The sequence below is a fragment of the Canis lupus genome, chromosome 21, assembly GCF_048164855.1.
Source record: "Canis lupus baileyi chromosome 21, mCanLup2.hap1, whole genome shotgun sequence".
Taxonomy (NCBI): domain Eukaryota; kingdom Metazoa; phylum Chordata; class Mammalia; order Carnivora; family Canidae; genus Canis; species Canis lupus.
Window position 1 is genome coordinate 18,556,460 of NC_132858.1, and position 288,358 is coordinate 18,844,817.

The following is a 288,358-nucleotide window of genomic DNA, read 5'->3' on the forward strand; positions in this document are numbered from 1 at the left end:
CCAGGGCACAGACTTTGATTCAGAGCAGTGGTTCTTAAAAGCTGATCCTCCAAACAGCATCATCAGCATTACTTGGAAATTCTTGACTCTACTCAAGAATGCTCTAAGAAATAAAACCTATTAGGGCACGGCGGGGGGGTGGGGGGGGTGGGGGGGGAGGGCTCAGTCAGTTAAGCATCTGACTGTTTTGGCTCAGGTCATGATCTCAGGGTCATGGGATCGAGCTCCACAGTCTCCCTTTGCCCCTCTTTCCCCACACTCTCTCCTTCTCTAAATAAATAAAATCTAAAACAAAACAAAACAAAACAAAACAAAAAAAGCCTATCAATCTAAAAAAAAAGAATCACTGTTTTGTAGCTGTTAATGCACTCAGGTGAATGTCATCAATAGCTCCTAAAACTAAAACGTAAATAGCTGATGGGCAACTTTATAATGGTTGGAAAAGTCTAATGAAAAGTTACGACCCACCATACTGACCATCATAAAAAGAGACGTGGTCATACTCTATGTACCTCTTAATGTGATGCGGTAGGAAGGTCACAACCACAATTATGTGGTGCTCTTGCTATAGAATCAAACCTGGCCCTGACAAGATTCTCAATCTAATTTTGCGGAGAGTGCAGATTGTAGAAAAACAGGTTAAACAACATAGAGCCTTTAGAAGAACAGATTAAACAAATCCAGAATGTGGAAACGTCTACTGGACAGTTTTTTTTCAACAAATAGTTTGAAAGGAGATTTAAAAAGGAGTGAGATATCTTATTTGAATTTTGATTCAAACCAACCAACCGGAAAGAGATGCTTATAGGAAATTGAGCAATTACAGGGTGTTCTCTAACAGCAAGAGATTATTAACTGTTTATCCATGTTAATGGCATTGGGTATATTTTCAAATATCATCTTTTTACAGATACATAGTGAAGTATTTGCAGGTACAGTGGTATGATATCTGGAATTTGTTTCAAAATAATTCATTATTTTATTTAATCATTTTTTAAATATATTTTTTCGTTGAAGTTCGATTTGCCAACATATAGTATAACACCCAGTGCTAATCCCATCAGGTGTCCCCCTCAGTGCCTGTCACCCAGTCACCCCATCCCCTTGATAGTGTGTGTTGAGGGAGGGCTTACTACCTCTTACCTTTGTCATTCTATCTTAGATACTCCAATGTAAAAGCCTTTTTTTTTTTTTTTAATATTTGGAGCATGTTCCCACCCTCTAAGGCAAAGCCAGTCTTCCAATATTGAAGGAGTTGAAAGTGCTGAAAACAGGGTCTCCTAGCCTCATTTACAACCAGGACACAGGCACAAGACAGAGACTCCACCAGCCATACGCACTGCCCTTGACATTGGGTAAGCAGCCTGGTGCCAGAGGGCTTGGGAATATTGGCAGTGATTCTAGTGGCAACATTTAATACTTTTTCCCACACATCTAGTTTTATCATAACAGAGCAATTTGTACACTTTTAACATTTAAAGCTGAGCATCATCTTTCCAGTGAAACAAAAAGAGAATTTAAAAATAAACAGGAACAAAATTGCACTAGAGAATGTCAATTCCAAATAAGATCCCACAGGTTCTACTGATTCTCCTATCGAGTCGCAGGACTCAAGTCATCATTAGGAGAGAATTTTATTTTAGGGGCACCCGGGTGGCTCAGTTGGTTAACTGTCCAACTCTTGGTTTAAGCTCAGGTCATGATCTCTCTCCTTCTCCCTCTACTCTCTCTCTCTCTTTCTCTCTCTCTCAAAAAAAAAATAAATAAAAGGAGGGAATTTTATTTTAATTTTTAAAGGGTCATCTTTAACTGCAAGGATGTCCATTAAACATCACATTTATACATGCCCAAAGATAAGCCATGTTGTCGAAATGCCAACCTAACCTACCCAAACATCTAAACCCACCCTTTGCTGACTTCTATAACCCCATTTTTTTTATTTATGATAGTCACAGAGAGAGAGAGAGAGGCAGAGACATAGGCAGAGGGAGAAGCAGGCTCCATGCACCGGGAGCCCGACGTGGGATTCGATCCCGGGTCTCCAGGATCGCGCCCTGGGCCAAAGGCAGGCGCCAAACCGCTGCACCACCCAGGGATCCCTATAACTCCATTTTTAAAAGCTTAAAAAAATGTTATATGAGAGAAAGTAGACAGATACATGTTGATAAATGCTAACTGTCCATATTCACATAGAGACACAGTGTAATCACCAAGCCCAACATATAGAGAAAGGAGGAAAAAAACTAGAATTCTATGCACTACTACACAGGGGCCTAGCACCCTCCGGCTTCCAGCAGAGCTAAGGGAGCAGAAAGTTTTTCTTTTTTTCCCACAGAGCACAGGGGTGTTGATTCCATAAAGTTTCTGTTGTGACAGGAAAGGGTAAAGATAAAAAAGGGGGAAAAATGTACCCCCTGGAACAGAAAGGGATAAAAACATTTTTTTCCCAATGTATTCTGTTCAAAGCATTGAACAGAAATAAATTGAGAATGATAGTGTAAAAGGAGAGAAAAGAGACTTCAAAAAACAGGGTAAATGAGCAGAAGAGGAGGGGGGGAAAAAAGGCTGCAACTTGCTCCCAGGGACTGGAGAAAATTTAAAAAGGAAGATTCAAATCCACCGGTGTTCCACTAGTCATTTTCTTCTTCATCCTCCTCTTCCCCCACCCCATTGTCTTCTTTCTTCTTCTTCTTCTTCTTCATCTTTATCTCATTCATCAACATCTTCCAATCCTTCATTATCATCATCATCCTCTCCTTCTCTTTCTCCTTCTTCATCATCCATATCAGCAACCAAGTAGCACTGTAATGGGTTTAGCCAACTATCATCTTTGATGACCTCTCCTAGTTCATCTGCACCTGCATCAGAATGGTCAGGAAACCAGGAGAAAAAGGTGTCTGGTGCTCATGCTGTCTCTTCCTGTGGGCTTTGTTCTGCGTTTGCCTTGAATGTTTCATCAGATCTTTTCCACTTGACTTTTAGTGGATTTTGAAGGTGGGTCACCACTCTCATTCCGATGAAGTTCTTTGGTAAGAACTTTATTTCCAAAGTAAGAGTTTTCATCAAAATAAACATCTATTCCATAAACTGCCTTAAAAGGTTCAAATTCTATCGCTTCAGCTCTTGGCAAATAATGCAGCACCTCTTCATCCTCCTTCCCAAGCAGTATAGACAGTTGTTGTGGTTTGACAAAATCCCCCAAATATTTGGGGGTTTTGGCGATTGATTCGGACCTCCTCTGAAAACATGGTTGGTGGAGTCTGTTTTATTTCTGCTCTACTTTCAAAATCTCCTCACTGGCTTATTCATGAAGTCTAATTCATTCTGTACTTCATCAGTGTGTTCAGTTGCTTCTTGCAGTTCTTTTTCTCCCTTGAGCAGATGCCAAGAGGTTGACGTCTCCTCTGGCTTGGGGACAGGAGGCAGTCTCGGTTGCTTCATTTGAGGTGGGAGCAAAGACTGACGTCTGGGGACCCTGCTGTGAGGAAAGTCCACGAAACCAGGGCAAATGCACATCTGGAAGAAGCTCTGGTTACTCAATGCTTAATATTCTTTTTTTTTAAGGTTTTATTTATTTATTCATGAGAGACACACAGAGAGGCAGAGACATAGGCTGAGGGAAAAGCAGGCTCCCTTCAAGGAGCCCAATGCTGGACTCGATCCCAGGACCCCGGGATCACTCCCTGAGCTAAAGGCAGATGCTCAACCACTGAGCCACCCAGGCGCCCCTATGCTTCATATTCTTAATCAGAGGTGTTGGCAATGCAAGCTCTGGTGTCTGGGCACAGTAGTAACAGGGCTTCCGCTGAATTCTTACATCATGATTAAGTGGATGATTCCAGGCCAGGTAACATTTAGGCTATATCCTAAGAGACATTCCAGTCCCTCAGGAAGGAGAGTCTGGTGGTTCACACATTTTCTGCTTAAAGAGAACGTCTGTGGATTACCGCCAGATGGGTATCTCTCATCCCGCCATCTATGCCACATCCCCTTCCACCCTACCAATTAATACAAGTGAACCTTACTTACTTTCACCTAAAGCCATCCCCACTCACCTTCTTAAGAATCCCACTTCAGCCATTTCCTGCTTTTCCCACAGTCATTGATTTGTCATGCTCTTATTGGGTCATTCCCTCTAGCATACAAGATTTATCCCTTCCTAAGAGAAATAACTTCTCTTGATTCCATTTCCTTTGTCAGTTATCACTTCATTTCTTTGCTCCTGTTTGTATGTGGTGTCTCCATTTCCTCTTAGAACCCTCCAGTCTGGCTTTGGGGGTCCTCACTTTTTCAGGGGGCATCATCAGAGTTTACCAGTAACTTCCACTTGCATGCATCCAAAGGCCAATGGTCAGTTCTCATTTTATTGAACCCATCTGCAGGATTTCTGTACTTCTCTTTCCTTGATAGACACACTTGTCTTCAAGGGTTCCCTGAATGCTTTTATTCTAGTGAAAGAAGAAGTAGGAGGAGGAGCAGAAAGAAGGGGAAGCAGATGTTGCATATTTACAAAAAATCAGACACTGCTCGGTACTTTATATAAATTACCTCATTTAGTATTTATAGCAATTCAGTGAGATATGTGCTGTTTCTTCAGATTCTGCAGATGACAATCTGTGGATTCATAGAGATTCTGGTCTCTAAAACCATTTTTACACCGAAAGACTTGGAAAAATGACCGATTTCACGTCTGGGGAAGGCAGATTTTTGATAAGATTTTTTATTTTTATTATAGAAAGTTTTTCATGCTACAAAGCAAGAAAATATTTAAAAAGTAATGAGATCATATCAAGTAAACACAGAAGCTAACCTAAAAGTGAAACCAATGGCCCAAGCTGCCACAATTTGAGCTCAAAAAGGAGAGTAATGACTGTAGACTACGGAAATGCATTTGATCTGAGCCCAGAATGATACACAGAAAGTTCCGGAAAGAAAATTAACATGAAGGGGTCTAAAAAGAAGTTGATGAATATTGTTGGTTCATTTATTTCATTATTAAAAATCAGAAAATTTCTAATGCTAAGTAGCTCTTTTTAAAAAGATTATATGTTTGGAGAATTTCAGATGTAATAAAGGTCAAGTTGTAAATTGAACCCCCAGGTGCTCTTCATCTAGAGCCACCAGGTGCTCTTCATCTAGAGCCACAATTGTTAACATTTGGCCCATTTTCTTTTCTTGACCCTTTAGCCCCTAACTAGTGTCTGCATCTTATAAATACAGTGATAGTTTCCTATATAACCACAGACAATGATTAAGCTCAGAAAACTTGGCATTAACTCAATATAATTAACAATATACTTATAAGATACAATCCGTATTTAAGTCTTTCTTATTATCCCAATAATGTCCTTCATGGCAGGTTTTCTTTAAGCTTTTAGTCTGTTGTCACACTTTATACTTAATTGTGATCTCTTGAGTCTTCTTTAATCTGAGGCAGTTTTTCAGATTTTTGTTTTCATTTATGATATTGATGTTTTTGAAAAGTACAGGCCAATGTTTTTTCAGAATATCCCCAATTTGGGTTTGAATATTTACTCAAAAATTGATTATGGTTATACAGGATGTACTACAGAAGCAAGATTGTGTTTGTCTCCGTGTGTTGCATCAAGACATGTGGCATTGGAAATTTTGATTCATTGGCTGAAAGGTGTCCACCTAGCTACAAGGTGTTTTCTGACTTAAGGGGGGGGGGGGTGGCAGTAGCATGACACTAACAAAGCTATGTGAAATATACAAAATTCCATTCATTTTAAATATCCTTAGTAGTTGTATGGTCTTAAGACTATAAAAGAATGGAACATTTCATTAACTACAGATGTGTTTTATATTTGCATCTCTCTCTCTTTTTTAAAAAGATTTTATTTATTTATTCATGAGACACAGAGAGCAGAGACACCCGATGGGGGATTCGATCCCAGGACCCCGGGATCACGACCTGAGCCAAAGGCAGATGCTCAACCGCTGAGCCACCCAGGTGCCCCTCAAGGGGCTCTACATTTAAATTGAGAAATATTTTTATACATCCACATGATTTAAAGCTCAATCAGTCATTCAGCCTGGATGTAGCTGAAGAAATATATGAATAGACAAAAGAATTAGATAGATAATGTTTGTAACTCCAGTCCTGGGATGTGGCTTTAGTGAGCTTTCCCCTCTTGAAGTTATGATGTAGTCTCCATACGTCAGATGAATGGATCCCAGATGGGTCCCATCATGTTGACAAGCAAAAACCTTTTCTCTTTCCTATCTATCTGGTTAGTCAGAAGCTCTAATAACACAAGATGGTGAGACCTTCCCCAATGAGACTTTTCCATCCTTGTTAGAATTAGAAATATACAAATGTGTAGGAATATCAGATGCATGGTACTAATATTTTTAGTTAAGGAAACTCTGCATATTTAATATTTTATGTATTTGTTACGGTGAGATAATGTGACCTGTTAAAGTGAGGATTTTTATTTTATTTTTTGAAAGCGAGGATTTTTATTTTATTTATTTTTTAAAAGATTTTATTTATTTTATTCATGATAGACAGAGAGAGAGAGAGAGAGAGAGAGAGAAGCAGAGACAGAAGCAGGCTCCACGCCGGGAGCCCGAAGTGGGACTCGATCCTGGGACTCCAGGATCGCACCCTGGGTGCTAAACTGCTGAGCCACACAGGGATCCCAGAAAGTGAGGATTTTAAAAAAATATTTTATTTATTTGACAGGGAGAGAGAGAGAGTGAGCACAAGCAGGGAGAAGCTGCAATCAGAGGGAGAGTCAGAGGGAGAGGGAGAAGCAGACTGTCTGCTGAGCAGGGAGCCCAATGTGGGGCTCTATCCCAGGACCCTGGGATCATGACCTGAGCCAAAGGCAAATGCTTAACTGACTGAGCCATCCAGGCACCCCAAAAGTGAGGGTTTTAAAGTTTAATTAGGAATGTGTAATTAGGTAACTGCTTTAGAGTAATGATTTTAAGTTAGCCCACTACTAAATTCATGGCTAAGTTTTGGAAGATCTAAGATAACCTCAGATTAACTGAATTTATCACATTCATAAGTTTGAATATTAAATTTCTGAGAAGTGTGTGTAATTTAGGATGGTTCTATTTGTTGCCAGAGAATTAAAGTGTTTAAAAATGGGATATAATTTATAAACACATTTTGGAATGTTTTCATGTATTTAGTAAACTAATTTTAGAAATGGATCTGCATATAATTTATAGGATCCTAAAAAAGAACTATTAAAAATTGCAGACCTATTACTTACTTGTAAATGGAAAAATAAAAATAAAATTCATAAAAAGAGTGGAAGGGAAGTCCTAAGTTTTCATCGCTCCATGGCAGCTTTAGCCTAGCAGGGAAAGTAAACATTCTCTGGTGTTCGCAGCAGACTGAGTGAAGATTCGATGGACCCCTCCCATGAATCACTGCCTAGAAACCTTAGAACAAATAGCCTCAGGATTTGAGGTTTGAAGGAAGAACTAACAGCCTGATCTCTACCACAGGAGACTTTTCCCTTGTACCCTATAAATTCTTTTCAAATGCTTATTTTTTTAGCACTCTTTTCAGAGAACTTTATCTGAAGTCGGCTAACTAATAAATGCAGGGTCAACCTTCCTTTCCCCAGATGCAGGTTAAGAGATAGTCGCTCTAAAACCTGAGGATCATGGTGGTGAGTGTGTCTGTCTGTCTATCTCTCTAACTAACTTTCTCTTCCTGGTATCATGCAGTCTTTTTTCTCTGAGCAACTTGGTGTCTTCTCTCCCTACTTCAGTGTCACAGAGCCCCCTCTTCTCTTACTGACTTCAGGGCAGTTCTGGAGGAAGTGTTGGTTTTAGCTGGTTCCCGAGTATAAAAAACAAAACTGTCACTTTGATGGGTTAAGGAATTGGACTGTGGTGGCCCCAAGCCTCAAACTAGTGACATCCTCTTTTTTTTTTTTTCTCCTTCATGTGGATGCTATTCCTTCAGCACCTCGGGGGTCGTCCTCCTGGGGAGACTCAGATGACTTCTCTGGTGGCTCCTCAGGACTCTCATTGGCACTGCTGAGGGTTCACGTATCTCAAGGCAGTGTGCTACTGCCCAGTGAGACCCTCCACAGCCCTGTCCCTGATCATAGACACCTCCCACTTTTTCTCCTACACTCATTGACCTTCATGGACCATGCTGAGTCTTTAGCTATTAAGAAATTATATTGCTCATGATTTCCTGTGAAAATCCCAACATTGCAGTCTTCAGGAAAAGACTGTGTAGGAAAAAAAATGCACAGGGGTGAAGGGTTTCAGAAGAGGGATATTGGAAAAATTCAAGAGCAAATAGACACCCACCAGAGGAATGAACAGGAGATGACCTGGTGGAGATGAATGCTTCTGAACAGTGCCAGACAATGAGGAAGAAGACGTAGAAGCGGCAATGCCAGTAGACAAATTGACACTGGCCAACCTGGCAGAAGGGTTCTGATTATTAAAGACTATTTCTAACTTCTTTTATGACACAGACCCTTCTTTGACAGGGGTATTAAAGCAAACAGTGGAAGAAGGGTTGGTACCATATAAAGACATTTTTAGAGAAATGAAAAAATCAGAGAGAAATTACAGTGTATTTCTTTAAAGGTACACTGAGTGTGCCTGCCTGTCTTGCCTCCCCTCTTGTCCTCTCCTTTCACTTCTTCCTCTGCCACCCCGAGATCGCAATACTTACCCCTGCTTTTTCTCCTCTGCCTCAGCCTATTGGACATGAAGATGATGAAGATGAAGGCCTTTATGATGATCCTCTTCCACTTGATGAATAGTAAATAATCATCATGCCATAGTTAATAAACTTAACTTGTTGTATATGTATGTCTTCATGTGAAAATCTAGTAACTGTATGGCAAGAACTGTGTGAAACTTTTTTTAAAGATTTTTTTCTTTTTTTTCTATTTTTTTTTTTTAGAGAGGGGAGGGCAGAAGGAGAAGGAGAGAGAGAATCTTAAGCAGACTCTCACACTGAGCACAGAGTCTGACTTAGGGCTCAATGTCATGATCCTGAGATCAAGACCCAAGACGAAAGCAAGAGTCGGATACTTAATCAACTGTGCCACCCAGGTGCCCTCTGTGTGAGATATTTTTACATCCTCATCATCGTCTAAGTGTTGTGTAGAGCATCATGTGCAAGACTTGTATTGCAGTAGGTAGCTTATCCTCACATAGGCATGAGGTGAGTGAGATCTAATATGAAATTAATAATGTATTAGTCATCCTTACAGCTTTGCTTTCAAAGAATTACATTAATGTTAGTATAACTCTGTCTCTGGTAATTGGAAAAACTATGAATCAGCCTATCATCACCGAGAAATGTTTTTTAAATATGTAACAGTGTTTCCAGTACTGCATTATGAATATGACTGTAATGCTGTACACTATTAAAATTATATAACAATTTATTCATTGGTGTATAGGCTGGGCTACCATGAGGCGATAATATTGCTGCTCCTTTGTTATCAATGCATGAACTGTTACATATGCAAATGAATTTCTTTTTCACACTATCTTTTCATTTTCTTTTTTTTTAATAAAATAATTTTTATTGATGTTCAATTTACCAACATACAGAATAACACCCAGTGCTCATCCCGTCAAGTGTCCCCCTCAGTGCCCGTCACCCACTCACCCCCACCCCCCGCCCTCCTCCCCTCGCACCACCCCTAGTTCGTTTCCCAGAGTTAGGAGTCTTTATGTTCTGTCTCCCTTTCTGATATTTCCCACACATTTCTTCTCCCTTTCCTTATATTCCCTTTCACTATTATTTATATTCCCCAAATGAATGAGAACATACACTGTTTGTCCTTCTCCGATTGACTTACTTCACTCAGCATAATACCCTCCAGTTCCATCCACGTTGAAGCAAATGGTGGGTATTTGTCGTTTCTAATGGCTGAGTAATATTCCATTGTATACATAAACCACATCTTCTTTATCCATTCATCTTTCGATGGACACCGAGGCTTCTTCCACAGTTTGGCTATTGTGGACATTGCTGCTAGAAACATTGGGGTGCAGGTGTCCCAGCGTTTCATTGCATCTGAATCATTGGGGTAAATCCCCAACAGTGCAATTGCTGGGTCTATGGCAGGTCTATTTTTAACTGTTTGAGGAACCTCCACACAGTTTTCCAGAGTGGCTGCACCAGTTCACATTCCCACCAACAGTGCAGGAGGGTTCCCCTTTCTCCGCATCCTCTCCAACATTTGTTGTTTCCTGCCTTGTTAATTTTCCCCATTCTCACTGGTGTGAGGTGGTATCTCATCGTGGTTTTGATTTGTATTTCCTTGATGGCAAGTGATGCAGAGCATTTTCCATGTGCGTGTTGGCCATGTCTATGTCTTCCTCTGTGAGATTTCTGTTCATGTCTTTTGCCCATTTCATGATTGGATTGTTGGTTTCTTTGGTATTGAGTTTAAGAAGTTCTTTTTGATCTTGGAAACTAGTCCTTTATCTGATACGTCATTTGCAAATATCTTCTCCCATTCTGTAGGTTGTCTTTTAGTTTTGTTGACTGTATCCTTTGCTGTGCAAAAGCTTCTTATCTTGATGAAGTCCCAATAGTTCATTTTTGCTTTTGTTTCTTTTGCCTTTGTGGATGTATCTTGCAAGAAGTTACTGTGGCCGAGTTCAAAAAGGGTGTTGCCTGTGTTCTCCTTATCTTTTCATTTTCAATGTCTAGTGATAGTAATACACAGAACATCTACTGTGCATTGTATCGTATAAGACAGTATTGATGTAGGTACTGACAGCCGATTCATCTTATAAACAGATGATGTGAACTTCACAATATCAATAAATACAGTCCAGTACTGTAAATGTATTTTCTCTTCCTCACGATTTTCTTAATAACATTTTCTTTTTCTCTAGCTTACTTTATTCTAAGAATACAGCACATTATATATGTGTAACATATAAATTATAGGTTAACTGTTTATGTTATCACTAAGGCTTCCAGCCAACAGTAGGCTATTAGAAGTTAAGTTTTGTGGGTCAGAAGTTATATGTGGATTCTTGACTATGCAGGGTGAGGGGAAGGCAGGGTCAGTGCCCATAACCGGGGTGTTGTTAAAGAATCAACTGTACTTCTCTCTCTTGGTTGACGTTTATCGAAGGGACAAGCTGCCCCCTTTAGAATGTTTCCTAAAGAAGTAAATAGAATAATGCCTGTGTAGTATCTTTATACAACAGGTGTGAGATAAATGTTACTTGGATCAGCATCCTTCCTTGCAGATGTTATTACCTCTCTATTCACTCACACTACCTTCTGAAATCTTTGCATAGTGTTTATTTTTTTCAGACAGGAAACTAACTTTGTCTATCCAAGAATATTTTCCACACCATACCTGCTAAGTACACTGTAGGTGCAGGTCCATTATTTTTCAAGTTGAATAAACTGCCTCTCCTGTTGCATGTCAATAAAGAAACTCAGCACTTCCTATCCAAAATGAAGAAGAGCATTTGCTTTTTTCCACTTTGTTGTGGGACAGTAGGGAGGAAACGTCACAAAGCAGTGGTTCTCTTCAGTGAGATGAACACTCACCTAAAAATTGTCTTCACATAGAGAGGTTCCCAGAAACAAACAAACAGCAGGCTTTCCCAGAATATGAAATTCTCTGTATGCTGGCATGTACAGCCAGGACCTGCAAACTGTGTCTTCATAAATTTTCTACAAAATCACTAAGCTGAAGATCTTAATGTAGACCTTGCCCTTTTAAAAGCTGGAGGTGGGGGGGCACCTGGGTAGCTCAGTTGGTTAAATATCTACCTTCAGCTCAGTTCATGATCCCAGCGTCCTGGAATTGAGAATCCTGTGATCCAGCCCTGTGTTGGGCTCCCTGCTCAGCAGGGAGTCTGCTTCTCCCTCTGCCCCTCGTCCTGCTCATGCTCTCTCTCAAATAAATAAAAATAAAATCTTTAAAAGCTGGAAGTGGGGAATTAGTTTCTATTAACTGATATGGGAATCAGAGATATTCAGTTTCCCCCCACCCTGGTCAATGGTTCAGCGAGCTGGTTCTGCAAGTTTGGAAGTCTGGTTGAGTCTCAAGGTCTGGATTCTGAGGCTACCATTTACCAGTTGTGTGTCTTTGGCCAATTTTCCAATCTCTCTGTGCTTTAGTTTCCTTGTCTATAGGTGGGATTAATAATACTACCCACCATTACTGTGTGTGTTTTTTTCTAATAGGCTAATATTTATGAAATGCTTAGGCATGTGCCCGACAAATATAAAATGCATATTAGTGTTTCTTAAGTAAAACAAAATGAAACAAAATGCCTAATATAGGGTAGTTACATATGTAAGTATGTCTCTCAAAATATTGCCTGAAATATTTTTCCTTGTGGTTGTAGATCAAGCCCCTTCTGATACGATCATGCTAATAAAGAGAAAAATGATGCAATGAAGGGAAGAATGTCACAAAGAGATATATTGTCCCACTGCACAGTCTTGCACCAACCGGATAACTGTGTGTGCTTTTTCTGCTAAGCATTCCCATCAAATTCCTCATCTGTGTTGACTCAAGGCGACCATTCCTAACCAGCTCATTATATGTAAGTGGAAAGGCTCAAGTCACAAAGTTAGAGATTCCTTCACTTGTGATTCCTGGTATTCAGGAAAAGAAAAATCATGTTAAAACATCAAAATGTAACCAGATATCTTGGCAGACATAAAGTATCCTGAAACCAGAGATAAAAGTATTAGAAACACTGGGTATTATACGCAACTGATGAATTATTGAAAACTACATCTGAAACTAATGATGTCCTATATGTTGGCTAATTGAATTTGAATTAAGAAAAATAAAAACAAAACAAAAGCATTAGAAGTTGTCTCCATCTCATAGAGGAACTAACTTAGGAGAGGAAGAAACTGTTTGAAGTCAGGTGGAATTTTGTTTATCTTAGACTAGATTGTTCCAATTCACCTTTTGTTAATCTAGTGCATTTGTAGTGACACAGATTGCTACCATTTGGCAAAGAAAATTCAAGGCTATTCTATTATCCCTAACTCTGTGTGCAAAAGTATATACATTAGCCTGGTATTGCTATACAGCTTGACATATGTTATTATGATAGGTAATAGGAAGGACAATAACAGATGATCACCTTGAGCTTTCTAGTTCCAGTTCTCAAGAGGTGTCTCATCAGTTAGCAGGTATAATTCTAGGTGTATTTGACACTTTCAGACTCTTTGAAAGGATGCATAGTCCACTAAGGGAGTAGGGGAGAGAGACACTGGAATGGCCTAAGATTCCCACAGTCCTGGTTTGGGATAAAAGAAAGGACTCCCTCGGAGGATGAGAAGACAGGAGACTCTCACGAGATATGGTTAAAGTTGCTAATGCTGTGGGGTTTGCATATCTTGGTTTTACTATGAACAGTTTCTGATTCTCAGAAATATTTATATGTCCATCTTTACAGCACAAGGACACTTCCTTCTTCTATGTGTTGTACAAAAAGAATACTGTTATTGGTAAGATTAATGTAACACAGTTCAGTACCATCTTTACTTCTTTCTATGTCTAAGGATTTTGAAACTTTTATCACTTTGTTAAGATAACCCAGAGTTTCAAATATTTGAGCCTTTTGGGGGCACCTGGGCGGTGCAATCTGTTAAGCGTTGGACTCTCTCAGTTTATAAGTCATGTTGTGATCTCATGGGTCATGGAACCGAGTCCTGTCTCAGGCTTCTCGCTGAGTGGGGAGCCTGCTTCTCCCTCTGCTCCTCCCCCTACTCGCTCTCTCTCTCTTAAATAAATAAATCTTTAACAACAACAACAACAACAAATATTTGAGCCTTTGGGATTTGATTTGCAGTATTGCTACAAAGGAAATAACTCTCAAAGCTCAAAAAAGCTAGTATGGCTGAGAGTTGGAGTGATTTGTGCAGTTAGGTTGAGTGATAATATGTGATAAGTTTTATCAAATTTGGTCAATTCTTATCCACAAAACTACAAAACTTTACAAAAGAATTATTATTCCAGCAAACATTCCATTAATGTTTATCAAAATATCTTTTTTAAAAAAAAGATTTTATTTTTTTGAGAGAGAGAGAGAGAGAGAGAGAGAGCACGAGCTGGGGGGAGGGCAGAGGGAGAAGAAGATGCCCCACTGAGCAGGGAGCCTGACATGGGGCTTGATCCCTATGACCTGAGCTGAAGGCAGAAGCTTAATAGACTGAGCCACCCAGGTGCCCCTTAATAATATCTTTCTAATCTTCCTAAAGGCTGTTGACCAGAATATCATTGTTCAAAATTAAATTCAATAGCATCAGTTGAGTAGATGTCTGTTATTTGTGGTTTTTTTCCCCAGAAGAAATTCTTGAAGTTGCCTGTATTAGCAATAGCTTGAAAGAAATCAATTACGGAGTTAAAGTGGAATTGCCCTTAGAACCTAAAGAAGGCACCTGGGTGGCTCAGTTGGTTAAGCAGCCAACTCTTGAGCTCACCTCAGGTCATGATCTCAAGATCGTGAGATCCCGCCCTGTGTTGGGCTCCACACTGGGCTGGAGCCTGCTTGCGATTCTCTTTCTCCCTCTCCCCCTGCTCTCTTTCTCAATCTCTCTCAAACAGGTAAATAAAAAGATCCTAATCCTAAAGAAGTTAATTGGCAGTTCAGGGGAATATTGTATGGAAAATCAGAATTGTATAACCTTAAACTTGAAAAAAAAAAGGGTAATACAATAAAAAACTGAAACAAGAAAGAACACAAACATGTAAAGGAAAATGGGACTATTATTAGAATTGTGTTTCCGTGGTCTTTAGTGGAAGCTGAGAAATTTATATGGTTTTCTGGTTTTGTTCTTATTTTGCTTGTTTTCAGGCATTCACCTTCTGTGGACTTTCGGCTTTCAGAGGTTCCCTGGAAAAACTGCATTTTATAACTTTAGTAGGTATAATCTTCCAATTCTTATCATCTGGGGATATATCTTTGTAAGCTTAACAGCTCTATTGGCCACCAGAAGAAAACAATAGAGTCCCTTCCAGTGAGGGCCCAGGGTGATCTTTTTTAGATTTCTTTTCCAGAATTTCCTACTTTAATTTTTTCACTTTTTTTGTACTTGAGTATTGTTGACACACCATGTTACGTTAGCTTTAGGTATACAATATAGGGATTCGGCATATCTATACCTTATGCTATACTCACCACAAGCTACCATCTGTCACCAGACGAAGCTATTACAATATCATTGACAATATTCCCTATGCTGTGCCTTCTATTCCTGTGATGTATTCACTCCATACTGGAAGCCTGACCACAAAAGATCCTTCAGGTCAGATTTCCAACAGCCCAGGTGAAATGGTCATGCTGGGCAGCTCTTAGCACCCAAAGGTCTGTGGTTTTCCATGACACAGCGTTCAATAGCTGAAGATATTCTTTTCCTTTATTAAAAAATCACTCTCTAGCAAGTAAGTTTCAGGAGGAAATAGTGAAAGTGTAGTTTGGTATCTGCCTATTGCGCTTCTTAATGACAACATTTTTACAAGCTTAGGGATTTGTAATGAAATAATATTATCAATCAGAACATAAATTTACATCATACCTACAGAAGCAAAATAATATGCCTAAGCAGTGTGCAATATGACGTTTCATCTGGGACTTGGGACATAATATGTTCTATTATTTCTCTAAACCAATGGTTCTCAAAGCCTGGTTCATGGACCAGCAGTGTCAGGATTACCAGGAAACTTGTTAGAAATTTAAATTCTGGGACTCTATCCAAAATCTACTGAGTCAGAAATCTAGGAGTTAGGCTCCACAGTCTGTGTTTTAACTGGCCTGATGGTTAAATCACAGTCTGTGATCTGATGGAGGCTCAAGTTTGGGAACCCTTCCTCTGTAGACCAGTGGCTCTCAATCACAGGGGACTTTGCCTGTAGAGCACACTTATCAACATCTGGAGACATTCTTAGTTGTCTTAACTGGGATTGAGGGTGCTACTGGCATCAGTGAGTAGAGGCCGGGGGTCCTGCAAAGCATTCTACAAATGCACAGGGAAGTCCCCACCCCACAACAGAGGATTGTCCAGCCTAAAATGTCCATCATGCCAAGGTAGAGAAACACTGATTGGCCAATAAATTAAACCTGGTTCTCTTGAAGTGCTGGGGCAAAGGAACCCTCCCTATTCAAATGTCCCCACCAGGAAGAATGTCCCACCACACTCCCCTCTGGAATCTCCCATGAACTTCACAGGATTCAGGCAATCTGAAATAATGTGCTGAGGGCAAGTGGGGCAAGATATATCCATGCCCTCCCATCACCTTCTGTCTCTTCTCAATAAATATCTACTCCCTGGGTCTGTCCTACTGCCCTCTTTCCATAAACTCACCCATACTCTCCCCATCATGAAGCACTTCATTTCAATGTATGCAGTGAAACACAAAATCTCTTTATTGGTTGGGTTTCAGGTGGGTTTAGGGAGATATGGGAGTGAGGAGAGGACAGGCTAAATGCCTTTTTCTTATTAACTCTACCTGCTGTATCATGTGTACTTTTCTTAACCTTACATCATATATATATATATATATATATATATATATATATATATATATATATGTTTAATGTACCTCTAAGGCAGCTAACAGAGAAAAAGATAATCTTTATAAGCCTAATGAGCAGAATACATTTGTGGAACACTAAGGAAATGGCCACATAAAGGAAGAGGAATAAATCATAATGCCCAGAAAATATTACCCTCCCTGTAAAATTTATTAAGGCTCTACTACTCCATGTACTAGGAATTCCAGGAGAAACCATCTGGGGCAACATGGAGCTGTTGAATCAGTGTCACAAAGATCCCAGAAGTGTGGGGGGCTAAATTATGTGGGGCCACCAAGAGGCTGCTTAATACTGATAAATCTAAAGAAGCCCATCTGTGATTTGTGTGCAGGGACCAGAGTGGTCTGACTGACCAATCATGCTGCTTCCCCAAGGCCCAGATAGTGCCATTCCTTTACAGATGGTTACAATCACAGTTTATTCTTTCTCTCTTGTCCTTCCAGGCCCAGGCCCATCTAACACTGTCTTGTGTTCAGGGCTGCTTCACAGAGGCGTGCAGTGCCACTGGTTCCAGTCGCAGGGCATGCGGAGGAAATGCAGACGGTAGGACATCTTCTGCATAATTTTGTGACTCTTGTCTGTGTGAGAATACAGGGGGAAGCTGAGTTTCTCCAGAGCCTGGACCTGGGAATAGATGACGTGAGAGACAAGGCCTTGGCCCTGGTATTCAGGCAGGGTACCAGCCATCCGAAGCTCGCCCGTCTGGTCCATCAGGCTCCAGGACACAGGGGTCCCCTCGGGCCCCAGCAGGCAGAAGGTGGGGAAGGTTTGGATGCAGCGTTCGATGAATCTCTGGCTCCTCTCATTGCCACCGAAATGCCAGAATTTATTTACGAAGGTAGCGTGGGTAACATCCAGGGAGGAGAGTTTAAACATCTCTTGGTTGCTATGGGGGGTCCAGGAGAAAAGCAACATCGTGAGTATGGTGGTTTGTATTTGTTCTTACCTTTCTTGTCCTGAGAGATAAAAGTAGGCAAGGGAAATAGCAGATGCAAAGTCCCTGAATATAGGTGAGCTTGCCATGATAGAGGGACAGAAAAAGGCCACTGTTGTAGTGAGTGAACAGGAAGGACAGGATAGGTCAAAGAAGCTGGCAGAGGCTTGACATATTCCAGATGAGAAGGGAAATGGTGAAGTATTTTAAGCAGAGTAGGAACTTGGTCTGAATTACATTAAAAAAAAAAAAAAAAGAATACTCTGGCTGTTTTGAAGAATACTGATTGTAGGTGGGCCAGAGTGGAAGCAGGGAGAGAAAACAGGAGGCTACGACAGCAGTGGGAGTTGTAAGTAGTGCACAGTGACTCGTATCAAACTCACATGGGCTTGGGTTTGCCACCACCGGGTGCTAACTTCTTTACATCCAGCAGGGAAGGAACCAGTTTCTTTATTGTATTAGCCAAGAAAAAGAGAAAGCACTGTGTTTGCTTGACTTGGAAGGATTTAGTCGCTGCAAGATTTTGCATCACTTCATTCAGGCTGGGCTGTGAACCTAGGTGGGATTGTAAAGAGAGACAGTGTTGTTGTTTTTTTTTAATTTAAATTCCATTTGACAACATATAGTATAACACCCACTGCTCATCCCATCAAGTGCCCTCCTTAGTGCCCGTCACCCAGTTACCCCAACCCCCTGCTCACCTTCCCTTCTGCAACTCCCTGCCCACCTCTCCTTCTGCAACCTCCTACCCCAAACCCCTGCCCTTCTCCCCTTTGTGTGTTTCCCAGAGTTAGGAGTCACTCTGGTTCGTCTTCCTCTCGAATTTTTTCCCCACTCAGCTTCCCTCCTTTCCTTTATAATCCCTTTCCTATTCCTTATATCATACATATGAGTGAGACCATAGGATGATTGTCCTTCTCTGATTGACTTATTTCACTCAGCATAATACCCTGCAGTTCCATCTACGTAGAAGCAAATGGTGGGTATTCATCCTTCCTGATGGCTGAGTAATATTCCATTGTATACATATGGATCACATCTTCTTTATCCATTCATCTGTCGAAGGACATCATGGGTCCTTCCACAGTTTGGTTATTTTGGACATTGGTGCTATGAACATTGGGGTATAGGTGTCCTAGCATTTCACAACATCAGTATCTTTGGGGTAAATCCCCAGTAGTGCAATTGCTGGGTCGTAGGATAGATCTATTTTTAATTTCTTGAGGAACCTCCACACTGTTTTCCAGAGTGGCTGCACCAGTTCACATTCCCACTGGCAGTGCAAGAGGGTTCCCCTTTCTCCACATCTTTTCCAACATTTGTTGTTTCCTGTCTTGTTCATTTTTCCCATTCTCACTGGTGTGAGGTAGTATCTCATTGTGGTTTTGATCTGTATTTCCCTGATGGCAAGTGATGTAGACCATTTTTCATGTGCTTGTTGGTCACATGTATGTCTTCTTTGGAAAAAAGTCTGTGCATGTCTTCTGTCCATTTCATGACTGGATTGTTTGTTTCTTGGGTGTTGAGTTTGATAAACGCGAGACAGTGATTTAAATACATTCTATAGAGAAGCTCTACGGTGGAGTAAGAAGTTTCTGGAATTTAGAGAGAACCTATGTTCTGGGCTCAGTGCTGCTGTGTAATCAGAGTCATGTAGTCAGGATTTGTGCAATTTTCCATGTTTTACATGAGCAAAAATGAGCCCAGAAATTCATGAAGCCATTAGTGGCAAAACAAGACTGGAACCAAGTTTTCTGGGCTTCATAATAATGTAGTTTTGATAATGAAAGGAGAGGAGTTTTTTTTTTAAAGTAGTAGGTCCCCCCAAAAATAGTAGCCAATATCCATTGTGTGCTTAGCATGTCCTCAGTGTAGTAGATTGTTGCAGTGATGACCTACATTCATTCGCATCTCCTTGTACCCATTTCCTGGAGTAGTCCTCTCCTGCACTGCATCTAACCTTGACCATATGATTTGCTTTTACCAGTGGGAAAGAATAAATTTGATTCATGGAAAAATTTAAAAGTGCTTGAACACTGGGGCTTCCCCTCTCCTTATGATCTCAATGAACTTGAAACCAATACATATGAATAGGCCTAGGCTAGCCTGCTGAGGTCATGTGCTCCTGACGTGCCATCAACATAGCAGCCAACACTGACACCTAGAACTATCATTCAGACATGTGACTGAGGCCATGCTGCAGCAGTTGGCCCATAGTCCACCCACCAACTGCCTGCAATTGCATGAGTAAACCCAAGTGAGACCAGCAGAACTGCTCTGCAGAGCCCAGCCCAAACTGTTGATCCACAGAATTATGAAGTTTGCTATGTAGCAAAAGTTAACTGACCCATCCAGGTATTGTAGTAAGAAATTCCTATTCAAGGCTTCATTTAATCTTTTCGATGCCCCTGTGTTTGAGGACCTATTACTATCTTCATTTTTGTGTATGAAAGTCATGGTCTCAGAGAGCATAAGTTATGTGGCTAGAATCACATACCAAGTAACAGGAAGATGCCATCCTAGGGAGTATGACTCTAGGTGACATGTTCATGACCATGACAATTGTCCTTCCTGATCTGGGATGTGCTTTATGGCACAAGTTGTCATTCTTACTCCAGGAATGGAAGGCCCTAGGGGAACTCTGCTTTGGTACCCAGTCACTTGAAGGGATCCTGGATGTGTCTGCAAAATATGCCATGCATCCTTGGCTATCAAGAAATTATATTATAGTTCCCATTCTTTGCAAGCTTTAAGGGTATTTTTTTTCTTCTTTTATGGGTGAGTTAAAAATTTGGCAGCAGGCTGAGGCTCTGAGCTAACGGGGTAAGAGATATAGGGAAAATTGTTCAGGACGGAGAAGTGAGTCTAGACACATCCCATTTCTCTTACTTTGGATCTGCAAATGCTGTTTCCAGTTGATGACTTCTGGTGAGCCAAGGAATTCCTGACAGTTCTTGAGGTCTTTGGAGTAGATTTGGTAGGTATTGGTGTAGTGATCAAAATCATCTATCATCTCCTATTGTCATTGGGAAAAGGGGAAAAACAAATTCTTTATATTTCATGATTGCAATACTTTTTTCTAAATTCCACTGTACTCTGAGTTTTTTTAAAATTGAAGTAAAGCTGACATACAATGCTACATTAGTTTCAAGTGCACAACATAATGATTCAACAAGCCTATGCTTTATGCTATGCTCACAAGTATAGCTACTGTCTCTCACCATACAATGCTTTTACGCCACCACTGACTATTCCCTACCCTATACTTTTTATCCCCATGACTTATTCATGCCCTAACAGGAAGCTTGTAGCTCCCACTCCCCTTTACTCATTTTACCCATCCCTCTACCCTCTTCCCCTTTGGCAACCATCAGTTTGTTCTCTGTCTTTATGGATCTGTTTCTGATTTTTTTGTTTATCGTTTGTTTTTTAGATTCCAGATATGAGGCAAATCATATGGTATTTGTCTTTCTCTGTCTGACTTAATTTCACTGAGTATTATACCCTCTAGGTCCATCCATGTTATCACAAATGGCAAGATCTCATTTTTTCTGGCTAATACTCCACACTTAGTAAATCTTTTTAAAATTTATTCTTCTCTTGATGGATACTTGGGTTGTTTCCACATCTTGGCTATTATAAATGTGGCTACTATAAACATAGGGGTTCATACATCTTTTCAAATTTATGTTTTCATTTTCTTAGGGTAAATATCTAGTAGTGCAATTATTGGATCATATGGTATTTCTATTTTTAGTTTTTTGAGGAATGTCCTTGCTGTTTTCCACAGTGGCTGCACAAATGTACATTCCCACCAACAGTGCATGAAGGTCCTTTTTCTCTACATCCTCACCAACACTTGTTATTTCTTGTCTTTTTCATGTAGCCGTTCCTACAGCTATAAGGTGATATCTCATTGTGGTTTTGATTTGTGTTTGCCTGAAAATGAGTGATACTGAGTATTTTTCATGTGTCTGTAGGTCATGCATATGTCTTCTTTGGGTAAATATCTATTCAGGTCCTCTGCCAATTTTTAAATTGGGTTGTTTTTTGGTGTTGAGTCATGTAAGTTCTTTATGTATTTTGGATATTAAGCCTTTATGGTGAAAAACTGAGAACCTTTCCTCTAAGGTCAGGAAGAAGACAAGGATGTCCACTCTTGCCAATTTCTTTTCTAAAGATTTACTTATTTATTTCAGAGAGAGAGAGAAAGAGCAAGAGGGGCAGAGGGAGAGGGAGGGAGAATCTCAAGCAGACTCTGCACGGAGGGCTGAGCCAGACACAGGGCTGGATCCTATGACAATGGAATCACAACCTGAGCTGAAACCAAAAATTAGACACTTAATGGACTGTGCCACCACAACTCAGGAACCCCCATTCTTGCCACTTTTATGCAACATAGTACTAGAAGTCTTAAACACAGCAATCCAACAAGAAAAGGAAATAAATTGTATCCAAATTCATAAAGAAGTTAAATTGCCACTGTTTGCAGATGACATGATACTATAGAAAACCCTAATACTTCACTCAAAAACTTTTATTTTTTTTAATTTATTTTTTATTGGTGTTCAATTTACTAACATACAGAATAACCCCCAGTGCCCGTCACCCATTCACTCCCACCCCCCGCCCTCCTCCCCTTCTACCACCCCTAGTTCGTTTCCCAGAGTTAGCAGTCTTTACGTTCTGTCTCCCTTTCTGATCTTTCCCACACATTTCTTCCCCCTTCCCTTATATTCCTTTTCACTATTATTTATATTCCCCAAATGAATGAGAACATATAATGTTTGTCCTTCTCTGACTGGCTTACTTCACTCAGCATAATACCCTCCAGTTCCATCCACGTTGAAGCAAATGGTGGGTATTTGTCATTTCTAATAGCTGAGTAATATTCCATTGTATACATAAACCACATCTTCTTCATCCATTCATCTTTCGTTGGACACCGAGGCTCCTTCCACAGTTTGGCTATCGTGGCCATTGCTGCTATAAACATCGGGGTGCAGGTGTCCCGGCGTTTCATTGCATTTGTATCTTTGGGGTAAATCCCCAACAGTGCAATTGCTGGGTCGTAGGGCAGGTCTATTTTTAACTGTTTGAGGAACCTCCACACAGTTTTCCAGAGTGGCTGCACCAGTTCACATTCCCACCAACAGTGTATGAGGGTTCCCTTTGCTCCGCATCCTCTCCAACATTTGTTGTTTCCTGCCTTGTTAATTTTCCCCATTCTCACTGGTGTTTGACAAAATACAGCATCCATTCCTGATCAAAACTCTTCAGAGTGTAGGGATAGAGGGAACATTCCTCGACATCTTAAAAGCCATCTATGAAAAGCCCACAGCAAATATCATTCTCAATGGGGAAGCACTGGGAGCCTTTCCCCTAAGATCAGGAACAAGACAGGGATGTCCACTCTCACCACTGCTGTTCAACATAGTACTAGAAGTCCTAGCCTCAGCAATCAGGCAACAAAAAGACATTAAAGGCATTCAAATTGGCAAAGAAGAAGTCAAACTCTCCCTCTTCGCCGATGACATGATACTCTACATAGAAAACCCAAAAGTCTCCACCCCAAGATTGCTAGAACTCATACAGCAATTCGGTAGTGTGGCAGGATACAAAATCAATGACCAGAAATCAGTGGCATTTCTATACACTAACAATGAGAATGAAGAAAGAGAAATTAAGGAGTCAATCCCATTTACAATTGCACCCAAAAGCATAAGATACCTAGGAATAAACCTCACCAAAGATGTAAAGGATCTATACCCTCAAAACTATAGAACACTTCTGAAAGAAATTGAGGAAGACACAGAGATGGAAAAATATTCCATGCTCACGGATTGGCAGAATTAATATTGTGAAAATGTCAATGTTACCCAGGGCAATATACACGTTTAATGCAATCCCTATCAAAATACCATGGACTTTCTTCAGAGAGTTAGAACAAATTATTTTAAGATTTGTGTGGAATCAGAAAAGACCCCGAATAGCCAGGGGAATTTTAAAAAAGAAAACCATATCTGGGGGCATCACAATGCCAGATTTCAGGTTGTACTACAAAGCTGTGGTCATCAAGACAGTGTGGTACTGGCACAAAAACAGACACATAGATCAGTGGAACAGAATAGAGAATCCAGAAGTGGACCCTGAACTTTATGGGCAACTAATATTCGATAAAGGAGGAAAGACTATCCATTGGAAGAAAGACAGTCTCTTCAATAAATGGTGCTGGGAAAATTGGACATCCACATGCAGAAGAATGAAACTAGACCACTCTCTTTCACCATACACAAAGATAAACTCAAAATGGATGAAAGACCTAAATGTGAGACAAGATTCCATCAAAATCCTAGAGAAGAACACAGGCAACACCCTTTTTGAACTCGGCCACAGTAACTTCTTGCAAGATACATCCACGAAGGCAAAAGAAACAAAAGCAAAAATGAACTATTGGGACTTCATCAAGATAAGAAGCTTTTGCACAGCAAAGGATACAGTCAACAAAACTCAAAGACAACCTACAGAATGGGAGAAGATATTTGCAAATGACATATCAGATAAAGGGCTAGTTTCCAAGATCTATAAAGAACTTATCAAACTCAACACCAAAGAAACAAACAATCCAATCATGAAATGGGCAAAAGACATGAACAGAAATCTCACAGAGGAAGACATAGACATGGCCAACGTGCACATGAGAAAATGCTCTGCATCACTTGCCATCAGGGAAACACTCAAAAACTTTTAAAAGTAAAAATGAATTATAGTTGCAGAATACAAAATTAATACACAGAAATTGGTTGTGTTTCTATACACTTATAATGAAGTAATAGAAAAATTAAGAAAATTCCATTTACAATTGCATCTGCAAGAATATGATACCTAGGAATAAACTTAACCTAGGAAACTGTGGAAGACCTGTACTCTGAAAACTACAAAACACTGATAAAAGAAATTGAAGATGACACAAGCAAAGGATAGGAGACTCCATGCTCATGCAATGGAAGAATTAATACTGTCAATGTCCATTCTACCCAAAGCACAGATTTCCATACTACAGATCCCAAAGTACAGATTCAGTGCAACCTCAATCAAAATATCAACAGAATTTTTCACAGAACTAGAACAAATAACACTAAAATTTGTATGGACCCACAAGACACCCCAGATAACAAAAGCAATCTTGAGAAAGAAAAATAAGGATGGAGATATCACAATTCCAGATTTCAGAATATATTACAAAGCTTTCATAATCAAACAATATGGTATTGGCACAAAAATAAATACACAGATCAATGAAACAGGGTAGAGAACCAGAAATAAATTCCTGCTTATACTACCTATTATTCTATGACATAAAGAGCAGGAAAGAATATCCAGTGGAAAAAAGACAGTCTCGTCAATAAATGATGTCGGGAAAACTGGAGAGCTACATGGAAAAGAATGAAACTAGACCACTTTCTTACACTACATACAAAATACACTCAAAGGGCAGCCCGGGTGGCTCAGCGATTTAGTGCCGCCTTCCGTCCAGGGCATGATCCTGGAGACCTGGGATCAAGTTCCATGTTGGGCTTCCTGCATGGAGCCTGCTTCTCCCTCTGCCTGTGTCTCTGCCTCTCTCTCTCTCTCTCTCTCTCTCTCTGTGTGTCTCTCATGAATAAATAAATAAAATCTTTAATAAAAAAAACCAAAAAACCCCCCAAAATACACTCAAAATGTACTAAGGACCAAAATGTGAGATATATTGTGATATTTTTAAGTAATAAACTGTTGGTATTTTTTATTGGTGCATTCCAGTTATTCCTAAATCATTTAAATAATGAGATCAAGAGAAGAGAGTCAAGTATTCAATTATGATGGAAATTGCATAACGGTACTATTATCTACCCACGTACTGCATTAACATTTCAAATCAAAAAGGAATTATTGGAAAGCATTCTTCTATACTTCTGTTATTCTCAATAGGAAGAAGAGAAAAACAAATAATAAGGAAAAGCATCTATTGCAAGAATGAATTTTACTGCAGTTCAAATACTTGGAGAACACACATCTATGAATGTCCCAGCATTAAATCTGGTTATAACTAATTCTGGATTAAAATCTCCATCTATACTTAATGAAACCAAAGAAGATGAAAAATTAGAAATCCTTTCTAAAACATTATATGGTCTCATTCATTTGGGGAATATAAAAATTAGTGAAAGGGAATAAAGGGAAAGGAGAGAAAATGAGTGAAAATATCAGTGAGGGTGACAAAACACGAGAGACACCTAACTCTGGGAAACGAACAAGGGGTGGTGGAAAGGGAGGTGGGCGGGGGGTGGGGGTGACTGGGTGACGGGCACTGAGGGGGGCACTTGGCAGGATGAGCACTGAGTGTTATGCTATATGTTGGCAAATTGAACTCCAATAAAAAAAAAATTTAAAAAACAAAACAATGCTAGAATTCAACAAAATGTAGTTCCAAAAAGAAAGAAACCACTTATTTAGGAAGGTCCTCTCAAATGATTAAATAACAGATGAGAATATTATTGTTTTAAATTTGCTTTCTATTTTTTATTTTTTAATTATTATTAAATTTTTTTAACTTAAATTCAATTTGGTTAACATGTAGTGTATTATTAGTTTCAGAGGTAGAATTTATTGATTCATCAGTTGCATATAACACCCAGTGCTCATTACATCAAGTGCCCTCCTTAATGCCCATCACCCAGTTACCTGTCCCCCCACTCATTTCCCCTCCAGCAACCCTCAGTTTGTTTCCTAGAGTTAAGAGTCTCTTATGATTTGCCCGCTCTTTGTTTATTAAGATTTATTTATTTATTCATGAGAGACACAGGCAGAAGGAGAAGCAGGCTCCCCGCAGGGAGCCTGATAAAGGACTCCATCCGGATCCCAGGATCATGCCCTGAGCTGAAGGCAGGTGTTCAACCACTGAGCCACCTAGACATTCCCCACCCCCACCCCCGTTCTTTGTTTTTATCTTATTTTTTTCTTTCCATTCTCCTATGCTCATCTTTTTCATTTCTTAAATTACACATATGAGTGAAGTCATATGGTATTTGTCTTTCTCTGACTGAAATATTTCTTTGACTTTCTCTTACTCACTTAATATAGGACCCTCTAGCTCTATCTACATCATTGCAAATGGCAAGATTTCATTTTTTGATGGCTGAGTAATATTCATATATATATACATATACCACATCTTCTTTATCCATTCATGTCAATGGACATTTGGGCTCCTCCCACAGTTTGGCTATTGTGGACATTGCTGCTAGAAACATTGGGGTGCAGGTGCCCCATCAAATCACTATGTTTGTATCCTTTGGATAAATACCTAGTAGTGCAATTGCTGAGTAATAAGGTAGCTCTATTTTTAACTTTTTGAGGATCCTCCATACTGTTTTCCAGAGTGGCTGCACCAGCTTGCATTCCCAACAGTCTGTGAGGGTTCCCCTTTCTCTGCATTCTCACCAACATCTGTCATTGCCTGAGTTGTTCATTTTAGCCATTCTGACCAATGTGAGGTGATATCTTATTGTGGTTTTGATTTGTATTTCCCTGATGCTGAGTGATATTGAGAATTTTTTCATGTGTCTATTGGCCATTTGTATGTCTTCTTTGGAGAAATGTCTGTTCATGTCTTCTGCCCATTTCTTAACTGGATTCTTTGGGTTTGGGTGTTGAGTTTAATAAATTCTTTATAGATTTTGGATACTACCCCGTTATCTGATGTGTCATTTGCAAATATCTCCTCCCATTCTGTAGGTTGCCTTTTAGTTTTGTTGATTGTTTCCTTTGCTGTGCAGAAGATTTTTATCCTGATGAAGTCCTGATAGTTCATTTTTGCTTTTGTTACCTGGGCCTTTGGAGTTGTGTCTAGAAAGAACTTCCTGCAGCTTAGGTCAAAGAGGTTGCTGCCTATGTTCTCCTCTAGAATTTTGATGTATTCCTGTCTCACAATTAGGTCTTTCATCCATTTTGAATTTATTTTTGTGTATGGTATAAGAAAGTGGTCCAGTTTCATTCTTCTGCATGTGGCTACCAAATTGTCCCAACACCATTTTTTAAAGAGACCATCTTTCTTCCATCAGATATTCTTTCCTGCTTTGCTGAAGATGAGTTGACCACTGAGTTCTATCCATTTCTGGGTTCCTCTGTTGCATTGAAATATGTCTCTGTTTTTGTGCCAGCATCAAACTGTCTTGATGATTACAGCTATGTAATAGAGCCTGAAGTCCAGAATTGTGATGCCACCAGTTTTCGTTTTCTTTTTCAACATTCCTTTGGCTATTGGAGGTCTTTTCTGGTTCCACACAAATTTTGATTATTTATTCCAGGAGTCTTGTTTTTTGTTGGTGTTTTTTTTTAATCCATTATGATACCCTATGTCTTTTAATTGGAGCATTTAGTTCACTCATATTAAGAATAATTATTCAAAGATATGAATTTTGTGACCTTGTATTACCTATAAAGTCTCTGTTCCTTTCTAGTCTTTGTTACTTTTGGTCTCTCTGTGCTCAAAGGGTTCCCTGAAATATTCCTTGTGGGGTGGGTTAGTGTTTACAAATTCCCTTAGTTTTTGTTTGTCTTGGAAACTCTTTCTCTCTCCTTCTATTCTGAATGGCAGCCTTGCTGGTTGAAATTTTCTTGGCTGCATATTTTTCCTATTTACATGTTGACTACATCATGCCAGTCTGCTCTGGCCAGCCAAGTCTCTGTGGACAGGTCTGCTGCCAGCTTTATGTGCTTACGCTTGTAGCTTAAGGGCCTTTTGTCCTGATCGGCTTTCAGGATTTTCTCTTTATTTTTGTAATTTGCAAGTTTCACTATAATATGTCAAGATGTTGACCTATGTTTGTTGATTTTTGAGAGGAGTTCTCTGTGCCTCTTAGACTTGAATGCCTGTTTCCTTTCCCAGATTAGGAAAATTCTCAACTCTAATTTGTTCAAATAAAACTTCTGACCCTTTTCCCCACTCTTCTTCTTCTGAGATTCTTATATTATGGATTTTTATTTTACTGTATGGAATTGCTGAGTTCCCTAAGTCTACCTTCATGATCTTATAGTTTTCTTTCCCTACTTCCCCCTCTTTTCAGCTTTATTTTCCATCATTTCATCTTCTTTATCACTGATTCTTTCTTCTGCTTCATTCATAATCATTTTTGTGGCCATCCACTTGGGACTGTAATAGCAGTTTTAATTTTGGCCCGACTAGATTTTAGTTCTTTTATCTCTATAGTAAGGGATTCCCTAGTGTCTTCTATGATTTTTTCAAGTCCAGCTAGTGTCTTTATAATTGTACTTTTAAATTCTAGTTAATGGGTGCCTGGATGGCTCAGGAGTTGAGCATTTGCCTTTGGCTTAGGGTGTGATCCCAGATTCCTGGGATCGAGTCCTGCATCAAGCTCCTTGCACGGAGCCTGCTTCTCCTCCCTCTGCCTGTGTCTCTGCCTCTTTTTCTGCATCTCTCATGAATAAATAAAAAAATCTTTTAAAAAATTCTAGTTCAGATATCTTACTTATATTTGAATTGATTAAATTGCTGGCCGTATTAATTACCTCCTGTTCTTTCTTTTGAGTTGGATTTTTCTGTCTTATCATTTTGTCCAGAAAAAAAAAGAAAGAAAACAACAACAACAAAACCCCCTAGATCTTGTGTGTGTTTTGGTCCTCTTGTTCAAAGAAACTAGATACCAAAAGAAAGAAGAAAGAAAGAAAGAAAGAAAGAAAGAAAGAAAGAAAGAAAGAAAGAAAGAAAGAATCTGCATGTATATATATATGTATATATATATATAATACAATTCAATGAAAGAAAAAAATGAAAAAATACATATAATGTATATATAAAAATTTAAAAAGAATTGAGAAATAAGAAAATAACTGGAAAAATAATGCTAAAAGACTAAAGACTAAAAATACAAAGAATGCTATATACTGCTGAAGCTTTGCAGCCCTCTATCAGTGAACTGATCAGTGAACATGGTGCAAATGAGTTGTATGTGCTGGTCCCCTGGGGGAGGCACCTGTTGTGCTGATTCTGAGGTGGACTTGTCCCAGTAGAAATGTACCTCCAGTGTGCAGAGGCATGGCTCGATGTAGGCAGCTCCAGACTCCACTAACTGGCACTGTTTTGCTCCCTGAAGGCTTTCAGCACGGGCAGGGTTGGGATGAAAATGGTGGCAACCTCCTCTCTAGCCCTGCAGCTGAAAATTCTCACCCCCCACTCTTCAATGAGCCCTTAGAGAAATGCGATCAATCACTCTTGTCTCCCTGGTTTCTGTCAGAACTCTGTGTTCACCCTATATATGTCCAAGCATTTTTATGTTAGGTTTCTGTCAGAACTCTGTGTTCACCCTGTATATGTCCAAGCATTTTTATCTTAGGCAACAGAACTGAGATAAAATTTTGGAGTTTCGAAACTCCAAAATTGTAAGGACTCCCATGGTAGGGACCCATGCTGTCCTCCCAGGGAGGGTCTCAACCCACTCTGCCTTTTGCTGGACCCCTTCCCAAGAAGGGGAAGGGACCATGCAGTGGTTCACCATTTATAGCAACACAGAGCAGAAAGCCAGCATCTAGATTCTCTGTTCTCAGCTGCCTTTCCTGTCCCTACACCTGTGAACTATGCCACACTTAGGCACCATCCTTTCTTTTTTGACCCAGGAGACTAAAAGTTCCAGTTCTGTACTCCATGGCTTATACTACTTTGTGGTAGTCTCCTTAAGCAGGATCCCTCCCTGACTCCGTATCCTCACCTATATCACCCCAGGTTTAAGTGTCTGTACCTCTTATCTTCCAAACAGCAATTGCTTTTCTACTTGTGGACTTGCAGCATTTGTTTTTTCAGATCTCTGACTGGTTTCTTAGGTGTTCAGAATGATTTGATCACTATCTAGTTGTATTCGAGGGACAAGACAAACTTAGGGTCCCCTTATTCCTCCGTCTTCTTAACTCCTTACAATAGATAAGATTATGAGGAGGAAGGAGGGATGGGAAAATATTACCACAATTCAGTGCAGAATTAGAAAGCTTCTTTAAAAAATAATTGGACATTCATTTGGGGAATATAAATAATAGTGAAAGGGAATAGAAGGGAAGGGAGAAGAAATGTGTGGGAAATATCAGAAAGGGAGACACAACATAAAGACTCCTAACTCTGGGAAACGAACTAGGGGTGGTGGAAGGGGAGGAGGGCGGGGGGTGGGAGTGAATGGGTGATGGGCACTGAGGGGGGCACTTGACGGGATGAGCACTGGGTGTTATTCTGTATGTTGGCAAATTGAGCACCAATAAAAAATAAATTTATTATTAAAAAAATTAAATAAAAAATAAAAATAATTGGAAAATGTTGCCCCAAAATACACTGACTGTTCAGCAAGGATACCCACTAACACACTGTTGCTTATGATCACATATAACATAAAAGATCAAATAATTTCATTTCAGTTCAGTTTTTATTACTAATACAAATTTCTTTACATATTGTTTAATTTCGTGGTCTCAAATAACTTTATTTCTATGAAAGATATAATATTTATATTTTTATAAATTTATAATTTTACTGAGTGTTTAAAAGTAAGCTTAGGAATTTTTGTCTGAAATGTATTAACTGTTTAGTTTCACTAGTTTTTACATGTTTTCCCAAAATGTGGGCACTTGAGTGGCACAGTTGGTTATGTGTCCAACTCTTGGTTTTAACTCAGGTCATGATCTCAGGGTTGTGAGATGCAGCCCCACATCAGGCTCCATGCTCAGTGTGGAGTCTGCTTGGGATTCTCTCCATCTCGCTCTGCTCCTCCTCCCACTTAAGCTTTCTCTCTCTTTCTCTCTCTAAAATAAAAATAAATAAATCTTTAAATGTTTCCCCCAAATGCATATGGAGATTATAATTTTATAAATTTACTTTTTATAATTGTCCTAGCTCATCGTGCTGTCTCACACCTTCCTATCTTTGCCCTTGGTGTTTTCTCTGATGGAATGGCCTCTTTTTTGTCAGCTTAATAATATTTACAAAACTTGTACAAAATCCAGCACAGATGAGATCTCTCATCAGGAAGTGTCTCTGACCTTATCCGGTAACCTCCATCTCTAACCTCCATAGTTTAATCGACTTTCACCTGGGCTATTTCTGTATTGTACATCTGTTTCTGCACACTTCACACTGTGTTGTTTTATTTGCTAATTTTTTCTTCCAGCTCCTTGAGGAGAGGACTTGCTCACTATCACACAATTCATTTCTATATCCCCTGGGGCTGCCACACTGCTAGGCACATGGCAGGCGCACAGTAAATATGAGCATAGAAACATACTCATTCCACATTTGACACCTTACCTCCTCCTGAGGGCGGATAACCACTGTTGTAAAATCAGGCCACTTGTCCACTAGAGCCTTTAGTTTGAATGGGTTTCCTTGGTTCATGTGGAAGACAGTCCCATAAACCTGCAGCATCCCAGTAAGGGAGAGAGGGTCAGCTTGTTAGGAAGTATAGTTAAGTGCCTTGTTTGATCAGGACAAGGACTATTTCTATGAAATTATGGAATTTGGTGTTGGAATAGGGTCAAATAGGGCATCTAGGTAAAACAATATCCATGTACTACCTTTTTTTTTAACCTCAAATGAGAAGATCTCTTTCTCCCCATCCAATATGAATCACACATGCGTAGAGTGAAATGTTTGGACAGATAGCATTTGATGATTTTAAGAATACCACTTTTCATTTTAGGATTTAAAATGATCTCTTCCAAGACTTTCTTCTATTCATACACACAGAGATACACAATTTTACAAAAATAAAATGATCTGATACATGGTGTTTTTTCCCACTGAATATATTGTGGGCATAATTCTATGTTCATAAACAGGAAAATTTTCAATTATTTTATAATGGGTGCATAGGATTCCATTGTATGGATATATCAGTTTGATTTATTTGCCAATGGTCACTTTAGCCATTTCCAACTTTTCATTTTGACAAATAATTCTTCATGGAACATGCCTGCACAGAAACCTTTGCATGGGAACCTGATATTTTCTTAGGATATCCAGAAGAGTAGTTGCTGGTTCAAGGGTTATGCAACATGTTTAAAACTCCTTAACATAAGTGACCACATTATTCTCTGGAAAGATTAAATTAACTTCCACCAACAAGCAGAGACTACAACATAGTGCTCAAGAGAATGGGCTGGGAGATTCTGAGACTTGGAGTCCCTGGTGGATTCTCACCCTCATTGTTGTTGAGAGAGAGAGGAGGGGGAGCGAATGAATGAGACCTAGCCTGGGCATTGCATTTTTATGGCATGGGGATGGGGGAGTGCAGCAGTGGATACCAGCATGGGCTTTGTGGCACATGTAAACATGAAGCCTCTGCAGATAACAGCATGGAAACATGCCAATGACCCAAGGTCAAAAAGATGGTTAGAGAGGACATGATGGTTAATCTCTTACCTGGCAAGTGTTCCTTTTGAGAGAACAATTTAAACATTAATATGCAGTCTCAGCCAACTTTAGAAGAAACATGCCAATGACCCAAGGTCAAAAGGATGATATATACTTGAATAATTTCCACCATGGATAGATGATGGGCAAAGACTATACCAGGATCTTTCTCCCTGCTCTCCATCCCACATAAATAATTGTTAGATCAGGGAGAAAGAGAAGGGGGAAAAACCTCAGTTGAGAGTGCCTATGTGGCTAAGTCAGTTAAGTGTCCAACTCTTGGTTTCAGCTCAGGTCATAGGATCAATCTCTGCATTGGGCTCTGCACTCAGCGGGGTGTCTGTTTCTTTCCATCACCCTCTCCCCTCTGGTCCTGCCCCTGCTTTGCACATGTATGTGCTTTCTCTCTAAAATAAACAAATAAATCTTTTAAAAAAATTCTCAGTTGACTGAGTTTATCTAAATTTATTTTGTTTTCAACCATGAGGGAAGTCTTGATATAGAAGTTCAGTATAGTTTGGCAAAATACATTTGCATTTGGGGCCTGTAAAATTGATTTACACTACAATATTATCCATTATGAGATCTGAAAACATGTAGAACTGTTATTCTTTGTTATTTCCATGGCCTAATTAATTAAAAATTTTTTTTTCTTTTTTCTTGTTGAACTCAGAACATTACCAGGCAACTACTGTAAGTTGACTCAACTGGAGTTGACACAAGCACTAAAATGTATTTAATATCTAACACTTAGAGAAATGGCTAGACTTTTTCTCAACATTTAATATCTAACACTTAGAGAAATGGCTAGACTTTTTCTCAACAGAGACTCAAGTAAGTTTTGAATTTTAGGCTATACATCCATTAAAAGTACCCAGCATACAAATATTCTAGATTTCAATTAGGGGAAAATGTATATCTTTAATATGCAACCAAAGAAGGAGAATGCTAATTGTTCATGAAAATTGAGGCACTTATCCTACCACAGAAATATTCCAAGAAAGGACACTTGGGGATATGTTAATAATTTTCTCAAAATATTTGGGGTCCAATTAACATAAGGGGTAAAGGGAAATTTAAATGACAAAATTCTACACAAAAGCACGAAGAAAAACTTGTGCCCTGAAGAACTTACGAAATAGCTACTTACCATAAAAATATCTTAGTTAACTGTTCACAGAGCATCTAACTGATGTTACCTCCTTCCCCAGAATTTATTGTCTTCCTGCAAGGTTGCCTGGATCTCAAGGATTACCAAATGAAAGGAGTTAAATATTAGGTTAATAGAGGCTAATGTTAGTGAGAATCTACCAAAGTGCGTGACTTTGGTTTTGGATCACAGTTGACCCTTGAACAACATGGAGATTAGGAGCACTGATTCCTTGCACAGAGGAAAATCTGTATGTTACTTTTGATTCCCCCCAAACTTAACCATGAATAGCCTACAATGACCAGAAGAAGGCCTTACTGCTGATATAAACAGTTGATTAAGATGTACTTTGTGTATTATATACTGTGTTGTTATTAGAGAGAATAAAATCTTATTAATAAAATTACAAGGAAGAGAAAATACATTTACAGTAGTGTACTATAATTACTGAAAAAAATCCATGTATGAGTGAAACTACAGGGGATCCCTGGGTGGCTCAGCGGTTTAGCCCCTGTCTTCCACTCAGGGTATGATCCTGGAGTCCCGGGATCAAGTCCCGCATCAGGCTCCCTGCATGGAGCCTGCTTCTCCCTCTGCCTGTGTCTCTGCCTCTCTCTCTCTCTCTCTCTGTCTCTCATGAATAAATATATAAAAATCTAAAAAACAAAAAGTGAACCTACATTGTTCAAGGGTCAGTTGTGGCTCAAAGTCATTTTTTTAGTAGTAATTAAAGAATAGGGCAGTTGTTTCCTTAATCTCTTTCTAATAATCGAAAATTAAGCCATGTGATCACCAAATAAAATAATGCTAATATTTTTCTCCTTTATAGTCAAAGAAGGGAGTAACAGACCTGTGAGGGAGTGCAGGAGGCAAATGCATTTATCTTATCTAAAATGTATGCATGTGGTGTACCTGGGTGGCTCAGTTGGTTAAGTGTCTGCTTCCAGCTCAGGTCATGATCTTGCGGTCCTGGGACTGAGCCCAATGCTGGGCTCCCTGCTCAGTGGGGAGACTGTTTCTCCCTCTCTCTCTCTGCCCTCCTCACCCCATCCTGCTCATGTGCTTGCTCTCTCCCTCTCTTTCAAATGAATCAATAAATAAATCTTTTAAAAATTAAAATAGAATGTATAAATCTTACACGAGTGCCCTATAAAACAGTAAAAATCTAACTTCTATGTCTGCAGAAATGTTTTTTTTTTTTTTTCAGGGAAAAACATCTGTCTTCTAAACACACATACACACACACAAAGACACATGATTGTGTTTTGGTTCCACTGGAGGGGAACATAGCTCTTTGGTTGCTAAAGAAAAACACAGGCAAGTACCCAAACCTGTCATTAGAGTTGCTCTTGCACAGTTCTGGATGCAGGTATTTATGTGTACATCTTATTTAATCCTGAGATTTCTGACCAATTGTACTAAGTTAAGGGAGATACTGGGAGTCAGCCACAAAATAGCCTGATACACAGCAAGCTCAGAGACACTGGGAAGTTTAAGTCAAAATAGGAATTGACATCTTATGAATTTTAGAGAGGACATGATGGTTAATCTCTTACCTGGCAAGTATTCTTTTCGAGAGAAAAATTTAAACAGTAATATGCAGTCTCAGCCAACTTTGGAAGAAAATTCTGGATAAAAATCCAATGTTATCACAGAATATTTTTTTGGAAAGGACCAAGGGCACACTTTTTGAATCACAGAGCACAGAGCAAAAGGCACTTAGGTCCCACACATACCCATGTTCATAACATAGCACCGAAGTTATTATTTATGTGATATCAGGTAAATTACCTAATTCAACTCTTTTCATTAGTGACACAAGCATAGTAGCAAATATCTTGTAGAGAGGTCATGCAAACTCAGTGAGAGAAAACACCACTAGCACCTGCTACAGACCAAGTGCTAATAAGTGTTAGTCTCTTTCCTTGTTTTATAGGAAGTTTCTATCCCTCACTCCTCCCAGAATTTTCCACTGTCACCTTTAAAGATTCAGGAAGGCTCTTCCTCAGGGATTTCTCCAGGGTCTGCAGCATCTGGGCACCTTGCAGTAGCATATTGTGGAAGATACTTTAGCCTAGAGGGAGAACCAAGAAACAGGGGGGAATGAGAGGCTGAAGGAGAGTCTGAACAGGAGTAGCAAGTTCTCTTCAGAGATGTGACCTTCGCTAACTCCAAGGAAGGACGCGACTGGTACAAAGTGGGGGCTGGGGTGGGGGAGGCACTTTCTACATCTTTTCATTCATTTTCTTTCTTTTTTTAAACGATTTTTAAATTTTATTTACTCATGAGAGATACAGAGCGAGAGAGAGAGGCAGAGACACAGGCAGAGGGAGAAGCAGGCTCCATGCAGGGAGCCCGATGCGGGACTCGATCCCGGATCTCCAGGATCACGCCGTGGGCTGCAGGCGGCGCTAAACCGCTGCGCCACCGGGGCTGCCCTTTTCATTCATTTTCTTACAACATAAGGTAGTATATATTCCAGATACCAGTTTCAATTTAGATTAACAAGCGCATTTTTAAGTATTTATAACATTTCTACTGAATTCAATTTCTACTGAAATGCATTTGCCATTAGTGATTCCGCCGACTCTTACCAGTAAAAATGCTATGTAACATTGGGTCAGTGACTTACTTTTTCTGTGCCTTGGTTTCCTCTGTTAACTTCAAAAGTAAAACTGCCAGTTATTTTACCATCGACAATAGCTTATTTGAGAATATCAGGGAATTATAATCTGGGATAAGGAAGCTATGAAAGAATGTAAGCAAGTTTGGAGAATAAAGGAGAGGAGGACTCAGAAGGAAGACAGGAGATGGGAAGTCTGTTCTAAATAAAAAACCCATTGGAGGAAAGGAGGCATTACCTAAGTTTAGGGGATTCTCATTGGCTGAGCGTGACCCTTTCTCATTGGCTGGGCTGTTGCCAAGGGGAGGAGGAAACCTTTCCTTCTGCTTCCTGGTAAGGTAGAGCATAGAGAGCGCTCAGGTTCTGTTGGGTCAGGTGAGTGCAACAAAGAGTGGTATGGCCAGAGGCCCCTCTGCTGGCTTCCTGACTCCATTCTGAAGGATTCCTTTTACTGATTTTTCAGGACCTCAAAGGTAGATGGGATAATAGCACTATTTATAGAATTTTTGTGGAGATTAGATGAGTTAATACATTAAATGACTCAATAAGTGCTTAGGAGAGTACCTGTCATAGAATAAAGCACTGAAAACGATATTTTATTACTGCTAGCCCTCCTCCTCTTTCTTTTCTTCCTTCCCATCCTTTTCTTGTCCCATCCTTTTCTTCCTCCTCCTCCTTCTCCCCACCTGAGTTAAAGTGCTGTGTATTGTGTGCTATTTTGCTGCAGTCTTTTTAATGTGGGCATTTGGATGTGGACTAAAATATAAATGATAAACCTTTTTTGAAAAATTTCCAGGCTATATTCCAAACTGGTATTTTCACCCTGTTTTTAAGCCTTACTCCATCTTGAAGCCTCACACTTGCACCCGTGGTGGATATTGTACAGATTACTAGTTAGAGTAAATTATATATATATTTGATTCACTGCATGAAATTGTGATGACCAGAACATTCTGTGAAATCCCAACCACTCAGAAAAGGAGAAAAGAGGTGGTGTTACAGTGTTCTATTTTGGAACTATGATCTTTGGAGGAGTACAAAGTCACTTCTAAGAGAAGGCACTGAAGAAGTGTTCTGAGATGTTGTGATTAAATTGGCTGCATGTGAGATGCCATGTTCCAGGTCAGAACTGGGTAATTTTGTGACTTTAGAATAGCAGGGAGGAGGACTTTGCTCCTGGACAAGCTAGGGTAACAGGACCTGGACTTATCCCTCTCACCCCAAAAAAGACAAACTAAACAGCAAATGAAACATCATCTGAAACATCATCGTGACAGCAAATGAAACATCTGACATTGCCAGATCTATGGTCAAAGTGTTTTTGCGGTTGCAATAGTGCCTCTCCTCTGTTGCAATAGTATCTCCCACCTCTTTACAACACTTGTAAATAAGGCTTCTCCTTGCCTAAAGAAAAAAAATGGGTAGATGCAGAGATGTTGGAATCAGCAGGCAAGGACATTAAATAGCTATAATAATATTGTTCCTCGTGTTTAAGAAGATAGAGGAGCACATGATCATGATGAGAAGAAAAAGGGGAGACATAAAATAGATGCATGGAACTTATAGAAATGAAAACATACAGCATTTAAAATGAAAAATACATGAGATGTAATTAGCAGTAGATTAGACATTGCAAAAGAAAAGATCAGTGAACTCAAAGATGGAGCAATTGAAACTATTCATAATAGAATCAGACTTCCTATTGCTAATATCACCATTTCTCCCCTAAATTGATCTATAGTTTCAAATTAGCCATAAAACATCCCACGTTTTATTTGTAGAAAGTCACAGATTCTAAAATTTACGTGACTTCAAGGTTTACTAGAAAGTGACTATAATCATTACAATGGGGTCTTGGCATAAAGATAGACAAATAACCCAATGGAATAGAATAGAGAGCCTAGAAATAGGCATTTGTGGTCAATTAATTGATTTGCAACCAGGATGTCCATACAAATGGAGACAAGATAGTCTTTTCGACAAATGGTGCTGATTTTTTTTTTAAACAATCAAGGTGACTTCTTGATAGATTTAGTAGTTGTAAATTTCAAAATGTAGATGTTAGAAGGAAGTCGTTGTCTGTACTTAATTTTCCCTCTGCCACTTCCTGCTCCCCGATCATTTATTTTAAAAAGTTCCACATTCCACTTTGGGTGTTTTAGGAATTTAAGAAAAAAAAAAAAAAAGGCAGCCCTTAAAATATAACATTTTCACAGAACAACAGCACCAGGCAAGGTCATTCTGTGGCCATGATGGAAGAAAATAAAAAAGAGACCATTTCACAATCACGTTTGAGCATGGACAAAACAAGAAGGCAGCATTATCTGCAAACATGGCCAAATACTCCTCTCCCCAGGTAACAAGGGGCTGCTACTTCTCTACCCCTGTTCTTTCTTCCTGCTTTAAGTACAAAAGTCTTCCATAGAAGTCTTTCTGACAGTGTCCAAGCAGAGCAAACCCATGCTTTCTTGAACCCTTCCCCAAAACTCCTGTCAGGTCCCTCCTGACTTGTTACTAAGATGCACCACATTTCCTTAGGTGTGCTCTCTCTCTCGTTGCAACAGACAATAAATCTGACTTTGCTGGCTTACAGGTGTTCCACATAGTCCTTGACTAGAAGTTATTGACACTTAACTACTTAGCTCTGAGGTGTTTTTCCTACTGGATTGCTCTCTGTTCTCTTTGACTTCCCAGAACTCAGGTACTTCTTTTCAGCTTAGGTCCTCAGGACTACTGATGCTTCAGGGCGGTCATGAAAGATTTGGATTTGTAGAAATGGAACCAATATGAATTTGTTTCTATGGAAAAAACTTACCTAGGTTACAAAGATTCCACTGCACTTTTGGCTCCTGCTGCTCTAACCAGTTGGGCGATATGCAGACTGGTGAATGTTCCTGGTTTTTCTAGGTGCGTGTCCTGTCTCCTTCCCAAGTCATCATCAATCATTTGAAGAAAACAAAAGGATGAAATAGCATCATGTCAAAAAAACCATGTACATACCTTAATTTAAAAAATATTTTAAAATGCTAACCATCATCTGAGCTTTCAGTGAGTCATAATCTTTTTTGCCGGTGGGGGGTCTTGCCTCAATGCTGATGGCTGCTGACTGACCAGGCTGGTAGCTACTGAAGGTTGGAGTAGCAATTTCTTAAAATAAGACAACAGTGAAGTTTGTCACAGCGATTGACCACTTTCACAAACAATGTCTCTGTAGCATGTGATGCTGTTTGATAGCATTTTACCCACAGTGGAACTTCTTTCAAAATTGGAGTCAGTCTTTCAAACCCCGCCTCTGTTCCAGCAATGAAGATATTTAGAATATTCTAAATTCTTTGTTGTCATCTCAACAATCTTCACAGTATATTCACCAGGAGTAAATTTTACCTGAAGAAATCACTTTCTTTGCTCATTCATAAGCAACTCCTCATCCATTGAAGTCTTATCATGAGATTGCAGTAATTCAGCCACAACCTCAGGCTCCACTTTAAAATCTGGTTCTCTTGCTATTTCCACCACATCTGCAATTACTTCCTCTACTGAAGTCTAGAACCCCTCAAAGTCCTCCATGAGGGTTGGAAACAACTTCTTCCAAACCCCTGTCAATGTTGATATTAGATCTCTTCACATGAACCACAAATGTTCTTAGTGGCCGGAATGGTGAGTCCTTCTCAGAAGTTTTTCAATTTACTCAGATCCATCAGAGCAATTTCTTTCTGTGGGAGCTATTGCCTTATGAATTTTATTTCTTAAATAATAATGAGACTTAAAAGTCAGAATTAGTTCCTGGCCCGTGGGCTGCAGGATGGATGTTGTGCTAGCAGGAATGAAAACAACATTAATCGTGTCCATCTCCATCGGAGCTCTTGGGGAAGTAGGTGTACTGTCAACGAGCAGTAATATTTTGAAAGGAATCTTCTTTTCTGGTCTCAACAGTGGCATAAAATATTCAGTAAACCATGTTGTGAACAGATGTGCTGTCATCTGGGCTGTGTTGTTCCATTTATAGAGCACAGGCAGATTTACCATAATTCTTTTTTTTTAATCTTTTTTTAAATTTTTATTTATGATAGGCACACAGTGAGAGAGAGAGAGAGGCAGAGACATAGGCAGAGGGAGAAGCAGGCTCCATGCACCGGGAGCCCGACGTGGGATTTGATCCCAGGTCTCCAGGATCGCGCCCTGGGCCAAAAGCAGGCGCTAAACCACTGCGCCACCCAGGGATCCCAAATTTACCATAATTCTTAATGGCCCTAGGATTTTCAGAATGTAAATGAACATTGACTTTAACTCAAAGTCACCTGCTACATTAACTCCTATCCTAACAGGAGATTCAGACTGTCCTTTGAGGCTTTGAAGCCAGGAATTGACTTCTCTCTAGCTATGAAAGCCAAGATGGCATCTTCTTTCAATAGAAAGCTATTTCATTAGTGAAAGGGAATAAAGGGGAAAGGAGAAAAAATAAGTGGGAAATATCAGAAAGGGAGACAGAACATGAAAGACTCCTAACTCTGGGAAACAAACTAGGGGTGGTGGAAGGGGAGGTGGGCGGGGGGTGGGGGTGACTGGGTGACAGGCACTGAGGTGGGCACTTGACGGGATGAGCACTGGGTGTTATTCTATATGTTGGCAAATTGAACACCAATAAAAAATAAATTTATAAAAATAAAAAAAATTAAAAAATCCAGGATAAAAAAATAAAAAGAAGGCTATTTCATCTATATTGAAAATCTGTGAGGCCACCTTCATTAATATCTCAGCTAGATCTTGTGTATAACTTGCGGCAGCTTCTCTATCAGCACTTGCTGCTTCACTTTGCACTTTGATGTTATGAAGACAGCTTCTTCCCTCAAACCTCATTAACCAACCTTTCCTAGCTTCAGACTTTTTATTCTGCAGCTTCTTCACCTCTCTGAACCTTCATAAAATTGAAGAGAAGCCTTGCTCTGGGTGTGGCTTTGGCTTAAGGGAATGCGGTAGCTGTTTATTCTTCTCTCCAGACAACTAACATTTTATGTATCAGCAGCGAGGCTGTTTTGTTTTCTCATTACTCATGTGTTCCCTGAGTAGCACTTTAATTTCCTTCAAGAGCTTTTCCTTTGCATTCACAGCTTGGCTCTTTGCTGTAAGAGGCCTAGCTTTCAGCCTGTCTTGGCTTTTGGCCTGCCTTCCTCACTAAATCATTTCTAGCTTTTGATTCACCGTGAGAGATGTATTACTTCCTTCCACTTGAACACTTAGAGGTCGTTGTATGGTTATGAACTGTCCTAATTTCAATATTGTTGTGTCTCAGGGAATAGGAGGGCCCAAGGAGAAGGAGAGAGGCAGTGGAAGGGCTGTCAGAACACACCCAACATTTAGTGATGAAGTTCATAATCTTATACGGGCACAGTTCATGGCATCCCAATTACAAATGATCACTGATCACAGAGCACCCTAACAAATATAATAACAATGAAGAAGTTTTAAATGCTGCAAGAATTAGCAAAATGTGACACAGAAACACAAAGGGAGCAAATGCTGTTGGAAAAAGCTGCCCATAGACTTGTTTGATATGGGGTCACCCCAAATCTTCAATTTGAAAAAGCACCATATTTGCAAAGCACAACAAAGCGAAGTTCATTCAAGCAAGGTATGCTTATTCATCTACTTATTTCTTTTCTGACTTTAAATACATGAACCTTCTTATGAGTCACATGCAGGGAAAAAACTGCCTCCCTTGTAATATAACCAGAAGGGTTAAATATGATAATATGTGCAGTCTCCACATATTAAGGGCTCCATTCACTCCCTACTTCCATAAAAGTGTCCAAATCCCTCCTAGTTCATTTATTAGTTCAGATCAGAGACCTGCAAGAATTTTTCATATTACCTAACAAGTTACCATTCACAGAATAAGTGCCAGATATATGTTTCTTAAGTTATTCTTTTTCCTTAGGTATCTTTGCCATCATATCCTGATCATAACCCAGTATGGCCATTTAAATTTGTCCCGTTTAAGTGGAGATGATGTTACAAAGCAATGATTTGTGTGTGTGTGTGTGTGTGTGTGTGTGTGTGTGTATGAGTTCCCCCACCTGGAAAGCACTCACCACACCAATCCTTGCAGGTGTCCCCAGGAACAAATGAAGAGGAGCAGACTTTTGGAGATGAAATTTCCCTCTGATGCTGTCAGTTCGGTAGGGTCTTGCAGACTGTGGTTAGGTTTGTCTCCTGCACTGAGGTTCATATTGTGGACCTTGCATATAAGCAAAAAAATCTGGGTGTCAGCTCTTTTGAAATCCAACCCTTCTTCTCTGGTACTCACATTAAGGAAGCTAGCTCTGCAAGGTTGAGAGCCGGGCAGTGTGCCACCTAAGCTACTTTTTCTAAAACACCAGTTTACTCTTTGCCCTCAGCAGCCTTCCCATGATTCTGCAATCTAAAGCTGTGTGATACCAGAAGACCAGGTCTCAGAAGAAGGGGCATGTTGTATAAGCCACACTTTTTACCTCTTTTTCCCATTCTCAAGTGCCTGCAATAAAAGCGAGGTGATAGGGAAGATAGGGATGAGGTCTGATTTGCAGAATCTGGTCTCTTTTCTTTTTTTCTTTTATTTATGATAGTCACAGAGAGAGAGAGAGGCAGACACAGGCAGAGGGACAGGCAGAGGGAGAAGCAGGCTCCATGCACCGGGAGCCCGATGTGGGACTCGATTCCGGGTCTCCGGGATCGCGCCCTGGGCCAAAGGCAGGCGCCAAACCGCTGCGCCACCCAGGGATCCCTCTGGTCTCTTTTCTTACACATACACAGAACAGAAAATATTTGCGTGGAGTGACTAAAGCCATTAGGATCCTTCTTTTTTTATATATATAAGGGTGTGCTTATGCAATCTTCTTTATTACCCATTTCTTTTTATATATATATATAAATTTATTTTTTATTGGTGTTCAATTTGCCAACATATAGAATAACACCCAATGCTTATCGCATCAAGTGCCCGTCACCCAGTCACCCCCACCCCCCGCCCACCTCCCCTTCCACCACCCCTAGTTCGTTTCCCAGAGTTAGGGATCCTTCTTTTTAAGGATAAGCTGTGCCCTCTCCCCTGCCTATTTTGAGACTACAGTTAACACCCCAATGATTCAATGTGGGCACTTCTTAGTCTCACTATTACAGAGGAGGACACTGAGGCTCAGTGTGGCTGAATGAGATAGAGTTTAAATCAGAGCCTTTTCACTCTGAAGTGCCCACCACCCCAACGTTAGCACTGGCTCTGCCATTCTCAGGAAAGAAAGGGCAGTTCATAGAAAAGATATTTTGAGTCTCAGCAACTCTGAGTGAAACAACTAAGGAGGGAAGTTTGATACTTTCTGGTCCTTGTCCTCATCACCTTTATTGTTGTTCATTGGGTTAGTGGTTGGTTTCATTATGAAGGGATGAAGAGTCCTTCCCATCAGAGAAGCAGAAACAGAAGTGGTTAGTGTCTAGTGAGAAAGTTGAAAAAGCCTGTGTGCTTCTTCAGTCCATGGACCAGCAGAGCACAGGTCTGCACATATTGCTCTCTATGCTTTCTAGGAGTGTTGATTCCTGGAATACTAATTCTCTATTTTATCTGCTAAGGTTGAAGCCATTGTAATAATTCCTTACTCTTTATCCAAGGCCAAAGGCCACTGAAACTGCTCTGTCCCTGTCAGCAGAGTGGACCCCTTGGTTCTTGTAGAGTCCACACCTCACAACGGCTGATTATAACAAAAGAGCAGTGTCCCCTGTGCCCCAGCCCCAGACACCAGAGCCCCAGGCCTCTGTCTCCTTCAACCTTAACACTCAGTCAGTCAAAATTTGGGTCTCCACCCCCCTTGTATCTTTTTTTTTAATAATAAATTTATTTTTTATTGGTGTTCCATTTGCCAACATACAGAATAACACCCAGTGCTCATCCTGTCAAGTGCCCCCCTCAGTGCCTGCCAACCAGTCACCCCCACTCCCTGCCCACCTCCCCTTCCACCACCCCTTGTTCGTTTCCCAAAGTTAGGAGTCTTCCATGTTATGTCTCCCTTTCTGATATTTCCTACCCAGTTCTTCCCCCTTCCCCTCTATTCCCTTTCACTATTATTTATATTCCCCAAATGAATGAGACCATATAATGTTTGTTCTTCTCCGATTGACTTACTTCACTCAGCATAATACCCTCCAGTTCCATCCACATTGAAGCAAATGGTGGGTATTTGTCATTTCTAATGGCTGAGCAATATTCCATTGTCTACATAGACCACATCTTCTTCATCCATTCATCTTTCGATGGACACCGAGGCTTCTTCCACAGTTTGGCTATTATGGACTTTGCTGCTAGAAACATCGGGGTGCAGGTGTCCCAGTGTTTCACTGCATCTGTATCTTTGGGGTAAATCCTCAGCAGTGCAATTGCTGGGTCGTAGGGCAGATCTATTTTTAACTCTTTGAGGAACTTCCACACAGTTTTCCAGAGTGGCTGCACCAGTTCACATTCCCACCAACAGTGCAGGAGGGTTACCCTTTCTCCACATCCTCTCCAACATTTGTGGTTTCCTGCCTTGTTAATTTTCCCCATTCTCACTGGTGTGAGGTGGGATTTCATTGTGGTTTTGATTTGTATTTCCCTGATGGCCAGTGATGCGGAGCATTTTCTTATATGCTTGTTGGCCATGTCTATGTCTTCCTCTGTGAGATTTCTGTTCATGTCTTTTGCCCATTTCATGATTGGATTGTTTGTTTCTTTGCTGTTGAGTTTAATAAGTTCTTTATAGATCTTGGAAACTAGCCCTTTATCTGATACGTCATTTGCAAATATCTTCTCCCCCCATTCTGTAGTTTCTGTTAGTTTTGTTGACTGTATCCTTTGCTGTGCAAAAGCTTCTTATCTTGATGAAGTCCCAATAGTTCATTTTTGCTTTTGTTTCTTTTGCCTTCGTGGATGTATCTTGCAAGAAGTTACTGTGGCCGAGTTCAAAAAGGGTGTTGCCTGTGTTCTTCTCTAGGATTTTGATGGAATCTTGTCTCACATTTAGATCTTTCATCCCAAGACACAAAAGTCCAGGGCCAGATGGCTTCCCTGGGGAATTCTATCAAACGTTTAAAGAAGAAACCATACCTATTCTACTTGACTCTGTGGTTATAATCCTTGCTCTGTTATATGAAATAACAAGGATAAATCTCACACACTTTGGGATCAAATACAAGAAGAAAGCCTAAGGAGCAGTGGCATTAGTCCAATTTATGTGTTTTCCTCTGGGTGCTGGGTGCAGATCCAGGCAGTGATGTTAGAAGCAGCGTTGCATAATGGCTCAGAGGAAGACAATGAGGCCAAACTAACAGGGTTGAGATCCTGACTGCACCAATTGGGACAAATTATTTCCCCTTTCTATGCATCTGTTCTTGTATCTAGAAAGAGGAGTAAATCATGGCACTTAACTCTATAGAGTTTTGAGGAAATATTAAGTTCTTCCCCTGCTCTGCCCTAAGTGATACAGTCTGTGTGTCCTTTCTCACCAAAGAGGTGCCTCTCCTTAATTGGAATTCAGGCTAGTGAGTTGCCCTATACCTCCAAATCCCTTTTTAAAAAATATTTTATTTATTTATTCATGAGAGACACACAGAGAAGCAGAGACACAGGCAGAGGGAGAAGCAGGCTCCCTGCGGGGAGCCCAATGCAGGACTCAATCCCAGGACCCCAGGATCACTTCAGCACTGAGCTGAAGGCAGATGCTCAACCACTGAGCCACCCAGGTGCCCCTTGCCTCCAGATCTTTATGAATTCCAGGAAATGTATGATTTGTAGTTTATCCAGCCTTTTCTTATCATTAGTGTGGGAAAAATGCTTTTTCCAGCTTTCTAAATCCTACAGAGAAGCAGAAATGAGATTATATTTTTTCTTCATTTAGATATACGTAACTATAATGCCTTAGACAATAATCATTTAGAAAAGTTCCTGGTACATGGTAGGCATATATAAATGTTTTATTAAATAAAGAAAGAATAACTGAATACAGTGCATTGTGGATGTACAGATATTTAGTGGAAATAATTCTTTTCCTGGTGTTCTAGTTTCCATAAGGCTCATATTCATGAGATGACAGAAAAATTTCTTTAAAAGTTTCCATGTTTTTTACTGAAGAAATGTGTGTACCTTTCCACAAAAAAACAAACAAAAAAACAAAAAACAAAAAACAAAAAAACAAAAAAAACCCTCTTATTTAAATCACTTAATTCATTAAATCCCCAAAACTCATTTTGGACTTTTCTCATGAGTTATCCTATACACCTATGTATGTATACTCACATCACCGTGTTGGATGGAGCTTGCCTCAATCTGGAACTCCTGCTCCCCCCAAAACATGATAAAATGTTATCAAAATACGGTCAGGTAGCCAAATGCCAGCCTTGATAACAGATAAAAGGGATTGGAGCAAATCGCTTCCATCTTCACAAGAGCTGATTTTAGAGTGGAAAACAGATGTTTCTGTTAAACAGGCCAGAGACCTTGGAAGATAGATGAGATAAGATCAAACTGACTTCTTCAAAATGTTGCAAGCTGTTTTCCTTCCTATAGTGGAAATAATGCACTCTAAGCCCTGAGAGTAAGAAGAATGATTTTCCAAAGCCCTTATTTCTTGAACATTTGTTGAAGGAAGTGGCCATACTTAGTATCTGAAAGGAAAAGCTTTTTACTCGGTATTTTTCAGGCTGATGGTGCAGGAGCAGGGCAAATGCTCTCATCTTGCTTTGTCCTCCAGTCTTAATTGACTGAGCCACCTCTATGCCTACATGCCTGAGAGGGGGAGCTTCCTCAGCATGCCTGTCCCTCCTCCTCATGGCAGCCAATCTCAGCCTTGTCTCTATGTCAGGAATTGCATGGAAGAGTATTTCCTACCACTCCCTCCGTGGTGGCATACATTTACTAATGTTGAAATAAAATCCTGGGCTCAGGACAATTTCCTGCCCCTATCCAGGAGTAGTGGGCTTTTACTTATTTTACTCTTCTCCAGCAACAGTGGGTCTTTATTTATGTCTGGAGAATGGCAGGAGTTGTTACTCTTCTCCCAGCAGTTTAAGACTTTTGCTACATAGGAGAAGAGAGCCCAGTTGGGGTTGCATTGTATGCCTTTCCCAAGGTGACATTCCCTGCAAAACCAAGGGAGGCACCTTCTGGTCTTCAGCCTGTCCCCAGTCTTTAATGTTAACACCTGGGGAAGGCCCATAGAGAAGAACCCGTGAGTACATAGCACTCTTGTGTCTGGGGCTCTAGGGGCTTCCTACTGTCAAACTAGCTCACATTCAATCCTTAGCAATTTAATAAAATTCTAATTTCTTCTTACCTGTTGGTATGGAAGTCACCTTGTTCTTCTTGTGCTCTGCCACAGGTAAGACAGTCTTTGTGTCATTTCTTGTCTCAGAAGGGCCTGTCCTTTCTTGGTATTTAGCCTACTCAGTTGTCCTGTGCCCTCAGCTCTCTAGCAAGTCCCCGAAAATGATGAGTTTGTGGTTTTTATCCAGCTTTTTCTCATCATTAGAGAAAAATCCCAGGCAAAAGCAGAATTAAGGTTATCTTTCCTTAATTTAAATATGCATTGCTCTACCTTACTTTTGGTATCATTCTAGAAACTACAGGACTGATTGGCAATGGCAAAAAGTAAAAAATCCAAAATTATTCAATTACTCGTAACTAGTTGGACTATAAAATTGTAATGGATTATTTTGGTGAGGGGTGTGTGTTATGGTCTGAGTTATTTATTTTGCCAGCTAAATTGAAGGATAAATGTCATATAACCATCCAACATGTCCATATCCTATGGGTAAGGTCATCCATTATCAAGAATCCATTCCACCAGTTATAATGTGTACCCTCAGGAAGGATTTTTTTTTTGTAATGTAACTTTTTTTTATAAATTTATTTTTTATTGGTGTTCAATTTGCCAACATATAGAATAACACCCAGTGCTCATCCCCCCTCAGTGCCCATCACCCAGTCACCCCCCTCCCCCGCCCACCTCCCCTTCCATCACCCTTAGTTCGTTTCCCAGAGTTAGGAGTCTCTCATGTTCTGTCTCCCTTTCTGATATTTCCCACTCATTTTTCTCCTTTCCCCTTTATTCCCTTTCACTATTTTTTATATTCCCCAAATAAATGAGACCATATAAAGTTTATCCTTCTCCGACTGACTTATTTCACTCAGCATAATACCCACCAGTTCCATCCACGTCGAAGCAAATGGTGGGTATTTGTCGTTTCTAATGGCTGAGGAATATTCCATTGTATACATAAACCACATCTTCTTTATCCATTCATCTTTCAATGGACACGGAGGCTCCTTCCACAGTTTGGCTATTGTGGACATTGCTGCTAGAAACATCGGGGTGCAGGTGTCCCGGCGTTTCACTGCATCTGTATCTTTGGGGTGAATCCCCAGCAGTGCAATTGCTGGTTCTAGGGAAGATCTATTTTTAACTCTTTGAGGAACCTCTACACAGTTTTGCAGAGTGGCTGCCCCAGTTCACATTCCCACCAACAGTGCAGGAGGGTTCCCCTTTCTCCACATCCTCTCCAACATTTGTGGTTTCTTGTCTTGTTAATTTTCTCCATTCTCACTGGTGTGAGGTAGTATCTCATTGTGGTTTTGATTTGTATTTCCCTGATGGCAAGTGATGTGGAGCATTTTCTCATGTGCTTGTTGGCCATGTCTATGTCTTCAGGAAGGATTTTTTAATCCAAATTCTTGGTAAGGAGGGGGCCCTGGGTGGCTCAGTGGTTGGACTATGCCTTTGGCTCAGGTCATGATCCCAGGGTCCCGAGATTGAGTCCCACATCGAGCTCCCCACAGGGAGCCTGCTTCTCCCTCTGTGTCTCTGCCTCTCTCTCTGTGTCTCTCATGAATAAATAAATAAAATCTTTAGAAAAGAAATTCTTTGTAAGGAGAAATCGTCCACTAAGAATATTGGACAAATACTTAGAATGGCCTAAGATCCCCAGATGACTAGGAGTTTTTATCCTTGATTGGCACAAGAAAGCCAGTCCCACAAATGCAAAGAAGCCAGACATTCCTCAAGAGAGTAATCAACTTTAGTGGAGCTGCAAGTTTATTTTCTTTGGGTTTTTAGTTTGTGACAACCTGAAAAGCCCTATGAAATATCCAAAATTCAATTACTTATTATTTTAAATATACTCAGGAGTTGTACAGTCCCAAGAATATGAATCAGTGCAAGATATAATCGATTACAAAAGTCCTTTAAATTGAGTGTTTAGGACCCATAAAATTTAAGATCTACATAGTTAAGGAGATAAAGATACTTATAGAGCCAAAGAGTCTAAAACCCAAATAGATGTATAAATAATTTTTAAATGAAATAATAAAATTCACAAGGAGACTAAGTAAAGAATGCCAATAAATGCCAGAAGAACTGCATTAAGGTGAAGACAGAAAACCCTGGGGTTCGTGGTTTAGATTGGAAAACCCACCAAACTGTTTGTTATATATAGTAAGAAAACCTTCTCTTTCCTCTCCGGACCATGTCCACCTCCCTTAAATGTTTCCCCAGTGATGATGGGCAAGACCATCTCCACAAAGACATAGTATAGCCTAATGAATAATATAGAAGAATAAATGTGTAGATTAGATATCTACAGAGGGAATATTATAAGGAAACCAACCTCTATAATAAAACAGTACCGAATGTCATGGTTAAAGAAAAAAGATTCAGTAAAATTGAGGAACATCACTTTTAAATAGCCTTTGTAAAGTTACGTATAGCATTCATATTCTCTGTCCTGCAGCACATCAGAAAGCAGTGTCTCAATTTCATGCATGACATGTGATCCTGTCTTTCCAACTGGTATGATGAAGAGTCTTTTCCTCTGAGTGTCATGAGGTCTCCTATAACAACTTCAGTGACACAGTACCCCTCCTTCCTTGCTGACCATGGGGATGTCTTGGAGAGGGGCCCTAGCTTGTGTGCCTGTAGATGACCTGTTACCTTAATGTGTTAAGGAAATATACTGTAATGGTCTACAACCTTGGTAATGGAGAGCTCTTCTCCTCTTCCTCTAGCAATTCAATTTAAGACTAAGAAGTCTTAAATTCTGAGTCTGTTTTTTCTCACACCTTCCCACAACAGTATCTTTGGGTATCTGGATTCAGCTAGATAGTAGATCCAGAAAAAGGATACAAAACACAATCTCTTCTATTATTGTTGCATGTATCATAAATGAAAGAAAGAAGGAACAAAGAAAACTTGAGCCCCCAGCCTGGTTCTCAGAAGTTTTTAATATTTAAGGATGGGTTAGGACACATATCCTCTTACTGTGGACCATCTAGCCAGCCCTAACATTTGATAATAGGACCAAGATTGCAGGATTGGTGAATGTCAATGTTAATTTCAGGGGCCTTGGGATGCCTTGAAAATGGCTCAAGAGAAAAGCAGCAACTATGTTATTGCTGAGTAGGGGAGATGGAGGATGTGCTTCTGAATATGGGGAAACAGAGGACAGAAAGGTAGGTGGCACTTTGGAGAAAATGATACTTCAAGTAGAATTTCAAATAATCTGGTGAATGTCCTTGCCGGGCATTTCTTAGATTTTAAAAGTTTATGTCTTTCTGTGTTATTATATACACTAGCTGAAAATAGTCTTTCCTTTGCTATAAATCACTTCTGCTTTCAATAGTCAGACTATTTAACAGGGATTCTGGAAAGGAGTAATTTGTGTCTGCCTATTAGGTAGTTCAACTGGTGTCCATATTGGAACTCTAGCCAATAAAAATGTATATTTCCTTTTCCTGCCACTGATATTTCTGACACAAGAACTACTCAACATATATACATGGTAGATGTTAGATAGATATCCAATTATTTTTAATCCAATTGGTAAATTATACTCTGGACATCTTATAGCTTGGTCCTACCCAATTTACTAACCATTCCCTGCCCACCCCTCCTTCTACCTTGTAATAATAATCTTCAGTCCATATTGCACCTATCCTGGTGCTTAATACCAGAAGTAACAATTTATGTTTTTGGAGTGCTTAATATGTGCCAGACATTTCCCCAAGTTGTTCGTTTACATTTTCTTGTTCATTTGATTTGTGCAATAAACCTGTAATTTGGGAACTGTCCTTTTCCTTCATCTTAGAGATGAGAATTCTGTGACACAGAGTTGTTAAGTAATTTCCCCCCCCTTTACAGAGATGACTAAAGGTAGTTCTGGGATTTTCACTCAGAGAGTCCAGTTCCACAGTATGTACTTCTAATCACTCAACTACATTGCCCTACCCTCAGTGTTTATATAATCTTATTGATGTGTTTTGTTTTATATTAATAGGTGATCACTAGAATGTAAGCTCCTCAAAGGGCCTATGTTTCATTCAGCATGTGCCAGATTCCTAGAATAGTCCCTGGCTTATAGTAGATGATCAGTTAATATCTATTACTGTTATTGAAATGAGAAAATTGTGGAGAATTTGACACATATATTTTGTGCTACCAGCATGTAGAAAGGCATGAGAAATTCATATGAAAAGGCAGGAGAATCTTTGCTTATTCTCACATATCTACTTCCAATCCATGGAATTTTCCTCAAGAAAATATTTGTTTAAAAAGAAGAAAGGAATAAAGGGAAGAAAGAAGGAAAGAAAGAAAGAAAAGAAAGAAAGAAAGAAAGAAAGAAAGAAAGAAAGAAAGAAAGAAAGAAAGAAAAAGAAAGAAAGAAAGAAAAAGGGATTATAGGGGAAAGGAGAGAAAATGAGTGGGAAATATCAGTGAGGGTGACAGAGCATGAGAGACACCTAACTCTGGGAAATGAACAGGCGGTAGTGGAAGGGGAGGTGGGTGGGGGTCGCAGTGACTGGATGACGGGCACTAATAGGGGGACTTGATGGGATGAGCACTTGGTGTTATGCTATATGTTGGCAAATTGAACTCCAATCAAAAAATATATACAAAAAGAGAAAACCCTAAAGATTCCACCATAATATAAACCTACTAAAACTAATAAACAGTTGCATACAAAATACTAAAAATACAAAAATGAATTGCATTTCTATACTCTAACAATTAATTATCAGAAAAAGAAATTTAAAAAGTCCCTTTTATAATAGCAACAAAAAGAATAAAATGCTTCGGAATAGTTTTAAACAAGGAGGTCAAAGATCTGTACCTTTATTATAAAATAATAAAGTATAAAATATTAATGTATATTAATGTAAGAAATTTAAGTGGATGCACAAAAATTAAATATTAATGTAAGAAATTTAAGTGAATGCACAAAAATTTATCCATGGACTGGAAAAATTAACATTGTGCAGATGCCCATTCTACCAAAAGCAATCCCTATTAAGGCAATCCTTATTGAAATTCCAATAGAAATAGAAAAAACAATCCTAAAATTTGTATGGAACCACAGAAGAACCCCAATAGCCAAAAGGATGGTGAGAAAGAAAAACAAAGCAGGAGGTATTGTCCCTCCTGACTTCTAATTATGTTAGAAAACTATAATAATCAAGACAGTATAATATTGGCATAAAATCAGACATGTAGATTACTGGAACAGAGTAGAGAACCCGGAAATAAACCCATGTATATATGGTCACGTAATTTCCAACAAAAGTGACACGAATATATAATAGTGAAAAGACAGTTTTTTCAATTTCAATACGGTGTTGAGAAAACTGTCTATCCACATGCAAAAGAACGAAATTGGACTACTATCTTATACTATACACAAAAATCAACTCAAAATAAATTAAAGACAAGCACATAAGACCTGAAGCCATAAAACCCCTAGAAGACTTAGGAGAAACATTCCTTGACATTGATGTTCGTAACTTTTTTTTTTTGGATTTGACACCAAAAGCGAACACAATAAAAACAAAAACGAACAAGTGGGACTATATCAAACCAAAAAGTTTCTGCACAGCAAAGGAAGTAAACCATCAATAAAATAAAAAATGCATGACATGAAATGTGAGAAAATATTTGCAAATAATATATCTAATAAGAGATTAATATCCAAAATATATAGGGAACTCATGGCTCAAGAGCAAAACAAAATAAAATCCCATGTAATCCAACCAAAACATGAGCAGAGGACCTGAAAAGACATTTTTCTGAAGAAAACACACAAATGGCCAACAGGCATGTGAAAAGATGATCATCACTAATCATCAGGATAGGCACATCAAAACCCCAGTGAGTATTTCCTTACATCTGTCAGCATCTGTGTTACCAAAACGACAAGAGCTAACCAGGTTAGCAAAGATGTGGAGAAAAGGGAACCCCTGTGCACTGTTGGTGGGAATGTAAATCATTACAGCCACTATGGAAAACAGTGTGAAGTTCTTCGAGAAATTAAAATGGACTTCTGTATTATTAAGGAGTCCGACTTCTGGGTATGTATATTCAAAGGAAATGAAATCACTATCTAGGAGAGATTTCTGCATTCCTATGTTCACTGAATTTTTCACAATAGCCAAGTCATGGAAACAAGGTAAGTGTCTATTGACAGATGAATGGATCAAGATGATGTGATACACACACACACACACACACACACACACACACACAGACACACACAATGGAATATTATTCAACCACAAAATAATAAGGAAATCTTGTCATTTGTGATAGTGTAGATGAATCTGGAGGGTGTTATGCTAGTGAAATGAGCCAGGCAAAGTCACATACTACATGGTATCACCTATATGTGGAATCATATAAAAAAAAAAAAAGGCTAACTCATAGAAACAGTCAAATGGTGGTTGCCAGGGGCTGGGACGTAGAGGGCATAGGGTAAGGCTGGTAAAAGGGTTCAAACTTTCAGTCTTTTTTTAAAAAAACTCTTATTTTATTTAAAGATCTTATTTATTCATGAGAGACACAGAGAGAGGGAGAGAGAGAGAGGCAGAGACACAGGCAGAGGGAGAAGCAGGCTCCATGCCGGGAGCCTGACATGGGACTCGATCCTGGGACTCCAGGATCACGCCCTGGGCTGAAGGCAGGCGCTAAACTGCTCAGCTACCCAGGGATCCCCAAACTTTCAGTCTTAAGATGAGTTAAGTCCTAAGGACCTGAGGTATAGCATGGTGATTGTCACTGGTAATTCTGTAAATTCTGTAATGCGTCACTGATATTTGCTGAGAGATTAGATCTTAAGTGTTCTCATTCTCCCCCACACACACATACACACAAAAGTAAGTATATGAAATAATTAATGAAAGTATTAATCACCTTGGTTGTGGGAGGCCCTCACAGTACATATGTGTGTGTGTGTGTATGTGTGTGTATATATATATATATATATCACTACGTTCTATACTTTAGATATATTACAATCTTATTTGTCAATTATACCTCAGTGAAGCTGGTTGGGGGTGGGGGCAGGGAAGAGGGAAGGTAAAGGAAAGAGAGAGGAAAATTATACTACCCTGAAGATAATGCCATGTCTTGGCAAAGTGGCCAAGTATGCTCATTAGCAATACTCCACTTGCAGGATGGGAGTCCAGGAGAAGCACTGGGGCAGCATGCAGCTGAATAAAGCATGTCACTGAGATCCAGCAGTGTAGGAAACTGAACAAGACCAGGGTCCATTGCAGGAAGGCCTGGCCATGCCAGGTCTGCTGGACCTGAAGGGGAGTCCCTGAGTGGTTTGAGAGCTGGGACTGTGGTGGTTCTGTGGACCATTCTCACTTCCTCCCGGAGCCCAGACAGCACACACGGCTTGACTGCTGATTACAATTTATTCTTCCTCTCTGCCCACCCGTCCAGTCTTCCACATCAGGCCACCCAACACTGTCTTGTGTTCAGGGCTGCCTCACAGAGGCACGCAGTGCCACTGGTTCCAGTCACAGGGCATGCAGATATGACCCAGGCTGTGACTCATTTTCTGTACGGGTTTGTTGCTTGTAAACGTATGGTAATAGGTAGGATAGTCAAGTTTGTCCAGAGCACGGATGTGAATATCCATGAGATAGGAGACGAGACCCCTGGCCCGGTGCTCAGGCACAGTACCCCCCATCCGTATCTCGCCTGTCTGGTCCATCAGGCTCCAGGACACAAGGGTCCCCTCGGGCCCCAGCAGGCAGAAGGTGGGGAAGGTTTGGATGCAGCGTTCGATGAATCTCTGGCTCCTCTCGTTGCCCCCGAAATACCAGAATTTATTCACCAAGGCAGCGTGGGTAACATCCAGGGAGGAGAGTTTAAACATCTCTTGGTTGCTGTGGAGAACAAGGGAAAAGAACACCCCATTATATCATCCTTACTGTGGAGTATTATATTTGTTTTTCCCCAAATTGTCTTCAGACAATGCAAATTGGAACACATGTAAAGGCATAGATTCTGTAGCCAGACTGCCTGAATTCATAATCTTTTTATAAAATGGAGACAGACATTACCACAGTGGTGATATTAGTAGCACCTCTATTAAATAATATGAGCTATCACATGATAAATATCTACGATTTGTGCCACACAAAAAAATAAGAATTACAGAGGCACCTGAGTAGCTCAATGGTTAAGCATCTGCCTTTGGCTCAGGTCGTGATCCTGGGGGCCTGGGATCCAGTCCCACATCTGGCTCTCCGAAGGGAGCCTGCTTCTCCCTCTGCCTATGTCTCTGCTGTTCTCTCTGTGTCTCTCATGAATAAAGAAATAAAATATTTTAAAAAAAAGAACTACACAAAATTAAGCATTATTCTTCTCAACATTGCTGCGACTCTCTACTTTAGATGGGAGAATCGATAACATCCGTGTTTTACACATAAGAATAGGAAAGCAGAAAATAAACAAGTGCCTAAAGGCATATGCTAGCAAGGTGTCACGCCAGAGCTTGGAATCCTGGAATCTTTGTATATTGGTGTCAGAGGGTCCTTGACCATTGTGGGAAAGCCAAAATCCAGGGAGAGGTAGTGATGTGGAGTGTCGGCAGGCCCCGGGTTACAGAACGCTGAAGTCTGAAGGCCACTGAGGTGGTGTACAAGGAGGTATCCTGGAAAGAGCCCACAATGTGGAAGCAGGAGGTGGAGCAGTGAGCCCCGGTGACACCCTTAGCCATCCATGTGACCCGAACAAGCTGTTTCATCCACTGAACCTATTTTCTGTCAGGAAAGTGAGAGTCCCTTGTCTATCTCATGGGATGAACAAGAGAATCAAATGAGATCATAGATTTGGAGGGTCCATCAGGCACAAGGTGCAATACAGTGTGAATAAAGCCTGTCCAGGCATATTAACACAGAGAGAGCCATAGGATCAGACATCTCCAGATCAAATCCCCGGATCAGTTTTAATTCTATTCAGGCATTGGTGGAGGGACATATATAACATGTTGAAGTTCTCTTTATTGGAGAACTTTTGCTCTGAGACGTAAACTCGTCGCGTATTTTTGAAGCATCTACTTTGTGTTCTGTTCTGGCTACTGAAGACTTATTGATGAACCACATAGTGTCCCCTGCTCTTGTGGAATTTTAAATGTTGCAGGGGAGGATCCAACAACAAACGGGCCTATAAATACACAGATAATTTTAGATAGTGGTAAGTTCATTGAGGAAAATAAAAATTTGGTTTTGCGATGAAGAATTATGGGAAGGGATGTTTTAGGCTCTCTGAGGAGAACTCTCTAAGGAAATGACATTTGAGAGAATGAATGGCAAAAAAAAAAAAAAAAGAAGCAGATATGTAAAGATCAGGGGAAAGGACATTTTAGGGGAAAAAAAAAACCCAAAAACAGGGATCCCTGGGTGGCGCAGCGGTTTGGCGCCTGCCTTTGGCCAGGGGCGCGATCCTGGAGATCCGGGATCGAGTCCCACGTCGGGCTCCGGTGCATGGAGCCTGCTTCTCCCTCTGCCTGTGTCTCTGCCTCTCTCTCTCTCTCTGTGACTATCATAAATAAATAAAAATTAAAAAAAAAAACCCAAAACAAATGCAGTGGTCCAAAGGCATGTGTTGAGTGAGTGTATGAGAGAAAGGCACAGAAAAAAGGACAGAGTGGGTGGTGGGAATAAGCAAGAGGGACAAGATGGAGTCCAAGACATGGTGGATTGTGGATCCTAGGGGGCCCTGAATGTCTGTAATGGTCATGTGAGCTGAGAAACACTGATGGCTTTTAGGTGGATGAATTGACATAATCCATGTGACAGACCAAAAGGATCACCCTGGAATTGGATTGTTGGGGGGCATAAGTGAACACAGGGAGAGAAGTTGGGAGGCCACTTCCATACAGAAAGGTGAGAGTAATGCAGAGCATCTTTTTTCAAACTCACATGGTCTTGGCTCTGCCAGATTCAAGAGGTAAGTTCTTTGCCTCCAGCAAAGAAGGGAGCAGTTTACGTGCTCTCTCGGGCATTGTATACACAATGCCTTGTTGTTGGTTGACCTTGACCAGGTTAGCAGCTGCAAGGTTCTGTATCACTTCGTTCAGGCTGGACTGGGTACCTAGAGCAGAGTAGGGTAAGGTGAGAAGCAATTGCCCATGCAGATGCTACAGAAGCTTCTTGGTCAAAGTATGCAGAATTTAAAGTCAGGCAGTGTTGCTTCTGGTGTTGCCATTAACCATGTGACCATGCCCAAGTCACTCCCTTATGCAAACAGATAATACTAAAAATCCTGACTATATCACTATGAGATCAATGGAGACATGTTATTTTCAAAATAGAAGTTAACCTTGAGTGTGCACATACTTCATGCCCAGGTATTGGTCTAATACCACATTTAATTCTTCCACTGACTCTATGTTCTAGGTACTTTTACTACCCTCATTTTTTACATACGAAGAAACTAAATAATAAGTTACATCACTTGCTCAAATCACAAAGCAAGTAACAGGCAGAGCAAGGATGACACCCTAGAGAATCTGACTGTGGAGGGCATGCTCTCAACCACTGTAGTAGTTCTTGTGACCTGGAGGTGCTCTCTGGCACAGGGAACTGTCATTCTTATTCCAGAAATTCAAGGCCAGCGGGGGAGCTCTGCTCTCACACCTGATCACCCTCAGGGACCCTGTATATGTCTGTAGAGTCTATCATGAATCCTCAGCTAACAAGAAATTCCATTACTCACAGTTCCTTGTATCAAGCCCATAGTTTGGAATGTTTGAATTCTAGTCCACTGAAGAGGTGGCAGCAGCTGGTGTAAAGAATGAACACCTAGCTAAGTGGGGTTTGGTAGAGGAAGGAAAGTCTGTGGGGGAATGTTCTCAGGATGAAAAGTGACCCTGCAGGGTAGCTGTGAACAGTCACAGAAGCTAGCACACATCCCACATCCCTTACTTACTTTGGATCTGCAAATGTTGTTTCCAGTTGATGACACTTGATGCACCAAGGAATTCTTGACAGTTTTGGGGATTCTTAGAATAGATTTGGTAGGTATTGGTATAGTGATCAAAATCATCTGCCATTTCCTATTTGGTTAGGTAATGTGGAGTAAATAAAATTGATTATACCCAGTGATTAGAATACTTGGCTTTAGTATTTCATTATACTGTGCTATCTTATAAACTTGTAAATACTGCTATTTTTCTTGATGTACTATCATTATTCCTGAATCGTTACATCATGAGAGCAAGTCAGGGATTTAGTTGATTACTCAATTTATGGTTAAGGAAAATTTGCTGAACTAACTATGTTGTGTTACAATTTCAAATCAACCAAATATGCACTGGTTTAGAAAGCATCCTTCTGTAATTTTATAATTCTCAGGAGAAAGAAAGTATTACTATCAAAGGCAAGCTTCCACTGAAAGGGTAAATCTTACTCTATTTAAAAGAGTCTCAAAAAAAGAGTCTCAGGACAAATGGATTATAAACATCACAATGTTGAAATTCACACAGGTAACCTTGTGTCAATTTTTACTTATGTGTGATATAGCTACACAAAACAAAGACACACAATGTCTTTATTTTTCTTTTTTTTAATTTTAAAATTTTAAATTTAAGTATAATTAATATACAGTGTTATATTAGTTTCAGGTGTACAATATAATGATTCAACAATTGTATACATTAATCAGTGCTCATCGCATTAAATGCACTCTTAATCCTCTTCACCTATTGCACCCATCTACCCATCCCCTTCCCCTCTGGCAACCATCAGGATTTTATTTTTCCTGTATTTAAGAATCTGGTTTTTTTTGTCTCTTTTTTCTTTGTTTATTTTGTTTCTTAAATCCCACATGAATGAAATTGTATGGTATTTGTCTTTCTCTGACTGATTTATTTCATTTAACATTATACCCTCTAAATCCATCCATGTTGTTGCAGATAACAAGATTTCATTCTTTTTATGACTAATATTTATTATATGTATAATACATTTTTTCTATATAAAGCTATATTTATAGATATATAAAACATGTTCTTTATCCATTCATGTATCGATGGATACGTGGATTGCTTCCATATCTTGGTCATTGTAATAATCCCGCAATAAACACAGGGGGGCACATATCTTTTCAAATTAGTATTTTCACTCTCTTTGGGTAAATACCCAATCGTGGAGTTATTGGATCATATGGTAATTTAATTTTTAATTTTTTGAGGAACCTGATATCTCATTGGGGTATAAATTTGCGTTGAGTGATGAGTAGTGATATTGAGTATCTTTTCATCTGTCTGTTGCCCATCTTGATGTCTTCTTTGGATAAATGTCTATTCAGTCCTCTGCCTATTTTTTGTTTGGGTTATTTGGTTTTTTGGTGTTGAGCTGTATAAGTTATTTATATATTTTGGATATTAACCCCTTATTGGACATGTGATGTCTTTAAAATCCCCTAGGTCTACCACATTTCCAGGTTCTTATAACAAATAAGAACACAGAAGCATACTCACTCCACATCTGGCACCTTACCTCTTCCTGAGGGCGGGTAACCACTGTTGTAAAATCAGGCCACTTGTCTACCAGGGCCTTTAGCTTGAATGGGTTTCCCTGGTTCATGTGGAAGATGGTCCCATAAACCTGTAACATCCAGAGAAAGACAGAGGGTCAGCTTATTAAGAAAGGATGGTAAAGTGCCTTGTTTGATCAGGACAAGGATTATCTCTATGAAATCAAGGTGATAACTGATAGGGCATTTAGTTCAAATCACCTTCAGATTAATTTTATCACTCCAAATAGAAATAGGTTTGGGGGTCAAACCACAAGAACATTATATGGGGATCCCTGGGTGGCGCAGCGGTTTGGCGCCTGCCTTTGGCCCAGGGCACGATCCTGGAGACCTGGGATCGAATCCCACATGGGGCTCCTGGTGCATGGAGCATACTTCTCCCTCTGCCTATGTCTCTGTCTCTCTCTCTCCCTCTCTGTGACTATCATAAATAAATAAAAATTTAAAAAAATTAAAAAAAGAACATTATATGAATACAGTTAAATATCTAGGTAAATAAATTAATTAAAAATCATCCACTATCACATTGTAGAACCTAGTGTTATATATTTCCATTTTACTTATTGACAAATACACATACAATTTTAAGCAATGAAATTATCTAACATATATTAGTTTAACACGCCCCCCCATACACATACACACTATGTTCTGGGCATATTTCCATGTCAATAAACACAAATCTATTTAAACATTTTTAATAACTACATAATATCCATCATATGAAAGAACTCCAGTTCAAATTTTTCTGCATCTTTTAAGAGAAAATCATCTGACTTTTTTCTTTAATCTATTTTTTAAAGATTTATTTATACATTGAGAGAGAGAGAGAGAGAAAGAGAGAGGGAGAAGCAGGCTCCATGCAGAGAGCCTGACGTGGGACTCGATTCCAGGTCTCCAGGATCACTCCCCGGGCTGCAGGCGGCGCTAAACCGCTGCGCCACCGGGCTGCCCATTCTTTAATCTATTGATACAATGGAATACACTGATTGATCTTTGAATGTTGAGCCTGCCTTGCATTCTCAAGATAAATTCCCCTTGTTTATAATGTATTTTTCTTTTGATATATTAATGGATTTGACTTGATAGTATTTTGTTGAGGATTTTTGCATCTATATTCATGAGGGATATTCTCTAGTTCTCTTTTTTAAATAAAATCCCCTCTGGTTTTGATATCAGGGTAATTCTGGACTCATAAAATGAGTTGGGAAGTGTTTCCTCCTCTGATCTATTCTGCAAAGGTTTACATAGAATTGATACTATTTCTTCCTTACATGTGTGGTAGAAATTCCCATGATAAGTGGAAAATATATAGCATTAAATACTATTCCAAAAATAATAATAATAATAATGGTCTCAAATCCATGATTCAAGTTTCCACCTGAATGCTTTGGCTGCATCCCAACACTTTTGATATCTTGCGCTTTCATTTTTATTCGACTCAAATGCTTTCTAATTCTCCTTGTGACTTTGAAGTATGGTTTATTTGGAAATGTGTTGTATAATTTCTAAAATTTGCATGGTTTTTCTAGATACTTTTCAGGGTTTCTTAAAGCTTAATATAGTACATTTGAGTATTTGTCGTTTCTAATGGCTGAGTAATATTCCATTGTATACATAAACCACATCTTCTTTATCCATTCATCTTTCAATGGACACCAAGGCTCCTTCCACAGTTTGGCTATTGTGGACATTGCTGCTATAAACATCAGGGTGCAGGTGTCCTGGCATCAATCAGAGAAGGACAAACATTATATGGTCTCATTCATTTAGGGAATATAAAAAATAGTGAAAGGGAATAAAGGGGAAAGGAGAAAAAATAAGTGGGAAATATCAGAAAGGGAGATAGAACATGAAAGACTCCTAACTCTGGGAAGCGAACTAGGGGTGGTGGAAGGGGAGGTGGGCGGGGGATGAGGGTGACTGGGTGGTGGGCACTGAGGTGGGCACTTGACGGGATGAGCACTGGGTGTTATTCTGTATGTTGACAAATTGAACACCAATAAAAAATAAATTTATTTAAAAAAAAGCAAAAAAAAGATTTTCAAAAAAAATATTATACATATGAAAGACATGTCTGTTATGATTTCAATGATTTAAAAAGTCTTTAAAACGTGGTCTACTTTTGAACACATTCCATGTGTACTTGGAAAGAATGTGCATTCTGCTATTGTTGAAGGACATACTCTATAAATGTCAATGAATGAAGTTGGTTCATAGTATTTTTCAGGTCTTCTGTATAGATTATATGTTTTCTTCCTATTCTATTAATTACTCAGAGAGAAGTGTTAAAATCTTTAATTACATGTGTGGGTTTATCTATTTATTCTTTCAGTTCTATCAGTTTTTGGTCCATGTCCTCTGAACCTTTTTTGTGAGGTAGAGATTTCGGCACTTTTAATGTCTTCTTGGTGAATTGATACCTTTACTATAATGCAATGGGACTCTTTATCCCTGGTAATATTCTAGTCCCTTTGCAACATATATTATTACCCCCCTAAAAAAAAGCCCCACCTCTTTATATACAAGATAGTTGGTCTATTTCTAAAACCAAATTTCTATCTCTTCCTATATTAAACATAATCTTTTGGGGTTTGACAAAATAGAAATTGCATATTGTTAATTTTATTTTATTTTATTTTATTTGAAATACAGAATTTTATTTAGAAACTGTTTAAAGTAGAAAAAAACCCTGTCAAGAAAGACCAGGTGGAAAATGGGTTCCCAATAAAATGGTATTTTAGGGCAACAAAAGTCTAAAAGGCCACAAAAGAGAAATAGCACCACTGTTATTTGAACAATGGCTAGTTACTTGCATTTTTTGGCATTGTTAATCACTGAATCTGGGTTTTCCTCTGAATTCCACACAGAGCATGCACTATACAACAATTTTATCATAAAATATCTGCTTTCTACACACATTTTAGGACAAGCTACCACCAGGAACAAATCAATACAAATACATCAGGGGCTGAACAATCTCAGTAGTGGGTGACACACATTTTGCAGAATTCTGCCAAACAAAGGAACTGAATAGGCTAGGAGCAAAGCAATGAGGAAGAGTTAAGGAATGAAATATTTTAAATATTAATAATTAATTCAGATACGGTACTGTATCTTCTGCAAAAGAAAATTAACATTTAGTAACACGCTAACGAATTTTATCTCCAAAGAGATTAGTGCACTGGCAAAGTATTCCGATAACAGTGGAGGGTGGTGGACATCAGGTACCGAGAACACCCAGCCTTGCAGATCCTAAGGTAGCGATGGCCTTCACTGGTCACTCCCTTTGCCAGAGGTCCAGAAAGACTTGCAGCGTGACCACCTGCCTGCTGAACTTACACTCTAAGCAGCAAACTTTAAGGAGCCAAAGAGGAGTCCCCAGTGGGCACAGGGAGCAGAGAAGAGAAACATGTTCAATGTAAACTTAAAAGACAGTAAAATGGGACATGACCCCCATTCAAATCCCAGAGATGTGGGCAAGTCCCCAAAAGTAGTTGTTAGATTTAGAAACTTGACACACCTCATTTCCCAAAAACACAATACATAGAAATTTCAGGGATAACTGGAAAAATCGTCAGAGAAATGTTCAATGAAATTCAAGCTCTTCAACATCTCAGGGCTATTCATCCAGGCAACAATGCCTCTTGCTTCTTAGAGGAGGGATACGATTGATCAAGGACACCAAATGGCTTTACAGAGCAACTTTTTAAACTTCCCTTTTGAGCCAAGGTCTAGGTCTTTGAGGATTCAAGCAGCCCTGCAAGGCCTGTGAACAGCAGATTCCAAAGGTCCAGAGGTCTGGCCCTTCCTTCCCAGATACCATGTCAAACATGTAAAATCTCCTGTCATGGTACATTTTATATTTTGAAATATGGAAGCGTATTTTAAGTACTCTTAAGGCATTTATTTATTAAAACGTTCTCTGCCAAGATTTCACATTAGCTTAAAATTCAAATCAGTCTTTACATTTCTCTACTGAGGACTCCACTTCAGTGTATGACATAAAAGCACCTTCTCCAGCAGTGAGTGTTACCAGCATCCACACAGTGAGCCCCATGGTCAGCCTCTCTGTTCCCCAGGTGACCCAACTAGATGTTAATACTGCTCTGCTACAGGGTAAAAGCTCCTAACTCAAACTCATTGGAAAAGGGGTGAAACTTCTGCAAAGTGCACTTTAAGAAGAAGTACTGTTTGCTCATGAAAAGAAACCAGTGAGTCCTCTAAGAATAATAAAAGGGGATATTTTACAGTTAAGCACATGATTTGGAGTGAAGAATTCGGACGTTGCTTTGCTGGTCCAGGCTGTTAATACTCTTCTTGTTCCTCCTGTGGGCCTCCTTCATCTGTGGCATAGAGAATGTCCACGATCCTCTGCAATACAAGGTTGTTTTCCCTTTCGTTCTCCTGGCAAATCAATTCAATGTTTCTTAGCTTTCCAAAGTAGAAATCTCTCTCTTTCTCCAAGTCTTTGACGGTAAGTTTCAATACATTGACCTGCTGCATCAATTCAGCTGCTTCATCATCCCCGTTGCCCACATCAGGATTCTTTCGCACCTCACCTGGGCCAGCCTTAGGGGTTGCAGTAGTTCTGTGTGTTGCAATGGGCCTCTGTGGAGCTGCACTGCTAGAGCTGAGAGGTTTCTTTGGTTTGTTCAGAGCTGGAGCAACAAGGGAGGGAGCCACTGCAGTTTCTTGACCTTGTCTGGCAGCTACAGGGTCATAGTCTTTTCCATCATAGTTTGCATCAAAAAACTTCTTGAACCACTGAAAAAATTCAAAATGGTCCTGAAACTTTCCTTTTACTAATTTGTCCACAGGAATTATTTTGTCAACACTCATTCTCTTAAAACCTGCTTGTAGTATTTTGAAGTTCTGGATGTATTCATGCTCTAGTTTAGCCTGGAATTTCACTTTCTTCAAGGCAATGGAGCCAGGGAATAGCATGTCCATAAACTGACAATAGGCAGCCCCTGAGCACAACTGTTCAATCTTTGTCAGATTCAGCTGCAGAGACTCATTGATCCAGGCCAGCATATCATGTCGACTTAGGTTATCACTGGTGACGGACGTTGAGTACACGTTCACTGCCATCTCGGCTCTCGGCGGGACCGCGTCCACTGCCTGTGCCGGGCTTCGATTCCATCTTCGTCTTGTTCAAACCGCCCGACCGCATATTGTTAATTTTAAAGAAGAATCATAATGGTTAACTTTTGTCAGGCACTTGATTGTTTAGAAAGAATAAGCTAAACATTAGTGTGTTCATTCAGTCACCTGTGCAATTCTGGGAAATCTTCCAGTGTCAGATAATATAACACTTAGAATGGCACAAAGAAATATTTTTTGGTCATCACACAGCAAAGATCATAGTGGATTTAAATTATATGATTCCTACTCAATAGTGGTATGGTCTTGGTCAAGTTCTAAAACTGAGCTTGCATTTCCTCTTTGGTTACATGGATATAGCAGACTTGCCTTGCAGTGAGGTGATGTAAGCTAAATGAAATGCAAGAGGAGTGAGTGCCTGGCAGAGTAGGTGCCTGGAGAATGTTTATTCTCATTCTTACTTCTTTCATAAGCAATTGCTATTCCTCCCAACCCCCCTGCCCTCCGCCCAAGAATGTCACCTTTAAGGACTCTGGCAGGCTCTTCCTTAAGGATTTCTCTAGCATCTGCAGCACTTGTGAGCCTTGTAAGTGGAACATCTTGGCCTCAACCTAAAGACAGGATCAAGAAATATCAAGGAATGAGAAGCAATGGAAAACACACAAAGACACAAAACAGACACAACAGGCAGTTTAGTTCAGGTCTTCATTCCTGTGATTTTATTGTTGCCCCATTCACTGAACTCCTTACTAACTCCTAAGAAGAATAAGACTGGCAGAAAGCACAGGTGCCTGTTTCCAAAATTATTTTTTAAATATTTTCTAGACTTTAAACAATCTTTATGAAATTTTAATTTTGCTTTCACCCAGCATACCAGTAATTAAGGATGCACTAAAATTACCACATATATTATCTAAACTGCATGAACATCTTTGAGGTTAAGTTCTATCCACAACAAGCCTGAGGCTGCCACCTTAGAAACTACATGATGTTGGGCAAGTTACTTCACTCCTCTGTGCCTTGCTTTCCTCACATATAAAATTGCCATAGTTTCCTCATATATAGTACCTGTCCCCTAGAGTGGTTGTGACAGCTGAATAAATCAATACATGTGAGGTGCTTTGACGATTGCCTTTGAGCAAACACTTTTATGCTTCTTGACTAAACATGTAGAAGTGCATTTGCATGGTCATGTAGTAAGCATATGTCTAACTTTATTAAAAAAAACCTGCCAAAGTGGCTGAACTGTTTTACATTCCCTTAGCAGTGTTTGGAGTTTCATTTGTTTGTCGTTCTCTCAAGCACTTCTCCAGATGATTTTCTTATGCAGCCATATTCGGGAACCATAGATACAACAGGTAACAGATAAGTCCTCGACAACATCCTTCAGGGATCAGAGGGAGGAAAATAGCTAGGCTCATCTCATCCCACAAACACAACCAGGTAACTGTCAAATCATCCTAAATAGCCCAGAAATTGACCTGAAAACTGGCAGAACAAACTCCACAACTAAAGAAAGAGAAGAGGCCATGCCAAGGAAGATAGAAGGGTGGAGATGTGGTTTGTGGGAGAAATGGATCAAAGATGCTGTGGGAGGGAGGGAGCCATGGTCACAGAGAAAGGTGAGAAAGAGAAGAACACATGGAAACATGGGAATGTTACAAGGAGAATGTTTTTCCAAAGCCATTGGCTTGGAAAATGAGAGGGGCTGATTTTTATGAGCTCTTTCAACCAGCAGGACTTAAAGCCTGGAGTTTTAAAGATTATAGGCTTATCTGGCACTTTCTTCTCCCACGCCTCAGCCTAAACACAGAGCCACCTGCAGGAAGCCACTCAGCACAGACACTGGTTGACTAATCTGCCTACACCAAGGCCCACCACCTTGCACTCCAGCAGGACTGTCCTGAGTCAAGCTTGCCTTGGTCCCAGAGTGACAGTCCCTTCCTCTAGAAGACCAGCAAGAATCCCTGCCCATACCACATATCCTGACCAGAGAATTCTGCAGGGCCTCAGTTCTGCTAGAGTTGGTATCAGGTCTCATTTCACAAGCAGACCAGAGCACGCCTAGTTAAAACTCACCACATTCAGGCTGGGGACCAAACACTGCCCACTGAAGGCAAGGAGCCCCTGTAAATGACTGACCTGAAGGATAAAGCAGCCACCACCACAACAACAGAACACATGCAGCACAACAGAGACACCCTCTGAAGTGCTAGGGCCTGGGCACTACATGACCTCTTCTTTATAACACCATTACTTTCAGGAACAGGAGACATAACTGTCTTTTCTAAAACAGAGAGAAAGGCAAAGACTTAGGCAAAATGCTGAGATGGAGGAATGTATCCCAAGTGAAAAGGCAAGATAAGGCCACAGCCAGAGATCTAAGCAAAGCAGATATAAGTAACATGCCTGATGGAGAATTTATGGCAATAATCATAAGGATACTCACTGGGCTTGAGAAAAGACTAAAGGACATCCTGATGGGAGACCCTTACCACAGAGATAAAAGAGTTAAAAAAAAATACTCAATCAGAGATGAAGAATACACTAAACAAGATTGGAAACAGACTTGATACAGTGACCAGCAGGCTGGAAAAAGTAGAGGAATGACTTAGTGACCTAGAAGACAAAATAATGGAAAATAACGAAGCTGGACAACAGAGAGAAAGAAGAATTATGGAACATAACAGTAGACTTAGGGAAATCAATGACTCCATCAAATATAATAACATTTGTATTATAGGAGTCCCAGAAGAAGAAGAGAGAGAAAAAAGGGGGCAGAAAATTTATTTCAAGAAGTAATAGCAGCAAACTTCCTAATAAGGGGAAGGAAACAGGTATCCAGGTCCAGGAGGCACTGAGTACTCCCATCAAAATCAACAAAAGTAGGCCAGCACCAAGACATTGTAATTACAGTTGCCAAATATAGTGATAAAGAAAAAAAATCTTAAAAGCAGCAAGACAAAAAGTGCTTAACTTACAAGATAAAACTCATAAGACTAGTTGGAGATTTCTCAACAGAAACTTAGCAAGCCAGAAAATAGTGGCTGATAAATTCAATGTGCTGAATGGGGAAGATCTGCAGCCAGGAATATTCCAATAAGGCCCATCTTTCAGAATGGAAAGATAGATAAAAATTACCCCAGACAAACGAAAAATGAGTTTGTGTCCAGTAAACCAGGCCTGCAAGAAATATTAAAAGGGACTCTTTAAGTGCAAAAGAGAGACCAAAAGTAACAAAGACAAGAAAGGATCAGAGAAAATCTCCAGAAACAACCACAAAAGAAGTATTAAAGGGGAAATAAATATCTATCTATCAATAATTACTTTGAATATAAATGGATTAAATGCTCTAATATAAAGACATAGAGTGTCAGAATGGATAAAAAAACCAAGACCCATCTATATGCTGTCTACAAGAGACTCATTTTAGACGTAAAGTCACCAGCAGATTGAAAGTGAGAGGATGGAGAAACATCTTTCATGCAAATGGATGTCAAAGGAAAGCTAGAGTAGCAATACTTATATCAGACAAACTAGACTTTATTTTTTTTTCAAACTAGACTTTAAGACAAACATTGTTAAAAGAGACGAAGGAGGGCATTATATAATCATAAAGAGGACAGTCCAACAAGAATATACAACAATTATAAATATTTATGCACTCAATATGTAATCACCCAAATACATAAAACAATCAATAACAGACAAAAAAGAACAATTGATAATAGCACAATAAAGGTAGGGGACCTTAACACCCCATTTACATCAATGGACAGATAATCTAAAGAGAAAATAAACAAGGAAACAATGGCTTTGAATGGACATGGCTTAGAAGAAAAATATTGTTAAAATGTTTATGACACCCAAAGCAATCTATACATTTAATGCAATCACTATAAAAATACCAACATTTTTCACAGAGCTAGAATAAACAATTCTAAAATTTGTATGGAACCACAAAAGACCATGACTAGCCAAAGAAACCTTGAAAAAGAAAAAGCAAAACTGGATATATCACAATTACCAACTTCAAGTTATATTACAAAGCTGTAGTAATTAAGACAGTGTGGTACTGGCAAAAAATAGGTACATAGATCAATAGAAGAGAATAGAAAACCCAGAAATGAACCCATAATGATATGGTCAATTAATCTTTATCAAAGCAGGAAAGAATATTCAGTGGGAAAAAGAGTCTCTTCAACTAATGGTGTTGGGAAACCTGGATAGCAACATGCAAAAGAATGAGACTGAGCCACTTTCTTACAACACATACAAAAATAAATTCAAAATGGATTAAAGACCTAAATGTGAGACTTCAAACCAGAAAAATCCAAGAGACAATAGCTTGACATCAGCCATACCAACTTCTTTCTAGATACATCTCTGGAGGCAGGGGGAAACAAAAGCAAAAATGAACTATTGGGACTTCATCAAGATAAAAATCTTCTGCACTGCAAAGGAAACAGTCAACAAAACTAAGAAACAACCTATGGAATGGGAAAAGATATTTGCAAATGTCATGCCTGATAAAGGGTTAGTATTCAAAATATATAAAGAATTTATAAAACTCAACATCCAAAAAAATGAATGATTCTATTAAAAATGGCAAAAGACTTGAATAGACATTTTTCTATAGAAGACAAATTGATGGCCAATAGATATGGAAAGATGCTCAACATTATTGATTATCAGGGAAATGCAAATCAAAATTACTATGAGATATCACCTCACACCTGTCAGAATGGCTAAACTCAACAATACAAGAAACAACTGGTGCTGGTGACGTTGTGAAGAAATGGAACTTTTGCACTGATGGGAATGCAAACTGGTGCAGCCACTCTGGAAAACATTATAGAGGTTCCTCAAAAAGTTAAAAATAGAACTATCCTATGATTCAGCAATTGCACCACTAGGTATTTACCCAAAGAATACCAAAATACTAATTCAAAGGAATACATGTAGCCTGATGTTTATAGCAGCATTATCTACAAAAGCCAAATTTTGGAAAGAGCCCAAATGTCCACCAATTGATGAATGGATAAGGAAGATATAGTATATATATACAATAGAATATTACTAAGCCATCAAAAAGAATGAATTATTGACATTTGCAATGACATGGATGAAGCTAGAGCGTATTATACTAAGAGAAATAAGCCAATCAGAGAAAGGCAAATACCATATGATTTCATTCGCATATGGAATTTAAGAAACAAAACAAATGAGCCGAGAGAGAGAGAGAGAGACAGAGTAACCAAGAAACAGACTCTTAACTATAGATAATACACTGATGGTTACCAGAGTGGAGGTGGGGGGGTGGGTGAAATAGGTGATAGGGATTAAGGGGTGCACTTATTGCAATGAACACTGGGTGTTGTATGGAAGTGTTAATCACTACATTGTACACCTGAAACTAATATTACACTGTATCTTAACTAACTGGAATTTAAACAAAAACATTTTTAAAAAACACAATACTTTAAAATCAGTGAAGCAAGATTTGTAGAGCTAATTCCCAAGGCAGGCCAAAAGACTGAGGTCAAAATGTATTTCAATAAATACAATTCTCTGAGGGACTCACAATGTGGAGTTTTACCCAAGCTCCTGTTATCCTGGAAAACAATGGTTAAAGAAATCCCTCCATCTTTGTGTTCCTATAAGGGCTTACTGCAAGGAATCTTCCTCCCTCTGTGTTAGTAAGACTCACCGATGCTCCACTTGTTTACCTATGAGAAGGCAGGACACCGACCCTCCAAATTCTCAGTCTCTGCCTTATAATTAGTTAGCTGAACTGTGAATCATCCACTGATACAGCAAAACAAACTACTTGTTAACCAAATGTTGGTTAAATTTCCCTTCTTCACCTAGACTGAATCAACATATAACTCCTTCTTAACAGCCCCTACCAAGAGTAGGTTCACTCTTCATAAATGGTTAGCTTGACCGTTTACCCTCAGTGATCCATTAGATCAGTTGTCTAAACTTTTTTTTAAGATTTTATTTATTTTTTCATGAGATACAGATTGAGAGAGAGAGAGAGAGTAAGTGAGTGAGAGAGAGAGAGAGGCAGTGACACTGGTAGAGGGAAGCAGGCTCCATGCAGGGAGCCCGACATGGGACTTGATCCCTGGTCTCCAGGATCACGCCCTGGGCTGAAGGCGGCGCTAAACCGCTGAGCCACCAGGGCTGCCCTTGTCTAAACTTTAAAAGTTTTTCCCTTCTACACAGGATTCTGGACTTTGACCCACTCTCAGCCAGAGCCATCATTGGCATGCAGAAAAACACTCCATGAACTTGTTTACTCCTCTCGAGAGTTACTGAGCTATAACTGAAACTAACATTGTGTAAGTTTAAAGTGTACAATGGGATTATTCGATACACAGATATGTTATGAAATGTTTACCACAATAATGTTAGCTAATGCCTCCAACACATCACATACCACCTCTTTTTTTGTTGTGAGAACATTTAAGATCTACTCTCTTATCAACTTGCAACTATATAATACAATATTATTAATTATTATCACTATGCTGTACATTAGATCTCCAGGATTTATTTACCTTATAACTGGAAGTTTTGTACCATTTGACCAACATTTCCCCATTACCTCCAATTCCCAGTGCCTAGCAACCACCATTCTGTTTACTCTGTCAATTTCAGTTTGGCTTTTTTAGATCTGCACATAAATGAGATCATAGAGTATTTGTGTTTTCTTGTCTGACCTATTTCACTGTCTGGCCCTCAAGATCCACCCATGTTGTCACAAATGGTGAGATTTCTTTCTTATTATTGGATAATATTCCATTGTGTATTTACACCACAACTTCTGTATCCATTCAGCCATTTGTGGACACTTCAGCTGTCTCCATGTCTTAGTTATTGTCTATACTGCTGCAGTAAATATGTAGGTACAGATATCTCTTAGAAATTGCAATTTCATCATATATATATATATATATCCAGAAGTAAGTTTTCTGGGTCATATGGTAATTCTATTTTTATTTTTTTTGAGGAACCCGCATCCTGTTTTCCATAGTGTTTTTATACTGTCTGACGCACAGTAAGGACTCAATAAATGTCTGTGAATAAATGAATGTATGAAGTATTTATATTAACATAACCATCTATTTAGTCACTCCACTTACCGAGAGCAAAGACTCATTCGTTCATTCAACAGGTATCTCTAGAAGGCCTACTATGTTCTGGGCATGGGAACTTGAGAAAAGCCTCAAAGCAGAATAGATGCAGCCATGCCACATCTTGGATAGTATCAAGAGAGTAAAATCATAACATTTCTGAAGATTAATCTGACATTAGCTAGGAGCATCTCACATAAAGGCCGCATGACAGTAAGAAGCCAGGTTGAATTTGATGCCAGATTACTGGGTATGTAATATTAATGTACTTCCCAGTACATTTGGAACAACCTTCAGCACATGCATACACACATACACATATACTAAAAACACAAATATGATGTTCAATAAATGCATTTGACTGAAATAGAAGATTCAAGGGAGCTGACACCTTTTGGTGGTTGCCTGCACTGATAATGGATGAAGGCCTACAAAGGACATTTTGAAACCTTTGATGAAACCAATCCACTATTTGGAATTTACCCAAAGAAAAAATTCAAATGAAAAATGCTCTATGAAAAATTTTAAAAGCAATACTAACTTATGGAGAAATACTAGACACAATCTCAGACAATTTATATAAATAATTATCTATTATTTTATGACTCTAAGGCCCATTAACATGAAAGCTATGGTGTACATGCTGCCATATAGAGAGTCTTAGGATGAACACAAAAAGGGGGAGAAAAATGACAATACATAAATTCTAATCAGATATGTAAAGTCTTTTTGTGTGCATATTTATATTTATATAAATTATATATGTGTGTACATATATAATTATGATAGCAGCAATGTCCACAAAGCCAAACTATGGAAACTATGTTCCAAACTATGGAAAGAGACAGATGTTCATCAACAGATTAATGGATAAAGAAGATATGTATATATATATATATATATATATATATATATATATATTACTCAGCCAGCAAAAAATGAAATCTTACCATTTCCAATAACATGAACGGAACTAGATGGTATTATGTTAAGTGAACTAAGTCAACGAGAGAAAGAAAACTATATGATTTCACCCATATGTACAATTTAAGAAACAAAACAGAGGATCAGAGGGGAAGGGAGGGAAAAATAAAATAAGAAAATCAGAGAGGGAGACAAACCATGAGAGACTCTTAACTATGGGAAACAGACTGAGGGTTGCCGGAGGAGAGATGGTTGGGGGGATGGGTAACTGGGTGATGGGCATGAAGGAGGGCATGTGATGTAATGAATACTGAGTGCTATATACAACTGATGAATCACTAAACTCTACCTCTGACACTAATAATACACTATATGTTAATTAATTGAATTTAAATAAATTTTTAAAAATATGAAAATATAGAAGGAGACACCAAATAATATCATAGGAGTGTTAAAACTAAGACATTTTAAAGTTCATTTTTATGGTTTTAAATTTATAATTAATCTCGTCTGTATTATAGTCCTCTTACTAGATCTGCCTCGTCCCTTTGCAACTTTAAGCAGGGCACTTAATTCCCCTGATCATCATTTATTCAAGGGAAAAAATCTGACTATCTTAGAATGTTACTACAGGATGAAATAAGATAGTTTCTACATAGTATGTCTGTAAGTTATGTTTTATGTCACCCAAACCAGCATATTTCTTCGAGACGGTGTTAGACTGTCATCCCTCCACCAACAGCTAGCTCCCAAATCTCCTCACATTTCTTTATCAATTCAGAACAAGAGCCTGACTTTATCCTCTCAAGAATTTCTTGCAGAACTAGGGTATTGCCCTATACACAGTAGTGCAATGATACCTCTGAAATGGAAGAGCTTCCTTTTTGCCAGGCCTAATTCTCAACCCAAATGAGTTCAGAAATTCATATCCACATCCAACGGTAACATTTTGATTCATTCTGCTTCAGTGGGGGAAGCAAAAGGAGATGGGGGGGGGGGTCCCATAACAATGATTCTCCTTTGTTCTCACCTGCAAAGCTGTCAGTCTTAGTCTCTGCAGAGATTCCCCAAGTTAAGACAGGAGGCTGCAAGCTGTTCTAGAAGATGAAATGCACCATTTGCACAACCTTCTGGCAGCAGAGTATGAAATTCAGTCCCTCCCCCAAGATCCCATGTTCAGAGAGGCGGTTTCAAAATGTTGATAGGTTGGCAGCACGCCCTCTGAGGCTCTTTTCCCAGAAATTTCAACTGTGTTCTCGTCTTAAAGGTCCTGTGATTATTCAACACCTCTGTCTGAGCTGTGAAACCAGCTAGCTAAGCACATGGAGGTAGGTAGACCGCTGTAAAAAATCCCTCTTTTTCTTCCTTCCTCTGTCACAGCACCAACAAGAAGAGACAGCTATTGTTCAGATTTGACTTGGAGAATCAGGGTTCTTAACTGTAAGTAAAGAAAATTGCTTATTTGGGGGTGCCTGGGTGGCGCAGTATATTAAGCATCCAAATCTTGGCTTTAGCTGAGGTCATGATCTCAGGGTCCTGAGATTAATCCTCCCATTGGGCTCCATGCTCAGTGCAGAGTCACTTGGGTTTCTCTCTCCCTCTCTGTCTCCCTCTACTCTTGCCCCTCCCCTCCAGCACACTCTCTCTAATAAATAAATAAATCTTTTTTAAAAAGTTAATCAGAAAATCAAACATTCACTAATGGCCAGGTACTTTTTTTTTTTTCAATATCTCAAATCTCTTGAGAGTCAACGTCTCAAAACTGTTGGGGGCTTTTGAAAGGTCCTTTGGAAAATTTTGTCAGAGTAAGAGGAAGTTACCAGAGGAGACACTTTTCAAATCAGTCTTTGTATTTTCAAGCATAGAAGCATGAAAAAGCAGGATTCTTTCATGAAAGAAGACTTCAAAGAGGAAAATGTTACTTTGAAAGAGTTATCCCAGCATGAATGATTGACATTGGATGATTTTAATTCTGAGAGGTCTGTCACCATAAAAGGAAAACATAATACCAAAAGTTCAAGCTTCCATTTTTCTGTAATATGAAGGAGGACAGAAATATTTTACAAGGGTGGGTTAAGTATTACATGGACCCCGAATAATTGGATGTTTCTGTGCTAATATAAATAATCACATTTGTGTTTGAACTGGTATTTTTTTCACTAATAAGAAAGACTTGAGGTGTCACTAATTAACAATATTTCCTAGGAGTGCATTTCTACTGATGCCAGCCACAAGAAGCAGCCTTAAACCCCATACTTCTCAGTGCCTGAAGGCTTTCTTCTTTATCTTTTGACACATGCAAATAAAATGGCATTTTTTTCTAAATAAAATACTTTATCAAATGAAAACCAATTTTCTTCATGCAGCCTTGGTCTTAGTATTTGGAGACAGTGTAACCCATTCTCAGCTCACAGGACTGTTCCATCACAGTAAAGAGATAGGGTGCCCCTCTAGACCCACCACACCAAATACTGGAAAATTCTGGAGGCAACACATCTGGTGAAATGGATCTTCCCATGCCCATTTGATTCACGTCAGGCCAAGACACTGAGAAACAAATGTCTTCAGTTATCCAGATGCAAATGAAGAACAATGAGTCTTTTCAGAGAAACTGTCCCACAGGAGACTGAGGCATTGAAACACTTGCTCTAATCTTGCCAAAGATTAGTATTTTCAGGCATTGTGAAAGAAACCAATCTTTTGGAAAAGATTCTAAAGACCATGTTATATGTAGTTGCTTTTTCCTAAGGAACAAAATCATAGGAAAGAGAAAATGTTGATCAAGGATGAAATTATCCAAGCAAACTGGAATTATATCCTAGCAGCCTTAAAAATAGAGCAAATCCTTTCATTCAATAATTCCACTTTTAGAAACTCACCCCAAAGACGCAATAATAGATATCTAGAGAGATGTAAATACAAGGAAATTCATTATAGTATTATGATAGCATAAATTTAGAAATGATCCAAAACTGCAACACCTAGCTGGCTCAGTCAGAAAAGCGCATGACCCTTGATCTCAAGGTCCAGGGTTCGAGCTCCACACCAAGTGTAGAGATCACTTAAATAATAAAACTTAAAAAAATAGAAATGATCTAAAACCTATTATAGAGGAATGCTTAAGGTAATGGTGGCATATTCAAATTATGGATTCCTGGGCATGAAAATGATGTCTTCAAAGTGTATTTAATGACAGAGGAAAATGTCTGTGTTATATACTCAGGAAAATATCTAACATAATCCCAAATGAATAATATAAAAACAGACAAGTAAGGAGTTATCCATGTATATGTATGTGTGTGTATATCCATCTAATAGTCTCTCTGAAACAAAGTAGTACATAAAAAAGACACACATATGAATTTTGCCCAGTCTTACACACAAGAATATCTGAATATATATATAAAATATATATTTATATTTCATATACCTGATCAAGGTATATATATGTTAGTTAAAGACATTGATAAGACTAGTCATATTTTCTAAAAACCAACAAATACAAGAAATTCAAAACAATTTTGAAGGCTTAGAATGGAGCCATCAATTTATTTATTTATTTTTAGGATTTAATTTATTTATTTGAAAGAGAGAGAGCGCTTGCAGACAGGGTAGAAAGAGGAGCAAGCCGACTCAGTGCTGAGCACAAAGAACGTGTGGGGCTGGATCTCACAGCCCTAAGATCATGACCTGAACTAAAATCAAGATTCAGACACTTCACTGACTGAGACACCCAGATGCCCCACCATCAATTTATTTTTAATCATAGCAATCCTGGAAAATCTAGCATCTATTGTTTGTGTGTGGTATATGTAGCCAGAATCAAGCCAAAAGGAGGTACAATGATTAAGAACATGGTCTCTGGAGTAAAACAAATCAGGAATCAAACCTTGGCTCCTCTACTTGCTAGCTGGGTCACTTTAAGTACATTGCTTTATTTGAACGCTCTCAGATTTATTTTCTTCATCCATAAAATGGGTATAATAATACTTTCTTCGCTGTCCTCAGGGTGACATCATGAACTATATATGTATACGTAGTATTTATGTTCTGTTAGATGCTGTACACATGTGATTCCGAGGGAAATTGTGAAGACCTGGAAGTCCAATCAAGAGGACCTTACTAGAGGACAGGAACATAACCAAAGAAAACTATGGCTTCAAACATGGCAGTATATATAACTTGCCCAATAAATCTGTTAACATAATATAGTCATCTTGAGGCAAACCACAGCTGTAGAACAAGCCAGTATGTTTCTGGCACTGTCTAGAAAGATGGATATACTAACCAAATGGCAGATTGTTCCGTTCATTCTTCAGGCCTTTTGCAGCATATTTCCCCAAAAGAGTGTAATCTCCTTAGAAAGTAGGACCACTTCTTATTCTTCCTTAAGTTCAAGCATCAACCACAGCACTTAGCAGAGTGTAGCCAACAATGAACTTTTTGTTCAAGGAATGAATGGAATCAGTGAGGCCTAGAGATGGGGCCCTTGGGATACTTTCAAGACTAAGCAACAATTTTATTCACTCTGATTCTAAGTTTAGTAAATACTCTAAGAAAATCTGGCTGCTAATGAAAGCTTTCAAATAAAGAAGATGTTTAATGATGACTTACTCTTAGCACCCCACGTCAGATATATAAGATATAGGGGGATGCATTAAAAGAGAGGAAGAAAGGTCGTGCATAACTTTTGTTCCCTGCTACCACCTGCCATCATCCACAGCACATGCTCTCCCATTTCTGTGCCATGTTACAGCTCACTGCCCTCTGGAGCAGAACCCTTGCTCACCTCCCACCAGTTAGATACATCTACCTCCAATGCACTCTGAGGCCTCCATGTGATAGATCCTTCTGACTTAAACTAATCCAATAGACACTCTGTTATGATCATCCATAAAAATATGTAACCTTTAACAAGTTTAGAGAAGAAGACAGGCCAACAGAGGAGACTAGGGAGTAGCTGCCCAAGAACAGTGTGAAAAATAAGAAGAGATGTGTCTCTGAAGTCAAAGGAGAAATTTATTTAAAGGAAAGAGTGATGACCAAAGAATCAAATGATGCTGAGATGCTAAGGGAGAGGAGTTCTAAAAATGCCAGTACAATTTGGGGTGGGGATTAGATTACTGATATGGTGAGACATGCCAGGGATTGATGGAGAAGAAACTAGGTAAAGGGAATTAGAGACTAAATGGATGGTGAGGAAATGAAGTCTGTATACACCTTGGCCAGGAAAGAAAGGAGAAAAATTCAAGAGTAGGGAGGGAGGAAGGAAGAGTGTAGGAGCTCAAACAAAGGCATTTCTTATCAGATGAGAGAAGTAGGATATTGATGCTAACTACAGAAACCCAGCTAGGATGGAGAGTAATCAACAAGTCCACGGATATAACAGGAAGTGGAAAGGGGAAAGATAAATTGCTAATACACTATTCCAAATCCTTTATGTTTATTAATTCATCTAATCTTTAACCTCATCTCTAATTTAGGTGTTGGGATAGTTTTGGATGGGAAGAAGACCTCTTCTACTAAGGTGCGAGAGGATTTTAGTTCAGGTGTATGCATGTGGCTATATGTGTGAGTACCTGTGGTTAGACAAAAGAACAGAAAGTTAACAAGTTATCTTTGAATGTCTATTTTCTGGAAGAAATAGAAGGACAAGTCTTCCTTTGGAAATAAGTAAGGTGAGAGAGTAAGCCAGGAGGGTGTAGAGAAAAAAGAATACATTCTCATGGGAAATGGTAAGGTTTTGAATGGCATCTCATGTTAGTGGGAGAAAGCACAGACCAGGTATACATATAGGGATCTCCAGGCATTTCTTAGGACCAGGTGCAACATTTAGGAGTGATATTCACCCGCATATATGAACTCAGCACCCAGAGATTGGAAGCAGAGAAAACAAATTGAAATGAACTAGGCTAATCCAGCAAAAAAACATAAGGGCCAAGCTAATTGAGAACAAGAAAGTGAGAGACTTTAAACTGAATTAAACTTGTGGAATCTAGAAGAGAGAAGGAAGGAGATAAAAGAGGCTAAAGACCAGAGACCAGTCAAGTGGCACAAGATGGAGAGAGCAAGGGATGAAAGCACTTGATAAGATCAAAGAATAGCAATGATGATAGGGAAAATGCATTCAAACCATAGGAAAATGAGGTCACTAATTGGGCTATTAGGGATTAGGATTTCAGAGGTAGGTCAGTTCTGGACATAGGGCTGTTGGCTTCAACTTCAAATCAATAGAGTAGAAGCCAGTAAAAGACTGGGAGTTTTGGGTGTGATAAACACCACAGTTTGGCAGAGGTTTGACAGAAAGAGAAGCCTGTGAGTCAGGTGCCCATGCATCTGTGAACGCAGAGAAATTTAGCAACAAGATTTCATCTTAGCCATCAAGCACAGCACTCAAAGGAAGGTTTTCTGTGCAAATGGACAAGTAACACTTTAGAAGATGTGTGAGAGGCCAAGAGAATGCTGATTCTTATCTTTGTCAGAGTGTTTCCAGGGGTGTCCAGAGGGTGCAGGGACAGACAGCTGCATGTGTATCTGTTATTTACAGTTCAAGTAAAGGATTTGGACTTCTTCCCAGTTCAAAATGACACACACTCGCATGGTAGATTCTTACGGTTATTTTCTGGCTCTTTTCAGGATTTGGTTCTCAAGATTGGAATTTGTGAGTGCTTCTCCCAAGGATTGCAGGGGTGGGAAAGTGGATTAACAAATACAAATTATTTAGAACCAGGATTCAGATTCACTGAGAAGCTGAGAAAACAGACTTTGGCTGTCCAAAACAATTCTGCTTACCTGAAATTCCTTTGCAGACCTGGATAAACACTACCTTCTGTCATTGCTCAGTGTGGCAGTGGAGAGGCTTCTGGAGCTGGCACCTACAGTCCCATCCACACCAAACTTGAACTGACTCAGGTCGTCACTGTTTAGTATAAAGCTCCAAGAAGTTGTGGTTTCCTATAGAACAAACTGGAAGTTCAGTCCTTTGACATGGAGTCAGAGGTGCTGTGGACCAGAGGAAGACCAGGAATGGGTTCTGTAGGGGGAACTTCTGTGATTCTGAGTTTCCCACTGAAGTTTTTGGTTTATATGCAGTCACTTATAGCTGATTGGCTATTTCAAAGCTATAATAATAGGACAACTATAGAGTTAGCAAAAATGGCTCAGCAGCATTATTTAAATGGTATCATTAGGGCAAACAAAATATTTAGAAAATGTGGCTTCACTGCAGAATGCCTGATTTAATGCCTTCCACCATTTATGAAAAGCTGTAATATCCCTGGGTGGTTGCTGTTAGTATAAGAACTGAGTTCATATACTTTTTCCTTTGTATTGTTTACAGAGAAGAGGACAAATGAGGGAGGGAACATAGTAAACACAAGAAGAGTAAACACCTATTGGACAAAAGCATGAGAGGAGCTGAATTCATTTTGGAGAGGAAGGGAGGTAAAATGTCTCTCCAAGTCTTCTCACACGTCCACATCAAGATCATCTGGGTTTGCCTGTTCAAATCACAGGAACTTCTCCAAGTTAATGGAATCAAGGATACCAGAATGCTTGAGCATCTGTATTTCATGCAAAGCTACCTAAAAGAGTGTGATTTACACTAACATTTGGAGACATCAAAAGAAAGGAGAGGGTAAATAAGATTTCAACATTTTTCCATTTTCTGAAATGATGTGGAACAAGTTCAAAAATTTAATCATTCATGAAGTGAGAAAGCCAAGAGTTATTTTCACACAAATCAGGAAGATGATGTTGAGGGCTTGAATGTCTTCTTCCACAAAGTCACACAACTAGCCCACAGCAATACCTCAACTGAAGCCAAAGATCAGGTTCTTTTAATGACACCATGATTCTTCAGGGAGTCATTCCCTACCCCTGGCCAGTTTATATCTTCTTACAAACCTACTTCTATCATTTAGATACCATTGTAAACACCATAGATGAGGATTTAGCACTATGTATGTGCTTGTTATGTAAGGCCTTACAGTTTCATTAACTCCTTTGTGAACCAAAGATGGTTCACACAACCTATTAAAGAATTTTGACACACTTGTAGTTTTCTATGATTAATATTTTTTACAAATTTACATTAGTTACAATATGTTAATTCATCCTTCTTTTTACATATGTTGGTCTATTTTCTGCCAGTGACAGCATATTTTATTTCAGAGTTGAAATCATACTGTGGATAGTTAAGATCACACAATTTTGTGTCCTACAATGAGTATCACATAAGTAATTTCTCAAACCACTGAAATTTTTTCTAAAGATAGTCAATAATGGTTGCACAACTGAATTGCCCACTTAAGAGAGATTTTTATTTCATGATATTTGGACTCTCCTAGAAAGTTCTCTATATAGGAGATATACTTACTAGCATAAAGTTCCTGGATGCCTTCTCCTTACATTGACAGATATGTATGGACATTCACTCTTTATTTCCAATGACTTATTCTACCAAATATCCCTACCCCAAATAGAATCACTCATTACTCACACCTTTATGCAACTTGGACACTTTGGGATCTTTTACATGCAAATTGTCAGTCATTTGTAAATGCGTAGAAAAGAGAAAAGAGGGAAAACCAGATGGTAGAGTAATATACGGAGAGATCTTCTCTTGGAGACATCGCAAAGACAAGTGTATTAGTCAGGGCAGGCCACATGAAAATCTTAGTGACTCTACATACAAGTAAAGTAAAACTTATACTTCTTGCTCACATCACATTGCCATGTAAGGTAGCAGAGAAACTCTGTTCCACACAGCCTTAGCAGGATGCAGGCTGTTTCCTTCAGGTTTTTGTTTATTAAATTCCAGTTAGTTAACATACAGTGTAATATTAGTTTTAGGTGTGCAACGTAGTGCTTCAACACTTCCATATATCACATTTGCTCATCCCATTGAGTGCACTCCTTCATCTCCCTCACCTATGTAACCCATCCCCCCTTCCACCTCCCCTCTGATAACCATCACTTTGTTCTCTATAGTGAAGAGTCTATCTCTTGGTTTGCCTCTCTCTCCTTGGGATGCAGGCTTTTTCCATATTGTTATTCTCTCTTCCTGTAAGACATCAGAGTTTTCTCCAATCAGCTCATAAATATTGGAGGAAGGGCCAGCTCTGGAAATGGTGCCATAAGTTCAATAAAATTCCACTATCCATAATTCAATCCCAGAGGTATATTTAACTGTAACTAAGACTGGGTAATAGTATCTAGCTGTGGATTCAAAGGAAAAGAAAAAGAGAGAGAGAGAATACGATATTGATGAGCACATGCAGAACTTGCCACAATGAGGGAAAATAACCTATTGTCAAAAGAGAGGAAGCCAGAAAATGAATAAAGAAGCCCAATGGAGGAGGCAATCAAAAACTTCCAAATCCTAAAATCAGAAAGGTGTTGGTACATGGATAGAGAACCAAACACAAAGAAATTGGAATTCCCTGCAACAGACTTCAATTAACTTATCTTAGGGAAATTTAAAGGAGAGAAGTACTGATTTTGTTCAGAAAAAGGCAAATAGAAATAACTGATGCAATCCTTTATTGATCATGGATAGTTACAACAGCACATTCACTCGCCATTCCTTTATTTATATCAAATACTAGTTGACTACCTACTCTGTTGGGCACTGTGCTAGACTGTGAGGTTCAAGAGAACCAGCCAAGCAAAGGAGAACAGAGATGTTGGAGTTGGTGAGAACCATGCTCCAGGCAGAGAGACAACTTCTGTGACTTCTCAGAGCAAGAGATAGTAGAATACTTTTGGAAGACCTACCTGAGCAACTCAGGTATGACTAGAGCATTGATGGGAGGGTGAAAGAGGGCTCCAGGTGGGAAGGCACTTATCAGCCATGTTAAGAACAGTCCCAAGATGATGCATGGCTATTGGAAAGTCAAGACTGGAGAAGCATAGAGGGGAGGTGAGTGTCTATTGGAGGGACATGGACAGAGGTAATGGCCACCTAAGCTGGTACCATAGTTGTGATGGAAAGATGTGGGTTGATTTGAGATAGTTCAACTGTAGGTTTGACAGAATTTGGTGATTGATTGAGAAGGAGAGGAAAATAAAGGATGACATCTAGGTCTACGAACTGATTTAATCGGAACATCAATAACCTTAATTATTTTAAAGAAAAAATATGAGTAGGTAACAGTGTTACCTCATCTGAGGTCTCTATTGTGGTTTTAGAGCAACTGTAAAACCAAATCTCTATATATTTACAAATTTCTTTTCTTTTGATAAGGCTTTCATGGTCTCAAACCTTCTGAAGTCAGTTCCCTCAATCCAATTCTTTCCACGAGACCATATGTTTCTCCATAACAAATTCTGCTGTAGGAGTTCCTCATGCTGCATGAGGAAAGATGTGCTAATTACCAGGGAAGCCTTTTAAATCTGCTTATGAACATTCAATAGGAAACAGTGAGAATGTAGACAACACAAATTCAAAGGTGGTCTGGAGCTGCTAGGACTGTAAGTCTTGAATAATAATGGCTAACATTAAAAAAAATAATGACTAACATTGATTAATTAACAATATACTAAGCACGTTATTTTTTTGTTTAAAGATTTTATTTATTTATTTATTATTTATTTATTTATTTATTATTTATTTAGTGTGCAAGGGTAGGGAGGGGCTGAGAGAGAATCTCAAGTACACTCCATGCTCAGTGTGGAGCCCACCTCGGGGCTTGATCCCACAACCCTGAGATATGACCTGAACCAAAATCAAGAGTCAGACACTTAACTGAGCCACCCAGGTGCCCCTACTAAGCACATTCTAACTAATGAACATACTGTTTTATTGATCCTCTTTTATGAAGTAAAGCATTACTATTCTCTATATTTTACAGAGGAGTACATGAAGATATAGAGATATTAAGAAGCTTACTCAAGATTACACATGATGGAAATAGCTGAGCCAGAACTCAGATCTAGATAGTCTGGCTCCAGACGAAGGCCCCAAAATCTGCCAAAAGCCTCCAATAAAATGGAGGTAAACATTATTTTTGTGCTCCTGATTGCCACCAGCTATTTGAGACCACATTGTCCACCAGTTTCCTCATTGATGTGGAAGCTGGAATTCCCAGAAAGATCACAAAAGGTAAAAATAGGTAAATAACTATTCGTATATATTGTTTATTCAACTATTGAAAGCGAATTGCCAAAAGTGAACGACAGCACATGTGATTCAAGAATATTTTCAGGGGCGCCTGGATGACTCAATCGATTAATTGTTCAACTCATGATTTCAGCTCAGGTCACAATCCCAGAGTTGGCTGCGAGTTTGAGTCCAGGTTTGCGCTCTGAGCTCAGTCCACTTGAGATTCTGCTTAAGATTCCTCTGCCCCTCCCATGGCTTGTGGGTGCTCTGTCTCTGATCTCTCTCTCTCTCTGTTTCTCTCTCTCAAATAAATAAATAAAATCTTTTTTTAAAAAAAATATTTTCAGATCAAACTAGTTTAGAATAAATGCATTGAGGTCCCCAATGTTCAGGGTTCAGTATTTCTGGGAGAATAACAAGTAAGCCAAAAGGAACTTGGGCCAGAACCTGCTTCATTCACCTTTTCCGGTGTGTCTCCCTGACCCAGCATTTGTAGAGTCTCAATAAAAAATAAACCAAATGAATTTTTTGGTAATTGTGCCTGGGTTCTAGACCAGATCTTGCAACTTAGTATCTATGAGACATTGAGCAAGCTATTTACACATCCACAGGCTCAATTTACAGAGCTGTGACATAGAAACAGTAATACTGTCTGCCTCACAGAGCTGTTGAGGATGATAAAATAATGCATGGGGTGCACAAACCACATTTTCTGGAACCCAAAGCATTGTTATCTCCTCCCCCTTTTCCTAATCATGTCAGATTCTTTTTTTTTAAGATTTATTTATTTATGATAGACAGAGAGAGAGAGAGAGGCAGAGACACAGGCAGAGGGAGAAGCAGGCTCCATGCTGGGAGCCTGATGCGGGACTCAATCCTGGGACCCCAGGATCTCGCCCTGGGCCAAAGGCAGGCACCAAACCACTGAGCCACCCAGGGATCCCCTCATGTCACATTCTTATTCAAGAAAACAGATTGTTTCTCTGAGCCCTAGGATGGATGCAAGAGCAACCAACCAGGTACTTTCACTGGACATGTTGAATCCTGAGTGGTTTGATGCAAGGCAGAAGCATGCTAACCAAAGGGTTGCTTGTGAGAGAATGCTGCTGCACTTCTTACTTCCTGGATCTCCAGAACCTTCCTGAGATACTGTCCGTCCCCAAGACTGGTTCTAAGGTCTCTTCCACCACATTGAACTTGTTACTTAAAACACCCAGAGAGTTGCTAACAACCAATAAGCTTCACTGATGAAGTCCCTTTACATGAAAGCAGTACATTTGATATTCATCCATATGACATTTACTTGATTTGTGCACATGTTCAAGAATTCCACTCATGTAGTCATTTATTCGAACCTTGTTTTAGCTCTGCCATTTACTGAGCTATGCCATTTGCCTGACTCAGGCATAGGAACCTAAATCTCAGCCTCTTTCTCTGTAAAAAGTTGTTTGTAGGATTTCTGGCTATATGAATATATTTAATTTTTAACTACCATGGCAAATAATATTAACTTGAGCTTCCATATTTGGGAGAGATATGGCTTTTGTTTGAAAAATAATGCAAAGGAGAATAATTAATGTTTAGTTTTGGTTTCTCAAAAATAGAACTATGAAACAAAGTTTTTTTTCTTTTCCCTTCTTTATCTCATTAGAAACCAAACCTGGGGTGCAGGTGTTCTGGCTTTCCACTGCATATGTATTTTTGGGGTAAATACCCAGTAGTGCAATTGCTGAGTCATAGGGTAGCTCTATTTTTACCTGCACCCCAATGGTTATAGCAGCAATGTCCACAATAGCCAAACTGTGGAAGGAGCCTTGATGTCCATCGACAGATGCATGGATAAAGAAGATATGGCCTATATACACAATGGAATGGAATGGAATGAAATGTGATTCAGCCATTAGAAACAATGAATACCCACCATTTGCTTCAACATGGATGGAACTGGAGGGTGTTATGCTGAGTGAAGTAAGTCAATTAGAGAAGGACAATCATATGGTTTCACTCATACGGGGAATATAAGAAATAGTGAAGGGATTAAAGGGGAAGGGAGGGAAAATGAGTGGGAAAAATTAGAGAGGGTGACAAAAAATGAGAGACTCCTAACTCTGGGAAATGAACAAGGGGTAGTAGAAGAGGAGGCAGGCGGGAGGATGGGGTAACTAAGTGATGGGCACTGAGCAGGCCACTTGACGGAATAAACCCTGGGTGTTATATGTTGGCAAATCAAACTTCAATAAATAAATAAATAAATAAATAAATAAACAAATAAATAAATATGGGGAAAAAAAGAAACCAAACCAAGCCTCTTCTCATAGATATCTTCCCCTTCCGTTTATGGCATCAAGGCCTGATTTGCTGCTCTGGAGAAGAAAAAAGGATATGACAATGAAGATACCTTTGGGTGCTATAGGCGTGAGAGAGAAAAAGAATGAGGTGGTAGGGGAGACTAGCTATCAGACCTGTGATTTTTCACTTCAGGGGTTTTGCTTTGAAGAAGGCATAGGGGATGAGGAATTCTTGACTCAACTTCCCCACTTGATACTTGGGAAGGGTCATGTTATGGGATTCCCTGTACAACCCTGTGAGCAGAGGATCCCTGGTGACTCAGCAGTTTAGTGCCTGCCTTCAGCCCAGGGCATGATCCTAGAGTCCTGGGATCGAGTCCCACATCAGGCTCCCTGCATGGAGCCTGCTTCTCCTTCAGCCTGTGTCTCTTCCTCTCTCTCTCTCTCTCATGAATAAATAAATAAAATCTCAAAAACAACAACAACAACAACAACAACCCTGTGAGCAGACCAGGAGAGGGCAATTGATGATGCATCATAATCCCAAGGAGTCCTTGAAGCTAATTGTGTCTGGGCAAAAGTGGCCCCTGCCCTAAGCACTATACTTTAGAGGGATCAGCATATCACAGCCATTCACAAACATTAATTTACTCAAGACTACATGGGCTCCTTTACCATTTGGGCTCCCTCTCAGTGCTGACATAGTACAACCTATAAACTTAACATTTGTTCTATTGACTATCACTATTCAGGCCCCAGGAAAATGCTTTCACATTTTCACATTTTTAGAACAAAAGTCTACAAATCCAATGCCATGAAGGTTAGTAGGTTATGCCATTACCAAAACATTGTAAGAAAAAAAAACTTAACTCGGATTGCTTATTATTGAACTTGCCCAATCCTCTTCTCAGACAGCCCAAATATACATAATGACAAAAGGTCCCATAAAGTCCCCTGCTGCCCATTTTCTCACAACCCTGAGATCATGATCTGAGCCAAAACCGAAAGTCAGATGCTTAACCGACTACAGGTGCTTCATGGTCAAATGATTTTCAACAACAGTGCCAAGACCACTCATACAAAAAATTTAACTAAAAAAAAAAAAAAAAAAAGGATCAAAGATTTAAATGTAAGACCTAAAATGAAAAAAAAAAAATGAAAAAAAAAAGACCTAAAATGATAAAACTCTTAGAAGAAAACATAGGAGGAAATCTGTGTGACATTGTTTGGTGATGCTTTTTTTAGATATGACAGCAAAAGTATGGAAAACAAAAGAAAAACCAGAAAAACTGGACTTCATCACAATTTTTTTTGACTTCATCACAATTTAAAGCATTTGTGCATTAAAGGGCACTATTAAGAGAATGAAAAAGACAACCCCAAAATGGGATTGTATATCATATATCAGCTGAAGGATTAGTATCCAGAATATATAAAGAATTTTTCCTATTTCAACAACAGCAGCAACAATTTAAAAATGGGGAAAAGATTGGAATAGACATTTCTCAAAAAGATATACAAAAGGCCACTAAGCACATGAGAAGCTGCTCAACATCATTTTTGTTACGGAACTACAAATCAAAACCACAATGAGATCCCACTTCCCACCCATTGGGATGACTGAAGTCAAAATATGGAAATACATATTGGTAAGAATGGGCAAGTCTGGTAGGTCAAGAATGGCCATTGCTGGTAGGAATCTTCAAATGGCATACGCACTGTGCAAAACAGTATGGTGGCTCCTGAAAAACTTTAACAGAATGACCATATAATCCAGCACTTCTACTCCTAGGTGTATACCCAAAAGAATGGAAAGCAGAGGCTCAAATACATACTTGTACACTAACATTCCTAGAAGCACTAATTATGATAGCCAAAAGGTGAAAGTAACTCAATGTCCATCAAGAGATGAATAGTGATAAAGGGGGCAAGATAGCTGAAGAGCAGGGTCTCCAAATCACCTGTCTCCACCAAATTACTAGAAAACCTTCAAATTATCCTGAAAATCTATGAATTCAGCCTGAGAATTAAAGAGAGACCAGCAGGATTGCTACAGTGAGAAGAGTTCGAGCTTCTATCAAGGTAGGAAGACGGGGAAAAAAGAAATAAAGAAACAAAGGCCTCCAAGGGGGAGGGACCCCGCGAGGAGCCGGGCTGAGGCCCGGGCGAGTGTCCCCAGGACAGGAGAGCCCCGTCCCGGAGACGCAGGAGCTGCACCGACCTTCCCGGGCGGAAAGGGGCTCGCAGGGAGGTGGAGCAGGACCCCAGGATGGCGGGGATGCCCTCAGGCTCCCTGGGACACTAACAGACACCTGCGCCCCGGGAGAGTGCGCCGAGCTCCCTAAGGGCTGCAGCGCGCACGGCGGGACCCGGAGCAGCTCGGAGGGGCTCGGGCGGTGGCTCCGCGGAGGGGGGGTGGGGCGGGAGCAGCTCGGGGGGGGGGGGGGGGGCTCGGGGGCGGCTCCGCGGAGGGGGCTGCGGGGCGGGAGCGCGAATCCAACAGCGCAGGCCCCGGAGCACAGGGCGCCGGGACACAGCCCAGGATCCGGCCTCCCCCAGGACAGGCTGAGGCCGGGAGGGCCCAGGACAGCAAGGACGCTCCTGCCCCAGCTGAGCAGATCAGCGGCCCCGCCCCAGAGCCTCCAGGCCCTGCACACGGAGAGCTCCGGAGTTACTGCGGGAGCTGAATCCAGGGCTCCAGAGCTGCCCCGCCACTGGGGCTGTTCCTCCTGCGGCCTCACGGGGTAAACAACCCCCACTGAGCCCTGCACCAGACAGGGGCACAGCAGCTCCCCCAAGTGCTAACACCTGAAAATCAGCACAACAGGCCGCTCCCCCAGAAGACCAGCTAGACGGACAATTTCCAGGGGAAGCCAAGGGACTTAAAGTACACAGAATCAGAAGATACTCCCCCGTGGTTCTTTTTTTCTTTCTTTTTTTTATGTTGTTGTTTTGTTTTGTTTTGTTTTGCTTTTTGATTTGTTTCCTTCCCCCACCCCTTATTTTTCCATTCTTTCTTTTTCTTTCTCTTTTTCTTCTTTCTTTTCTTCCTTTTTTTTTTCTCTTTCTCTTTTCTTTCCTTCTTTCTCTCCTCTCTTTTTCTCCTTTTCCCAATACAACTTGCTTTTGGCCATTCTGCACTGAGCAAAATGACTAGAAGGAAAACCTCACCTCAAAAGAAAGAATCAGAAACAGTCCTCTCTCCCACAGAGTTACAAAATCTGGATTACAATTCAATGTCAGAAAGCCAATTCAGAAGCACTATTATACAGCTACTGGTGGCTCTAGAAAAAAGCATAAAGGACTCAAGAGACTTCATGACTGCAGAATTTAGAGCTAATCAGGCAGAAATTAAAAATCAATTGAATGAGATGCAATCCAAACTAGAAGTCCTAACGACGAGGGTTAACGAGGTGGAAGAACGAGTGAGTGACATAGAAGACAAGTTGATAGCAAAGAGGGAAACTGAGGAAAAAAGAGACAATTAAAAGACCATGAAGATAGATTAAGGGAAATAAACGACAGCCTGAGGAAGAAAAACCTACGTTTAATTGGGGTTCCCGGGGGTGCCAAAAGGGACAGAGGGCCAGAATATGTATTTGAACAAATTCTAGCTGAAAACTTTCCTAATCTGGGAAGGGAAACAGGCATTCAGATCCAGGAAATAGAGAGATTCCCCCTAAAATCAATAAAAACCGTTCAACACCTCGACATTTAATAGTGAAGCTTGCAAATTCCAAAGATAAAGAGAAGATCCTTAAAGCAGCAAGAGACAAGAAATCCCTGAATTTTATGGGGAGGAGTATTAGGGTAACAGCAGACCTCTCCACAGAGACCTGGCAGGCCAGAAAGGGCTGGCAGGATATATTCAGGGTCCTAAATGAGAAGAACATGCAACTAAGAATACTTTATCCAGCAAGGCTCTCATTCAAAATGGAAGGAGAGATAAAGAGCTTCCAAGACAGGCAGCAACTGAAAGAATATGTGACCTCCAAACCAGCTCTGCAAGAAATTTTAAGGGGGACTCTTAAAATTCCCCTTTAAGAAGATGTTCAGTGGAACAATCCACAAAAACAAGGACTGAATAGATATCATGATGACACTAAACTCATATCTCTCAATAGTAACTCTGAACGTGAACGGGCTTAATGACCCCATCAAAAGGTGCAGGGTTTCAGACTGGATAAAAAAGCAGGACCCATCTATTTGCTATCTACAAGAGACTCATTTTAGACAGAAGGACACCTACAGCCTGAAAATGAAAGGTTGGAGAACCATTTACCATTCGAATGGTCCTCAAAAGAAAGCAGGGGTAGCCATCCTTATATCAGATAAACTAAAATTTACCCCGAAGACTGTAGTGAGAGATGAAGAGGGACACTATATCATACTTAAAGGATCTATCCAACAAGAGGACTTAACAATCCTCAATATATATGCCCCGAATGTGGGAGCTGCCAAATATATAAATCAATTATTAACCAAAGTGAAGAAATACTTAGATAATAATACACTTGGGATCCCTGGGTGGCGCAGCGGTTTGGCGCCTGCCTTTGGCCCAGGGCGCGATCCGGGAGACCCTGGATCGAATCCCACGTCGGGCTCCCGGTGCATGGAGCCTGCTTCTCCCTCTGCCTGTGTCTCTGCCTCTCTCTCTCTCCCTCTCTGTGTGACTATCATAAATAAATAAATAAAAAATTTTTAAAAAAAATAAAATAAAAATAAAAAGGAGAGAGAAGACTCAAATTAATAAAATCATGAATGAGAAAGGAGAGATCACTACCAACACCAAGGAAATACAAACGATTTTAAAAACATATTATGAACAGCTATACGCCAATAAATTAAGCAATCTAGAAGAAATGGATGCATTCCTGGAAAGCCACAAACTACCAAAACTGGAACAGGAAGAAATAGAAAACCTTAACAGGCCAATAACCAGGGAGGAAATTGAAGCAGTCATCAAAAACCTCCCAAGACACAAGAGTCCAGGGCCAGATGGCTTCCCAGGGGAATTCTATCAAACGTTTAAAGAAGAAACCATACCTATTCTCCTAAAGCTGTTTGGAAAGATAGAAAGAGATGGAGTACTTCCAAATTCGTTCTATGAGGCCAGCATCACCTTAATTCCAAAACGAGACAAAGACCCCACCAAAAAGGAGAATTACAGACCAATATCCCTGATGAACATGGATGCAAAAATTCTCAACAAGATACTGGCCAATAGGATCCAACAATACATTAAGAAAATTATTCACCATGACCAAGTAAGATTTATCCCCGGGACACAAGGCTGGTTCAACACCCGTAAAACAATCAATGTGATTCATCATATCAGCAAGAGAAAAACCAAGAACCATATGATCCTCTCATTGGATGCAGAGAAAGCATTTGACAAAATACAGCATCGATTTCTGATCAAACGCTTCAGAGTGTAGGGATAGAGGGAACATTCCTCAACATCTTAAAAGCCATCTACGAAAAGCCCACAGCAAATATCATTCTCAATGGGGAAGCACTGGGATCCTTTCCCCTAAGATCAGGAACACGACAGGGATGTCCACTCTCACCACTGCTATTCAACATAGTACTGAAAGTCCTAGCCTCAGCAATCAGACAACAAAAAGACATTAAAGGTATTCAAATTGGCAAAGAAGAAGTCAAACTCTCTCTCTTCGCCCATGACATGATACTCTACATAGAAAACCCAAAAGTCTCCACCCCAAGATTGCTAGAACTCATACAGCAATTCGGTAGTGTGGCAGGATACAAAACCAATGCCCAGAAATCAGTGGCATTTCTCTACACTAACAATGAGACTGAAGAAAGAGAAATTAAGGAGTCAATCCCATTTACAATTGCACCCAAAAGCATAAGATACCTAGGAATAAACCTAACCAAAGATGTAAAGGATCTATACCCTAAAAACTATAGAACACTTCTGAAGGAAATTGAGGAAGACACAAAGAGATGGAAAAATATTCCATGCTCACGGATTGGCAGAATTAAATTGTGAAAATGTCAATGTTACCCAGGGCAATATACACGTTTAATGCAATCCCTATCAAAATACCATGGACTTTCTTCAGAGAGGTAGAACAAATTATTTTAAGATTTGTGTGGAATCAGAAAAGACCCCGAATAGCCATGGGAATTTTAAAAAAGAAAACCATATCTGGGGGCATCACTATGCCAGATTTCAGGTTGTACTACAAAGCTGTGGTCATCAAGACAGTGTGGTACTAAAAAAAAAAAAAAAAAAAAAAAAAAAAAAGACAGTGTGGTACTGGCACAAAAACAGACACATAGATCAATGGAATAGAATAGAGAACCCAGAAGTAGACCCTGAACTTTATGGTCAACTAATATTCGATAAAGGAGGAAAGACTATCCATTGGAAGAAAGACAGTCTCTTCAATAAATGGTGCTGGGAAAATTGGACATCCACATGCAGAAGAATGAAACTAAACCACTCTCTTTCACCATACACAAAGATAAACTCAAAATGGATGAAAGATCTAAATGTGAGACAAGATCCCATCAAAATCCTAGAGGAGAACACAGGCAACACCCTTTTTGAACTCGGCCACAGTAACTTCTTGCAAGATACATCCATGAAGGCAAAAGAAACAAAAGCAAAAATGAACTATTGGGACTTCATCAGGATAAGAAGCTTTTGCACAGCAAAGGATACAGTCAACAAAACTCAAAGACAACCTACAGAATGGGAGAAGATATTTGCAAATGACATATCAGATAAAGGGCTAGTTTCCAAGATCTATAAAGAACTTATTAAACTCAACACCAAAGAAACAAACAATCCAATCATGAAATGGGCAAAAGACATGAACAGAAATCTCACAGAGGAAGACATAGACATGGCCAACATGCACATGAGAAAATGCTCTGCATCACTTGCCATCAGGGAAATACAAATCAAAACCACAATGAGATACCACCTCACACCAGTGAGAAGGGGGAAAATTAACAAGGCAGGAAACAACAAATGTTGGAGAGGATGCGGAAAAAAGGGAATCCTCTTACACTGTTGGTGGGAATGTGAACTGGTGCAGCCACTCTGGAAAACTGTGTGGAGGTTCCTCAAAGAGTTAAAAATAGACCTGCCCTACTACCCAACAATTGCACTGTTGGGGATTTACCCCAAAGATGCAGATGCAATGAAACGCCGGGACACCTGCACCCCGATGTTTCTAGCAGCAATGGCCACAATAGCCAAACTGTGGAAGGAGCCTCGGTGTCCATCGAAAGATGAATGGATAAAGAAGATGTGGTTTATGTATACAATGGAATATTACTCAGCTATTAGAAATGACAAATACCCACCATTTGCTTCAACGTGGATGGAACTGGAGGGTATTATGCTGAGTGAAGTAAGTCAGTCGGAGAAGGACAAACATTATATGTTCTCATTCATGTGGGGAATATAAATAATAGTGAAAGGGAATATAAGGGAAGGGAGAAGAAATGTGTGGGAAATATCAGAAAGGGAGACAGAACGTAAAGACTGCTAACTCTGGGAAACGAACTAGGGGTGGTAGAAGGGGAGGAGGGCGGGGGGTGGGAGTGAATGGGTGTCGGGCACTGGGGGTTATTCTGTATGTTGGTAAATTGAACACCAATAAAAAATAAATTAAAAAAAGAGATGAATAGTAAAAACAAAACAACAACAACAAATATATATATATATATCCCATTATATGTATATATATGTAACAGGACCCTTTTGTACCTTAAAAAGAAATGAAATTTCTATATGTGCTACACCATGGGTGAATTTTGAGGGAATTAGGCTAAGTAAGGTAAGCCAGACACAGAAGGACAAATATGGCATTCTTCTAGTTATATGAGGTATCTAGAGTAGCAAGTTCATAGGGACAGAAGATAGACTAGAGATATCAGAGGCTGAGTAATGGGCGAATGGTAATTACTGCTTAAGGGGCATAAACTTTCTGTTTAGGATGATGAACAAGTTCTGGAAGTGGATAGTCATGGTAGTTACACAGCACTGTAAAAGTACTTATGTGACTGAATTATACCCCTAAAATTGTGAAAAATGTTAATTTTATTTTGGGTATATTTTACCACAATAAGAGAGTTTAAAGAAGGGTCAACTCGGGTTTTTTAGCAGCTTTCTTATTTAGAAAGAAAAACTTTTTTTTTTTTAGAAAGAAAAACTTTTTTATTTCATTTCGATGTTTTATTTAAATTCTAGTTAGTTAACATTTATGCTAAAATCAGTTTCAGATGTGGAGTTTAGTGATTCATCACTTACATATAATACCCAGTGCTCATAACAAGTACCCTCCTTGATGGCCAGCATTCATTTAGCCCATTCCGCCACCACACTCCATCAGTTTTTTTCATCAGTCTTTTAGGAGGCTTTTATGGTCTGTTTCCCTCTCTTTTTTATTCCCCTCCCCCTATGTTCATCTGTTGTTTTTTTTTTCTTAAATTCCACAGATGAATGACATCACATGGTATTTGTCTTTCTGTGACTTATTTCACATAATACACTCTAGCTCCATCTGTGTCATTGCAAATGGCAAGATTTCATTCCTTTGGATGACACATGAAAAGATGCTCAACATCACTCATCATCAGCCATATATACACATCTTTATCCATTCACCAGTCTATGGACATTTGGGCTCTTCACATAGTTTGGCTATTGTTGATAATGCTGCTATAAACATGGGGTTGCATGTGCCCCTTCAAATCAGTATTTTTGTGTTCTTTGGGTAAATACCTAATAGTGAAATTGCTGGGTCATAGGACGGTTCTATTTTTAACTTTTTTGAGGAACCTCCATACTGTTTTCCAGAGTGGCTGGACCAGCTTGCATTCGCATCAACGGTGTAAGAGGGTTTCTCTTTCTCTGCATCCTCTCCAAAATCTGTTGTTTTCTGTGTCGTTAATCTTAGCCATTCTGACAAGTGTGAGGTGGTATCTCATCATGGTTTTGATGTGTATTTCCCTGAGGATGAATGATGATAAGTATCTTTTCATGTGTCTGTTAGCATTTGGATATCTTCTTTGAAAGAATGTCTATTCATGTCTTCTGACCATTTCTTAACTGAGTTATATATTTTTGGGATGTTGAATTTGATAAATTCTTTATAGATTTTGGACACTAACCCTTTATCAGATATGTCATTTGTAAATATCTTCTCCTATTCTGTAGGATTTTTTTTAGTTGTGGTGATTGCTTCCTTCACTCTACAGAAGCTTTTTATCTTGAGGAAGTCCCAATAGTTCATTTTTACTTTTGTTTTCCCTGCCTCTGGAGACATGTTCAGAAAGAAAAAATTGATGGTGAAGCTCGAGACAACTTGCATTTGGGTAAATGTTGGAGGCAGAGCCAGTGTGAAGAAATAGTGAGGGCATTTGATGTGAAGAGGAGGCCTTAAACTCGGGCTGGGGCAGAGGATGGCAGAAAGAAAGAAAGGGGATGTGAGGCATTCTGGAGGAGGATGTGGCTGCTGACAGATTGATGTAGGGAAGAAAGCTCTGTGTCCTCCAGTGTCAGCACAGGCCACTGTGTTCTTGGGCAAAGAGAACTGCAAGTCCTTTTTGCAGGCTGATAAAGCACCATGGATCCAGAATAATAATCTAATCCAAGTCAAGCTTATATTGCAAGCCAGGTTGGGTCTGGAATGCAGAAGTTAATGAAGTGACTTCAATTTGAGGAAACCAGGGAGGCAGGCTGGAACCCAGCACTTCCCACATCTTCCTTCTTGGCTCTTTCCCTAGGGATGTACCTTTGGTTCCTGGCTTCTTGACAGTCTGGCTCTGAGGACTAACACTAAGTTTAGTAAATTCCGTGGCCCAATTTCTTCAGAGTGTGATGTGCTAAATAAATAAACATAGGTCGCCCATGGTTACATATTTGTTTTCATTTCAATAATTTTAAATTTATCAACAGCAAAGAAACAATCCAATCATGAAATGGGCAAAAGACATGAACAGAAATTTCACAGAGGAAGACATAGACATGGCCAACACGCACATGAGAAAATGCTCCACATCACTGGCCATCAGGGAAATACAAATCAAAACCACAATGAGATACCACCTCACACCAGTGAGAATGGGGAAAATTAACAAGACAAGAAACCACAAATGTTGGAGAGGATGTGGAGAAAGGGGAACTCCGTTGCACTGTTGGTGGGAATGTGAACTGGTGCAGCCACTCTGGAAAACTGTGTGGAGGTTCCTCAAAGAGATAAAACTAGATCTGCCCTACGACCCAGCAATTGCACTGCTGGGGGTTTACCCCAAAGATACAGATGCAATGAAATGCCGGGACACCTGCACCCCGATGTTTCTAGCAGCAATGGCCACAATAGCCAAACTGTGGAAGGAGCCTCGGTGCCCATCGAAAGATGAATGGATAAAGAAGATGTGGTTTATGTATACAATGGAATATTCCTCAGCCATTAGAAACGACAAATACCCACCATTTGCTTCAACGTGGATGGAACTGGAGGGTATTATGTTGAGTGAAGTAAGTCAATCAGAGAAGGACAAACATTATATGGTCTCATTCATTTGGGGAATATAAAAATTAGTGAAAGGGAATAAAGGGAAAGGAGAGAAAATGAGTGAAAATATCAGTGAGGGTGACAAAATATGAGAGATACCTAACTCTCGGAAATGAACAAGGGGTAGTGGAAAGGGAGGTGGGCAGGGGGTTGGGGTGACTGGGTGATGGGCACTGAAGGGGGGCACTTTCGGTGGGATGAGCATTGGGTGTTATGCTAAATGTTGGCAAATTGGGGCAGCCCCGGTGGCACAGAGGTTTAGTGCTGCCTGCAGCCCAGGGCGTGATCCTGGAGACTCTGGATCAAGTCCCACGTCAGGCTCTCTGTATGATGCCTGCTTCTCCCTCCTCCCTTCTGCCTGTCTCTGCCTCTATCTCTCTCTCTATGAATAAATAAATAAAATCTTTAAAAAATTTTTTAAAAAAATAAATGTTGGCAAATTGAACTCCAATAAAAATTTTTTAAATTAATTTATATTTATGATGTGTATTGGAGCAATGGATCTATGGCATGAAACCCATGATTTCACATCTCCATTACTTTCAACAAGATCAGTTTTCAACAAGTCAGTCAATAAATAAAAGTACTTAATACATAACAGTGCCATGGCACAGTGACAGAAATTGGTAAAGTTGTGAGATAATACAATTTATTTTGAAATACATTCACCTAGCTGAATCCCATGACATACCATGTTCTTTTCAGTATTAAAAAATCATCCATAAAAGACTCTCAAGCAGGGGCGCCTGCATGGCTCAGTCAGTTGAGCATCTGTCCAGGTCATGGTCCTGGGGTCCTGGGATTGAGCCCTACATCAGGGTCTCTGCTCAATAGGGAGCCCACTTCTCCCTCTCCCCCGCCTACTCTCTCTCTCTCTCTCTCTACTCATGCTCTCTCGCTATCTCTCTCTCACATACAAATAAAATCTTTGGGGAAAAAAAGAAACTCTTAATCATAGGAAACAAATTGAGGGTTGCTGGAGGGGAGAGGTTTGGGGGGATGGAGTAACCAAGAGATGGACATTAAGGAGGGCACTGACATAATGAGCACTGGGTATTATATAAGACTGATGAGTCACTGACCTCTACCTCTGAAACCAAGAGTGCATTATATGTTAATTGAATTTAAATAAAAACTTAAGGGCAGCCTGGGTGGCTCAGCGGTTTAGCGCCGCCTTCAGCCCAGGGCGTGATCTTGGAGACCTGGGATCGAGTCCCATGTCAGGCTCCGTGCATGGAGCCTGCTTCTCCCTCTGCCTCTCTCTCTCTCTTTGTCTCTCTACTGTCTGTCTCTCATGAATAAATAAGTAAAACCTTTTATAAATAAATAAATAAAAACTTTGAAAGTCAATCCAATATTATAACTGATTTTTTAAATTTTTAAAAATTTTTGTTAGATTTTATTACTTTATTTTTTTTAATATTTTATTTATTTATTCATGATAGTCACAGAGAGAGAGAGGCAGAGACACAGGCAGAGGGAGAAGCAGGCTCCATGCACCGGGAGCCCGACGTGGGATTCAATCCCGGGTCTCCAGGATCGCGCCCTGGGCCAAAGGCAGGCGCCAAACCGCTGCGCCACCCAGGGATCCCGGATTTTATTACTTTAGAAAGAGAAAGCACAGGGGGAAGGGCAGAAGGAGAGGGAAAGAGAATCTCAAGCAGACTCTGCACTAAGTCCATGAAGCTACAACCCAGCGACTGTGACCTGAGCCAAAACTAACAGTTGGACACGAGCTAGGCCACCTAGGTTCCCCAACTCCAAGGTTTGCTCCCAAATTGTGTTTTGAGGTTGGGCCATGTTTCTTTATTCACCTGACTAACTTATTGAAGTTGCGTCATGGGTCCATGACCCAAAAAGGGTTTATTACACTTTTCTACTTTTGTGTTACTTTTACATTTTCTATTACAAAATGTTTAAAAACACTTTTTTTAAAAAAAAAATAAAAGAACAAAAAAAAAATCTATTAACTTCGTCACAACTCTGGAGCAGTTGCTGGAAGAGCAGAACTACCCCTGGGCCGGTCCTTCCTCTCACTTTGTCGCTCACTTACTAGTTGACCTTGGGAATCTTTCTACTACACAATCTCCTACTGACCTTCTTTCAGTTCTCTCATTTGAGAAACAGGGGGTTCACTCTGCATCTGAATCCTCTGAGATGCTCATTTAAACTACAGGTTTTAAAGTCTTCTCTAAACTAAGAACCTTTAGAAATGTGAGATGTGGGAGAATTTATGTAGGCAAGGTTCCGATTTTTCCTTTGTTGATCTTTAATCACAAAGGTAACATATGCTGACTATACAAGTGGAACAATTCCATGTTGCTTTATGAAATTATTCCCTGACATGTTCCCTTTGCCTTCTTTCCCACCCCTTGAGGTAATCAGTACCCTAGCTCATTGCAAAACATTGGAGGGGTATTGTTATCTCTTCTGCTATCACGTTCTGATTTGCTTTAGCCCAGCATGGGCAGCCCTCCAGGTCCGTCAGTGCAGCATTAACTCATTTCTTTCAACAACAGTGTAAGAGTCCATACATTGAATGCACTGACGTTTAGTCGGCCACCCTATTGGTTCAAATGGCTCATGATTCTTTGCCATTACAAACAGTGCTTCAACAAACATCCTTATACATGTATCTTTACATCCTGAACCATTTCCTCAGTAGAACTGATTTCTGTAAGTGGTATTACCAAGTCAAAGAGCATGTGTATTTCAAAATCTAATAGATACTGCTTGATTACTTTCCCAAAAGTTTGCTGCTATTTTATTTCTGTTAACAGTGACTAGAAGAACTGTTTCCCTGGCACTGGATGTTATCCTCTTTTTTTAAATATATACCCAATTCATGAATGAAATAGAGCATTTTATTATAGATTGAATTTGCATTTCCCTGACTAGTGAGATTGGACATATTCTCATGTCAGTCGTTCTGAGTTGTCTATTCATATCCTTTGACCGTGTTTACACTGTGTTTTCATGTCTTTCTTAAAATTCTGTAAGGATTTAAAAAGTTAGGGATAATAACTCTTCAGGTATATGCTACAAATTCATTTCCCAAAGTATAATTATGTTTATTTTATCAATGGAGGTTTTGCATTCAGAAATTTTTAATTCTAATGTCATCAAATATAGTTTTCATTATGAGTTATGAGGGTTTTTAAAATTTTTTTTATTGGAGTTCAATTTGCCAACATATAGCATAACACCCATTGCTCATCCCATCAAGTGCAAAAAAGCTTTTTCCTACTCCAAAGTTATATAAATATTTAAACATTTTTATTTTTTACATTTCAACATAGGCTTATTTTTACTTTTTTTTTTAATATTTTATTTATTATTTATTTATTTAAGTCACAGACAGAGAGAGAGAGAGGCAGAGACACAGGCAGAGAGAGAAGCAGGCTCCATGCACCAGGAGCCCGATGTGGGATTCGATCCCGGGTCTCCAGGATCGCGCCCTGGGCCAAAGGCAGGCGCCAAACCGCTGCGCCACCCAGGGATCCCTTATTTTTACTTTTTACATTTCAATCTTCATTTCATCTGGAATATATTTTTGAATAGTATTAATTTTCTTCTATATCTTTCTTCCATATGGCTAGCCAATGATGCCAGTACTATTTATTAAATAGGTCATCCCACTGAAACTTAAATATATCATTGTCATATAATACATTTGTGTATTTTGTTTCTATTCCTGTATTGGATTCTAGTCATAATGCTGTTTTGGTGGCTTTATGGTATGTTTTAATATCTAATAAAGGAAAACTCTCTTCCTATTCTTTTCCTTAATTTTCTTTTTCTTTCTTATGGATTTATATTCTGTGCACTTAAACTGACTTTTCCAGTTCCCCAGCAAATATCCCAGTTACCTACTGCGATTGTGATCTGACCTGCATTCACTTGTTAAAGTAATTTTGGGAGAGTGACATTTACATGGTACTAAATCTTTTCATGTAGAAACACGATATATATCCCAATTTTCTCAGTTTCTATTTTATTACTATTTGGTAAAATTTTACTGTTTTCCAAGGGTAAGCCAAATGAAATAAAAGTCATTTAATTTATTCTTGGGTATTTTATGCTTGTCAAAACATTAAGTGGAATTAGTTTTCCTTTTCCATTTCTGAGTATTACTACTTTGCTATTGTTTTCATTTCTGTTCTTGATTTGTAAACATACCATACAAGATTCTTTAAGGTCCTGTTTATGTGGGTTTTTTTTTTTCTCAGAGTCTCTTCAATTTTGCCAACACCTAATACTGTAATATGCACATACAGATCATTTGCTTCTTCTTTTCCCATACAGTATTGGTTTTCTAGTTTCTTATATTATTGCATATGCAGAACCTAGGAAGATAATACCAACTAAGAACACCAATATCTCCATCCTTGTCTCATCCTTGACTTTAATGAGATGGCTTTAACAATTCACATTTGGAATTATATTTGATCTGTCTTTACATGTTTAGAATATTTTCCTACTATTCCTATTTTCTTACAATTTATATTTGGAATGGTGACTGAAATTTTACAGGTTTCTTTTGTATGCTTTTCTTTTCTTTTTGGCAGTTGATACACTTGCATAGTTTTTCATACTTTAACAGACAATATTGAAAGATCTGAGTCTAAGCCATTCTTGCCTCTCTAAAATAAACTCTATTTGTTCACATCTACCATTCATTTGATATACTACTGGATATTTTATTCAGAATGCTTGCATCTGTATTCATAAGTAAAAACATTCAATAAATATATTTTATTCCTCTTTTGACCAGATTTCCAGCTGTTTACGTGGCTTAATACTGAGCACTGCAGGAAGGCCAGAACTTCTTCCTCACAACTGTTTCCTTTCCTTTTTGTCTGCCCTGTCTGAGGTTTATGTTCCTATTTACTTACTGTGTGGTTAGAATTCTTCCTCCAGTATTTTCTACAGATCAGTATGTTAGTGATATGATTTCCGAAGACTCACAAGGCCACAGATATCTTTCTCTGATCCTCAGGGGACTGCCACCCTGTGACCCCTGGCTGACAACATTCTATTTCTTCTGTCTTACACATGATGAATCCAAGGCCCAAAGAAAGAATATCATGGAGCTAGCAAGAAGTGGATAGTTAGCAGTGAGGGCTTTCAGGCTGTGTTTAACGATCAAAAGCAAAAGATAGAAGAGGGCTGAGTCCCATGTCGTGTTTATCAGATGATAAAGGACTGGACAGAGCTGGTGGAGCTTATCCGTCTTCCTGGGGAGTGCTGCGGTGGTTTTGGTGCAGAATCCAGGCCCAGTGACAGTGGGGGGAGCTGATGTCACAGAGGAACTGGTGTGTATCTGCAATCGACTTTGGGGCTAGTTAGGCTAGTTAGGCTACTTCTTCCTGGGTGTGTGCCTCATGCTCACTGATTATGAGTCATATAATCACCTCTACACCCTGTGTAGGTTTCTCAGAAGGTACTCCTTAATTTATGCCCAAACTGGTAAACTTGTGAGATTCGCTTATCATTAGTTTGGAGCACCGTTTGTGTAAGAAGTCAATCCAAGTTCAACTCTCAGCTGCCCTTGGCTCCTGTACAGGAAGTGAGTCAGTTAATGTGAGGACAGGCTGTGCAACCATCCTGTTCAACCTTTCTTCAGGGGCAAATACAGGCACGGAGATTAGATCTCCTGGTTCCTAGCCCAGAACACCTGATACAACCCCACAAGTACCTTAAGAGAGAAGATGCCAAGAGAGACAAGCAGAATCTTTCTCTGAACTAGAACTGAGATCCTTGAGGGTTGTGTGTATGGGACATTTACCTTCCCCTCCTGTGGGGTATAGGCTGAAAAGTGGGAGAGAAGAGGAAGAGACTGCAGCTAACTGAACCAAAGGAAAGGGTTTGGTGCCCCTGGCCCTTGGGATTTGCAAGAATGAAGGGGGGCGGGGGGAGTCACAAACAAGCAGTCATCAATCTTCCCTGTTCTCCCACCTGAGCCGGGGACATTCCACCTCCATCTCCCACCCTTTGGCTCTGTTGCTTTCCTCCTGTAGTCACCAGTGCTGGGACTCCCCCTTGCTCTTCTAGAAGCTAGATACTGATGCAAGGAGACAAAACTAAGCCACTGGAAAATGATCATATTAATTATAGAGTGAAATATAGAATATGAACAACAAAGCAGGATAAGGGGACAGAGGACAACAGAGCAGGGGAGGAGCATATTCTACAAGAAGTGGTCAAGGAAGAGCACCCTGAAAACCTAGTGTTGTTCTGAAGAAGGAAGGGAGTCAGGCACAGATCAGGGTGGAAGTTTCCAGACTGAGGAAGCACTGCAGGAAGTGCCCAAGATGGGCCACCGGGGCGAGTGAAGAAAGGATCTGAAACTTCATTTATATTTTTATCTAAACATGAAAAGTTATTCGTGCCTAAAATTTAATATATTAAGTATTTAAATATATAACGTAAATAAATATATATGGGGTGACTGTTCAACCTGCTATTAGTTATACCAATAGGAAATTAAAAGTTTGAAGATTACCACAGCCCAAGGCAATAATCTCTTGAAAGACCAGGGTAGATTTTCTCCATCATATTATCTGGAACAAAACAGGTATCAATATGCTGTGCCTATCTTTTTTAAAAATCTCCTTTGTCCATTTCTTTATCCTCTACTTCACAGCAGATTCCTTGTTTTCTGTATTTTCTTTTTTTTAAAAGATTTTTTTAAATTTTTGTATTTATTTATTATAGTCACAGAGAGAGAGAGAGAGAGAGAGAGAGAGAGAGGCAGAGACACAGGCAGAGGGAGAAGCAGGCTCCATGCACCAGGGAGCCCGACGTGGGATTCGATCCCGGGTCTCCAGGATCGCACCCTGGGCCAAAGGCAGGCGCCAAACCGCTGTGCCACCCAGGGATCCCTGTTTTCTGTATTTTCAATGACAACTAGACCCATGCCTCATAGATGAGTCCTTAATAAAGGAAGAGATGAACAGAAAAAAGGATGAATCAGTGTGGCTAGGTGATTCACCAGACTCCAAGCACTGATGCCACAAAGGCAGCCTTGGCACAATAAAGGCCCTTGGCTTTGGCATCTGACAGGAGTGAAATCATTCAAAGGACCACCCTCAAGCGCTTGACTAACTCTATTTCTTCATCTGTGAAATAGGAAATGAAGATAAATGGATAAGGAAGATGTGGTCTATATATACAATGGAAAAGTACTCAGCCATTAGAAATGACTAATACCCACCATTTGCTTCAACGTGGATGGAACTGGAGGGTGTTCTGCTGAGTGAAATAAGTCAATCGGAAAAGGACAAACATTACATGATTTCACTCATACGGGAAATATAAAAAATAGTGAAAGGGATCATAGGGGAAAGGAGAGAAAATGAGTGGGAAAAATCAGAGAGGGTGACAGAATATGAGAGGCACCTAATTCTGGAAAACGAACAAGAGGTAGTGGAAGGGGAGGTGGGCAGGAGGATGGGGTTACTGGGTGACGGGCACTGAGGGGGATACTTTTTTTGTATATATTTTTTTATTGGAGTTCAATATGCCAACATATAGCATAACACCCAGTGCTCATCCGGCCAAGTGCCCCTATTTATAGTAATGAATTAAGTAGAGAAATAATCCTCCAGACAATCTCAAAGCACCGTGCCTGATGCTTAGTGGACACCTTCCACTCTGTTCTTCTGATCACTACCATCACCACCACTACCACCACCCCCGCCCTCACATCTCCCCACGGTCAGGCACCCAGACCTGGGTACTTACCTGCTAAAGCAATGATAGGTATAACGCCGGCTTTGACCCCTGGAAGCCTTAAACAAAACTTCCAAGGAGATTTTGGATCCAGAGTGATGGACAGACCAGGATCCAGAGTCACGGACCCAGAGACAGGGGAAGTGGGCCTTAGTTAACTGACAGCAAAGCAAGTTGGAAAAAGAGGGATGTGCCAGGCTGAGCTAGAGCCACCACGGACCCTAGTGCTTTCTGGTAGTATATGCCATGGCATAGGACTCTCCCACCTTTCCACTCCATGCCACAAATGCAGCCCCCCAAAAGGTTGGGAAGATATTGGGAGACAGAGAATAAAAGCTGGCGAACCAACACCAACGCTGCATTTAACCTAAAATGAAAGTCAACCCTTAACCATGCCCGCCCCCCTCCCCTTTCCATCAGGCTCGTCCTCTGTCGCCCTCGGCAGACCAGGCTCGGAATTCCGCCCACAGCGGAGAGACTACCCACGGAGAATCCATCCACTGGTACCGGGAACTGGGCTGTTCACCTGCAGGGTCCTTGCAAGGGGACTTCCTGTGCTGACCCCATCCCCAGGAGCTGCCTCTATGAGAGCCTGTGGCCACACAGGGAGGGTCACACGGGGACAAGTGGGGACTATGGGAAGCTGTACTGGAAGGGATCAGGGGCTGGAAAGTGCTGGTTTGGGTTCAGGTCTCCAGGTTGGTGCAAAGGAAACCGAGAAGCAATGGAAGGGGGCTAAAGTCACCAGGCCAGCCAGCTGGGATCCTAATCCTGAATTGCAAATGGCTGTTTGTCTTTTTTCTTTTAAGATTTTATTGATTTATTCATGAGAGACTTAGACAGAGGCAGAGACTTGCAGAACAAGCAGGCTCCATGCAGGGACCTTGACGTTGGACTGGATCCTGGAGATCCAGGATCCTGTCCTGGGCTGAAAGCAGTGCTAAACCGCTGAGCCACCAGGGCTGTCTTTGGGCCAATTGTTGTGTCTCCCTATGGCCACACTTTTTTCTTTCTTTCTTTCTTTCTTTCTTTCTTTCTTTCTTTCTTTCTTTCTTTCTTTCTTTCTTTCTTTTTTTTTTAAGATTTTATTTATTTACTCCTGAGATACAGAGAGAGAGAGAGAGAGAGAGAGAGAGAGATGTAGGCAGAGGGACAGGCAGTCTCCCTGGCGGGAGCCCAGTGCACGACTCTATCCAGGGATTCCTGGATCTGCCCTGAGCCAGAGGCAGCCACTCAATCTCTGAGCCACCAGGTGTCCCCCACACTTTCCTTTAAATGGGGATAATGGTAGCTGCCTCCTGTGGTTGTTAGAGGATAAAACTAGTTAGTATTTGCAACTACATAGAGCACATTTTGGTCAGTGAAACTAATACTGGCTTTTTTTTTTGTATATTTTTTTATTAGAGTTCGATTTGCCAACATATAGTATAATGCCCAGTGCTCATCCCGTCAAGTGCCCCCCACAGTGCCCATCGCCCAGTCACCCTATCCCCCTCCCACCTCTCCTTCCACTACCCCTTGTTGGTTTCCCAGAGTTAGGAGTCTGTCATGTTTTGTCACCCTTTCTGATTTTTCCCACTCATTTTCTCTCCTTTCCCTTATATTCCCTTTTACTATTTTTTATATTCCCCGTATGAGTGAAACCATATAACGATTGTCCTTCTTTGATTGACTCACTTCACTCAGCATAACACCCTCCAGTTCCGTCCATGTTGGAGTAAATAGTAGGTATTCATCATTTCTAATGGCTGAGTAATATTCCATTGTATACATAGACCACATCTTCTTTATCCATTCATCTTTTGATGGACACCGAGGCTCCTTCCACAGTTTGGCTATAATGGACATTGCTGCTATAAACATTGGGGTACAGGTGTCTCAGTTTTTCACTGCATCTGTATCTTTGGGGTAAATCCCCAGTAGTGCAATTGCTGGGTCCTAGGGTAGCTCTATTTTTAACTCCTTGAGGAAACTCCACACAGTTTTCCAGAGTGGCTGTACCAGTTCACATTCCCACCAACAGTGCAAGAGGGTTCCCTTTTCTCCACATCCTCTCCAACACTTGTTGTTTTCTGTCTTGTTAATTTTCACCATTCTCACTGGTGTGAGGTGGTATCTCATTGTGGTTTTTTTTTTTTTCATTGTGGTTTTGATCTGTATTTCCCTGATGGCAAGTGATGCATTGGCCATGTGTATATATGTCTTCTTTGGTGAAATATTTTTGGTGAATTTTTTATCTATATCCTAAAAACTACAGAACACTTCTGAAAGAAATTGAAGAAGACACAAAGAGATGGAAAAATATTCCATGCTCATGGATTGGAAGAATTTATATTGTGAAAATGCCAATGCTACCCAGGGCAATTTACACGTTCAATGCAATCACTATCAAAATACTATGCACTTTCTTCAGAGAGTTGGAACAAATAATCTTAAGATTTGTGCTCTTCAGAGACTTGGAACGAATAATCTTAAGATTTGTGCGGAATCAGAAAAGGCCTCGAATAGCCAGGGAAATATTGAAAAAGAAAACCAGAGCTGGGGGCATCACAATGCCAGATTTCAGGTTGTACTACAAAGCTGTGGTCATCAAGACAGTGTGATAGTGGCACAAAAACAGACACATAGATCAATGGAACAGAATAGAGACTCCAGAAATGGGCTCTCAACTCTATGTTCAACTAATATTCGATAAAGCAGGAAAGACTATCCACTGGAAAAAGGACAATCTCTTCAATAAATGGTGCTGGGAAAATTGGACATCCACATGCAGAAAAATGAAACTAGACCAATGTCTTACACCAGACACAAAGTTGAACTCAAAATGGACGAAAGATCTAAATGTGAGACAAAATCCGTCAAAATCCTAGAGGAGAACACAGGCAACACCCTTTTTGAACTTGGCCACAGCAACTTTTTGCAGGATACATCTATGAAGGCAAGGGAAACAAAAGCAGAAATGAACGATTGGGACTTCATCAAGATAAGAAGCTTTTGCACAGCAAAAGAAACAGTCAACAAAATTAAAAGACAACCTACAGAATGGGAGAAGATATTTGCAAATGACATATCAGATAAAGGACTAGTATCCAAGATCTATAGAGAACTTATTAAACTCAACCGCAAAGAAACAAACAACCTGATCACGAAATGGGCAAAAGACATGAACAGAAATAACACTGGCTTTAAAGCCGGCCACCAGCAGCACTGGCTGGGGAAGGTAAGCTCCCAGGCACACTCCAGCCTGATGGAGTCGCGCTCCCTGCAGATGCAGCTCAGAAATGTGTTGGACAAGCTGAACTGGGGATTCTTTGATGCATGGTAAACCTTGCGAAGCACTGGTCTGAGCTTCCGCGGTTTGCAAAAGCTGCTCAAGTGACACGTTAGGACAGGAACGGAAGGGGAATCACAGAGGGGCAGACAGCTCTAAGTGACAGATAGGGAGCCTAGAGCCCCAGACGCCGAAGCTTATGAGACTTTGAGATTCATCTCGAGGACACCGCTGCCCCTACTCGCCCCATGGGTGTAGGCAAATCATCCTGATTCCTAATCTGTGAAATGGGGGCAAAAATCAATCCTAACTCTAGGAGCGGCCTCGAAGAACAAAGGAGACCCAAATAAGGCAACTACCAAACAGCCCCCCCCCCCCCCCCGCCGGGCCTGGGGATGAGCTAGAGAGACCGAGCAGCCCCGGGTCCCTGAGGCCGCCGGGCGACCTCCCTCCAAGAGGTCGTCGCTGACAGGAGGCTGCTCAGAACCCCGAGTCCCAGGGCAGGGATTGAGGGAGAACTCAGCCCTCCGGGGTTCAGATGGGGCCTGAGGGTGTGCATCAGCCTCTCCGCGAGGCCGGTTCCTCTGCTGGGGGCGCCGAGCCCCCTAGAAGTCCTAACACTGGAAGGTTCTGCGGGAACCAGCCGCAGGTGGCCGGGGCGCCCCTAGGTCCGGGGGTCCCGGCGCCCACCTGCCAGGCCGCCCTCACTCCCGCCCGACCGCGGAGCTGCAGGGGCGCGGGGGCAGGAGGGCTGAGGCTGCGCCGTCGGTTCCGGGGCGGGACGCGGACCCGGGGGTGCAGGAGGCGGGGTGCGGGCGGGACGGAGCAGCATCCGAGGCCTGGCAAGCGGCTTCCATTTCCGGGAACCCCCGGGGCGCGGGGGCGGGGGGGAGCGCCGGCCCGGGGAAGGGTCCACCCCTCGTTGCCCGGAGGCCGCCAGTGGCACCCGAAGTGATTGCGCTCCTGGCCAATGAGGGCAGACCCCGCCCCCTCGCTGCCCGGGGCCGGCGGGAACTTGGGCCCTACGGTTCCACTTTCTCCGGAGCAGGGGCGGGCAGAGAGCCCGCGGACCCGCGCCTTCGCAGCCCTTCCGAGTCCCTGGCAGCGGTCACCGGCACCGAGGGGGCACCTCCGCATCTGTGAGTGGTGCTCGGGTCCTCGCCGGACCTGCAGCTCTCGGGGGTGCCTGTTGACAGCACTAGGCAGGAGGACCTGGGTCCTGAGCCAGGAGGTTCTGGGAGGAGGGGATGCCCAGCCTCCCGAGGTGGGAACCCCCTCACCCGCCCCGCAGCCTCCAAGATCGAGAGGTTTCCTCCTAGAAAGAGATCAGCGAGGAAGCTGTTTCAGGTCCCCTGTGTGTGTGGGGGGGGGGGGGGGCATCGGGAGAACACGGGCGGGGGGGGGATGGGGCGCCTTCGAGCGGGCGAGTGGGCGGGGAAATTTCATGCCTACAGCCCTGAGTCTCTGAATCATGATCTTTCAGGGTGGGATCCCGTATCTTCCTTTTTAACAAGCGCAGAGGGGTAATTCTCAGGAACAGTGAAAGTTTGATCCACACCAAACTCCTTCATTTACAAATGAGGAACCTCAGATCCCCAGCAGGGCTGTCAGGAAACGGTTGACATTTGGGGGCGGTTCTCTCCTGGCCTTAGGGACTTTCTTCCATTGCTGCTCTGCTCCCTTGCCTTTAGAATATCTGAGAGGAACCCTCTTCATGCAGCTGGACTTCTCTGTGTGTTGGGGGGGGGGGGGGGGGGAGACAGGTCCATTCCCTTCTGTGCCCTGTGACCGCTGCCCCCTCCCTCTCTGTCTTCAGCTCAGGGACTCCAGCTGGCTCAGCTTTCCTGCCCTCTTGCAGCCTGGCCTGGCTGGGCCCCTCAAGCAGTCACCTGCAGTATTCACAGGGGCTGTCTTATTTGTCATTGTCCTTAATTGCATGATGGCCAGTTCTTGCAAATCATCCTTACATGTATTTTGTCCATTTTGTCTTGTTTCATTTTCAGTGTGGAGGGTAAATCTGGTCCCTGTTACATTTGGCTAGAGATTCAAGAGGATAACTGTTTTAATGTCCTTTCCTACTAGTTCGGTCACATGTGTCCCTTCTGGATCTGTTTCTGTTCCTCGGTTTCTTTCTTCGTTACGGGTCCTGTTCTCCTCTGTTTTTCATGCCTGGTAATGTTGTCTTGGACATCAGGCTTTGTGAATTCCACATTTTGGGGTGCCAGAAATGTTTATACTCTCATCGGTATTCTGAAGCTTTGCTCCAGTGCTCAGTTACATTTCTTGGAAGCAGTTTCATCCTTGCAAGTGTTGTCATTAAACGTCCTCAGGTGGGAGCTCAGCAGCCTTCAGTCTAGGGCTACTTTTGTCCCACTATGGAGATGGGACCTTGCTGAATACTCCCCTGCTACCTCATGGTTGATGAAGTTTTCTAGTTTGGCTTTTGGGAGTAGAAACTGTTCTCAGGCCTGTATGACCCTCAGAATTGTCCCACTTTTTCCTTTAGGTGGTTCTACCCCTGGCTTCCAGTAGCTTCCTCACATGCATGGACTGATCTATATTGGGCTGAAATTTCAAGAGCTTCCCACTGCAGATCTCTGATTCTGTGTGTAGCTGTAGCTCTCTCCTCTACAATAGTCTCCCCACAAACTCTGGCTACTTAGGCTTCCTATGGCCCTGAGCTTATCTTCTCAACTCGAGGAAACTTCCAGGCTCTGCTGCCTCCCTTCCCTAAGATTTAGTCTGTAAACACTCCTCAGGAAGAAAGCTAGAGGTTCAGAAGTATTACTTCATTTGAGTTCTCTCTCTTGGGGAGGGTGGTGGGAGATCACTGTTCTGCACTGCCTAAGGCCCAATGTTTCAAAGTTGTTTCAAAGATCCATCTTCCGTTTGTTTCAGCCATTGCAAGAGTGAGAGTAAATCCAATCCTTGCCTCTCTAAATTGGCCAGTCGTGGAAGTGAGTCATAGTTTCTTAGAAGTCATCATGAATTCCCAGAAACCTGAAGACAACAAGGCATTCACTACTGCAGAATATGGCCAGAGTACCAGCCCTGAAGATCCAGAGGTAGGTCTACATTTTAACAACTCATTGTTAGAACAGCATACTCTAACCATGACACAGGATCGTGGAAAGAGATAAACTCGTATTGAATGGCACTTATAGAACCTTCCTCTGTGTTGTAGAAAATACGTTTGGGGAGATCACATCTAGAAGTGCTTGTGCAAAACCAAATGACAGTGTACAGATCAGCAGTGCAAAGTGGGCCTTGTTAGACAACACTGTGGCTAACGAATATTGTAGGTACTCGATATATAGGACAGACAGGCAAAAATAATACAGTTACTGCTTACCAAGAAATTAGTGTGTACCTGAAATTATTCTTGCAACTTCCTGTGGATTAGCTCCTCTGACATTTAATAAAACAATAGATATTGTTGTCATCCCTATTTTAAAAATGAAGAAACTGAAACCCACCTTTCTTAAAGTTGCAAAAAATTATGAACTTCAGTTGAGGATTTGAATCCAGGCAGTTGGACTTCAGAGTTGGTTTTTGCCAATACAAAATATGCAAAGTGATACTACCAAATCAGGATACAAACAAGTGTTTTGGAGTACAGCCAGAAGAATGCTTCATTTACACTCAAGAAATTAAGGCAGTATCATCTGACAAAGATCTTACAGGATGAATAGAATTGCACCAGGGAAATGTATCCAGTATGAAGGAATAGTGTGAGTCAAGTCATACACACATAAAATATATGTGGGAGCAGTATAGCCAGGCTTGATGGTGTGTAAGAATTTAAGAACATGGTAGGCTAATAAAGCTGGAAAGATAGTTTGGGAGAAGATTACAGTAGGCTTTATTTCAATGAGAGCTCCTATCAGGAAAACATCATCCAATGGTGAAATAATGAATTGGATTCCTTGAATTAAAATTAAATAAAATATAAAATTAATTTCTTCTAATCACTAGCCACATTTCAAGTGTTTCCTAGCCTTGTGTGGGTAATGGCCACCATAGTGGACAAACAGGTAGAGAACATTTCCATCATTGCAGAGAGCTCCATTGGACAATGCTGCTCTAGACTCAGGACCTCTCTGGCCTTGCTACTCCAAGTGTGGTCCACACACACCAGCGGCATTAGTCTTGCCTGAGGGCTTGTGAGCTCTCTCTGTGATCTGCATTCTAACAAGACCCCAACCCCAGATGATTCATAGGCACATTAAAGCTAGAGAAACACTGATCTGAAGTACTCTTCTCCTTGGACATTTTATATGGTGAATATTTCTTTAGCTTATATAATAGTGATTCCAAATTGGAAATTTTTAACCCTTGAGAAATAAAATGGATTCATGGTTCACATGTCAGAAACATGCAGAGCTCAGCTGAGCTTTAATGCAGCAGCAGGCAGTTGTTTCAAGGATTTGTTTGTTTCCCTTCTCTATACTCTGCCTCTCATGTTGTCCTGACTGGCCTTCTGCATAGTGACAACAGAAGTTCAGTAATATCAGAGTGCATGCCTGCATCTGCTGCCATTCCCATGGAGTCCATCCTGGTCCCCTGAGAAAACTTCCTTTGGCATGTCACTTTCCCAAGCTAAGTAGTTCCACTATTCCTGCACAAAACCATGTGACTGAGAGGAAGCAAGGCCTGTTCCTGAATGGGCATGAATTCATTTTTGTACATGCTGTTTTGGAAGACAGCTGCACTATTCTTTATATCCTTGAACTCCTTGCTTAAAAACTTGGGTTTTATGCTGTATGAGAAGAAGTGTGTATAGGTTTTAGCCTTGTGGTTTTTTTTTAAAAAGATTTTATTTATTTATTCATGAGAGACAGAGAGGAAGGCAGAGACATAGGCAGAGAGAGAAGCAGGCTCCCTGCGGGGAGTCCAACATGGGACTTGACCCAGGATCCCTGGATCACTCCCTGAGCCGAAAGCAGATGCTCAACCACTGAGCCACCCAGGCGTTCCTAGCCTTGTGTTTTTAAGGATGAGATTTAATTTAAACATTAAGCTAAGTTATTCATCTTAAAATGCATAGGGCTACACTGTTCACTATGGTAGCCACCAGCTACATGTGGCTATTTCAATTTCAGTTCAACTTAAATAAAGTTAAATAATGAAAGGGTGAATAATTCAGACCCTCACTCACAGTAAGGGCACATCTTCATCAGTTACCTATGAGTAAATATAAGAAACGATTTGTAAATCCTTCTGGATAAAAATTACAAACTTTTATTGTAAGACAATGAAAGGAGACCTATATTAATGTCGACCTGTAAGATATTCACAAATAGGAAAGCTCAGCATTCTTCAGATGTCAGTCCTTCTTAAATTTATGTACTGGTTTAATACAATCTCAGAAGTATGGTATTTTTTGTGGCACTTAACAAGAACACTGAAAGTTAATGGAAGAACAAAGGACCAACAGCCAAGACATTTATGAGGATAGAGAGTAAAGTGAGGAATTTTTCCTATCAGATATGAATGCTTATTAGAGGGGTATAGTAATTAAGACAGTATTTCACCAGGTAGAGAAAACTGTACCACTGGAAGAGAGCAGAGAGACAAACCATAAAATATATGAAAATATCTTTGTATTGGTTTGTCAGGGCTGCTGTAACAAAATACCACAAATTGGGTGGCTTTAACATCATACATGTACTGTCTCATGGTTTTTGAGTTTCAGAGCCCAAGGTCAAGGTGTCAGTAGGGTCTGTGAAGGCTGTGAGGGAAGGATCAGAGACCTCTCTCCTTGGCTTTGGGGTGGCCATCTTTCTCATTTGTCTCTTCATATGGTCTTCCCTGAATGTATGTCTGTGTCTCTCTCCCAGGTTCCCCTCTTTATAAGGACCTGAGTCATATTGGATTAGAGTCCCCCCCACTCAGTATGACTTCATCTGAACTAATTAGAGCTACAACAAACGTCTTTCCAAAAAAGTCACATTCTGAGGTGCTGGGGGTTAGGTCTTCCACATATAACTTTGGGATGGGGGGTGTACAGTTCAACCTGTACTCTCATATGGCAAAACTGGCGATTAAGGTCAGTGGAGAAAGGATGAACAATTCGGTATTAGTGTTGGAATAACTATTTATCTCTGTAGGAAAACTTTTTTAAAAACTGAAGCCTCCCTCAGGCTATATACAAAAATAATTTCAGATTAAATTTTAAATTAAAATTTCAGAATTGAATGGGAGAAGCAAGCCTTTACAATTTTTAGGAAAAGAAATAGATTAATTGGGGCACCTGTGTAGTTCAGCTGGTTAAGGACCTGCCTTTAGCTCGGGTCATGATCATGGCCTCAGATGGAGACCTGTGTCAGGCTCCCTGCTCAGTGGGGAGCCTGCTTCTCCCTCTCCCCTGCCACTGCTCTCCTAATATCTCTCTCTCTCTCTCTCTCTCTCTCTCAAGTAAATAAATAAATAAAATCTTTAAAAAAGAAGAAGAAGAAATAGATTAATTCTACCAAGGTAACCTTATGACATAGAATAGAATGATGAATAAATGCGACAATATAAAACTAAGGATTTCCAATCTTGAATGACACCTAATAAGAATGAAAAAGCAAGCCAGATACTCAGAGAGTATATTTAACACATAATGATAAATAACTTGCATCTAGAATATAAAAGGAGCTTCAATAATGAAAAGGAAAATAGTCCTATAGAAAAATGGGCAAGAGACATGAACAGACAGAAGCATGAAACTCCCATTAGTAATTAAACTAATTTAAAAAGATGCCATTCCATACCCACAAGATTGGCAAACGTAGACAGCTGGGCAATATTAACTTTTGATGAGGATGTAGATGTAATGAGAACTTTATTGCCCACTGGTGGACGTGCAAGGTGGTACAACCATTCTGTAAATAATATGGTAATTTTAATAAAGTCAAGTATTCAGAGATCCTGAAAGTGAGCAGTCCCATTCCTACCCCTGAGAGAGACACTCTTGCACAAGTGCAGCGGGAAACATATTCAAGGATATTCACAGCAGGAAGGTACCATGTTTTTAATAGGAAGAAACCAGGAAACAAATATGCATCAACATTTAATGGCTTCAGTGGATTCTCTCTAACTGTAGACGTGAATGTAGGACTCCATCAGTTAGAATCAATCTCAGAAAAGTAGTGAAACAAATCACAAAACAGACTTAATAGGATGCCTTTCCATAAAATCAAAACAAACCACAACCATACAGTGCAGTACTTATATTTCAACAACATATGTGTACGTCCTTAAAGAAATGTAAAGCAAGAATTAGTTTAAAACAAATTCAGGATGAGTGTTTTCCTATCAGAAAGAGAGAGATATATATAAGATAAAAGAAGAGTCACTTATAAATTGTAATATGCTGTTTCTTATCAAGGAGGTTGATATAGAGATGTTTATTAGGAGATGTCATACGCTGCTTTTGCATGAATCATACATTTCAAGTATATATTTTTTTAAATGGCATGTAAGAGGTAAAATAAAGGAAGAAGCTAAGGGTGGTTCGCAGAGTGCTAGCCTGGAAGTTCGGGTGGGTGGTGACACCATTAACCCAGCTCAAGACTCAAGAAACCCAGGAATAAGGGAAAGATTGAGAGTAAGTTTTACTACAACATTTTGGAAAGTGTTCAGGGTGAAATGTCCCTGATGTATCCAGGAGTAGATGCTGATGATCCAACACAGTATTAATATCTGGAACTCAAATGAGAGGACATTGCTGCAGATACAAATTTTGACAAGAAGTAGTAGCTTAAAATGTGAAGGAAAAGGAAAACATCATGAGAGGAGGAAACTCACTGTGCCTAAAACCAAAGCTCATTCAATTTCACTGGCCTCCTAAGCAAACCAAGCCCCTCTGTCCCTCCTGAGTTTACTCTCTCCAGCTTTATTCCTCTGTTCATATAGAGTAGGTCTGAGGCTTGAGAATCCACAAAAATACCCATCTAAATTCTACTAAGTGCTATGGTGTCATGTAATTCACTTATGTCCTTGGTTTCAATTCCTGTTCCCATCAGATTATCATTTTTCCCAGACTGTTGACAATTGGTTGTATGTGTATATGTTTTTGAAAAGGTCTATTTATTTGTATATGACCATGTATATGTACTTGTATATCTATCTCAAACCAGCATTTATCAATCATTTTAGTGTATCGTGTATTTCCTTAGTACTATTGAAACGTGTACAGATTAGAAACTAAACAGATCATTAGGGGGAATTTTTGAAAGGTGAGTTTCAAATGTCTGAGAAGTACATTAAATAAGTCCAGCCTTACTAGTAAGTAATGCAGATTTTAAAAACAGTCAAATGAGGGGCACCTGGGTGGCGCAGTGGTTAAGCATTTGCCCTGAGCCATGATCCAGGGGTCCTGGGATAGAGTCCCTCATTGGGCTCCCCACAGGGAGCCTGCTTCTCCCTTGCCTATGTCTCTGCCTCTCTCTGTCTGTCTCTCATGGATAAATAAGTAAAATCTTTAAAAAAAAAAAAAGAGCCAAATTAAATGGCATTTACTTATCAATTGGAACACACTTGAAATAACAGTCCTAAAATCCTTTGGAGGAGTCAACCATAAGTTTGGCCTCTTTGGGAAGCAAGGGGAGAAGGAGAAGGATGAATCAGTGTAATTTTTCTGAAAAGCAGTTTGGCAGCATAGATGTTGTGAAGTATATTATAACCTTAGTCTCAGAATTTCTACAGCTCAAAATCTCCCTTAGGGAAATGTTCAGATGTTCAGACAGAATGTTTTGTGTATGGAAATGTTTGTCATATTGAGAGTAGTTAAAAACTGGAAACAATCTAAATATCCATCAGCAGGGGGATCCCTGGGTGGCGCAGCGGTTTAGCACCTGCCTTTGGCCCAGGGCGCGATCCTGGAGACCCGGGATTGAATCCCACATCGGGCGCCCAGTGCATGGAGCCTGCTTATCCCTCTGCCTGTGTCTCTGCCTCTCTCTCTGTGTGTGTGTGACTATCATAAATAAATTTTAAAAAAATTTTAAAAAATAATAAATAAATATCCATCAACAGAAGAATGAATTAGAAATTATTGTACAGTGAAATACGCTGTGGCCCCTCAAACGGTGTTTTCAGACGTTGTTTGATGGCATGTAATGTCATTAAATATGCATGTTTCATGACATGTCAGTCGATGGCAGATTGCTTAATGAAGAGTAAATTCTTGCAGCTTAGCACAATTTAAGGAACGTAAGATTTGTATCTGCATGAAAATTATAGACTCAAATAAAACAACATGCAGAATGGTTATCTCTGGTGATGGAATAATGATTGGTATTTTTTCTCCATTATTCATTATCTGTGATATTATCTAATTCTTCTACATGGTATCTATTAGTTCTATAATGAGAGAAACATGAAACATTATTAGTAAAGGTGATTCTTACTAAGTTCATAATCTTTCCTTTTTCAAGGATACTGTCATGGAGCAGACACGTCCTGGCACACCTGCTGCTCATTCTCTATCTGACATTAAAGACTGGAGCAAGACCATTAAGCTTAAAAGTGAAGTCAAGCGTGAAGCATCTATGGAAATTCAGAAGCCAGACGTGGGGACCAGTAAAAAATGTTCTTTTACTTTTACCTTGAATGAAAATGTCAGGAAGTCAGACCGTAGTGTGTTTACAGCACATGGTAAACACACTGAGAGTATCTACTCTGCCCTGAAAGCTAATGACAATTTCAAAGAAAGGATGCAGAATCATCTCAATAAAAACATCCTTGTTTATGAAGAAAAGACAATAGATGGATATGTAAATTTAGGAATGCCTCTCAAGTGCCTACCTAGAGATTCCCATTTTAAAATAACGTTTGGTCAAAGAAAGTGTAACCAGGAAGATGACCAGATGTTCCGCCAATGTGAAAATCCAAACGTGGAATGCATTCTTTTTCATGTGGTTGCTGTTGGAAAGAGTATAAAAAAGATTCTGAAGATCAAGGAACTGCATGAAAGAGGAAGTACAGTTTGTGTCTATGCTTTAAAGGGTGAGACTATCAAAGAAGCTCTAAGCAAGGATGGCCGATTTCGGTCTGACCTCGATGAATTTGAATGGAAAGTAATGGAAGATCATCAGAAAATTCATGGGAAACAGTCCCTGGTGGATGAAGTATCTGGAAAAACCTTAGAGATGGACATTTTTAAGAAACGAAATGTCAGGGCAGGTGCCCATAAAAAAATTAAACAGGAGAGTGAAAGTGCCACTGATGAGATCAGTCCCTTTGAACAGCTACAGTCTGAGATCATAGAACACAAACCAGAGACAGATGGGGAAACCGAAGATGTAGAATCCAAGAAAGAAGAAACTGTCTCACTTCAGAGTCTGGGGCATGATATTGAACGTAAAAAACGACGCACAATTTTCAGAATTAGGGATTATTACACTAATAGTGTGAAGAGAAAATACGGGAGGAGCAGCTCAAGACATAGGCAAAGGCCCCATGTGGGTATGCAGCATGTTATTAATCAAACTATCCAGAGGACGGCAACTAACGTCTGGCTAAAGAATTGCCAAGTGTTGAGCAAAGTTATAATGGATCAGTATCCAAATTTTAATGAAGAGGCACGTTGGATGAGAAACTATTTTCGGGATGAGCAGAAGAAAGCCAAAGTGCCAGCATCTCAACAATTCAACATATATAAAAAGTACTTTGCAAAAGTGACTGAAAATTCTACTTCAGTTGCAACCTGCGAAGACCTTATTCATCTTAGTAAGTCAGTTGGGTTCATGATGTGGTATAATAACAGAAACATGGGGAATGCTACTTGCTTTGTCTTCAATCATGGTTATATTTTCACCTGTCGACATGTAATCAATAAAATAGTGGGAGAAGGCACAGATCTAAATTTGTGGCCAGAGATAATAAGCCAATGTGCAAAGGTAACTTTCAGTCATAAAAGGTTCCTCCCTGATAATCAAGATTGGTATGCCCTTGATCCATGGTTTGGAGTGTCTGATGGAAATCTAGATTATGCCATTTTAAAGCTAAGCCAACATCAAAATGGATTTCCTCCAGGCCTGTTTAGACAAATTTCCTCTCAACAGTCCAGTGATTTGATTTATATAATTGGTCACCCAGAAGGCCAGGTCAAGAAAATAGATGGTTGTGCTGTGATTCCAATAAATCAGCGGATGGAGAGATATGCAGAACAACTCCAAGATGAGATGGTAGGATCCAATGCTGCTACTTACAATGCTTTCCCCATGTTTACCCAGAGAAGTTTCCTACCAGAAGTTTGGAGCAATGACACACTTAGTTATGATACCTGTTTTTCTAGTGGATCCTCTGGCTCCCCAGTATTTAGTGCATCAGGCCAATTGGTTGCTATGCATACCATTGGGCATTTTTACAAACGTGGAGAGAATGTCCATGCCATTATTGAATTTGGCTATTTGATGAATTCAATTCTTTGTGATATTAAACAGAAAAGCGAGAGCTTCTATCAATTCTTAATGGAAGATAAAACTGAGAACTGCACCAAAGACTATACCATACAAGAGTTGTCACTTCAAGAATATCAGATTGAACCCATGGAACACTAGAGAAAAGATTTTTTGTTCCAGAAAATATGCCAATAATTTAGAGTATTTGGGGCTGTTTCCTTAAAGTAGAGTGAATATTCCTCTTTAATTAGAAATCTTTAGAGAATCACTTGGGTGTGCAAAACATATATAAGAGTTCAAGTAGATTCTCATATATTTTCCTATTGTTTTTTTTTTAATTGAAACAATCTCAAGCCTCAACTTAAACTATTTAGCTCTGTTATATACATACACAGTATTTGGTATTTGCCATTCTAATGCTTCAGATGATATATCCACACCATCTTCCTAAATAGTGAAGTGCCCTATGTTCCCTGAATTAAAAAATAATGGCAACATACACCTTTAGAGTGAAGTAAATAATTCTTTGATAATCTTAATTTTTTCCCTTTTGTGCCACCTGTAAATCAGCCTCTATTGCAAATGACACATGAAAATCTCAGATTTTCTGTTCTTTCCTCTAGTTTTGTCATTCTCTGGAATGTAGAAGTGTGATTTGCTCAGTCTTCATTCCTGACCTCTCATATTCAGAGTCTATACCACTAAAAACTAAGCATATCAGCCATCAAGCTATATTACAAAGCTGTTATCATGAAGACATCATGATGTACTGGTACAAAACAGACACATAGATCAATGGGACAGAAGAGAGAACCCAGAGATTGACCTATAACTATAAGGTCAACTAATTTTTGACAAAATAGGAAAGAATATCCAATTGAAAGAAGGCAGTCTCTTCAACATATGGTGTTGGGAAACCTGAACGATGAGATGCAAAAGAATGAACTGTACCACTTTCTTACACCATACACAAAAATAAATCCAAAATTGATGGAAGACCTAAATGTGAGACAGGAAACCATAAATATCCTAGGGGAGAACACAGGCAGCAACCTCTTTGACCTTGGCCATAGTAACTTCTTATTAGATGTGTCACCAGAGGCAAGAGAAACAAAAGCAAAAATGAAATATTGGAACCTCATCAAGATAAAAAAAACTTCTGCACAGTAAAGGAAACAATCAACAAGACTAAAAGGCAGCCTATGGGATGAGAAAAGATATTTGCCAATGACATATCAGAAGAAGGGTTAGTATCCAAAATCAACAAAGTACTTATCAAACTCAACACCCAAAAAACAAATAATCAAATTAAGAAATTATCAGAAGACATGAATAGACATTTTTCCAGAGAAGACATCCCAAATAACCAATAGATACATGGAAAGATGCTCAACATCACTCATCATCAGGGAAATCGAAATCAAAACTGCAATAAGATACCACCTTACACCTGTCAGAATGGCTAAAATTAACAACAGAAGAAACAACAAACAACAGAGAGGATGCAGAGAAAGGGGAACCCTCTTACACTGTTGATGAGAATGAAAACTAATGTAGCCACTCTGGGTAACAGTGTGAAGGTTCCTCAACAAGTTAAAAACAGAAGCATTCTGGGCAGCCTGGGTGGTTCGGAGGTTTAGCGCCGCCTTCAGCCCATTGCATGTTCCTGGAGACCCGGGATCGAGTCCCACATCGGGCTCCCTGCATGGAGCCTGCTTCTCCCTCTGCCTGTGTCTCCGCCTCTCTCTCTCTCTCTCTCTCTCTCTCATGAATAAATAAAATCTTAAAAAGAAAACAGAAGTATTCTATGATCCAGCAATTGCACTACTAGATAGTTACCTAAAGGATACAAAAATACAGATTCAAAGTGTCACATATACCTCAATGTTTATAGAAGCATTGTCAACAGTAGCCAAACTATGGAAAGAGCCTAAATGTTCATCAACTGATGAATGGATAAAGATGTGGTACATATACATATATATACACATACATATACATATATATATATATATATTATTCAGCCATCAAAAGGAATGAAATATTGCCATTTGCAGCAACATGGATGGAGCTAGAGGGTATTATACTAAGCGAAATAGATCAGTCAGAGAAAGATACCATATGCTTTCAGTCATGTGGAATTTAAGAAACAAAGCAGATGGACATTTGGGAAGGTGGGGGGGGGGAAGAAGAGAAAGGGAAACAAACCAGAAGAGACTCTTTAGGATAGAGAATAAACTGAGGGTTGGTGGAGGGACGTGGGTGGAGCATGGACTAAATGGGTGATGAGTATGGAGGAGAGCACTTGTCTTGTTGAGCACTGAGTGTTGTAGGTAAGTGATGAGTCACTAAACTTCACTCCTGAAAACAATATTATACTATATGTTAACTAGAGTTTAAATAAAAATTTGAAGAAGGTAAAGAAATTTCTAATTTGCACCTAAGATTGTAAATCAGATTCCTCGAAATAGAGGCACTTGCCTCTTATTAGAAGACAGAACTAAGATGGAGATGATCTGTTTTCTCCATCTTTTAGCAAACAATGTTAAAGAAAAATGAATGTCTAGAGATAATAGTGTTCACCATGGTAAATGTCTATCCTTAGCTTCATGTGTATCTAGGAGTGATTGCAAGCACTAGCAGCAGCCAAACTCTGTATCTCAGTGTCTGTTCATTCACTTTAATAGTGTGGCGAGGCATTGTAACAGCTTCCCCATCCAGCTTCCTGATTCCTGGTTTGCAGCTGAAAGGGTATGTTCTTGAACGCCATTCCAGTGTTGGCCCCTTGAATCCCTCCCACTGCTTTTTTGTCATTCTAAAGATGTTCTAGGGATGCCTGGGTGGCTCATTTTTGGGCTAAGCATCAAACTTGGTTTCAGTTTGGGTCATGATCTCATGGGTCATGGGATTCAGACCTGCATCCGGCTCTGCACTCAGCATGGAGTCAGCTTGAAAAATTCTCTCCTTCTGTCCTTTCCCACCTCACAAATAAATAAATCTTAAAAAAAAAATGTTCTAGCAGTTAATCCCTTCAGTTGAATCTCCCTCACCTGCATAGATCTTTGATACAGTCTCCTTACCAACTAGCCATTGATTGGACTGTCCAGATATGTGATAGTCTCTGAGTCGTACAAAAGCCATAAATTTCACTCAAAGAAATTCTCAGTTCAGAAACTCTAGATCTGTATGTCTATTAGAAAGTAGCTTAAAGAGGGCAGCCCCGGTGGCCCAGGGGTTTAGCGTCGCCTTCAGCCTGAGGTGTGATCCTGGAGACCTGGGGTCGAGTCCCATGTTGGGCTCCCTGTGTGGAGCCTGCTTCTCCCTCTGCCTGTGTCTCTGCCTCTCTCTTTCTCTGTGTTTGTCATGAATAAATAAATAAAATCTTTTTTTTTTTTTTTTTTAAAGAAAGAAAGTAGCTTAAAGATATAGCTCTCTGTGGTTGTGGGAGTTCCAGGGTGTCATGGTATTAGGTTTCTCAGTCCGGTCCAAGATGGCTACTACACCTCCAGCCAACACACCTCCAGCCAAACCATAGTCAGGAGTAAAAGGAATATGTGCAAAAGCGGAGTATACCTCTTCCTCTTAAGAGCACCATATAGAAACTGCATATATCACAGCTGCTGGTACTCATTGTCTACCACTTGGTTACGTAGCTCACTTAACTGAAAATTGGGCTATGAAATGTAGTGTTTATTCTGGATGACCAGATGCCCAGCCTAAATTCTATTACTTTGGAATAAAGGGAAAATAGATTTTGGATGAACTAGTCGTATCAATCCCAGTCTCACTAGCCTCCCTGGTGTCTCTACACATGCTTCTTTCCACATATGAAGCATACTTATCCACTCTTGAAGACAGTCCAGAATTCTAGGTGATGTGCATGTATTTCCATCACAACTGGAGCTCCTCATGGCCCCGAGATGAATCTGCCGTTCCCTTTCACCATACTCACACACCCGATTGACTATAGTGGAGTATGGCCAACCACTTAAATCCAACCACTTTAAGTAAAATTTCTAGTCAGCAAAAAGAATGGAAAATACAACTGTCACTTTCCAATAGCAGTGATCAAAATCTGTTGTGCAGGAACTGTCAGGATGGCCAGCCCCAGCAAGGAGCACATTTTTACATTAGCTCACTGCAGCTGTCGGTCACTGCTCCATGGCAGTTGGAATTGCCTTGACCTTTGTCCTTCAAAATCTCAGATTTTGTCCTTCAGGGTATTTTTTCCTGTCTGTTGTTTTCTGTGGCCATTTCTTTCTCTTTTTTACAGTCTAGCTGTAGGAATTTAGGATTTATGTATAGTAAAAAGGATTTATCCTTTTTAGTATACAGTATGCTGGGTAACCACTGCCACCCTCAAAAAGTTAAGCAGCATTTTTAAAATAAACTATACAGGGCAGTCAACATGCTTACAAAAATGTAATGATAATTTCAGTCAGAGTATAGCTTTCCCTAACTTCTAGGAGCAATCTAAAGCATCTTTCACAGTGAGGTGATAAATTTGCCTTTAATTTTCATTTATTTTACTTCTGGAACAATCAGATCAGATCCAACAGTCTATACATTGTATTTGGTTGTAGGAGTCTCTTCAATCCCTTTTAATGTGTAAATCGCCCCTTTATCTTTTTCCTGACATGTATTTATTGAATAAAGTGGATCACATTTGTCCTGTAGTTAGAATGTTCTATATTCCGAACTTTGCAATTACATCTTTGTGGTGTCATTTAATTTGGAGTTGGAGTTGGTGTATTTCCTGTAAACTGGTGGTTAGATCTAGAGGCTTGATTCTATTCAGTTTGTACTTTTTCCCAAGAATACTTCCTAGGTGGTATCAAGGGATGTCTGGCCTTCTGGTTGTATTGGAATAGCTGTGGGCCAATAGCTAGCTGATCCTCATTTTGATTAGCATCATGAAATTTAGGACAAATCCTCTGTTTTCCTAAAACTGAGTGTTGAATCAGAAACTCTGGAGAGTTCACCTCTTCAAAGAACTAAGCAAAATCATTTTCCAACCTCTTTTATTAACCTTTAAAATCCACTCCCACAAAATTCCCTGGCTTTTGATGGCAAGGTTTAGCAACTTCTGAAAATTCTCTTTGCAAAAAACTTCTTTCCTACACATTCTGTAAGTTGCCCTTAGATCATAATGAGCTTAAATCTGGTGTGAAGGTTAATGCTATGTATCAACTTGACTCAGCCACAGGGTGACCAGATACTGGGTTAAACATTATTCTAGGTGTTTCTGTGAAGATGTTTTGGATGAAATGAACATTTAAGTTGATAGACTGAATAAAGCAGTTTGCTCTCCTTACTGACTCCCTAATGAGTCCGTTGAAAGCCGGAATAGAACAGATTTACTTGGGAGACCCCAAGGAACAGAGTATGCTTCCCGTATGACAGTCTTTGAACTGGGACATTGACTTTTTCCTACCTTTGTACTTGAACTGAAACATTGGCTCTTTTTGGGTCTTAAGCCTTTCTGGCTCTCAGACCTTCAGACTCAAACTAGAACTTCATCACCAGCTCTTCTGGGGCTCCAGTTTGCCGACTCACCCTGTAGATCTTGGAATTTTTCAGCACTCATAATCACATGAATTAATTACTTATAATAAGTTAAATTATTATACATATCTATATATGTTTTTATATATAATATATCTATATATAAATTATATATATAGATATATATATATAGCCCCCTCACCCCCTGAACCTTCCTCCTCCCTCTATCTCTGCTGGTTCTGGCTTTCCCAAACCACTTTTTCTTCTGATTCCTCTTGGGTTGACGTAGACCAAGTTCACCCCAGGCACCCCAGTTTGGGGGGGGGCTGTATTTTTTTAACGACACCCCAGTTCCCACCTATTCCTCCCTTTTCCCATGCTGCCAACTTCTAACCGCAATAGTAACTCTGTGCTTGTCTGTTTAGTTCTGTGTATAAATGGAATGCTGTGGAGATGACCCTTCCTTGCACCGCCTGGTTCCCCTCCCCTTTTCCCCTGGTCTTGGCACTCTTGGAAACAGGACCAGTAAGGGACCTTCAATTAAAAAGAAACAACAACACACACAACAATAAAAAGGCTCATTAATGGGAAAAAATACATTAAAGATACTTTGCATATCTATTTTAAGGAGACTCCAACCCCTGCTTTTGAACGTTCTGCCCCTGAACAATTCAAGGAGTACAGACACGGGGACCATGCACGAGGTCCTTGCATCTAAAAACCACTTCACATCAAACACACAGAAAGAGAACACCCCAAATCCCCAGGAAACCAGAATGTGTTCTCAGACGCACCCCATCTACTCCAAACAAAACTTCAAAGTGATAGGAGAAACATTACATTAAATAGAGTGTAGAAATAAGATTTCTGGAAGTAAAAAATAGCCACCATGGAATCTCTGTGGCAAAGTATTGCAGTTTTCGTGCTTTGACAAACGTTACTTGTAGAAGCTTTCTAATTAACAGTACTTCTGTAAAGTTCTTCTCCTCACTACTAATTGTAACCTACTTTCATTGCATATCTTTTGGTAAGAACCATTTCCCTAGGCACCCACCATAGCTACCTCTAAAAAACTCATGTTTCTCATGACCTTTTAAAGAAGGCAGTTCGCACACTCCCAGATTAATCTTTGGCATTTTGATGTTTTTGAAAGGGAAACACTGATCTTCCAAACACTTTGCTTATACTTCATTGTGCAGCCAGCAGTGAGCAGCACGGCTGTGTGGTGCTCAGGGCCATTCCCACAGAATGGGAATATGTGTGTGTGTGTGTGTGTATATATATATATATATATATTCTATTATATACATATATGTATATACATATGTATATATACATATACATATATACTATATATATATATATATATTCTGTTTCTCTGAAAAAGCATAACACATATGGTAGTAGGATCTCTACAGTGAGGCATGGAGCATGAGGGTAATGTCATCTTTCTCCTACCAGAAGACAAAAGAGAAGCAGCAAAGAGAACATGTCATTCAAGTTTAGGGGCTGATATTTTCCATGTCTTAGAAGCTTCCCCAATATCATAACTCCAATTTTAAGAAACTTACCCTTTGTAAATAAATGTCTTAAATTTCACAGACAAGACAGGGAAATTTGTAAATGCAATTGCCATTGGAGTTTAGTAACATAAAAAAATCAATCTCAGGGCAGCCCGGGTGGCTCAGTGGTTTAGCGCTGCCTTCAGCCCAGGGCGTGATCCTGGAGACCTGGGATCGAGTCCCACATCGGGCTCCCTGCATGGAGCCTGCTTCTCCCTCTGCCTGTGTCTCTGCCTCTCTCTCTCTCTCTCTCTCTCTCTCTCTCTGTGGGTCTCTCACAAATGAATAAATAAATAATCCTCTAAAAAATCAATCTCAGAGTTCTGGTAATGATGAGATAGGTATTTTAGACCAACTCTCCCACTGTACACACACACACAAGGTCACACTGAACAACCAGAAAATCTAGGCTTAAAATAGGAAATACCTGTGTGAAGGCATCAAAGCTCTACCAAAGCAGCTAGAAAGTACAGGGCCAGTATTCCAGTGAGGAGGGAAGCCCAAAGGGGTCAGCTCTATAGTTAGCACTGATTACACCTGAGAGACACCTACAAATTGTGGAGAGGCTGAGTAGTTGACCAGACATTTGAAGAGAATCATGAAGCTGAGGAGGCACAAGAGTTAGAGCTTAAGGCCTATCAAGTTATAGAGATTGTGGTAAACACAGGATCTTGAATGCAAATGAAGTATTGCACCCATAAATGAGAATGTCCCAGACATATCTCAGCCTTCACAGGGACACAAGTCAGTTTGAAATCACCTCATTCCAAATTAGGTTAAGGTGACTGGGCATTACTAATGATAGCAGCCTAGCCACCTCCCAGAATGAATTGTAAAGTCTCTGTGAAGGAAGATTCTATCATCCCAAGTCTCATACTTTTTCTACAAGACAAAGTCGGCTACATAAAAATGAAATCTTAGACTTTTAAAAAGAAAGGAAGCGGGGGCGGGGGGGACGCCTGGGTGCCTCAGTGGTTGAGCGTCTACCTTTGGCTCAGGGTGTGATCCCACGGTCCTGGAATCGAGTTCTGCACCGGTGGGCACCGGCGGGCTCCCCGCATGGATCCTGCTTCGCCCTCTGCCTACATCTCTGCCTCTCTGTCTCTGAAAAAAAATAAATAAAATCTTAAGAAAAAAAAGAAGAAGGGAAGGGACTTGTGTTGGTGAAGTAGATTAAGAAAGATGGCTGAGATGTAGATTTGATGAAAAGAATGTGACCATATTCTTCTATCCAATAGGAACATGAGAAATGTGTCCTGTATTATGATTATTTAATGTTATGCTAATTGAAGGGCCCAACATGCTTCTTTGGGAGACAGGCCTTCTTTCTTAATTACTATCTGAATAATGGGGAGTTAAGATCTACTCTCAGCATTTGACGCATCCTTTCTCTGCTGGACCACCACAGGGACTGACATTCCCTGTTTAGTGTTTACCGAAATTGAAAGAAGGAATCATGCAACGCGAAATTATACCAGGTGTAACTGTAACCAAAAGGATACCTTTAGACGTGCTCACAAAGCTGTCGGCGGTCCGGCCACGTCCTGGGAGCCCAGTACTCCTCCTGCTACACTACACTCCCTGCAAGGCCCAGGCGACCAATGCTAAACGGAAGAGGCGGCCAGGCAGCGCCAGCAGGTCAAGCCAACCTCAGTTCTGGCACCTTCAGGCCCGCAGCTGGATCCAGGAGGAGCACGAGGGACAGAGAAGAGAAGAGAGCGAGAGCACGAGCTGGTCCAGCCCCGCAGCTTCTCTGCCCTCCCAACACGTCTCCGGCTGGTCCAGTGTTCTCCCGCCCCCGGGAGCTGAGGGTTGGACAAAGCGCCTCCCTATTGTGCTGCTATTGGGCAGGAAGGATGTCAATCTTTGCCCTGGCTCCGCCCCTTTGCCTTTCCCGCAGGCTCGTCCTCTGGCGCCACCTGCAGGAGGCTGGGGCGGGGTAAGAAACGCCCCTGCTGGGCCGGGTTTTTAGGGACGTGGCTCCGCGGCGGGGACCCTCCCGGGAAGGGGTCTCACAGCCCCGAGCCCCGAGTCCTGAAGCCCCGCGGGCGCCGCGAGAGGGTCCCGGAGGGACAGGTGGGGGCGGCGGGACGAGGGGAGCGCAGGGCGGGGAAGTGCTCAGTTGGGGCGGGGTCACAGAAACCCTTGCGGCGGAGGAAAGGAAGCAAATCCTAGAGCCTGAAGCCGCGGGGCCAGCAGCTTTCTCCTCTACAAAATGGGGAGGCGATGGGGGGAGGGGAGGGAATAAAAATTGCGCCCATTTCGCAGAGGTGTGGTGGTGATTTAAAATATGTGACGTGCGTAGGACACCGCCAGGCGGAGCGTGCGGTGTTTTGTTAATTGACTTTAGGGTCACCTAAGCCCGAGTCTCTCGCGCGGACGCAGTTCACCGAGCCGCACCCCGGATCTGTTTGAACCACAGCATGTGGATCGGCTTCAAGAATCTGCGTTTTTAAAAGAGTGTCCTATAAATAAATATTTCTTACAGACACTAAAGTTGAGGAATCACCCATCTGGGCCAACCTCTTTGATTTGCAGATGAGGTAACTGAGCGGTGCCCAAAGGCTCTCTGCAGAGTCCTAACCGGCTGTAAGGCTCTAAGACCAAAAATCCGACGGTTCATCCCTCTTTCCCTTCGACTGGTTACGTGGTCCCCAGCAAATCGACCGGTTTCCTCATCTGTGAAATGGGGACAAAGTCACACCCAGTGCCGTCGGGGTGAAGGTGAGGATTAAATAAAACCTAGGTGGGGGATCCCTGGGTGGCTCGGCGGTTTGGCACCTGCCTTTGGCCCAGGGCGCGATCCTGGAGTCCCGGGATCGAATCCCACGTCGGGCTCCCGGCATGGAGCCTGCTTCTCCCTCTGCCTGTGTCTCTGTCTCTCTCTATCATAAATAAATAGATAGATATCTAGATATCTAGATAGATAGATAGATAGATAGATAGATAAACTAAATAAACTAAACAAAACCTAGGTGTGTCAAGCACAACCCCAAGGGGTAACAAGTGATGAATGAACGTGAGATTCCCACGCTACCCCCACCAATGATGCGAAGGACGGTCCCTGCCAGAAAGCCCGTAAGGAGAACAGCGCGCTGTGGAAGGAAGTGGGAGGCCCAGGAGGGGGTCCCCGGGATGGTGGTTAGGGAACGTCCATCCGTGGGGCTCAGTGCCGCCCAGCAGGTCCAGAGCTGCCGGGACCCCGGGAAGGACCCGCCGCGGGATTCCGCTCTGTAGTTGGAAGGACAGACGCCGCTCCAGCGCGCACCCCCTGCGCGTCCCCAAGGCCCAGGCGCTCTGGCCTCTGCGCGGGGACCGCTCTTCCTGGAGAGAGGAGGAGGCCGCCGGAGGAGCCCCGCAGGCAGGCGGCCTCCTCCTCCTCCTCCTGGCAGTTTCTGCAATCAGGGTGCTGCAGGCATGGCCTCTGCGCGGGGACCGCTCTTCCTGGAGAGAGGAGGAGGCCGCCGGAGGAGCCCCGCAGGCAGGCGGCCTCCTCCTCCTCCTCCTGGCAGTTTCTGCAATCAGGGTGCTGCAGGCATGGCCTCTGCGCGGGGACCGCTCTTCCTGGAGAGAGGAGGAGGCCGCCGGAGGAGCCCCGCAGGCAGGCGGCCTCCTCCTCCTCCTCCTGGCAGTTTCTGCAATCAGGGTGCTGCAGGCGTTGATTAAGCAGGGGGCGTTACCGGATCTGGAGTCTTATGATCTGACTCAGAACTTAGGAATCCTGATCGCTCAGCACTTTTTTTTTTTTAAAGATTTTATTTATTAATTCATGAGAGACACAGAGAGGGAGGCAGAGACACAGGCGGAAGGAGAAGCAGGCTCTCCACGGGGAGCTGGGGATCACGCCCTGAGCCCAAGGCAGCCTCAACCACTGAGCCACCGGGCGTGTCCCCCCCCCCCCCCCCCCCCGCCCCAGCACTTTTGACATCAAGGTGAAATGAGCACCACCTCGTCCTGCTGGTGGAAGAGTAATTTAGCGCAGGCTTTCTATATAGTAATCTGACAATATTCCCCCAAACTTAGAAATCATGTGCAACTTTTGACCCAGTGCACAGCCTCATAGACAGGTAGATATGCATCAGAGTAACACGATAGTAAAAAGAAAGAAGAAAGAAAGAAGGAAGGAAGGAAGGAAGGAAGGAAGGAAGGAAGGAAGGAAGGAAGGAAGGAAGGAAGGAAGGAAAGAGAGAGAAGAAAGAAAGAAAGAAAGAAAGAGAGAGAGAGAAAGAAAGAAAGAAAGAAAGAAGAAAGAAAGAAAGAAAGAAAGAAAGAAAGAAAGAAAGAAAGAAAGAAAGAAAGAAAGAAAGAAAGAAAGAAAGAGGAAAAAGAGAAAAGAGTAGCAATGACAGCAACTCTCATTTATGGAGTATGTGTGCCTGGTGTATTTGGACACTCATTCCATGCACTGAAGCGTCCCCACATTATAAGGTAGTACTAGCAGGAGGGTGTTCTTTACATCACAATGGCAGAAGCCAAAGAAAGGCAATCAGAAAGAACCAGTGGCACCCAAGGCCAAGCTCAGTAAGTTTTGGTTCTGCCGTACATTCCCCTGTCTAAAACAAATCAGATGGCTAAGCCTGACATTAATAAGGTGGGAGGAACTGCAAAGTCACAGGGCAAAATGTGTGTCTACACAGGGAAGATCTGAGAACAATTTCTCACACTCATCAGCTGGTTCTTTCGGTTCTCCAGACTTTTCCAGGTTGGAGAAACAGAATTAGAGTTCCCCTAATTCCCCGGAAAATCAAAATAAATGTTTTCTGAGGCAAAATTAGTAAAGCTTTATGAAACTCTAAACAGTAAACATGTATAATATGTCCTGCGAAAGTGCTGTGCTTAGAATTAGGTTGTATTAAACTGGTCTGGGGCCATGAATGTGAGCAACATATCCATTCAACTCTGTATGCTTAATTTCCAGTACAATATCTGCAAGCAGGAATCAACATGTGTTTTAAATGAATGAGACCATGTTAGAAATTCTGTTATGTGTGTGCATTTTCTTCCTTCCCTATTTGAGGGAAGGACTCTTCTCAACATTTTACCCTTTAGAGGATCCAGCACTGGCTCTTGTAAATTGTAATCACACATTTATGTGTTGAAGAAAGGATTGCATAAGTGAAAAAAAAAAAAAAAAGTATGTGGGAAAGGGTGAACCGTTGTGCATTTTGCTGTTAAGTATTTTTTTTTTTTTTTATGATAGGCACACAGTGAGAGAGAGAGCACGAGGCAGAGACACAGGCAGAGGGAGAAGCAGGCTCCATGCACCAGGAGCCCAGCGTGGGATTCGATCCCGGGTCTCCAGGATCGTGCCCTGGGCCAAAGGCAGACGCCAAACCCCTGGCCCACCCAGGGATCCCGCTGTTAAGTATTAAAGGCAACCATAGAGCCTCAATAGAAAGAGTGTAGCCATAGTTTCAGATGGGAGTTCAAATCCTCCCAAGAATGTTTCTGGGCAAATATTTGCTAAATCTTTGATTTGTGAATTGAGGAAGATGACCACACCTTCCCCACAGGGTTATTGAGAGTATTCCGTGAAACAGGGAGTCCCCCAGCAGATCTTATTTGCCCATACACCCTCTTGACTCCTACCCACAGATATAAGTAGACCATCAGTGAAAGCAAACAGCCTGGCTGGCCTTTGCCAAGGAATCCCACACCTCTCTCTTCATCTATAAATTTCTATAAAAGTAATTACAATAAAATTTTATGCATCACCACTAATTTATTCTTAACTTGCTCCCATATCTTAGTTTATGAAACAGGTATTTATTTACAGTGATTTCAATAATTAAGAATGAGTTAGGGCAACCAAAAAAAAAAATTTGTATTAAGTATGATGAACCTGGAATTTTTGTTGACTTTTTGGTTTTTGTGTGTTTTTTACAGAGCAGTCATGGTTTTTAAAATAAATTCTAGGAATGCCTGGGTGGCTCAGTGGTTGAAAATCTGCCTTGGATCAGGTCATGATCCGCAGGTCCTGGGACCAGTCTCCAGTCCTGCACTGGGCTCCCTGCAGAGAGCCTGCTTCTCCCTTATCCTTTGTCTCTGCCTCTCTCTTTGTGTCTCTCATGAATGAATAAATAAAATCTTTTTTTAAATAAAAAATAATAAAATAATAAAATAAATTCTGAAGTAAAAATGGAAAACAAACCTCTTCATTGTATAGTATAATATTTCCCTACAAGAAGGCCTTGCAAAAAAATTAATAGCAAAAACTGTGGGGACCCCTGGGGGGCTCAGTCCATTAAGCATCTGACTCTTGGTTTCTACTCAGGTCATTCTCTCAGGGTCCTGAAGTTGAGCCCCTCATCTGGCTGAGTGCTAAGCATGAAACCTGCGTAAGATCCTTTCTCCCTCTCCCTCTACCCCTCCTCTGAAAGATCTCATGGTTTCTCTCTAAAACAAACAAAACCAAAAGATCCCTGCAGATGAGATTATACTTTTACATGTTTTATGTAATGTCTTATAAGCACATTATCTAATTAAAATTTTCTAGCAAGGATTTCACATTCAAGAGTCACAGTAAACATTCTCCAAACAGACCAGTTACCACAGCATAATTATATCTATGCATATTATTGTTGATATTTGTTTCCCACAAGAAAATTAATCACACAATATATGAATTATATATAATTGAAATGAATCTATATATGATTTATTAAAATTATTGTTTATAGACCACAGTGTCATATAAACCTATGAAAAGCCATGCTAAAAAAAAAGAAAAGCCATAATAGTTATTCTTATATATATTTTATATATATTTTTATATATATTTTTCCAAAAAGTCAGAGAGTAGCGTAAGCTTTAAACATAATAACAGGGCAGATTTTTATAGCAGAGTAACAAATATAGGAATTATTTATAAAAATGATACTGTGTTAAGTGCATATTCTCTTCACTGTTTAACAACATAAAAGCAAGAGGCAAGAAATAAAATGGTATATATATGTATGGAAGAAAACTCATACTGTTACCTAATCTAGTAATGAAAAAATAATCTGTTTGGTTAAGCATTTACAAGGAATGCATCTACATTTTTAGGAGTTTCCTGGTAATTATAAGAACTCTGGTCTTTAGTGGACAAAAGAAAAAAAAGAGGAAGACTTCATATATAAATTTAAAGGTCAAATAGCTTTTAAAAACTTTTTTGATTTCTAATCTTGACAATGTGAATTTTATTTGATTTAGCTCTCACTAGTTCTATAAGGTAAATTACAACTTCATTTTGTCTGAAATTTGGAGAAAAAAACAATAACAAAAGATGTAGGGATTATGAAGGTTAAAATGTGACAGTAATCTTTCATCCAAAAAAGTATTTTCCTACTACCTTCAAGCAAAATCTATTTTATTGTACATATACTCAAGGTTTAGGAAATATTTGTTATTTTATGCTCTTTCCCCAAGAAGCCAATTTACCAAGCCAGAAATGTTTTTTAAAATAAGGATTATTGGGTAGCCCCAGTGGCTTAGCGGTTTAGCGCCGCCTGCAGCCTGGGGTGTGATCCTGGAGACCTGGGATCGAGTCCCGTGTTGGGCTCCGTGCATGGAGCCTGCTTCTCCCTCTGCCTGTGTCTCTGCCTCTCTGTCTCATTCTCTGTGTCTCTAATAAATAAATAAGATCTTTTAAAAAATTTAAAAAAATAAAATAAAATAAGGATTATTAAAAGTATACAAAATTATGGAAAGATTTGAGAAAAAAAGTGTTATAGTGCTACATTGTAGGTATAGTTGCACAGATGTCCCATAGATAAGAACATATTGTATTTTAACTTTTCACTATCTTCTGGTACACCAATATTTCATAGAAAGAAAATGTTGGGGACCCCTGGGTGGCTCAGAGGTTTAACATCTGCCTTCCACCCAGTGCGTGATCCTGGAGTCCCAGGATTGAGTTCTGCATCAGGCTCCCTGCATGGAGCCTGCTTCTCCTTCTGCCTGTGTCTCTGCCTCTCTCTCTCTCTCTCTCTCTCTCTGTGTGTGTCTCTCATGAATAAATAAATAAAATCTTTAAAAAATGTTAAATTCTTAACATCCATGTTTGATAAGTGTTGTTAAGCCTATTGTCTACTAAGCTACTATTTTGTTTATACATTGAAATGTACAAAAGCTCCTCACCCCACCCTCCAAAAAAAAAAAAAAAGGAAAAAAGGAAGGAGGAAAAGACGGGAAGGAAAGAGAAAGACACGGAAAATGCTCCATATCTGCATAAATACATTCTCTGGACTAGACACTTAGATTTATTCTGTCATTATAGGTCTTACTCCACAATTTCTTTTTTTTTTCAAAAATCTTTTTTAGATTTTTAAATTTATTTATTCATGAGAGACAGAGAGAGAGGCAGAGACACAGGAGGAGGGAGAAGCAGGCTCCATGCAGGGAGCCCGACGTGGGACTGGATCCCTAGTCTCCAGCATCAGCCTGGGCTGAAGGCAGCGCTAAACCGCTGAGCCACCCAGGCTGCCCCTTACTCCACATTTTCTGCACAGGCAGTGGGCTTCAACAAAACCAAGAAAAGACAACTTCACTCCTCTTCATAGTTGCGATTGCTTCTTAATTTCCAGACAATATCTCAGAAGTCTATCAAATGCTGACAAGTCTGCTGGAATAATGCGCCAGGAGGTTGCTGGTCAATGCTGGGAGGTCACCAGGATAGCTCTCCAAAACCAGATAGCTCAGACTGTTAGGCATTTTCAACCTTAGTATTTTTACCAACCCTTGCTTGTCACTCTCAGGAGCATAGAAACTTCTAATGACTCAGAGAACCACAGTGAGTGATGAAATTTTCATACAATTTGGGTTTTCTGTTTTTTGCCTTTTTAAAGTTTATTCTCTCCAAACCCCAGAGAACCCACAGAAGAGAAAGCAGGAGTTGTAGCTACTTTGGTGTGTATTGTGTGCACATTATGCCCAGTTCCCCCAAATTATCACATGTATTATAGTTACTAACACACTTTGGAACCCTATCACTCTACACACATTAGATAATATTCCTCTGTCAATTGCGGCAAATTTGTCACGGTTGTAACCGTGGCTCCTTTTCCAGTGCAGTATCGAATACGTGCACATCTGCCCTTGACGCAGATCCTTAACCAGCAGGTGGTCTGCAAGCCCCATCCTACTGGAGTTGTCAGCTCTGAGATTCATCTTCCTGGGGTCCGTAGGGTTTTCTTCATCAGGATCGTGAACGTCTGCCTCTATGGATAGACGGTTGGAGGATAGATTCTTGACTAGGGCGTTCACTCCGCTCCCATTCTCGGCTTCTTCCTGATTGTTATAGTCGTAGGACCCGCCCCAGCTGCTGGGAACGCCAGAGTCGCCCAAGTCCCCTTCTCCGCACCCGCCCGCGGCGTTTCCCGAGCGACGGAGCCGGTGACACGCTGCAGACGCCCAGCTGGAGCCTCCGCCTCCTCCTTACACACGCCCTCCAGGCGGGGACCCAGGGCATCCGGGAGGCGCGTCTTCGCCCACTTACTTCCACCCCGGGTTCCTGCGCAAGGACGGGGGCGGCCTCCTTGGCTCCGGTCCGAGGCCCGCCTCCCGCTCCGCCCGCCGCTGGCTCGGCCTCGCGGATTCAGGCAGTGATGGCCGCGAGCGGCCTGGTGAGTCCGGGCCTGCTCCCGGTCGCCGCGACTCCGAACCACTAGGCAGGGAGCGAGCGCGGGCTCCCGCGGCCCGATCGCGGCCGGGGATCGTGCACACCCCGCGCGCCAAGGTCCACATTCGCCCTTTCCCGCGCTCCGCTCGGCGGGAGCGCGGCCAATCGGCTTCCGCAGTAGCAGAGCAGCCGACCAATGAGAGCAAAGCGACTCGGGATCTCCACGCCCATTGGCCAGAGGCACTGACACTTGCGCGGAAGGCGGAATTCCTGTGGCGGCAAAGGCCTTCCCCCCACCCTCACCCCAACGCAAAGTCGCGAGTCCTGCGAGTCCTGCCGGGTTTGGGACGAGCTCTTCTTCGGTGAGTTATCCCTTTGGATCTGCAGCTGATTTAGAGTTTAGAGAAAATTCATTGTCAGGGACACGATGCCGAAAAAACTCAGGCTGGGATGGGGGTGGGGGGCAGGGAAAATAAAAAAAACATACTGCTGTTTCCTTAAAGGATGGAGGTCTGGCCCTGGCAACTTAGAATAAGATTAAAAAAAAAAAAAAAAAGAACAGAATAAGATGATGCAATGTGCATTTCTTTTGCAGTGCCCAAGGGGAGAGCGGATTCTAATTTTTAAAACTGATGTGCTTTATAAGACCCAATGTTAATTAACTTCGTGAAAATGTTTCGTAAGAACATTCCCCTGTGTCTGAATGCTGTGTGTGACAAATCATGTCAAGTGTGTTTTCAGGAGTGAGCCTCTTTCCAGGATAAAATACTCAATATTCTAAGAGACAAATGAAAAAATGATGATTATGTTCTCAAGCATGTTCATCATTAAGAGCGCCGAAGCCATCTACATTCACATAGATTGCTAACTACATTAATAGGACTTATCATACTGTTTTCATCCACATAAATTCACTATCCCAGCAAACTTTGCCCAGGGACATGAAAATTGCAAATATCTTTATTGCTTATTCCAATAACTTCCTCAAAGACGCAAACGCTCTTCCATTGAAAACATCAGAGCACAGCTTACATCCCAAACCTTCTTGAAAAATCCTTGTCTGTCGTCCACCAATCCTAAACTGTTACCCAGTGTTTACCCTATCCTAAACATTAAAGACCCCACATTAAAGACCTGCCTTAAACCAGAATTCAGAATCTCAATAAATAGCCCAACCTTGCTCTCCCCTTTTGAGACACTACCAAAATTCTGCTCCCCTAGAACCTCAAGAAGCAGTAAGCTTAGCTTTGTCTTATCAACAGATGGTTCTTTTTTTTTAAAATGTTATTTATTTATTTATTCAGGACACACACACACACACAGAGGCAGAGACATAGGCTGAGGGAGAAGCAGGCTCCCCGGGGAGACCCTGCTGAGGGACTCTATGCTGGGACCCCAGGATCAGGCCCTGAGCTGAAGGCAGACGCTCAACCACTGAGCCACCCAGGTGCCCCTCAACAGATGGTTCTGTTGGGATTTCTGGGAGCCAGCATTTGACATCCTTGGAGGCCCCAGCAACATCCTTGGAGGCCCAGCAACTGGCTCCAGTAGTCAGTTTCTGCTGCCACAACTCCAAATCAGCGTTCCTCTGAGTCCCTTGAACTTTCTCTCCGTGCTCACTGAACTCAAAGGTGGGAAAAGTGAATCTGGCATGAAGTTCAGCTCCAGCGTTTTCTGTTGTTGAGTTTCCCCGAGTGCTGAGTTTATTTTGTCCTTGGGAGTAAAGATACCGTTTAAGGCATCCTTCTGATTACCTGACCAAAACTTGAAAAGATCTAATCTTGATAAATCCCGCCTCGTTAGCAATGGAACAGTTGGTCTCTCCCCTTGTCAGCTGTGGCTGTACTTGGTAGGAGAAAAGATCACCGGGAGGCAGGCGTCTGCCTCTCAGAGGGCTGGGGGGGGGGGGGGGCGGGGACACAGAGTCTTGGGGGAGGACCGAGGCCCCCCAGGCCTGCTCCGCGGGCGCCCAAAAAGCAGGGGCGGGGCTGCTGGAAGCCGCAAGGGTTGTGAAAGTGGAAGCGGCCCGACGGCCGGCGCGGAGACCTTCCCGAACCTCAGCGGGGCCTCCCGTCCGGACCAGCCTCCCGGGAGAGCGCGGCGGCCTCGGCGACTTCCCAAAGGCGCGGACCCGCGCTGGGCGCTGGATTCAAGTCCCGGGTGCTGGGCTGCGGAGGTGCTGCGGGCCCTGGAGCAGCGGGTGAGCGCGGGGCCTGCGGGGCTGGGCGGGGGCGCGTGGGGCCCTTGCAGGAGGCCTGGGGTCAGCCGGGGATCTGGCTCTGTCCCTCCCACGTGCTCCCCAGTGGAGGGAGAGAAGAGGGAGAAGGGGGAGAGGAAGGGACAAAAGGGGAAGGAGGAGAGAGAAAGGGAGGGTGGGGAGATGGGGGGAGGGGAAGAGAGGGAGAGCCAGAGGAGGAGAGAGAAGGGGAGGGTGAGGTGGGGAGAGCAGAGAGGATGAGGAAGGGTGGAGAGAGAGGTGAGTGTGGGAGGAATTCTATGGAGAGCCCCAGGTAGGCAGGAAATGGATGGAGGACAGTTATGTCCTTACCTCCTCACTGAAGATGGGGGGGGGGGGCGAGGGGGGGGGCAAGTGGTTTAGCTGAACCTTCTCCAACCCTAAGAGGAGGCTGGAACCAGATGGCTAGCTGAGGACACTTCATATCTGCCTTAACGTGACTCACACTGGATACTAGAAATGATGTTGCGTGTGTGTGTGTGTGTGTGTGTGTGTGTGTGTAATGGTGGGATGTTTTCTTAATCTCTTGCCCCTTGCCACTGTGAATGCTCAAGTTTATCCCAGTCTAGTGCAAGATCTACATTTCTTTCCATCCCCTTCGTTTCCCTTTTCTGACCCTGAGTCACTTGGGTCCTCTCTCAAAGTCCCTAAGATTGGGTCGTCATCCAGGGACACACTGAAACCCCAGAATCTCTTAGTTGTTGGGCAGTTCTTGCCCTCAAGGATCTTACAACACAGCCCAATGATATGTATCGACTTTTGCTTCCCTAGTCCTCCACTGTTTGAAAAGTATCCCTGTGGTAAGTATATTGATATTGATACTAGTAATAGTAATATTTACTGGTATGTGAATCAACCTGTTATGTGCCAAGCAGTGTTCTAAAGGCTTTTCTTTTTTTTTTCATTTCATTTTTTTAATAATAAATTTATTTTTCATTGGTGTTCAATTTGCCAACATAGAGAATAACACCCAGTGCTCATCCCGTCAAGTGCCCCCCTCTGTGCCCGTCACCCATTCACTCCCACCCCCCGCCCTCCTCCCCTTCCACCACCCCTTGTTCATTTCCCAGAGTTAGGAGTCTTTATGTTCTGTCTCCCTTTCTGATATTTCCTACCCATTTCTTCTCCCTTCCCTTCTGTTCCCTTTCACTATTATTTATATTCCCCAAATGAATGAGACCATATAATGTTTGTCCTTCTCCGATTGACTTATTTCACTCAGTTCCATCCACGTTGAAGCAAATGGTGGGTATTTGTCGTTTCTAATGGCTGAGGAATATTCCATTGTGTACATAGACCACATCTTCTTTATCCATTCATCTTTCGATGGACACCGAGGCTCCTTCCACAGTTTGGCTATTGTGGCCATTGCTGCTAGAAACATCACGGTGCAGGTGTCCTGGCATTTCATTGCATCTGTATCTTTGGGGTAAATCCCCAGCAGTGCAATTGCTGGGTCTTAGGGCAGATCTATTTTTAACTCTTTGAGGAGCCTCCACACAGTTTTCCAGAGTGGCTGCACCATTTCACATTCCCACCAACAGTGTAAGAGGTTTCCCTTTTCTCCGCATCCTCTCCAACATTTGTGGTTTCCTGCCTTGTTAATTTTCCCCATTCTCACTGGTGTGAGGTGGTATCTCATTGTGGTTTGATTTGTATTTCCCTGATGGCAAGTGATGCAGAGCATTTTCTCATTTTCTCTAAAGGCTTTTCATGCATTGTATTTTTTAATCTTCACAACAAGGATGGCAGGTTCCATCTCCTCCCATCTTAGAGGTGTGGACAATGAGATAGACAGCAGCCAATTAACATGCCCAAGTTCAAGCAACTCGTCAATGGTTTGAACCCAAGTGGTCTTATAAAAACTCATGGAGGCGGCACCTTCAGATTCTTTACCTCATTTTACAAACAGGAGAGTTAGGCTTAAAGGCCCTAGATTTTCCTGGGTAGCTTATTACCAGTAAAGAATGAAGCCACAGGGGCACCTGGGTGGCTCAGTGGTTGAAAATCTGCCCTTGGCTCTGGTCGTGGTCCTGGGATCAAGTCCTGCGTGAGGCTCCCCTCAGGGAGCCTGCTTCTCCCTCTGCCTATATCTCTGCCTCTCTCCCTGTGTCTCTCATGAATAATTAAGTAAAGCTTTAAAAATAATGAAGCCACATTTCCTGCTCCACAATGAAATGGTTAGGAGAATAGTCAAGTGTTTAGAGAACTTGTACTGGCAAGAAACAGATGGGCCAGAGCGCAAGTTAAACAGCAACACAAAGCAGCAGCCCAGGAGGTGAACATTCTGCAGGCAGCTCTGTTCTCTTCAATGAATCAGGGCTTTTTCTAGAATAAAAGAAAGTTAAGAGACATAATAATTAAAGACAACTTGTGCACCTCAATTGGATCTTCGTCTGAATACATTAGTATTGTGATTACACAAGAGAAAGTTCTTAATGTGTAAAGCTGGAAAGAGATAATTAGGGATAAAATGTCATGATGCCTATAAGTGTAATATAATCTAGGAAAATCAAGAGATGGTGCAAATTTATCAGAAAATGAATAATCATCAATTCTATGTGATAGGCATATGGAGATTTATTATACTATTCTCTTTTTTAAAATTTTGTTCCTATTTGAAAATGTTCATAATCAAAAGTGTACTCTGGAGCTTTGTGATCTTGAGTAAATAGTTTAATCTCTCTGGATGCTCAAGTTTTTAATTAGTAAAATAGGCATATTATGAGTTCCACACAGAGTTGGAGGAATTCAATGACATAATTTATATAAAAATGCACTTAGGATAATGCACATGTAAATCATGTGCATACTCCATTTGTTCATGGGATCTTTACAAATGTGTCTTTATTGAGAGTTCGCCACATGCCAGGCGTTGTGGTACATGTTGGGATACTGAAAATAGAAACCTGCTGTCCTCTGGCTTTTGTTCTACTTATGATGAATGAAGATTTTGCTGTTTTACTTTACATAGTTCATTCTTTTCCAAGGAGACATCAGAGGAAAGGCAAAAGAAAAATGCCTCTTTAAACAACAACAACAACAAAAACCAAGCAGCAACTAAACTTCCTGACTATCTTCCCAGGCACACCCTCCTTCCAAGATTATTTTGTCTTTATGGTTCTTTCCCCATCCCTTCCCTTGTAACCTTACCATCCCTGTGGTGTCACCACCTGAAATGAGGGCCAGATTTTAACATCTAGTGTAAGTAGAACACACTTGAATTCTCAAACTACAAACCCACCTGTGGGACATTTGTACCTGCCTTTTTTTCTTTTTTTGAAGATTTTTATTTATTTATTTATGAGAGACACAGAGAGAGAGAGAGAGAGAGGCAGACACAGGCAGAGGAAAAAGCAGGCTCCCTGTGGGAGCCCAGTGTGGGACTCAATTCCAGGACCCTGGGATCACGGGATCACAACCTGAGCCAAAGGCAGACATTCAACCACTGAGCCCCCAGGTGTCTCTATACCTGCATTTGAATTCCATCTCTGCCACGTGGCTCTGGCCTTGAGGGTCACCTGCCTTCTCTGAGTTAGTATTTTCTTCACCTGCAAAAAGCAAATATATCAGCTTTGCATGGTATCTGGGAGAATCGGCATCTGGAAATGATTTCTGTAAAGTATTTTGTATAGTACCTGACACACAGTGTTCTAGGAAAGGGAGCTTTTATCGTCAAGGTGATTGTTGTTGTTGGATGAACTGCCTACTTGCCGCATTAACATCTCTGAAGAGACACTGGAGCCGAAGGGGATGGGTGGGATGTGGGGTCCCTGTCAATGTTAGCCTCTGTACAATTAACATAGCTATGAAAATACTACTCTAACCTGAACCTTTCTGAAATTAGTGTTTCAGCTGAACTGTCTACTCATCTTCAAGTCATCATGAGCCCTAAGAAGCGCAGATCACAGAGGATCACATTTGATGAGAAGAGTAATATGAAGATAGAGCACTATTTTCCTCAGGTATGTTTGTAAATACTGTTGACGGAATGTACAGATATGACACATAGCTTTCCTTGACACTGGGTGTCCTAGTGCTTCCTGCTGAGAAACTACTTCCTTGTAGATTGAGGATATTACGTTAAAATCTTTCTCATCTGCTTTATTCTTTTAGTTTTAATACAAATCTTGGCCGTATCAAAACAGCCTTCAGGTAGAAATGGATCATAACACTTCTTGAACAACAACAACCAAAATTTACTATAATTATTACAGTCAACTACAGAATGAAAAAATTCATACTATTTCATAGCATGAAAATATATACTGCTCCAAATATGGATAATCTATTTGATCACAATAGTAACCTACATTTCTATTGTGCTTTCTAGTTTCTGAAACACATTTTAAAATAATAATCTTGGGCAGCCCAGGGGACTCAGCAGTTTAGCGCCACCTTCAGCCCAGGATGTGATCCTGAGATCTGGGATGGAGTCCCACATCAGGCTCCCTGCATGAAGCCTGCTTCTCCCTCTACCTGTGTCTCTGCCTCTCTCTCTCTCTCCCTGTGTCTCTCATGAATAAATAAATAAAATCTTTAAAAAATAAAATAATAATCTTTACCATAAACTTGGTAGGCAAGGAGGGAGGGTTTTATTTTCCTCAATTCATTTATGAGGAGAGAGAAATGACTTCTTGCTGGAGACGGAAGTGATGGGAAGCCTTGCACTTATATTTACTGACATTAAGTCAGGGCTCTTTGTAATAATGGGCCTCTGTTATCATAGCAAACCGTCATAGTCTTTCCTGAATCTGAAATGCTCGTTGGATTTATCAAGAAGAAGTGTGAGGGGATCCCTGGGTGGCGCAGCGGTTTGGCGCCTGCCTTTGGCCCAGGGCGCGATCCTGGAGACCCGGGATCGAATCCCACGTCAGGCTCCCGGTGCATGGAGCCTGCTTCTCCCTCTGCCTGTGTCTCTGCCTCTCTCTCTCTCTCTCTGTGTGTGACTATCATAAATAAATAAAAATTAAAAAAAAAAAGAAGTGTGAGAATTTTGAGAATTTGAAGATGCACCATAAAAGCTTTCATTTGATTTCTTTCATCTGGTTGTAACTCGGATATCCAGGTATCTAGGAAAGCCAAAACAAGCCTTGTTATACTTTTCTTTGTCCTACATCGTAACAAGCCAGATAATAAACTTGTACTAACCAATTCCCTTTTTGAAAATGTATCTGCCCAAGAATCTTTTGGATAGTTGGAAATCTATTACAGTGTTCCAACAGGACCTGTGACAGAGATGTTTTTGACAACATTGGGCTGAAGAGATGATCTTTGAGAGTTTGTTATGTTATGCCCAAAGTAAACTTATATTATCTTCGGTTCCTTTTTTTTTTATCCAGAATGTTAGTACCATCATAAAGAAGGAAAATAAAAATTAATCTGTTAATGTACTGGTCATCGTGCTAGGTATTGTCACACATGACATTACACCCAATCTTTGCAACAATCCTGCCTTATTTCCCTTACCAGCAAGTGACATTGCCACCATATGAACTCATATCTGTTGACACCTGTGCCATGATGACCATGACTTGGGGAAGATGCTTCACTTAGGTGTAGAAATCAAATGCTCTTATTTGGGGGGGGGGGTGATTTCTGCTATTTGATGAATCCTCCTTGTGTAAGGTTGTATTCATAATTTTAAAACATTTCACATTTATTTTTAGGTCAATAAAAACCAAGAGAATAATTCCAATACTCCTCAAATGAAGATGGGCTCTAAAAGAGATCCAAAAGATATAACTAACACCCAGGCTCAAGGACTCAAAGACCAGACTGTGCCCCCAAATAAGACAATTTACATCACCTTGAATGTAAGCCACAGGAAACACGTGCTCACGCATACTGGAGGGGATAGCTTATATGGAGCACTCAACACCCTAGAGGCTGTCAAAAAGGAGATAAAAACTCAGCAAGGCAAAGAAATGCTAGTGCTTGGCACGGAAGGTATTGAAGGATACATAAATCTTGGAATGCCCCTCAGTTGCTTTCCTGAAAGTTGTCGTGTGCTAATCACATTTGCCCAGAGTAAAAGTAGGCAGAGAGAAGGGAGTCTGGTATCTGGCCGGCATGGCAAGGTATCCTCTGATTGTGTCAAATTTTATATTCACGCGATTGGGAAGAGCAAGAAGAGGATCATTAAGCGCGGGAAACTTCACAAAAAAGGGTGCAAACTCTGCGTCTACGCTTTCAAAGGAGAAACCATCAAGGACGCCGTGTGCAAGGATGGCAGGTTTCTCTCCTTTCTGGAGAAAGAAGACTGGAAACTCATCAAGAACCTGGACTCCATTCTAGAAAGCACACAGACCGTTGACAACCTAGAGGGCGAGCTCTTTGAGGTGGAAGTTGAGAAAAGAACAGGCTCCGAAGCAGGAGCTGCTCAGAATTTGGAGTCCGAGGAAAGAAACATTTGCATGGTGAGAGAAGAAATTGTGGCTCAATACCCCAGTCTGAAGAAAGAAAGTGAAAAAGTCAGAGAAAACTTCAAGAAAGAGTTGGAACATAAAAAGAGCAAAGGGTCCTTATTTAAACTGCATAAGGTAGAGTTTGGGAAACTGACAAAAAACTCTACCCCGGTTAAAATGCACAAGATTCTTTCCCATCTGAGTGATTCCGTGGGTTACCTGACATGGAACAACAATGGAAATAGGGGTTCTGCTACCTGCTTTGTTTTTACTAAGTTGTTCATTTTAACTTGTCGGCACGTGATAAATGACATCGTGGGTGAAGGAATTGACCCCAGTAGGTGGGCAGACATAATTAGTCAGTGCGTAAAGGTGACATTTAGTTATGAAGAGCCCCCCGAGAAAGAAGAGAACTGCTTCTTCATTGAGCCCTTGTTTGAGGTTTCTGATGCAACTCTTGATTATGCCGTTCTGAAACTGAAGGCAAATGAACAACAAGTGCCTTTGGGACTCTATCATAGGGTTGCACTTGCACCGCTTAGTGGCCTGATATATATCATCGGCCATCCGTATGGAGAGGCAAAGTCTAGTGACGCTTGCACTGTGATCCCTCTGGATCAGCGAGTAGGAAAATTTCAGGACCATCTTCAGGCTGGAGAGGGAGAAGGCCACGATTATGGTATGCAATATATCCATATGTACACCCAAAGAAGCTTCCAGGACATAGCTCACAATCCGGATGTGATTACCTATGACACCTCTTTTTACTTTGGGGCTTCTGGCTCCCCGGTGTTCGATGCAAAAGGTTCACTGGTGGCCATGCACACCGCTGGCTTTGCTTCTAATTGCCAGACTGGGTTATCTCACATTGTTGAGTTTGGCTGTACTATGGTCTCCATCCTTCGTGATATGAAGCAAAACCACAGACAGTGGTTTATAGAAGAATGTATAAGTCAGGAAGATGTGGAAATGATGAGTGTTGAGGATTGAGGATAGTGAGAATTCAGTGTGTTTACACACTTGAAGGGGATTACCCACAGCATTGTTATTCCATAGGCAGTGGGGATCATTTCTTAAATTGTAAAATGGTTAATTTCATTTAAAAAATTACTGTTGTGGAGCACTTACTATGCACCATTGCTCAAAATACATGAAAACTAAAATCCTAACAAGTGGACTGTTACCCCTATTTTAAAGTTGAGTAATGGGAAGAGCGATGGGATTATGACACTAGCACTAGTGTCACCGTTGTGTGTGGGTTTTTCCCCCCTATCTTCTGTGTCTTCCTCTAAGTTCAGTTGCTTGAAGGCAAGATGTAACATTTGTTCATCTCATGATCCCCAGTGGTTGGAAGGTGGAAAGTAAGTGCTTAGGAAACATGTGGGAGGGATCCCTGGGTGGCGCAGTGGTTTGGCGCCTGCCTTTGGCCCAGGGCGCGATCCTGGAGACCCAGGATCGAATCCCACGTCGGGCTCCCGGTGCATGGAGCCTGCTTCTCCCTCTGCCTGTGTCTCTGCCTCTCTCCTCTCTCTTGGTGACTATCATAAAAAAAAAAAAAAAAATTAGGAAACGTGTGGGTCCATCAGTAGCACCACTCAGGGCTGCTGTTAGTCTTAACTGAGGAACTAAATGCTTGGTTAGAAATAATCTTACAGGGAGGGATGCCTGGGTGGCTCAGCAGTTGAGCATCTGGCCTTTGGCCCAGGGCGTGATCCCAGGATCAAGTTCCTGCAAGGAGGGAGCCTGCTTCTCCCTCTGCTTGTGTCTTTGCCTCTCTATGTGTGTCTCTCATGAATAAATAGATAAAATTTTTTAAAAATAAATAATCTTATGCAAAATCTTTAGCATTTCCAAAATCCTCATATTACTAAAACTCAGGACATATGTGTTCTACAATTCAGAGGGTAACATTGCTCTTCCTGTATTTATAGGCTATTAGGGCAAAGAGAATATCTTAAAGATCATAGGATTATGATCTTATGTCCTTGTTTTTTACCTTTTTTGTCCTAGGATTGCATGCAGCACAGCACATTACATTTACTTGTTATGCCTCCTGAGGCTCCTCTTGCCTGTTGAAGTTTCTCAGACTTTGACTAGATGACTTTGACAGTTAGGAAGAGACTTGGTCAGGTCCTTCTGTAGGAATTTGTCTGATAACTAGACTGGGGTTGTGGGGTTTGGAGAGTAAAGCCAGGGGGGCAAAGTGCCTTCTCACCATATCATTTCAACGGCACATATTATCCACATGATTCATGACTTGGTGTTGGCTTTGAAATGCTGGCCAAAGTGGTGTTGATCTCTGCAGTAAAGTTGCTCTTTCTCCATCCTTTCTATTATGTACTCATTGGAAGGAAGTTTTATGCACAACCCACACCTAAGGAGTGGGGAGTTGTGTTCCCCTTCCTTATGTCGGAAACTCCTGTGGTATCTACACATTCTATATGGAGTCCTTCTGCATGGGAGATTTGCCTCTTCTCACCCACTTATTTGTACCATATGAACTCATAGATCTACCTGAGTTGTAATCCAATACTACCTTATTGTGTTGGCCAAATTGTTCCAGCTTTGGTCATTGGGAGCCCTTGGGTGGGTTCTTGTGCCCCCTTTGACATATTTTATTGGAGTATTGTTTGTCTCCTAGTTTTTTTAGCACTTTTAAGTTGCAGTCCTATAAGATGCTCCAGGCTCCTCCTATATATTTCCCACCCCAACCATTTCTCCAAGGAACCCTGGTTGCTTTTAATGGAGAACAGTGTTAGAAACCAAGATCTGGAGGCACCTGGGTGTCTCATTCGGTTGGGCGTCTGTCTGCCTTCAGCTCAAGTCATGATCCCAGGGTCCCAGTACTGAGCACCTCCTCAGGCTCCTTCCTCGGGGAGGAGTCTGCTTCTGCCTCTCCCTCTGCTCTTCTCCCCACTTGTGCTCTCTCTTGTGCTCTCTCTCTCTCAAATAAATAAAATCTTAAAAAAAAAAAAGAAACCAAGTCTGGGCACTAGGTATGCTTGTTGCATTTGGGTGTTATTTCTTTTATGCTCACTCAGCAGACAGAGAAAAGAAATATGTGTGTGTGTGTGTGTGTGTGTATTAACTCATGTACAGTCATCCTCCCCAGTACAGTCTTGGCTTTGCTTTCTGGGGCTTCAGTTACCTGTCTGTGGTCAAATGCAGTCCGGAAGCAGATGATCTTCCTTCTGACTTATTGCCAGAAGGTCAATGGCAGCCTAACATTGGGTCACAGTGCCTATGTCATCCGCCTCACTTCATCCTATCAGGGAGGCATGTTACCATCTCACATCATCATAATAAGAAGAAGACTATATGGTACAGTAAGGTATTTTGAGGGGGGGGGGCATTTACATAATTTTTATTCCAGTACATTGTTATAGTTGTTCTTATTGTTAATCTCTCACTGTGCCTCATTTACAAATTAAACTTTATCACAAGTATGTGCATATAGGAAAAACAGAGCATATATAGGGTTTGGTACCATCTATAGTTTCAGGCATCCCCTAGCGGTCTTGAAACAGATAAAGGGGAGGACTACAGATATATCTAGATAGATACCTATATAGATATATATGTCTACAAACATTCCTGTATGTAACTATCTATATGATAATAAATTGAACATTCTTACTGATGTCTCCCACTCCAGTCCAGTACCACATGGATCATTTTTTGCCTCCGCCGTTGACCTTATCCGTGAACTCCTAGGCCAACAGTGAGAAACGTGGCTCCTACCATCTCCCATCCACTTAATTGCTTAATTCAGTATTCATACAAAGTGGCATCAGAGTTGTTCACCTGCATTGGGGTGGGAAATAACGTTATCAACTACAATACAATGTATGGGTGTCGTCTCTCTTGCCTTTAGTCTTGCAGACTCTCTCCCAGAGTCACTGGGGTCAGCACCTATCCTTCCTCACCATCATGTGAGGAGTTTTGTACATTTACAATGCAGTAGGGTTCTCTTGTCATAGTCTGTCCTCTTTCCTTTCACTTCTCAAACCTAAGTGATATTTAAAATTTGCATACATTGGGGCACCTAGGTGGCTCAGTTGGCTAAGTGACTGACTCTTGATTTTGGCTCAGGTCATAGTGTCGGGGGTCCTGGGATCGAGCCCTGCTTCGGCCTCCACACTCAGTGCAGAGTCAGCTTGAGGATCCTCTCCTTCTTCCTCTGCCCCTCCCCCTGCTCACAATTTCTCTCTAAAAGTAAATAAATGAGTACTTCTTTTTAAATTTGCATGTATCAAGGTTCTCTGCCCATGCTGGGAGTTCAGCAGGCATTAACAAGTGCATGTCATGTCTCCACCATTACAATATTGTATAGAATTGTTTCTCCAGCCTCAGAGTCCCCTGGGTTTCATCTGCTTATCCCTCCCTCCCCGCCCTGAGTCCCTGGGGACCACGGATCCTTTTACTATCTTTATAGTTTTGCCTTTTCCCAGAATGTCAATGAAGCGGAATCATATGGAGCCTTTTCAGTTTGACTTCTTTCACTTAGCAATATTTAACTAAGGTTGCTCTGCTTCTTTTGATGGCTTGAGAGCTCACATTTTTTTTTTGCCACTGAGTAACATTCTGCTGTATGGACACACTGCAGTTTGTGCATTCATTCACCTTTTGGAAGATATCTTACTTGCTTCATTCAGTGTTAAGTGATTGTGAATAAAGCTGCTATAAGCATCTGCATACAAATCTTTGTGTGAACCTAGTTCTTGACTCAATTGGGTAAATACCTCACAGTATGATTACTAGACTGTATGGTGAGATTGTTTTTAACTCTGTAAGAATCTGCCAAACTGTCTTCCAGAGTGGCCATGTCATTGTGCCTGCCCAGCAGCAGTGAATGAGGGTTCTTGTCTCTTCACATCCTCACTAGTGTTTTGTGTTGTCAGTTTTTTGGATTGTAGGCCTACTAATAGTGTTGGAACGCCTCGTATTCTTTAGGGGATTAATGGGATTTATTCATGAAATTCGAGCTGCCTTGGATATATCAGATATCAGTCTGGATTCTGTCAGAAGAATAAAGCTACTGAATTATCTTTATAGTACTTGTGGTCTTGGAACTTCTGAAATTAAGAGAGGAGACTAGAAACACAGGGAAATATTAGGCAGAACTCCCTTATAGGAGGAAATAGATTGATATTTGGGTAACATAACAGAAAAAGTTAAAGATTGTAGTGGCTTGAACTGGTTTCCCAAAAAGGTATGTCCAAATGGTAACCACCAGTACCTGTGAACATGGATGTGACTGTTTTGGAAATAGAATCTGCAAGATGTAGTTAAGTTGAAGATCTCTAGGTGAGACCATCCTGGGTTTAGGGTGGTCCCTAAATCCAAAGACTGAGTCCATACCTTTCCTTACCAGGGAAAGGAGAGAGAGGTTTAACACATAGTAGAAAGAAGGCCTTGGGGGTGGGGGAGAAGAAGAAGAAGAGGAAGATGTGCAGATCTGAAAAGCCCCGAGGTCTGTCCAGTCCCGTGATTCCACTAAACCTCGGGACTCTGTCCAGGGTGCTCACTGCAACTACCTTTGGGACAGCTAAAACACAAAAAGTCACATGGCCAACCACAAACTACCACCAACTACTCAAAACCAAAATAAAAGCATGTTGTGACCTCTCTCTCCGTCCTCACCCCTGAGTCCTCTCTACCAAAACCTCAGCTGCTGAGAACCACTAGAAAGATAATTAGAGATGAAGTTGAGATCACCCTGTCCCCCGGAGGGACCAAAGGCCATATACACTTATGTGAATACAAGAGGGAGGACTCAGACTTACGGCCCTGCTGAAGTCAGGCACCCAAATCACCAAACTACCTTGTCCCAGAAGAGGAAAAAGGTTCTGGGCCCAGGAGCATGGGAAGGTTCCAAGGACTGAGGGGTGGAGCTGAGGCATCTTGTGTAAGGGCAGGAGAGGGTCCCTGGGCCCTGATGCTTCCCAGACACTGAGAGATATACCTGACAACTCTGGGGCTTAGGTGCTGACCCTGGAGTGAGAGGACGAAGGAGGGAACAGTGACAACTCTGTGTTCTCTCCTCCTCTGCCCTCCCTTCCCACTCTCTGTAACCTTACCCCACCACCCTAAATCTCTTGGGCTCCTGGATGGAGCCCTTGATTTGCATTGCCCTTGAATGGGAAGAAAGGCAGTTTAATTAAAGTAATGAGGGTTAGGCAAGATTGAGGTTAGGGGCGGGCACCTGGGTGGCTCAGGTGTTCAGCATCTGCTTTTGGCTCAGGGCGTGATCCCGGAGCCCTGGGATCCAGTCCTACATGGGGCTCCCCACAGGAAGCCTGCTTCTCCCTCTGCCTCTCTCTGTGTGTTTCTCGTGAATAAATAAATCTTAAAAAAAAAAAAAAAAAAGATTGAGGTTGGGGAGGAAAACTGAAGTAATCCTGTGGATGGCCGCTTTGGATGGATTCAAGGTATTGGTGTTGGGGAGTTGATGGGATGTATCCCTGCTCTTCCCATCTCCTGAGTGCCACAGAGGATTCTCGTGTGAACTGCTTCACGTGGGACATGTAGCTTGTCTCCAAACCATTTCCCTGCCCCCTCTGACGATTCCAGCAAAAACAATATAGAATTTCCAAAGAGTAAAGGAAAATCCCAGTTTTGGTTAAAGACAGAAAGGCAGCTGCAGCGCCCAGAGGGGCCATTTCCTGGTACAACGTCGCCGCCTGCCGGATGCAGCCACTAACGCAGCCCTTCCAAGCAAAAGCCAAGGTTGACCTGTTGCTAAGCCTGGCTGGGCTGGAGCTGACCTCAGGCCTCAGGAAGTCCCTTCCACCTGGTGTCTCCCTTGTAGGGCAGTTCGACTGGGACTCATTTACTAACAGAGGGAGGATCCAAAGGCCTTGGAAGTCAAATACAAATGGTTTGTATGTTCAGGCGCTCAGAGGGGCGGCCTGGCTTAGGCATCAGTTTTGCATTTTACATGAAAAAGTGGTGATTGCTTTATCCCCTACATCAACATCTGGATTTTGTTGTTTCCCTCCAGGGAGAGGGGTTCCCTTTTTTTTGATAGAGTGCAATCAAATCATCTTAAGTCAGTCAGGGACAAAACTCACTTGAGATTGAGCCACAGGAGGCTCTGTCTACCTCTGGTCTGCTCCGCTTTCAGAATTTAGTCCCAACTGAAAGCTAGGGATGTTGACTGGTGCCATGTCCCCTTTCAAATCCTGAGGTCCAGTTTTTATCTCCTCAGCGCTGTAAGTCTTCAGAGAACTCTGCTCCCACTTTTCATTGATTTAAGTGAGGGAGCACAAATATAATTTAGTACATCATTAAGGATCTAAAGAATATAGGAAAAATGGTCTCTGTCATATATGCATTTAATTTATCAGTTGACCCCTGCAGAAAGCTAGTAAGCCCGAAGAACAGCTGTTGACTTCCGCAAAGTCAAACCAAGTGGTAGACCCAACTGCAGCCTGTGTGCCACTTCCGATATCACAGTGAGATATCTCTGCTAGAGCAAATTAGCACTGCCCCGGGTACATGGTATGTGGGCAATGACTGGATTGATGTGTCCTTTGCTGCCACTGTGACAGCAAAGGGGATCATATCTGATCATGATCAGAAAAGGGGATCATAAGCAGTTCAACTCACATGGAATAGATGATAGTATATATATGTATTTTTAGTTTTGCCCAAGAATGTATTAACACTCTCTTCTTTTGATAAAATACAGATAGAAAAAGTCTGGTCTATTTGTACTTCCTACAGACCATCATGTTAATCCACGCTGTCAGTGGTATGCTAATCAGGCCAGGTGAGCAAGAAGTAACCATGACATTAGAAGTCATGGTAGACACACATTTCACATGGTAGGTCAACTCAATGAAGAGTCAGCAGCCCACTAAACCAGGACATCCGATCCAAAGCAAGAGAAAAATTATTGAATCTTCTGTGCCTCACTCTGAAGAAGGAGGTGTGCTGTCTCTTTAGTTTCTGGGTCTACTATTTTAGCCCACTTACAGGGCAACAGAATAGGCTGCTGGCTTTAAATGAAGCTAAGATTAGGAAAAAGGTCTACAGACTCTGGCTATGGTAAAACAAAAACAAACAAAGGCAGTGCTGTTACAAGGCACAAGTTCGGGAGGTTCCAAAGACCTCTTGGTTCAGTAATTTTATAAAAGATCCATAGAAGTCAGAAAACTGCTATGTTCATGGTTATGGTTTATTACAGTGAAAATATACAGATTGATAATCAGCAGAGGAGTGAGACTTATATAAGACATGCAAGGCTCAACCTTAAGAATTAATTGATATAATTTATTGATGTAATAGCACCAGTATGGCAAAAAAGAAAAAAAATTATATTATCATATCAATAGATGCCTAAAAAGCATTTGACAAATTCCAATGCCCATTTGTGAAAACTCTCAGCAAACTAGGAATAGTGGGAACTTCCTCAGGTTGATAAAGAACATCTACAAAAGCCTACAGCTAATGTGTTTCATGGTGAGAAATTTGATGCTTTCCTGCTAAGATCAGAAACAACGAAAGATGTCTGCTTTCACCTCTTCAGTATCATACCGGAAGTCTTACCTAATGCAATTTGACAAGAAAAAGATGTAAAAGTGATACTAATTGGAAAGAAAGAAATAAAATTATCTTTATTCACAGATGACCTGATTGCACTATGTATGAAATCCCAAAGAATCAATGACAACAAAGCCTCCTGGAGCTAATAAGCAATGATAAGAAGGTTCCAGGACACACAGTTACCATACGGAAGTCAGAGACTGTCTTACACATCAGCAATGAACAATTGAAATCAGAAATTTAAAACATAATACAGTTTACTAATAAACTAGAGAATTCTACCAAATTTTTAAAAGAAGAAATAACACCAATATCGTACAATCTTTTCTGGAAAGTAGAAGAGGATAGAATGCTTCATTTTATGAAGCTGCTATTTTCCTGATACCAAAACCATACAAAGATAGTTTACAAAGAATGGGAGAGAAAGAGCGAGAACCACAAACCAACTATCTTTCACAATTTTATACACCAAAAACCTCAAAATATTAACAGAATCCAGCAATCTACTAAAACCATTTGTCACCCACGACTAAGTAGAGTTTATTTCAAGGGTATAAATTTGAAAACCAAAAAAAAAAAAAAAATTGAAAACCAATCAATGCAATCTACCATATTAACAATCTAAGGAAGAAAAATCACATGATCGTTATCAATTGATGCAGAAAAAAGATTTGATAAAAATCAATAAATATTCATGACAAAAATCTCTCAGAAAAATAGGAATAGAAGAGAACATCTTCAACTTGATAAGGAACATTTGAAATAAACAAGTACTGGGGTGCCTCGGTGGCTCAGTTGGTTAAGCATTGGACTCTTGATTTTGGTGTAGTTTGTGATCTTATGGTCGTGAGATCAAGCCTGGTGTTAGGCTCCACACTGGATGTGGAGTCTGCTTAAGATTCTTTCTCTCCCTCTGCCCCTCCTCCCTCCCTCCCCCTTTCTCTCTCTTTTAAGATTTTATTTATTTATTCTTGAGAGACACTGAGAGAAAGCAGAGACATAGGCAGAGGGAGAAGCAGGTTCCCTGCCGGGAGCCTGATGCAGGACTCCATCCAGGGACCCCAGGATCATGACCTAAGCCAAAGGCAGATGCTCAGCCACTGAGCCACCCAAGTGCCCCTCCCTCCTCCCTCTCCTTAAAAAAAAAAAATAAATAAATAAATAAAAAGGAAGGAAACAACTACAGGTGATACCATTTTTGACAGTGAAACACTAAATGTTACCTCTCTACGATCAGGATCAAGGCACAAGAATGCCCATTCCCACCACTATATTCAACATAGCCCTGGAAATTCTAAGAATTATAATATGGTCAGAAAGGGAAACAAAAAACATAAAGATCAGGTAGGAGGAAATAAAATAGTCCCATTTTCAGACAATGTGGAAAACTCCAAGGAATCAGCAAAAGAATTCCTAGACTTACACTTGGACTCATGTAAGGTCACAAGATACCAGGTAAGCATACAAAAATCCATTGCGTTTCTTCATAGCAACAAACATGAGGTCAATAAAATGACAAATACAACGCCACTTACATGTACTTCCCCCAAAACCAAAATACTTTGGCATAAGTTTAACAAAACACAGATGCTGAAAGCTACAAAACACTAATAAAACAAATCAAAGACCTAACTGGAGAAGCATATTGCATCCCCAGATTTGAAGACTCAGCAATAGCAATAGCTGTATGTCAGTTCTCCCCCGACTGACATACAGCTTTGGGACAATTCCTTAAGGAATCCCAGCATGTATTTTTTTGCACATTCAGACAAGATTATCCCAATATTTATATGGGAATCAAAAGAACTGGAATAGCTACAACAATTTTGAAAGAGAAGAATGAAGTGGGAGGAACCAGTCTACTCAACTGATAACAAGACATCATACAGTTTATTCACCAACACTATGTGGCACTGATGAAAACTCAGATCTGTGGAACAGAACAGAGAAACAAGAAACAGAGCCACATACATATGCCCAACTGGTTTTTGACAAAGATGTAAAAGCAATTCAAAGAAGGGAAGGGGGATCCCTGGGTGGTGCAGCGGTTTGGCGCCTGCCTTTGGCCCAGGGCGCGATCCTGGAGACCCGGGATCGAATCCCACATCGGGCTCCTGGTGCATGGAGCCTGCTTCTCCCTCTGCCTGTGTCTCTGCCTCTCTCTCTCTCTCTCTCTGTGACTATCATAAGTAAATAAAAAAAAAAAAAAAAAAAAAAAAAACAAAGAAGGGAAGGTAGCCTTTTCACCAAATGGTGCTGAAACAATCGAACATCCATAGGCAAAAAATAAATAAAAGGAAGAAAGTAAGGGAGGAAGGAAGGGAGGAGAGGAAAAAAAAAAAGAAGAAATTCTACCTAAATCTCATTCTCATACAAAAATTAACTAAAAATGGATCATAGATTTTATTTTTTAAGAGATTTTATTTATTTATGAGACACACACAGAGAGGCAGAGATGTAGGCAGATGGAGAAGCAGGCTCCCTGTGGGGAGCCCGATGCAGGACTTGATCCCGGGACCCCAGGATCACACTCTGAGCTGAAGGCAGACGCTCAACCACTGAGCCACACAGGCGTCCCTGGATAATAGATTTTAAACATAAATTGTAAAACTATAAAAACCTCCAGGAGAAAATATTCAAATAGTAGGGCTAGTCAAAGAATTCCTAGAATTGATATGGAAAAGGGAAACCACAGAAGGAAAGTTCGATAAGTTGGACTTCATCAAAATTAAAAAGGTTTGCTTTGTGAAAGACCTCACAAAAAGGATGAAAACACAAGCTATAGATTGATGGAAATATTTACAAACCACATATCCACCAGCGGGTTATTAGGGTTATTAGCTAGATGTATAAAGAACTCTCAAACTTTGACAGTAAAAAAGAGAAAAAGAAAAAGAAGAGAAAATTAATGTAAAAGATATGAGCAACTGTGTCCTTAAAAAGGATACATAGATGCCAAAAAAACTAAACAAATGACCTTGTAATTGTACTCCTGAGCATTTATTGCAAAGAAATGGAAACTTTATGTTCTTGCAAACATTGGTATGTGAATGTTCATAGAAGTTTATTCATAATAGCCCAAACTAGAAATAATTCCATGTCCTGCAGTGGGTGAACAATATGGCACATTGGTACTATGGGACGCTATTTAGCAATAAAAAGGAACAAACTCAGGATACTCAGCGGCTGAATGTCTGCCTTCTGCTCAGGGTGTGATCCCAGTCCAGGGATCGAGTCCCACATCGGGCTCCGGGCGAGGATCCTGCTTCTCCCTCTTCCTATGTCTCTGCCTCTCTCTGTGTGTCTCTCATGAATAAATAAATAAAATAAAATCTTAAAAAAAAAAGAAACATACTCTTTATATACACAACAATCTGGATGGATCTTTAGAGAATTATGCTGAGTAGGAAAAACTAGTCCCAAGAGGTCATGTAGTCTATGGTTCCATTTACATAACATTTCTGAAATGACAAAATTATAGATACAGGAATATATTAGGGATTGCCAGGGGTGAAGGACAGCATGGCAGGGGAGGATTGCTTGTAGCTACAAAGGGCCACATAGGGAATCTTTGTGGTAGTAGAAGTGTGTATTGTATACACTTGGTTACAAAGTATGTATTTTGTATACCTTGTATAATATATGGTACAGTGAAAATTGTATCAATAAAGGGACAGGATTCTGAGTGTTCTGTATCTTGACTGTGTCAATATCAGTAGGATACGTTATAACACTTTTTTAAAAAAAGATTTTATTATTTTTGAGTGATCTCTATATCCAATGTGGGCCTGGAATTTAAAACCACAAGATAAGGGACCCTTGGTTGGCTCAGTGGTTGAGCATCTGCCTTTGGCTCAGGGCGTGATCCCAGGGTTCCAGGGATCAAGTCCCCCATCGGGCTCCCCACAGGGAGCCTGCTTCTCCCTCTGCCTATGTCTCTGTCTCACTCTGTGTGTCTCTCATGAATAAATAAGTGAAATCCTTAAAAAAACAAACAAAAAACCCAAGATCAAGTCAAACCTATCTACTGAGACAGCCAGGCCCCCAGGTATGATACTTTTCTAAATATAGTTTTATAAGATGTTACCGTTGGGTAACATGGGGGGGGGGAAGTACATGTGAACTCTGAATTCATAAAAATAAAAAAACTTGGGACGCCTGGGTGGCTCAGCGGTTCAGCGGTTTAGCACCTGCCTTTGGCTCAGGGCATGACCCCGGGGTCCCCGGATCGAGTCTCACATCAGGCTCCCTGCATGGAGCCTGCTTCTCCCTCTGCCTGTGTCTCTGCCTCATTCTCTGTCTCTCTCATGAATAAATAAAATCTTTTAAAAAATAAAATTAAAATTAAAAACTTAATTTATAGAGAAGGCAATGCAGCTTCTGTCTGGCTCTTTGTGTTGGGTCATACTCATTTGGAACTCAACCTCTGCGCTACGAAGAAGCCAATCCGCAACGTAGGCCATCTGTAGGTGGTTGGGCACCTGAATTCCCGGATGACAGCCAGCATCAAGCACTAGAAGTGAATGAGCAAGCCTGCCCATGATCCCAGCCCCCCGCCACCCCTCCGTGTGGGGCAGAGCAAATACTTGCTGCTGTTTTCAGCCACTAATTTTAGGGTGTTTGATACAGAGCAATGGGTAACTGGAAAAAAGAATGGCTTTTGCCTATGAACATTCCACAGGAAGGAGAATGCTTTCTTCATTGAAACTTAGTGTTAAGTGATGACAACACTTTTTGAACTATTATCAGATTATACCTTTGAACAATTTAGATTGGCTTCATTCCAATCAGTATCAGTTAGTGAGGTTTTTTTTTTTTTAAGATTTTTATTTGTTTATGAGAGACACAGAAAGAGAATCAGAGACACAGGCAGAGGGAGAAGCAGGTTCCACGTAGGGAGCCCAATGCGGGACTCAATCTCAGGACCCCAAGATCATGACCTGAGCCAAATGCAGATGCTCAACCACTGAGCCACCCAGGTGCCCCCAGTTAGTGAGGTTTTATTATAGTTGCTGTATTTCAAATTACAGATTGGGCACCTCACTTGGTTTAAAGATGAGTACACCACTTGGAACAGGAGGCAACTAGGGAGACATAGTTTGGATACTAAAGTAAAATGTCTGAGGTTTTCAGGGGTTTATGGTACAGATTAGTTGAAATTAGATTGTCTTGGGAGATCTGAGAAATGTAAACAAATACATTACTATCATTGTTGATACAATTATAAATTATGATGGCCAGATGGGTTGTTATAAATTACAAATTATCCTAGCTTATTTTTTTATTGGAGTTCAATTTGCCAACATATAGCATAACACCCAGTGCTCATCCCATCAAGTGCCCCCTTCAGTGCCCACCACCCAGCCACCCTGCCCACTTCTCCTTCCACCACCCCGCCGTTCGTTTCCCAGAGTTAGGAGTCTTTATCTTCTGTCTCCCTCTCTGATATTTCCCACTCATTTTTTCTCCTTTCCCTTTTATTCCCTTTCACTATTTTTTATATTCCCCAAATGAATGAGACCATATAATGTTTGTCCTTCTCCGGTTGACTTATTTCACTCAGCATAATACCCTCCAGGTCCATCCATGTTGAAGCAAATGGTGGGTATTTGTCATTTCTAATGGCTGAGCAATATTCCATTGTATACATAAACCACATCTTCTTTATCCATTCATCTTTCGATGGACCCCGAGGCTTCTTCCACAGTTTGGCTATTGTGGACATTGCTGCTAGAAACATCGGGGTGCAGGTGTCCCGACGTTTCATTGCATCTGTATCTTTGGGATAAATCCCCAGCAGTGCAATTGCTGGGTCTAGGGCAGATCTATTTTTAACTCTTTGAGGAACCTCCACACAGTTTTCCAGAGTGGCTGTCCCTGTTCACATTCCCACCAACAGAGCAAGAGGGTTCCCCTTTCTCCACATCCTCTCCACATCTTGTTAATTTTCCCCATTCTCACTGGTGTGAGGTGATATCTCATTGTGGATTTGATTTGTATTTCCCTGATGGCAAGTGATGCGGAGCATTTTCTCATGTGCTTGTTGGCCATGTCTATGTCTTCCTTTGTGAAATTTCTTTCTTTTTTTAAATTTATTTATTTATGATAGTCACACACACAGAGAGAGAGAGAGAGAGAGAGAGAGGCGCAGAGACATAGGCAGAGGGAGAAGCAGGCTCCATGCACCAGGAGCCCGATATGGGATTCGATCCTGGGTCTCCAGGATCGCGCCCTGGGCCAAAGGCAGGCGCTAAACCACTGCGCCACCCAGGGATCCCCCTTTGTGAAATTTCTGTTCATGTCTTTTGCCCATTTCATGATTGGATTGTTTGTTTCTTTACTGTTGAGTTTAATAAGTTCTTTATAGATCTTGGCATCCTAGCTTATGAAAAAAACACACATCTTACAACGGTAACTGATGACTAATGCCAAGTCATCTATATATTCACCTCCTTTTACAAATGAATCGGGTTATATACAAACCCTCTCTTGTGTCATCTGGCATTTTTGTTCTGTTGTAACACACTGCCATCTTTAACGTGGCAGAGACAAGAACACCAGGCACAGGATCAAGCTGGACATAGGTAAGAGCCAGTTTCTTTCTACTTCCTATCCACCTTTCAAACAACCATTCATCTTTCGAGTGGCCAGCCTAACATTTGTTCATAGCCCTCTGATCCGGTTTAGGTGTTTTCCACTTGAGAATTTCTGGTGGAGCCGGTCAGGTGCTGTTTTCCCCCAACTACTTCCAGCATCCCCTTAAATCATTACTGACAGTTCTGGATCTATACTGACGCAGGCCACAAGAAAAGTTTCCAGTCTTCATACTCTTGGTCATGTGACTGGAAAGAAAAATAGCTCAATAAAGCTTTAGATTACCCTTTCTTTTACTTTTGTTCTTCCAGAACACCCTATTCTCATGTTCCCCCTTCTGTTCTTCACACGGAAACTTTTACATGGCCACATATTTTGTTTCTAACTGCACTACCTTCTTATCATAGAACATGTATGATGGAGTAGGCATTTTTTGGAGGAGAGTCAGACTAGTTTTGAATGCCAGTTTCCCCTCTGGCTGGCTAAATATGTCTAAAGCAAACTGCTTAAATTCCTTGAGCCTCGTTGTTTGTAAAATAAGAATAATACTGGCTTTTAGTAGGATAAATTAAGATCTCCTTTACTTTTTCTTCTTCTGTCCTTCAAACTCTGAAATTTGATGTTTTGATGAAGATGTTGATTGGGTCCGATGGAGGGGCTGGCCTTAGGGAGAGACTAACTGGAATCTCTAGAAGTCACACCACAAGTCAGATCTAGTGCAAGTGCCCTTGCCCAACATGGTGCCACTTTGGGGTGAGGGCACCACTAGGAACAACACTGGGAGGCAGCCTCCACTCTAGTGCTTTTAGGAGGCTGGAAGAGGGGCCTATCTGATATTTTTCCTTTTCTTTGTATTGAGAACCCCTGGGGGAGGAGGTGAGGGCAGAGGGATGAAGATGATACGGGTAATACGATCCTAGAAGAAAGGAGGGCTGTGAGAAAGCAAATCTTCTGCACCAAAAAAGTCGATATTATGAAAGAAGACAATTATTTCAAAGAGATTCATGGTGCCAGCCCCTAACACATACAGTGCTTTTATGTTTCCACACCCTACCCTGGCTCTTCTTCATCATCTGAATTCGATGTTGGTTGCGACCTCAGCACAACGAAGTCCGTGTTCTCTGGCAAAATTCACACGGAATCTTGCCCTTCTAGAGCATTTTCCATACTAACTAGTGACGGTGCAAACAACCAAGCCTCGCTGGGGTCCCCTGACTTCGTTCCTAGAAACCCTGCAGGATAAATCGATTCGGCTGGACCACGGTGGCTTTTTTTTTTTTTTAATAGTAAATTTATTTTTTATTGGTGTTCAATTTGCCAACATACAGAATAACACCCAGGGCTCATCCAATCAAATGCCCCCCAGTGCCCATCACCCAGTCACCCCCACCCCCCACCCACCTCCCTTTCTACCACCCCTTGTTAGTTTCCCAGAGTTAGGAGTCTTCATGTTCTGTCTCCCTTTCTGATATTTCCCACTCATTTTCTCTCCTTTCCCCTTTATTCCCTTTCACTATTTCTTATATTCCCCAAATGAATGAGACCATATAATGTTTGTCCTTCTCCGATTGACTTATTTCACTCAGCGTAATACCCTCCAGGTCCATCCACGTGGAGAAGCAGAGAGAACCCCCTCGCCCTCCGCAGGGACACGAAGCCGCGGGCACCGAGTCGCTGCGAGCCGGGCCGTAGTGCGTGCCGCGGCCGGCAGGGGGCGCCGGAGCGGCGGGGCCGCGGGCCGGCAGGGGGCGTGGCTCCGCATCCTTGACGGACAGCTGGGGACGCGGGGCCGATGAGGTCATGGGGGCCCGAGCGCGGGGGGCGAGCGGCTGCGGGGGTGCAAGTGCGGGTGCGTGCGCGAGCCGGTGTGGTCACGCCGAATCCCAGAAAGAAAGAAAGAAAGAAAGAAAGAGGCTTCCGTCTCTGGGAGGGAGGCTGCGGCCCCGGGGCGCGTCCTGCGCGCTCGCCCTCGGGGCCCGGGCCCGGGGGGAAGCCCCGCAGGCGCTCGGCCGGCTCGGGAGGGGCGCCGCCCTCCGGTGGCCACGGAGCAGGCCGCAGGGAGGGGGAGCTCTCGGCGAGGCGGCGGCGGGGAGGGGAGGGGCGCGGGCAGCGAGCCCGGCGTGCCTCTCGCAGCGAGCGCGAGCGCGCGCCCCCCGCCCCGGGCGTCTGCGGAGTCCGGGGCGCAACTGGTGCTCGGGGCTCGCCGCCCGCCCGCCCGGCCCGCCGCGGCTCTGCGAGGCGGGGGCCCGCGTGCATTTGCATGAAGCCGCCCGACCCCGCGGAGCAGCGGCAGCGGCGGCGGCGGCGGCGGCGGCGCGCGGTCGGGGCCGGGCGGCCCGGGTGTCGGCGCCCCGGTGGATGCGCGGCCCGGGGGCGGCCCATGGGCCGGAGCTGAGGCTGCCCGGGGCGGCGGGGCGCGGGGCGGGGGGCGCGGCCGAGGCCCGCGGGCGGCGGCGCGGGAGGAAGCGGAGGAGGACCGGCGCGCGGGGCCCCGGGGGCGGGCAGCGCGCCCCCGCCGCCCCCGCCCCCGCCGCCGCCGCCGCCGCCGCCGCCGCAGCCGCCCCGGGCTCGCCATGCTCCTGGCCTCGGCCGTGGTGGTCTGGGAATGGCTGAACGAGCACGGCCGCTGGCGCCCCTACAGCCCGGCCGTGAGCCACCACATCGAGGCGGTGGTGCGCGCCGGGCCCCGCGCCGGGGGCAGCGTGGTGCTGGGCCAGGTGGACAGCCGGCTCGCGCCCTACATCATCGACCTGCAGTCCATGAACCAGTTCCGCCAGGACACGGGTGAGCCGGCGCCCCCCCCACCCCCCCCGGCCCTGGACCTCGCGCCCGAGCCCACCGGGACGCACCCGCCCGCAGCTCGGGGCTCCGTGCCGCCGGGAGGTGGTGGTGGAAGGGGGCGCTTTGCTCCCTGGTCCTCTGGATTAAGATCCCCGCGCTCCTCGGCCAGTAAATGTCGGTGCAAGGGGCACGGGCGTTCTGGTGGTGCAAATCGAGCTTCCAGCGGAGAAGCCCCCCCTCCGCGCCCGCCTTTAAGCGCTCGGTGGCCCCAAGTACTCCCGCGTGGAAATAGATCCGAGGGCCGGCGCAGCCCCCCGCTCCGGCCGCGGGGAGAGCCGTCCTGCTGCCCTCCTCACGCCTCGGCTGACCCCGCTTTGCCTCGCACCCCCCTCCCCCCGGCACACACCTTACGGCCTCCAACCCCTTCTGCGTGGGATGCCTTCCCACGGCGGGGTCCTGGGGTGGGAACCCGAGGAGGGCAGCAGGGGTTCCCTGAAGGTGTGCGCTGTGCTCTGGTCTGGGAACGGCAGGCACCCGGGAAGGTGCCTGCAGCTGGGGGATCCCGGGGCACGAAAGGCCCTGGGTGCTGCTGTGGCATTGGGGCCGCCGCCTGTGCCCTCCAAGTGCTGAAGCAACAGGCCAGAGCAGATGGAGGGGGAGGCGGAGGGCCGGCTCGGAATGCCTGGCAGGGCAGCCGCTCCCTTTGTCTGGGGAGGAGGGGGAGGAGGTGGATTCCTAAGGAGAAAGGGTCCCCAAGCTTCCTCCTGAAACCATCCCCTAGCAGGGACACTCTGGTCTCCCAGAGCACAAGCCCTTGTCTTCTCATGAGAATCAAGTTGCCACCGGGGGGCCACCACGATCCCACTTCCCTGCTGACCAGCCTTTCCAGGTCAGAGCAAGGCAGAAAGCCTGCATGGAGAAGGTCAGGATGGTGGGTCACCCGCAGGGCAGTTGGACTTGTCTTGGCTCAGCTCAGGGTGTCCAGGCTTAATTAAGGACCTGGGATGGGCCTGCCTCTCCAGTAGTCTCTTCACTGCGGGTTGGGGGCGGGGAGGTTACTTCTGGAATCTGGGTGGGCTTTCCCAAGAGTGTGGCCCAAGAGCCTGGAGGAGCAGGTGTGGTGGGGTGAGGCTAGAGAGGATGACCCGGGGAGTCCCAGAGGATCAGTGAACAGCTGCTTGAACAGGGCATCCCGGCCTCCTTGGAAAGCCCCCACATCCTGTGTGCTAATTAGGATTGTCATGGGAAAAGGGTGTCTCTCCACTCTCTTGTCCCCATCTTTAGGCATAACTCCCAGCAGCCTCTTTGCCAGGGACTTTGCAGCTCCTGGCCAACTGAGTAAAGCTTTCTGGGGGAAAGGATTCCAGAAGTGTTAGCATCTGGAGGGGCTTAAACCCTGGTGAGAAAGGGAGGGAGGTGGAGCTGAGAGAGACTGGGCAGAGGAGGGAATGAGGAGGAATGTGGGGAGATTGAGAAAGAGGATTAAGTGTGGCCACGGAGGAGGGAGAGAATGTAATTGGGCAATTGGGGTAAAGGTTGTGGAGGTGAAAAGGGGGAGGCGGCAGCTTGGGGGAGGAGGAGGGTGGCTGCTGAGCCCTTGGAGGTGGGACCAGGGAGACACCTGACGGGACATTCCAACCCTGCTCAGAACAGACAGGCGGATTTTAGCTTTTCCGTTTCAGACTAAATCTCTGCAGCATGAAGAGAAACACCCTGGTGACACAAATGTCCCAGCCCCTGTTCGACATTTGGGGAGGGGGTGAAGTTTAATCAGTGTTTAGGGGTATCTAAGACGGGAATGAAGGGCATCCTCTCGACAGATGTGAAGTGACAGAGAAAATGGGGTTGAGGGACAGAAGCTATGGTCCCCAGGTCTGACCACCCTTCCCAGAGGCCAGGCTGGCCAGGGCCTGATGGCTTCTCAGATTTTAGACCAGAGCCAGGGAGCTTGCTAGACCCTGCCTCATTTTACAGAGGGCCTCAGGGTCTGTCGTGCATTCCTTTCCGTCTTAGAGGCCACGACTCCGACAGCTTAGGTTTCGTGCACTCATGCTAGTGGTCAGTGGGTGAGCGGGTGCTGCGTGCCTTTCTCCCAGTGCCAGGCCCTGCGCTGGGTGCCGAAGGCACTGGGCTGCATTCCCAGGAATGCCGGGCTGTCAAGGAGCTTGTCAAAGCAGAATAGAATCTCTGGGTTTCTGGCTCGGAGCCCCCTCCTCTCCCTTCTCTGCCAGCAGACACACAGTTCCTCTCAATATAGCTCATTGATGAGACCACGACAGGGTAGGAACTTTATACTGCCGGCGCCCAGGCAACCTCGGCCAAGCCCTGGCAATGTTTAATTAAATTACCCGCCATCCCCAAGCCGCAGTTTGAAGCTGGGAACCAGAAACATCCCCATAAACAAAGGAGAGCTGGAAGTCCCCTGCCTAGAGGCGAGTCCTCTCTTTTTTTGTTGCCTCCTCTGTGTGGGGACATTTCCTGACACGGGCGCTTTGTCTCTCCAGAAGTTGCCTGCCCTGCTGGGAGTGAGGCCTCAGACTCTGGGCTCCCCGGGGCTCCAGTCTCGCCCACCCTGTCTCCAGGGAGATGGCTGGGAGGGTACAGATACCCTCTGCCGCCTTTGTTTGCCCTGGGCCCTTCCTCCCCACGAGGCCTCTGGGTTTGAGGTTATTTGCACTCTATGCTGGTCTCCGCCAGTGTTTTGGGAATCTGGAAGGAGGGAGGAGACAGGGCACTCGAGGGGATGGTCTTGGCTGCTTCCAGAGTCTTGTTTGGGTCCATCTACGGGTCATTTGCCTTGACTGGGCTCACCTTTTCTGTCGTACGGCAGTGATTGGAGGGTTGTCCTTCAGCATCCCTGTCTCTTGTATCTTCCAGCACATCTGATCACCAGCACCTCCAGGCTCCAGCAGCAGGACATGGGGAGGGAGCCCCAGGCTGGGAGTGGGAAGACATGACCCAGGCTCTCACCCCACACTCACTGGCTTCCTGGGTGACCTTGAGCAAATCCCTTAGCTGCTCAGGCCTCATTTTTCTCTGGAGGATGAAGAGCAGCCTTAAGATTGCTCTGGCTCCTATCCTGTCATCATGCAGATGGGCAGGTGGATGGGTTTGGCCCCTGTGAGGGCAAGGATACTGCTTAGCAGTGGCGGTGGTGCAACACACAGGGACTCTGTGTGATACGATACTCTCTGCCCTGTGTGAGCACAGGAGTGGAGCATGCAAGTGTCACGAGGACCACATGGTCGATACAGTGTGGGGGACACTCCAAGACCATTGCACACATTGTCTTGCTCAATCCTCGATCTTAAGAAGAACCTACTGTCCCCATTTTATAGGAAGGGAAACAACTTGGAAGAGGTGAATTGCTCAGAGTTTTACAGCTAGTCGATGGCAGAGCTGAGATGCCAAATCAAGTGTCCCATGCTCGGCTCTGTCATTGGTGAACACTCCTGGAGCACCCACTTCATGCAGGCGCTGTTCCAGGCATGTGGAATATCCCAATAAGGAAAGATCCAGGGCTTTGCCCTCGTAAGACATTCCAGTGGGGCCGAGGGGGGCTTTGGAGAGGCCTGGAGTGGGACACAGCGATGCACAGATGTAGGTAAAGTGCCCTCGAGACTGGGTCGTGCGTGGAAGGTGTTTCTTTTGTATTTCCCAGGAGCCAAAACATCTCAGGTGCTTTGGAGTACAGGTGTAAGAGTTGCCAGGAAAAACTGATTTTCTTTCTCTTTCTCCCTGCTTAGTATATGAACAGTCTTCATTCCTATCCCATTAGAGGCCTTTTCTTTGGGTCACTGCACCCAAAGGACTAAATGGATTCCTCGGATCATCTAGTTCATGGTCCTGATTATAGAGGCCAGACTAGCTGGCACATTCCAGCTACAGTGGTCTCTGAAAACAATCAGAGAAGTGAAATCCCACAACGAAATTCTTTTCATCCCACAAGTTTGATTCTAAAGTCGGCCTTCCATCTCTCTTGGCCTGCTGGGGCTGAACCGAACTCAGCAACTTTCCCTCCAAAAACCAACTCTTCTTCATGACACCCCTCTACCTGCAAACAGTGCCAACTTTTTACCACCTGCCCTCAGGCAAGAACTTAGGATTCTTTGACTCTGTGGTTCAGAGGCTTGTTGGGGTGCCCAGTGCATAGACCATGTGACCCAGCTGTTGAAATTAGTGTGTGTGGTGAAAATCCACGGGGGGGTGTTCACAGGCAGATTCCCAGGCCCAGGCCCCAGAGATGCTGATGACTCCTCATAGTGGCCAGGGAGTGCTCTAGAAGGTGGTGCTAACCTGTACCCCCGGAGATCCGGAAGCAGATGATCCTGGAACCTCCCTTGGAAAGCATTCAGCCACTCAAGGTCAAGTCCTATCCACTTCTTCTCGGTGGGGTCCCTCCAGTCTGTCACCTCCCTCTCATTTTCAATGCCAACACCCTCATTATTTCTCACCTGGAACTAATTAACCGAGCAGCTCTGGTCACGTCACTTCTGTGTGTCACAGACTTCACTGGCTCCTCATTGCCTACAAATAAAACGCATCACAACCTGGCATTCCAGACTGTCTATGCCTTGGCTCTAGCATGACTTTCCAGGTTTATCTTCCTCTCTGCCTTCTATTTTCCCCTACTCCTGACAAACAGATGTCCCTTTTATCCTCATACATTCCCTTAGAATTCTCTTAGAATTCTCTGACACCCCCTCCTCTAGCTATTCACAGAGCCCCTTCTCCTGAAATGCCCTTTTCGCCTCTTGAAATTCTCCTTCTTATTCAAGCCTTACGGTACTTGTCATCCATTTCTTGAAATGTTCTCCCAACCATCATTACATCATTTAGTCAATATTTTTTTTAAAGATTTATGTATTTATTCATGAGAGACAGAGAGAAAGAGAGGCAGAGAAGCAGGCTTCTCACAGGGAGCCCGATGTGGGACTTGATCCCAGATCCCGGGATCAGGCCCTGAGCCGAAGGCAGATGATTAACCGCTGAGCCACGCAGGCATCCCAGTCAATCAGTATTTATGGAGCTCCTAGGACATGTCAGGCATGGGGGCACAAGCATGAGCAAACCCCTGGATGCCTCCTCTCATGGGACCGGGAGTCCAGTGAAGAGAGACAGACGTTCCCCAAATTGAATCACACCAATAAGCGTGTAACTGCACATCAAGATAAATGCCATTAAAAAAAAAAAAAGTAGGAGTGGGAATCTGATCTGGTCAGGGCAGACGGGAGATGTTTCCTTGAGGAAATGAGCTGAATGAACCCTGAAGGATGAGCAGCAGTGAGGATGCCAGAGTGGGGGAGGGCCCAGCATTGTGACAAGGCCCAGAGAGGAGAAGCATGTCAGAGAGCTGAGACTCGAAGAAGCCAGAGTGGCACAAATGCAGGTAGAACGTATTGGGGTGTGAGATGGATGCAGAGATTGGGGGCTGGGACGGGGGTCAGGTCCTGACCCAAGGGGAAGGTCAAGGAAAAAGTTTAAGCATGGAGGGGACATGGGCGGATTTTCTCGGCCCACTTGCGTTTTGTTGGCACCCTTCTTCTGGCATATTCTTCATAAATAGTCATTTGCACACTTGTCTAGTTTTCGACTGGAAGCTCTTTGAGTAGTGCCTGAATTCCTCATAGCAGCCAGTGGGGACTCAGCGATATGGGATAAGTGATTAAATGCCGAAGTAGCCAGAAGTCTTCAATCAATCACAGCAGGTTCATGGAGTTCTGGTTACTGCCCTGCCCCGCGCTCGGCGCCAGAGCACAGAGCTGGATGGTGGTGTCTCCACCTCCACTCCAGGTGTCTCGGGTACACAGCAGGCAGGCAGACGTGCACACCTGCTGAGGGAGGGCTTGGATTGGGAGAACACATCAGGAAACGGGTCACAGGATCCGAATGAGGACGGTTTCAATAGATACAAATAGCAAAGGAGGGCATTTCAGGGGGCGAGAGCTGGCGAGTAGTAGGTGAGGGACGCAGGAGGATAGAAGAGCATTTGTCTGTTCACCCTAGAGGAGAAGACCGGCTTGGGGGAGCTAAACCTGGAAGGGTGTGGAACAGCCTCAGCTAGCTTCCCAAAGTTCTGGGGCAGCTCTCCAGCATCTCTGGGATCGATAGCACTGTTGTCAAGGATGCCTCTTAAGCACATTTGTGAGCATTGGACAAGTGCATTGCCCCTGCTTCCCTGGAGAGAATAGAGAATAGGGTCCTTTAAGCTCTCTCAAGTCAATCCCCTCGTTTCTAAAAGGTGTATCCCAGGGTTGCCATGAAGATCATATGGGCTGAGCTAGGCACCTCCTAAATGATAAAGATAGTAGAAGGAGTTATATATAATCTCTCTCTCTTTCACGCACACACACACCCCACACATCCTCTGAACTAAACTTTTCCTCTGACTTCTCCATCCTGCTTAGACATATAATAGAAAATAAATGACAGTGATGATCAACCAACTTTTATTGAGCTCTTGTCCCGTGGCAGGTGTTATTTTCATGCTTTATAATCCTTCCTTCCTTTAATCCTCAAATCTACCCTTTGAAGTAGCGACTGGGGAGGACCCAAGCAGAGGAGGAAACTGAGGCTTAATCACACAGCTGGAAGGGACAGAGCGTCCGCTGTTGGCCCTGAAGCCTGTGCTCTTTGTTTCCCCCAGCTACTTAGGAAGGAAATGGAGGCAAACCAGGAACTAGAGCCCACCCCCCCTTCTTCCTCCTCTCTTCCTCCCATCTCCCCCCCACACTCTGGTCCCCCACCAGAGCTCCTGGTGCTGAATAGGGGATTGTTTTGCTTCTCCCTCCTGCCTCTGAATGTTGATGTTTTGGGTCATTAAGGGGCTCAGAGTTGGGTGGGGGGCGGGTGATGACCCTGGCAAAGGCCTGAATAGCCATTGTTCCTTTTCTTCCCCCCTTGAATGGAATTCTGTCCTGGGTCTTGGTGTCTCCCTCTGGGTTGGAGGAGGGGGTGGGTCAGAGGCCTGCAAAGGGGAGCCTTTTCCCACCACTTTGATGGATAGGGCTTAAGCTGACAGATGCGAGATTCGAACACCCTTGGAGCCCTCTCAGGCCCCCTCACCCTGCCCTGACCCAGGCATCTTCAGCCTTGATGTTGATAGCCATGAAATGAGCCCTGATTGGGCGTGAGTCTGAATGCGAGTTTGGGGTTGGGGGGCGGGGGGGGGAGTGCTGGGGGATGAGAAAGAGGCAACAGTTATAGGCTTTCCTTTCCCTCCAGACCTGCAAATTCTTTCCCCTATGCTGCTTCCCCCCTGCACTAACCCTGGCCCCTTCCCTGTGCTCCCCCCTCCCCCAGGGAGACAATCGCATCTTTAGGAGGGTTTGAGCTTTTTGAAAGAAAATTGTTAGAGAAATAGAAGATCATTATGATCATTATCATTGTTTTGATACCAGATTTCATGCTCGAAAGCTAAGAGTTCTCTCACCCTGATTTTCTATTTTTGTTTTTACTGCACCCTTAAAAGGACAGAGGGTGAGCTCTAGCTCCACCAAGGCTGGGGTGCCTTCCTGGAGGCCGTGTCTTCTTCCTCTTCCCTCTAGGCTTTGTGTTCTTTTCCTTCATATCCCTCCAGGCAGGGCCACTTAGGGGAGAAGTGATATGATATTTATGAGCACCTACTAGGTGTCAAGAGCCTTAAGGGCCTTATGCAAATTATGGGGTTACGAGAGATCCAGAACCTGGCACATACAAATACGTATTTGTTGCATAAGTAAGTGGGTCTCAATTAATTTCCACAAACATTCTACAAAGGACTCACTATATGTCAGGGAAGGAAAGGAAGTTGGGGAGTTTTATATAAACTCAGGAGTGACTGATTGGGCTGCAGCCAAGGTCTCCCGACTGCAGGTGGACAGGTGCTCTTTCTGGTCCATGGCACTGCCCCACAGCCTTCACTGCTCCCAGCGAGTGCATGCTCCCCAAGGCGGGAAGGGGCCCCATTTGGGGTGCGTACCTCAGTAGGCAGCAGCAGGCCACCCCGCAGTGGGACTGGCTCCAGTTTGCCAATGAACCAACACAGTCCAGGTTCGTTCCTTGCTGACCCTGACCCTGTCCTCTGTCCCACTCCGCAGGGACCCTCCGCCCAGTTCGCCGCAACTACTACGACCCGTCCTCGGCCCCCGGGAAGGGTGTGGTGTGGGAGTGGGAGAATGACAACGGTTCCTGGACGCCCTACGACATGGAGGTGGGCATCACCATCCAGCACGCCTATGAGAAGCAGCACCCCTGGATCGACCTCACTCCCATCGGCTTCAGCTACGTCATCGACTTCAGCACCATGGGCCAGATCAACCGGCAGACCCAGCGCCAGCGCCGCGTGCGCCGGCGCCTGGACCTCGTCTACCCCATGGTCACCGGCACCCTGGCCAAGGCCCAGTCCTGGCCCGCCAGCCCCGCGTCGGCCCCCGCGCCCGCCGCCCCGGCCTGCTCCTGCCCGCAGTGCGTCCTGGTGATGAGCGTCAAGGCGGCCGTGGCCCACGGGAGCACCGCACCGCTGCAGCCCCCCGCGGCCCGCAAGAACCTGCCCCCCGCGCCGGGCCCTGGGGCCAAGTCTCCAGATGGCCTGGGCACCATCCGGGCCCCGGTGAGGACCGTCCCGTCGCAGGCGATCCGGCGACAGGCCTCCAGCACACCGGCAGGGGGGACCGTGGGCTCTCCTGCCAGTCCCCCTGGAGCCAACGGCAAGACCGGAAGGGTGGCCCTGGCGACTTTAAATCGGACCAACCTGCAGCGACTGGCCATTGCCCAGTCCCGGGTGCTGATCGCCTCCGGGTAGGTACTTCTCTGGGTGCCTCTGAACGTTTACTCACCCGTACCGATCTGGGTCGGAGATGAAAGAGGGGCTGCCAAGATTTAGGCTGCTTGTCCCTCTGGCTGCAGGTGGAAGGCAGCATGGTGTGGTGGGTAAGGGTGGACCTGGCCTCTGGGGTCCATCATATCTGGCTTCTTTTTTTTTTTTTTTAAGATTTTATTTATTTATTCATGAGAGACACAGAGGGAGGAGCAGGCTCTCTGCAGGGAGCCAGATGTGGGACTCGATCCCAGGACCCCGGAATCATGACCTGAGCTGAAGGCAGAAGCTCAACCACCGAGCCACCCAGGTGCCCCCATCATATCTGGCTTCTAATTGAGACTTTGCCATAGCTATGTGATTCGAGGCAGATCCCTAACATCCCAGAGTCCTGACTTCCTTCCCTGTAAATGCCGGTAATGATACCTGTGTGAGGCTACCTGTCAGGGTTCAAGGTTATGCACCCCAGGCCATAACAGACAATATTAACCAGAATCCAGTTTGGGGGCTTTGTCACCTCGTTTAATCTTTACAGCAACTCTTTGAAGTAGACATTTTGGTCCCATTTTACCCTGGAAGACACCAAGAGGTTCTTTTGCTCAAAGACATAGGGCAATCATTGGCTGAGACCAAGATTGAAACTTTAGGAAGTCCGACGGCAGAGTCAGACACATGTCTAACTGTCCTGCTGCTTCTCTGTGAAGCACATACCACAGTGCTTAGCATACAGTAGGTGCCAAATGAGGTTAGCCCCTTTCCTCTGGTCTCTCTGAAACTGGAGGGGGTAACTCCAGACTGGGAATAATAGAGCATATTTTGCAAGTACTTAGCTATGTGTGCCAGGTGCTTTGTGTGCCTTGTCTCGGTACTTCCTGTGACAGCCTGGTGGTGTTGTAGGTTCTGTGGTTACGGCTTTTTATGATCTTCTTGGTCTTCCTAATCTTCCATTGGGAGAGACCCAAGTCCATGTGGTACCCACAGCCTTTGCCTGCAAGCTCCTGATTTCCTGTGAGATTGGCCTCTCACACTAGCCCACTCTTCCCTTTCCCTGGAGAGGCCTGGCCCTGCCTGTGACCCCTGAGCCCCAGACAGTCAGGGTAGTCTGCAGTGAGGTTGGACTCCTGAATGTGACATTCAGGCTGCCCAGAGGAGGCTGTCAGTACATAGAGGTTCAGTGCCAGGAAGAAAGAGGCCGGGGGTGTACCGCAGAAGGGGAGGCCCAGCCTTCACTCCAGCCTCTGCCACTAACCGAAGTCACAGAGTCTCTGCAAGGTCCAGCTTCATCGTGCATGAATTGGGGATCCTCAGGCTTGCCTGGCCTGCCCCATGGAGTCCTTGTGGAGTCCTCCACTAAGGAGGTTCATCCCTTGAGAACTTACCAGCCACACTTGCCAGTGTTCTCTTATTCCCTGCCCCTCAGAGTTGACTTTCCAAGAAGGGCCACATGGCTCTCCTGTGTCATAGAGTGGGGGCTGGAGCCCAGGGTTTAGTCCCCTAGTCTTCTGCCCTTGGGGCTAAAGCTCAGCTCCTCATTGTGTGCGAGGGCGGTTTATAAATGGCCAAGTGCAGGTCAAGTGCATGGGATTTTCCTATGACTACTTCTGAGCTTTGCAGAATGTTTGGGAGAGGGGAAGGGCACCTGAGTTGCACCACTGCTCACTCCGTTTCCAAGGTCACCCGGTAGCATCCTGGGGCCCCTGCCAGAGTTCCAGGGTAAATATTTGTGTGGCAGAGGGAGGTTCACCTAGTGGACAAGAAACACAGCCTCCAGAGCCTGACTGCCCAGGCTGGAAATCAAGTTTCTTGGTGCGTAACTTGGGGGCAGATTTTGCATCTTCGGCATTCAGGTTGCTCGTCTGTGAAATGGGAGGGTGATAGTACCTTCCTTTTTTTTTTTTTTTTTTTTTTAAGATTTTATTTATTTATTCATGAGAGACACAGAGAGAGAGAGAGAGGCAGAGACACAGGCAGAGGGAGAAGCAGGCTCCTTGCAGGGAGCCCGATGTGGGACTCGATCCTGGGACTTCAGGATCATGCCCTGGGCTGAAGGCAGGCGCTAAACCGCTGAGCCACCCAGGGATCCCCAATAGTACCTTCCTAATCAGGGTTGTCAGGAGGATTCAGTGAGATCCTCAGAGTATAGCCTTAGCCCAGGGCATGGCACATAGGAGGAGTCCAGTCAGCATTAGCTGTCATTCACATGTCATCTGTTGGAGGTCCTTGTTGAATTGAAGTCAAAGCTGAGCAGAGTCTAACGCCCCTGCCTCATTTCTGGCACCCTTGGCAAAGGCCGAGTGACCCCCATGCCCAAACTGAGGGAAGGGACCCCCAGATCACTTTAAATCTCACCAAGGGGGCCGGCAGCCTCTTTATGTCTGCTTTCTTCCCCCGCCTGCCTGTGGGACCCGAGCAAGAGAATGGGGCGGAGGTCCGGGCATGGCCATTTCAAAAGGACTATAGAAACAAGCTTTATTTCTGCAGTTTTCCTGAAAGGGGAGGCCCCGCCCTACCCCTCTATCTTCCAGCCCTTTCCTTTTTCTACCTCTTACCAGCACCCTCTCCCCCACCACCATCTTCTCCTCCAGTCTTTCTTGGCCATTTAATTAGCGTGCTCACTGCCTTTGTCTGGCGCTGCCATCGACCTTCTGTCGTGGAATGGCCCCGTCCCCTCCTCTGCCTGTCCGTGAGCTCTTCAAGCAACTTTCCCACGGAAAAAAGGAAGACCAGGGAGGGCGGGAGAGGTGGGCTGAAGAGCAGGGTTTGTGGGGGAACAAAAGACCCTGTGAATTATTCAGAGACACAAGCAGGGGGTTTCTAAAGAGAATAGAGGGGGGCTGTGTGGTGGGGGGCAGGAGTCGCCCCTCTGGCCCTCGCCTCCAGAATCGAGCTTTCTCGATCTCCGGCGCGACTTCGGTTGCTGGAGAGACAAGACCATTGTCCGGCCTGAGGATTCCTGCCTCGGCTCACGGACTCGCAAAAAGACACCACTTCTCACCATGGTATCTGCGGAGCTTTTCTCCTGCCGACGGCCCCCGTCTTCTCCTTTTGCCAGCTCCTCTCTTTTCTTAGTTTTGTGTTTGAGGCACAGAAATGGAAGCAGAAATGGAAACTGAGAACAGCCCGGCAGAATGGGGGAGGGTGTCTTCCCCTGGTTAGGCCAAGACGGCTTTGGCTGAGCCGAGTCGTGAGATGCATACCAGTCACTGGGGTGCTGGTTTCTGGAAGGAGGCCTCAGGCACGCACAGCTGGGACTGCAGCTGTGTGCGACCGGTGCGGACTCCTGGGCCACCTGCATGGTTCCCATTAGAACCCGTCACCTTGGGGGAGGGCGGATCGGGTGTTGCAACCAACAATCCTAAGTACTGCCCCACCACCCAGCTTTACACTTCACCCTCCATGTCTTCAAGAGTCTGAGAAAAGGCTTTATCAAGCCCAACTTCCTCTTACAGTTGGGAAACAAAAATGTAAACAACCACCCCATTTACATAGGGCTTGCCTGTTTACTGAGTATTTGACCCAGATCCTAACTCCTCACAGGGACCCAAGGGCAGAGATGTAGGGTGCCCTGTTACGGATGTGGTAACTCAGGATGTGGTCATTGAAGTTCACGGAGGCAGTGTGACTCCCCCAAAGGCACAGAATCCAGTGCCAGGCTGGACTTGGAAGGCAGGTGTCCTGACCCCGGAGGGCCCCTGCCCCCGTACCCTTCTGTGTCCCATAAGCAAACGTCCCCCTCCTCCTCAAGTTCCCTGCCACCTCCAGACCATACTGGACACGTGGTCCATTTCCTGGAAAGGCGGGGACCCTGCCCCCCTCCCGGTATTCACCGAAGTCTGGGGTCCTCATGTGGACCCCACCCAGCCCCCTCCCCCAGTTCTTGGGCTGTGCTCTGGGGATGGGACTCTTTCCTGGTTCACCAGATTGGGTGTGGAAACCTGCCAGTCCAGTTTGTGGGAACAAAGGTGCCTTTTGTCCCCCAGATCACAGCTACTTATCAGCTGGAGAGGGGCCCTTGGAGCTGGCTGGGGGAAGGCAGATGCGTGGCTGGGCTGCGAGCGCTGCCCCCTGGTGGGGGGCCCGGAAATAGGCACAGGCCCAGGACCCTTCCCTCCCAGGCTCCAGACCAGCCGGGGTGGGAGACCCAGGGCTTAGGCGGCCGCCTTGCTCTTAGGCATTGCTTAGGCTGCCTTGCTCCTGGCATCTGTAACTCCGGACCCTCACAGGCTCACAGATAAGGAGACTGAGGCCCAGAAAAAGTTGAGGGAGGTTGTGAGGAGTAACTGGCAGGGCTGGGTCTCGACCCTGGTTTTCCTGACTCCTGGCCCCATGAGTCCAGAAGCAAGGCTGGACCTCTTTTCTTGGCCAACTTTCTTTTGTGTTGACTTTGGCTTTTCCTTGACCCCCATCTGAGTTGGATTTATCCTGGGGAGGAAAGTAGCCTGTGGGGGCTACTCCCACATCTGTTCTTCCACATGCTTCCTATCCTCCCAGTACATGTCCTCGTCCCGGGAAGGGACACAGGCCCTGGGAAGACTAAGCGTAGCCAGGGAAGCCCCCACCCCCGCGGGCTTGTTGGGGGACAGACAGGCCCTCCTGCAGCCTTGAGGCCCCTTCTGACTCCTGTTTCTTAGTCGTGGGTTTATCCCATCTGCTTTCTGAGCTCTCACCTTCTCTGTCCACAGTGGGGGTGATAGAAGATCCGCGCAGACCCAAGAGCGCAGCTTGCCAGTGGCTGCAACGGTGGGATCTGGAACCAGATTTCCTGGGTTTGAATCCTTAGCTGCGTGGCCTCCCTCAAGTTTGCCCAACCTCTCTGTGCCTCCACCTCCTTGCCTGTTAAAATGTTGTTAATAGTGATAGCACGTCCTGCGTGGGTTGTTGGAAGTCTCAGATGGACTTACACGTCCGGAGCGGTTACACCTGGGCCCGGTACCAGGTGGGCTCTGTGCGTCTTCGCCATGACCTCATGTGGAGGAAGGCCCCGGGCTGCCCTGTTCACTGCTGCGTCCCAGGCTCTGGCGGGACACCGCACACAAAGTAGGGCTCAGTATGAACGGGCAAATCAAATAATGCACAATGTAAAGGAACAACCGAATGTGCCCTGCCCCCTCCTGTCTCCCCAGCACCACCCTGCCCCCACGGCAGACCTGCTGGCTTCTCAGGCTCTCGGGCTCCTGGAGCCACCTGTGACCCCGTCCGTGTGTCTCCAGACCCACTTTTCCTTCCAAGCCCAGCCATGGAAGCCTGGGTGGCAGGGGCGATGGCACAAGACTCAGCCCCACGTGTCCCTTGTTTTTCTCTTCGGCATCGTGGGAGGCCTCGCCTTTCCCAAGCAGCTGTGCAGACTCCTCTCCAGCCTGGCTCGGGTTTCTGGGGAGAAGGACCGAAAGAGGAGGAGGCTTTGCCTGATATTTAGATTTCTCCGGGAAAAGGAGGGGTGACAGCTGTTGGAGCAATGGTTTCCCAATGTTGGGCTGGGACTGGCTGGATCTGCATCCTCTCCACGAAAGCATGGGAAAATGCAAGTTCTTGTGCCCCACCGGTGGGAATTCTGATTCAGGGTGCTTGTCTTTTTAAAAGCTTCTCAGGGGACTCTTCTGTACGCCCAAGTTTAAACTTGCTTCTTCATTTATCATCCGGTGAGCTAATACTCACTGAATGCCTGCTAGTGTCAGGCTCTGAATGAAATAAAGATATTTGCCCTTAGAGAGCTTTGATTCTGGAAGGGGAGATAATAAAGAAACAACTTATTACTTTTTTTTAAAATCGTAAAGTTCCATGAAAAAACAATAGAGTGAGGTAAGAAGAATTGAGGTGGGATGGGAGGGATGAGTTGTATAAAATCAGATGGTCTTAGGAACCTCATGAAAAGTTAAGCCACAACTGAAGGACCTGGAGGAGGAGGCTAAGCAGATGCCTGCTGGTAGAGCATTTCAGGTAGAAGGAGCAGCATATGCAAAGGCTCTGAGGAGGGAGTGTGGCTGGCATTTGGGAAGAACAGCTGGAGCAGAGTAAAATGGTATGTGACATGTGGAGAGAAAAGGGAGGTGAAGGCTTGAGCATATGGGCAGGCCATGCAGGGCTGTGTAGGCCTCGCTGAGACCTTGAGTGAACTGAGGAGCCATCCTGAGTTTGAGGTTTTGAGTGGAGGGGTGACCTGGTCTTAGATTTTAAAGGTAATGCTTCTGGCACCCTGGGTGGCTCAGTCAGATGAACATCTGACTCTTGATTTTGGCTCAGGTCATGATCTCAGGGTTATGGGATTAAGCCTCGGTTTGGGCTCCCCAACTCAGTGAAGAGTCTGCTTGAGATTCTCTCTCTCCCTTTTCTTGCCCCTGACCCCTGCTCTCTCTCTAAAATAAATAAATGAAATCTTGGGACATCTGCGTGGCTCAGTGGTTGAGCGTCTGCCTTGGGCTCAAGTCATGATTCAAGTCCCCCATCGGGCTCCCCACAGGGAGCCTGCTTCTCCCTCTGCCTGTGTCTCTGCCTCTTTGTGTCGCTCATGAATAAATAAGTAAAATATTAAAAAAAAATAAATAGAGGTAACCCTTTTGATTGCGGTGCTAAGAACTGACCCTGCCTTTAGTAGGGGTAAGTAGTTTCTGTATGAAAGGGGAACCCCTCCGCAGGTGAATTTTTTTGAGGTTCCAACACTGATCCATTTGTTCCCACTTGTCAAAACCATAACGTATGTGCTCTTGCCTTCCGCAGGGTCCCCACCGTGCCAGTGAAGAACCTCAATGGGTCCAGCCCTGTTAATCCTGCCTTGGCAGGTAAGAGAAACCCTGGGCTGCCCTGGCTCAGGGCAGAGAAATGGAAGCAGTAAAGTAGGTAGTGAGCATTTATAAAAGAGAAAGAATGAAAGTACATGAGGACTTTAGGAGTGGGGTTGGAAGTGCAGGAAGAAGGTGGGGAGGACTGATAGCTAAGAGCAGAGCATGCTGTTGAAGTGTGTGAATGCATCTATTTCTGGGCAAAGCTGCAGGTCAGTGGAAAGTAAGTGAGTTACGGGAGCTCTGCTGGGAAGCGGGAGGGTATGTTGTGGGATGCTGGGAGCTAACTCTGCAGTCCTTCCTCATGCCCTGCCCTTCCAGGAATCACTGGGATTCTCATGAGTGCAGCGGGCCTGCCCGTGTGTCTTACCAGGCCCCCGAAGCTGGTCCTCCACCCGCCCCCTGTCAGCAAGAGTGAAATCAAATCCATCCCAGGGGTTTCCAATACGAGCCGCAAAACTACCAAGAAACAAGCCAAGAAAGGTATGGGCCTCCCTATCTTAAGGGGTACGGGTGTCAAAGGGCCTGGCCTTGGCTCTGCTGCCATCACTGAAGGGCATACCCATGGCTTCACCCTCTGTGCCTTCATTTCTGCATCTACTAAGTGGGGCCCAACTACCTGTTCTGATAATTGTACCCAAGTGGATCGATGGTGTCTGAATCCGATGGAGACAGTTTAGGAAGTATAAAAACGTAGTACAGAAATAGAGGAACACAAACCCATGAGATGTGATGCAAATAAAATATGATACAGAGGAGGAAGATGACTACAGCATTAGAGCCAAAGCAGACTGGATTCAAATCCCATCTTTGGGGCACCTGGGTGGCTCAGTGGATGAGCATCTGCCTTTGGCTCAGGTCGTGATCCCGGGATCCTGGGATCAAGTCCCACAACAGGCTTCCCGCAGGGAGCCTGCTTCTCCTTCTGCCAATGTCTCTGCCTCTCTCTGTGTGTCTTTTGTGAATAAGTAAATAAAATCTTTAAAAAGAAAATAAAAATCCCGACTTTGCTGCTGGCAAGTCACATGACCACAGAGAGCCTGTTTTCATGGCTTTCTGAGGGGGTAAAAAGCTCACGACCAGTACTGGGCAGGTGTACATCCTGCTGGAATGCATCCACAGCCATTAGGGGGATAACGTCATCCTGTGTCCCTCTAGACCCCTAGACACTGGTCACATGAACCTTCCTCCAGGGCTCCTTCCCAGCCAGTGCACACCACCACTGTCAGTCCCTGTGTCTACACTGCACCGAAGGACCCCACCTCAGCTCTGTGGCTGGTCCTTCCAGCTGAGGATGTGGGTTGTTAAATGTTTTGCCAGTCACCCCAAACCCCACCTTGCAAACTTGTTTTGAAGTGTCAGTGGGGTCGCAGGCATATTGTAACTTGGCCCAGGGCCTAGCAAGGAATAGGCTCTCAGTTAATAGAAGCTTAATTCGGGGATCCCTGGGTGGCTCAGCGGTTTAGCGCCTGCTTTTGGCCCAGGGTGCGATCCTGGAGACCCGAGATCGAGTCCCACGTTGGGTTCCCGGCATGGAGCCTGCTTCTCCCTCTGCCTGTGTCTCTGCCTCTCTCTCTCTCTCTGTGTCTATCATAAATAAATAAATCTTTAAAAAAAATAGAAGCTTAATTCTTAGAAGCAGGACAGTAGGAAGGAAGGGCCTGCGTCCCGGCTTTTGGCTTCCTCAAACCCTGGCCCCGCTTTCCCACTCCATCGAAAGTTATCTGCTTAAATGAACTCGAAGGCCTTGTTCATCATCTGATGGGAAATGACAGCATTTCACACTTTCCCGCTCTTCCCGTGATTATTAATAGCACACGTTGGGCCCTTACTTGGAGAAGCGCTAAAGGACTGTGCGTCCGTTAGCTCATTGACTTGTCTGAGCAGCCCTCTGAGCAGCTGCTAGGGCTCTTCCCTATTTTATAAGTGAAAAACAGATGCTCAGAGCCGCTGAGAGAGGTGCCCAGGGAGGCGCTGACCCTTTTCAAGGCTGTGTCATCCTGCCTCCAGCCTTCAGACTGGCTGCCTCCCCCGGGCCAGGCCCCAGAGAAACTCCAGCATCGCTGCAGCCTGATGGATGCTTCCCCGCTGCCGGGCTGTCTGCTGGCTGAGGCAGCCTCATCCCCGGCCAGGGAACACCATCCTGAACGTGTGGGCCTCACTTCCCAGTTTCCCGTGAAGATAATATCGCTCAGGCACCACAGTATCGATCGAGACGGTACTTAGCACTTTGCAAAGGGAAGTGATAATAAGCCTACCTCATGGGTTTTTTTTTTTTTTTAAACATGTAACAGTTTACATGGTGCCTTTAGCTGTCACCCCAGCACCTCGTTTGAGCATGCCCAGGCTCTGATTCTGTGGAAGAGAAACTCACTCAGCCTATCTCACTCGGAAAGTGGGTTTGTTGAAAATAGGCCCCCAGGGGATGTCGGCCCAGACACCTCCCACCTCCCCGGACACCTCTCTGTCTCTCTCCCTCTCTCTCTCTCCATCTGCTGAGTCCCTTTTGGATTCTTAAATCCGATTGCAGAATGGATTCCTCTTCTTTCCTGCTTGGAGCCTGGGTGATAACTCTCCTGTCTGGCATGCCCGGCTTGACAGGGCTGTTTGATCCCTCATCTCTGTCTGGGTGGCCCACCAACCATCCTGTCCCCCCCACAGGTAAAACCCCAGAAGAAGTGCTGAAGAAGTATCTGCAGAAAGTCCGGCACCCACCAGATGAGGTGAGTCACAGGGGAAGCGGCGGGCGGGGGGGGGGGGGTTTCACCCACAGGCATTTCCTCTGATGGGCTTTTCCGGAGGATGCAGCGGGAGCAGCTGTGTGTGTCCTGACTGGTACAGAGCCGGTCAGAGCCGACCCAGGGCCCTGGTCCGAGGTTTGGTGGTCTGGAGCTGCAGACACCCCTTGGCACCAGCCCTCACCCTCAAGCCACTGTTCAGGAAAGAGCTGATTGATTCTCAACTACCTTACCGTCAACAGTCTGAATTTCAGAAGAAAGTATGATAAGCTATGGGAACTGACTTTTTAAATGGGATCAGTGTAGAACAGTGGTTCTCAGCCAGAGGGGATTTTTGCATGTCTGGATGGGAGAGGGAATGCTCACAAGCACTGGCCCACCTGGGCCCAGGAAAGCCCCTTCAGCGAAGAATTCTCCAACCCCAAATGCCAGCAATGCCAAGGTTGAAAAATCCCCTTGTAGACTTACTTAAATAGCAGAAATAGCAGCCCCTCTGGTACACTTGAGATAAAATTCCTTTGCAAACGTTCAGCTTAAAGGGTCTGTCAGCCAGAGTCCGTTTCCTACACAAGTCACTGGAGAACACAAAGGATCATGCATCATCATAGCCCTAGAGGACACTACAGCTTTGTTGGTGAGCCCCACATAGCACGCATCAGCCCCAGCAATTATTTTCACAATTGTTCTGTTGTGTAAAGTGAGATGAAGCTATATTTAGATTCCCAAAGGCAGGTATATATATATATATATATATCTCCATCCCTCGGTTTGTGGGCTTTCTAGAAGAGTAGCAGTGACCGCGCACCTGACCTCCGATCATATAGGAATCACCATGAAGATGCTCTGGCCTCCCAGGCTGGGTTGAGAGCTGACGGCCTCTCTGCTCTGTCCTCTCCCACCCCCAGGACTGCACCATCTGTATGGAGCGTCTCACGGCCCCCTCGGGTTACAAGGGCCTGCAGCCAACGGTCAAGCCTGACCTGGTGGGAAAGCTGTCCAGATGCGGCCACATCTACCACATATACTGCCTGGTTGCCATGTACAACAACGGCAACAAGGTTAGTGCCAGCCTGTGGGGCTGCTGCCACCGCCCATGCAGGGCCCTGCAGGAGGAAGAGTGTAAAGACCCTCTTGGGGTTAAGCCCAGGTGATTTGGGGAGCCTTAGAGGCTCCCCAGGGTAGGTGGACTGATTATTTTTTTTAAAAGATTTTATTTATTTATTCACGAGGGACACAGAAAGAGAGGCAGAGACATGGGCAAAGGGAGAAGCAGGCTCCCTGCAGGGAGCCCGATGCGGGACTCGATCCTGGTATTCTGGGATCATGCCCTGAGTCAAAGGCAGATGCTCAACCACTGAGCCACCCAGGTGCCCCAGGACTGATGATCTTGACTGTTCTCAGCAAGATCAGGCCTCCACAAAATTATAATGTTGGCCAAACCAGTGTTAGCCAACTGCCCCCAATCTCTACACTGGGTGTGATGGTCTGAGAGGTGTAGCCTTCCAGTCTCCAAAGGGTCTGGAATGGGTCTTTGGGTCCATGCCTGGGTCCATGACATGGGTCCACGGTGGCATTCATTACTACCTGTGTAGGTAGATTTCCCAAATCAGCCTTCCTTATCCAGGGCTAGTGATTTTTAGTTATAATTCATTTTCTTTGAACAATTTCAAAACGCCCTTACCTGCCCCTTCAGAGGCATTAGAGACTGTTGCCAAAATACCCCTGGTAGCCCTTTCGAAGCCCACTGTTGGAGGAGAGAAGGCTGTTTGTGATGCTCGTCTTATCCATTACTGATGGTGGATTGGTATTCCTCCATTGGGCTGGTTCCGAGGAACCTGGGGAGCCTCCTTAGATGATAACTGTCTCCTGACACTGTCCAAGCTTTCACTAAAAAGCCACTTTTCTCCTGTTCTTTGCTGTGCCTGGAATAACCATCATTCACCTATCTCCATGAATTCAAATCCTGCTTGCTTCTCCAGACCCACCTTGGATTGCATCAGAGTCTGAGATTTCCCTGCTGTCCCCAGCTTCTTACTGATCCCTGCTGCCATAAAAGTCTGGCTTTCGAAGGCTGCTCCGTACTTCTGCTGTAGGAAAAAGTAGAGGCAGGAGAGGCAGCAGACCCAAGCTTGAACCCTGGCTTGGTCATGGAATGACCTTGGGCAAGGTTTTCAATCTGTCTGAGATTTCATTTTCCATCTGGAAATGGAAATAAAACAATACCTACTTTACAGGGTATGATCACCATTATTATTCAAATTACTATCTCCTTGATATTAGAGCTGTAATTTTTCCCCCTTCATCTTTATATTGCCCTGTGATTTCAGTTCCCATAGCGCTGACCTTGGGATCTTTCTCTGACTTAGAGAGTTCATGCTTAGTTGTTGACGGATGCTGTCTGTCTGCATCTGGTGCTCACTTTCCCAACCCTAGGTTAAAAGGTTTCACTGGGGCTTTGCATTTTAAGAGGTTATTTTGGACTGAGAGGGGTTTTGAGGCCATTCATTCCCTTTTTGATGACTGTTTTCGGGAATAATCTAGCACCTCTTTGCATTTATTTCCATGGGGCTTCAGAGATATTTCTCAAGATGCTATCCTTTATTCTTTTTACACCAATACTTTGAAGCATGCATTTTAAATTTTCTTTGCACAGAGTGGGGAACAAAAGTGCCCAGAGAGAAATGAAGTGATTCACACGCAAGGTCATGAAACAAGTTAAAGCTAGAGCAGTGAGCAGGACCCTAGTTCTTGACTCCAGCCTTGGGTTCCCGTTCATTGACCACATGAAGTTACCGTCTCTATTGCCCTGGATACAAGTTAGTCTTTTAAATTCATAGAGACTCGTTGACAAGTCCTTAGACAGCTTCGCAGAGGATGTCTGTCCTCCTGAGATGGGGCAGATGTCCTGGAGAGCTCCTGTCCGGGCTGTGCGACAGAGGTGTCTGCACACGTTACTCCCCACCCACGCCTTCCTTCTCACCCACTGTCTTCTGGAAAGCCTGGGAACAAGGTCTCCTCCCACCCAGTCAGGCTGCGACTCACTGGGCCCCCACTGTGAAGCTACCGCCTCTTATGTCTCTCTCCCCCACCCCCAACACAGCCACCTTGGTGCAGTGCGGAGCTGCGGGGTTTATACGTACTGGGCCCCTCGCCTAAACGAGTGGCCAGTCCATTAACTGTGCTGTGCCTCGGTTCTCCTTACCATAGAAGGGAATCGTTTTTAAGGCTAATAATAAGGCTGGGGCACCTGGGTGGCTCAGCGGTTGAGTGTCTGCCTTGGGCTCAGGTCATGACCCCGAGGTCCTGGGATCGAGTCCCGCATTGGGCTCCCTGCAAGGGAAACTGTTTCTCGCTCTGCTTATGTCTCTGCCTCTCTCTGTGTGTCTCTTATGAATAAATAAATAAAATCTTTGACAAATAATAATAATAAGGCTAATGTTCCATTTTAGCCATTATCAGGTAAGACCTAAATAAACAAGATGTAAACGCTGCTGTAAGGTTTATTAAGATGCTATAACGAGCGCTCACTCCCTCCTTCACTGTGTGTGCAGAACTTATCCTCCCTCCTTGGAAGCCAATTCACAGCTCTTCTTTAGGGATCATTTTCTTAAAAGTCAGCTTCATCTACTCCAACACATGCCACCTACTTTCTCTTTTCTGAGCAGTGGTTTCCAAACCTGTATGGACACTAGACTTACCACAGAAATTTTTTTTTTTTTTTTTTTTTTTTAGAAATTGTTAAAGTACAAATGACGTTTAGATAAATCATGTAGCGCTTGACACTTTCTGTGGGTTATGTAATTTAATCCTTCCAATAACCCAGTAAGATAGATACTATTATTTTTCTTGTTATGTCAAAAAAAAAGGACAAAAAAGGACCCAGAGAGGTTAATTTGCCCAAGGTCACACAGCAAGTGCATGGCAGTGCAGAGAATCAAATCCAGGCAGTTGGACTTCAGAGTTCTTACTCTTAACCACTTTGTTCTGTAGCCACTCCCCCCAGCTTCCCCTCCACAACCCAAAGCAGTGGCCTGGGGTGGGGTCCAGGTGTCTTTATTTCAAGCTCCTCAGGGGTTGTGATGCTTGGCATTTCGACAGGGGCTTCTCCCTAGTGCTTTGTTGTCCATCTCACTCATTGATACTCAGCAGTTAAATAATGATTTAACCTGCCCGAATGAGCTGGTCTCCCTTTCCAGGGTGGGATCTGTCTAACACATCCCCCAGCGTGGAGCTGAGTTGTGGAATTTACTTATTTGGGTGTGTTTTATTCCTCTGGTCCCTTTACCTGTGTTTCCTTCCAGCGTTGGGTGGGGAGGTACTTTCCAAAACTGTTTCTCAACCTGGCTGTTCCTGCCTTGTCCCGTCAGGATGGGAGTCTGCAGTGTCCCACGTGTAAGACCATTTATGGAGTGAAGACAGGCACCCAGCCCCCGGGAAAGATGGAGTACCACCTCATCCCTCACTCCCTGCCTGGCCACCCTGACTGCAAAACCATCCGGATCATCTACAGCATCCCTCCCGGCATTCAGGTGAGCTCACTCTCAGCCACTGGCTACTTTGTTTTGTTTTGTTTTTATAGTTTAAATGTTTGCAGGTGATATGTGTGTCTTAATCCGTTTGGGCTGCTGTAACCAAATACCACAGACTGGGTGGCTTTGAAACAACAGAAATTTATTTCTCACTGTTCTGCTGGCTGAGGAGTCTAAGGTCCGGGTGGTGGCAGATTCACTGGTAAGGGTCTGCTTCCCGGTTCATAAATGTCTTTTGGCTGTGTCCTCATGGCAGAAAGGGTGAGGGAGCTCTCAGGGGGTCTCTTTCATGCGGGCACTAACCCCATTCGTGAGGGCTCACCTTGTCACCCACCCAAGGCCTCACCTCCAAATACCATTACCTCGGAGGTTAGATTTCAACCCATTCGTTTCAGAGGGACACAGACTTTCAGTTTCTAGCATTCCATCCCTTCCTGTCCTTCTTGCGTGTAAGATACATTCTATTCTGATAGTGCCCAAAGTCTCACCTCATTCCAGCATTACTAACTCTATAAAGCCTAAATCCAAGGTCTCGCCTACGTACCATGTACATCAGAGGTGAGCGAAACCCCAAGCACAAGTAGCTCCTTTCCAGGTGGGAAACCAATGAAATTGCACAAGTTGTGTGGTGGAGCCCTCAGGAATGGGATTGGTGCCCTTGTCCCAGAGCACCCCCACCTCCCAGGGCCCCCCCCTCTGCTCCCTGCATTGAGGCCACAGGAAAAGACAGCTGTCTGTGAACCAGGAAGTGGGTGCCCACTGGACACCGGCTCCGCTGACACCGTGGATGGCCCAGCCTCTGGAACTTGTGAGAAACACATTTCTGTTGTTTGAGCCACCCCGTCTGTGGTATTTGGTTACAGCAACCTGAAAGGGCTAAGAGAATTTTGTGCTATGAAAAGTTTCCTTTCTCGCATCTACACGGCCTCACCTCCTGTGCCCAGCCTCTGCCATTGTTCTCACTGTCATATGTGTCCCCCAGGATTGTCTTTGCCTGTGCAGCGAAGATCGTTTCCGCCCCTTTGTGCACAAAGGATGACATGTTAGACATACCGTTCTGCATCCTGCATTTTTCAATTAACAATATAGTTCGTAGATCTTCCCATGTCTGTGTATCTTCCTCATTCTTGCTCAGCTCTGGGTGATAACCCGTCGTATAAATGTACCGTGATTTATATTCTGCAGTCTCCATTTGATGGGCATATACATGGATTGTTTCCAATCCTTTGCCACAACAAATAATGCTGTAATGAATACACTTGAATGCATGTGAGTACATCTGTAGAATAATTTTCCAGAAGTAGAATTTCTTTGTCAAGTCATATTTGCATTTTACAATTTGATAAATGTTCCTTGGCTTTGATTTTTGGAGGCATTTCTCTCCTCTTTTGATTCTTTGAAAGACAGTCCTAGGGAACCAATGGAGCAACATTCCTACCAGTAAATACAAATGTGCACACATTGCAGCTTTTCCTAAATGATCTAGGGTACTTACTGGCTTCATTTATTTGGCAAATATTTATTAGTTCACCCTTCCTTCCTCCCTCCTCCTTGCCTTCTTCCATTTTGTCTTTTATTCTTTTTTTAAAAAGATTTATTTATTTGGGAGAGAGAGAGACTGAGAGTAGGGACGGGGGAAAGGGGGGCCCTGGGCCCTTACCTACCACTAAGTAGGTAGCCCCCCATGCAGGGCCTGATCCCAGGACCCCTAGATCATGACCTGAGCTGAAGTCAGATGCTTAACTGACTGAGCCACCCAGGCACACCTTATACACTGGAAGATGGATTATGGGCCGGGCATTTTCTAGGTGCTGGAGAAACAATGATGCTCCCCTGAAGTCCCTATTGTAGTGGGATAAGGAAGCCAATACATAATGCACAACCAAGGTACTTCCACCTAGTGGTAAGTCATGTGGAAGAAAGAAAACAAGAGGGTGTGAGAATCTGTAAAAGAGTTCAATAAAAAACATGGTTCTTCCTGGACGGTCTTACCAGCCAGTCAGGGAAAATAAATACACATCAATTAAACTATAGAGCAAGGTGTGGTGTGCACCACTGATAAATATGGTGGGAGGCCACACAAGGTCTCCAAAGGGTGATAGACCTGGGTTCTGACTGCTGGCTGACTCTTTATTGGCTGGGACTTTGGACAACCACTTGACCTGGCTGAGCTCAGTTTCTTTATCGGTACAGCTGGGGGCCTCCTGTGCAGGAGTTTTGTAAGGATCAGAGACCACATTTGTATGTGGAGACTGGTACTGGGCAACGTGCTCAGGTGCTCAGTAGCTGGTCACTGGTAGTCCTTGAGTTTGCTACCTGTCAGGATAAGGAAGAGGGCTTATGTCTGTCTGTCTGTCTGTCTGTCTGGGAGGATTGGAGGAGCCTTTCTGGTACAGGGCACATGGTAGGAGAGCCTGGAGAGCCGTGAAGAAATGGAGGAGAGCATTTTTAGTGGGAGGTCACAGTGGAACTATAGCAGAGAGGAAGTGGGGGTGTTGGAGGCCCATGAGGAAGGGTTTAATTTGGGGTTTGCAACTTGCAAAAGTGGAGGATGGGAGGAAAGAGGGCACATGAAGGTTATAGAAGACTTGACAGTGAAGGAGGACTGTGGCCAGGCCCTGAAAGGACGCCAACCCTCAGAGGGCTGTAACTTTGTCAGGCTGTGGGGAGTTCTGGGAAGCTGCTGGGCATGACTAGCATCATGGAAAGGTGTGGTTGGGAATGTGCTTCAGGAAGGTCAGCCCGGGAGAAGAACGAGGGGTGACCTGATAGGCCAGTTAGGAGACCACTCCGGTCATGGGGCCTGAACACGGGAGGCGCTGGTGACAAGGGAGAGCGGAGATCTGGTTGGATGTGGGGGCCTCTGAGACTCCTGGGATGATTGGAGGCAGCCAGTTGGGATGGTAGGAACACGACTGACCATAAGGGAGTTGGGAGAAAGCCAGTGGCCAAGGAGGCAAGTACAACAGACTGAAGTCCAAGAGGATGGGGCTTGGGGAGAGGCAGCTATTTGGCAGGAGGCTCTTTGCCTCCGGGATTGAGGAAGGACCGGGGTACTGGGGGTAGAGGTGCCCATTGCACCTCCAGTTTGAAAACCCAAGCTGTGTCAAGGGAAATGCAGCTCTGTGGGTCAGTACAGCCACTCTGTGCACTCGGCCCCGATGGTCGGCAGGTGGATACCCAGTGCCACGTCCCTCCCTGTCCTCAGAGAGCCTAGGGACCGCAGGAGCTCAGGCTTCCCCGACAGGTGGAGAACTTGAAGCTCCGCCTTCACTTCTGAGAGTGGTTCCCTGGGGGAGAAACTGCGATCAGGGAGTTTGTGATTTTATCATTATTATATTGGTTTCGCCTAGAAGGGGTTTTCCAAAGGGTTCCACAGACCCATCCCTGATCAGAGATGCTCAGAAATCACAAATATTTGGGTGGGGACGGGGAGGGGTTGGGGGGATGGAAGTGCCGTGGTACTGGGAGAAAGTCCCTCCCTTTTCCCCGAGTTTCTTAGGGGGCCTGTGGACCCTTTCTGGACCCTGATCAGGATGCCTGGCTCCCGGCCGAGTTCTGCTTCAGTTTCTTTCCCACCCAAGCAGCCTGGGACTGCTTGCCTGCTTGGGGGATTGCTGCACAGTCACGCTCAGTGCAGCATTATTCGCATTATTCACAAGAGCCGAGGCACATCCAGTGCAGCGTTATTCCCAAGAGCCGAGGCTGGGAGGAAATCTAAATGTCCATTAGTGGATGGACAGACAGATAAAGGTGATTGCAGGGCTCCTGGCTCAGAAGCACTTTTGTTATTCTGAGTAGTTCAGAGGTAAGCAGTTCACCATGTGCCCCAGGAAATCTAGGCTTAAGTTTCGGCCAAGCCTTTGGAGAAGCCCTGGAACTGCTGTCGCTGTCGTTGTAAAACAAAAGAGCCAGCATAGCTGACGGGTGATGATGTGCTCATACTGTGCACCGGGGCCAAGCACACTTAACATTCATACCCTCCCTGTTTAAGGCATGGGGACCCACGCCCCAGGAGAGGGCTCCAGCCAACACGTCTGGGAGGGGGCAGCTCGGAATCCAAGCCCAGGGCATGCACTCCACAGCGCATACGTGAAACCGCCACTCCCACAGTTTTGGGATCTGTTCTGTGTCTAGACACTGTGACCATTATTATTGTCATCATTATTTGAGTTGCTCATGGTCTGCACCCCTTTGTTAAAAATATATTTAAAAATGCCCCTCGCTGTCTGTCTTTTTGCTTTCAGGGGCCAGAGCACCCGAATCCTGGGAAGAGTTTCAGCGCCCGTGGCTTCCCACGACACTGTTACCTCCCGGACAGCGAGAAAGGAAGAAAAGTAAGAGCCGGAATCTGGGTGGGGTGGGGGAGGATTTACAGCTCTGACAGGGCCCCAAGTTTTGCTTCCTGCCGTGCTGGGTCTTTTTTTATTCTAGATGCACATGGTAACAGGATTGTATTTGAGTAACCCTAGGTTAGGGGGGCTATGATTAGAATTCTTTTCTCTTGTAGGGTGATGGGGGCAGGGTGTTTTCCTCACCTGGATATTACTGGCAATAATTCATCTATTTTAGGATCCCTTCTATTGGGCTTTGCTGCTTAGCAGCTGGTCCTGGGACCAGCACCAGTAGCAACACCTAGAAGCTTGGTAGAAATGCAGACCCTTAGAACCTACTTCATTTTAACAAGATCCTGGTGATCTGACAGCAGGTTAAAGCTTCAGAGGCATGGCTCTAGGGCAGGGATCTTAATTTGCGGGAGAGTAATTTTTTAGTGTATTTTTGTATTCTATAACTGTCCCAAAAGGCAGAGGGAAAACTCACTGGCTTTCTGGATTCCCAGTGATTCATGGTCACATTTCAGTAGTTCTGTAAATTGTAAAATTAGAATAAAGTTTTTATGTTCATTTTTCTGTGGCTAAGGGCAGAAAATCATTGGATTTTCAAAAACCTTCCCTAATCTCAGAAAGGATAAGAACTACTAGTCTAGGGGGGTGTTGGGTCCCTTCTCGTGGGGTGCTAGGGGCAATGCTGGGTAAGAGGTGGATTTTAGCTAGCTTTCTCCAGGTCATGCTGTATAACAAACAGCCTCAGTCTCCGAGGCTGATTTCAACAAATGTTTATATCTCGTGAGCTGCTATGAGTCTGCTCACTCTGCTCCATGTGACTCCATGTCCTGGAATCCAGGCTGAAGGAGCAGCCCTTCTGTGATCTATGCCTTTCCCATGGAACAGGGCTGCAAACCAAGAGAGAATCCAAGTGGAATGGTGCAATGCTAATAGAGTTGCCGTTGAAAACTTGATGCTCCTACTCACATTTCACAGAGCCCAGCAAGTCATGGGCATCACGCAAGGAATGAGGGCGTGAACTGCCTACAAGGGGCCCCTTGGGTCACATGGCAAAGGGTATGGAAATGTTCTCTTACAGAGGAGGAAGCAGATAATTTGGAACAATGAGAAAATCACCCACATCAAAGATGGGTCCAGTGCAGGGTCCTTAGATTAGGAGTCAGAATTAGTCGTCCTACCTCCTTGCTCTCAGTAGCCACACTTCTGTACCTGAGCCCCAGATTGACAGTCCCGACTGCTGGCTAAACATGTCCACTGTGAAGGCCGACTGCTAAAACTTGAATCCTGGGGCATCTGGGTGGCTCAGTGGTTGAGCGTCTGCCTTTGGTACAGGTCGTGATCCTGGGGTCCTGGGATTGAGCCCCACATTAGACTCCCTGCAGGGAGCCTGCTTCTCCCTCTGCCTGTGTCTCTGCCTCTCTCTCTCTCTCTGTGTCTCTCATGAGTAAATAAAGAAAATCTTTTAAAAATACATTAATTAATTAATTAATCAAACAAACTTGAATCTTCTTGCCAAGAGCTGTTCCTCTTCCAGGCCTCCTTCCTCGTATTAATGACATACCCAGGATCCCTGGGACCCAGACTGGACACATTAGTGGACTCTTGCTCTGAGCTACCACCCTACTCGGGGCAGTTTCCCTGTGAACTGCCTGCTAAACCACTTGACTCCTTTTCTAATCCTGCTGCCACTAACCTAGTAAATACTTTCATCTTTCACCTGCCACCAGATTAAGTATCCTTTTTTTAAAGTAAGCTCCATGCCCAGCATGGGGCCCATTGCAGGGCTAGAACTCAGGACCTTGAGATCAAGACCTGAGCTGAGATCAAGAGTCAGATGCTGAACAGGCTGAGTCACCCAGGTGCTGCTCCCGCCCCTCACCCCCCTCCAAGTTAGGTATCCTAAAGCGCGGTTTCTAGCATCAAGCTTTTTTGTTGAAAAGAAATAAAGTAGAAAAAAAACCAAAAAATTGTTCTGATATCTTTCCCTTCCTTCTTTACAGAGTACAATCTTCTCAGCTTGGCATACAGAACCTGCTACAGTGTGGGTCTAAGCCTTCCCTTGCACTAATTCCTCACCTTTATCTTTCATTTGTCTGCTGTTCCGGGGCCCTCACCTTGGGCTCTTGCACAGCAAGGTAATAAGAGCCTGGGTTTTGGAGCCAAACTGGCCTTGGTTCGAGTCCTAGTTTTGCAATTTATCAGATGCAGAGACTGGCATAAAGATTAACATTCTGAAGTCTTGGTTTCCAGATCCATGAAACAGTGGTGATAGCTTCTAGCTGTATGGACAGGATGTTATAAAAATTAAATGAAAGATGCATTTGTAAAATGACCAACATGGTGACAGATGTTGTTGTAATTATACATGCTTTGGCTCATATTTATTTACTGCGTCTTCGTGATAGACAGTTGACCCTTAAACAACTCAGGCGTTAGAGATGCTGACCTCCATCCTCCTGAGGTTGATATCTACGTGTAACTTTTTTAAAAAAGATCTATTTACTTATTTGAGAGAGAGAGAGAAGGAGGGAGTGGGGGTAGGGGCAGAGGGAAAGAATCTTCAAGCAGACTCCCCTCTGAGCGCAGAGCCCTACCCAAGGCTCCATCTCAGGACCCTGAGACCATTATCTGAGCTGAAATCAAGTCCAACACTTAACCACTAAAGGCCTACTGTTGACTAGACACCTTGTCAATAACATAGGTAGTCAATTAACATATCTTTTGTATGTTATGTATGTGATATACTGTATTCTTACCATAAAGTAAGCTAGACAAAAGAAAATGTTATTAAGAAATTGTAAGTATTGTAAAAGTTTTTATAGTACTGTAAAAAAAAAAAAAAAAAAGACTGCATATAAGTGGACCTGCACAGTTCAATCCCATGTTGCTCAGACGTCAACCGTATTCACACCTTCCTCTCCCTCTGACACTCAATTCAGAAGCATCTCTCTCCATGAAATCTATATGGATCCGCATCTAAGAGTCAACAGAGTAGTCATTCAGACCATGGACGGGAAAGTCAGGCAGGTCCAAAGTCAAGGCCTCCCTCTGCACTTACTGGCTGTATGACCAGGGCAGGTCTTATCCTATTGAGCGTCATCTGCAGAAGGAGGGTTCATGCGAATACCTATTGTATCTGATTGTTGGAACTACTAAATGACCCAGTGCTTGTAAACGAACACTCAGGGGAAGGTTGATCATCTTTCTAACCTATGCTGTTGTTATTGCTGTGACTGTTATAATTCCCCACCTCCAACCACGCTGATGGTAGTTCTTTTGTTTTTTAAAGATTTATTAATATTTGTGTTTTTTTAGAGAGAGACAGAGGGAGAGAACAAGGAGAGGGAGAGAAGCAGACTCCCTGCTGAGCATGAAGCCTGTCTCAGGGCTCAATCCCATGACCCAAGCCAAAATCAAGAGTCAGATGTTCAACCGGCTGAGTCACCCAGGTGTCCCATGGTAGTTCTTTTTTTGAATCCAGGGCATTTTCATCGGGTGCTTTCTTCATGCTGGTTAGGGTGTGAGGCAGTTGTCTTACTCAACAATGTTTTTTTGTTTTGTTTTGTTTTGTTTTTTTTTTAACAAATTTAGGTGAATTAGAACATTCTGCAAGCCCTAACACCTCTCTGAGCCTCACCTATGAAACACAGATGATAATAGCCCCTGCCACATCTGCCTCAAAGTGTGGTTATAGGGGCTAGGTGAGCAAATAAATATGAAATAGCCTGGTCGAGGTCACAGCATTTCAGCCCCATCTCTGGGGAACTATGGCACGTCTTTAGCTGTGTGTGCACTACTACCACATTGTGGTAGGGGAGGTCACAACTTTAGAAGCTCTCGGATCATACGTGCCTTGAATTCCTAGGTTCTGTCTTGTACCCTTGATGTTGGTAGCTAACATTGGTTGAGTAGCGTGTGCCAGCCAGGACTGTGAAAGCACTGGTAACGTTTAGCAGGTCATAGCATTGCCATTTTGTAAGTAAGGAAATCAAGGCTCAGAAAGATGACATAATTTGTCCAAATTCACCCAGTTTGTTGGCGACAGAGCCCAGACTTAACTTGTGGCTCCCTGACTCCACACCTAAACTCTCTCTTCACTGTGCCACTTGGGGCATCGTGATGCAAGAAGAGGTGTACCCTCGGCAAGACTCTACCACCCAAGGCATCATCTTTTACTAACACTAAATGTCTACCTTTGGTCTCCTGCCTTGACTCACTTAGGTGCTGAAGCTGCTGCTTGTGGCCTGGGATCGCCGCCTCATCTTTGCCATCGGTACCTCCAGCACCACAGGCGAGTCAGATACGGTCATCTGGAATGAGGTCCACCACAAGACGGAGTTCGGCTCTAATCTCACAGGTCATGGCTACCCAGATGCCAATTATCTGGATAACGTGCTGGCTGAACTGGCTGCCCAGGGCATTTCTGAGGACAGCACTGCCCAGGAGAAGGACTGAGCTGGGCGGGGGTGGGGTGGGGTGGTCTTTGGACCAGGGAGGGCTGTGGGGACCACAGGGCAGGAAGCGGGGGAGTCAAGATGGAGGTTGGTGCCATGCCCTCCCAACTCCCTCATCTCCCCTTCTGTCCTGTCCCCATCCCCCATCCCTCTCGGCCACGGGTGGGGAGCGAGATTGAGTAAGGTGACGTCATTCATAAACCTCATCCACCACAAAGGGGACATGGGATGAGGGCCATCCTCGGTCTATTCCCATGGAGTTTTCGGTGCTGGGTAGGCAAGAACCCCCCCACTCCCCTAAATAGGGGGCATGGTCAGCACACTTAGGGTATGGACAGTGTGTGAGCACTCCATACCCTGGCCTTGTGAAGCCTGGGGTTCAGTACCTCAGCTGGCTTCTTGCTGCTTCCACTCTGCTTCAAGAGCGGAGTTTCTGCTTTTCTCTCCTCCTCTGGAGGCGAGGAGCTCTCACTGTGCAAGATTGGGGGGCAAAGGGGTGAACCGCTAATCTGCTGTGACATCAGAAATCGATGCCTCGGTGTACAGCGAGGAAGCACTTCTCGCCAAGAGGGTCAGGGAGGCAAAGGCTTCTGGGAGCACATTCAGCTCCCATAATAGTCCTTGGCTTCCCTGGGCCCTCCCTCCTCAAATTTTTGACCTGTCCAAAGAGGCATCCGGTTCTCTTGTGCGGATGGATGGACTCTGGGATTCCTCTCAGGGGTGGCATCCCATGATGTTTCCAGCCCCTCTCTGATCAGACCAGAGTCTGCATCCCACTTTGCATCTGAACTGTCCTCAGGGAGAGGAGCCCATAGCCTTCTTCCCAACTCATCCCAGACCAGCTCAAAGATTCCATGAGTTTCATCCAGTCACTGTGAGTAGAGTCCACGCTGGGCTCTGTGCCATCTGTGTCTGTGCAGATATATGTGTGTGTGCGTGTGCACCACTGGGCCAGGCTGGTGGACGGTCCCATCCTGTTCTCCCATTCTGTTTTGCAACTGTCAAACTCCAGTTCTGATAGGGATCAAACAACCAGGCTGTGGTTCCTTGACTCTTCTCACCCTTTGCCAACCTGTCCCATAGTAAACGTGGACCTGGATGGTAGTGATCACGCATCTTGCCAGTTGCCCCAGGGAACTGTGCTTGGGGAGATGTGTAAGATGAGGGCTGGACTGACCCCTTTTTATATCTCTTTGGAAATTGGATCTAACCATTCTATCCAGTCTTGTTTCTATGAGGGCTCTGATTTGTCTCCATGCACGTTTGCTAATCAGAGCCCAGAGGTGGTGCTGGGCCCCTCATCTACTACAGATTGGCCTAGAGCGTGGAGGGAGGCTTTTTAGCTCATTCCTAACAGGATTGGGACCACATCATGGTCCAGTCCACCCTGCATTTGGGTTGTGTCCCAAGACTCTGTCTGTCCCCTCCCCAGCATTCCTCTTGCTTTTTGCTCCCCTTAAGGAATGAATTGGAGGTCAGGGAGGAGAGAAGGGGGAATCGAGAAGGGAAACCCAACTCCCCCTTTGAAAGTGGGTTCTTTGAACTATGTGTTTGGGGGAAGTTCCTCTGGATACTAATTTGAATTTATATACCTCATGTTTTGGGGGTTTGACGTATATATATTCCATATATATTTCATAATATTCAGAAGGTTTTCGATGCTAGAAAAATTGAAACAAAAGAACCTTCAGAAATGGTACTTAAGTTAGAACCTGAAGCCAGGCTTTCCTGCAGACTGGCTCCGTAGCCGCTTGCTGTTCATCCGCAGCCATTTTGATGTTGGTGTGGCCGGTGGGTTCACCTGAGTGTCTCTCAGTTCCTTGGGATGTGCTGGTGCTGAGCCTTTCCTCATCCTCCCCATTTGCTGTCTGGATGCTACCGGCTCCAGCAGAGGGAGCCCTGGTAGGAGGATCTGTTCCTGACACCTTAGTTCCAGTTTCTCCCATCAGCCGGCCGCCATCTTATCGCACCAGCGGACCAGAACATTGGGCCTGAGTTCACCGCACCACAGGGCACAGTTTCCTGCCACAGTCAGGAGGAAACACCTGAACTCAGTGGAAGGGACGTCACCGTGGTGTTTCATATCACACCCGTGCCCTTGGCCAGGCTACCGTGTACCAGACATCGCTGAAGGGCCTCCTCGTAGACCATCTCCGCCTCCAGCGGGAGGCCTGGGCCAAGCATCTGCTGAGCTTCTCACCCACAGGGATGAGGAAACAGACTGAGGGTCGGTGGGTAGAAACCCACAGCTGTGGAGCGGGTGGGGAGAGAAAGAAAACACGCTGTGACACCTGGCAGTGGGCAGCGGGGAGAGGCTGGCTTCCCCACAGGAGGCAGAAGAAGGGATGCAGGGGGAAGGGGACAGCAGGTGAAGAAGGGAGAGGACTCAGAGGGGGCCAGGCGGGCAGCGTGCCGGGGGCAGTTCCACGTTGAGAGTAAGTCTTCATACCTCCAAGCCTTCCCTCCTGGGATGCTGACTGTGTTTGTGCCCCAGTTCCCTTCCTCCCACCCCCGAGGATGCTCCGAAAGGGCGACCACATCCTCATGCTGCCCTTCTTGTGGGGCTTTCCGGGCAGAAGGGATCTTGAATCTCCTTCCTAACACTGTGCCTGGCAAAGAGGGGGGCGTCCCTTTGCCCCTTCTCCCTGCCAGCCTGGAAAGGCACAGTGTCGGGCTCAGCGAGAGCCCTGCCGGCAGAGGTCCTGAGCACCCACCACCCCCGACATAGGATGTTTTCCCACCACTGTTCTCGCTGTGTCCCCTGGCCTGCGCGGGGAATCCCATGCCTTGCCTTTCATGCACCAGCAGCCTAGTTTCTCCCTCTTGAGTCTCCAGGGATGACAGATGGGATTGAGGACAAACTGTCAGATGCCCGTCCCTTTGAGGTTAATTGTGTATATGTGGTTGTGCGTGCCTTTGTGTTTCATACCCGCTCCCCGGCCCTTTTTTGTAAAACTTGGATTTCTCTGTGGTTTTATACTTGGTCGAAAGTACTCGTCCTGGTATTGCACGATTGTGTGCATGAGAGGGTAGGGGGCAGTCCCCGTGTAGCACAGGAGAGGGCCCTGTGCCCTTTTCTTGTCTGTGCTCACTGGCATTTGAGTGGGGGATTCCTGGGAGAGGGAAGGTGAATGTCCTGATGTAAATCATTGTGACCCGTGTTTTGAAATCCTTGGTGTTGCTCTGTGAGAGGACATCGCCACCTGGTGCTCACGAGGTGTGTGTGCAGAACAATAAATGGCAAGTGAACAACCACAAATTGCTGTTAACCTTCTGCTTTTTTGCAAATCAGGGTACCTGAATATGAGGCCTGCGGGCCACCTCCCCAAGTCTGTGAGCAACCACAAACCCTGAATGGGGGTGGGGGAGTCCCTTTTCTCTTACTTTCCCCCACATCTGTCGCACCCACACATTTCACCAAGGGATCTGGCTTGACTTCTTGTTCCTCTGAAGAAATAGACCACACGGCAGGGGAAAATGTAAGTGAATCTATGCGGGAAAGAGCGCCTTAAAAAATACGAACATTTGCTTCTTATGGTTCCCTCCACGTGACTACAGTTTGCAGGCTGTTGCTCAAACACATGTTTAGCATTAATCCTCCTGCTGCTAACACAAACATGAAACGCAAATGCAAATGCAAAGTTGCCCGTCACCCAAATGTGTCTCTGTTTCTGAGCGTCTAGGGAGTGCGGTTTTTGCACAAGCTGGGGTTTGGACTTTCCACAGAGCCCAGCTTGAGCTCCTGGGTCAGGACTACAGAGCCTGTGAACTCCTTGCTCTGGGTTCTGACTTTGCAAAATGACTCGATGACCGTAAACTGCAAACCGTCCCACCCCACCCCGAGTTCTCGTTTCCTGTGGATGAACGGTCGGTACAGCATGTTCCTTAAGTACACATTTTAATGCACATTTAGACATAATTTTATTAGAAAGCTAAGCTCGTGAAGAAGTTTTATTTCAAAGGGCAGTTAGTGCATTGAAAGTCTGAGAGCCTTTAGCTGTACTTTGTCTCTCTAACTCAGTAATCCTCAAGGAATTCATGGGGAATTTGCAGAAAAGTGATGAGCTCAGCTGAAAGTTACCCACAAAACACCCAGAGGTTTTAGAGAATATTTTAATGCTTTAAGTGGCAGGCTCCAGAGAAGAGGCTGCAGAAATCAGTGTCGGTGGCCAAGCAGCCGGGAGAGCCGTGCTCTGCTTCTGTGAGTCCCTTCTCTTCTCTCTCACAGCAGGAAATGAAGGAGTAGTAGCCTCCTTCCCATCTTCCCACAGGCTGCGATGCTGCAAGCGCCTCAGGAGGACTTATGTCAGCCTAAACTCATGATTGCGAATGTCAGTGAGGTGAGGACAGATTATCCTTCATAAGAATTAACTCATGGCATCTAATTTGGTGAAAAGCTATAGAACTATTAAAAAGGTCACAGAGAAGGGATGCCTGGCTGGCTTTGTCAGTAGAGCATGTGACACTTGACCTCGGGATTATGAGTTCCAGCCCCACTTTGCAGGGTGGGTGGGGGGGGCGGTAGTTAATTAAAAAAAAATTTTTTTTTTAATTCTGAGTAGGGGAGTATTAATAGACTCACCCTAATCATTATAATTCAGTGAGATTGGTATTAAAATTGGGCAAGCCTCCCCTACCACTCCCCGCTACAAAAAGAGAAAAATAAATAAATAAAATTGGGCAAAGCCCTAAATGCTGGGTAACAGTCATATATCCCGCTTGATCCCTGAGGGAAGTCAGCCTGGAACTGAAATAAATGTGTCACAAATGGTGTTGGATGCCTTTTTTGTTTCATGCATTTGATCACGTCAGGCCCTTTTCTGCTGGGCAAGAAAAAAAAAAGGGCACATAATTGGTAGTTTCTACTCTGTTTTGGTTTTAGGGAGGAAATAATATATAGGGTGTGGGCTTACTTTGACTTCTTGCATTTTCCCTTGTCTCCCACCCCCAGAAAAATGCAGACTTCTTGTTGGAATGTGATGTGTATGGGGGGGGGTATGGTTTGGAGGAAGGTGGGGGTACATCTGCACACATGTGTTTGGGGTGTGTGCCTGTGTATGTTCGGGGGTGTATTTGGGGGAATGTGTGTTGGTGTGTTTGGGGGTGCACACGTGTATGATCGGGGGTGTGTACCCGTGAGGCAAGGGTGGGAAGAGGAAAGGTCACTCACGGACAAAGGAGGGGTGGTTAAGGGGAAGAAGTCTACCTGCGGCTCCACAAACCAGGTAGGTGGTAAAGGGGAAGAATGGCAGTTTCCCCTGAGCACCGGGATCTTGTCCGGTTTTCACCCTCTCTTCCCTCACACCTCGTCTCCGTCCCTTCTCCCTTGACCTCCTAATAGAAGATTGTAAGTTAAAATATTTTTTTGAGGACTTTATGACACTAGTCTGAAGTCTAAGAGTCTGGACTGTGGCTGGGAAGCTGGAAAACGTGGACTTAGTAGGGACAGCATCTTTCCGCTCAGAGATGAGGTTGAGAGGACCCAATTTGTCAGTACAGAGCCCTCAATGCTGAAAACCAGGGGGCGTGGGACTCCCTGTGTCTTCTAGAGGAGCTTTCAGCCTCCAGAAGCATGAAATCCAGAGAGACTTTTAAAAAACAAAACAGTGAGAGGATAACACTCACAGGCAGAAATTCTTCTAGCTCGAGAATTGGAAACAGTGGCCGGTCTCAGATTAAATAAATGCATGGTCTCCAAAGCCAAAGGCCAACATGCTCCTTCCTCTCTGTTTTCACGTATGTATTCAGGTGAAGACAATCAATGACGCACACAGAGAAAAGACACCCCCTTGGTGTTCTGGCCACCAGGCTGGCTTTTGCATAGAAAGTCACATTTGCTCTCCTACCCACCCCAACCCTGTCCACATAGCTCTGTTCACTTCGTCGCCTGGAGCCCTACGGAAGTCATCAAGTTATACCTGCTTTTTTTGCACCTGCCACCCCAGTCCTCAGGAAGGCAGACACAGAGCGAGACGGGACGAAAGGCGTGCTTGCAGCTCTGGCCAGAGACGAGAGGGACATTTCCCAGGAGACGCTTAGGCTGGACTCTGCTCCTGCTCTTGGCCAGGGGCGTCTCCGCTCTCTGCAGTGCCCGCAGCCAAACTCTGCCTCTCATCCTCCAGTGCCTGGTACCCCCTCTTCTTGTACTTCCGGGTGCCGTAGATGGCCAGGGCAATGACAGCCGCCAGGACGGTGGTGACCCCCATGGTGACTCCAGCCGCTGCCCCTCCCGACAGACCCCCGCCATCCCCACGGATGACCTTCATGGCCCTGCGCAGCTCCAGCGGCTCCCCCAGCCTCCACTGGCGGGTCTGGGAATCCTTAATCCAGGAGCTTGCTGTCTCGCTATTAGTCACGATGACAGTATTGGTGGCAGCCTGACTCATGAGGGGTGGCCGGGTGTAAGGTGGGAGCCTGGCAGGGGGCAGAGACCCTCCTGTGAAAAGCCCGGACTTGACACAGTAGGACACTTGGCATCCATCACTGATGAGGGCTAGGTGTTGGCTGAAGCCCCCAGGACACTTTTTTAGAGAAGGCGCCCCTTCTGTAAAGGCAGAATTTACCAAGGGGTTCCCGACTGCACAGCTAAAGAACCCACCAAAGGGGACCGAAAACCTAAATCCCAACTCATAGTCCAGAGAGGCACATACCTTGAGGTTTTCAAAAAGTCTCAGCGGAAAGTAGCCAGGTGGGCAGGACTGCGCATTCGTCAAGGGGTTTATGGTCTTACCACTGAAGAGGCCCCCGAAGAGTAGTCCTGAGTTTTCCGGTATTTGGCCACTGGCTACACACCAAAAAGCCCTAAATTCAGCCTTCGCCACCCGGAACACGTCTTCGCACACCGTCTTGCAGAAGACGAGGAGGGTGCACTTGCGCCGGCACTCCAGGTGGTTGTAGCCCTCCTCGTGGACCTGGGATAGCAGGTGGATGGGGGAGTAGCCAGAGGGGCAGGAGAAAGCACCAGTGAGGGGGTTCCTCTGCTCCAAGGTTTGGCACAGCTGGGCGGCCTCCTTCCCCGAGAGCTGGGTGCATTCCTGAAAGACCCCCCCGAAGGAGAAGTTGGTCATTTTCCCCTCGCAGGAGCCATCATCGGTGTTGGCCTGAAAGTTGAAGTTGGGCGAATTGGCGTCTGTGCACCCAGGGTAGGTGTTGAATGCGTAATAGTGTCTCACGGCCGCCTCCACCGTCTTGGACAGCTTCTTCACCAGCGGCCCCGGCAGCTCGGGCAGCGTGTCGGGGCTGATGAAGAAGGGCAGAGGCAGGCCAGCACGGTCTATGGCCACCAGGTGGTTGGCGATGCTCTGCTGCCAGGCCTGGAGGGTGATGCCCGGATAGAAAGGAACCCCCCCGATGCTACGGACCCTGGAGTGGGTTCGGTTCGCGAGGTAGCTCTTGGTGAGCGCGTTCTGGGAGGTGTAGTTCTCCTCGAATTTGTAGTTCACGACGTTCATGAAGGCGACACCAGCAGATGCCGTCACGGCAGTGTGGCTGCTCTGGCTGTCCTGTAAGAACGAGGCTCTGATGTGGTCCTCCTGGAGGAGGGCAGCTCCGGCATCCACACTGGTGACGACATGGGTGCCGTAGTTGAGGACCAGAAGCTCTGCCAGGTAGGTGGCCATCCGCGTCTGGTTGTTCTCCAGGCGGTCGGAGATGTCCATGAGGTCCTTCTTGAACCCCCAGCTTAGTTTGGATGCCGAGTTGATTTTGACCGTGTAGATCAGGTTTCGGATCTGAACCCGGGTAGTTATGGCTTGGTCCTTCACTTGAAGGGTCTTCATCTGCTGGAAATCAGAGGAGAATTTGCCATTGACCTTGGAATACAGGGAGAGCTCCAGGTTGATGGAGCTGGAGGTGCTGCTCTGGTAATTCACCCAGGACTCCAGGATTTCGGAGTTCATCTCCAGGTTGCTCTGTTTCTGGGCGATGCTGGTGATTTCATCAGGGATGATGTACTGTCCATCCTCCGTGGTCCTGCAGCTCCTGTAGGTCAAGTCCATCACCCGTCCCATGTCTACATTCCGCAGGTTATCCCAGCCTCCTCCGGGTAAGACTTCTAGAACAGGTAGTTTTAAGGCGTTCTTGCATTTCTGAAATCCAGTCTCATTTGTCTGTTCCAAAGGCTTGTCCGTTTTAGCCCACGCTACCACTACCCAGAAGAGGATAGCACCCCGGACGCTGCTCATGGCTCAGACGGCCCTGGCTGCACGCCAGCCCTAAGCAGCAGCCAGAGAGCTGGGTGCAAACTAAACAGATGGGAAAGAAGGCAGTTGCTGAAACAAACACCTACAACAGTTCTCCCAAAGCCACCAAGCCACCAGTTCCTCTTTAGGCTGAGCTAATTGCAAAATAGAGAAATGAGAGTCAATTGGAAAACTAAGGTCCAACAGGACTTTGAAAACCTCATGTTGGGGACGCCTGGGTGGCTCAGCGGTTGAGGGTCCACCTTCGGCTCAGGGTGTGATCCCAGGATCCGGAATCTAGTCCCACGTCAGGCTCCCTGCAAGGAGCCTGCTTCTCCCTCTGCCTGTGTCTCTACCTCTCTCTGTGTGTCTCTCATGAATAAAAAAAAAAAAGAAAAGAAAACCTCATGTTGTACTTGATATATAAAGGCAGCCCTATGTCCCTTATTTTTTAAATAATAAATTTATTTTTTATTGGTGTTCAATTTGCCAACATACAGAATAACAACCAGTGCTCATCCCGTCAAGTGCCCCCCTCAGTGCCCGCCAACCAGTCACCCCCACCCCCCGCCCTCCTCCCTTTCCATCACCCCTGGTTCGTTTCCCAGAGTTAGGAGTCAAGACTCCTATGTCCCTTATCCAGTTAACTACCCTAACTGCCCCCCCCCACCTCCCCGGCCCCAGGCTGGTGACTCTGCAACAGCAGAGGGCTCTCAGAAAAAGCACTACCACCTGTCTTAGGGTTTCCTCCACGGGAGGTTTCCTGCTGTGAGAGGAAGCTTTGGTTTCCCTATTTGCTCACCCTCTTTTTTTTTTTTTTTTTCTCACCCTCTTGATGTCAGATTTTCCTTGACGGTTCTCTCCTGGGACTCCAAAACCAGTTTCCTTTTCTTATAAATGCAGAGGTGAAGGGCATCATCGCCCCTGCTGAGATACCCTGCCTCCACCTCACCGGGGTGAGCTGCAGGCCCAGACCAAGGCCTGCGGTTCCCGTTCACCTGAGGGTGAAGGCAGTTCACACACAAGAAAGGAGTGAAAATCTTGGCCACGAGTCACGTGGGGTTTCATTGCTGCAAGCGTAATAATGCAGGCTTCGGAGGTACCGCTACCTAAGGCGGAGCTGCAGGGACCCGAAGGGGACTCGGTTTTGCTGGAAACTCCAGTGTGCTGCCCTCAGTGCTCAGCCCGAAAGCAAGTGGTTCCCCCCACTGTGTTGTTTCCTTTCAGGCAGAAATGTTTAAGCAAAGAGAAAACCCACACTCTAATCTAGGTTTTGATTGATCAAAAGCAGGCGGTGGCCAAAGAACCCTTGCGTACATATATACACGCTTACCCCTCCTCTGTGTGTGTGTATAGTTGGCAATAAGTTGGTACCTGCTGTTATAGCTTTAATTTTTCATTCTGCTGTGAAGCTCATGTACTCAGCATAGAAGCATAAAGAAGAATATGGCTATTACTCATTTTTTTAAAGCACCGGTCATTTGTTCTTTCGTTAGGAGGACATGATTCCATGCATTTCCTTTTGCGTGCCAGTGCTGTGTCTATGAGACCCCATAATTTGGAACAGTTTCCAGACCCACTGACCTAGGATGAGGATTAAATGAAGTCCGGCTCCATCGCTTCCTTGAGACCACTAGGGTGCATCTCAGTATATTCAGTGGTAGCCAAAGAAGCCAAAGGAATTAATGCAGGCCCCAGTGGCACCCTACTGGCCCCCCAAGTCTTACCATGAACCAGAGGCAGCGCTGAGGCTGCATGTTTCAGTTTTCGGGTATCACTCCACTATCCCCTGTAGGCAACCTGGGGAAAAGGCTTCAGGGAATTGAATGGTGGCATATTGTCGCTAACGCAGTGACAGGTGTTTTTAGATAGAATGAGGCCAGTTGTCACAGGTTGAATTCCACTAGTCATTATTAAAACCTTGGGTTTATTCATGGCCAGGTTATCATGCTTGGAGGAATTCACTTATATCTAGGAGGGTTTAATGTACGAGCCAGTGTCCAGTTTATATTTGGCCAGAGAAGCAAGTCTGTGCTCGGGATGTCTGGCTAATTTATAAATGGGTTCGTTATAAACTTGTAGCTCAGTCGAGTGATTCTACCACTAGAAAAATTAGAGCCGAGTGCCCTCGAGTACTTCCAATATGGTCATTCAAATCCCCACACACTCCTCATCAGACTTTGCAGGACTAGTTAGTCAGCATGAGAAAACCCTCACATTTGCCTGGGTTGGGAGACACGCTGATAATTTATTACTTTTTGTTTACCTGTTAACCGATCCCATTGCGTGCTCACTCTTCTGCAAAGAGAATATGAGCAAGGCAAATACAGATCATTCTTTATGCAGGTGTTGCTGTTTCTCTGAAAACCCAGTCACGTTATTTGAACAGTCTTCTTCGTTTGTACCATAGCAAAAAGTGGCAAATAGCTAAAAGAGCCGATAGGAAGGGAAATTATATTGCATCCATATGACAAAATGTTGTTCAGCCATCATAATTATACTTTCAAAAGATGTTAGTAACATAAGAATGTCTTATGCCGTAATGTTAAGTGATAAAAGCACGATAGACATTCAGCGTGACCTCCACTACGTACACATGTGTTTCACCAGAGGGATATACACCCACCCACCGACAGCAATGATATCCAGCTGGTAGGTTTTAGAGATGATGTACATTTTTCCCTCTTACTTTCCTGTATTTTTTTTTAATTTTTAACAAGAGCTTATCTCTACTCATCCGACACATTTTCAGTGAGAATCTGCTAAGTACCAAACACAGTGCTGGGTATGGAATAATCATCGCTCTTGTACTCAGGAAAATAAGCAATGAATATGCATTTTAAAAAAAGCCAAAAGAAAATAATTATTTTTGGAATCTCCATGTACCTGAAATGATCCGAAGCCTGAGTCTGTGAATGCTGTGTTCAAGGAAGTTCTATTTTCTATTCATGGAGAAACAATGAAAAGAGAAGTGTAAAATGATGGGAATTCCAGCATGACTTAAATTTGCGTGCCACAAGCAGGAATTGTGGCTCGTGGCTGTCAGGTGTGAGGAAGTGGCCTGAGACCTTGACTATGCCCCATTTCTTTCTTGCTTGACTCTGCTCACCAGCAACTTCCTTTGCTTTTTCTTGTGCTGAAATGCATATGCGATTGCAGAAAACCCCCCCAGTGGCTACTCTCTAGGGCCTAAACACCAAACTTTGGCCTCTAAAAGAAAAAGGCAACTTTTCTGCAAAAGATAGACATCAGTGCTGCAGAAGGCTGATTTCACTTCCTCCAGAAAGAGGCAAGAGGGAAGTCCCATGTCTGCTTTCTTTCTCAGTTTGAGCACGTGCAACCTTCTGAGCCAAACCATGATTCACGTCTGAGGTTCAGTTCTGTGGGGGTTTGGAGCGGGTTCAGGTATTTCCTACTTCTGCCTCTCACCTGTGGTCTGACATGGCCAGGAAGCCCTGGCTGTGTTTGTGGGGCCAATCTCTTTCTTTTAGCAGGGATCCAGGAAACCAGTCAAATGGTGGCAAAATGCATTGGGAAACAGTGTCTTCTAGAGACTCTGGAATAAACTTGGTTCTGGAAAACCCAGGAGGTATCAGTTAACAAAGTGACAACATTTTCTTTTCTGGAAAGTTGATTGCTAAGCTCATGTTTTGAGAGCTGCTTTGTCAAGCCCTTCCCCTCTGAGACTGTTCTTCCCACCAGGATTGTTTGCATTCTGACCCCAAAAATAAGAACACTGTGGTTCCTTGTGTCCTTTTAATCTTGGTAAAAACAGAAGGCCCATGTGAAATTCTGCATATTCCCACTGAAAGCAAGGTCAGGATTTGGTGGCCTATTGGTAGCCATTTAACACTTTTCCCTCCTCTCTTCCTCCCCATTCTTCTAATGCTTTTTCTCTTCATCAACTCGTCCCTTTCTGCTCTTTTTTTTCCTCTTTGCCATTTCTATATATAGGTTTGAGGGACACAAGTCTGTGATGTAAGGTGACATTTCCACTGCACTAAAGAAGAAATAAATACTGATCCCGTCTTTAGGCTGCGCTTCCTTATTCCACACCATGGCAGACATCACTCATCGGACACACCGTCCTTTCCTGCTGAGCTCTGAGGCTGCCTCTGTACCCTTCCAGGACGTTCTAATAGAAGCTTGTTTCATCCGTCCATGAAATAAATACGTGCTTTTTTATTTATTTATTTGTTTGTTTGTTTGTTTGTTTATATTTATTTATATATTTTTTGCTTTTTAAAATTTAAATTCAATTAGCCATCATTAGTTTCAGAGGCAGAGGTCAGTGATTCATCAGTTGTAACACCCATTGTTCATTACATCACGTGCCCTCCTTAATGCCTGTCACCCAGTTACCCCATCCCCCACCACCTCCCTAAATAAATACTTACTGAGTATCTTCTATTTGGCCCATTGTAGACGCCATATTTGGAGTAGCCAACACCAAATTTAATGCTCTTTGAAAAGTCTGGGTGATCGAGTGAGCCCTCAAAATTCCCTTCCCTTAAACGAACTAGGGGTGGTGGAAGGGGAGGAGGGCGGGGGGTGGGGGTGAGTGGGTGACGGGCACTGAGGGGGACACTTGACGGGATGAGCACTGGGTGTTATTCTGTATGTTGGTAAATTGAACACCAATAAAAATTATTTTATTAAAAAAAATTCCCTTCCCTTTCTACCTCCTTTCCAATCTAAGTTCTGCGGAGACAGAGCAGTTAGGACCCACCCATTCCCCCTCCCTATCTACCTTCAGGATGCCTAATGACATCAGTCTAATATGAAGAGTGCTTCTTGTATTCTCCTTCAGCTGAAAGCAGCTTCACATAAGGGCTTTGCACACAATAGGACCGGAAAGACAGTGGGATTCCCATATGTCCTCAATTCTCAGTCTCCACGTCTTTCCTATTGTGTAACTTCCTCTTTGAGGAACAACTGAACAAAAGAAGTAAACTGAGTGGCATTTGACCTCCCTGGGTCCACTGCTGACAGATTTCGTATTCTACATTTGTTTTGTTATTGGGTAACAAGGCCAGTCTAATGTTCAATCTTTCCCTCTTTAACCACAGGATCTTCAGATGGAACTTTTTTTCTTTCCACCTGAAATAATCATGAATAGATTAAAGTAAAACAAGCAAATTAGGTCAGCTGGTTCTTCCAGAATTATGTGGAATTGGGAGCTTCGGATCCTCCATTGAAATATTCTTGTTGCCTTAAGGGCTCCTGAGTGGCTCAGTCCATTGAGTGTCTGGCTCTTGGTTTTGGCTTGGGTCATGATCTCAGGGTCGTGGGATAGAGACCAACATCAGGCTCTTTGCTCAGGGGGGAGTCTGCTTGGGGCTCTCCCTCTCCCTCTCCTTCTGCCCCTCCCCCAGTTCATGCATTCTCTTGTCTACTTACTTTCTGTGTCTAAAATAAATAAATATTTTTTTAAAAAAGAGATATTCCTATTGTATCTCTCTCTCTCTCTCTCTCTCTCTCTCTCTCTCTCTCTCTCTCGGTGATCTAAATGTGACATGGGCTGGAGGGATGCCTGGGTGGCTCAGTGGTTGAGAATCTGCCTTTGGCTCACGTCATGATCCTGGGGTCCTGGGATCAAGTCCCATACCTGTGTCTCTGCCTCTCTCTTCATGTCGCTCATGAATAAATACATAAACTCTTAAAAAAAAAAGCATGGGCTGTGTTGTGGTTCTATCCAGTCTCTGGGCTTTATTCTGCTTAGTGGAGTCACTCAAAATATCTCAAGTCTGGACTGATAAACATGGATGTGAAACAGAGTTTTAAGAATTAAAATGTAGGCAACATCCTAGCTCCATATGTGACTTTGGGCACATTCTGGAAACTCCCTAAACCTCTGTCACCTCAACTATGAAACACAAGCAGAAGCATCTACATGTGTGTAACAGGTAAAGTTGTAAATCATCCATGTAAAGCAATCATCTGTGGAAATCCCTATATGACCGAGATAGGAGCTCTGCTTTCAGCTTTGCTGACTTTGCTGTCATGTTCAAGTTCAGTCCTTTCACAGTGGAAATGGGAGAAAAGGTGTGTTAAAGCACATCAGGAGCTTCACTTTCCTCTGGTTGTCCATTTGACAGCATGGGAAACTGTAATTGACTCTGAGGGATCACCTGAATATTTTTTACTAATATCCAAAACAAAGACAGGCATCTCTTTAAGGAAGACAATCTAGTAGCAATACCACCTGGATTAATGACAAAGGTAGAGTAGAAGTAATTGGTTGCTTTATCAAAGAATTCATCCTAGGAGTCTTTTAGAATGGGGTTGACAAGTGTTTTCTGTAAACGGCCAGTGAAGAAAAAATTTAGGCTTTGCAACTAAATGATCTCTGTGGTACCTACTCAATTCTGCCCTGGTAGGTCAAAGGTAGATGATATGTAAACACACGCACGTGCTACGTTCCAATAAATCTTTATTTATAAAAACAGAGTGGGAGCAGGGCTGGATTTTGGCTGTGGTCTTTAGTTTACTGATGCCCAATTTAGAATCACAGAATTATAGAATCCCATAATTGGAATGGACCTGCTCTCCCAGCCGAAGCTTGAGCCTCCTCCAATACAGTCTTACAATCTGGTATAATCCAACCTCTGCTTAGATGTCTCTAGGACAAGGTGGTTTTATACCTACTGTCTGCAGAAAATTCTGATTCTTAGAAAACACTTTATTCAACTGAACCCAAATTGTCCATTTGATCCTCTGATGGCTAAGATCAGACTTGGCCATCTTGACATGATACTGTATACCAGATCCAAGTAAGAGAAGGTGTTTGCCTTACATGCCCACCATCCTGGGGGTTCTGTGGGAGTATGATTAAGTCTTTCTTGTTTAATGACTAATCAGAATGGATGAGGACCATAGTGTGAGGATCCTAGAGGCCTCTTGTTGGCCCAACTATTCCTCTACTGGTGGATCATGGAGAATTTCAGGGTTTCCAAGGCAGGGATCAGAGCAGATAGGGTACTTTGTAGGCTTGGAAAAGCACCTGTTAACCTACAAGAATATATTTCAATATTTTCAAAATCTATCTGCATGAATACCAGTCTTCCACAGAAGAGCATCTGACACAGTAGGTGGTCAATAAATATTTGTTGGAAAAAATAGCTGAATAAAGGAACTTTATTTGTTCTTGGAACTCTATTAATGAGATTCTAGAACAGTCAATGACATAGACATATGGGTCCCGAGGTGATGAAACAAATAGGGCAAGACATTCCATTTGAGAGGGTCATCCAATTTATGTTTGAAGCTGGTAAGAATCTACATCCCAGAAATTATTTTATGCCAGCATTCTGAGACTTGTCAAAATTAGGACTAGACAGACAAAAAGGACAAATACTGTAGGATCCTGCTTATATGAGGTTCCTAGAATAAGCAAATTCATAGACAGAAAGTAGAATAGCATTTACCAAGGATTAGGGCAGGGAGAAATGAAGAGTGTGAACATGTAAGAAAATTTTGACCATGTGTGTTTTTTAGTGAGTGTTGTGGAGACAAACCCAAACTGAAGAATCGTCTTTTGGCATCCTATGTTGTATCTGGAGACTATAAATACTGCTGGACCCAACGAGACTTTGGCTCTTGCCTCACTTTTGAGTTCAGCTGTAGCACTGGGCCATGTAGAATATGGTTTTTCTGGTCGTTGGTCAGAGGAACTGGATAACACAACCCTGAAGTACAGAGGACTTAATTCCATGGATCAGTGAACATTAGAGAATTAGAGACAAGAAATAGGCAGGATCTGGCAAATAATTTGCTCTTCCTTCCAATGGGCTGTTTGGAGGACTGGTGGCTTCTGCGATCTGTCTGAAGATACTACAAAACTGTGTCCTTCCTGAAGCTGTGATCAGCTCAGTAATATACCCTCTTAGTTTGCTTTATGTCCCTCCTTGCCTTAGCTCCTTTGCCCCTTTACCTTTGCTCCCTGGGACTGTACCTCCCAATGAAACACTAATTAATGTACAGCATTAGTTAATATTATAATATCCCTCTTGTGGGCTCCACAGCATACCTTGCATTTCTCACTGCATATTTTAATGGCCATTTTTGTTTGACTTTCTCTTCTAGTAAATTGTGAGCTCCTTATGGGAAAAGACTGTGTCCTTTCACGTCATTGTATTACAAGGTCTAGACCAGTACCTGGTACATAGCTGATGCCCAATCAATATTTGTTATTACTGAATGTGTAAATAAATGAGTAAAGCAGACAAAGCTGACAATAATTCTAAAACACATCCCTGGAAAATCAGGTCCTGAGCAGTTGGGAATGAATATTCAAGCCAAGACAACATTATTATAGGATTTTTATTTCAACATACACAAATATTTCTAAGCACATGCTCTGGGCCTACTGTGTGATCTTTGTATTTCTTATTGTAAAATAATTTGGTTTTCTGATCTATAATTATATCCTCAGTGAATTTGGGATTGTGTGAGCCTAGTGTCTTACATAACAAATGAATTATAAAAGCCCAGAGGGAGTGCTCCTATGTACCAAGAGCTTTTGCCTTATTTATGTCTGAACTAAACTTTATATGTTTAAATCTCTGGCCCTGCAGGACTGAACCCATGTCTACTCCCATGTGGGATATGGGTTCACTCCACCTTCATCTCTATCTCTGCCAAGTACCTGCAGCCAGTGAGACTGGCCTAAAGGTACCAGGCTTAGCCTCTCCGCACCCTTCCTTCCTCTCTCCTCTCCCTGGTTCTCATGCACAGTGTGCAAGCAGGGCCTGCATGGAGGGTAGGGTAGAAGTTGAGTAGGAAGGGGAAACTATCAGAACTGACCTGCCCCAATTCTGATGACAGTTCCATCATGCTGACAGTCAGGACAAGGACAAAGGAAAATACAGGAAGAGTTGGAAAGAGAAACAGGTCAGCATAATGCAGAAGAAAATAGGAAGGGCTTATTTAAAATTTCTGGTTGTTTCACAGCCAAATCTGAGCTTGGCTAATGAGAGTGAGGGTCTTGGCTCTGGGGTTTCCCAGGTCTTGAGAAGGTTTTTCTTTCCCTCTTTCCTCCTAGTCCTCTTTTGAAGCTAGGTTTTGCACATCTACCTGGGAAATTAGGGCATCGTGGGGCAGTACAAGTAGCACAGGGCTAGAAGTCTGGGGATATGGATTCTGTTCCTCATCTCCACTAACCTGTTGGTGGCCTTAGTAAGTCACTTCTCTCTGAATCTCTGTTTCTTCATCTATAAAATAAAAGTTTATTGAGCTCCTTTGCAGCATCTGCATGATGTGTGATCCATGAGTCCACCATCAAATTAACTTGCTTCAGCTGAAAGCTACAGCCGGGGTCTTTTCCTAATCAATGTTGAAGATATTTTGTCCCATATGGGTCATGGTATGTACCTTTATCCACTTGTTGTTCCTGCTGCTACTTCCTCTTGCTGGCTTGTTTCCTTGTATGGTTTATAACTTATGACTCTTGAGCTCCTTTTCCACCAGGGTTTGCTGTGGGAGGCCGGTTTGCTCTGGTTTGTGTAGTTGTCCCTCCAAGGTGGCTTTGAACTTGCCTGATACTCCTACTGGACCAGTGTTTATGTTAATTTCTTTGTTTGCCATCAGTGTGAAGACCTCACATCTGCATGAACACAGGCCTGGGGTTCTGATATTTCTTAGAAGATGGAAAGCATCTCAACCATTTTCTACAAACACATGGGTGGGGTTTTTCTCATCTGCAGGTGGTGGGTTGGACAGCAGCCTCTCCTGACTCCTAGCCCGCTTATATTTTGCACATGGGCCCAGTGGCCCGGATCACCTCCCACAGCCCAGTACCTCGCTGTGACTCAGAAATCCCCTTAGCCACAGAGCTTCAGCTCCACTTTGATTTTGAGTTCTCTCCTCTCTGGTACCCAAATATTTCCCTCCTTGGTTTTGAGCTTGAATCTTTGTGTTTGGAGAAATGTGTCTCTGCCTATGTGTCTAAGGCAGAGGTGAGTCCTCCACAGGTGGAGTCAGCTCAACCAGCCACATTCTGCCTTGTTGTAGTTATTTTGTATGGTGAACTCCTCCTAGATATACTGCCTGGCCACACATGCACTGTGGTATCAGGGCTTTGGGAGGCACACTTTCCTGCTATCACATTCCTCCTCCCGCTAAGAGAACTCCTTCCCTGAAGTCTGAAGTTGTTTCTCCACAGGCAACAACTCTGTTTCCACTGGGAGAGCTCGGGCTTCCAATGTGACCAGTCTTTCCCTCTTGCTGCACCCCCAGAAAAAGATGGAGAATAGCTATTCTCACAAAGTGACAAGAACAGAACATTTCCTGAGCCAGGGAAGGGAAGGAGAGCATCTGTTACTGTACCAGTAGGATGGAGAGAGGGAAAGATGAAATAAGATAAGGTCCTGGGTGGAGGAAGGCCTGAGACCAACTTTATTGGTAGTGGGATGTTAACAAGACCCACCTCTTCCCTCTTTCCCCTTCAGGTCCATGGTGTGTGTGTGTGTGACTGTGTGTGTTTCTATGTGTGATTGTGTATGAGTGTATGTGTTTGTGTGTCAGAGTACTCTGTGTGTGTGTGTGTTTCTATGTTGTAAGATTGTGTATGAGTGTATGTGTTTGTGAATGAGAGTACTGAGTGTGTGTGTGTGTGTGTGTGTGTGTGTGTGTGTGTATGGAGAAAAGTGCATGCTCAAGGCACTGGGAGTCAGGAGAAATACACTTGAGTCCTAGTCTTGTTGTTCTCTCGCGAATTGCATCTTTTCCTTGGCCTGTCTTTTCCTTGTTTACAAAATTAGAGGACCAGATTAAATTCACAGATTATAACATAATTTTAGCAGTGGGACCTTTATTTTCAAATGCAAGTTTACACAGAAACTCATATTTAAAACATGTAAAAGGGGGGGGAATGGGGAATTGCCTTGATTAGCTGAACAAGAGGCCAGGGCCCCAAAGCCCAGTGGCTTCCCCTCACCCTCCCGGCATGGGAGAGGCCTGTACGGATCCCTGTGACCTCCAGAATATGATATGAAAGCTCCACATGTACTTTTCCATTTCTTCTAGGGAAGCATCACAATTATGATCAGAAGGAGTAAAGTATCCCTTGCCATGAAATTCACACGACAAAGCTGAGTGGCATGATTTCCCTGAAAACAGGAAGCCAGAGTTGCCAGACTTGAAGCAAAGATCCTTGGCCCACACCATGTTCCCCGCTGGAGCAGTTTCACCTCCTCCTGAAGAAGCTGTTCCACAGGCCGCGCCAGCTGTCCTGGAGCGCTTGGAGGGCTGCTGGGCTGGAAAGGGGGTGCGTTCATGAATCAGCTGCGAACCATTAGCAAATCAGTTCACCCCCACCCCCACTGTGAGCTTCAAGTCTTTATTTGTGCAAAGAGGGGAGTGGAACAGTTTAGTCAATGGTAGGTCACCTACAGCTCTAAAAACGTCCTGAGATACAGTCATATGATTAATGTACTCACAGAAACTCTTTGTGCACACAGTGCATGTCCGGCACCACGCTGCCATGGTGATTGCAGTTTAATGGGAAGGCAGACATGAAACAATGAGGAACTGTATGAAAGGGAAGTATGGAGGGCTAAGAGAATATTTGGGAGGTCCTCAACTTTGACTGGGGGGTCAGGATGGTCCTCCAACATAGAGAGAGAGAGAAACACAGAAGCTCAGAGAGAGACAGAGACAGAGACTGAGAGAGAACAGGGGGAATTATGGGGAAGAAGTCTAGAAAGACTACAGAGTAGGAACATGGGTGAGATTGGAGCAGAGGTCAGAGACATCAGTGACCTCCATGACTAATTCACTTTCAAATGCACCAACCCAATTCTTGACTTGGTTGGTCTAACAGCACAGGTAAGAATGCCCCACATCCCTCAGCATCAGGGAAATACAAATCGAAACCACAATGAGATACCACCTCATATCAGTGAGAATGGCTAAAATTAACAACTCAGGAAACAAGAGATGCTGGCGAGCATACAGAGAGGGGAACACTCTTGCACTGCTGGTGGGAATGCAAGCTGGTGCAGCCACTCTGGAAAACAGTATGGACGTTCTTCAAGAAGTTAAAAATAAGGCTACCCTCTGACCCAGCAATTGCACTACTAGGTATTTACCACAAAGATACTGATGTGAAATACCAGGACACCTGCACCCCAATGTTCATAGCAGCAATGTCCACAACAGCCAAACTATGGAAAGAGCCCAGATGTCCGTCGACAGATGAATGGATAAAGAAGATATGGTCTCTATATACAACAGAATATTACTGAGTCATCAAAAAGAATGATCCACTTGTAACAACGTGGATGGAACTAGAGTGTATTATGCTCAGTGAAACAAGTCAGTCAGAGAGAGAGACAAATATGCTATGATTTCATTTATACATGGAATTTAAGAAACAAAACCGATGACAATAGAGGAAGGAAAGGAAAAATAAAATAAGATAAAAACATAGAGGGAGGAAAACCATAAAAGACTCTTAACTATAGGAAACAAAGGGTCGCTGGAGGGGAGGTTGCATAATGGGGTGATGGGCATTAAGGAGGGCACTTGATGTAATGAGCCCTGGACATTATATGCAACTGACAACCCACTAAATTCTACCCCTGAAACTAATAATATAGGATATGTTACCAAAATTGAATTTAAATAAAAAAAATTTTAAATGCACCAACCTTGTGCATAAAGCAAACTCTTAGACATTTTTATATTCTACTTTGCTCCCAAATACTTGAGCAAGCAGTTTGCAAAGATATATAAAATATATATGGTCATAGAACAAAGAATAGTGAGAGACACAAAGCAGGGATGCAAAGGAGAACCGGGAATATGAATAAGAGTGCGCACCAGGTGACCCAAATTCTTACTACAGATGGGTCACAGATTTTGCTCAGAACTTTTCAGTAGCCAGTGTAGACAGAGTTCATGTTTCCAAGTTCACTGATACAATTCACAAGTGTTAATAGGGGGAATACAGAAAAATTATTGCTATAAAGGCAGGTGTTAGTATATTTCTTCTAGAGTCCTCTAGTATAAACAGTTCATTGTGGATGCTGATACAATGCCTCTTACCTGGCTTAATCCAGGGGTAGACTTTAAAACATCAATCTTCCTCCCTAATGGTCCCATTGACCCAATGATATTGCTCCTCCAGACTGTTCTCCTTCACCAGAGACTACAGCACAACTGGACACTTCTTCATCTGAACCCAAATGCAAATGCTCTAAGTTGAGATGGAGTATCATCACTACTGTTACCTTTTAAAAGCATTACAAATTCATTATTAATTTCATTTTGCTTTTGTTTTAACATTTCTGTATCTCCCTTGTCTCAAGGTCACTTGGGAATAAAACCATTTATAAAACTGTCTCACTGAGAAATCCATTTTTGAATACTACTGTTTTATTTTATCATTTTATTTGCTTTTTTATTTAAATTCAATCAGCCAATATATAGAATAATATTAGTTTCAGATGTAGTGTTCAGTAATTCATCAGTTGTGTATAAGTTTTTGACAGAATTTGCTTTAATATTTTCTTTCTTCATTTCTGGACAATGCCAAACATACATTGTTTGCAATGCACAGGAGAATGTGCATTTTCAATTAATGGTCTTAGTGTTGTGTAGATATGTGCTTAGGATCTCCCTCACTTGCTAGTGTTTGCCTTTGTGTTTACTTGACCACCTTCTGAGACTTACATATTTCATTTCTTAGATAAAAATGGTTAAAACCCTATTCTGTGTTTATATGTGGTCGTAAGAACTGGAAAGGAAAGTATATAGAATATATAGGTATTACATTGTATGTAAATGAAAACAATAAACAATCTTATCTAGCAGAATAATTTTAAGGATTAATAGAATACATATAAAGAGGTTATCAGGTAGGAAAAAATTAAGTTTTGTTAACATCATCCTTCATCAAGGATATGAGAAGATAGGTGCCCTAGAATGTTATTGGCAGCAATATCTATCGGTAGCCACTTTAGAGAGAATTTGGCAGTGTCTATTAAAATTTTAAAATAGACAAACCCTATAAATAGCAATTCAACTTCTGTTTCTTTTTTTTAAAAAAAGATTTTTATTATTTATTTATCCATGAGAGACAGAGAGAGAAAGAGAGAGAGAGAGAGAGAGAGAGAGAGAGGGGGGCAGAGACACAGGCAGAGGGAGAAGCAGGCTCCATGCAGGGAGCCCGATGTGAGACTCGATTCCAGGACCCCAGGATCATGCCCTGGGCGATAAACTGCTGAACCACCCAGGGATTCTCAATTTCTCTGTTTCTACCAGAAAAATTTGGTATTAGCAGGAAAAGTTATGTACAAGCACGTATATTGCAACGCTGTTTGTAATAAACTAACAAAACTGGAAAGTACCTAAATGTCCATCAATGCAGAATAGGTACATAAATTTTGGTGTGACAATTTTGTGAAATAATTTAAAAGACTGAGGTAGATTTATATGGATAGCATGGAAAGAGCTCCAAGAAATAATGTTGAATGGAAAAAAAAAAAAACAGAGTATGGAAGGACCACTCAGTGTGATACCATTTATGTAAATATACACAGAGCTACATAAGGCAATATTATATATTAGTATGCTTATGAATGTTAGCATGAAGGAAAACTGTAAATTTGCACACTAACATAACAGTCATTCCCTCCTGGGGAGTGCAGGAAGGAATTGAAACTGAGAACTATGGTCAAAGGGGACATTTTCTTAACTATAGTATTCTAACCCAGAAAGGAATCTATGCTATAGACTTGAAATGGAATCTTGGAGCACCTGGGTGGCTCAGTCAGTTGAACATCTGGATTCTTGATTTCAGTTCAGATCATGGTCTCAGGAACCTGGGATAAGCCCCATGTCAGGCTCCATGCTCAGTGGGAGGATTTCTCTCCCCCCCTCCCCCTACTCTCTCTCTCTCTAAAATAAGTCTTAAAAAAAAAAAGAATTGAAACAGAATTTTTTTAAACTGCTGGGCACAATGCCTAGCATATAGTAAGCATCTAATAAGTGTTAATTCCTTACTTTGGCATAAAAATCTCAAAAACATCTGCCAAGTGAATTTGGATTTTATTCATTTATTAAACAAATATGTATATATTAAACGTATAGTTTGCCCCAGTCATGTCTAATGTTTTAACAGAGAGCAGTTTACATAAGATGTCAACAACTCAAAGAGAAGACTAATAACTGAACAAGAAAAAATAAGAAAGTGTCACAGGTGCTGGCAGGAATAGAGGATGTGACGGGAACATGTTGCTGTAACTCTTAACTTGGTTTGGAGAAATCAAGGATCAAGGAACACTACAGATAATGCAAGTGGTCAGAGACGAGATCAAATAACAGCATGAATTAAAAGAAGGCAGACTATTTATAGCCAAAGTTGATATGACTTAGGGATGGCTGTCATGACTCACCACAACTTATATACACAACCATTAGAGAAGCAGGACTTCAGAAATGTTTGTCCTTTGCTCAAGAACTATCTTGTAAAATAGGATCAAAGACAATTTAAAATCTACACTCAATTCTGCTCACTGACTTGGTTGTCCCATCTCGTGTCCTGGAGTGGGATAGTGCATAAAAATGAAAGCAGAGATATCGGATTCATGGGACAGGCTGAGGTCAAATTCCAGAGAGACAAGAGACAAGATAAGAACCCGAGAACACAAAGTGCAAGTGAGCTGGGGATAGGGTGAGGACAGAGAGGAAATATCCATACAGGGTGAAGAGTAAGAACTGTCCAGGAAGCAGATATAGAATTAGAGTTTCCAGAGGAAGTTTTCCTTCCCCGATCCTATTCCTTAAACCAGGTGGTCCAAACCAGTCACTAGATGGTTTCAGTCATGAGAATGAAACATATGGCACTCTACTCTCCTTTAGAGTTTCTTACTTAATCTTCTTTCTGCTTTTTGCTCTCTGTGACTTCACAACTTTGGATCTACTGGTTTGGGCTCCTATTTCTGGTTCAGTGGACTTCAGGCCCTCACATATGTGACCATTGGTTCATCTCAAACATAGTCTAAAGGCATCCTATTGGTCTCCTGGCTCTGAGAAACCATTTCTAGACCCAACCAGTTAGAGCTCTCAGGCTCCTGAGCCAGAGTCAGCCTTCCTGGTCAGTATCAACTTTTGGTTAGGTAGGAATCCAAAAGAAGAGGAATAGAAAACTATTCCACTAGTCCCAAGTGGTGAATGGATTGGTATGAGGATTGTTATGTTGTAAAGAGGTCTGTAGTGGATTCTTGTGGTCCTGGGTCATGACCCAACTGGCTCTAAGACACGGCATCCTGGACCCAGTGCCTGATGCCATTAAGCTAAAGAGCATCATCAAAAAAGCATATTTATTTTCTATTGCAAGTGACCAAAATCAAAACTGTATCTTTCCATGACAAGGAAGGTAAAGAGAAGAAAAATCTTTGTTGTACCTAATCGTGCAATAGGCATGTAGGTTGGGGAATCTTGCTTGAAATAGTTTCTTCATTACTCAAAATCCGTGACCCACTTATTATTATGTCTATTTACATATAGCAAAACTTAGGATTTTTTTTAACTCAAGGAACTATAAGACACAGAGAGGATATCTGCTTCTTCCTGTCCTTGAGTTTTTTCAATGCATCTTTGATGTCCTTGTTTCGCAAACTATATATGATAGGATTCAGCATGGGAATCACAGCTCCATAGAACATGGACACCACCTTGTCTTGGTCCTGTGAGTAGCTAGCACTAGAATGAAGGTATGAGAAGAGACCAGAGCCATAGAAGAGAATCACCATGGTCAGATGAGAGGCACAGGTGTTGAAAGCCTTCATCCGCCCTTGGGTTGAATGGATCTTCATGACAGCAGCAATGATGTAGCCATAGGACACCAGGACAACAAGAGCTGATGTCCCACCAACTGCACACACAACAAGAAAGTTCACTACCTGGCTGAGGAAGGTACTAGAGCAAGATAAGACCAGCAGAGGTGGCAGGTCACAGAAAAAGTGATCAATGACTCGTGGCCCACAGAAATGCAGCTGGAATACAGAGCTGGTTTGGACCAATCCAGTGAGGAACCCTCCAGTGTATGCTGTAATGACCATCCTCACACAGATGGTGGGCGACATGAGGGCTGTGTAGAGCAGAGGGTTGGAGATAGCCGCATATCGGTCATATGCCATGGCTGCCAGAAGACAGCATTCAGTGCCTCCCATCCCAATGAAGAAGAAAAATTGAGCAGCACAGCCCACAAAGGAGATGGTCTTCTGCTGCTTGAAGAATTCACAGAGCATCTTGGGGGCAATGGAGGATGTATATGAGATATCAACAAAAGACAAATTTCCAAGGAAGAAATACATGGGGGAATGGAGACATGATTCCATCCTGATCAAGACAATGAGGCCCAGGTTCCAAGCCAGAGTCATGGAGTAGATCCCCAGAAACAACACAAAGAGGACAACTTGTAGCTCTGGATGCTCTGAAAATCCCACAAGGATGAAATTGGCTGTCATGCTGATGTTCCTTCGCACGGCCATGTGTCTTCTCTCTGCTGCCTGCAGAGCCCCAGAGGGAGATTCCTGGGGAGTGAAAATCCAGGTGAAGAAACCGCTTTGTTCTGCCATGGAGTCATAGACTCCCTGAGTCACAAGAGATACTAGAAAGCAAATGTCCTACCTCTATCCAACGTGGAACTCCTCTCTACAGGACTTTTTAGGTCTTTCATGGAGATCATTGTCACCCAGATCTGAAGCACTGTTCATGCAAAACTGACAGCTCAGAATTGACTGGCATTTTTGCATTGTGTGGTTCATCACCTTCGCTTCCAAGGCTACCACTTTCCTGAAGGAAGTTATTAATAGAACTTGGACTAAATACCCCATTTTTTCTCACTTGCTTCTAAGCATTGTGTTCAGATCATTGAGCCACTCAGATTTATGCTAGATACTTTTTTCTTTTCTTTAAGAAAATTAATATGTCAGAAATCAAAATATCCAGAGACGTAATTCTGTGCTTATCATCATAGCTCGTTCTGACCAGCTTTTATAGGGTCAAGGTGTTCTTCTTCCTTTAAATCAGTGGAATGAAGCATGTAGAGGTGAAACACTTGCATCCCCTTTAAAGAGTCACCTGGGTGGCTCAGTTGGTTAAGCATCTGACTCTTGATTTCCACTCAGGTCATGATCTCAGGGTCATGAGATCGAGTCCCACACCCAGTGGGGAGTCTGCTTCTCTCTCTCTCTCCCTCTGCCCCTCCCCCTGCTCGCACTCATCTCTCTCTAAAATAAATCTTTAAAAAAATAAAAGTTCAACACTGGGGTGTGCCAGTGCTCATTTTGCACAGATATTATCAACTGATCACAAACTTTGCACCGTATGTTTGATAGAGCTAAATGTAGATGATGCAAAAAGTAATAAAACATTATTATTTTTCTCAGACAGACAGGAAACAGATAAACCACAACACAATGTGACAGGCACCCTGAGGGAAATATATGTACTGTGTCCTGGATCCTGGGCACAGTAGCTAGAGTCTTCCATGTGTTTGAGGAGGGTTCAAACAGTGAGTAAAGGATTACGAGGATGAAAACTTGGCATGTGAGGGGGTTGGTGGCAGTTGGTTCAGATAACTTTGTATTAAAGATGGTAAAAGTGGGCACTAGGTGGCCCAGTGGTTGAGCACCTGCCTTTGGCTCAGGTTGTGGTCCCAGCGTCCTGGGATTGAGTCCTGCATCGGACTCCCTGCAGAGAGCCTGCTTCTCCCTCTGCCTGTGTCTCCACCTCTCTCGCTCATGAATAAATAAATAAACTCTTAAAAAAAAAACCAGAGGAGAGCACAGTACTTGGGACACCTTAAAAATGTCAGCATGGCTAGGAGCACAGGTTGAACAGGGTCAAGAGAAGATTAACAGAAGTCTAGTTCTGAGAGACAGGGGGAGGTGGGCAAATTGTGAGAGATCTATAAAAGCAAAAGCAAAGATGACAAAAACATTTGTTTGACTGATTCATATATATGTATGTTCAATTTCATATACTATGTATATAATTGCATATTCTATGCATATAATTGCATACACGTATGGGCATATTCATATTTAATTTCAGCCTTCTTTCCACTTCCGAACTTCCGTCCCCCTTTACCCTACTCTGCTCTCTTTATAGGACTTCTCACCTTCTCCCATTGCATACAATTGATTGGTTGTTGATAGTTGATTATCTCCCTGTACTAGAATGTAAGCTTAAGGAAGACCAGGATTAGTAGGAATTTTTGTCTCTTTTGTTCATTGAAATATCCCATACACCTACACCAGTACCTGGCACATAGTGGGTGCTCAATAAATATTTGTTGGGTAAGTACCATGCTAGGGAATTTGATCTTTCTCCTATGGGCAAAAGGGAAAATGTAAAAGTTTTTGTTCTGTGTGTGTTTTTTTAAATTTTAATTATTCCTTTGTAAACAGGAAACTAGTCATCAAATATGTGTTTAACAATATAACAGAGCAATGTTGCATTGTGGAAGCAGGTGTGGAAGATGCATAGGAGTGAAAAGAAACTGAGGAGACCAGAGAGTTGCTTCAAAAGCCAGGAGGAAAGTTATTGCTGATCTGAGTTGGGATGAGTAGGTTTAGAAACACACACTCCCCTGAGATACAATAGCGCCATTCATTCTGGAGTGCGGCAGGGGAGAGAAACCATAAATGGCCAATTAGTACCTGCTCCCTTATTTCTCATGTTCATAGTCATCATCAAAGGTATCTTTTAGTAAAATTCACCACGATTTTTTTCTGTTTCAAGCCAAGAGTCTATCATATATAGTCTAATACATTTTTAGAGTTTGATAAAAGTGAATTACCAATCATCTTATATGATTACTATACCAATAACCTGGTTATTTTGACTTGAATTATCTGGAGATACAAATATCCTTATAAGGATAACTATATATAATGCATATTATAAGAATATATTACATATACTTATATGCAATATATTATATATGATATTTATTTGTAATATATTACAATATATGTATATATATATCATAGTTTGCATGGTCTCAGAGCCACCACCACTACTTAGACAGCTTTTTTGACTGGCGCAGCATTCTTAAACCTGTTTTCTCATCTGTGGGCATCTAAAGCAAGGCTCTTATATCAGACAGAGCCAGTTTCCAACCCCGTATCCCCACTCGCAGGCTGTGCAGCCTTAGGTAAGTTGACACATCACTCTTAAATTTCCTCCTTTCATTTCCCTCAACTGTAAAACCAAGACAAAAATAGTTCTGAACACTTCATAGAGTATGAGAATTAAAAGAAATAAGTTACATCAGGTTTTGGAGAGAAAAAGAAATAATTTTTATTGCTTAACAAATGATCAGTACTGTCAGGATTTGAATCCGGGTCTCTCCATTCCTAACCCAGAGTCTCCTCTCCACTGCACTTGCTGCTTAAAGCCAAGTGCACATACTTGTACATAAGAGTAGCTACACTGACCATAAGCCCTTTGCTTATATTATTGCCAATATGTACAGCAATATGTTGGCTTCATTACACTTTGTTCCTCCTTTTGTTTGCTGACTTGCTCTGTCTGTATCCTTAACTATAAAGTCTGGGAAGACATTATAAGCTCAGCGCCTTCTACAGTTCCTTGCACGTAGACATAAAATAATACTTGCTGAGTTTAATTTACAAGAATTCAAAAAGATGCCTATGACAGACCAGAAACTCACTGAGGTTATGACAGGTCAAGGACTCAAGTGACCAAGCCAAGATTTAAATAACTGATTTGGGAGCACCTGGGTAGCTCAGTCAGTTAAACATCTGCCTTCAGCTCACGTCATGATCCCGGGATCCTGAGATCAAGCCCCGCATCGGGTTCCCTGCTAGGTGGGGAGCCTACTTCTTCCTCTCCCTCTGCTCCCCCTGCTTGTATGTACGCTCTCTCTGTCAAATAAATAAATAAAATCTAAAAAAAATAATAAATCACTGATTCCTTGACTGTGGAGCCTGTTTTTTTTTTTTTTTGAATGCTATAAAAGATTTTGGCAGAGGATTTGAGCAATCTACAAGACCATTGCAGCTATAGGTGTAGCTGTAATAGACGTATGATTCTTTCCCCATCCTAACTGACTAAACAAGATTGGTTATGCGAAACCTGAATTTTGAAAATCACTGTAAAAAGTTTTCTTATCCTCTCCTGGGAAGGTCTGCTTCACTTTTGACAAGGTCGAAGCTACATACTAAGATAAAGAGAAATGAAGTTCTAATGTAACTCCCCCCAAAATTATATAACTTAAGTGCATAGGGTATGTGCAGTTCAGATGACTTTGTAGGGTATAATAAAGAAAACCTAGAAAGACTAGCTTGTAGGAAAAGAGATGTGTTTTCTGCTTTCACCATTTTTTTCTTCTCATCTGCTATAGTGCTTTGCACTTACTTTATAGGTACCCAGTAAACATTTGACTGGCTCAATAAAGGGTTATAACATAATTACTATAAATTTGCCCTAATCTCAAAATCAGTGGACTTATTTTATTTTAAATGCTGCAGAGATGTGCAGAAAAATTTGGGGATATACTTAAAATAATAAAAGTAGAAACCATTAGCCTAGCCTTTCTCCATTATAAATGGTGAAAATAAAGCCAAAGGGAAAGAGTGAATGTCTATATAGCTGGTTGGTAGGAGAGGTGAAATTAGGACCCATATCTCCTTTTCCAGGAGCTGCTTTACCTTATTCTAAAAGCTGGAGTCTCAATTGCAACTAGAGAGGATCTAAGGAAACTAGACGATTTGTTTTGATATAAACACATTCAAGGATACACATCTTTATGAGTCTTGAACAGCATAAAAAGTATTGGACTGAAAGCTTTAAAAACAATGCCAGTTTGGGCACCTGGGTGGCTTGGTGGTTGAGCACCTGCCTTTGGCTCAGGTTGTGATCCCGGGGTCCCAGGATCGAGTCCCACAACCGGCTCCCCACACGAAGCCTGCTTCTCCCTCTGCCTGTCTCTGCCTCTCTCTCTGTCTGTGTCTCCCATGAATAAATAAATAAAATCTTTTTTTAAAAAAATCAATGCCAAGTCAAATCCTGTATCTCCTACCTTTTTGCTGTGTGAACTTGGAAAAATTTGCCATTCTGAGTCTTAATCTTCTTATCTCCTATCTACACAATAAAAAGTGTTTTCTAGTCCACTTCCTTCCTTATTTCCACTTGAAAAGAGCAGAACCTTTTTAAAAACAAAATTATCTGCAGAAGTCCAGAATATAAAATAGGTGAAGTCTAGTTCCCCCACCCCCAGCTTAAGTCAGAGCAGTAGGGAGAGAGGATGCCAGCATCCTGCATGCTCTATCTTCCCTTCCTTCAAAAGTCTTTCTAACTCTCCCATTCTGAGATTCTAGGATTCATTACCATTTCTAAAGAAGGACCAAGGACAGACTCACCCACAACTCCTTAATCTCTGGGCTTCAGTCAGATGGCTAAGACCAGACACTTGAAACTACAGTGAAACCATCTCTGCTAGCACCTGAAGCACTGGTCTTGGACAAAGAGATAAATAAGATTTGGGTGTAGCTACTTTAAATTGGCCACCAAGGGAAGGACTTGACAGGGCTTTAAAGGAAGGCCAGTTCTCTCCTAAATACCACTGGGTCTTTCTAGGTTGTGGGATGACATGTCCCAGGGAGCACCTATTGGCAGCCTGACTGGCTGTCTGGGCTCAGGGGTAAAGAAGATGGCAGATTTGGTTGGGCGCAATTGCTTTCCATTGGCTCTGCTTCCGTTATATTCCTATTCACTGGTCTGGTTCCAATAAGATATCTCCAGAGGCAGTGAAAGCCAGGAGTGCCTTTTGGCTTCAAAATGATGTAACTATTTTAAACAACAGTGGTTACCTTTGTAAGGCACTACATATTTCATAGAACCTTTTCAATGTAAAAGTATCTTTTGGATGACGCCAAGGCTTGGAACTGGAACTATATGAGCAACATCAAGAGAGAGGGAGAGATAGAGAGACAGAGATTATAACAAAACAATAGGACAGTACAAAGTTGGGATGGACGTTCTAGAAAGGCATGAATTTTCCATCACTGAAAGTAAGGAGGAAATAGTATACTTGACAGTGGTGATGTCAGTTATATGTAGAATTAAAAACAAACTAATAGAAACAGAGAACGGATTGGGGGTTTCCAGAGGCAGGGAGTAGCAGGTAAGGGGAAATGGGCAAAGGTGTTCAGAAGGTATAAATATATGCTAAATATATCCTAGGAATGTAATGCACAGCATGGTGACTATGGTTAACAATACTGTATCATATGTTTGAAATTTCCTAAGTGAGTAGATCTTAAAAGTTCTCATCAAAGAAAAAAATTGCAACTATGTGAGGTGATGAATGTTAACTAAACCCACTGTGATAATTATTTCACCATATATACAAATATCCAATCATTATGTTAAACCCCTTAAACCCATACAATGTCATATATCAATTATATCTCAATAACACTAGGGAAAAGTTTTAAAATAGGCGAGAGAGAGAGAGAGAGAGAGACTGAACTAGTTGACCTTATGGGTTCCATAAAATTCTAAGATTCTATGATTCTGTGAAATAAAGAGAAAGAGGGAAAAAGACAGATATTATCATTTTTGGTTGTGTGGATTGGGCTTTTTGGATACTGTATTTCATAATATCCTCACAGTAGCTCTGAAAGGAAAGCATTCTTAAATGTATTTTCAGATGAGCAAATGGAATTTTGGAGATGTGCTTGCCAAAGGTCACAAGACAGATTGAGGCAATGCTGGAATTTCTGCTTAAGTCTTCTAGAAATCAAAGTCCATGCTCCATCCTCTGCATCCCATTTCCTCCCAGAAGGACATGAAAAATGGATGGCAATGGGCGGGGGGGGGGAGGGGAATCATTTGATAGACCTCATTTTTTCAAAAGATCTATGTGCAGGGATTTACTTTTATTGAAAAGTAAATAACCTTTAACTGTTTGACTAGGGCCAGATTTCCCTAGTGTATGTATTGTTTATGCTTTATCAAATACCCAACTTGAAAAGACTTGAATTCTATTTCTGTGTCCTGAGAAGGGACATGCAAGGAACAAGAGGAAGTGGGCATTGTACAAAACCTCAGGACATGTGGCTTCCTTCAGGATTTGTGAAAGATGGCGGCCACACCCTGTTTATGTTGGCAGCTCTGCAGCTTGCATCCAGATGAGAAAAATCTGCTGTAGTTTCCCTTCTCCAACCCCCAAAACCCACTCACTCCTCTTCTATGAGAGCCCTAATCCTCTACTGTGAGGCTAAAAGATTTAGACCTGTTCTTTGAATTCTCAGCTCCTGACTTTATGCCTACTTTCTTGGGGGTCTCTCTAAGCCTTGATACTGGGGTAAGGATAGCCATGGCCAATGCAGTAGTTTGTATGCAATTAATCTTTTCTAGATTAAAAATAATAAAAATAAAAACAAAACAGGCTTATTGCAGATTGAAGGGTAAAAGGATAAGGTGCTGGAAGATGGTAATTAAAAAAAAAAAAATTCCTGCCTCTCTCCTTCCCGCCCACTGTCCCTCCTCTCCAAAACAGCTTCAGAAAGGACTCTCTTCAACGTTTGCAAAATAAAAATACCATCAATACAATGCAGGCCTCCTTTTGTGACATCTCCACTCCAGTCCCTTTGTGTCAGGAGGTTCTAACCTGATTGTTCATGATTGCCACTTTCCCTTTAACTGATCTTTGTGCTTTTTTTTTTTTTTAAGATTTTATTTATTTACTTGAGAGAGAGTGAGTGAGAGAGAGAGAGAGAGAGAGCACAAATGGGGAGGAGGGGCAGAGGAAGAGGAAGAAGTAGACTCCCTGTTGAGTAGAGATCCTGATGTGGTGCTCAATTCCAGGACCCTGGTATCATGACCTGAGCTGAAGGCAGATGCTTAACCAACGAGCCACCGAGGTGCCCTGATCTTTCTGCTTTTAGACTAATTCAGTCTTTCTTCCTTAAACTGCAGGTGGACTTCCTTAAAGCACAGATCTAATTGTGTAGTTCCTTGCTCAAGAATTTTCATTAGTTTGTTGTTGTTGTTCATTAATATTCTGATGACAACCAAATTCCTTATCCTGATCCTCAGAGCCCTCACCATCCAGTGACACTTGGTGAACATGGCATGAAAATCAAAGAGGAGAAAATAGGAACAAAAGGTCTGGATGTGACAAGCAGGAAAGAGGTTGCGATCTTCCCATCACAGTTTCAAAAGAAGCCCATCTGTCCCAAATAGGGTACTGGGAATGGGGACCAGGGGGTTTGAATAAAGCCAGGTGCCAAAGAAAGTGAATGGTAGTTTGGTAGTTAAAGAAGAGAATGAAATGGAAAGTAGGTGCAGTGGCTGGCAACAATGTCAAGTGAAAGAATCCCCAAGATTGTGGAAACCAGAGCAGATTTGGAGACTGGAGGAAAGGCCATGGAGAGGGATATTTTGCAAGAAACAAAGGAAAGCTGCATGAGAATACAGAGGCAAGCAGTAATGAGAAAGACAAGGAACACAGAAACGGAAAGGGAGGGGTCACAATGGGAGGGGGTGCACAGAGGGCAAAGTTGTAGGAGGCTGGTCTTGTCTGCCTTTGTAAATAGTTGTTTTAGCTCACTGAAAACAGCATAAAAGTTTATTTTTCTGGGTCCAGGGAAGTGGAGGAGATAGTCTCTTGGAATCTATTCTCATTCTTAGAATAGATCTATAAACCAAAAAGGTAGTAAATCCTAGAAAAGAGATGCCCAACACATGTGTCGGGCAGATGTGGCCCTCCTCTGTGTCTATTGTCTGTTCTTTAAAGAGACTCTGATCCTTCAGTCCTGTTTGGAGTGATGGGAGGGGCAAACCCTCTTCTAGGAAGCCACATCTCTCTGTATCCCCTGCTGAGTAAGCCCACCCCAGGCCTTTCCTAAAGAAGCCTTGCTGAAACCAGAAACACAGGCAAGCATGGAAACTTTGAGAATCATGCATCCAATTAACTGCCGTTGCTGTGTATTGCAACACTGAGTTGTCCCTTAAAATAGACCTGAAAGGGATCCAGAGCTTATGGGACTTGAGAAATGCACAACCATCATGAACTTGCTTGATCTTAGTACTTCTAAGCATTTTGTCAGTGGGGCTCAATTTCAGGGAGAAGAGGCAGCTGTGGCCAGAGGCAGGCCATTAGGCTGATGAATGTTTACTGGAAAGGATTATCCAGCTGGATCCCAGATGGTGGGAAAGGTCTTTCTATGAGGCCATAAAAAGACGAATAGGGAACACTTTAGTCGACGTGGGTGTTGATTTGGGGAGGCAAGAGAAGAAGAGGGGGAAGACAGTTATAGATGATCAAGTATCTGTTCATTTTACTGAATTATTAATTAGTCTAGAAAATCTAAAATTAGTCTTGAAATTCTGTCAGATGTGGCAGATAGGAAGGCAGGGAGGGAAAACCCAATGGGTTCCCTCTGTGCACTGCCTATATTATATCTCTGATTAATGTCATAAGACATCACCCTTCTCAAGTTGATCAATGAATGGGTTTGGGCAATCAGCTGCACATGGCGAGGAATGGCAAGTAATGACCTATTGCTCATTCATTTATTGACTCTCCCCAAGACCAAGTTTCAAGCTCAGTAATGCAAGGAATATTTCTAGACTGACTTGACTATGATTATTTCATTCTTTTGCATGTTTGTCAAGTGCACATTTATTTAGCCCTCTGTGTTTAAGATCATCCAGAAAGATGAACCAAATGGTTTCAATGTGGATGCCTCTCCAAATTCCCTAGCTTTGCACTGTCTTGACCTCTATACCTCCACCAGCTCAAGACTCCGTGCCACCCCAGTCACATGATTTCGCAGCCTTAACCTAGAGCTCACCATAATGGGAAACTCTAATATTCTAAAATCTCAAACTCTAATATTCCCCTTTACCAAAGCTTCCTGTTTTTCTACTGTGCAACTCTCCGTGAATCTATTCTTGGCGACTTCTTGCTCCTTAGACCCTCCCAAATTCATGGGTCCGTCACTCTGGCCCTGAGTGGTTCCTACTGCCACCCTCTCACCACTTTCTTTTCTTTTTGGGACTACTCCCAGATTTAGGTTTCTGATGAAATCAGCCGTTTAGATGTGGTCTCTAACACCACAAAGACATTCACTGCTGCATGAAATTCTTCCTGAGCCTGTAGTTGATGTCCTACCATATTCCCCACAGCCATTCCAGGATAACCCTTCTCCACACAAGTGGAGTGATTTCTCCACACAACCCACACAGCCATTCCAGGATAACCTTTCTCCACACAAGTGGAGTGATCTCAAGTGGATAGGATTTCTCCCTAAGCTAAATTCTCACGGTTTGTACTTTTTATTCCTTTGTGGCCTCCATCACTTTCTGACTCAGATAATAGTTATGCATCTACTGTATTATTTCTCTTTGAGGATTTTTAGAATTTGAGAATTTTACCCATCTTTGTGTTCCAGTGCCTGGCATTAAGTAGATGCTCAGTGACCATTTCCCAAGTTGAATAGGACAACCTTTCTACAAAAAAAAAAAAAAAAAAAAAACTTTTGAAAAAAGATAATAGCTTCATTGGTTATTAACTGCAAAGTTTGGGGGGGCGGGGAAGCTTCACAAGGAAGCAAATTAAAACTTGCCATGAGGATATTAGTTTTCTGCTGCAGCATAACAAATTAATGCAAATTTAGCAGCTTTGAACAATAGATATATTATCTCCACTTCTTAGAAGTCTGAGCAGAGTGTAGCTGGGTTCTCTGCCTACTATCTTCTTCCTGAACAGGGTAAGAGAATGTATTGGATGTTTAGCTCCACCTACCTCTTTCTGCATCTTTTTTAAAAAATAAATTTATTTTTTATTGGTGTTCAATTTGCCAACATATAGAATAACACCCAGTGCTTTTCTGCATCTTTTGAAGAAGGATGGGAGGATAGTTAATGTCCTTTGTGCAGATAAGAAGTAATAGGTTGACGTCACTTGGAAAGAACTTGTTACTTAGTTCAAGGAGGGATTGTCTTACCTTTACCCAAAAATAAAAGAGATTGAGAGGTTGCGAGTGCTTGGGATGAAGAGAAGTATTGAAGAGAAGTATTATTCCTATCTCCTGCGCACAACAGAGGGGTGGATGTAGTCAGCCTCTCTCAAGCACGCACACCAAGGTATTTGAAGGGGTAAATCCCAGCTAAAGTGGCAACTAGTGAGGAAAATGAATATCCTATGCGGACTGCTATGGGAGAGGTATTAACATTCTGTTCCCCTTGGGTGACGCTGGTAAATACGCATGCCTTGCCCTTCATCTGTAGCTCACTGGCTAGGTCACCTCAGCAAGTGGAGCTGAGATTCTGCTTCCCCATAGATTAGCCAAGCTGCCATGAAGACCAACTGTTTGCGGATATAAACTATAAAGGACACACACTAAAGTCAGTACCATCACTACAACTAATCAGATCTGCCGACTGCTCTGTGTTAATGTCTCAGTCACCACATACTCTTGCAGTGGATCTCCCTCTACTGGCTAATGAAAGTCTAACAGGATTTCACATTTGGATGTCTCATAACAGAGATTCATACATGGGTAAGGAATACACTTCACATATTGTAAAATCTCTTCCAGTTTGCTTGCCACCTCATATTCCATGGTTACTTCGGTCATCCTCATAGCCATGTAACATATTGCTGGCAATCCATATGTAACTAATTGGCACAAGCCACATATTAATTACATAAAGGGTAAAGGGGGGAAAAGGCTATTTCAGGGACCAATGGTGAATCTCTTCATTTCCACTTCTTTTAAAAAATATTTTATTTATATTCATGAGAGACACAGAGAGAGGCAGAGCCACAGGCAGAGGGAGAAGCAGGCTCCTTGCCGGGAACCCGATGTGGGGACCCGATCCCTGGACTGCCGGATCAGGCCCTGAGCCAAAAGCAGATGCTCAACCCCTGAGCCACCCAGGTGTCCCTTCATTTCCACTTCTGACGAAAGGGGCTGCCCTCTCCTCCTTCTCAGTTCCTCACTTGGCTCAGTTCTGTTCCAGGAGCATGGAGCTGTCCCACACATCCTGTTGGTGAAGGATATATCTGTACTGTGTCACCGTACAACAGGCCACCGTACAACAGGCAAGAGGCATTGCTAGGATGTTGGGAGTATTTATTAATCATGGTTCTCCCAGAACATAAAGTCTGAGACTATGCAGGGCTATGCAGGAATCATAAGTGTATGATGTGCCCTTTTATGTTGGTATAAGAAGAGCAGTTTCTTTTGTATATCGTAACAGGAACAGAGATGGGGCTCTGTTTTACTTGATTTTTAAATCTTCTTAGAACCCTTAATTGCCATGGCTCATTTCCTTTTTCATACCAAATCTCTATGGAATACCCACCACAGAAACAGTGCCTTCCCAAGAGCGTTGCCTTTGGTCCTACGCCCTTTCCATCCTCATTTTTTTTGTTTTTTTTTTAATCTTTATTAAGATATACTACACACATCATAAAATCTATCCATTTAAAGTATGCAATCCAGTGGCTTTTAGTATATTCACAGTCTTGCAATCATTACCACAATCTAATTTTAGAATATTTTCATCAAAAGAAACTCCATATCCATTAGCAATCACTCTCCTCCCCATCTCTATGGAACTGCCTCTTCTGAATATCTCATTAAAATGGAATCATGCCATATACGGTTTCTTTGTGATTGGTTTTTTCACTTGCATGATTTTTTCAAGGTTCATCTGTGTTGTAGCGTATACCACTACTCCGTTCCCTTGTATGCTGACTAATATTCCATCACATGGATATACCATGCCTCTTCCCTTAGCTTTCTTTTTTTTTAGATTATAATTGACATATAGCATTATATTAATTTATATTAACTTCAGATGTACTTAACGATTTGATATTCATAATATTGTGGAATGATCACCATAATAAATCTAGTTAACACCCATTTTGATTTTTTGTGATGAGAACTTTTAAGATCTACTCTGTTATATCTACTCTGCTAACAACTTCCAAATATACAGTACAGTATCATAACTGGAGTCACCTCTAGAGTCATGCTGCGCATTACATCTGCCTGATTTGTTTGATAAATGGAAGGTCACACCTTTTGATAAGTTTCACCCACTTTGCCCACATTCTACTCTCTCTAGAAACCAGAGGTCTATTCTCTGTATCTGTGAGTTCATAAAGTGTTTGTCTTTCTCTGACTCATTCCACTTGTCATAGTGTTTTCAGGGTCCATCCACGTTGTTGCAAACGGTAAGGAGGGCCTCCTCCTTTTGAGTCCCTCATTTTTCAGCGCTCTGAGTGACCAGGTCTCAGACCTGTTCTCAGTACTTTTCCCTTTGAGGAGCAAGTATCTTCCTTCTGGGGGAGACTGAATGTGCCTTATCTTCTTTACTGATAATTCTAATATCTGCAGATTTTTAGGCCTGTTTATACAGACAAGTTTTCCCCTGCTGGTTCTCAGTTATGGGGGCTTGAACTGTAGAGAGGTTTGTGCTTTTATTTTATTTACTATATACTGTTTTTGTTGTTTTTGAGCATAAACTGTCGGATGCTCACTTATTTATACGGAAGGTATAGTCTTCTGAGCTCTATGTGCAGGTTGCCGTCCAGTCACCTGAGCTTGCCTTGAGTTTTGTTTCCTAGCCTTCACCACCCAGAGTCGACACAGCAGAAGCAAGGGTCTCCAGAGTTCAACAAGACTCTCCAGGAAGAAAGCCATTTTTAGCACTTGTTTACTTCCCTGAGCTCCTGGTTTCACTTCATTTGAGGGCTTAGCTTGTTCCTCCTTTTCACTAAGTGGAAGTTCACTTAAAAATGTTTTTATTTCAAATACAACATTTCAGTTGTTTCAGTTAGGAGGGTCATTCAGGTATCTATAATACACCACACTTCCTGATGCAGAAATCCGTAGGAAACTTAATTCTGCTGGTCTTTAAAGATATTTTTAATTCCTCTTATTTTTTTAAAGAATTTATTTATTTATTCACGAGAGACACAAAGAGAGGCAGAGACACAGACAGAGGGAGAAGCAGGCTCCCCATGGAGAGCCCAATGCGGAACTCGATCCTAGGACTCTGGGATCACGACCTGAGCCAAAGACAGATGCTCAATTACTGAGCCACTCAAGTGTCCCTGATTCCCCTTATTTTTTTTAACACATAGGTCCACCTATTTTACACTTGTATTGAGACAGTAGCCATTCCTGACATCTTTATACGTCTGACATGGCTCGCTTCTTGGCTTTCACCCATAAGGTTTTGTCTCTTTGTATACTTTGAGATTTGTGTTACCCAGTTTTCTTTAAAAAGTGATTTGAACATAAAGACTCCTAACTCTGGGAAACGAACCAGGGGTGGTGGAAGGGGAGGAGGGCGGGGGGTGGGGGTGAATGGGTGACAGGCACTGAGGGGGGCACTTGATGGGATGAGCACTGGGTGTTATTCTGTATGTTGGCAAATTGAACAGCAATAAAAAATACATTTATTATCAAAAAAATAAATAAATAAAAAGTGATTTGAAAACTATTTGAGCCTGGCTTTAATATTCTCTCTTAAGAATCATAAAAGGTGATATGCATTTGCTTCTGATTGGTACTTGAGGGTACTATCAACCTGGAACTACTTTAAAAAAATTTTCAGCTAAAGATTCCTTGAACTGCACAGGTAGTGTGAATTCAGACCACAAACCTCCACTAGGGCATGTGGTTACAATTTCTTAGCTTACTTTTCCCCATACTCAGCATGAAGTCTGAGAGAGTCAAGATTTCCTTTCTCCGAGAGAGAGGATTTTTTTTCCCCTTAGTTTCCTCTCATACAGAAGTACAGTCAATTGGAGCCTCATATGTATATCTGGGTCTCCTATCAAAGTCCTAGACAGCCCCAGGCTTGGTCTCTCCTTCCCCAAGACTCATATGCCTCTCAAAATACAGATACTATCAGATTTCAGCAGATGTCCCCAGTGTGAAAGCTACCTTCAGAGTTGCCTTTGCTCTCAGGATTCCTGATTTTACTTTATATTTGGGTTCTGAAGGTTTCCTATTCTCTTGCCTGCTCAGAAATGTATTTTAAAATACTTCCTTAAGAAAATTGGTAAATATCTTCAGCTTTGCAGTGATGGGTATATTTATGCTGTCCTTGCCATAATAACATAGTGATTTGGACTCTATTTTAGAGTCTAAACTATCTGTCTTTCCTTTGTATTTTAACTTTCCCGGATTAGGGTAGTACCACGGAAATCCCCTGTTCATTCGCTTACAGACTATTGATGTTCTAGAAATAAAAGTCCAGAAAACAAACTATAGACCAAACTCCCTATAGCAGATCTCCCTTCAGGGAAGTTAGGTCATAGTCTGAAGTAATGCTTCTGTCCATATCTTCATCTCAATTAACTGGAATTTTCTCAGGTACCCAGAGAGTTTGAAGTCCAGGATGAAGTAGTCATGATGCTGCTTGTGATGTGTATGAGAAAGGCCACTAATATTGTGTATAGCCCCTAATCTCTCCACCCTGAAGGTAGAAGTTCTGTAAGAATATATGAGTCAAGCACCAAGGAACTGAAGGTTTATATTAATATAGCAATTAATATATTAACTGCTTCATGAGGTCATTACTGTATATAAGAGAAAAGCAGGCAGCCCCAGTGGCCCAGCAGTTTGGCGCCACCTTTGCCCCAGGGTGTGATCCTGGAAACCGGGGATCAAGTCCCACGTCAGGCTCCCTGCATGGAGCCTGCTTCTCTCTTTCTCCCTCTGTCTCTGTCTCTGTATCTGTTTCTCTCTCTCTGTCATGAATAAATAAATTAAATCTTTAAAAACAAAATAGAAAAGCTAACTGTCAGGGTTCAAGTAAGCCATAGGATTTGCATTGCATTGAGCCAGTACTGGATTTAGATGTGTTGACTCACTTGCAATCCTGCCAGAGCATCAGTAGGGTTGAATAAAGTTAAATGCATTTCCCTTGCATAGTCTAGAAACTTCCAATCACCAGAGCCACTAGCCTACTAGATATTTATTTATTTATTTATTTATTTATTTATTTATTTATTTATTTTTGCCTACTAGACCTTTAGCTGTAACAATGGGAAAATGACTCTCTTCTTACACCTCTTAAGGGCATCTTTGATTTCCTTGTTCCTCAGACTGTAAATTAGAGGATTCAACATCGGGATCACCACTGTATAGAAGACTGATGCTATCTTGTCCTGGCCCACAGAATTGCCAGTGCTGGGGTGCATATAGACAAAGAGTCCTGATCCAAAAAAACAGATCACTGCTGTCAAGTGAGAAGTACAGGTGTTGAAAGCCTTGGACCTGCCTTCAACAGAGCTTATCTTCAGAATGGTTGCAACAATATAACCATAAGATATCATGATGACAAAGACAGATATCACACCAAAAATCACTGCTATCACAAACTTCATGACTTTTAGGAAGAAGGTTTCAGAGCAGGATAGGACTAATAATTGAGGCAGGTCACAGAAGAAATGGTTGATAACATTTGGCCCACAGAAATTGAGCTGAAGTAAAGCACACAGTTGGATCAATGAACCAAAGAGACCAGTTATATAGGCTCCAACCATCATCTGTACACAGAATGGGGGTGACATGGTAGTAGTGTAGAGCAGAGGATTACAAATAGCAGCATATCGATCATAAGCCATGGCTGCCAGGAGACAGCACTCAGTCAGACCCAGGCTAGAGAAGAAGAAGTACTGCATAGTGCATCCCAGAAAAGAGATGGATTTAGGCTTCTGGAAGAAGTCTGAGAGCATTTTCGGGGTTGTGGAGGTAACATAGCAAAAATCTAAGAAGGATAAGTTGCTGAGGAAGAAGTACATGGGTGTATGTAGATAAGGGTCTATCTTAATCAAGATGATGAGCCCCAGGTTCCAGGCCACTGTCAAGACATAAGAACCCAAGAATCCTGCAAAGAGAAGAATCTTAAGCTTGGGATAATCTGAGAATCCCAAAAGGATGAATCTGATGACTATTGTATTGTTCCTTCCTCCAGTCATTGTCTTGAAGTATCTTCAATCTGCAGAAAGTTTCCTGGTTAATGATTGGCTATTTTAATATTACAAAAATATGGTTTCATGATTTGAACAAAAAGTTACCCACAGTCAACACAACTTTTTGTCACATAAAAAATTATTTTAAAAGACCATTGGAGAATCCACTTTGTAACTACTCTTAGTGGTTTGGAATACATTCTTGCAAATATTTCTATATATACATACACACACAATGTTGCCAAATTGTTTCTAAAAGTTGGTGCCAATTTACACAAGTATTTTATGATTTTATGACAATATTTCATGATTTTATGATTTTATGACAATATCCCTAGCCATTCTATTGTAAACACTATCCATAATTATTTAACTTCAGTCCTTGGTAATCTTAGATGAAAAAATTATTTCATTGTTTTTAATTTTGCATTTACTGATTTGCTCATATATATATATATTTGCCTATTTGTCTAGTTGGCTCTTCATTATTGATTTGTAGGAGCTTATACAAGGATGGTAACTTTCTCCCTCATACATATTGCTAATTCTTTTCCAAGTTTATTATTAACAACATTGTTTATGTTGTATTTTGCTATATAGATTACTTTTATGCTTAGATAGTCAATCTTCTGTGATAGGGTTCTTGGCTTCGGTTTTATACTAAAAGAGATTTCTTTGCACAACTCCAAAATACTTTTTCCCGTATTTTCTTTTTGTCCTTTTGTATTTTTATATTTACATTTAAATTTTCTACAATATTTTACTGTATATGAGGCATAAATCTGAGATGCTGTGATTTTGTCTTCCCAAACTGATTGCCACTTGTTTCAGTACAATTAATTGAATGATTTGTGCATTGATTAAAGTCACCTTTATGATGAAATTTTTTTATAGATTCCCTATTCTGCTCAATTTTTAATCTATCAGTCCATAGTCCATGTGCCATCTGTCCACTCCAATACATTTTCTAATTACTTATAATCATATTTTGTTAATAAATCACAGAACAATTTGATAACTGGTAAGAAAAAAGTTCCCTCATTTTTTCACTCTGAGTTTGTTTTGATGGTTCTTATAATTATGTCTTAGAAGATCTCTATGATAAACTCATCATTCAAATAAAATGGTATTTTATTGCATTTCATTATTACATTAATTTGAGGAGATATAAGTTTTCTTTTTACTAAGCTGTTGAATTAAGTTATAGAAGAGATAATGCTAAAAGTTCTTATAAATAATATTAAAACTACCCAATGACCAAAATACCTGGCTCTAGTGGTATATACATAAGATTCCAAGCTCTGTCCCTACATTTCTATGACTCCTCTGTGTCTTCAGTTTCCCCATGTGTAAAATGAGATCATTGTGGCAATTCTCTTTGTATTACAGGGACTGTATTATGCTTGAGGAGAGCAGTAATTGTGGCACAAAAACACAAAGAAAATATCCATTATTCTGTGACATTATTAACCTCTGATTAACCCAGAGAAGAAGATTATTTAACTACCTGGAAGGGAAAATTGTCCTGACTCAATATTATCTATCAGTGTCCCTGATGAGGTCATAAGTTCCATACTATGTTTCTATAGTAAGATCTGAATCATAGGTTTATATGCTTAGAATACCTTCAGTAGAAATAGAAAGATTCCATCAGCTAAATTCATAATGAATTTATGTTTCAAGAAACTTAGGAAAGATTTCTTTGGAAACACTAGGTGCTGTGGTATTCCTCTGATATTTTGTCATGTCTGTTTTGAGAGTACATGTGACTTGGCCATCCTGAAATCATAAGGTTATTTCTAAAATTATAGGAAATACTTTCCTATAATGAAAGTGAAGTTGACTTGTTTTTATCCTTTTATATCATTGACATATTTCAACTAACAAGTTTTTTAATAACTAGACACAAACAGTAAAATATATATTACAATGTACTTTTTCTAATTACTGATAAGGGAAAATGAAATAAAGTATTTAGATAAAGATGATGAATAAAACACTCAGTAGTAGGAAAAGGTTATAATACTGGAAAACAGAGATAATATCTTACATTGATTCCTAAAGTTATTTTTACTTTTTTTCCTTTTGTTGTTGTTTTTCACTTCCCATTGTTCATTCAAGACCAAACATAGAACCATCAAGATCATTGGCCATGATTAGAAAAAAAAAAAAAAAAGGAGGGGGGCACAAAATAACAGAATAAATGCTGCTGTCTTACTTTTCTTCAGTAATATGAAATGGGTGGGCTGACCCAGCAGCCCTTGCAATCTTATCACCTATAATGTCAAAGGGAGGACATCAAGAACAGTAAACATACTGAACCTTGAAGGCACAAACTTACCATTCTTCTGGAATATTTTACTATGGAAATTAACTGCAGGCATGTTTTAAGAATTCCATGCAAAAATAAAACTTATGTAAAAATAGACTTAGAAGCTTGAAAATAAAGGCAGGTGAGAGGTTGCTCTACATGTAAACACCATTTGTAAACTTTTGGAGAGCAAACAAACAGCAGTAATAAATTATTCATATGTTTACAACCCAAGGGAACAGTACATGGTACCAAGAAACAGTCATTCTTCTGTTCTTGCTTCCTACCTTTCTCTCTTAATAAAATGTTATATTTCCCAAGCAAAATTTTATATCCCATGAGCTAAATGTTTTATGTTTATTTCTCTTTAATAATAAAGCTCAAATTAAATTGCTATTTATGAGCTACAGAGAATGTTTCTCTGTGGCTCAGAAAATAATTTGATGTTCACTGAATATCGAACATCTGCAAGGCACCAAGTAAGACTACCATTTGGGAAGCAGGTGAGGGAAGATTAAATAAGTATTTCAAATGGCTCCTGGGACAACTCATTATAGCTCTTTGTACATTTTCAGAAAGGCAGGCAAAGAAAATAGGTGATTTAGTATGAACAGAGAAATATACAATGTATAAAGGAAAGAATTACTCTCGAAAGCTTTCCGTATTTTAAATTTGAATTCCTTCTTCTAAACTCCCACTGCACCTATATTTTTCTGGTAGAGTAAGAATTTCACTGTTCTTATTTTAATTCATGTGTTTTTCCACAAGACCTTAGCCTGTGCTTTTGGCCAAAAAAAAATATTTTTAATATTTAACACCTAACATATCAGTTATGTATGGCTATGTAACAAACCAAACACTGGCTTAAATAATTTATCATTTCTCTTGTTTTTCTTGGTTGACTAAATAGTTTTTCTACTGACTTAGCTTGGATCTCAGTTGTGGCTGCATTCTTCTGGCGGCTTGGATGTGGCTGGATGGTCTAAGATGCCTTCATTTACTTGTTTTGGGTTTCGCTTGTAATGGTTTAAATGACTGAGAGAGGCTGAGATTCTCTCTCCACATGAGAGAGTCCTAGATTCTTCTAAGTGTGATTGCATGGTTCCAAGAGAGCCAGGTACTCATTAGGCCTCTGCTTGCATCATATGTGCTGATGTTTCATTGCAAAACCAAGTCACATGGCCAAGGAAAGAATCAACGTGGAAGGGGACAATACAAAGACATGGACATGAAGAGATGTGATTTATTGGTGTCCATTAATGTAATAATGTACCACACCTAGGCTTGGTTCATTGGCTAAACCAAACAACATAGGTTTGCATTAAAGATTTATGGAATTGTAACTTATTACAATTCCAACTGCTTTTCCTGGAAAAGTGTAGAGAAAGCACTTGCTCTATAGAAAGGGAAATTATATTCTCAAGCAACAAACTAAAGTGTGTCTTCAATCAGAAGGGAAATGAGGCAGTGTCTCTAGAGCAGAATCCAATTAATTGATTGTTCTTGACTCCTAAAATGGAAGAATCCAACATCTTTTACCACTTAGAAGTCTGTAAGGAGATTGAGTCTCTCAAGAAGCAGTAGAGTTAGTTGATAATGTACTAGCTACTGCTTATAATACTGTCAGTAGGTTTCTTATACTTTTGTGTGTGATAGATCTAAGCCATCATTTGCAATCTGAACCAGTTAGCAAAAAGGCAAACACACCGTGATCTCCATTTTACCTGAATACATTTGTTTTGTTTAAAAATCAAATGCACAAACAACATAAAGCTGAAGAATTAACAAGTAAATTATGACATATTAATGCTCTTATCCTAATAAACCTCATAAGAGTAATTATCCAAAAATTCATAATAGATCATAAGCATCAAAATCATGCCTAATCCTAGATGCCCATTAAACAAAAACTGTAAATGTATTTTTCCAATACTTAAAATATTTTAAAACATGCTATTTTCCTAAGACTTCTAAATATTTCTCTTTGGCAACAAGCCAAGTCATAAAAACATTCATATCTTTTGATGCAATACCTTTTTTATGAAAGATCTTTTTAGGAAATATTCTAAAATATTTTAAGAAAATATTATTTAAAAACAATTTTAAGCACAAACATATGCATTGCAATGTAATTCATTATATTTTGCTAATTATCCATTTACTAGCTCCATTCTACACAGTAATCATATTTCATCTTCCTGAAAGCTTCCTGATATCTGACTTTTCTCACCCCATGGTTGTCTTATCTGCTTAGATAACAATTACTGTCATTGTGATCAGTAGAGAGAACACATGTAGAACTTGCTATATCCCATGTACTAACCTAACCCTGATTTTCTTTTTTCCAGTTAGTGGAAAAGAGAAGAAACTTTAATGTGAGATCTCTGAAAATACCCTGAAGCGTAACACCAGATATTAATGACAAGAGCTAACATTTATTTAGCACAAACTAGGTGTCAGTAAAATTAAATTACATTCAATACTATTAAAGGATCTCATGTACAAATTAACTTAATTCTCACAGAAAATAGGGGAACAGATAATAAACAATAAATATAAATAAGTTCTATAATTTGAAGATGATTGAGTACAGTGGCAATGAGTTCAGCAGGGTGAGGGGAGTCAGGGTGTTGGGGAGAGGGAGAACAGGTTGCAGTTCCAATAGAGAATCAGGGTAGAGGTCAGAGAGAACTCACAGTGGAGTAAAAGCTTGATGTTGCTGAGGGAGGTTTATATAACTGAGGGAAGAGCATTCTCAGCAGAGGGAACAGCCTATGCAAAGGTCCTAAGGTTGAGAATAGCTGGGCTGTTCAAAGATCGTTAAGTGTGACTGCTACAAAGTGAATAGGAGAAGAGGTTAGCTTAAAGACTATTGCTGAAATACAGGTGAGAACTGATTTTGACTCATCCCAGGGTGAGTCATCCCACGGTAGTAACAGAAATGGTGAGAGGTGGTGAGATCCTGAATATATTTTAATGATTGACCTCAAATAATCTCTTAATAGATTAGATTCAGATCATGATAAAACAAAGGAATCTGAGAATGATCTCAAGGGTTTTGGCCTGAGGAATTGGAAGAATAGAGTTGTCATTAACTAAAGTGGGTAAAAGGAGAAGGGGAGTGGATGCATATGGTGGTAGAAGAGAATCAACAGTTCAGTGTAGACATGTATAAGAAAAGCTTATAGACATTTAAATACAAATACTGACTAGGTGGTTTGATACAGAGATATGAAGTTTAGGAGAGGGGTTTCTGCTAAACATTTACACTGAGTGTTGTCAGCATTGAGGTGACACTAAAATCTGCATGAGATCATTGAGAGAATGAATGTGGAAAGAGAAGGTAAAGGACCAAGGACTGAGCTAGATCTAGGATGCTCCATGCTCTGAAGATAGAAGAGATGACAGGAAAAGTCAGCAGTGCAGGCTGTGTAGACTGGAAGCCAAGAGGAGAGAGTGGTCAGTTGTGCTAAATGAAACAAAGATTGATTACCAGACTTTGCAACATGGACTCTGGCTTTTGAGGAGATAGACTTAACATACTTATCCCTATTCCTCTCTCTGTGTATAACTGGAAACCTAGACAGTATATACTTACAAACAAAATGACTCTGTAAGATGGAGAGAAGAAGGCAGACCAGCAAGGGACCTTGAGACTCCAAGGATGACCCAATAATGAGCTCCCTCATTTTCTTTTTTGCCTCATCTATTCCAGGCCTTGACTTGGGGAAGCCAGCAACCCGGAAATATGAACAGGCACAGACAAAGCGGCCCTACCACAGTTCCCTAGGCAAAAGGCCAGGAAAGGTGCAGCCTAGCAATCAGAAATTTATTATTTATATAATGAATAATCAAGTCTAGCCTTAGGGAGCACTGTGTGTCCCCACCTGCACCCAAGCCGGTAACAAAGGTCACACCACCAAGGTGTCCATGGACACTGGGGAAGGCACAAAATGCTTACATTAGAAAAGAGGAAAACAATCTCAAATCAACAAATTCAGCTCCCAGTCAAGATACATAGGGGGAAAAAAAACAAAATACAACTTAAGCAAGCGAAGGAAATAAATAATAAGAGCAGCAGACGTCAAAAGGACATTAAAGAATACTGTGAAAAAAAGAATACTGTGAAAAAGTCAACACATATGTTTGACAAATATATAAATGAACCACCTCAAAAAACACACGCTACCACAATTCAGCCAACATGAAATAGAAAATCTGACCAGCCCTATAATAATTAAGAAAATTGGATCTGGAACAAAACTGAATTTGTGATTTTAAAATGCCCAAAAATAAACTCTCTAAGCCCTAGATGGTTTCATTAGGGAATTCTACCAATTGTTGAAAAAAGAACCAACACCAATTCTATACAATCTCTTCCAGAAAATGAAAGAGAATGGGACACTTCCCAATTCATTTTATGTAACTACTATTATCTGATACCAAAAGCACGCAAAGACAGTACAAAAGGAGGGGAGAGAGAGAGAGAGAGAGAAAGAAAAAGAAAGAGAAAGAGAGAGAGAGTAATCTCGCTACAGAACAACATCCTTTATGAAGATAGGCCCAATACATAAGTTCTAATCAGATATGTAAAGTTTTTTTGTGTGTATATTTATATAAATCACATATATAAATATGATAACAGTGATGTCTGCAAAGCCAAACTCTGCAAAGAGCCCAGATGTCCATGGATAGATGAATGGGTAAAGAAGATGTGGTATATATATATATTATATAATATATGTAATATATATATACCACACACGCACAATGGAATATTACTCAGCCATCAAAAAGAATGAAACCTTGCTATTGTGCAATGGCATGGATAAAACTAGAGAGTATGATGCTAAGTGAAATAAGTCCATCAGAGAAATACAATTATCATATCTCATTTATATGTGGAATTTAAGAAACAAAACAGAGGATCAGAGGGGAAGGGAGGAAAAATAAAACAAGATGGAATCAGAGAGGGAGACAAACCATAAGAGACTCTTAATCATGGGAAACAAACTGAGGGTCACTGGAGGCAAAGGGTCAGGGGATGGGGTAACTGGTTGATGGGCATTAAGGAGGGCACATAATGGGATGAGCACTGCTGTTATATGCAATTGATAAATCTCTGACATCTACCTCTGAAAGTAATAAAACATTATATGTTAATTAATTGAATTGATATATAAAACAAACAAATAAAAAAAGGAATGGTGATTGATCACAAAGTGATTGGTTTCTGAAGTGATTGCTAAGTGCATGGAGAGGAGTGGCTAAACTTGTCAAACTAGAAATTCGACAGAATTTTCCAACTAAAATGCCAAGCAGGAGTTGTAAAGAGGTAAGAACTAAAAGGATGGTGAAAAATGTAGGAAACCACTTCTCACATCAATTATTTCCAAACTACCAAACATGCCGCAAGATCCTGGAAAGTAGGAATGCACAGATATTCTCAATGTTCCTAATAATAAGTAAGGATGATCTGTATATAGGATTAGAATAATGTAGAATCATTAAATGTTAATATTCTTTCTTTGGGTTAGAGATATATTAATTCAGGGTGATTTAGTTAGTTTACCTGTTTTAAATTAAATCATTGCTGTCTATTGATTGCTTAGTTCATGCCAGGCACAGTTCTCAACAATTCACATACATCTCATTTATTCTCACGCAATCCTATGGGCATTGTTTTCCCTCATATACATATGGGGAGACTGAGGCACAGGGAGACTAAGTAAACCGTCCACGGTCAAGCAGCTGGTGAGTGGCAGGACTGAGATTTTGGACCAGGTCTGCTAAACTCCAAAAATCTCTTGCTCCTGATCAGACTGCTAAAGCGAATTGAATCCAAAACATTGTTTCAATGATATTAAACGAATTAATTACTACTCAATAAATGCAGTCTTGCTAAACACAACTGGTTCAAAGTGTGACACTACTAGGGGGTGTGGGGCAATAAAAGAAATCACACCAAACTCTCTGTACAGTAGCAAGTACCTAGGTGGAAAATATTACTCATTTCACGGCTTCTTTTTGCTTGTGTTAAAAATGTTCCATTGAGGAGAAACATTTTATTTCTCAGTAGAAAGGACCTGAGCTCTGAGCAAGTCTGAGGCATGGAAAGAAGGCATTACCTACACATGGGAAGATGGTGGGGAAATGTGACTATGCAGAGGAAAGAAGTTCCCAGATCTGGAGTGGGGTACCCCAACACCAACACTAGCATGCCGCCCCTACACTGCCCTTGTTGCCTCCAACCAAGACCTCACCTAGATGTGTCTGCAGAAGCTGGGCCGCTGCTGGTTGTTCAGGGTCTGGGGAGTCTAGCAGCACCTGTGGCCCCTGCACATCTGGACTCTTGCCTCAGATTCCCCGGAAAGTCATCCAACACCAGCTTTCAAACGTCTCCTAATGGAACTCTCCCCTCCTGTGCAGCCGGGGTAAGAGAGGTGGCTTCCACCTGGGGTTCATTTAAATGCCTCCTTAGGATCCAAAGTGGAGCAGGATAGCTAATTAACCTGTCCAGGGTTAATTGTTCTCTGGTAGAAAAACATGAGAGATCCCCTGCTGATTACATTCTCACTTTACAGATCCTTCAGTTTAGAAAACTTCTTCAGACCAAAGAATCACTAGAATGGAACTGCATTTGATACATCATCTTAATCTAAGATCTTCCATTACAGGTTGATATTTTTTAGTCTTTTTTGTTACAGTGCATGTGTTTCACTCAACATGTTACAATGCATATTTAAATGACTCATAAACATCATCATAAACTTTATTGTCAGTTATATAGTATCTCACCTTAAATAATTCACCTCTGTTGGATTTTTTAAAGATTTTATTTATTTATTTATTTATTTATTTATTTATTTATTTATTATTTATTTATTTATATTTATGAGAGACACACAGAGAGAGGCAGAGACACAGGCAGAGGGAGAAGCAGGCTCCCTGCAGGGAGCCTGATGCAGAACTGGATCCCAGGACCCTGGTGGGATCATGACCTGAGCCAAAGGCAGACGCTCAACTGCTGAGCCACCCCGGTGTTCCACCTCTGTTGGGTTTTAAATGGAATCTAAGTTTTTGCTATGAAAAATCATCCTGAGTCAATGTCCAAAGTTTCAGATAATATCTGAACTTTAGATCATTTCTGTGAAATAAATTTCTAGAAAGGAGCATTACTCCATTGCTGAAAATGCATTTTCTTAGCTTTTCATTTGCATTTGATTTTATTTAAAGTCCCCTAACATTAAGAAAAGCTCTTTTTTTTCACAGGGAATCTTACTGCTCTAATTTCATCCATTGATTTTAAGCAAACTTCTTCCTTGTTCAGAGTCCAGGTATTTGCCTATTTTTCACTGACTTTCTCTTGGCTTAGCATTTTTTAAGTACTTAAACAATCCAGAATTTAATTTATAGTTGAAGACTTAATTTTTTTCTTAAGTATCTCGCCATTAAATTGAAAAAACAATTAGCTTTTTCAATAATGTGTGGTAAATCCTTTATCATATATTTAAAGGTTATGAACCTATTTGGTTATAATGGTCTGTCTCTACCTTGAACATGATAGGTTTGTTTCAAAACCTGTTCCCCAGTTTACATATACTTCCAATTTTGCATTTTGTTGTGTTGCATTAAAATTATTTATTTTTACATTATGTCTCCTACTAGACTGTGAGGTTCCTAGGGAACCATCTGTATGGTATTGATCTCTCTTAGCACTTAGCCCATTAGTTGGTGCTCACTAAATATTGACGGAAGTGAAAGATGAGTGAATATCAATTAGGTTTGATGATTGAAAGATCTTACACTAAGCTCCTTTCTGTGGTTAGGAGTATAATAGGATATTTTCATCTTCTTTTAGCCAGGTCTTCCCTGAAGACATTTCTTTTTTCATTTTCTCATGCTATTTTTGTTTTTAAGAGTTTTATAGAAACATAGCTTACATATCATAAACTCCACCTATTTTAAGTGTACAATGATTTTTAGTAGATTCATAGAGTTGTGCCATCATCACCACAATCCAATGTTAGAATATTTTCACCACCCCAAGAAAGATCCCTCATACCCACTGCAATTTACTGGCATGCCAACTACAATTTTGAACAGGGTACTGCTGTCTCTGAACTTGTCTTTCACGTATCATCCAATATAGTATGAGTCTTCAACCCCAAAATAAAGATGCATGTGTCACAGTCATGGAAAATAAGGAGAGTGGCATGTGCTTTTGGAGTGTACAGATTTGTGGTCCCCCCTCCAAATACCTGTAGTGACAGAGATAGCATCAAGGAAAACTTCAAAACCAGGTGCCACTGGAAATTACACATGGAGTCTTTAATTGTGTAGTCTTGGAGTGCAGCATATTATTCCTTTTGAGTAGATGTCTTTGCCTTTATTTTTCTATGATGACACAGACTCTCAGGCTTATTGTGGCTCAGCTCCTAAGTCTATCAAGCACCAGTATTCATATTTAACTTACTCATGTTGATTTCAAATAAAGAATTGCTGTCCTCTCCTCCATGGGTAAAACTATTCACTTGGAGTCCAACTGGAGGTTGGCTCCACTGGTGGTTCATTTTCTGTTGTTCACTTTCCAAGGCTAGCTGTCAAGTCCTGCTTTGCCAGCAAAAATGGGTTTATTCTAGTAACAACTGCAATTCGGGACAGGCAAGTTATGGCAAAACTATAGGCAAAGTCCAACGAAGAAGAGGAATGTTATTTTTTGGAGAAGAAGGAGGAAGTGGGGATGAGTAGTTTTGAACAAAAGTCCATTGAAGAGAAGCAAGAGTTCAGTGTGATGACAGTTTCTTATCGGCTGAGTTGCAGTGGCAGTCAATTTCTTGTAGGAGATACAACTTACCCTCCTTTCCCTACTGGGGCCTGTAAGTGATGATTCTTTCCAGTTGATACTTCTTCTATTGGGGTCTGTCACTGACACTTCCATCGGAATTTGTAATTTATCATTCTTCCTGTAATTAATATTTGAGTGATACTGAACCCCCTTCTGGCCTCCCAACTCCATTTTAGTGAGTTTACCCTTTATTTTCAAAGGCCTAAGTCTTATTTATTTATTTATTTATTTATTTATTTATTTATAGATCTTATAAATTTTAAAGCCTTCTTTAGTCAGCTTCCCCAGAATCTGGGATGGCTGTGTGTCTATTCCCTTACACTTCCAGATTTTCTGCACTGATAAGATAGGAATCTGGTCAAAAGAGCAGGAGAACATCATGAGATCTCGCCCAGAGGGGCTTCTTACCAGGCTGACTCCTACTTGTAGAGATTGAGTAAATAGCAATGAGTTAGACACATAGGCAAGCTCAAAGAGAGTATTAAATCCACATTTCTAATCTGGACTGAAAAATAGAGTCAGCACAGCTTGGTTCACTTCCCACCACTGTGGTCACTGAAAAGTCTAAATGAGGCAATCACGGAGAGGGAGTTAGAGGGATGTTTCCTGGGATGTTCGAGGCTAGGGAGTCTCTGGTTGAATCTCTTCTCAGCTGTGGAAAGATGAGTCAGTGCAACATACTGGTGGCCACAGTGGCTGAGTTGTATCTGTAGCAATAGTTAAGACGTGGACAACTAATTTTGGAGGGTCTTTCAATAAAGTCCTAGGATATAGGACTTCACTAAAAGTCCTATATCCTAGTGGGTAGAGCCTTCACTAGAAGTTTACTACCTAAGTTTGGCTTTTCTATTCCTTGCTCCCTTGCTTCCAAGATGTTAATATGTCTGGGACCTTCTCTCCATTGGAAAATAGCTTCTCTCTCCCTCCCCCCAGTCCACCTGCCATATTATCTCTTTCTCACCCTCCCCCTCTCTCCTTCTCGCTCTCATTTTTCTTCCACGAGGCAACCACTCCAAGGGTAGCTACCCAGTCTAAGTAACTTAGGATGTAGCGTTCATAGATTTAAGAAGAGTAGCCAGCTCTTTCTTTTTTTCCTTTTTATCTCTTCCAATCATATCCCATGGATATGCTCTGAACTCAGAATTTAGTCCTTAGAGAAATAGCAGAGCACCAGGTGGTGGCCCATTTCTGTCAACTTAATGTAGAATGAGATATTTTTTTCATGCCACAAACTGAAGTGCAAAAATGCATCTTCTTTACTGCCTATTAATATTATTTCTATTTTGAGGTTCTATTCCATCTGGTGACAGAAACTTAATGCATTCACTTTAATTTGTAAATACTTCCAAGAACAGTTACTCACCTCAGGATTTTCTCCCCAGTTACTGACTATCTGCAAATCTATCAGTTAAGATGTTTTCTTTCTTTTGCATCCTGGAGTTATTTCTAAGCTCCAGAGTATTGGAGAGAGGACTTTCAGCTTTCAGATCTGCATAGTCCACCATCCCCTCAACATGTAGTTTTTCCACATGGTTCTTGGGCAGTATCTTCCTTTCACTGTTGGCATTTAATCAGTTATAGCCCCATCCCCAGCCACTGACTGAGTTGTATGTGGTTCTAATTGTCTCTGGTCATTAATCCACATTCTGCATTTTACTGCTTCTAACCATCCAGCTCTTTGGGCCCACTAACCCTTTCCACTCCCTCTTGGGGTGCATAGGAAACTTCATGACCCTCCTACATGCTTCACTGCAGCTATAGAAAATTCAGGATGACTTTGTCAAGGACTTTCTGAGCTTGGGCTTTTTTTTTCTTCCTACTCTTCATACTCTAAGCTGCCACCTTATATTTATGTGGTAAATAGGCAAATACTAGGACCTGTGTTACACGCTTATGTTCTAGTCAAGGAGCACCCATGAACGTCTTCCTATTTGGATTCTTCAAAAAGTTTCTTTATCTTTCTGGATCCTGAACTTAACTCAAAATGGTCAGAGAGCAGGGCACAGAATCCACACTTTCCAGATTCACACCCAACTCAGCTTCCTCTATCAGTGAGGAAGATCTTTACTTGGTTTTATTAAGTTTGTCATCTTCTCAACATTTTTGTTCTAACACTTGAACCGAAGCTTTTGAATTTTAAAAAAAACAAGAATTTCCAACAGTTATTCCTTGTTCTATTGTGGCAACTTTCTCCTTAATATGAGTGTCTCATGTCTGACTTTCCAGCTTAGGGAAATACTTTCAAGATTTAAGCAAAGTAACTAAATGAAGTACAAAGGGGTAAAAGGACACTGGTAAAGATCATCCTGCCACGATATAGAAACGTGCAAACATGACACTCCCACTGTAGTAAATGGTTAATTCCCCAAGTTTCAAACTTATCAACACTCATGAACTATTAAATACTGAGAGAGTTACTTAAACCTTTTTGTTCTGTTTTTTTTTTTCATGTTAAAAATGACTTAAAAATAAAGCATCTATCATAGGATCGTAAGGACTAAAAGACTAAGTACATATAAGCACACAGAACAGTCCCTATCTTGGTAAAGACTCAAGACACACCATCTTGCATCTTTATAGTGATAATGATACAGAGGCTGGGATTTCTTTAGTATACATGGCATGGCCATGCTGGTAGTTTCGTGATGCCTTTCATTCTGATGGGTTGGTGTTTATCTTGTGTCAAACTGTCAAACAGATTTAAGTAGCAGTGTGGTGACAGTTGCTAGGTTGGTTTTTTACACTTCAACGGCTTTGGCTGGTGAGGAGACAGTGAGCCCAAAGGGTTCAGAGAGGAGGCAGCATGAGCGTTAGGATTACAACACCTCCTCTAGTGTCTCAAGTGCCACGGGAGCAACGTGGAGGGCGGACATGGGAAGATCCGCCCAAGTGGCATGGGTCTAACAGGTGAGAGACATTAATGTTTACATACCCCCAATCTCATAAAAGGCTGCTGTCAGCCTATCCATTCTTTCCTCCCGAGAGAGACGTTATCTTTATTATTCTGGAAGGTAAGAAAATACTCTCCCTGGTGTGGAAGGAGGTGTCTCTATTTCTACTATCCTGGCTTTCTTTTTTTTCTTGACAGAGATTTCTTAAATATTGCACCATGATTTTATTAAGAGATGAAACAGATTATCTGAAAAATGAGTGCAGTGGTATCAACAAAATTCTTTTAATAATCACAATTGTCAATCTTACCTCTTTGTCCCCAAAGAAAGGAAAATAATTAGCTTTATGATGAGATCTTCCATCCTAAGAAATGGAACATTTGACTATAGATCTTTCAGAATATATTTTAAATTATTTTAAACGACCTTTGTGAATTTGACAGGTGAAATGTGGCACACTGAGTTGTCATAATCTGCATTTATCCAATTACTTGGAGTTGGAGCTACTTTTCATGCATTTGTGTAGACTCATTTTCCTTTTGTAATTCAGCCTTACATAGGGTTTATAATAATTTCATTATTCTTCAATAAAATGGATGTAGTTGCCATCAAAATGTTAATACCTTGCAGATCATCATTTGCTGCTTTATTTTCCCTTAAATGGCTGCTTCTCTTTGAATTTCATTTGTGTCCTTGACTGAAAAGAAACAAAGTATTTTATTTTCCTTTGTGATTTTTTCTATTAATTTAGGCTTGACAAATCACATTTATTTGTATTATCTTAGTTATATTTACCAATTCTATTCACATATTTTTTCTATTATTTACTTGTGGCTTAAATATGTTTCATTCATATTCTTCAATCCACCTGGTAGCTCTTTTTTTATTTTTTTTATTCGAGTTCAATTTGCAAACATAGAGCATAACACCCAGTGCTCATCCCGCCAAGTGCCCCCCTCAGTGCCCATCATCAAGTCACCCCAACCCCCTGCCCACCTCCCCTTCCACTACCTCTTGTTCATTTTCCCAGAGTTAGGAGTCTCTCATGTTCTGTCTCCCTCACTGATATTTTCACTCATTTTCTCTCCTTTCCCCTTTATTCCATTTCACTAATTTTTATATTCTCCAAATGAATGAGACCATATAATATTTGTCCTTCTCCGATTGACTTATTTCACTCAGCATAATACCCTCCAGTTCCATCCACGTCGAAGCAAATGGTGGGTATTTGTTGTTTCTAATGGCTGAGTAATATTCCATTGTATACATAGACCACAGCTTCTTTATCCATTGATCTTTTGATGGACTCCGAGGCTCCTTCCACAGTTTGGCTATTGTGGACATTGCTGCTATAAACATCGGGGTGCAGGTGTCCCGGCGTTTCACTGCATCTGTATCTTTGGGATAAATCCCTAGCAGTGAAATTGCTGGGTCATAGGGCAGATCTATTTTTAACTCTTTGAGGAACTTCCACACAGTTTTCCAGAGTGACTGCTCCAGCTCACATTCCCACCAACAGTGCAAGAGGGTTCCCCTTTCTCCACATCGTCTCCAACATTTCTTATTTCCTGCCTTGTTAATTTTCACCATTCTCACTGGTGTGAGGTGGTATCTCATTGTGGTTTTGATTTGTATTTCCCTGATGGCCAGTGATGCGGAGCATTTTCTCATGTGCTTGTTGGCCATGTCTATGTCTTCCTCTGTAAAATTTCTGTTCATGTCTTTTGCCCATTTCATGATCAGATTGTTTCTTTGGTGTTGAGTTTCATAAGTTCTTTATAGATCTTGGAGACTAGCCCTTTATCTGATAGGTCATTTAAAATATCTTCTCCCATTCTGTAGGTTGTCTTTTAGTTTTGTGGACTGTTTCTTTTGCTGTGCAGAAGCTTTTATCTTGATGAAGTCCCAATAGTTCATTTTTGCTTTTGTTTCCCTTGCCTTTATAGATGTATCTTGCAAGAAGTTGCTGTGAAAAGGTTCAAAAAGCGTGTTGCCTCTGTTCTCCTCTAGGATTTTGATGGACTCTTGTCTCACATTTAGATCTTTTTTTTTCGTCACCCATTCATTCCCACCCCCTGCCCTCCTCCCCTTCTACCACCCCTAGTTCGTTTCCCAGAGTTAGCAGTCTTTACATTCTGTCTCCCTTTCTGATATTTCCCACATATTTCTTCTCCCTTCCCTTATATTCCCTTCCACTATTATTTATATTCCCCAAATGAATGAGAACATATAATGTTTGTCCTTCTCCGACTGACTTACTTCACTCAGCATAATACCCTCCAGTTCCATCCACGTCGAAGCAAATGGTGGGTATTGGTCGTTTCTAATGGCTGAATAATATTCCATTGTATACATAAACCACATCTTCTTTATCCACTCATCTTTCGATGGACACCGAGGCTCCTTCCACAGTTTGGCTATTGTGGCCATTGCTGCTAGAAACATCGGGGTGCAGGTGTCCCGGCGTTTCATTGCATCTGTATCTTTGGGGTAAATCCCCAACAGTGCAATTGCTGGGTCGTAGGGCAGGTCTATTTTTAACTCTTTGAGGAACCTCCACACAGTTTTCCAGAGTGGCTGCACCAGTTCACATTCCCACCAACAGTGTAAGAGGGTTCCCTTTTCTCCGCATCCTCTCCAACATTTGTTTACATCTTTAATCCATTTTGAGTTTATCTTTGTGTCTGGTGTAAGAGAGAATGGTCCAGTTTCATTCTTCTGCATGTGGATGTCCAATTTCCCCAGCACCATTTATTGAAGAGACTGTCTTTTTTTCCAGTGGATAGTCTTTACTGCTTTGTCAAATATTAGTTGACCATAAAGTTGGGGGTCCACTTCTGGTTTCTCTATTCTGTTCCATTGATCTAGTCTGCTTTTGTGCCAGTACCACACTGTCTTGATGACCACAGCTTTGTAGTACAACCTGAAATCTGGCATTGTGATGCCCTCAGCTAAGGTTTTCTTTTTCAGTATTCCTCTGGCTATTTGGGTTTTTTTTTCTGATTCCACACAAATATTAAGATGATTTGTTCCAACTCTCTGAAGAAAGTCCATGGTATTTTGATAGGATTGCATTGAATGTGTACATTTCCCTGGGCAACATTGACATTTTCACAATATTAATTCTGCCAATCCATGAGCATGAAATATTTTTCCATCTCTTTGTGTCTTCCTCAATTTCTTTCAGAAGTGTTCTGAGGTTTTTAGGGTATAGATCCTTTACCTCTTTGGTTTGGTTTATTCCTAGGTATCTTATGCTTTTGGGTGCAATTGTAAATGGGATTGACTCCTTAATTTCTCTTTCTTCAGTCTCATTGTTAGTGTAGAGAAATGCCACTGACCTCTGGGCATTGATTTTGTATCCTGCCATGCTACCAAATTGCTGTATGAGTTCTAGCAATCTTGGGGTGGAGTCTTTTGGGTTTTCTAGGTACAGTGTCATGTCATTGGCGAAGAGGGAGAGTTTGACTTCTTCTTTGCCAATTTGAATGCATTTTATTTCTTTTGTTGCCTGATTTCTGTGGCTAGGACTTCTAGTACTATGTTGAATAGCAGTGGTGAGAGTAGAGATCCCTGTCTTGTTCCTGATCTTAGAGGAAAGACTCCCAGTGTTTCCCCATTGAGAATGATATTTGCTGTGGGCTTTTTGTAGGTGGCTTTTAAGATGCTGAGGACAATGTAATTGATCATACCAGCAAAAGAAAAAACAAGAACCGTATGATCCTCTCAATAGATGCAGAGAAAGCATTTGGTAGTCTATTTTATCTGCTGTGAAACAACTACAAACTTAATTTTATATTCTGAAATATTTAATCTCAGATTATAAATGGAATATTTCTGTCAATAATTTATAGATGCTGCCTTTATGAAAAATTTTAATTTTCATTAACTAGACCTTTTTCTAAAATAAATTTTTGTTTCATTGTCCTAGTTTTCAATCTTAGTTTAAATTACTGTATGAAAACCTAGAGGGAAAGCCACTACTTAAGTATTTTTCAAAATATTCTTGTTCCTGCCAACCTTTATTCTCCAAATTGAACATTATATCATTTTACAAAGTTTTTTCCACTACTTCCTACCCACCACCAAATTCTGTTGGGATTTGGGTCAGAATTAATTTTAACAAACACATTCCTTGGTTAAGGCAGGCAAGTTTTCAATATTCTTTCTTCAGACTAAGGGGATTCTCTTTTCTTAGAATTCAACAATCCTGTTGTCTCCATCTGTTTCATGATTATATTTTTAATCTCCTGTTATATTACACTGGCTCTCCTGACTCACCCCTTTGTGGCTCATCATCTTGTTCATCATATTCATCTCTTAGCACTTTTTCTCTGAATTCTTCAGAAAGATCTCAGGGGAGTTCTCCTATTTGATGCTTAGTTTTTATTTTTTTTTTAAGATTTTATTTATTTATTCATGAGAGACACAGAGAGAGAGAGAGAGGCAGAGACACGGGCAGAGGGAGAAGCAGGCTCCATGCAGGGAGCCCGACATGGGACTCGATCCTGGGTCTCCAGGATCACACCCTGGGCCAAAGGCAGTGCTAAGCCACTGAGCCACCCAGGCTGCCCTAATGCTTAGTTTTTTTAAGACATCCAATTTGCTGTTCACTGCCTCAGCCATTTTTTCTTTTTTTTTTCTTTTTTTATTGGAGTTCAATTTGCCAACATATAGCTTATCACCCAGTGCTCATCCCGTCAAATACCCCCCTCAGTGTCCATCACCCAGTCACCCTAACCCCTGCACAATTGCACTGCCTTAGCCATTTTTAAATTCTGTGAATCACAGAACTCATTGTGGTTCTGCCCTCAAATTAAAACAGGATTAATGACTTCTGAATATCAGGTGAATATTCATTTTCCTGAAACTGTTCTTGCTTAGGTGCAGCAACCCACTGAGCCACATTTCTGGATGTATCTCAACTGGGCAAACTTAGTAACATTTTCCGAACTCCACTTTTTTTAAAAGATTTTATTTATTTACTTGAGGGAAAGAGCATGTGAGCACATGCTGAGCACAGAGCCCAATGCAGGTCTCGATTTCACACCCTGAGAGCATGACCTGAACTGAAATCATGAGTTACATGCTCAACTGACTGAGCCACCCAGGCGCCCCTCCAAACCCTACTTTATGTTCACTTTCAGAAAACTACTTGCATTCACCAAAAATAAATTAGTAGAGCACTTATGAAAAAGAACACAAATATGTGTATAAAATAAACATTAATCTTAAATCATGAAATAATTGAGATGTGTAGGGATGAACAAAACAACCGATCAGCAATCTGTGCTGAATAAGGAACATTTAGCCTATACTCAAGAGTCCTAGAAGCTATCAAGCCTCATCCTCTTCAGCTAACAGAGCAAGGAAAATATAACTTCTTTTTTTAAAAAAATGTTTTATTTATTTATTCATGAAAGACACACAGAGAGAGGCAGAGACACAGGCAGAGGGAGAAGCAGGCTCCCTGTGGGAGCCCAATGTGGGACTCGATCTCAGGACCCCGGGATCACAACCTGAACCATCACTGAGCCACCCAGATGCCCAGAAACTATAACTTCTTAGGACACAGGATATATTACTCCTTATCTCAGAGTATATCCATTCTCAGCATAGTGCTTAATTCCTACAGCAACCCAAAAACTCAGGATATGTGGCATAGTAGAATTAAAAGATGCCCATGCTTCCCCTAGCACAACATCACATAAAATACACTTGTTTCTTTAAAAATATCAAGACAAAAATGTTCATCACCTGCAATGAAACGCCAGGACATCTGCACCCCGATGTTTATAGCAGCAATGTCCACAATAGCCAAACTGTGGAAGGAGCCTCAGTGTCCATCGAAAGATGAATGGATAAAGAAGCTGTGGTCTATGTATACAATGGAATATTACTCAGCCATTAGAAACAACAAATACCCACCATTTGCTTCGACGTGGATGGAACTGGTGGGTATTATGCTGAGTGAAATTAGTCAATCGGAGAAGGACAAACATTATATGGTCTCATTCATTTGGGGAATATAAAAAATAGTGAAAGGGAATAAAGGGGAAAGGAGAAATAAGTGGGAAATATCAGAAAGGGAGACAGAACATGAAAGACTCCTAACTCTGGGAAATGAACTAGGTGTGGTGGAAGGGGAGGGGGGGGGTGGGGGTGACTGGGTGACAGGCACTGATGTGGGCACTTGATGGGATGAGCACTGGGTGTTATTCTGTATGTTGACAAATTGAACACCAATAAAAAATAAATTTATTTAAAAAATGTTCATCACATGTAGTTACAGAAAAACAAATACACAGTACTGTCCAGAAGCCTGTCTAACCACTGAGCCTCTGTAGAACAAATTAATCTCTGGACTTCTGTTGTTCTTCCACAAGAATATGTGTCCTATACACCCATGTGTTACAGGTGATTTAAGGATCAGAATGAAAAGGAGGCTGGTCTATTTTTGCATTAAGACCCATGTTGTTCTTTTTGAGGATTATATTTTTCATAATTGAGATTTTGAACTTTATATATTGAGTCATTTCTCCTGGTGATGACTTAAGATTATGGAAATCAGAATCTGAGGATAAAAACAGGAGTGTACTTTCTGTACCAGCCTCAACTCTCCAGGACTTCTCTACACCTTGTAGCACTTCCAACCCAGGATATGAGGAAAACAACCAAATGTAGACTTTCTCATGCATCAGAGGTTCAGCTTCTTATATTTCATTTCACCAACCACCTCCCATCTGTTAACTACTAGAAAAACAACTTCTTGATGGAGATGGGTTCTACTTAAAATGCAAAAAAAAATTTTTTTTTAAGTAACATGAAGACATTATTGATGCTAAAGTCAGGTGCTAGATCACCTCCTCAGGCGAGTGACAATTTCTGGTTCCCTTTTCTTGGCTACATGGTAAAGATGGATGACTACAGCAATGACAAGGAATTTTCTAGGGATTGCTAATGAGCCAACTCATCAACCAGACCTTAACTATGCTGGACATTCATGTTCAGCATTGTTATTACAACAAATTTTTTTTTGTTTGAAGTTAACAAATCTTTGATCCGGTGTAGTTACTCCTGCTTTGGACAAATACACAAATGAAGAAATTCATCCATAGTTTCCAAAGGTGAAAAAAATAGGTTAAATCTGAGAACTAACCTAATGAATTTGGAAATTCTTTTTACAGAGATCTCTCAATACTAATAGTAATCCCTGCCATACCTAAAATGAGATGCTATAAAGACACATGCTGGTCTCCTGGCAGCCTTGACCAGTACTGGCATCTCTGATCTTGAGGTAGTACACATTAGATAGGGATGGGATACTGAAGGTGAAGAGTTATAGCACCACAACTAACTATAAAATAGTGGATTGTTTGGCCTATTGACATATTAGGTCATAGCTGATGAAGAATGAAGATGCAGAGCTTCCAGTTACTACTCATGCATTTTCCTGTCCTTGTGACAGTCATAGGTTTATACTAGGAGAGTGAAGCAACTGTAATTCATCCTACAATTAGGAGAGTTTTGGGGCAATTATTTACTCCCTATGTTTCCTATGCTGTACATCTGAAATAAATTCCATAATTAGTAACAACAGAAAAAATTCTCTTCTTCCATCTGTTTAGGGCATCTTTGATTTCCTTGTTCCTCAAGCTATAGATCAATGGATTTAGCATGGGGATTATAATAGTATATAAAACTGATGCCAACTTGTTTTGGCTCAGGGAATCATCAGAGTTTGGATACATATAAACAAAGATACCTGAGCCAAAGAAGAGAGTCACTGCTGTCAGGTGAGAAGCACAGGTGTTGAAGGCCTTGGACCTGCCTTCAGCTGATGTGATCTTCAGAATGGTGGCAACAATATAACCATAGGATATCATGATAACCAAGACAGATGTGAGTCCAAAGATCACCGTGAGCACAGAGGTCATGATTTGAAAGAAAAATGTGTCAGAGCAGGACAGGATCAGCAGTTGGGGAAGATCACAGAAGAAATGATTGATGACATTTGGCCCACAGAAATGGAGCTGAAGTAAGGCACACAGTTGGATAAATGAGCCCAAGAATCCAGTTATACAAGATCCTGCCACCATCTGCACACAGAGGGTGGGTGACATGATGGCAGTATAGAGCAGAGGATTACAAATGGCAGCGTATCGGTCATAACCCATAGCTGCCAGGAGACAGCACTCAGTCAGACCCAGGCTAGAGAAGAAGAAGTACTGTGTGGTACATCCCAGAAAGGAGATGGATTTCTCCTTCTTGAAGAAATCAGAGAGCATTTTGGGCGCTATAGTGGAAACATAGCAGATGTCCAGGAAGGACAAGTTACTGAGGAAAAAGTACATAGGTATGTGCAGATGGGAATCCACCCTGATGAGAGTGATGAGACCCAGGTTCCAGGACACTGTCATGAGGTAGATCCCTAGGAATATTGTAAAAAGGACAATGGTGAGTTTGGGAAATTCAGAGAATCCCAAGAGAATGAACTTCATAACTGCTGTACTGTTCCTTCCCCCAGCCATTGAATTAGGAATCCTAGGACCTGCAGACAAAGAGAATAAATATTTAAGTCAGTTGTTATCCCAATTTCTATAAACGCCTTCTACTCACACTAAACACAAAATCAAGAGAAATATTGAGCCATTTTGAAGAAATAACCCTGATTAACTTTGCCCCTAAAAAGTTACAATGATCCTGCGTATCAATATTCCCACATATAAAAGAGGATAATTATACATTTCACTGTTAACACACCAGGCTCTTAAAAGGACAAAGGAAAATATAATAACATTTGGAAAGCTCTTCTTAAAAGATGCTTTAGAAACCTCAGGATATTATTAAAGGGATTATAACTCCTATGTATAGCTTAGTGACTAAAAGTATGGCCTTAGATGTCACATATTTATCTTTGGAATGTGGCTCTGCTATCTGTGAGCTTTATGACTCTGAATATGTTGCCTCTTATCTTTCTACCTAAACTTAATCAACAAGACAGAGATAATAGAAATTACTTCATACAGTTCAAAGTTAAATTAGTTCAGTTATGTATAGTGCCAGTCACGCATATCGTAAGTAAGTTAAGTTGAAGTTGTGTCATCAGCTAATATCTTTGTAATACAGTTTTGAAGCACTTCTTTGGTTTGTGAAAAACTTTTAAACTTTAAAGGGTTGATCATACATATATCATTCTCAGACTACAGAGATCAGTAACAAATTGGTCATTAAAGAACCATAATAATTGGAAACTAATTATATATTCTGAAGTCTGAATAGTATAGATGTATTTGGTTAATAAGTAAATGAATGAATAAATACAATGAAAAATACAATCTACCAAATCTTGTGTATTTTTTAATTGAAATATAATGGATATACATATGATTTCACTCATATGTGTAATTTAAGAAACAATACAGATGAACATCGGGGAAAGAAAAAAAGATGGAAGCAAATCATAACACTCTTAACTAAGAGAACAAACTGCTGGTTGACGGAGGGTAGGTGAGCGGGGATGGGCTAAATGGATGATGGGCATTAAGGAGGACACATGTTGTGATGAGCATTGAGTCTTAAATGTAGGTGATGAAGCACTAAATTCTACACCTAAAACCAATTTTACCTTATATGTTAACTAACTAGGATTTATTTTTATATTTATATTATATTATATTATTTATATTTATTTTATATATTTATTTTATATATATATACAGAAATATATATTTCAGAAAGACGTTATTTATTATATTATATTATATATATTTATATTATATATATTATATTTATTATATATAAATTATATATAAATATATATATATAAATTATATATATATATACAGAAATATATATTTCAGAAAGACGTTATTTATTATATTATATTATATATATTTATATTATATATATTATATTTATTATATATAAATTATATATAAATATATATATAAATTTATTTATATAAATATATAAATATATATATATAAATTATATATAAATATAAATATAAATATATTATATTTAATATATATTATATATTATATTATATTATTTATATTTATTTTATATATTTATTTTATATATATATATATACAGAAATATATATTTCAGAAAGACGTGTTTGCTTTAATATTAGAAAAACATTTAGTGTAATTCACCACATTAAGAGATTAAAGAAAAAAGGAATATAATCATCTAAATAGATTTAACTAAAAAATTCATTCATGATTTTAAAAAATTAGCAAATAAAGGAACTGTTTTAACCTTGCCAAAGAGATCTTACAACCACTATCAGTAAACTACATTTCTAATAGTAAAATAATGAAAGAATTATCATAAGGGTCTAAGCAAGGAAACAAAGCTCACTATCACATATTTGATTAATCTTTGCCTTAAAGATTGTAGCTAGTGTAACAAGGGCAGAAAAACAATCAAATTTCAAAAAGTCAACTTTAGTGAGGCATAATTAACATGCAATAAAATATATCAATTTTATGCAGTTGATAAATTTGCTCACCTATTTGCATACTCCCATAATCAAGATGTAGGACATTTTCTTCCCTCCAAAATATTCCCTTGTGTCTTTTTAAAATAAGTCCTCTCTGCTACCCCCTTGCCTTAGGCAACCACTAGTCTGCTTTCTGTCACTCCTATATTAGGGGACCTTCACTAGATATCCAAAATAAATGGAATCAAATTACATGTACTCTTTTATATCTGGTGTCTTTCATTTAACATAATGTTTCTAAGATTCATCCATGTAGTTGTGCTCTTCATCAATAGTTTGTTTCTTTTTTTTTTGTAAACTTTTTATTGGAGTTCGATTTGCCAACATATAGCATAACACCCAGTGCTCATCCCATCAAGTGCCCCCCTCAGTGCCCATCACCGAGTCACCCCATCCCTCTGCCCACTTCCCCTTCAACTACTCCTTGTTCCTTTTCCCAGAGTTAGGAGTCTCTCATGTTCTGTCACTCTCTCTGATATTTCCCACTCATTTTCTTTCCTTTCCCCTTTTATCCCTTTCACTATTTTTTAAAATACCTCAAATGAATGAAACCATATAATGTTTGTTCTTCTTCTATTGACTTACTTCACTCAGCATAATACCCTCCAGTTCTATCCATGTTGAAGCAAATAGTGGGTATTTGTCATTTCTAATTCCTGAGTAATATTCCATTGTATATATAGACCACATCTTTATCCATTCTTCTTTTGATGGACAACGAGGCTCCTTCCACAGTTTGGCTATTGTGGACATTGCTGCTATAAACATGGGGTGCAGATGTCCCGGTTTTTCACTGCATCTGTATCTTTGGGGTAAATCCCAAGTGCAATTGCTGGGTCATAGGGTAGCTCTAATTTTAACTCTTTGAGGAACCCACACGTGGAGGTTCAAGAGCATCCTGCTAAAAGATGAATGGGTCAACCAGGAAATTAGAGAAGAATTAAAAAGACTTGTGGAAACTAATGAAAATGAAGATACAACCATCAAATCATGTGAATACAGCAAGACAGTCTGCTGAGAGGAAATACATCGCAATACAAGTATCCTCAAAAAATGACAACAACAAATACTGCTAAAGCACTGAAGGAAGAACAAGCAAAATAAACTAAACAGAAGAAGAACAGAGTTAATAAGATCCAAGCAGAAAGATCCAAGCAGAACTCAATGAAATACTGACCAGAAGAACTGTAGAACAGATCAACAAAACCAGGAATTGGTTCTTTGAAAGAATTAATAAGATAGATAAACGATTAACCAGCCTTATTAAAAACAAAAGAGAAAAGACTCTAATTAATAAAATAACAAATGTAAAAAAAAAAATAAAAAAAAACAAATGAAATAGGAGAGATCACAACCAATACCAAGGAAATACAAACAATTTTAAAAACATATTATGAGCAGCTATATGCAAATAAATTAGGAAATATAGAAGAAATGGATGCATTTATGGAAAACCACAAACTACCAAAACTGAAACAGGAAGAAATAGAAAGGGGGAACTTGACGGGATGAGAACTTGGTGGTATTCCGTATGTTGGCAAATTGAACACCAATGAAAAATAAATTTATTATTTTAAAAAAGGAAGAAACCGAAAACCTGAACAGCCCCATAATAAGGAAGGAAATTGAAGCAGTCATCAAAAACCTCCCAAGACACAAAAGTCCAGGGCCAGATGGCTTCCCAGGGGAATTCTATCAAACGTTTAAAGAAGAAACAATACCTATTCTACTAAAGCGATTCCAAAAGAGAGAAAGGGAAAGAATACTTCCAAACACATTCTATGAAGCCAGCATAACTTTACTTCCAAAACCAGACAAAGACCCTACCAAAAAGGAGAATTATAGACCAATATCCCTGATGAACATGGATGCAAAAATTCTCAACAAGATACTAGCCAGTAGGATCCAACAATACATTAAGAAAATTATTCACCATGACCAAGTGGGATTTATCCCCAGGATGCAAGGCTAGTTTAACACTTGTAAAACAATCAACATGATAGATCATATCAACAAGAGAAAGAACAAGAACCATATGATCCTCTCAATAGATGCAGAGAGAGAGTTGACAAAATACAGCATCCATTCCTGATCAAAACTCTTCAGTAGGGAGAGAGGGAACATTCCTCAGAATCTTAAAAGCCATCTACAAAAAGCTTGCAGCAAATATAATTCTCAATGGGGAAACACTGGGAGCCTTTCCCCTAAGATAAGAACATGACAGGGATCTCCACTCTCACCACTGCTATTCAACATAGTACTAGAAATCCTGGCCTCAGCAATCAGACAACAAAAGAAATAAAATGCATTCAAATTGGCAAAGAAGAAGTCAAACCCTCCCTCTTTGCAGATGACATGACACTGTACCTAGAAAACCCAAAAGACTCTACCCCAAGATTGCTAGAACTCATACAGCAATTTGGCAGTGTGGCAGGATACAAAATCAATGCCCAGAAATCAGTGGCATTTCTCTACACTAACAATGAGACTGAAGAAAGAGAAATTAAGGAGTCAATCCCATTTACAATTGCACCCAAAAGCATAAGATACCTAGGAATAAACCAAACCAAAGAGGTAAAGGATCTATACCCTAAAAACCTCAGAACACTTCTGAAAGAAATTGAGGAAGACACAAAGAGATGGAAAAATATTTCATGCTCATGGATTGGCAGAATTAATATTGTGAAAATGTCAATGTTGCCCAGGGCAATATACACATTAAATGCAATCTCTATCAAAATACCATGGACTTTCTTCAGAGAGATGGAACAAATCATCTTAAGATTTGTGTGGAATCAGAAAAGACTCCAAATAGCCAGAGGAATATTGAAAAAGAAAACCAGAGCTGGGGGCATCACAATGCTGGATTTCAAGTTGTTCTACAAAGCTGTGAGCATCAAGACAGTGTGGTACTGGCAAAGAAACAGACCCATAGATCAATGGAACAGAATAGAGGATCCAGAAATGGGCCCTCAACTCTATGGTAAACTAAATTGAACAAAGCAGGAAAGACTATCCACTGGAAAAAGGACAGTCTCTTCGATATATGGTGCTGGGAAAAATAGATATCCACATACAGAAGATTGAAACTAGACCATTCTGTTATACTAGACACAAAGATAAACTCAAAATGAATGAAAGATCTAAATGTGAGACAAGATTGCATCAAAGACTAGAGGAGAACACAGGCAACACCCTTTTTGAACTGGCCACAGCAACTTCTTGCAAGATACATCTATGAAGGCAAAGGAAACAAAAGCAGAAATGAATGATTGGGACTTCATCGAGAAAAAAGTTTGCACAGCAAAAGAAACAGTCAACAAAACTAAAAGACAACCTACAGAATGGGAGAAGATATCTGCAAATGACCCATCAGATAAAGGGCTAGTATCCAAGATCTATAAAGAACTTATTAAACTCAACAGCAAAGAAACAAACAATCTGATCATGAAATGGGCAAAAGACACGAAGAGAAATTTCATAGAAGACAGAGACATGGCCAACAAGCACATGAGAAAATGCTCTGCATCACTTGCCATCAGGGAAATACAAATCAAAACCACAATGAGATACCACCTCACACCATTGAGAATGGCAAAAATGAACAAGACAGGACACAAGAAATGTTGGATAGGATGTGGAGAAAGGGGAACCCTCTTGCACTGTTGGTGGGAATGTGAACTGTTACAGCCACCCTGGAAATAGTTTGTTTCTTTTAATGGCTGAATAATATTTCATTGTACATATACACCACAATGTATTCATCTATTGATGGGTATTTGAACCGATTCTAATTACTAGCTACTTAAATAAATCTTTGTGAATTTCTGTGTGCAAATCAAAATGTAGACATACGTGTTCTTTTTTGGGGGTAAGTACTTTGCAGCTGAGTTTCTGGATTATATGGTAAGTGTGCATTTAACTTTAAAAGAAAAAGACAAATTGGTTTCCTAGTGGGTAAAATTTTAAAGTTTTAATAAGATATCATTCATATAGCATACAGTTCACCTAATTGCCATCTATGAGAATTTCAGCTTCTGAGGATAAGAAATAAATTATATTTTTTCCTCCATGCGATCTGGTTATTTATGTAGAAAATCCAAAAACAAACTAAATAGCACTACAAGAATTAATCATTATTCCCATATGATCTGAATGTCTATGTAGAAAACAAAAAAGACTGTACAGATAACTCACTGGAATTAATGAGAGTTTAGCAAAATAAATATATAAAATAATGTTCAAAATCAATTTAATGAAAGAAATCACTATCATAGAGATTAAGCTAAGGTTGGAGGCAGCAAAAAGAAAAGGAGACAATATACTGCTGAATGTAACACAAAGGCAGAAAGTATAGGCTTACTAAAAAAAAAAAAGGTAAGTTCAGTTCCTACTCTTGGTTTTGGCCGAGGTCATGGTCTCATGGGTTTTGGGATCAAGCCCCACACCAGGCTCCACGTACAGCATGGAGTCTGCTTGAGATTCTTTCCCCCTCTTTCTCCCTCCCCTTCTGCTCTTTCCTTTGTCTCTAAAATAAATAAATAACCTGAGGGTGCCTGGGTGGCTCAGTTGGGTAAGCTGCCAACTCGTGATTTCAAATCAGCTCATGATCTCAGGGTCCTGGGGTTGGGCTCTGCACTCAGCAGAGAGTCTGCTACAGGATTCTCTCTTTCCCTCTGCCACTTCCCCCCACCTGCTCATTATCTCTCTCTCTCTAAAATAAATAAATAAATCTTTAAAAAATACAATACTCCCCAAACAAAAAAACCCGTCAAGAAATGGGCAGAATATATGAACAGATATTTCTCCAAAGAAGGCATAGAAATAGTGAACAGACACATGAAAAAAGGCTCCACATCACTCATCATCAGGGAAATACAAATCAAAACTACAATAAGATACAACCTCACACTGATCAGAAAGGTTTAAGTTAACAACTCAGGAAACCACAGATGTTGGCAAAGATGCAGAGAGAGGGGAATCCTCTTGCACTGCTGGTGGGAATGCAACCTGGTGCAGCCACTCTGGAAAACAGTATGGAGGCTCCTCAATAACTTAAAACTAGAGTTACCCTATGATCCAGCAATTGCACTTGTAGGTATTTACCCAAAGGTTACAAACAGTGATTTGAAGAGACATATGCACCCCAATGTTTATAGCAGCAATGTCCACAATAGTCAACCTATGGAAAAAGCCTAGATGTCCATGGATTAGATGAATGGATAAAGAAGATATGGTATATATACACAATGGAATATTGCTCAGCCATTAGCCATTAAAAAGAATGAAATCATGCCATTTGCAATGACATGGAGGGAACCAGAAGGTATTATGCTAAGCAAAATGAGTCTGTCAGAGAAAGACAAATACCATATGATTTCACTCATACATGGAATTTAAGAAACAAAACTGATGAATATAAGGGAAGGGAATGAAAAATAAAATAGGATAAAAATAGAGAGGAGACAAACCATAAGAGACCCTTAACTATAGACAACAAACTGAGGGTTTCTGGAGGGGAGATTGGTGGGGGGATGGGGTAATTGGGTAAAGGGCATGAAGGAAGGCACCTAATGTAATGAGCCCTGGTGTTAAATGCAACTGATAAATCACTAAATTCTATCCCGAAATTAATAATACACTATATGTTAACTAATTTGAATTTAAATAAAACCAATAAATAAATGAATAAATAAATAAGAGAATTCAGAGGTCATCATATATACATTAGCTCTTCTCATAAATGTCTACCAGAAAATGCACTTAAGTCAAAAAACAAAACAACATAAATGATACATGGAGAAAATAATTTGATCATAAATACCACTTTACTTAGAATCCTACCCTTGTGCATACAGCCAGTACACAAGACTGCAGAAAAAATACAATAAATAGTAATTTCTAAAAGTCCACATCTTGGCTTTACAGCTTACTACAACTCTATGCCCAGAGTGGAACTAAAGAATTCATGAGTGGTCTCAAATGAATAATCTGGAGAAGAGGGGGAAAAATGGAACATGGACACAGTAGCGATAGGAGTCCCCTGTATTTTGTTGCTTGCAAATGCTTTTTGCTGGTTGCAGGGAGCCCCTTGCACCTGGACAAATTACTCAAATTCATCAAAGTAGGTTCTTCCACGTGTTGGTTCTCTAGCCTTTGTAATACAAAGGCAGGGGAGGGAACCACCTGCACAGCGTTCTCTCTGATCTTTCTGCAGCTCACCCATCTCAGGCTGAAAATTATCCCTCCAAGGCAGAGCTTCTCAACCCTGGGTGTATAGTAGCGTTGTCTGGTGAGCTTTTTAAGCCTCTATGGATCAGGCCATACCTCAACCCTTAAATCAGCATTGCTGGTACTGGGAACCAGGCATCAGTATTTTCTAACAGCCTGCAATTGATTTCAAAGTGTAGTCCCCTGCAGGGTGCATAAAAATCACCCTAAGGGCTTACTAATGCAGAGATGCCCAGGCCCTACCTCTGAGAATTTCCTAGATAGTACATCAGGAGTGGGATCTGAGAGTTTTCTTTTGGTACGAGTTCTCAGGCGATGCTGACACAGCTGGTCCCAACAGCACACTTTAAAAGCCACTTCTCTAAAGAATAGATGAGTTAAAAGAGAATTGTTGCTAGATATAGCACAAGCAGCTGTTTGAAAGCCTGCAGAATAGTTGAAAGGAGTTGTATCTTTTTTCATTATTATTCATGAGAGACACATGAAGAGGCAGAGACATAGGCAAAGGGAGAATCAGGCTCCCTGAAAGGAGCCTGATGTAGAGCTCTTCCTGGCCTTGGAATCATGACCTGAGTCAAAGGTAGATGCTCAACCACTGAGCCACCCAGGCACCCCAAAAGGAGTTGTGTCTTAGGAAAGCAAAATCATACTGGTTTTTTAAACACCTCCAATGACCCAAATACTGTAGAGGGGCACACATTTGTTGAAGGAACACTTCAGCCTTTGTCAGACCTTGAGATTAAGATAACGCTTCCAAGTGATTATCATTTATTTCTTCTATTAGTGCATAAATCTTCCAACTATGTAGAACCATGATGGGCTTTCTTTAATGTTGGAAAAGAATCACAATAATGGGACTAAAGGAGAATTTTAAGAGGTTCTTTCACTCACTGAAATATTATCATTTTGGGGGGAAATTATATACCTATTATATGTAAAAACAAAACAGTCTTCTATCATAGAAGGAGAAACAGAGTTTGAATTTCCCCTAGATAATAGATGGAGCTGAAGTGGGAAAAATATCCAAAGTGTCTCTGTGGGCATCACTGTGTATCTTTACGACTTCTCCTGAACCAGCCTGAGGGCTTACAGGATCCAGAAGTCCTGAGGTAATAGCTTTCCCTGAGGGTATTGCTGTTACTAAGATCGATTTAGCGTAGGCCTTTCATGTAACAAATCTTGTCACTGTGATTTGCAATGTTCTCAGTAACAGGTTAGAAACTATTGCCCAATGTAAACTTAAGTTTGCAGAGTTGTTTCTCTTTATATAGTCCTTGCACTAAGGAAGGAAGTAAGGAAGGAAAGAGGAAGGAAGGAAGGAAGGAAGGAAGGAAGGAAGGAAGGAAGGAAGGAAGGAAGGAAGGAAGGAAGGAAGGAAGGAAGGAAGGAAGGAAGGAAAAACAGGAAGGAAAAACAGGAAGAAAGAGAAGAAGGAAAGAAGTTCATATGTAGAAAATTCAAAGAACAAAGTGACTTAAAAAGTTAGGACATGCAGACCAACGCTAGGGAACATTTAGTTCATTGATTCCTGAAGTTCTCCATATTTTAGGATTTGGAATACGGAGTGGGCTTGGGCTTGTTCAAGTGGGCTTGGATGTCATATGTTTTACATCCTAATCAGGCCCTTAAGTGAATTTTTGGGAAATGAGAAGCTACAAAATGTGAAACAAATGTTGATTCTTACTGAAACCCTTAGGCATTATGAAATGGGGTATGCTAATTTGACCATAACAAGAATTTGGATATTGACAAATGTTGAACATCAAACAGACAAACCAATTGTTAATTTTAAGGTTACAGAATTGTAAATGTCTGTCCTTTTGTTTATCTATCTTCATCAATAACAATAATTAAATAGTACCTGTTGACCACTTACTGTACTAGTCATTCTTCTAATACATATATTAACCCAAGTAAGCCTCACAAAAATCCTATTTTAATACAAGGCACATGAAGTTAGGGAATTTGTCCAGGGTCCCAATGCCCAAAAGTGGCAGACTTGGGAGCCCACTCACATGGACTGGCTCTAGGGTTAGACATTTAACAACTACACTATCCTGCAATTTTATATTAAAAGTTTGTGCATCTTTATATATATTTATTTCCTAGTTATTAGCATTGTACTATTTGGTTAGATTTATAAGTTGTTTAAAGCTTCAAGATGATTCTTACAGTATAAACAAATAAGAGTAGGGAGGGTCGGAAGGCAAACAGCTATGACTGCTCTATCCTAACAGGACATTTTACTTTGTCTGTGAAAGGGGAGAAGCAGTACATTAGTAGTATCATAACAACAACAAAAAAAGAGTAGGTAGGGTCAAAAGGTCCCATCAGCCTAGAATGAACTGTAGCTAAACCTAGTGACCTCTTACACCACCCATTTTGATGATTAATATCCAGTGTGAGGATGGGTTCAGAAAGATGGCAGTTGAGGACAGTTTTTAATATTTCAAATTTAATATTTCAAAAAGCTATAAAAATGGAATATTTATGCAAAATAACCATCAAATGGCTTTGGAGTAAAATTATATCAACTCCCTCTGGCTACTCTATTTCAGACTAAGCAAAATATTTCAACTATTCCTAATGAATACAAAAGGAAAATTAAATTAATTACTGAGAAACAGTATATTTGGCTCCACCATTGACCAACTTTATGAGATTTAGCAAATCACTCTGCCTCTGTTTCTTCATCTGTAAAGGAGGAATGACCTATAAAATGGGATTATATGGTGATAAAAATCTGGGGCTGCTTGAGCTATCAATAAACCTCCAGGTCCCCCATCCCTCACTTCACCCATTTGCCAATGCCTGAAATTCCATGGGAGATGTTTTCTTTCAGTTAAAATGCCTTGGATTCTGTTAAAATTCAATCCCATGGGGACAGGGAAGAGGGAGCATAGTTATTGTGAGAAAATAAAAACGTAAAAATAGTCACTGAACCTGGATGCGTGAGGTTTCTGGATTGAGTGCATAAGGGAGCAGGGTTGCAAGAAGAAAGGAGGCCAGATTGTTCCATTCTGATTTCACCCACCCAGGTATTCTTGTAGAAGTTCTGACAGGTGTGTCCTGGTGAAATCTGAGAGGTGCTGCTATCACGGCTGCCTTGTCCTGGACCTGTGCCATCTTCTTGACTGTACTCCACAAAGTTCTCCAGGGATTTGGAGGACACAAATACCAAAATCTGAGCGTTTCAAGTTGGGGGTGTTTACTTCCCCTAGGCTCTGTGCTTTCAGCCATGGCTCCTACTAACCATTGCTTCAAAAGAGGTGCTTCCAACTCAAGATTCTCTTAAAGGTCTCCTTAGGGTCCAGTGTAGCAAGAGACGAGGCAATGAACAGAGGCACTGTTGTCAGCTAATTATCCCAGAGTGAGGGATCGAGAAAATACATAGAGCAATGTTCCCAGCTGAGTCCATTTCTCCATGGTATAATGTGCCACTCATGACCTAAATGAATCAGACTCCAATTTCCCTTCCCAGACTATCAGAATTGGGAGATCTACAAGGGGTTCTCAGTGCAGGGGGATTATATCATTTATTATCCAAACTGAAAGAGAGTGGTCTAGTTTCATTCTTCTGCATGTGGATGTCCAATTTTCCCAGCACCATTTATTGAAGAGACTGTGTTTCTTCCAGTGGATAGTCTTTCCTCCCTTGTCGAATATTAGTTGACCATAAAGTTGAGGGTCCACTTCTGGATTCTCTATTCTGTTCCATTGATCTGTGTGTCTGCTTTTGTGCCAGTACCACACTGTCTTGATGACCACAGCTTTGTAGTACAACCTGAAATCTGGCATTGTGATGCCCCCAGCTATGGTTTTCTTTTTTAAAATTCCCCTGGCTATTCGGGGTCTTTTCTGATTCCACACAAATCTTAAAATAATTTGTTCTAACTCTATGAAGAAAGTCCATGGTATTTTGATAGGGATTGCATTAAACGTGTAAATTGCCCTGGGTAACATTGACATTTTCACAATGTTAACTCTGCCAATCCATGAACATGGAATATTTTTCCATCTCTTTGTGTCTTCCTTAATTTCTTTCAGAAGTGTTCTATAGTTTTTAGGGTATAGATCATTTACCTCTTTGGTTAGGCTTATTCCTAGGTATCTTATGCTTTTGGGTGCAATTGTAAATGGGATTGACTCCTTAATTTCTCTTTCTTCAGTCTCATTGTTAGTGTAGAGAAATGCCACTGACCTCTGGGCATTGACTTTGTATCCTGCCACACTGCCAAATTGCTGTATGAGTTCTAGCAATCTTGGGGTGGAGTCTTTTGGGTTTTCTAGGTACAGTGTCATGTCATTGGCGAAGAGGGAGAGTTTGACTTCTTCTTTGCCAGTTTGAATGCCTTTTATGTCTTTTTGTTGTCTGATTGCTGAGGCTAGGACTTCTAGTACTATGTTGAATAGCAGTGGTGAGAGTGGACATCCCTGTCTTGTTCCTGATCTTAGGGGAAAGGCTCCCAGTGCTTCCCCTTTTGAGAATGATATTTGCTGCGGGCTTTTGGTAGATGGGTTTTAAGATGTCAAGGAATGTTCCATCTATCCCTACAGTCTGAAGAGTTTTGATCAGGAATGGATGCAGTATTTTGTCAAATTCTTTCTCTGCATCTATTGAGAGGATCATATGGTTCTTGGTTTTTCTCTTGCTGGTATGATGAATCAAACCGAACAACTTGAAAAAAAACAAACTGAACAACTTGGTCATATTAAAAGAATTATTGACGGGCACTGAGGGGGGCACTTGATGGGATGAGCACCAGGTGATATGCTATAGATTGGCAAATTGAACTCCAATAAAAAAAATAAGTTAAAAAAAAAAGAAAATACAGAGGCAGAGGCCATGGAGCAAGAACACTGTAGGAACTGAGTGTGGCTCCTGATTGACAGCCAGCAAGAAAATGGGATCCTCAGTATTGCAAACACTAGGAACTGAATTCTTCCAACAAGAATGAGCTTGGGAGTGGATTTTCCCTCAGAATCTCTGGATAATAACTCAATCTTTCCAACATCTTTATTTCAGCTTTATGACCCTGAGTAGGACCAACAGAGATATTTCAAGTTAATAAATATGTGTTAAGTCTCTAAAAAAAAAAAAACAATTATTGCCAATCATGTCAGAACAACAAGCATAAGCCAGGGTTGTCCCAGGCAAACCAGATTGTATGCTCACTCAATATCTGAAGTCTTTATCAGAACATTCATTCATTGTGGTTTTGGTGGTAATGTGCTGAGACTCTGGACAGACACACTTGGGTTGAATTCTGACTTAATTACTTATGAACTCTGTGACCTTGACCCTTTTACTTAATGTGACTGTGTTAATCAGCAAACTGGGGGTGATAATAGAACAACCATCTGTGGTAGTTGTGGTGAACTTAAATGAAATAAGCCAATATAGTGCTTGGGAGCTCTTAATAAATGTTAGCAATTGTATTATTGCTAATATTTTATCGTAATTTCTCCATTTTTTGTTTATAATTTTACTAAAAAAATTGTGTTATATACACAATTTCCTGGTGTTCAGTTTTTGTTACATGATATCATTTTTGTATATTTTTAAAACTTTGTAAATTCTGTCTTAATAGGCTGTATAATATACTTTTCAAACTTTTTTTAGTTAATGGCTTTCTTACTATATCAGACCCACCCCATACATTTTGTTTTTAGCAATAGAAGTACAACGCAGATATTCCTGATCTCACCAACTTCAACTGTAAATATATTATAGGAGAGAGAGTTAAGAGAGCAGAGGAGTAGGGGACCCTAATTTTGGCTGGTCCCTGGAAATCAGCTAGATAGTTACAAAATCATTCTGAAAACTTGAAAAATCAATTGGAAATGAGAAAAGAATTGCTACGATTCTACAAATATATTATACTTGCTTTTTATTTTTAAAAAATTGAACCTGGGGGTCCCTGGGTAGCGCAGCCGTTTAGCGCTTGCCTTTGGCCCAGGGCGCGATCCTAGAGTCTTGGGATCGAATCCCACGTCAGGCTCCCGGTGCATGGAGCCTGCTCTCCCTCTGCCTGTGTCTCTGCCTCTGTGTGTGTGTGTATGTGTGACTATCATAAATAAATAAAAAAAATAAAAGAATTGAACCTATTGTTAAAAGTAATCAAATACAGGAAACCACATAAAGACATATGGCTTAATGATTCATATGGAGAAAATCTTTGTAGCTGCCACCCATGTAAAAAGAGAAATTTTACTACCTGCTCAGATGTCTCCCACATGTTTCATCCCGATGGCGCCCCTCCTTCCCACATAAAGGGAGACACTCTTCTGATTTGATGATAATCACTGTCTTACTTTTATTTATACTCTTATCATTTGACTGCATATACCTAACTGCTAAGATGGGTTTTGGCTTTTTTTTTTTTTTAATGTGTGGATTCTCTCTGTCTCTTTCTATCTCTCTGTATCTGGATCTCTGTTTGCCTGTATATGTGTCTGTCTCTCAGTGTCTTTCTGTTAAATTTATGTGTTTTCCTTTGGAATTTCTCAGAGTCTGCATTTTGCTAATTCGGTCTCCATAATACAGTTTAGTATGTTTTTACTGTCGTCTGTATTTCATGTAAACTGGTAGTTGGATACAGGGGCTTAATATGATTTAGTTCTGATAGTGTTAGGAAGACTATCCCACAGGTAGTAGTACACACTTGTTTTTAATATCCACTTTTAGAAAGCACATATCTCCATCCCGGATTATGTCGTAAGTGCAGTGCTTTGCCTGGCTCCCCTTGCTGAGCACCTAAGTGAGGCTGTGAGAAACAGTTACAGGTTACAGGTTCAGCCTGGTGGTTACAGGCCACATCAGTGCATTTTTAATAACCTTTCTCTGCCTCTGTTTTCCTCTCTGGTAAGTTTCCCAGAAGCTTATTCTGATTATTTAAATTAGCTTCTAATTTTGAACTTGTGCAGCCATCATGTAATTGATAGTTCTTTCTTCTTACTCTAACACCATCCAATGCAATGTGACAAAATAGCTCTTAAAGAGTGTGTACACACTTGTTCAAATATTTCAGAACATGATAATAAAGAAGCAGAGTTTTTTTTTCTCTCCTAGATCAAAGATACAGTTAGTATTTTATGTGGAGTCGGGAGTGAATGTGAGGTGAGATACTGTCAGGTTGCATCCAGGTGAAATAACTGGGACTGTAACCAAAAGGCCCAGGAACGGGTGAGGTTAAGAGGATCCTAAGAAAAAAAAACAAACAAACAAAAAAAAAAAGAGGATCCTAAGAGGTGGATAAGAACTATCTGATCTATATAACTCTTTGCACCACTCAGATTTGTTCATGCCCTCCCATTGTACCTCCAATACAATATGAAAGCTCCATTTTTTGTGGGAACTAGATGCTCTCAGTTTCTCCTAAGAGTAGAGGTACAGTAAATATGGTTAGTGAAGCAAGTTTTTATCCTGGACACAGGAGCTAGTTCTGAGGTCACAGAAGATTAATCTTATCTCTCCACTACTGATTTCAGATTTCCCTCACTCTCAGCCATTATTTTAGCTGGCCTAGGCTGCTCGTCTGGAGAGTTAACCCACACCTACTCCCTGAAGAATCTGAGCCCTTAGTTGCCTTGCTCTTAATAGTTCTTGTTTGCTTCAATTGCCCACTAACTGTTCTCCTGGGCACAGAAGCATCCAGATATGCCCTGGTGAATCTCCTGGGCTCTAAACACACTCCTTCTAGCTGACTGGGTAGCAGCAACCCTAACTCCTCTTGATAATCAGGTCAATTATCCCTCTATATAGTAAGTCCTTTCTTTGCCTGATGGTCTACTAGCATCAGGTGAAAATCTCAGGTTTGAGTTCATTGGACTCCTTTCGTGTCCCAACAGAATGCTTCCACTAGGATCTAGGGCCTCCAACTTGGTAGAACATAAGTTTATGGGAAAGAAAACACACATTATAAAAGTGGGTCACTGGAAATGATGGTGAAAGGATGTAAATCCTCCTCCATTCTTTGGGTTCTGGAGCTATCTAGTTAACGTACTAGGAGAAAGCACTATATATTATCTGTTTATTTAGTTCACATACAGATTCCCCGATAGTGCCTTAACCATAAGGATTTTTTTTCTAGCTGACACCTTAACTCAACTATTAAACCTGACACTTCTGTATAATGACATAAAAGATTAGTGGATCTCATGATCATACTCCATTAGCTTGCCTCCTTTGCTATAAACTGTATCCTTTTTGCTGAGGCAATGTTACATGGAACAGACTGGTTGTTCTGTAAGCCCTCAGATGATGGTACTGGCAGAGATACTGCACACATGGAAGGCAGACTTTTAACTAAGAATGTGTCAATTCAAGTGAGCATAAATCTCCCTTCCAAGGTGATAGAGTCCACTACCACCAAGTGCTTGGCTGGTATACTTGGGTACAATTGAGGGTTCAGGGTTAGCTTATTTGCTAGCATATTGGGCATCCAGTGGTGTCAGTAATTTGGCCTTAGTGAGAAGGAGCTAAAGCATTGTCTTCAACCATTCCACCATGCTCACTCTCTGTTCATGATGGTCATGAACTGGAATATACAAAGAGAGAGACTGGATGACATTCCCAGTCTTTGTCAACCTGTCCGTCTAAGTGTGAGAACTTCTACTGCAATGGGTACTTTCTGGTATTAACATGCGACAAAAAGATCTCTGTGCTTTATGTCCATAGGTTCACCCATAAACTTCTTCCCTGGATGTTCCTGTCCCCAGTCTTCCAATCTTGCTCCTTCCAGGCTCCTGACCAATCAGTCAAGCTATCTGACACTATTTAGGAGCCCATGTGTATCTTTCACCCAGGAGTTTTCTCTCTCAATGCAAATTAGACAACCAGGTGTGCTTCTTGGAACTCTGACCACTAGGAAGATTTAACCACTGTCCTGTAGGGCCACTTTATTGAACAGTGACAGACTGCTATCCAAAGTAGATGTAGTAGTGTACACTCTCATCAGATGATGAGGACTCTGTTCCTGCATACTCTAGTCAACCCTTGATATTGTCCCATTTGTTAGTTTTTACTTAAATGGTGAGTGTGAAATACTATTTTGTATTGCTTTATAATTAATGAGGTTTAAATCCTTTAATATGTTTCAAGGTCATTTGTACTTCATCCTGAAACTCCCATTGATTTACTTAGTCCTTACTAACTCAGAAATTGGCCTTTTTTTATTCATAGGAGTCCATTACACATTCTAGATGCTAATCAATCATATTTGTCTTAGTGTCTTCTCCAGTCAGGACTGGATCTTTGAGGTATCCCAAGCAGTCTCTTAATGTCTGTATGGTTCTTCTCAATTTAGAAACATATGGGCTAAACAAGTTATCTGTTTTCCACATACCCAATATTCAGTGGTGGAACTTGGATCAGGAAATGGCAGTAAACACACCTCTTTTGAAAGCTGAGGAGGAAGAGACATATAGCACACACTGGTCTATAGAAAGCCCAAGATTCTATCAGGCAGATCTTATGAGGAACACTCACACTGGGAGTGTGCACTATTCCACGACTGGGGACTATTTCCATAGCCCCAATCCATTATTTTCCATAAGACTTAGTTCCATCTGCCGTGAAGTTCTTACTTTGATATCTCTCCTCTTTGGCCACATTAGAAGAGTAAATTGAAGACGTCTCCTTCTTTAAAGTGTGATCAGCTGTCTTACACTGCTTCCTGGCCATTGAAAACCGATGGCCCAAAAAATCTTTTTAATCTCAAATAGTCAAATTTCTGCTAGTCCAGATTAATAGTTGACCTCATATCTGCTTATTTAGGTCAGCTCCACAGATCAGTAGCCGCATTCACAATTCTTTTCTAGATATCTATATCTCTGTCTGAAATATATATGAAATATTTTTGTTCTATCAGGCTTCTCTGTGAGAATCATATTCTAGTCCATAAATTTCTTTTATGTGAACCATTTTGTCAAGTTAAAAAGAATTACTGAGGATAACCTTCAACCATTGAGAGTTTAAGACAATGGGAAGTGATAATCAATCCTTGATATGGTTCTTAATGCAAGGCTGAGCTTTATTACCCTTTTTTCCCTGAGTCTTTCAAATTTTTGTCTTTACTGGTTGGAGATGAAAAATCAGTTTCCAAATGTCTCCTTAAAAATTATCTCTAAAGGACCACCCTGCTAAAAGATGAAAGGGTCAACAAGGAAATTAAGAATTAAAAAGATTCATGGAAACTAATGACAATGAAGATGCAACCATTCAAAATCTTTGAGATACAGCAAAAGCAGTCCCGAGGGGGAAATACGTCACAATAAAAGCATCCATTCAAAAACTGGAAAGAACTCAAATACAAAAGCTAACCTTACACCTAATGGAGCTAGAGAAAAAAACAGCAAATAGATCCTACACCCAGCAGAAGAAGGGAGTTAATAAAGATCAAGCAGAACTCAACGAAATTGAGACCAGAAGAACTGTGGAACAGATCAACAAAACCAGGAGCTGATTCTTTGAAAGAATTAATAAGCTAGGTAAACAATTAGCCAGCCATATTAAAAAGAAGAGAGAGAAGACTCAAATTAATAAAATCATGAATGAGAAAGGAGAGATCACTATCAACACCAAGGAAATAAAAAATATTTTAAAAACATATTTTGAACTGCTATACGCCAATAAATTAGGCAATCAAGAAGAAATGGACCCATTTCTGGAAAACCACAAACTACCAAAACTGGAACAGGAAGAAATAGAAAACCTGAACAGGCCGATAACCAGGGAGGAAATTGAAGCAGTCATCAAAAACCCCCCAAGACACAAGGGTCCAGGGCCAGATGGCTTCCCAGGGGAATTCCATCAAACGTTTAAAGAAGAAACAATACGTATTCTACTAAAACTGTTTGGAAAGATAGAAAGAGATGGAACACTTCCAAACTCAATCGATGAGGCAAGCATCACCTTAAGTCCAAAACCAGACAAAGACCCCACCAAAAAGGAGAATTATAAACCAATACCCCTGATGAACATGGATGCAAAAATTCTCAACAAGATACTAGCCAATAGGATGCGATAGTACATGAGGAAGATTATTCACCATGACCAAGTAGGATTTATCCCTGGGATGCAAGACTGGTTCAACACCTGTAAAACAATCAATGTGATTCATCATATCAGCAAGAGAAAAACCAAGAATCATATGATCCTTTCAATAGATGCAGAGAAAGCATCTGACAAAATACAGCATCCATTCCTGCTCAAAACTCTTCAGACTGCAGGTATAGATGGAACATTCCTTGACATCTTAAAACCCATCTACCAAAAGCCCACAGCAAATATAATTCTCAATGGGGAAGCACTGGGAGCCATTCCCCTAAGATCAGGAACAAGCCAGGGATGTCCATTCTCACTACTGCTATTGAACATAGTACTGGAAGTCCTAGCCTCAGCAATCAGACAACAAAAAGACATAAAAGGCATTCAAAATGGCAAAGAAGAAATAAAACTCTCTCTCTATGCTGATGACATAATACTCTACATAGAAAACCCAAAACACTCCACCCCAAGATTGCTAGAACTCATACAACAATTTGGCAGTGTGGCAGGATACAAAATCAATGCCCAGAAGTCAGAGGCATTTCTCTACACTAACATTGAGACTGAAGAAAGAAATTAAGGAGTCAATCCCATTTACAATTTCACCCAAAAGCATAAGATACCTAGGAATAAACCAAACCAAAGAGGTAAAGGTCGATACCCTAAAAACCTCAGAACACTTCTGAAAGAAATTGAGGAAGACATGAAGAGATGGAAAAATATTCCATGCTCATGGATTGGCAGAATTAATATTGTGAAAATGTCAATGTTGCCCAGGGCAATTACACGTTTAATGCAATCCCTATCAATATACCACGGACTTTCTTCAGACAGTTAGAACAAATTATTTTAAGATTTGTGTGGAATCAGAAAAGACCCCGAAAAGCCACGGGAATTTTAAAAAAGAAAACCATAGCTGGGGGCATCACAATGCCAGATTTCAGTTTGCACTACAAAGCTGTGGTCATCAAGATAGTCTGGTTCTGGCACAAAAGCAGACATACAGATCAATGGAACAGAATAGAGAATCCAGAAGTGGACCCTCAACTTTATGGTCAACTAATATTCGACAAGGGAGGAAAGACTATCCACTGGAAGAAACACAGTCTCTTCAATAAATGGTGCTGGGAAAATTGGACATCCACATGCAGAAGAATGAAACTAGACCAATCCCTTGCACCATACACAAAGATAAACTCAAAATGGATGAAAGATCTAAATGTGAGACAAGATTCCATCAAAATCCTAGAGGAGAAATACAGGCAACACCCTTTTTTGAACTTGGCCACAGTAACTTCAAGCAAGATACATCCACGTAGGCAAAAGAAACAAAAGCAAAAATGAACTATTGGGACTTCATCAAGATAAGAAGCTTTTGCACAGCAAAGGATACAGTCAACAAAACTAAAAGACAACCTAAAGAATGGGACAAGATATTTGCAAATGATGTATCAGATAAAGGGCTAGTCTCCAAGATCTATAAAGAACTTATTAAACTCAAAAGCAAAGAAACAAACAATCCGATCATGAAATGGGCAAAAGACATGCATGGAAATCTCACAGAGGAAGACATAGACATGGCCAACAAGCACATGAGAGAATGCTCTGCATCACTGGCCATCAGGGAAATACAAATCAAAACCACAATGAGATACCACCTCACACAAGTGAGAATGGGGAAAATGAACAAGAAAGGAAACAAGAAATGTTGGAGACGATGTGGAGAAAGGGGAACCCTCTTGCACTGTTGGTGGGAATGTGAACTGGTGCAGCCACTCTGGAAAACTGTGTGGAGGTTCCTCAGAGAGTTAAAAATAGATATTTCCTACAACCCAGGAATTGCACTGCTGGGGATTTACCCCAAAGATACAGATGCAATGAAACGCCAGGACACCTGCACCCCGATGTTTATAGCAGCAATGTTCACAATAGCCAAGCTGTGGAAGGAGCCTCAGTGTCCATCGAAAGATGAATGGATAAAGAAGACGTGGTTTATGTATACAATGGAATATTCCTCAGCAATTAGAAATGACAAATACCCACCATTTGCTTCGATGTGGATGGAACTGGAGGGTATTATGCTGAGTGAAATAAGTCAATCGGAGAAGGACAAACATTATACGGTCTCATTCATTTGGGGAATATAAAAAATAGTGAAAGGGAATAGAGGGGAAAGGAGATAAAATGAGTGGGAAATATCAGAAAGGGAGGCAGAACATGAAAGACTCCTAAATCTGGGAAACGAACTAGGGATGGTGGAAGGGGATGTGGGTGGGGGTGGGGGTGACTGGGTGGCGGGCACTGATGTGGGCACTTTATGGGATGACCACTGGGTGTTATTCTGTATGTTGACAAATTGAACACCAATAAAAAATCAATTTATTTAAAGAATAAAATAATAAATGGATAAATAGATAAATAAATAAATAGAAATAAATAAATAAATAAATAAATAAAATATAAATAAATAAATAAGTCTATTTTGCCTTCTGAGATAATTTAGGAGAGAATGCAAAAAAAATTATCCCCAAATTTTAATTTAAATTCCAGTTAGTTAACATACAGTGTAGTATTAGTTTCAGGTGTAGATTTAGTGATTCATCACTTACCTACAACACACAGGGCTCATCACAAATGTCCTCCTTGTATCCATCTCTCATTTAACCCATCCCCCTTGCCCACCACCTTCTCTCTGACTAACCTAATTTTGTTTTCTCCAGCTAAGACTCTGTTTTCTGGTTTACCTCTTTATTACACACATTATGTTCCTGTTTTTTTTCTTAAATTCCACATATGAGTGAAATAATATGGTATTTGTCTTTCTCTGAATTTTTTCATTTAGCATAATACTCTCTAGATCCATCCATGTTGTAGCAAATGGCAAGATTCCTTTCTTTTTTTCTTTTCTTTTTTTTTCTTTTGCACTTCTGCAAAGGTTTGTTTCTTTCATTTATTTTTTTCTTTTTTTCATTTTTTTTTTCATTTTTTTTTTATTGGTGTTCAATTTACTAACATGTTATTCTGTATGTTAGTACACCCAGTGCCCGTCACCCATTCACTCCCACCCCCCGCCCTCCTCCCCTTCTACCACCCCTAGTTCATTTCCCAGAGTTAGCAGTCTTTACGTTCTGTCCCCCTTTCTGATATTTCCCACACATTTCTTCTCCCTTCCCTTATATTCCCTTAAACTATTATTTATATTCCCCAAATGAATGAGAACATATAATGTTTGTCCTTCTCCGACTGACTTACTTCACTCAGCATAATACCCTCCAGTTCCATCCACGTTGAAGCAAATGGTGGGTATTTGTCATTTCTAATAGCTGAGTAATATTCCATTGTATACATAAACCACATCTTCTTTATCCATTCATCTTTCGTTGGACACCGAGGCTCCTTCCACAGTTTGGCTATCGTGGCCATTGCTGCTAGAAACATCGGGGTGCAGGTGTCCCGGTGTTTCATTGCATTTGTATCTTTGGGGTAAATCCCCAACAGTGCAATTGCTGGGTCGTAGGGCAGGTATATTTTTAACTGTTTGAGGAACCTCCACACAGTTTTCCAGAGTGGCTGCACCAGTTCACATTCCCACCAACAGTGTAAGAGGGTTCCCTTTTCTCCGCATCCTCTCCAACATTTGTTGTTTCCTGCCTTGTTAATTTTCCCCATTCTCACTGGTGTGAGGTGGTATCTCATTGTGGTTTTGATTTGTATTTCCCTGATGGCAAGTGATGCAGAGCATTTTCTCATATGCATGTTGGCCATGTCTATGTCTTCCTCTGTGAGATTTCTCTTCATGTCTTTTGCCCATTTCATGATTGGATTGTTTGTTTCTGTGCTGTTGAGTTTAATAAGTTCTTTATAGATCTTGGAAACTAGCCCTTTATCTGATATGTCATTTGCAAATATCTTCTCCCATTCTGTAGGTTGTCTTTGAGTTTTGTTGACTGTATCCTTTGCTGTGCAAAAGCTTCTTATCTTGATGAAGTCCCAATAGTTCATTTTTGCTTTTGTTTCTTTTGCCTTCGTGGATGTATCTTGCAAGAAGTTACTATGGCCGAGTTCAAAAAGGGTGTTGCCTGTGTTCTTCTCTAGGATTTTGATGGAATCTTGTCTCACATTTAGGTCTTTCATCCATTTTGAGTTTATCTTTGTGTATGGTGAAAGAGAGTGGTCTAGTTTCATTCTTCTGCATGTGGATGTCCAATTTTCCCAGCACCATTTATTGAAGAGACTGTCTTTCTTCCAATGGATAGTCTTTCCTCCTTTATCGAATATTAGTTGCCCATAAAGTTCAGGGTCCACTTCTGGATTCTCTATTCTGTTCCACTGATCTATGTGTCTGTTTTTGTGCCAGTACCACACTGTCTTGATGACCACAGCTTTGTAGTACAACCTGAAATCTGGCATTGTGATGCCCCCAGATATGGTTTTCTTTTTTAAAATTCCCTATTCGGGGTCTTTTCTGATTCCACACAAATCTTAAAATAATTTGTTCTAACTCTCTGAAGAAAGTCCATGGTATTTTGATAGGGATTGCATTAAACGTGTATATTGCCCTGGGTAACATTGACATTTTCACAATATTAATTCTGCCAATCCATGAGCATGGAATATTTTTCCATCTCTTTGTGTCTTCCTCAATTTCTTTCAGAAGTGTTCTATAGTTTTGAGGGTATAGATCCTTTACATCTTTGGTGAGGTTTATTCCTAGGTATCTTATGCTTTTGGATGCAATTGTAAATGGGATTGACTCCTTAATTTCTCTTTCTTCAGTCTCATTGTTAGTGTATAGAAATGCCACTGACTTCTGGGCATTGATTTTGTATCCTGCCACGCTACCGAATTGCTGTATGAGTTCTAGCAATCTTGGGGTGGAGACTTTTGGGTTTTCTATGTAGAGTATCATGTCATCGGCGAAGAGGGAGAGTTTGACTTCTTCTTTGCCAATTTGAATGCCTTTAATGTCTTTTTGTTGTCTGATTGCTGAGGCTAGGACTTCCAGTACTATGTTGAATAGCAGTGGTGAGAGTGGACATCCCTGTCTTGTTCCTGATCTTAGGGGAAAGGCTCCCAGTGCTTCCCCATTGAGAATGATATTTGCTGTGGGCTTTTCATAGATGGCTTTTAAGATGTCGAGGAATGTTCCCTCTATCCCTACACTCTGAAGAGTTTTTATCAGGAATGGATGCTGTATTTTGTCAAATGCTTTCTCTGCATCCAATGAGAGGATCATATGGTTCTTGGTTTTTCTCTTGCTGATATGATGAATCACATTGATTGTTTTACGGGTGTTGAACCAGCCTTGTGTCCCAGGGATAAATCCTACTTGGTCATGGTGAATAATTTTCTTAATGTACTGTTGGATCCTATTGGCCAGTATCTTGTTGAGAATTTTTGCATCCATGTTCATCAGGGATATTGGTCTGTAATTCTCCTTTTTGGCGGGGTCTTTGTCTGGCTTTGGAATTAAAGTGATGCTGGCTTCATAGAACGAATTTGGAAGTACTCCATCTCTTTCTATCTTTCCAAACAGCTTTAGGAGAATAGGTATGATTTCTTCTTTAAACGTTTGATAAAATTCTCCTGGGAAGCCATCTGGCCCTGGACTCTTGTGTCTTGGGAGGTTTTTGATGACTGCTTCAATTTCCTCCCTGGTTATTGGCCTGTTCAGGTTTTCTATTTCTTCCTGTTCCAGTTTTGGTAGTTTGTGGCTTTCCAGGAATGCGTCCATTTCTTCTAGATTGCCTAATTTATTGGCGTATAGCTGTTCATAATATGTTTTTAAAATCGTTTGTATTTCCTTGGTGTTGGTAGTGATCTCTCCTTTCTCATTCATGATTTTATTAATTTGAGTCTTCTCTCTCTTCTTTTTAATAAGGCTGGCTAATGGTTTATCTATCTTATTAATTCTTTCAAAGAACCAACTCCTGGTTCTGTTGATCTGTTCCACAGTTCTTCTGGTCTCGATTTCGTTGAGTTCTGCTCGAATCTTTATTAACTCCCTTCTTCTCTTGGGTGTAGGATCTATTTGCTGTTTTTTCTCTAGCTCCTTTATGTGTAAGGTTAGCTTTTGTATTTGAGTTCTTTCCAGTTTTTGAATGGATGCTTGTATTGCGATGTATTTCCCCCTTAGGACTGCTTTTGCTGCATCCCAAAGATTTTGAACGGTTGTATCTTCATTCTCATTAGTTTCCATGAATCTTTTTAATTCTTCCTTAATTTCCTGGTTGACCCTTTTATCTTTTAGCAGGGTGGTCCTTAACCTCCATGTGTTTGAGGTCCTTCCAAACTTCTTGTTGTGATTTAGTTCTAATTTCAAGGCATTATGGTCCGAGAATATGCAGGGGACAATCCCAATCTTTTGGTATCGGTTCAGACCCGATTTGTGACCCAATATGTGGTCTATTCTGGAGAAAGTTCCATGTGCGCTTGAGAAGAATGTGTATTCAGTTGAGTTTGGATGTAAAGTTCTGTAGATATCTGTGAAATCCATCTGGTCCAGTGTATCATTTAAAGCTCTCGTTTCTTTGGAGATGTTTTGCTTAGAAGACCTATCGAGTATAGAAAGAGCTAGATTGAAGTCACCAAGTATAAGTGTATTATTATCTAAGTATTTCTTCACTTTGGTTAATAATTGATTTATATATTTGGCAGCTCCCACATTCGGAGCATATATATTGAGGATTGTTAAGTCCTCTTGTTGAATAGATCCTTTAAGTATGATATAGTGTCCCTCTTCATCTCTCAGTACAGTCTTTGGGGTAAATTTTAGTTTATCTGATATAAGGATGGCTACCCCTGCTTTCTTTTGAGGACCATTCGAATGGTAAATGGTTCTCCAACCTTTTATTTTCAGGCTGTAGGTGTCCTTCTGTCTAAAATGAGTCTCTTGTAGACAGCAAATAGATGGGTCCTGCTTTTTTATCCAGTCTGAAACCCTGCGCCTTTTGATGGGGTCATTAAGCCCGTTCACATTAGAGTTACTATTGAGAGATATGAGTTTAGTGTCATCATGATATCTATTCAGTCTTTGTTTTTGTGGACTGTTCCACTGAACTTCTTCTTAAAGGGGAATTTTAAGAGGCCCCCTTAAAATTTCTTGCAGAGCTGGTTTGGAGGTCACATATTCTTTTAGTTGCTGCCTGTCTTGGAAGCTCTTTATCTCTCCTTCCATTTTGAATGAGAGCCTTGCTGGATAAAGTATTCTTGGTTGCATGTTCTTCTCATTTAGGACCCTGAATATATCCTGCCAGCCCTTTCTGGCCTGCCAGGTCTCTGTGGAGAGGTCTGCTGTTACCCTAATACTCCTTCCCATAAAAGTCAGGGATTTCTTGTCTCTTGCTGCTTTAAGGATCTTCTCCTTATCTTTGGAATTTGCAAGCTTCACAATTAAATGTCGAGGTGTTGAACGGTTTTTATTGATTTTAGGGGGGGATCTCTCTATTTCCTGGATCTGAATGCCTGTTTCCCTTCCCAGATTAGGAAAGTTTTCAGCTAGAATTTGTTCAAATACATATTCTGGCCCTCTGTCCCTTTCGGCGCCCTCGGGAACCCCAATTAAACGTATGTTTTTCTTCCTCAGGCTGTCGTTTATTTCCCTTAATCTATCTTCATGGTCTTTTAATTGTTTGTCTCTTTTTTCCTCAGTTTCCCTCTTTGCTATCAACTTGTCTTCTAGGTCACTCACTTGTTCTTCCACCTCGTTAACCCTCGTGGTTAGGACTTCTAGTTTGGATTGCATCTCCTTCAATTGATTTTTAATTTCTGCCTGATTAGCTCTAAATTCTGCAGTCATGAAGTCTCTTGAGTCCTTTATACTTTTTTCTAGAGCCACCAGTAGCTGTATAATAGTGCTTCTGAATTGGCTTTCTGACATTGAATTGTAATCCAGATTTTGTAACTCTGTGGGAGAGAGGACTGTTTCTGATTCTTTCTTTTGAGGTGAGGTTTTCCTTCTAGTCATTTTGCTCAGTGCAGAGTGGCCAAAAGCAAGTTGTATTGGGAAAAAGAGAAAAAGAGAGGAGTGAAAGAAGGAAAGAAAAGAGGAAGAGAAAAAAAAAAGGGAAGAAAAAGAAAAAAAAACGAAAAAAAAAAAAAAGAAGAAAAAGAGAAAGAAAAAGAAAGGAGAAAAAAAGGGGGTGGGGGAAGGAAACAAATCAAAAAGCAAAACAAAAACAAAAACAAAAACAAAAACAAACAAACAAAAAAAGAACCACCGGGGAGTATCTTCTGATTCTGTGTTCTTTAAGTCCCTTGGCTTCTCCTGGAAGTTGTCCGTCTAGCTGGTGTTCTGGGGGAGGGGCCTGTTGTGCTGATTCTCAGGTGTTAGCAGTTGGGGGAGCTGCTGTGCCCCTGCCTGGTGCAGGGCTCAGTGGGGGTTGTTTACCCCCTGAGGCCGCAGGAGGAACAGCCCCAGTGGCGGGGCAGCTCTGGAAACCTGGATTCAGCTCCGGCAGGAACTCCGTCTGCAGGGCCTGGAGGCTCCGGGGCGGGGCCGCTGATCTGCTCAGCTGGGGCAGGAGCGTCCTCGCTGTCCTGGGCCCTCCCGGTCTCTGCCGGTCCCGGGGGAGGCCGGATCCTGGGCTGTGTCCCGGCGCCCTGTGCTCCGGGGCCTGCGCTGGTGGATTCGCGCTCCCGGGCCGCGCAACCCCCTCCGCGGAGCCGCCGCCCGAGCACCCCGAGCTGCTCCTGGAACCGCGCAGGCCCCTCTGCACGGAGCCTCTTCCTCTGCCCGAGCCCCTCCGAGCTGCTCCCGGGGCCGCGCAGCCCCCTCCGCGGAGCCGCCCCCGAGCCCCTCCTGGCTGCTCCGGGTCCCGCCGTGCGCGCTGCAGCCCTTAGGGAGCTCGGCGCACTCTCCTGGGCGCGCAGTTGCTGTTACTGTCCTGGGGAACCCGAGGGCATCCTCGCCCTCCCGGGTCCTGCTCCACCTCCCTGGAGCCCCTTTCCGCCCGGGAAGGTCGGTGCAGCTCCTGCTCCTCCGGGACGGGGCTCTCCTGTCCTGGGGACACTCACCCCGGCCTCAGCCCGGCTCCTCGCGGGGCCCCTCCCCCTTGGAGGCCTTTTGTTTCTTTATTTCTTTTTCCCCCGTCTTCCTACCTTGATAGATGCGGGAACTCTTCTCACTGTAGCATTCCAGCTGGTCTCTCTTTAAATCTCAGGCCGAATTCATAGATTTTCAGGATAATTTGAAGGTTTTCTAGGTAGTTTGGTGGAGACAGGTGATTTGGAGACCCTACTCTTCCGCCATCTTGCTCCTCCCTCCCTCATTTATTTTTTTCAAAAATTTTTTATTGGTGTTCAATATGCCAACAGATAGCATAACACCCAGTGCTTGGGTGTTATTCTGTAT

The 288,358-nt window shown here is 42.2% G+C and overlaps 9 protein-coding genes, 2 long non-coding RNA genes and 2 pseudogenes across 32 annotated transcripts; 5 read left to right on the plus strand and 8 right to left on the minus strand.

Moving 5' to 3' along the window:
• Positions 1–1,956: 1,956 nt before the first annotated feature.
• Positions 1,957–3,516, minus strand: LOC140613226 (protein SET-like; annotated as a pseudogene).
• Positions 3,517–16,694: 13,178 nt separating this feature from the next.
• GLYAT (glycine-N-acyltransferase) lies at positions 16,695–42,966 on the minus strand. 12 transcript variants are annotated; one of them, XM_072790925.1, is made up of 7 exons: positions 42,808–42,966; positions 39,534–39,641; positions 36,075–36,169; positions 31,842–31,949; positions 20,387–20,513; positions 17,881–18,052; positions 16,695–17,449 (listed from the first exon to the last, which is right to left on the minus strand). In XM_072790925.1, exons 3-7 carry the CDS (start codon positions 36,147–36,149, stop codon positions 17,047–17,049), a joined length of 885 nt encoding a protein of 294 aa, XP_072647026.1. In that variant the 5' UTR covers positions 36,150–36,169; positions 39,534–39,641; positions 42,808–42,966; the 3' UTR covers positions 16,695–17,046. The 12 variants fall into 12 exon arrangements, with proteins under 12 accessions (XP_072647026.1, XP_072647028.1, XP_072647030.1 ...); XM_072790927.1 differs by having other exon boundaries at positions 39,534–39,634; positions 42,808–42,959; XM_072790929.1 differs by having other exon boundaries at positions 39,534–39,638; positions 42,808–42,944.
• On the plus strand, positions 37,036–87,582 carry LOC140612811 (uncharacterized). Of its 3 annotated transcripts, none has more exons than XR_012013936.1 (4): positions 37,036–37,093; positions 51,107–51,218; positions 75,141–75,200; positions 84,614–87,582. It is a non-coding gene; the product is annotated as an uncharacterized lncRNA (long non-coding RNA). The 3 variants fall into 3 exon arrangements; XR_012013934.1 differs by having other exon boundaries at positions 37,061–37,191; XR_012013935.1 differs by lacking the exon at positions 84,614–87,582 and adding an exon at positions 75,621–76,108 and having other exon boundaries at positions 37,061–37,191.
• On the minus strand, positions 55,436–128,948 carry LOC140612806 (glycine N-phenylacetyltransferase-like). 5 transcript variants are annotated; one of them, XM_072790919.1, is made up of 7 exons: positions 128,682–128,948; positions 128,167–128,283; positions 66,216–66,305; positions 60,552–60,659; positions 58,981–59,107; positions 57,972–58,143; positions 55,436–55,931 (listed from the first exon to the last, which is right to left on the minus strand). In XM_072790919.1, exons 3-7 carry the CDS (start codon positions 66,291–66,293, stop codon positions 55,529–55,531), a joined length of 888 nt encoding a protein of 295 aa, XP_072647020.1. In that variant the 5' UTR covers positions 66,294–66,305; positions 128,167–128,283; positions 128,682–128,948; the 3' UTR covers positions 55,436–55,528. The 5 variants fall into 5 exon arrangements, with proteins under 5 accessions (XP_072647020.1, XP_072647021.1, XP_072647022.1 ...); XM_072790920.1 differs by lacking the exons at positions 128,167–128,283; positions 128,682–128,948 and adding an exon at positions 105,461–105,814; XM_072790921.1 differs by lacking the exons at positions 128,167–128,283; positions 128,682–128,948 and adding an exon at positions 80,553–80,714.
• LOC140612810 (microtubule-associated protein RP/EB family member 1 pseudogene) lies at positions 63,208–66,208 on the minus strand (annotated as a pseudogene).
• FAM111B (FAM111 trypsin like peptidase B) lies at positions 109,576–121,912 on the plus strand. Of its 2 annotated transcripts, none has more exons than XM_072790916.1 (3): positions 109,576–109,858; positions 111,618–111,784; positions 118,145–121,912. In XM_072790916.1, exons 1-3 carry the CDS (start codon positions 109,690–109,692, stop codon positions 120,269–120,271), a joined length of 2,463 nt encoding a protein of 820 aa, XP_072647017.1. In that variant the 5' UTR covers positions 109,576–109,689; the 3' UTR covers positions 120,272–121,912. The 2 variants fall into 2 exon arrangements, with proteins under 2 accessions (XP_072647017.1, XP_072647018.1); XM_072790917.1 differs by lacking the exon at positions 109,576–109,858 and adding an exon at positions 109,919–110,066.
• Positions 128,949–136,704: 7,756 nt separating the features above from the next.
• Positions 136,705–150,124, plus strand: FAM111A (FAM111 trypsin like peptidase A). Of its 2 annotated transcripts, XM_072790937.1 has the most exons (4): positions 136,754–137,142; positions 138,864–138,980; positions 142,864–142,981; positions 144,686–150,124. In XM_072790937.1, the coding sequence occupies exons 3-4, from the start codon at positions 142,901–142,903 to the stop codon at positions 146,411–146,413; spliced, it is 1,809 nt and encodes a 602-aa protein (XP_072647038.1). In that variant the 5' UTR covers positions 136,754–137,142; positions 138,864–138,980; positions 142,864–142,900; the 3' UTR covers positions 146,414–150,124. The 2 variants fall into 2 exon arrangements, with proteins under 2 accessions (XP_072647039.1, XP_072647038.1); XM_072790938.1 differs by lacking the exon at positions 138,864–138,980 and having other exon boundaries at positions 136,705–137,142.
• Positions 150,125–162,341: 12,217 nt separating this feature from the next.
• Positions 162,342–198,247, plus strand: DTX4 (deltex E3 ubiquitin ligase 4). Of its 2 annotated transcripts, none has more exons than XM_072790941.1 (9): positions 162,342–162,416; positions 171,427–172,126; positions 178,860–178,921; positions 179,243–179,404; positions 181,583–181,644; positions 182,565–182,717; positions 186,027–186,188; positions 190,436–190,525; positions 194,756–198,247. In XM_072790941.1, exons 1-9 carry the CDS (start codon positions 162,368–162,370, stop codon positions 194,987–194,989), a joined length of 1,674 nt encoding a protein of 557 aa, XP_072647042.1. In that variant the 5' UTR covers positions 162,342–162,367; the 3' UTR covers positions 194,990–198,247. The 2 variants fall into 2 exon arrangements, with proteins under 2 accessions (XP_072647042.1, XP_072647041.1); XM_072790940.1 differs by lacking the exon at positions 162,342–162,416 and adding an exon at positions 163,115–163,351.
• A 622-nt stretch (positions 198,248–198,869) lies between these two features.
• MPEG1 (macrophage expressed 1) lies at positions 198,870–203,289 on the minus strand. Its single transcript, XM_072790939.1, has one exon. The coding sequence runs from the start codon at positions 203,169–203,171 to the stop codon at positions 201,024–201,026; it is 2,148 nt and encodes a 715-aa protein (XP_072647040.1). The 5' UTR covers positions 203,172–203,289; the 3' UTR covers positions 198,870–201,023.
• Positions 203,290–210,362: 7,073 nt separating this feature from the next.
• Positions 210,363–216,512, plus strand: LOC140612815 (uncharacterized). Of its 2 annotated transcripts, none has more exons than XR_012013937.1 (3): positions 210,363–210,438; positions 214,194–214,546; positions 216,298–216,512. It is a non-coding gene; the product is annotated as an uncharacterized lncRNA (long non-coding RNA). The 2 variants fall into 2 exon arrangements; XR_012013938.1 differs by having other exon boundaries at positions 214,194–214,434.
• Positions 216,513–219,703: 3,191 nt separating this feature from the next.
• LOC140613227 (olfactory receptor 5A1-like) lies at positions 219,704–220,666 on the minus strand. The gene has a single exon (XM_072791787.1). The coding sequence runs from the start codon at positions 220,664–220,666 to the stop codon at positions 219,704–219,706; it is 963 nt and encodes a 320-aa protein (XP_072647888.1).
• A 15,548-nt stretch (positions 220,667–236,214) lies between these two features.
• Positions 236,215–237,171, minus strand: LOC140613228 (olfactory receptor 5AN6-like). The gene has a single exon (XM_072791788.1). It carries the CDS (start codon positions 237,169–237,171, stop codon positions 236,215–236,217), a length of 957 nt encoding a protein of 318 aa, XP_072647889.1.
• A 21,600-nt stretch (positions 237,172–258,771) lies between these two features.
• On the minus strand, positions 258,772–259,746 carry LOC140613229 (olfactory receptor 5AN6-like). The gene has a single exon (XM_072791789.1). It carries the CDS (start codon positions 259,744–259,746, stop codon positions 258,772–258,774), a length of 975 nt encoding a protein of 324 aa, XP_072647890.1.
• Positions 259,747–288,358: the final 28,612 nt, after the last annotated feature.

Coding starts and splice junctions, on each gene's coding strand:
- GLYAT (XM_072790924.1), bottom strand. CDS start 36,149: ATGCTACTGCAAGGTGCCCAGATGCTGCAGACCCTGGAGAAATCCCTG. Junction 31,950..36,074: donor GCCTTCCTGAATCTTTAAAG/GTGACAGTGGAA, acceptor GGGATGCTGCAG/GTTTATGGGACTGTCTTCCA. Junction 20,514..31,841: donor TTATCCGCCCTCAGGAGGAG/GTAAGGTGTCAA, acceptor CAATGACAATAG/GAGATGATAGATGATTTTGA.
- LOC140612806 (XM_072790919.1), bottom strand. CDS start 66,293: ATGTTCCACTTACAAGGCTCACAAGTGCTGCAGATGCTAGAGAAATCC. Junction 59,108..60,551: donor TTACCCGCCCTCAGGAAGAG/GTAAGGTGCCAG, acceptor CTAACCAAATAG/GAAATGGCAGATGATTTTGA. Junction 55,932..57,971: donor TCTGGCAGAGCCAAGACCAT/GTGAGTTTGAAA, acceptor TGTTCTCCACAG/CAACCAAGAGATGTTTAAAC.
- FAM111B (XM_072790916.1), top strand. CDS start 109,690: ATGAGGGCAGACCCCGCCCCCTCGCTGCCCGGGGCCGGCGGGAACTTG. Junction 109,859..111,617: donor GAGGGGGCACCTCCGCATCT/GTGAGTGGTGCT, acceptor CGTTTGTTTCAG/CCATTGCAAGAGTGAGAGTA. Junction 111,785..118,144: donor CCAGCCCTGAAGATCCAGAG/GTAGGTCTACAT, acceptor TCCTTTTTCAAG/GATACTGTCATGGAGCAGAC.
- FAM111A (XM_072790938.1), top strand. CDS start 142,901: ATGAGCCCTAAGAAGCGCAGATCACAGAGGATCACATTTGATGAGAAG. Junction 142,982..144,685: donor TAGAGCACTATTTTCCTCAG/GTATGTTTGTAA, acceptor ATTTATTTTTAG/GTCAATAAAAACCAAGAGAA.
- DTX4 (XM_072790940.1), top strand. CDS start 163,141: ATGCTCCTGGCCTCGGCCGTGGTGGTCTGGGAATGGCTGAACGAGCAC. Junction 179,405..181,582: donor CAAGAAACAAGCCAAGAAAG/GTATGGGCCTCC, acceptor TCCCCCCCACAG/GTAAAACCCCAGAAGAAGTG. Junction 190,526..194,755: donor ACAGCGAGAAAGGAAGAAAA/GTAAGAGCCGGA, acceptor TGACTCACTTAG/GTGCTGAAGCTGCTGCTTGT.
- MPEG1 (XM_072790939.1), bottom strand. CDS start 203,171: ATGAGCAGCGTCCGGGGTGCTATCCTCTTCTGGGTAGTGGTAGCGTGG.
- LOC140613227 (XM_072791787.1), bottom strand. CDS start 220,666: ATGGCCGTGCGAAGGAACATCAGCATGACAGCCAATTTCATCCTTGTG.
- LOC140613228 (XM_072791788.1), bottom strand. CDS start 237,171: ATGACTGGAGGAAGGAACAATACAATAGTCATCAGATTCATCCTTTTG.
- LOC140613229 (XM_072791789.1), bottom strand. CDS start 259,746: ATGGCTGGGGGAAGGAACAGTACAGCAGTTATGAAGTTCATTCTCTTG.